General features: G+C 34.2%; 33 protein-coding genes, 3 long non-coding RNA genes, 1 other non-coding gene and 5 pseudogenes across 51 annotated transcripts; 21 read left to right on the top strand and 21 right to left on the bottom strand.

Annotated features, from left to right (window-relative positions):
• Positions 1-396: 396 nt before the first annotated feature.
• Positions 397-1,939, top strand: LOC108872347. Its single transcript, XM_018659822.2, has 3 exons — positions 397-940; positions 1,152-1,198; positions 1,299-1,939. Exons 1-3 carry the CDS (start codon positions 511-513, stop codon positions 1,566-1,568), a joined length of 747 nt encoding a protein of 248 aa, XP_018515338.2. The 5' UTR covers positions 397-510; the 3' UTR covers positions 1,569-1,939.
• Positions 1,133-3,017, bottom strand: LOC103872889. Of its 8 annotated transcripts, none has more exons than XR_004448207.1 (4): positions 2,991-3,009; positions 2,567-2,913; positions 2,231-2,484; positions 1,133-2,128 (listed from the first exon to the last, which is right to left on the bottom strand). It is a non-coding gene; the product is annotated as an uncharacterized LOC103872889 (long non-coding RNA). The 8 variants fall into 8 exon arrangements; XR_004448209.1 differs by having other exon boundaries at positions 2,983-3,009; XR_004448208.1 differs by having other exon boundaries at positions 1,137-1,425; positions 1,495-2,128; positions 2,567-3,017.
• A 6,106-nt stretch (positions 3,018-9,123) lies between these two features.
• Positions 9,124-14,846, top strand: LOC103872890 (dentin sialophosphoprotein). 2 transcript variants are annotated; one of them, XM_009151329.3, is made up of 9 exons: positions 9,124-9,395; positions 9,568-11,954; positions 12,054-12,277; positions 12,364-12,522; positions 12,627-12,806; positions 13,010-13,204; positions 13,307-13,405; positions 13,489-14,121; positions 14,237-14,846. In XM_009151329.3, the coding sequence occupies exons 2-9, from the start codon at positions 9,596-9,598 to the stop codon at positions 14,594-14,596; spliced, it is 4,209 nt and encodes a 1,402-aa protein (XP_009149577.2). In that variant the 5' UTR covers positions 9,124-9,395; positions 9,568-9,595; the 3' UTR covers positions 14,597-14,846. The 2 variants fall into 2 exon arrangements, with proteins under 2 accessions (XP_009149577.2, XP_009149578.2); XM_009151330.3 differs by having other exon boundaries at positions 9,200-9,395; positions 9,517-11,954.
• Positions 14,847-23,240: 8,394 nt separating this feature from the next.
• Positions 23,241-24,386, bottom strand: LOC108872309 (annotated as a pseudogene).
• A 4,331-nt stretch (positions 24,387-28,717) lies between these two features.
• Positions 28,718-33,097, top strand: LOC103872891 (squamosa promoter-binding-like protein 14). The gene is made up of 10 exons (XM_009151331.3): positions 28,718-29,244; positions 29,317-29,513; positions 29,587-30,380; positions 30,473-30,547; positions 30,630-30,737; positions 30,835-30,952; positions 31,034-31,169; positions 31,247-31,391; positions 31,460-32,038; positions 32,289-33,097. The coding sequence occupies exons 1-10, from the start codon at positions 28,718-28,720 to the stop codon at positions 32,703-32,705; spliced, it is 3,096 nt and encodes a 1,031-aa protein (XP_009149579.1). The 3' UTR covers positions 32,706-33,097.
• Positions 32,902-36,200, bottom strand: LOC103872892. The gene is made up of 2 exons (XM_009151332.3): positions 35,783-36,200; positions 32,902-35,153 (listed from the first exon to the last, which is right to left on the bottom strand). Exons 1-2 carry the CDS (start codon positions 36,198-36,200, stop codon positions 34,606-34,608), a joined length of 966 nt encoding a protein of 321 aa, XP_009149580.1. The 3' UTR covers positions 32,902-34,605.
• On the top strand, positions 36,196-40,404 carry LOC117125777. Its single transcript, XM_033272125.1, has one exon. The coding sequence runs from the start codon at positions 39,364-39,366 to the stop codon at positions 40,351-40,353; it is 990 nt and encodes a 329-aa protein (XP_033128016.1). The 5' UTR covers positions 36,196-39,363; the 3' UTR covers positions 40,354-40,404.
• Positions 40,405-46,021: 5,617 nt separating this feature from the next.
• LOC108872331 lies at positions 46,022-53,196 on the bottom strand. Its single transcript, XR_004448156.1, has 2 exons — positions 50,891-53,196; positions 46,022-50,809 (listed from the first exon to the last, which is right to left on the bottom strand). It is a non-coding gene; the product is annotated as an uncharacterized LOC108872331 (long non-coding RNA).
• A 252-nt stretch (positions 53,197-53,448) lies between these two features.
• LOC103872895 lies at positions 53,449-55,220 on the top strand. The gene is made up of 4 exons (XM_009151333.3): positions 53,449-53,695; positions 53,776-53,982; positions 54,056-54,271; positions 54,521-55,220. The coding sequence occupies exons 1-4, from the start codon at positions 53,693-53,695 to the stop codon at positions 54,836-54,838; spliced, it is 744 nt and encodes a 247-aa protein (XP_009149581.1). The 5' UTR covers positions 53,449-53,692; the 3' UTR covers positions 54,839-55,220.
• A 10,388-nt stretch (positions 55,221-65,608) lies between these two features.
• On the top strand, positions 65,609-66,781 carry LOC103872896. The gene has a single exon (XM_009151334.3). It carries the CDS (start codon positions 65,826-65,828, stop codon positions 66,552-66,554), a length of 729 nt encoding a protein of 242 aa, XP_009149582.1. The 5' UTR covers positions 65,609-65,825; the 3' UTR covers positions 66,555-66,781.
• An 853-nt stretch (positions 66,782-67,634) lies between these two features.
• Positions 67,635-71,905, bottom strand: LOC103872960 (B3 domain-containing protein REM7). Its single transcript, XM_033273311.1, has 3 exons — positions 68,313-71,905; positions 67,948-68,242; positions 67,635-67,868 (listed from the first exon to the last, which is right to left on the bottom strand). Exons 1-3 carry the CDS (start codon positions 68,817-68,819, stop codon positions 67,837-67,839), a joined length of 834 nt encoding a protein of 277 aa, XP_033129202.1. The 5' UTR covers positions 68,820-71,905; the 3' UTR covers positions 67,635-67,836.
• Positions 71,906-74,190: 2,285 nt separating this feature from the next.
• LOC103833144 (protein MIZU-KUSSEI 1-like) lies at positions 74,191-85,184 on the top strand. The gene has a single exon (XM_009109245.3). The coding sequence runs from the start codon at positions 84,255-84,257 to the stop codon at positions 85,005-85,007; it is 753 nt and encodes a 250-aa protein (XP_009107493.1). The 5' UTR covers positions 74,191-84,254; the 3' UTR covers positions 85,008-85,184.
• A 6,675-nt stretch (positions 85,185-91,859) lies between these two features.
• On the top strand, positions 91,860-94,564 carry LOC103872898. 2 transcript variants are annotated; one of them, XM_009151336.3, is made up of 10 exons: positions 91,978-92,366; positions 92,453-92,516; positions 92,632-92,694; positions 92,772-93,056; positions 93,126-93,445; positions 93,532-93,631; positions 93,692-93,745; positions 93,824-93,910; positions 93,988-94,116; positions 94,188-94,564. In XM_009151336.3, the coding sequence occupies exons 1-10, from the start codon at positions 92,236-92,238 to the stop codon at positions 94,479-94,481; spliced, it is 1,527 nt and encodes a 508-aa protein (XP_009149584.1). In that variant the 5' UTR covers positions 91,978-92,235; the 3' UTR covers positions 94,482-94,564. The 2 variants fall into 2 exon arrangements, with proteins under 2 accessions (XP_033128012.1, XP_009149584.1); XM_033272121.1 differs by having other exon boundaries at positions 91,860-92,366; positions 93,532-93,745.
• A 33-nt stretch (positions 94,565-94,597) lies between these two features.
• Positions 94,598-96,059, top strand: LOC103872899 (UPF0047 protein YjbQ). The gene is made up of 7 exons (XM_009151337.3): positions 94,598-94,864; positions 94,940-95,000; positions 95,085-95,179; positions 95,265-95,298; positions 95,439-95,493; positions 95,594-95,636; positions 95,846-96,059. The coding sequence occupies exons 1-7, from the start codon at positions 94,613-94,615 to the stop codon at positions 95,915-95,917; spliced, it is 612 nt and encodes a 203-aa protein (XP_009149585.1). The 5' UTR covers positions 94,598-94,612; the 3' UTR covers positions 95,918-96,059.
• A 213-nt stretch (positions 96,060-96,272) lies between these two features.
• LOC103872900 (UDP-rhamnose/UDP-galactose transporter 2) lies at positions 96,273-99,274 on the bottom strand. Its single transcript, XM_009151338.3, has 5 exons — positions 97,659-99,274; positions 97,400-97,584; positions 97,128-97,328; positions 96,881-97,042; positions 96,273-96,806 (listed from the first exon to the last, which is right to left on the bottom strand). Exons 1-5 carry the CDS (start codon positions 97,795-97,797, stop codon positions 96,447-96,449), a joined length of 1,047 nt encoding a protein of 348 aa, XP_009149586.2. The 5' UTR covers positions 97,798-99,274; the 3' UTR covers positions 96,273-96,446.
• A 77-nt stretch (positions 99,275-99,351) lies between these two features.
• Positions 99,352-103,491, bottom strand: LOC103872901 (chaperone protein dnaJ 10). The gene is made up of 10 exons (XM_009151340.3): positions 102,406-103,491; positions 102,154-102,213; positions 101,602-101,684; positions 101,316-101,472; positions 101,058-101,184; positions 100,806-100,964; positions 100,450-100,628; positions 100,283-100,363; positions 100,038-100,163; positions 99,352-99,694 (listed from the first exon to the last, which is right to left on the bottom strand). The coding sequence occupies exons 1-10, from the start codon at positions 102,490-102,492 to the stop codon at positions 99,590-99,592; spliced, it is 1,164 nt and encodes a 387-aa protein (XP_009149588.1). The 5' UTR covers positions 102,493-103,491; the 3' UTR covers positions 99,352-99,589.
• Positions 103,492-106,830: 3,339 nt separating this feature from the next.
• Positions 106,831-108,929, top strand: LOC103872902 (early nodulin-like protein 1). Its single transcript, XM_009151341.3, has 4 exons — positions 106,831-107,301; positions 107,394-107,509; positions 108,169-108,561; positions 108,652-108,929. The coding sequence occupies exons 1-4, from the start codon at positions 107,142-107,144 to the stop codon at positions 108,712-108,714; spliced, it is 732 nt and encodes a 243-aa protein (XP_009149589.1). The 5' UTR covers positions 106,831-107,141; the 3' UTR covers positions 108,715-108,929.
• Positions 108,930-110,128: 1,199 nt separating this feature from the next.
• LOC103872904 (indole glucosinolate O-methyltransferase 4-like) lies at positions 110,129-111,574 on the bottom strand. Its single transcript, XM_009151342.3, has 3 exons — positions 111,126-111,574; positions 110,665-111,037; positions 110,129-110,568 (listed from the first exon to the last, which is right to left on the bottom strand). The coding sequence occupies exons 1-3, from the start codon at positions 111,560-111,562 to the stop codon at positions 110,260-110,262; spliced, it is 1,119 nt and encodes a 372-aa protein (XP_009149590.1). The 5' UTR covers positions 111,563-111,574; the 3' UTR covers positions 110,129-110,259.
• Positions 111,575-113,223: 1,649 nt separating this feature from the next.
• Positions 113,224-115,198, bottom strand: LOC103872905 (indole glucosinolate O-methyltransferase 4). The gene is made up of 3 exons (XM_009151343.3): positions 114,267-115,198; positions 113,794-114,166; positions 113,224-113,698 (listed from the first exon to the last, which is right to left on the bottom strand). The coding sequence occupies exons 1-3, from the start codon at positions 114,713-114,715 to the stop codon at positions 113,399-113,401; spliced, it is 1,122 nt and encodes a 373-aa protein (XP_009149591.2). The 5' UTR covers positions 114,716-115,198; the 3' UTR covers positions 113,224-113,398.
• A 954-nt stretch (positions 115,199-116,152) lies between these two features.
• Positions 116,153-117,483, bottom strand: LOC103872962 (indole glucosinolate O-methyltransferase 1; the record flags this gene model as incomplete). Its single annotated transcript, XM_033272122.1, has 2 exons — positions 116,153-117,171; positions 117,268-117,483. Coding segments are annotated over 2 exons (495 nt in total), but the record flags the coding sequence as incomplete, so codon positions are not given.
• Positions 117,484-119,950: 2,467 nt separating this feature from the next.
• On the bottom strand, positions 119,951-121,317 carry LOC103872906. Its single transcript, XM_009151344.3, has 2 exons — positions 120,802-121,317; positions 119,951-120,727 (listed from the first exon to the last, which is right to left on the bottom strand). Exon 1 carries the CDS (start codon positions 121,077-121,079, stop codon positions 120,951-120,953), a length of 129 nt encoding a protein of 42 aa, XP_009149592.1. The 5' UTR covers positions 121,080-121,317; the 3' UTR covers positions 119,951-120,727; positions 120,802-120,950.
• Positions 121,318-121,465: 148 nt separating this feature from the next.
• Positions 121,466-123,966, top strand: LOC117125775 (annotated as a pseudogene).
• Positions 123,967-137,713: 13,747 nt separating this feature from the next.
• LOC103872909 (putative nuclease HARBI1) lies at positions 137,714-145,684 on the bottom strand. Its single transcript, XM_033273215.1, has 2 exons — positions 145,149-145,684; positions 137,714-144,757 (listed from the first exon to the last, which is right to left on the bottom strand). The coding sequence occupies exon 2, from the start codon at positions 142,056-142,058 to the stop codon at positions 140,793-140,795; it is 1,266 nt and encodes a 421-aa protein (XP_033129106.1). The 5' UTR covers positions 142,059-144,757; positions 145,149-145,684; the 3' UTR covers positions 137,714-140,792.
• Positions 145,685-147,067: 1,383 nt separating this feature from the next.
• On the top strand, positions 147,068-151,452 carry LOC103872910 (vacuolar iron transporter homolog 1). The gene has a single exon (XM_033273217.1). The coding sequence runs from the start codon at positions 147,669-147,671 to the stop codon at positions 148,272-148,274; it is 606 nt and encodes a 201-aa protein (XP_033129108.1). The 5' UTR covers positions 147,068-147,668; the 3' UTR covers positions 148,275-151,452.
• On the bottom strand, positions 148,487-152,221 carry LOC103872965 (annotated as a pseudogene).
• A 701-nt stretch (positions 152,222-152,922) lies between these two features.
• LOC103872911 (sm-like protein LSM3A) lies at positions 152,923-153,935 on the bottom strand. Its single transcript, XM_009151348.3, has 3 exons — positions 153,693-153,935; positions 153,509-153,604; positions 152,923-153,194 (listed from the first exon to the last, which is right to left on the bottom strand). The coding sequence occupies exons 1-3, from the start codon at positions 153,807-153,809 to the stop codon at positions 153,114-153,116; spliced, it is 294 nt and encodes a 97-aa protein (XP_009149596.1). The 5' UTR covers positions 153,810-153,935; the 3' UTR covers positions 152,923-153,113.
• A 7,130-nt stretch (positions 153,936-161,065) lies between these two features.
• Positions 161,066-162,935, top strand: LOC103872912. Its single transcript, XM_009151349.3, has 2 exons — positions 161,066-161,286; positions 161,446-162,935. Exon 2 carries the CDS (start codon positions 161,459-161,461, stop codon positions 162,662-162,664), a length of 1,206 nt encoding a protein of 401 aa, XP_009149597.1. The 5' UTR covers positions 161,066-161,286; positions 161,446-161,458; the 3' UTR covers positions 162,665-162,935.
• A 1,620-nt stretch (positions 162,936-164,555) lies between these two features.
• Positions 164,556-173,186, top strand: LOC103872913 (wall-associated receptor kinase 5). 3 transcript variants are annotated; one of them, XM_033272670.1, is made up of 4 exons: positions 164,556-167,260; positions 167,725-167,910; positions 167,990-169,095; positions 172,959-173,186. In XM_033272670.1, the coding sequence occupies exons 1-4, from the start codon at positions 166,426-166,428 to the stop codon at positions 173,043-173,045; spliced, it is 2,214 nt and encodes a 737-aa protein (XP_033128561.1). In that variant the 5' UTR covers positions 164,556-166,425; the 3' UTR covers positions 173,046-173,186. The 3 variants fall into 3 exon arrangements, with proteins under 3 accessions (XP_033128561.1, XP_009149598.1, XP_018514961.1); XM_009151350.3 differs by lacking the exon at positions 172,959-173,186 and having other exon boundaries at positions 167,990-169,415; XM_018659445.2 differs by lacking the exon at positions 172,959-173,186 and having other exon boundaries at positions 167,026-167,260; positions 167,819-167,910; positions 167,990-169,415.
• LOC103872914 (wall-associated receptor kinase 2) lies at positions 170,604-172,936 on the top strand. Its single transcript, XM_009151351.3, has 3 exons — positions 170,604-171,499; positions 171,585-171,770; positions 171,857-172,936. Exons 1-3 carry the CDS (start codon positions 170,662-170,664, stop codon positions 172,918-172,920), a joined length of 2,088 nt encoding a protein of 695 aa, XP_009149599.2. The 5' UTR covers positions 170,604-170,661; the 3' UTR covers positions 172,921-172,936.
• A 287-nt stretch (positions 173,187-173,473) lies between the features above and the next one.
• LOC103872915 (wall-associated receptor kinase 1) lies at positions 173,474-178,161 on the top strand. Its single transcript, XM_009151352.2, has 3 exons — positions 173,474-174,618; positions 174,868-175,062; positions 175,171-178,161. Exons 1-3 carry the CDS (start codon positions 173,760-173,762, stop codon positions 176,361-176,363), a joined length of 2,247 nt encoding a protein of 748 aa, XP_009149600.1. The 5' UTR covers positions 173,474-173,759; the 3' UTR covers positions 176,364-178,161.
• On the bottom strand, positions 176,588-177,241 carry LOC103872916. The gene has a single exon (XM_009151353.3). The coding sequence runs from the start codon at positions 177,239-177,241 to the stop codon at positions 176,588-176,590; it is 654 nt and encodes a 217-aa protein (XP_009149601.1).
• LOC117126063 lies at positions 177,415-178,091 on the top strand (annotated as a pseudogene).
• A 24-nt stretch (positions 178,162-178,185) lies between the features above and the next one.
• Positions 178,186-178,896, bottom strand: LOC103872917. The gene has a single exon (XM_009151354.3). It carries the CDS (start codon positions 178,894-178,896, stop codon positions 178,186-178,188), a length of 711 nt encoding a protein of 236 aa, XP_009149602.1.
• Positions 178,897-179,840: 944 nt separating this feature from the next.
• LOC103872918 lies at positions 179,841-183,464 on the top strand (annotated as a pseudogene).
• A 9,637-nt stretch (positions 183,465-193,101) lies between these two features.
• LOC103872919 lies at positions 193,102-200,312 on the bottom strand. Of its 2 annotated transcripts, XR_004448561.1 has the most exons (6): positions 200,299-200,312; positions 194,252-194,539; positions 194,006-194,151; positions 193,566-193,897; positions 193,426-193,477; positions 193,102-193,339 (listed from the first exon to the last, which is right to left on the bottom strand). It is a non-coding gene; the product is annotated as an uncharacterized LOC103872919 (long non-coding RNA). The 2 variants fall into 2 exon arrangements; XR_633794.3 differs by lacking the exon at positions 200,299-200,312 and having other exon boundaries at positions 194,252-195,130.
• Positions 200,313-202,982: 2,670 nt separating this feature from the next.
• On the top strand, positions 202,983-210,244 carry LOC103872920 (serine/threonine-protein kinase STY17). The gene is made up of 15 exons (XM_033273906.1): positions 202,983-203,339; positions 203,426-203,584; positions 203,657-203,718; positions 203,804-203,908; positions 204,020-204,093; positions 204,181-204,356; positions 204,444-204,593; positions 204,675-204,755; positions 206,545-206,604; positions 206,687-206,973; positions 207,065-208,346; positions 208,482-208,560; positions 208,687-208,851; positions 208,960-209,054; positions 209,133-210,244. Exons 1-10 carry the CDS (start codon positions 203,172-203,174, stop codon positions 206,927-206,929), a joined length of 1,278 nt encoding a protein of 425 aa, XP_033129797.1. The 5' UTR covers positions 202,983-203,171; the 3' UTR covers positions 206,930-206,973; positions 207,065-208,346; positions 208,482-208,560; positions 208,687-208,851; positions 208,960-209,054; positions 209,133-210,244.
• Positions 210,245-216,789: 6,545 nt separating this feature from the next.
• On the top strand, positions 216,790-216,896 carry LOC117126373. The gene has a single exon (XR_004448941.1). It is a non-coding gene; the product is annotated as a small nucleolar RNA R71 (small nucleolar RNA).
• Positions 216,897-221,491: 4,595 nt separating this feature from the next.
• On the bottom strand, positions 221,492-223,215 carry LOC103872922 (extensin-3). The gene is made up of 2 exons (XM_009151359.2): positions 221,944-223,215; positions 221,492-221,799 (listed from the first exon to the last, which is right to left on the bottom strand). Exon 1 carries the CDS (start codon positions 223,179-223,181, stop codon positions 221,958-221,960), a length of 1,224 nt encoding a protein of 407 aa, XP_009149607.2. The 5' UTR covers positions 223,182-223,215; the 3' UTR covers positions 221,492-221,799; positions 221,944-221,957.
• A 13,366-nt stretch (positions 223,216-236,581) lies between these two features.
• LOC103872923 (nuclear speckle RNA-binding protein B) lies at positions 236,582-238,552 on the bottom strand. The gene is made up of 6 exons (XM_009151360.3): positions 238,345-238,552; positions 237,857-237,957; positions 237,490-237,760; positions 237,345-237,406; positions 237,171-237,252; positions 236,582-236,999 (listed from the first exon to the last, which is right to left on the bottom strand). Exons 1-6 carry the CDS (start codon positions 238,445-238,447, stop codon positions 236,899-236,901), a joined length of 720 nt encoding a protein of 239 aa, XP_009149608.1. The 5' UTR covers positions 238,448-238,552; the 3' UTR covers positions 236,582-236,898.
• A 256-nt stretch (positions 238,553-238,808) lies between these two features.
• On the top strand, positions 238,809-246,834 carry LOC108868845. 3 transcript variants are annotated; one of them, XM_033273072.1, is made up of 3 exons: positions 238,809-245,627; positions 245,852-246,006; positions 246,330-246,834. In XM_033273072.1, exon 1 carries the CDS (start codon positions 239,960-239,962, stop codon positions 241,730-241,732), a length of 1,773 nt encoding a protein of 590 aa, XP_033128963.1. In that variant the 5' UTR covers positions 238,809-239,959; the 3' UTR covers positions 241,733-245,627; positions 245,852-246,006; positions 246,330-246,834. The 3 variants fall into 3 exon arrangements, with proteins under 3 accessions (XP_033128963.1, XP_033128964.1, XP_033128962.1); XM_033273073.1 differs by having other exon boundaries at positions 246,555-246,834; XM_033273071.1 differs by having other exon boundaries at positions 245,852-246,834.
• LOC117126064 (B3 domain-containing protein REM9-like) lies at positions 243,496-244,261 on the bottom strand. Its single transcript, XM_033273436.1, has 3 exons — positions 244,045-244,261; positions 243,877-243,959; positions 243,496-243,795 (listed from the first exon to the last, which is right to left on the bottom strand). The coding sequence occupies exons 1-3, from the start codon at positions 244,259-244,261 to the stop codon at positions 243,496-243,498; spliced, it is 600 nt and encodes a 199-aa protein (XP_033129327.1).
• LOC103872924 (nuclear speckle RNA-binding protein B) lies at positions 246,119-252,776 on the bottom strand. The gene has a single exon (XM_033273074.1). The coding sequence runs from the start codon at positions 249,471-249,473 to the stop codon at positions 248,781-248,783; it is 693 nt and encodes a 230-aa protein (XP_033128965.1). The 5' UTR covers positions 249,474-252,776; the 3' UTR covers positions 246,119-248,780.
• Positions 252,777-258,822: the final 6,046 nt, after the last annotated feature.

Consider the following 258,822-nt stretch of genomic DNA (forward strand, 5'->3'; position numbering starts at 1 on the left):
ATATAAATATAATAATATATTGTATAGTTTGCCTGTATTTTATTCATAGTGAAGTTTATCTTTAAACTTTATAAGTATTTAAAAATATTTAAATGTTATTTTGTCATTTTATACTTAAAATGCATATACATTTATGGTAAATATTTTCTATACACCTTATAGTTGAACAATAGTAACATAAAAAGTTTTATCTATAACAATTAATCAACCATTCATATATCTTAAAATCAAATACCTTTTTTAACAGAAAATATATTATTCTAAAAAGATTTTTTTTTTGTAAATTAATAACTCGAAGAGAAAGATCTAAACATCGAGATCAATATTGTTGTACTGTGATCCAAGTTAATGATCCGCTCTGCTTTTTTTATTCATTTCATCATCGGCAATAAAATAAACGACACAAATAGAGTGTAATGTAAATAGGTGCAGATCACAATATAAGACGTAACAGTCTTTTATGTATTAAAAATTTTAAAACCTAACTTTATAATTACGAAAACACAACACATGCTTGGGAGGAAATATCCTAACTTCACAAGTTATTATTCATTATATATAAAAAAATGCAAGAATAGAGAGTTCAAAAATAGTTTGGATAAAGTTGTGCTAGACTCTCTCGTCATTCTCGTCCTCAAGGTAATGGTCATTCTCGTCCTCAAGGTAATGGGGAACGCGTGTTGTGTTGCTCCTCGTGACAAAATGGTCCTCCTGCCTAACTCATCATCAGCTGCTGAGAGGAGGCATTCTACTACTTGGAGCTTCCGCTGGGATAATCATAACAGAGGCCGTGTAGCTGGTGAAGAAGCCTCTCTTAGTTGGTTGTCTGATGGGATTAGCCAGAACGATGTGTCTGACATCAACTCTGATTTTTTATCATCTCAAGGTTCCCCTTTGGACAGCTTTCGGACACAGACGATGCAGAAGTCTCCGGCCTCAGGTAAAATAAGTTCAGCTTGTTTAGTATTTTTTTTAGCTTGAGGGAACACATGTATGGTGTGTTATTCACTTGAGACTTTTAGATAGTATTTTTCAGAACCTGTTAAATCATGTTTCTCTTGATATGACTTCTCTACTTGCTTCTTGACTTGCCTATGCATCTGTCTACAGATCATAATAATCTTACATGACATTAATGAATATTTTGGCAGATTTATCTTTTCCAAGAAATTCTTCCATGGATACAGTCTTTGAGCAGGTAAAGCTTGTTTCACCTATAGTTGAGTTTTCTCACATCTTTGAAACTTTTACATTTGTTGATACATAACCTCTCTTTTGCGTTTCTATCTCTCACACAGAAAGAAAAGGATTCAATAGAATCTGCAGCACCTTCATACCCATCTCCTGCACAATTGTCTCTTTCACTTGCTTCACAACCATCTTCTTTCCCAACGCCACCACTTCCCTCCCAGATCTACTATCACCCTGCAAGTTCATCGACACTTAATCCAACACAGCAAGTCTCAGATGGTAAGATCTGTGGAATGAACTCACTTAGCAGAAGCTCAGCAACTGAAGAAGAGGAAAAGGGAACTCCTTTTATAGTAATTCATATACTACCACAGTAAATGAAAAATAATGTGATCCAACCAAAGAACGTAATTTTGTTACAGCTCCCACTTGCATCAACATAACTCAAAAGCAGAGTCTTGAAGATTTACCAAACTCCTTCATATCTTCAATGGTGCTTTCTCTGGTAAGCAAAGAAATTCAGCGACTGCAACAACAACATAACTGAGTAACGATCCATTCAAGCGGGGTATACAAAAGCATTCTCTCAATCAAATTAATGATAGGAGAGATTTTCATTCATTATACTTACACCGAGCTTTTAAACAGACGTTTGTATCACTGTTCTTTTCCTCAAAAATTCTGTGGTATCAGTTTTGATGAAGGATGTTTGTAGTTCTCGCCAAATATATATATGAACGTTAGTGTATAATCAACAAAATTCTTGTTAACAATAAGTTGCAGAGATCACTCCACTGTCATCCTTAGTTCGAGCTTAGCCTAGAGATTCCTCCTTTAAATCACAGTTCGCTTCGAAGTCTTCAAACCAATGCAACCTCCTTGTGCTTCCAATGCTGATGCAAAATTTTCATTACACCATCAAAGAATCCTCTTCTACCTAAATAATGAAACAGATACATATTGAAAATTGTGTAAACCAATCTGGTAACCTTTCGAAAAGGAATAAGAAGAAGCGAAGAACAGATTTGGAGGCTCTTACCAAGAACCAAGCTGCTGTTCATATTCAGTCAGATTCTTCTCAAGCATTCTCTCTCTTCATGAGTCAGTATCTCAATGTCATCGTCGTGCTCAGATGGTTTTCATACTGAATTAAATTTAAACAACTCTAGTGTTGGTTTCTCTATAATTGATTTCAGCTGCTATAAAAGAAGAGCAACCCATCGAAGTAATACTCCATCTGCATAGTCCATTCCACAAACACATGTATTTTTGGCCCTGATTTAAGTTTCACACCTTTCCAAAGAGAAGAATTTGCTAAATATTAAACGAACATAAACACAAAACAAAAAATAGAAAAAATCAGACAACAACAAACCTCTTCAAAACCTCTCTCTCTGTTTGTCTCTAGGACAACCTTACTGCGATGATCTCAGCGTGTGCTTCCGTAACTCTAGATCTTTATCTGCATTCCAATAGAGACGAACATTAATTAATTAATTAAGCAAACACAACCAACCAAAAAGAAGCAAAATAATTTGAATCAAATCGCCACGTAATAATGTGCATAATTAAATTGTATTCGACGACAAAACCTAAACCTTAGCAGAGATCACCGCAGAGATCAGCTCTGAGAACACAACTCGTTTCAATCTTTTTGGATGAATGGAACCTGATCTGCTGAACTCAATCGCTAAACTCTGTTCGTGAAGCTCGGAAAGGACTCTGAAAGTGTCATCTTTTGAGATAAGAGGTAAAAGAGGCTGAGATCCACGCTTCAGAAAACATTTAAACCGGCTTACTCGGTTCTGAGCTATGCACCTTGTATCACAGATTCATTTTGAGGTGTAGAATAGGTTAGATTATACAAAAAAATTTATGAAATTCAGGGGTTTAGCATATCAGCTCATACCGTTTGCCGATAAATAAAAGATCAAGTCCTATGAGGATCCCGCTTTGTGCATGATTCAGGGCTGTAGATGGAGCTACACGCTTGAGGGAGCCGTCATAGAGACCAACTCCTTGTTTCTTAGTTGGAGTGGATTTCGCTGGATTATTAGCCATGGATGTGGTGGTCGATATCGCCGGAGTTCGGTTCTAGCCGAAGCTTTGGAGCTGCAAACTGTTTATCATCCATAGCCATAGCTTGATTTTCATGGCCATAGCTTGATATTCTTGTATAGAGGTTCTACGATGTGGTTTGATTTAAATATCGATAAAGGAGTTATATAAGATGGAAAACAAAGGGAGGTGAAGGAAAAGATCTCATGAAGATAAGAGTCAAAGAAGTGAATTGAATGTGTTATCAAAACTCTGAAACGGAGATTCATAGAAATCGGAAACGATGGTGGTGGAGCGGAAAAGTTGCGTTGTTTGCTATGAGCGCGAGATGGGCAGTGTTATAATGGGCCACTTTGATTTGTCATAAGCCCAGTAAATATGATGTGCGAGATAAATTAAATTGACGTGGCAGTATAGCATTTCCTCATTCGTTGATTTTATTTGCTGAGGTGGACTCCCTCTCCATTGAGGATATTCAGCTTTTAGTATTGTATTGATACTATAAAGGTCAAATTTTTAATTTTTCACAACAAGAATCGTTGAAAAATATAGTGTGCGTGTAATAATGAAAGAGGAATGGGAAGACTTTAAATTAATGACAGTGACATGGGGAGCTGATTACTTTGAATGCAATCTTAGATTAGTAGTGAAAGGAAGCACATGCATATGAGACACAAGGTTCATGTGTGATCATGTGAAAACTGGGCGGACAAAATAAATAAATATCCCAAAAATATCTCTAGTTTTTTCAAAGGAGTGATCAATGGATCTCAAAGATGATATTGTTTTAAAACATGAATTTTCCTATAAGGAACAAAAAAATATGTAACACGTATCAAAAATAGATCAACCGACTTAATGTAGAGATTGCTCACAACCCAACAAACAAAAGAACAAACCACATATATAGACTCACTTATCAGTTATCACACGTCTCACGTATGTAAGCGTGTGACATATTGCGAAGAAGTGGAAATCAAAATGTTCCAAGAGGCAAAAAGTTGAAAACCCAAGTAGCCATAGCAATAATCATGTGACGTTGCGTCTGGTTGCATTATCTTTAAAAGCTTGCCGGAGATACTTATTGCGAAATAGATTTTAACCAATTGAGATTTTACATATATATAAAAAAATAGTAAATATTGTTGTAGGTAAATTTTTAATAGTGATTGACCCCAATCCGAAAAGCCACGCATCCAGAAGAATCCATTAGCGTTGGCCATCTGCGATAGAATTTTTTGGAGAAATTTCAATATCACCCCGCTGACAGAGAGTTGAACTTGCGACCTATGGTAGTCATGTGTGAAGATCTCATTTGAAACAACTAGGCCATCAATGATATATCAAAACTGTTATATGTTATGATTTTACATATACTTCCTTCGTTTCGATTTAATTATCATTGTAGGAAAAAATTTCATTTCAAAATAAGTATTGTTTTAGAGTTTTAATGCAAAATTTATTAATAAGATTTTTTATTTTATTTTTTTTTTGTTGAAATATGATTAGGTATTTAAGTAATTATGTGTTTATTTTAAAAAATATACAAAATCATATGTTTTTTTAATCTATGTGCATAAACTTAGAATGACAACTAAAATAAAACGGAGGAAGTATAAGATAGTTAATTGTTATGATGTTTTCTTTTTCTCCCAGCGAGTTCACAGCTGCATGACATATTTACATCTATCAAAGTTAGTGACAAAATTCATTGTTAGATCAGTTTATATAGCGGGATAGATAATATTTTACGTTAGTAAAATTGTTGCATTAAGCTCTGTCGTGATATAGTTTGTATATTTTACTGAGTAGATCTACATTCTTGAGATTATAGTATCCCTTATATATTAAAGGAGAAACATTGTAATAATTGCATTCACATTATACTAGACACGTGGCAGTTTCACAATGATTTGATAATAAATATGCTAACGCGTTCACACTATATTCATCACACTATATACTTTGTATTTTTTAGTATAAAACTCATATGCATGGTTCCAATAAAACTTTAGATTTTTCGGTTCGAATCAAAACAAATAACGAATCAAAAGCTAAACTATATATATAAATTATTTTTATTGTTTACAGATAAAGTTGGGCAAAATATTTATAAATTTTGATTCAATTCGTTATCCGTTTTGATTTGAACAAAAAAAATATGAATATTCGTAACTCTACAAAGCAAATCAATTACTAAAATACAATTAAAAAAAGCAAATCACAAATACCAATATTTTCAGGAACGGATATCAAATTCGATATGTTATATGCATATATATACATATATGTACAGAATTATATATATATATGTTATATATATTATAGTTTATATAAGTTTTACAATATTTTTATGAATTAAATTTATTATATTAGGTATTAAAATTTAAAAAGTTCAATAATATTTTATTTTTGTAATAATACGTTATTATTAATTTTTCAATTATTTTTTAAATTTTGTTTTATTTACGGATCAAATTGAATATTCTTTAAAATTCTAAATCATTTCGGTTATCAGAGTCACCGACTATCCAGGTGGCTAAAGATTGAATCAACATGAATGCCTCCAAATAACGTGATATTCGATCTGTGCTCACCTCTATTTACGGATACAACTAATTTTTTATATGAAAAAATTCACTAATGTCAAGGCCTTTTTAATTTTTAATTTTTAATTAATTTTATCTTTCATGTATTATTTAGAACAAAAATATCATTTAATATTAATTAGCAATATCTTTATATATTTGTCATTTATTTTTATATACTTTTACATACACATACATGTGCACCTTGATGTGAGCACTTTATAAGTATTTACCACCACTGAAGTATTTTTTTTTTTTGAAGTTTAAATATTTTTTTTCTTAATGATTCTTTCACTACCGACCAAATTATAGTGAAATGATTTGTCTTAATAATTTTCTTTTTTTTTCTTAAACTATTATCCGTTTACAAACTATGGTATGAAACCTTTAGTTCGACATGACGATTATCTAAAATTTATAACATAAAATAAACAAATAATAGTAATTTTTGGTTTTTATCGAAAAACTAAAAAATCAAACATTCTAACAGAATAAACCAAAATAAATATTAATTTAAAATAATAGTTATATTTTAGGAGATCAAAAATCAAAAAATAACTTAAAATCGAACTGATATCCAGATTAAACAGATTTAATGTGTTTTTATTAAAAATAATAAAACTAATAATCACATTCCGCACAAAGCGCGGATTATTACCTAGTTATATAGTATTATTCAAATAGAATGAATTTGAACATGAACCATATATATAACTGCAAGCGTTAAACAAATATTTACTAGTCCTCCGTGGAATATAAACATATTCGATGATATACTTATCTAGTTTTATATTGTATGAAAGAGTGTCAAAAGGTAGTATTTTAAAGAACACTTTTGATATGTATACATGACTTCCCATGTGAAGAACCGACTTTCCATGTGAGGAACCGTGTCAACATTACTAGTTCTTGCATAGATAAACATATAGAGAACCATTACAGAGAATTGACAAGGTCAAAAGATGGATCGCGACGTGACATGCCACCAACCTAAAACTCACCGCTTCACGCATTGACCCTATACATTTCACAAAACGTGAAGAGAAATAAGATCGGGGTTCGTCCACTAGTTACTAAATATATACACTATCATTTCGTGCAATTTAGAAGCCTCCAACTAGGTCACTCCACAAAATTCAAAATAATAAAATTTCTACATATAATTTTTATATATCTCGTGTAGTATTTTTTTTTTTTTGAAGATCGTGGGAATTTATAATTTTAATTTACAATCTCTCTTCACACCTAAAATTAATTTTTAAAGGAGATTTTTTATTTGCTAAAAAGTTAAAATCCAAATTAAAAAGATCAACCCCTAATATTAGTACATTCTGAATTATATATATTTGTATAGCTGTCATCAATTAGTAATTCAAGTTGGTATATTGTTATTACTAATAATATATATTAGCGGCTACTTACTTTGTTGCCAAATCTAAAACTACCAAACTAGTTAGAATTTGGTACGCGTATTAACGTTGCTTTCAATTCTTTTCTTTTTTTTAATAAATTAAAGGTTTTTTTTTGCTTGTTAACGGTTAATCCACAAGTACAATTAGCCAAATTCAATAAGCTAAACTTAGCCAAAATCAATAAGCTAATGTCGTGATATGTTCACTATATAATATGCTTTGGAATATTAAATTTTACCACCGAATTCAACGATGGATTATTGTAAAATTTAGTATGCACATCAACTTCAGTCGAGAGGTTGAAAAGGAGAAATTCTCATCAACCTATTCGAAAATGGGATGGACCATGAATTGATTGATAGATTATGACCACAAGCATTAGCTGCATAGGGTATCAATAGATCCATGTCACAGGCTCACAGCGATATGCAGACTAGGTAGATGATTTAATTTTCCTGACAACTTAATTTTCATATTTCTAAAACATTTTCAGTAATAACATATGTTCCGTTTTCGAATGTTTTTTGTTACGTGAACAAAATGTTTTTTTTTTTAACAACTGAATGCCACAGACTAATCCATATCCACAAGCTGTATATAATTATTTTAGTATTTCAATGTAGCATCGAGTTAAGAGATAAGAAATTACATCATCATTTGCTTTTGATGTAGGAAGGAACATCAGCAAGCAATCAAATAATTCATGAGCGAGAGAATCCCTAACTCTAAGAAGAAGAACATTGTTTTACGTGTATAACAGAAAGCGCATATCCGTTTTGGCAACAGCGGGTCCCATCCTCCTCACGCGCTGCTTTCTCCGACCCGACCCGAAACTATCAATATTCTTCCTAGAACCATATCCTTTGTTAGAATGTATTCTTATCATGAATTTTCTAAAATTAGGATGAATGCTTTTTTTTTTTGCTAAATATAGAGAATATAATTTTTGTCTGAAAATAATATGATTAAGTAAAAATATTTTCTACAATAATTTTATAATTAAAATAGAATCTGGTTTATAAATACTCTTAATTTTTAGTATTACTATATGGTCTTTTAAATTATGGTATCAACGTACCAATGTAATATATTTTTAACTTAAAATGAATAAAAATTATTTATAAATGAGTAATAATTTGTATATATATGCTTTATATCAAATTTTGATGATTTAACTACCGGATAAATTTGTTGCTGACAAAAAAAACTATCGGATAAATTTTGATATATGGTTTATATCAACTTTTTCAATAAAAAAACTACTGGAGACATGCAAATATACTCTAATCATTTTTTTCTAACATTTTAAAAGGGTTAATCGATTATTGAGGTGTCTCTCAACATTAAATATGTTAGCTGTAAAAGATACTAGCTAGTAGTTGCAAAAGATAATTGTACTTTTAATCTTAATTTATCCCCTAAGATGTGCCTAAAAATAAATTCATATCCACAAGCAAATAAAAATCCTCTTTGCGTTTCCTAGTTGGATCCTCTTTTTCATCTTTTAATTTAAAACCAAAATTCATTCGCATGCATTATCCGATAGTACAAAATAAGACAAATTATGAAACTTATAAATTACATCTAAACTCTACGTAGTCACAAATATTTATCTTGGAGTATTTTCCCGTAATAAGTATTTGGATAAACTTCATAATCAACTAAGCTATATATTTGATGAGGTAAAATCCACTTTTTAATGGTAATAATTATGAATATAATAACCAAAACATATATTGAAGTTATCAATATTGATAGTATTTGTAATCATACATTAAAACTTTGGTAGTTATAGATTACCAAAAAAAAAAACTTAGGTAGTTATACCATCTCGCTATTTATTTATGAAGATAAATGCATAGGTTAATAGAGAAATACAAATAAAAAAATAATAATCTGTTTAAGGAAGCCTCTGTGCGAAAAAGAGGCTCTACTGGACGTTCCCATTCTCGTCCTTATACAGCTTGCCTGAGCCAGCTGTTTTCTTCTTCATCTCTCTCTCTCTCTCTCTCTCTCTCTCTCTCTCGCGTCGAACTCTTTTCCTCGCTCTCAAATTCCTTTCCTCTATCAAATCGTCGGCATTGTCTACCTTTCCGATCTAGCTCTTTCACCATTCGAAATCTCCGGCGACAAGCCTGATCTCAAGGTTTGTTGAATTATTATTATTATTATTTTATTTTTCCGGAACTTTCTCTGATCTCCGTCAATGTCGGTTTAGTCTCTCGTCAATTTTTTATCATCGCGTGTTTTCTCTTAATTTTCGCTAGATCTGGTTGCAATTTCGTTTGATCTGATCGATTCGTTCGCGTTTTGATTAGCCGTGATTCGTCGGTGCAAGCTGTGAAAATGCCGGTGGAGGTGGAGAGAGACCAAGGAGAGGTGTCGGTGAAGGTTGATATGGAGAATGCGGCTGAGAACAAACAGGAGGTGGTAGCTCCGGCCTCCAAAGAGGACGTTGGGGATGAGATCAGCCGTGGCGGCAACAATGGCAACGGCAACGGCAACGGTGGCGGAAACGAGAAGGAGGATACGGATGGTTCCTACGTTTTCGTTACGGAGAACGATACCGTGGGAGATGATCCCGTCGTGTCTGATTCTGTTGAGGCGGTTGATGATGCCATTGTGGAGAAAGATCTTAAGGAGGGAGAGGTTCTGAGTCCTGAGGAAGGTAAGGTGGAGGCTACAAGTAGTCAAACCGTGGAAAGCTCTGGAGAAGAGAAGGCAGTTCATGGACCAGAGGAAGTCGTTGAGATCCCAAAGTCAGAAACCGAGGATCTTCTTGAGAAAAGTGTGGATCAAGAGAATCCTGGTAATGGGCATCTTGAAATTGGGCTTGATGGTAAAGTGGAATCTATTGAGGAAGTGGATCAAGATTCTGAAGTTGGATCCAGGGATATTCCAGAGAATAATGCGGAGGATCCTGCGGATTTGCAGGGAAAGCCTGAAGATAAAGTCGAATCTGAGATTAAAACAGATGTGGAGGGGCATCAAGGGGATATGACTGGAGCTCAAGAAAAATCTGATCTGGACGTAGATATGGCTGAAGCTCAAGAAAAATCTGATCTGGATGTAGATGTTTCTGAAGATCTTCAACATAACGAGGACGTAGCAAAGGCTTCCCTAGGTGATTCAGATGAGGGAAGTGAGTCTAAGGCTTCTCCAACTGACCACAGTGATGGAGGCATGGGTCTGGAACAACCTACGCTAACAGATCCAGCTGATACCGTTAATGGATCTGAAACTGTGAATGATCGCACTGGATCTGAATCTGTAGCAGTTTTGGAACCTGTTTCTGCTGAGAACGGTCACCCTCAGTTAGAATCAGAAGTTGAGAAAACAGGTGATGCCTCATTCACTTCAGAGGCGGAAAAAGTCAATGCTCCTGATGGTGATGTGTTGCCAGAATCTGGAACCGTGGAGGTTGGTGTATCAGAGGTAAGTACTGACGTCCCGAATGATAGTCAAACTCTCACTGACGTCAGCTTGGAATCCCACACATCTGGCGAAGATGGTGTTGTTGAAAATGGTAATAGCAACCCAGAATCTGAAGCGATTCAGGACAGTGCTTTTGTTGACAACAGCAAGGTGCAATCTGAAGCTGGAGCTGTTGAAGCTTCTGTTTCTGATGAGAGTATCACTACTCATCAAGAATCTCAAGATGCCAGCGAACCTGCTTGTGATGAAGATGGAAAACAACAGATAGCATCTGAAGTTACGGAAGTTCTTGATGCCCCTGCTTCAGAAGAAAGCAGTGATGCTGTCATTGTTTCCAAAGATAGTGTTCTGGTAGCTCCCGTTTCTGATGACTCATCTTGTACTAACCAGCAGGAATCAGAACGTGGTGTGATATCTGGGATTGTTGAAAAACTTCCATCCCATGAGCTACATGAAGATGCAACTTCTGTCAATAATCCAAGTGTAAATCTAAACGATGACACCAGAAGTCAAGGTTTCTCAGAGGATCATGGTGTTGTTACGAACCAGAAGATCCAAGACGATAGCAGTGTTCAGTCAAAAGAAGTTACCGACGTGAATGAAAAACATGCTCCAGTTGAGAAAGTTCAAGAGAACAACTCCGAAAGGGACTTAGATACTGGCGGTGATGTTTGTCTAACCTCTGCTGAGGAAGTGAAAGAGTTACCTGCAGGGGATCTTTCTGGGAATGAGAGTGCTGACACCATCTCTACAAACGTCAATGGATCATCGAACTTGTTGGATTCCAAAAGCGCAGTCTCTGAGTTGGCAGAAAGCTCAGCAGAAGGACCGGTTGGAGAAACAGGCGCTGTTGCGACGAAATCTGAAGCTGCGCAACCAGTTAAAGAAAGCACTGAACCACATGTTGTTACACCCGCTATTCAATTTGGTGAAATAAACAGAGAAGTCCTTTGTGGTTCAGAAGTGAACGTTCCCATCGCTGTTGATGTGTGTGAGGATACACCTTCGGAAGAAGTTCCTGAGATAAATGACGCGGACATAAAAGATAGATCTGTGATGAAACCAGATGAAGAAGTCGATTCGAATACTGAGAGCCTTGACAGCACAAAAGCCCCTCTCGACAACAATGATCTAATAAAGGTAAGTAAAGAGGATGATTCGAGGGAGGAAAAAAATGAGACAGATGGCGCCACTTCCTCAGTTGCATCTGATACCAAACATACAGGAGCTACAGACTGCGTGGAAAGCCAACATGTTGAAATCAAAGGAGGTAATAAGTTGATATAAAATGAAATTAGGCTGTTTACTTGTTTTTTTTTTTTTTGAGGAAACGCTGGAGTTGACTGTATATCTACATTTTGGTGTTCAGGAGATGCTGCTAAAACAGATGATAAAGCAGAAGGTTCAGCGCTTGATGCTTCTGAAGGAAACACTGTAGCGGCAGAGATAGAGAAAAGACCATTCTACTTTCTGCCTAGAGTTCCAAGATATGATGACGAGAAGTTAGCTGAGCAACTCAAGCATGCTGAAGCGCAGGTTGATCAAAAAACACAGAGTCGGGATGCTCTTAGAGAGGACATCCAAAAGATACGCGTAAGAAATGCTTTTGAGATCTGTCATAACGTAAAGCATTTTATAGTAAATTTGGCTCTGACATTTGTTGAAATCATTATCTCTAGGCAACATGCAAGGACTATGATATCAGTTACAAGGCGGCCATGGCAGAAGAGAGATCTGCAAGAAAAGCAATGCATTCAAAACGGCAGGAAATTGAGGCCCTTCAGTCTGTGATTAGCCGGGTTAAGAGTGCTGCCTCTGTTGACGATATTGATTCAAGGGTAAGACTCCCTGCAGATCACATTTCCTGCAAACTGTTGTTACAATATTTTGCTTGACAATCTTGATTATGCTTAATCTATCTTATTTCTCTGCCTCCAATCAGGTGAATAATATGGAACACATGATACAACACGAAACTCTATCTCTGAGTGAAGAAAAAGGATACATTCGGGAAATAAAGCAGCTGAAGCAACTCCGTGGTCAGATATCTTCGAGTATGGGTACCAAGGATGAAGTTAAGCAAGCATTAGATGACAAAGAGAAAACGGAAGAGCGTTTGAAGGTACACTACAATCTAAGCCATCTAGCAGTCATCTTTGTGTCTCATTCTTCTCTCTCTACATTGATTCAAACCTATTTTGTCGGTTGAAGGAGCTTTATTTCCTTCTATTTACATAGCGTCCATCAGGGTGATTTAGCTATCTCGTCCATTCTTTGCGGATATCATTTACACAGTGCATAATGTGACATTTCTCATTATGACAGATGTTGAGAAAGGAACTTGACGCCCTCAGAAACGATCTCTCAAAAGTCGAAGCAGTCACAAAAGCTGCTAAGAAAAAGTGTGATGAGGAATGGGAAGTGCAGAATAAACTGCAACAACAGTTCAGAGCTGCTGATGCCGTTCGCCAGGAAGCATTTGTGCACCTACAAGATTTGAAGAAACAACAACGAGAAAAGGTACCCAAAGAGCATCTGGAACCGGACATAAACTGACAAATGCTTGCATCTATATTTTGATTAAATCCTTCATGTTCTTACAATTTCCTTTTGGTATTGCAGAACAAATATTTCTTCAAGTATAGAGATGATTCAAGGGCAGCCAATGAAATGGCTTTGAAGAAAGACAGGGCAGCCCTGCAAAGCCTTTGCTCTGACCAGGTTTAAGCACAAGCCAAATAAATTTCCAACTACGGTTTTAATCCCTGTATGTCGGTTTGGTACTCATTATAGCCTTTAAACAGGTGGAGAATTTCATGAATATGTGGAACAACAACGAAGAGTTCCGTAGCTATTATGTAAGATGCAACACAAGGAGTACGTTAAGAAGATTAGGAACACTAGATGGACGATCTCTTGGCCCTGATGAGGAACCACCCCGGATCACTTATGCTGCAAGAACGGACAAATTTAGAACTGTGAGTGACAGGGCAGAGAAACATGAGACAGCTCCACCAGTTTTAGCAAAAGAAGAGAAGGTCGTTAAATTTGAAGGTTCAAAAGTTGAAAACAATGGAAAGGATATTCCAAAACCGGCTGAACAGAAGAACCAGACCACGAAACCTAAGAAGGCCGTCAAACCAGACCAGCCTCTACAAATTGTCAAGGAATTGGTGTCTGCAAAAGAGGAGATAGAGAAGTCAGCAACAAAGGAAGAAGAAGAAGAGACACCTAAGTTGACCAAAGAGGAAGAGGAACAGATTAAGAAAGAAGAGGAGAAGAGGAAACAAAAGGAAGCAGCGAAGATGAAGGAGCAGCATCGCTTGGAGGAAATAGCCAAAGCGAAAGAGGCAATGGAGAGGAAGAAGAAGAGAGAAGAAAAAGCAAAAGCAAGAGCTGCTCTTAAGGCTCAGAAGGAGGCTGAAGAAAAGGAAAAGGTAACTTATTATTATTATCTAGTCTCTCTCACCAGTATGTTTAAGTTGGGACAAGAATGATTCATAAACTCTTGTGCTTGTCATTGATCTGATGCACAAACTCTCTCTTATGTAGGAACGAGAAAAGAAACTAAGGAAGAAGGAGAGAAGAAAGGGAGTTATTACATCAGAAGAGACACCAGAAAACCCAACTGAGACATCAGAAGCTGTAATCGAAACTCCAAGGGAGATTGATATTCCAAAGAAACAAACCGCTGAGGAGAGCCAACAAATCAAGAAGTCCCACAAAGCATCATCACAGTTTCTCAAACAAAACAAGTCGAAATCTATTCCACTACCTTTGAGGAACCGAGGAAGCAAGAAAAAACTGAAGCAGTGGATGTGGATTGGACTCATAGTTCTGGTCGCCCTCGCATTGTTCCTTCTCGGTAACGCAAATCTCTCCTTCTCTCCCGAAAATCTATGGTTTATATAAAAAAAGAGAAATGATGAAAGTGGCACTCTCTCACACACTTTCCCTTTTTGTTTGGATCCTCATCTTTAATTAGTTTGGGTTGTGTTTGGTGTTTTCTATTTATTTTGTTCTTAAAAGTGGAAGCTCTGATTCATTGATTTCACACAGACAACAGACATTAGATTGGTTTTGCTTGCTTGGTATTGTCTAAGAAACACGACTTTAAGTTTTGTTTTTATACCATAATATATTATTATAGCAATAATGTCTTCTCTTCCTTTTGATCTGAAACATAGTGTCTCCAAACGTCAATGTCTCATGTAACAGGCATGCTGTAGATTAGTATTACTAACTGCTATTGTAGTTCATAGCATTTAGTACCCATTATTGTCAAAGTAAGGACCAAATCCATTCTCGGTGTTGGTAAACATCTTCACACCTATGCACCACTTGAGTTGGTGAATCCGTTTCATATTCTATATTTTGATCCAAATAAAAACAGCTTCAAAAGAGTCAATAGTTGAAAGGGTTGTTGGTGACCAACTTAGGCGCCGTGATGGACTATGGACAACGATACTCTCTGCACCAATCACAGAGAGATTCCCATGCCTTTATAAGACATGAAACTCGTTGCCTTCAACTATTACTAGGAGAAGGAAAAGAGGCATGGACAATCAGATATTGTGAAATTATACCAGAAAATGTTATATGTTATCTTCCTAAGAATGACGTGAATTCTTTGTGGTCACAGCATCACCTACAACGCAATATGAATTAGTTTACAAACGATTAAACAAGATTATCCGGATGTTTGACTCAAACATCTAAATTTTAATTTCGTTTTCATGACCCATAAACTAATTACTAGGCATAAAATAGTTAGTTCTGTAATATTTAACTTCAGATATGTGGAAATTAAGATTAGGAAAATGGTTGCGTTCAAACTCAGCCGAATCTTTTTAAATTCACAGGACACGTGACATATAGCGCATTACTATTTTTCGTATCATTCTCTCATCTCTCACTGTATTATTTGACATGGAAAATGTAGTATATATTTTGTCAACTAAAAGGGAATGTTTATAAAGAATCATAATTTGCTTCGAAAGAAAAAATATTTGAATGAAAATAATAAGTATTTAAAAATGTAGAGACGTAATGCTACTCACCATTGTTTTCAAATGGTTTGAAGAATTATTTTCTCAAATCTTTAAAATTAATGGTTCAATATCACATATTTAATTTTTTTTTCCTTCTGAAATTTCTTATAATAATTCAAATGTTCGAGAAACAGACACTCCTACAAGCCTTAGACATCAAGGCATCAGAATAACTACAAAACAGGACAGACCCCTGATCACAAATCAGCACCCATATAAACTCATTTCCTTTCCTTCTCTCCGGTAAATGGAGGCAGTGGCAAAGCATTACCATGGAAGACAGATTAGAGGAAACGGCTTTCATTCACGAAGAATTCAAATAACCAAGAAGAAGGTCCCGTCGCAATATCACATATTTAATAGCGTGAAGGTTTTCTAGATAAATGATTTATATGTTTTTTTTTTTGCCTTAGATTGAAGTTGTCAGATCCTGAGTTTCACATCACGAAACAGTGAGTTTATAAGTGGTTAAGATAATGGAAAATAATTGTACTAAAATATTCATGAGTCATGACCACGTCCAATGAACCTTTACCCGCAAAACTTCAAACAAGAAAAGTTAAATCTGTGCGAAAGAGTTGCTCATTTAGATTTGACCAAAAAAATAAAAAGAGTTGCTCATTAGATTTCTCCTTTTTATCGTACCATCGCATACATTATTGGATGTTTAATGTTAAAACGTAAATGTGCTTAGACCTAAATGTACTGTTTGATTTATTTTAATTTTTATTTGCAAGTAAAACAACAAACAAGAACGATGTTTTCATAATGTCATCTACCAGTTTATTTTGAAAAAAAAAGCACAATATAAATTATATCGAAAAGTAAGAGATCATAAACAAAACAAAATATGCCCTTCTTCAAAAAAAAAAAAAATTTTAAAAAAGTTTTGAGATCAGATTATTTTAAGATAACAAAACAGTTTTAGTGATTAGATGTGGCCGGCCTAATGGTATATGTTAATGGTGGTACTTTGTCATTATATTTATACCAATCAAATACTTATATATGTATATATATATTAATTCAATTAAATCTTCGACATATTGATAATTTGTATTCGAGAGGTTATATGGGTAATATCCTATTATACTTTGAAACTTTATAAAACATGAAAAGATTCGAGAGCAGCGCTCATAATCTGCGGGAAAATATTGATGGTATGAATCTTTAGCATAAAATATATCGGAGATGAGACAAATATTCACAGATCCTTTACAAATATACATCGACAGATTTATATATTTTATTGGGGAAAATCGCATAAAAAACCTTGAAAGTGTCACTTACTAACACTTTAAACCTTGAAGTTTTTTTGCTAGCACTTTTAACCTTCAAAGTGACATTTTTATCATAAAAACCCTCCAAACAAGAAAAATGACCGGTTGAACAGGTTAAAAACAGTTTTTTTTTCAAAAAATAATTATTTAATTAATAAAATAAACAAAAAAATTAATAAAAATCGAAAAATTTAACAAAAAGCTCACAAATTAAAAAATGAGAAAAATAAATAAATATTTAAAAATTAAATAAAAAATAACAAAAAATTCAAAAAATAAATAAGATCAAATTAAAATGGAGAAAAATAAAAAAAAAATCAGAAATTTAAAAAAAAAGTGAAATTTTTTGAAACTGTTTTTTAAATTTTTATTTTTAATTTTTTAGTATTTATTTTTTATTTTATAAAATTTTAAACCCTAATTCCAAAACCTCACCCCTTAACTCTAAACCCTAATGTTTGGATTAATTAACCCAAGGGGTATAAGTGTATATTTACCTCTTTAATGAAACTTATTTTTGTGACTTTGAGCCTTGAATACTAGTTTGAGAACAAAAATTTGGTTTGGTGTTATCTTAGTCTTTTTTTTTATGAACACATATCTCCAATGATAATTTCTGACATTATATTTTAAAATGAAAAAAAAACTTTTTGAATTTTCATTTTTTTGAAATTTATTATTATTTTTTCTGTATTTTAATTTGATCTTATTTATTTTTTAATTTTTAGTTATTTTTTATTTAATTTTCTAAATCTTTATTTATTTTCTCACTTTTTTTAATTTATGAGTTTTTTGTTAATTTTTCGATTTTTTTTGTTTATTTATTAATTAAATAATTATTTTTTGAAAAAAAAACTGTTTTTAACCTGTTCAGCAGGTCATTTTTCTTCTTTTGAGGTTTTTTATGATAAAAATGTCACTTTGAAGGTTAAAAGTGTTAGTGAAAAAACTTCAAAGTTTAAAGTACTAGTAAGTGACACTTTCAAAGTTTTTTATGCGATTTGAGCCTATTTTATTGTAGGCAACATTATATTTTTGTTTGTGTAACCAATAAAATAAAAACCCGCCGTTGTTGGTGGTAAGAAGCATGTTGCATGAGGAAGTTAGAGAGATTAGGCTCAATACATTGCACGTTCCATCTGTGAATGGACTTTGGACCACCATGTGACATTTGAGTACTCTTTCATTTTTATTTCCTTTTTCTCCCAACGATTTATAGTTAATATTTTTTTACTGAATTAGTGGTAAAGTCCTTTAATTTTACTTCAGTTCAGGATAGTTTTAATTGGTGGTGAACTCGTTTAGGTAACTAATTTAAAATATACACATTGTTATTTTATTTCAATATTATAAAATGTAATAAAACAAGAATTTCTCGAAATTTTGTTGTTCGTTCATATGCTGAGTTCAAAATCAATTTTGTTAGTTTCAGTTCGTTAGCTTTCAACTAACACTATTCATCATATTATAGATTAATATTATTTGGTTTCAGTTTTGTATGGTATAGATAGATTTAAAAGTTAAATTACATTTTGATGATATTTAATTGTCTGTATATAAGTTAATAGATATTATATATGGCCATATTAATTTTTATATATCAAATGCGGAAACTATAACTTATAACTCCAAGAAGACACTGATCAATAAATTTCTATATAGAAATCAAACCAAATATATATATGTACATTAACATATAGTTACATGTATACATGTATATGTGACCAAAGAAACACTTTTGTTCCAGAAAATGTTGGGAAGAGAATTTGTCGGGCGACACATTTTTGTTCAGATCAATTATTTACATAAAATAATGCCACAATGAAATTATTAATCAGAGTGTTCAAAAGCTTATAGAAGCCTGATATTGTTGAAACCAAGTTAACAACAGCTAGCAAACAAAAGTAGAACATTTTATAATCAGGAGTGCATTATTCGTTTAACAATAAACGTTGAACGTGATCATAGACATTATCAACAAACATTTTGAGCAAATGCAGAATTTATTAATAACGAATTAGCTTCTTTAGGCATTATCACAACCTGTCATGTTCCACTAGTGTTGCATCGATTTCCTATCGACTAAATTTTGTGAAACAGGTCCATCAATTCTTATTTTTTTAAAAAATATTAACCCTAGAAGAGTACTCCCTCTCTCAAATGAATAACGAATTAACCCGAAACACTTTAAAAACATTAACCCTAAAAGTCTCTCTCTCAAATGAATAATGGGTTTAAACATTAAACCTTGGACCCTTTTTAGGGTTAATCAACTAAATAAAATAGTGAGAGGATTTGGCGAAAGAGTTGTAGTACTCGGAGAAGAAGTATCATAGTGGCAACAATGAAGAACATCATACTGATTAGTGCGATTATGGTCCAATCCATTGCACTCGGCTTTCCGTACCCAACTTACAGATATTTTTTTCCTTTCACCATTTCCAATCATATATATATTCTATGATATTTTATATAGCTAATATAGCCATAAAAAATTAACATGTTTTTTTTTTTTGCTAAAATGTAAATTTCATAAAATGAAAGAAAGATTCTACAAGGAAATCTTATGTCTGAGCCATCTTGGCAAAAAGAAAGAAAAAACAAGATGGATCAAATAAACACCCTAACATGATAGAGCTATCTCAACCAAAGAGACATGAGATTACTAAACATTTTACGCTTCCTCTTGGCAGAAATAATGTTTCGCACTTCCCTATCCAGTCCAGCGAAAACTGATGAAGAAGGAATGGATAACTGATTATGGACCAGATTATTTCTTTGTTTCCAAATGTGAAAAACGAAGGCTTGTGTAGCCACTTTACGCAGTAGCTTCAACTCCTTTGATCCTGCCGCTCTAATCCAAGACAAGAGCTCCGACCAAGTTGTAAACATGGTCGACGGAGCCGTGCACCTGATGAACACCTCCCTCCATACTTGTAGGCTATACTCACAAGACAGCAGCAGATGATCCCTCGTTTCATTTCCCCTTGCGCAAAGGGGGCAAGTAGTAGCGATCGGCATTCCCCAAGCAGCAAGTCTCTCTCTCGTTGGCAACCTGTCCCAGGTTGCAGTCCACATCGTAAAGGCATGTTTGGGTACAGACCCCTTGAACCAGACAACATCCACCCAGTCCTTAACTTGATCTCGAGGCCGCAAGACTTCCCATGTAGTGGAGGCGATAAAGCCACAACCCGGAGAGTCACCTGCAACCCATTCATAAGTATCATCAATATCAGTATGTAAAGGAAGAGGGATAGTGGTTAGGTGAGCGTGTAGCTCGACTTCCTGCGCTGAACGTGGGTGTGGGAGCGACCATGTGGAGTTGACTATGGCATCAGCCACCACTGCATTACTTCTTATTCTCAGAGTTCTTGGTCCCAACGGACCAATATGGTTAATCAGCTGACCCAATGGAGACCAATTGTCATACCAGAAACTCGCCAGTTGACCATTTCCCAAACTCATTTTGCAAAATTGGAGAGCTAGTGGTCTAAGCTTGAGGATTCTTTTCCATGCCCATGAGTCGTTTGAAGCAGCCTCGATGTTCCAGAAACTTTTATTTGTGAGATGAATGTGCCAGTGCCAGTCTGCCCAAAGAGAAGGTGATTTTGATAGTAGGATCCAGATAAATTTCAGACAAAGAACCTGATTCCACACCAAGAAGCTCCTGAGACCAAGACCACCTTCATTCTTCGGGAGACACACAGTAGACCATGCAATCTTTGCAATTCCTTTCTTTTCCAGACTCCCAGACCAGAGGAAGCGAGAGCAGAGAGATTCAATACTCTTTATACAACCTTTGGGGAGGATAAAAGCCGATGTCCAGAAATTAACAATGCCAAATATCACCGTTTTGAGTAGTTGAAGGCGACCGGCGAAGGATAAGAGCTTGGCTGACCAGGAGTGAAAGCACGCAGAAATCCTATTCATGAGGGGAGCGTACTCCGAGATCTTTAATTTACGACTCATGAGAGGAAGGCCCAGATACCTTATAGGTAGCGTACCCGAGGGAAAACCGTAGCTTGCAATGGCTAAGGATTCCGGTTGTTGAAGACCTGCTGTAAAGATTTCCGTTTTTGAAGTGTTCATGTGTAGTCCAGACCAAGAGGCGAAGTCATCAAGGCACTCAGAGATCCCATGAAGGCTGTTACTGCTCCCGTCAAAGAACACTATAACATCGTCCGCAAACATAAGATGAGATAGCTTTAATTGCTCAGTTTTCGGATGATACCCTATGTTTCCTGAATCATAGCGAGACTGAAGTAGCCTAGATAGGCATTCCATTGCTAGGACAAAGAGATAGGGAGATAACGGGTCTCCTTGCCGAATCCCTTTAGTGCTTTTGAAAAACCCATCCGAGACACCATTAACCGTTACTGAGAAGGAAGCAGTGGACAAACATTCCGAGATAAGTCTAATAAAGCTCTCAGGAATAGCAATGGCGCGCAGAGATGCGAGAATGAAATCCCAACGAACCGTATCAAAGGCTTTCCTAAGATCAACCTTGAGCATCCCTCGAGGAGTTATTGAGTGAGTGTTGTAGCCATTTACAAGGTCCGTCGCTAGAAGAACGTTTTCAGCCAAGAGACGCCCCGGGAGAAAAGCAGATTGAGACTTAGAGATCATGAGGGGAAGAATCTCTTTCAGGCGGGAGGCAAGCAGCTTCGATATAACTTTGTATACCGTATTGAGACACGATATAGGCCTGAAATCTGTTGTGAGTGAAGCATTTGTTTTCTTTGGAATCAGAACCAGAGAAGCAGAGTTCCATTGCTTGAGTATACACCCCGACCGGAAGAATTCATGGATGGCTTCCGTAACTTCTGAACCTATGACCGTCCAAGCGAAGATAAAAAATTCAGTAGAATAACCATCCGGACCACATGTTTTATTTTTTGGCAGAGAGAAGAAAGCGTTTCTGATATCCTCTGAGGAGAACTCCTTTTCAAAACCTGCAACCTGGTCGGGGGAGCATCTAAAATCAAAAAGTAGGTCCAAATCACTCTGGACAAAAAGAGGCTGAGAGACAGGGCTGCCAAGGAGATCTTTGAAGTAGTCAACACAGAGCTCATGGATGCCGGATTGTGTTTCAACGCGTTCCCCATTGGCGGCTATAAGATAATGAATATGGTTTTGTGCCTGCCTTGCAGCTGCGTATCTGTGAAAGAGACGGGAATTTCCATCGCCAAGGTCTAACCATTGTATCCGAGATCTCTGAAAAAAGAAACTTGCCTCTGCAGCAGACAGCTCCTCCCATTTTCGCATTGCCTGCAGCTCAGTTGAGGCGTTAGTAATATTCGGCTGAGACAGCATGTTGGATTGAGTGAGTAGCAGAGCCTCGTGAGCTTCCTCTGTCCTTTTCTCAATGCCTGAATAATTATTCCTGCTGAATTCACGGATAACACTCTTCAGAAGCTTTAACTTCTTAGACAGCCTGAACATAGCTGAGCCCGTTACATTGAAGGAGTACCAGTTGACGCATATGTCTGCAAGCAGGTCCGGACTGTTGCAGAGAAAATTATAGAACCTAAAAGGCTTCTTGATCTTACTCATAGACTGGTCCAGCGTGATTGACATAACAGCGTGATCCGAGAAGCTCGGGCTGCCAAATACTGCTCACGATGAAGGGAAAAAAGAGTACCATTCATCATTAACCAGACATCTGTCCAGCTTTTTAGCTACTGGGGAAGATTTGCGCTTGTTCCACCAAGTGAAAGAAGACCCTCTGTAGTTTAGATCCTCCAGGCTAGCCTCCGACAAACAATCATTAAAGTCTCTGATCTTCTTATCCATATTTAAAGTGGGAGGGTTGGAGTGCTCATATGGATCCCTTATCTGGTTAAAATCGCCAAGCATAAGCCAAGGTTTGCTAGTCAATCGTTGGGAAGAAGCCATAGTGGAGATTTCAGACCAAAGCTCAGAGCGCTCTGCAGGGTCATTTGAAGCATAGATAATAGAGATGATGACGTTGGACTGACAAGATGGCCAGGAGACCTCAAATGTGATCATCTGAAAAGACTTTGATAAAACTGTGACCAAAAGGGACGGGTGCCAGATCACCCAAATCTTCCCGAGTGGTGAGAAGCTGTAATTTTCCGCTGAGAACCAACCAGGAAACAGGTCAGTTAAAAATTTATTCTTCTTGAGCTGATTAACATGAGTCTCAAGAAGGCCGCCAAAAAGAGGAGAATTTTTCCTAAACCATTTTCGTAATCCGCTGCGGTGGCTGAGTTTATTTAAACCGCGTATATTCCAGCAAAAAATGTCCGTCGACATAAAAACTAGTTGAATTTGGGGCCCCTGCCCCTGTTACCTTTCAGACCAGAAAAACACTTTTTATTTTTTACCAATGTGAAATCCTGCTCAAGCTTGCTGAGCTCGCCTTCCTCTAGCTCAGAGTCAGATGATTCCACGTCAGAAGAGTCCGATTCTACCTCGGAGTGGGAAGAATGAGAGGAGATAGAACGACCTTTACGAGAGGGAGTAACAGACTGCAGAAAGGATGGCGTGTTACTGGATTCTCCCATAACTTTGTCTTTATCAGTACCCAGCTTCGAGTGTTGGATGATTTGAACCTGAGACTGCGACTTAGAAGCTTCAGGGGGTAGTTGGGTCTGAGCTTCCACAGATACAGTGGCAGCAATTTCAACCCACTTTTGCTTTTCCTTCGACTTTCCACGACGGGTTTTCCTCCCCTGGGTATGTTGCTGTTGCTTTTGAGGACATCGAGCAGCCTCATGCTCAGATGATTTACACGTAGCACAGGATTTAGGAGCAGTAGGGCATCGCTTAGTGCAATGACCAATCTCTTTACAAAAGCCACAGACCGGAGGCATCCAGGGGCTGGATACAAGGACTCTGCTTATTTCTCCTGAGTCAAATTGGACGTTGACGGCTTCCGGTAGCGGCTTCCGAGGATCTATAATGGTGAAGACCTTGGCAACCTCCAGGTTCGTTTTGTTTGCGGTCGTGGGATGCAGAAATTTAGGATGTCCGACCAGACCCGCGATACGCTCTAATCCGTCTTCATTGAAGAACTGAAAGGGAACTTTCCGCAGTTCCAACCATATAGGAGCAGAGGTAAGCTCAGGCTTTACCGGAACAACTCCTGGTTCTCACTTGTCGACAAACATAGTTTGTCCTTCAATCTGCCACAAACCTTGACGAATGACTCTGTTTCTCGTTGCCACATTTGGGATACGAAACAGGAAAGCAAAACCCTCCATCTTCGAAACCGCGATGTCCCGGTAGTTTTTGCTCCAAATGCCATTAACAATGTTGTGGAGAGTGCCTTGCGAAGGGGGGTCCGAATAGAATTGTCCCATCACAAAAGGCTCCCAAGATTTTCTATTCTTCTCAATGACAGAATTAGGAATCTTGATGCAAGCCTCACCGGATGGGAGGACAAAGGCATCGCCCTTTTTCTGAAGCGGTTTGCCATAGCCTTTTACGTGCGTACACCAAGTTTCTACAGGTAACGAGTCTTTTTTGGTGGTCTCATTTAGAGTCTTCAGCTTAAAAAAATTAACATGTTGGCTTGCAAAATGATGACATCTCTAGATAAAAGTTGGAAATTACTCAGCTATATTCAACTTATATATTGTCTACACCTAGTTCCAGTATATTAGTGAATACTCAGTGGAATTCCTACATCTCTAAATTTTCGTTTATGAAGATGATTTCTTATGAAAAATGAAGAGACACAATATTAGAATACAATAATAGTGCCACGTATAAATGCTATACTTGATATGTTCTACATAAATTATCACTATATACTAATGTTTTATATACTTTTAACTTTAAGTGGTTCAACATAATTATTAGCTTCTTCTACTCGTACTGGTAAGTTCTACACTATATTATTCTCTACATTCTTTTAATTCATCATTAGTTCGTATAATCTATGTATATTGCCATATTGGTCTCCAACTCTCTTGATATTATATTTCACGCATAGTACTAATAAAACATTCACTAGTTAAAACTCTTGGCAGATACAGGATTAACACTATCTAACTTTCGTAGGGAATGTAAGAATCGTCGTAGAACGAATAAGAAGTTGACACGAGATGATTAAACGAGACGCGATTAACGAAGATAAGATGATATAACAATGCTACAAGTCATTTAATAACGATTTTGATAAACAACGTCGTTTTCTAGAATAAGAGAAAAGGAAGAAGGACAACGAGCCACTTGCACTCGCGTGGGGACGCAACATAAAGCCGTACGTGCGTGACTGTGAGATGTGGCCTCTCTATCTTTCTTGTCTTGTCCAATCTGTTCAATGGCCCAGATGAGGAGATACGTTTGTAAATTTTTATAAAATCGTATGGGTAATGTAGTCTTTTTCTATTTATTGGCATGTTCTTGGTGAGATGTTGTTTTCTCCTTCACATTACATTACGTGATGACGACTACTTCCCCCGTAACACGGTGTCGAGATTCAGGCTCTCAATAGAAGACGGTGTAGGACGAAACGAAATGGGAATATTATCAATTTTTAATAAAATTTGATATGATTTGTCTATTTTAAGTATGAAATCTGGTATGTAAATTGTAGTAATATGGAGAGTTAAGAACAATTTTCTAGTTGTTCAAAAAAAAAAAGAACAATTTTCTAAGGCTTTTTTTTTTATTTTACATTGTTCATAATTTACTTTGTTAGTTTTTTCTCTGGGTGAAATATATTAGAGATACGAAAGAGGAATAATCATTCTTCAATAAAGCCATGTAGTCTGTAGATCTTGATTCTATATCAGATTAGACAAGTTGTTAGGCAACATTTGTTAGGAGCTCCATGTCTCGAAAGAAAAGTCGTCGATAGTCTCGTTATCACTAATCACTTAGGCATGTTACATGTTTATAATAACTATATAGTACTTATTAATTAAATAAATGTAACAGTATAACATGGTACGGGTTATAAAATAGTTTGGTTCGTAGGACCCACGTTGTCTTGGGTAATTTACAAACATAACCCGGGATTTCGACTGTCAATTACTTTCTAGATTTTGTCTGTAATCCCCCTATATATTATTTGAGAAGCATTACAACATTTTTTTGTAGCCACATGTCATCACTAGAATGATTCTTAGAATCCTTAGAGAAATATGTTGGTCCATCTAAATATATAATAATCTTTTTATTAAACCACAATAAATACATTATTAATGTGCTTCATTATTTCTTTAAATAAGATTACAGAATTGCCTAATGTGGCTAAAGTAAGTGTGTATTATAATTATATTTGTTTAATTTTAAACTATTAAAATAAATTAAACAATCATAGTAACCATATAATAAAAATTAAAAAAAAATTATCTATATATTATATTTTGAATTTTTAAACACGAGTATAAATTACTAAAATTGTTAAAAAATTCACATTCAAATTTTGTGATCTATGATTTAAAACTTTTGTTATGACATGATACAAATAATTAAAAAAAATATAAGTTGAAAGTATCATTTAATAAGTATCAAAAATAAAAGATATATAAATATATGTATCATTTTAAATTAAACTATATGCCATATAAAAATATATAAATATCTTAATTTTGAAATTTACTTTGAACATTTTTTTGATAAAAAATTTGAAAAAATATTGACAACTTAATTTTTTAAATATTATAAATTACTTAAACCATTAATCGCACAGTGAAAATTTGCTATCACTAATACAAATTTAGACTTTTTGCTATAACAGATACAAATACAAATGATAAAAATATGAGCAAAAAGCATCATCTAATAAATATTGATATTAAAATATACCATATATATGTTACTATCATTTAAATTTAATTATATATCATATCAAATAGAAAAAATATTTTTTCGATTTATAAAATTTATTTATATGTTCGCATCAATTTAAATATATAAGTAGTAGATAATGACTTTTTAATTATTCAATATATATTTATTATTTCATAATATGTTATAAACATATAATATATAATATAATTTATATATATAATGTTCATTCCGCGCAAGGCGCAGATCTTAACCTAGTTCTATTTTATTGTAGTTTTTTTCATAACATACTTAATTAAGAATATGTAGTTGTTATAGTTTTAAAAAATAAACTATAAGAAATTAGTACCGTCCAACTAATAGTTCTCAACTGATAATCTCACATTTTAAAACATAAATTTCAAATTTTAAATGAACTAACTAGCTGTTGTAAAGTTTATTACTCTTTTTATCCTTATATATTATAATCTTTATTACAAAATAAATATTATTTATGATTTCAATACAATTAATTCATTGGTTTATCTCTTTTACAATTAAGCTAATAAATATAATAACTATTATATAATTATAGTCGCAATTTTTTTTTGTCATCTAATCAATGGTTAAAAAAATCGGTAAACCGTTTTCGAGCGAGTGAATGTTAAATTACCGATGACCACATGTTAGAAATATATGAGTTTCGAACTCAGCTCGTTTAGCGACGCTGGAACGACGCTGGAACGCCATGCTACCATCCGACCATTAGCATGTAGTTTAATCAAAAGTTAAAATGAAACATTTAACAAATTCTTAATTTATGTACAAACTTTAAAAATGATATACAATTTGAAATAGAAGGAATGTTTTCTTAAGTTTTGATTATTACTACATATTTTTATCAAACAACTAATACATATTTCGAGTAATCTAACTAGTTTTTGTAGTTTATTTTATACACATGGTGTTGTCAACTTCACTAATGTAAACATAGAGCCAATGGTTTTGGTTTGTTTCAAACTTTTCTTCTTCTTTTTGTGTTAACGCGTTTGAATTTTGTCTTTCTTTAGATAATTTTACACTATTTCAACTTTACATAAACTAATGATTGCTTTTAAAAATACGTAAGAAATTGTGCGTAATTTTCTGTAGCTACTTTTATTTCAAAGTCATAATTAATAACACAATGATCATATTTTCATATGCCACATAACAATAATAATTAGTTTTAATCTAATTAACAAGTATGTTGACTAAAATAAAGTAAGAATTTAACAGTTTATAGTACAAAAATGGAGTATTATATTTGTTTTGGTACAAATGGTAAAAATGCTAAAAAAAAATGGAAGTGTCTTGGATCCTTCAACTATCATCTCTCTCTCTCTCATATGGGCGGCTCGAATAATGTAACACAAGTGCCCTCCTCACTGTTGGTATTTACAGTACGTGCCACCACAATTAAAAAAAAAAAGAAAATAAGTTAAATCGTACTTGAAAGACATGAGCAGAAAAAGAAAGAAAGAAAGAAGAACCAAGGACGAGCAGAGGAAAGCAAAGGAGAGGAAGACGGAGACGAACAAGGATAAATCTGAGATTTTGCTTCAGTCTAATAGAGAGGGAGAGGAGCTCGTGAGTAGAGAAAAAATCTAATCTTTTCTCTTCGTTTCCTTGGATCGGATCGGATCGGGAAAGCTACAACCTTGAAGATTCCTTTTTGAAGAAAGAACAAATCTTCGAATCTGAAGAAGAAGCTCTGTGATGTTGTTCCTCTCTAACCGAATCCGTCACGAGCTGAGGTTTGATGCTTCTTGAAGCTGCGATTAGATTCCCTTTGTTTACTGAATCGGAGCTAAGCGTTAGATATGTTTAGATACGTTGCTGCTTCGTGCTCTCCATAGATTCGATTCTCTTGTGGAAAAGTCTGAATCTTTATTTGGAAAAGAGAGAGATAGAGAGAGATGGAAGAAGTAGGCGCTCAGGTGGCTGCTCCTTTATTCATACACCAATCGCTTTCTCCTATGGGGAGAAAACGCAACCTCTATCACCACCAGATGCCGAACCGTCTCGTTCCACCTCAGCCTGAGCAGCGTAGAGACGAGTGGAACTCCAACATGTGGGATTGGGATAGCCGGAGATTCGAAGCTAAGCCTGTTGACGCTGAGGCTCTTCGCCTTGGGAGCCAGACACAGTTTGATCTGACTTCAAGGAAGGTGGGAGAAGAGAGGGGGCTTGATTTGAATCTTGGAAGCTGTCTAAACGCCGCGGAGGAAGAGACGGCGCAGGCAGCTAGACCGAGTAAGAAGGGTCGGTCTGGATCTCCCGGAAGCGGAGGGAACTATCCGGTTTGTCAGGTGGATAACTGTAGTCAAGATTTGTCTCATGGTAAGGATTATCACAGAAGGCATAAAGTCTGTGAAGTTCACAGCAAAGCTACTAAGGCTCTCGTTGGGAAACAGATGCAGAGGTTCTGCCAACAGTGCAGCAGGTAGAAATGAATCAACTGCTTGACTTTTACACCGAATCTGGTTTTTAAGATGAGTTTCTTTTTTTTTTGCAGGTTTCATCTTCTTTCTGAGTTTGATGAGGGGAAAAGAAGTTGTAGGCGTAGGTTGGCTGGCCACAACCGACGTAGGAGGAAAACAACGCAGCCTGAGGAGGTTGCTTCTGGTGTTGTAGCTCCGGGGAACCGTGATAGTACCTCTAACGCTAATATGGATCTTATGGCTTTGTTAACCGCCTTAGCTTGTGCACAAGGTACTAAGTTGAGCTTTTCTCTGGTTCTTAGAGTTCTTGTTTTATTAATAGCTTTGTGGTCTGTGGTTTGCAGGTAAGAATGAGGTAAGGCCAATTGGGTCTCCAGCTGTGCCTCAAAGAGAGCAGCTTCTTCAGATACTCAACAAGATAAACGCTTTGCCTTTGCCTATGGATCTCGTCTCTAAGCTCAACAGTATTGGGAGTTTAGCCAGGAAAAATACTGATCACCCGGTGGCGAACCCTCAAAACGATGTGAATGGGGCTTCTCCTTCCACCATGGATCTGCTTGCTGTTCTCTCCGAAACGTTAGGCTCATCTTCACCTGATACGCTAGCCATATTGTCTCAAGGTGGGTTTGGTACCAAAGAAAATGACAAGGCTAAGTTATCTTCTTACGACCACGTTGCTACAGCCAACTTGGAGAAGAGAACCGTTGGTGGGGAGAGAAGCAGTAGCAGTAACCAGTCTCCTTCTCAGGATTCAGATTCACATGCTCAAGACACTAGGTCTAGCTTGTCTCTACAACTGTTCACCTCCTCACCGGAGGATGAGAGTCGACGACCAGCCGTGGCGTCCTCGAGAAAGTATTATTCGTCAGCAAGCAGTAACCCTGTGGAGGATAGATCTCCATCTTCATCTCCTGTGATGCAAGAGCTATTCCCATTGCAGAGGTCCCCTGAAACCATGAGGTCTAAGAATCACAATAACACAAGCCCCGTGAGGACCGGGGGTTGCTTGCCTCTTGACCTCTTTGGTGCATCGAATAGAGGAGATGCAAATCCTAACTTTAAAGGATTTGGGCAACAGTGTGGTTATGCGTCTTCTGGTTCTGACTACTCTCCTCCTAGCTTAAACTCTGATGCTCAGGTTTGCAGCTTCTAAACTCCTCTTTAGCATCTATGTGTATATGTAGAGGAAACAATCCGCTTATGGTTTTATTTCTGATGTCTTTCAAACAGGACCGCACTGGAAAGATAGTTTTTAAACTACTTGATAAAGATCCAAGTCAGCTCCCTGGAACATTACGAACTGAGGTGATAATTTTAGGGCATTATCACCTTTTATTGTTTGCTTCCTTTGAATACTCATAGTGATTTTATCTTCCTCTTATTACAGATCTATAACTGGCTGTCGAGCATTCCATCAGAAATGGAGAGTTATATCAGGCCTGGCTGTGTTGTTCTATCTGTCTATGTAGCTATGTCACCCGCGGCATGGGAACAAGTGAGTGGAAATATTTGAAGTGTTTTTGTTAATTGAACTATACTACGCTATGTGTAGCAGCAGCTAAGGAACGGCTTGTGATTTTTTTTTTTTTCAGCTCGAGCAAAACTTGCAGCAACGGGTTGCTGTTATGTTACAAGATTCTCATTCAGGGTTTTGGAGAGACTCGAGGTTTATAGTTAACACAGGCAGACAGCTCGCTTCACACAAAAATGGTGAGTGCTCGCTCATGAGCTTGTACTTGTAATGTTTTGATTTTATGTCAATAATGATCATAACATGTCATTTGGTTACAGGTCGGATTCGTTGTAGCAAATCATGGAGAACTTGGAATTCACCAGAGCTCATCTCAGTGTCACCTGTAGCTGTGGTAGCTGGTGAAGAAACAAGTTTAGTAATAAGAGGTAGAAGCTTGACTAATGATGGGATCAGGTAAACTTAAAACACCTGAACAGTTTCATCATTTCTTTCCTTTTCAGTTCTAACCTTTATTGTGATTGTGCTTCTAGTATACGTTGCACAGATATGGGTAGCTACATGTCAATGGAGGCAACAGGAGCAGCGTGTAAACGAGCCATGTTTGACGAGTTGAACGTAAAATGTTTCAGAGTCAACAACGCACAACCTGGTTTTCTTGGACGCTGTTTCATTGAGGTATATAACTGAACTTAACAGCTTTCTTTGTCAATCTATAGATGTTTAACGCCTTAGTTTGTGTACAGGTGGAGAATGGGTTTAGGGGTGACAGTTTCCCGTTGATAATTGCCAATGCATCCATCTGCAAAGAGTTAAATCGTCTCGAAGAAGAGTTTCACCCCAAAAGTCAAGAACAAGCGCAGACCTCAGATCATCGTCCCACATCAAGAGAAGAGATCTTATGCTTCTTGAACGAGCTTGGTTGGCTTTTCCAGAAGAACCAAACCACCGAGCCTCTGGAACAATCCGAGTTTTCCCTTTCCCGCTTCAAGTTCTTGCTCGTCTGTTCAGTTGAAAGAGACTACTGCGCTGTCATCAGAACACTCCTCGACATGCTGGTAGAGAGAAATGTGGTGAATGATGAACCGAACAGAGAGGCATTGGATATGCTCGCAGAGATTCAGTTGTTGAATCGTGCTGTTAAGAAGAAAAGCACAAAGATGGTGGAACTACTCATTCATTACTCTGTTAATCTCGGTTCCTCTAAAAAGTTGGTCTTCTTACCCAATATAACCGGACCTGGAGGTATCACACCTTTACATTTAGCTGCTTGTACATCTGATTCAGACGATATGGTTGATCTTCTCACCAATGATCCACAAGAGGTATCTTTCTTTCTCTCCCTCTCTCTCATGATTCAAACATCAAAACCAATGTTCAAGAAATTGCTAGACAGCAATTAGGCGCTTGGTTTGTAAATGATTATTGCTTAGGCGGGTGACTAGACCGATTCTTTTATAAAATAATTTTAGAAAAATCGTTTCTATCCGATTTGCTGTCCGTCTAGACCGATTTTTAGAACACTACCGAAACCATCCTTTATAACTGACAAAATCCGTTTTAAAACTGTTACAGATCGGATTATCTAGCTGGAACTCTCTCTGCGATGCAACCGGCCAAACTCCATACAGCTACGCTGCAATGAGGAACAACCATACATATAACTCCCTGGTGGCTCGTAAACTTGCAGACAAAAGAAACAAGCAAGTCTCGCTAAACATTGAGAGCGAGATTGTTGTTGACCAGTTGGGTGTGAGCAGGAGATCAAGTACAGAGCTGAACAAGTCTTCATGTGTCTCGTGTGCTACTGTGGCTCTGAAGTATAGGAGGAGAGCCTCAGGCTCGCACCGTTTGTTCCCAACTCCTATCATTCACTCAATGCTTGCGGTTGCGACTGTCTGCGTTTGCGTCTGCGTTTTCATGCATGCTTTCCCAATCGTCCGACAAGGGTCTCACTTCAGTTGGGGAGGTTTGGATTATGGCTCCATCTAGGGAAAGAACAAGAAGTAAATTATATACTTGTTATTATTCTTTTGGCTTCACAACAAAAAAAAAAACCAGAAAAAGACAGAGACTTTACTACGGTTAATGGAAAGCTCATGAGGCTTGACTGTGCTCGGATCATAACAGAGGGGAGCTTCACCGTCGGCTTTCGAGAGTTCTTTGTTTTTGTTTTCAGTTATATACTTTGGTTTGCTAATTTTATTGTGTATTTCTGTGTATTCCTACTTATTATCATTATTATTATGACTTCTATAGTATCCTACTGCTTCATATACGAAGCAGTTACTGTACTATTTTGCATTTTTTGGTACTTTGTCTTTGTAAATTTGTACTTTGTACAAGTAGTCTTATGTTACTGTAACTTCAACCTTTTCTTTTCAGTTATGGCATCGTTTCAAAAGGATGTATTTATTTTCACTCACTATTTCTTCTCTTTTTCTTTCGAAAATGTTTATTAGTATTTAATTAATCCTTGTTATTTTTCTACGTCTGGTGATGAGAAGATTGTACTGGAAAGCATTATATATTCACTCTGATAATAATAAGAGGTTATGGATATACAGTTTATGTAAAGAATAATCATACGATTACTTAATCTAATTTGCTAAACCATGCACTATGTAAACCTATGTATATGGAAGAAGATCGGTGGAAACCAAGAGCATAGGAATCTTGTCACATAGTTACCAAAAGGCCGTCAGAGGTTAAGGATTCCCACGTGGATTGTCGAGCTTCTGAAACATCACACAAGTCACTAATTAAATCTTTAGTTCGAGTGTAGTATTGGGTCACAAATAAAAGGATTCTTGGGTTAGTATGATTCCGATTTTTCAGTAGGATACTGGTTGGTTGATTTTATATGTATTGTTCGAAATAAAAAATGATTCTTCAGTTATTACTTTATCCATTTCTACTTAGTGTTCTTAATCTAATCAAAAATATATACGACAGTCCAATAAAAGCTACAATTACCCATCATGTATGTAAAACACAAGGCGTGGTTTTTGTAAGGTTAATTTCCTGACTTTTATTTGCATAAAGAAAAGTGGGAAAACATTTTACAGTAAACATTTAACACACACAACAAAGAATAAAATTTTTTACACAATGCCACTTTTTCAAAGAATTTTTCTTGAAAGCGGGAAGGAAAGTGGAAAAACGACACCGACAAAAAAAAACAATTTATAACGTTTACGTTTCAAAAGTTTATTCCAATATGGCGATGATTAAGGCAACTAACTCTTGATTTAAGTTTGTTTACACAAATTATAATAGGGCTTCCAAATTAATGAAAAATTGATGAGACAATTATAAAAACTTCAAATAAGATGTAAGTGGTGGGTCATGTATCTCTTTCAATGGGAGTTGCATTTTAGGTGCCACACTCTTTTCAAAGATGCTACTAATATTAGGTAATTAGCTTTTTGGCTTTCTTTCTGTTTCTCCTTATGTAACTTTATAAGCCAAATAATTACAAATAGAATATATTGAAAGCCAAATAAATTATAAACATTATGTTCATATTTCCAAACACACCGAAAATGTTATATGCGGTAAGTTAATAACCTTTGCTACTACAGTGTGATGTTCAAAACAAAGTTACAATGTTAAACATATGATATTCTACTTAAATCCCAACTACATTAGAGACCAAAGAGCAGAAAACATTATACATTAACAATACTTATATTTCCAAACTTTAACAATACACATTATTCTTATGGTTATTCTTGTATCCCCAAATTTAGTTAAAATAATGTATCCTCCCACCCAACCTAATAAACATCAACACTCCAATCTATATGTACTTTCAATCAGCCAAACAGCAATACAATCATTTCCTTATACGTATAAACACTCATAATTAGCTATCCCCAAAAGTCCATAGTTACCCTCCTCTGACACGTGGAATTGCCCTAGTAACACCTCCATTTCCTCCTCCGCGGCCGCCACCACCGCCGCCTCTAGTCACACCGTCCAAAATAGCTTCACCAACACCTTCACCGAGACCTTCCATTATACCACCGAGAAAATCAATCACAACCTGCGACGCCACCCTTGCCGCCGTTCCCAAAACCGCCGGAGACCTATCCCTTCCTTTGTGTCCGTTTGCTCTGAGGCCGTTCACGGCGGCGTCCTTGGCGCAGACCGCATGCAAGTGGTAATCGCAAACGGTGCAACGGTAAACCCTGCCGACTCGCTTACCTCTCTTGCACTCTCCGCAGAGGAATCCCCCGGAGTGGTCTCCTCCGGTGTTGTTGGCGGCGGAGGAGAGGAGTTGGAGAGGGTGGTGGTGGAGAGAGGAGGAGGAGAGGGAAGGAGATAACATAGCGCAGCCAGGATGCATCTGGAAACTGCAAGCTTTGCATCTGAAGGTGTAACCTTTTGGTGATCTTCCACACACGTCGCATTTCGATTTCATTATTCCTCCTTTCGCTGGTATTCAAACATCAACATATAAGAAAATTATTAGCAAAAAAAAACAGAAAAGGAAACTAATCAACAATATCTCATTCTCGAAAGTATAACGTTATATCCGCATGTTGTCGGAAAAAACAATTTTACCTAAGTTTAACCATTATATTTTTCAGGTATATTCTAACGACCAAACCAAATATACATATGTTCCACTACTTTGTATTAAGTATTTTTCTTTAGTGACTCCATTCTAATTCATCAGATATTGTTTTTAAGTTAAATTTTGAAGTTTATAATTTTGTAGAAAGCTAATTTATTCTCTGTTGTTCAACGTGGCCAATACTCAATTCTTTATTTTGATACCCACTAAACCAAATAATTATTTTTATTATTCAATGTAAAGCAATCAATTTGTTTTTTTAATAAGGCAATAAAAAAAAATTAGTCGACAATAGTCAGGGTTTCGTTATAGTGTTTTGACTCTAGTCCTTGGTCTGAAAAAACAAACACTGGAACGGATATAACGTTAGCATTAACACGAAAAAGAAAAAGGTAAAACAAACAAAATGTATCGTACAAAAATACCACAAAATTAATTATATTCAAAAATGTTCCGACAAAAAAGGAGATAAGTAAAAGAAGCCTACCGGGCTTCGTAAAGAAGAGAAGCTGATGCTGGTAATGAAAAGGATGTGACTTGAGTACAGGAGGAGCCGAAGCACAAAATTCATGGAGCTGATAATCACACTCTTGGCACACATACCTAATCCCAGCTCCTTCTTCTTTACACCCTGCACACGTGTAGATATCCGGCAAATCAACTTTGACCAGCACGTGTCGCGGATGTCCGAAATGGACCATCTCTTCCCCTCTCATCAGTTGAGGAGATACCGGAAACTCTACGAACCGTGATCGTGGCGGTTTTCTGTTAAGATCATTAGTATGTACCACGGCTGTTGCGGCGGTAGCGTTTGAGGCAGAACGTCTGATAGCTACGGCTGCGGCGGCAACAGCAGAGTTGTTTGTGGTATTGGAATTAATGACTATCGATTTGCTTCTGATCATTCTTCTTTTGCAAAATGAAAACCTTGAGTTGGTGGTAGAAGCTATGATTGGTTAGGGTTGTTTGTGTGGTACGGTGATGAAATTTGGAGTGGTTATTTTCCCAATTGGAGTGGTAAAATTAAGTGGAGATGAGAGTTTATTTATGGTGGAAAATATTGTAACTGTTTTCATAACATAGACATGTTTTTCTAAAGAGAGAAAGCGTGTAGTTTTCTTTAGGGTTTCTAGAAAGAAAAGAAGATGCTTCGTAGACTTATTTGTCACTTGTCAGTAATTGCATGTAATTTTTACGTTAAAAGTTCAAAATAAATAATGAATTAAATCATTGATCTTCTTTTAAGTAGATATGGCTTAGCATGTGTGAGGATGTGAGTTAGGGTTTGTCGCTACAATTTCATCAATTTTGAAGCGACGAAATTGTGGAACTATGAAGCACCAAAAAGTCACAGATATGTATATATATATTTGGATAGAAATGGTGCCTTTGGCTCAATCTAAAAAGAGTAGCTGAATCCACCATATATATTAAAACCATTCTACAATGTTGTTAACTTCTCATTTAAAAATAAATACTACACGTACTAGTTCCCATAATAAAGCTACATATGGTATAAACTGTTTACTCATACTCCTCTATTTTTAAGAGATAAATGCTTTTAATTTTTTTTTAAAGTTATATGTTATATGTTTTCTAGATATTTTTATTAGTCAAATTAAAAATTTCAAAAATTAATTATACTTATTGAGATACTATTGGTATAAAATTACTGAAAACTGATAAACACAGAAAATAATTTATTTATAATAAAAAATTTGATAGATTTTTAATATGTATAGAAACATATAAATATGCATATGTTTTTCTATCTTTTAGAAACAAATAGAGTATACCAAACAACTATTTACTACATTTGGAGAAAGAGAGGAAGGCAAGCTGACATCAACAAAACATGGACAACAACAGATCAAATGCAAAGAAGGATTGCCAACGCTGTGAGAAATAGAGTTACTTCGCTTAAGTATAAGTCTGACCACAAATAGGCAGGTTTACTTCGTTATAGTGATTCCAACACACAATTAACTGACATGTTTACAGTTCATAATCTCCTTTTTTTTACATTATAAATATTATTCTTTTTATAGATGAATAAATTTGAAATTTCATCAAAAATAAATAAATGGAGTTTCTATTTGTTTTGGCCGAATCTAAGTAAATAGCTAAATCCACCATTAAAACCATTTTACAATGTTGGTAGATTTTTTTTTATATAAGAAAAGAAAACCACACGTACTAGCTAGTTCCCATAAACGCTACATGGCATAAACTGTCACTCATAGTTATTTAGGCCTGGAGTATGTTATTTAAACCTAATCTCTCTTTAGGTTAGTTAAACCTTTTTGATCAAAGATTACTTCATTCATAAATAAATTAAGGTTTTACGTTCCAACAGAGGAAGCTGATACAATAGCGCTAGCAAGAGGCAGTTTAGCAACTGAATCGGCATCGGAGTTTTGCAAACGAGGAATAAACTCAAAAGAAATTACATCAAAGTAAGTATTAAAGTGATAGATGTTTTGGCAAAAAAAAAAATTGAAAATATCAGGTTAAAGAGAAATGTCCGACAAATTCTGAACGTAGTGTCTTTTGTCCTGGCATTGATCATACCTTCGACCTTTCTTTTGGATTGGACCTTAGCACCGTTTAACAAGAATCCTTACCAAATCACATTACATGTTGAAATTTTCGTTTGCTTCACCCCATATACATTCTATCTTGCGCCTGTCCACATATGCCAAAAAAAGGTTCAAAATATATTACTCTACCTGTGGAAATTACATAACGAGAAATGCTCAGTTCCCTACCAAATCCGACAGTGGAAAATATCACAGAAATGTATTGGGCCCCGATTTAATTCCGATTCTTCACGAGATCATACAAACAAGTATATAGTGATAGCTTCCAAGCAAACCACAAAGATAAACAAAGGAACTAATTTCTTGTCGTAACCAATTCAAAAAGTAATATTCGTTCATTGACTTTCGTTCAATGTTTTCTTTAGTGGTGGATTTACCAGAGTTTTTTTTATGATAATCAACTACAATAATGATTGGCTGTTATGAACTTTAAAATAATAAATATAATAAAAAGATTTTGTTTTTTACAGATCCTGATATTGAAATATATCTAGGTTTCGGTCTGAGCATTTTATCCAAATGAAATTATATATAATGATCAAAATTACGAATAAAATTCTATAAATTAAAATTTTATAAAGTTTGCATACGGGTCCAACCATGGTAACAATTAATGGAATAAGAATAAGAAGAATGGAACTGATTTAGAAAATAGAATATAATCATTCAATTTATTCCAAATCAAAAATGTTGAGAAATGTTTATGAATATTTTCTTTGTAAATTTTTTGAAATGATTGTGGAATTGATTAATGAGTATTTCATTTCATTCAAGTTAAATGGTAAAAAAAAATTAAAGAATCAATAAAATTAATGATTATAAATCATTATATTCCAAAATTTGCAATCTAGTTGTAGCTGTAATTCACCATTCCTTTACTACACTTTTGGTATTAAAAATTTCCAGCAATTTAGAGAAGGAAGAAAATATTATAAGAAACAAATAGCTTTTCTGCTTTGTATGCGCTGTAAGGGAAGGAGAGAGCATCAAAGAACAACAGAGGACTAATTAACACCATAATTAAGATTCTCACTCAATTAAAAGTTTAAAACATATCAAAACTTGACTACAAGTCTTGATTTTAGCCAATTGTTTCACTTTGTTCAATTGCACAAGTTATTCCACTCTGTCATTTCATCTCCGGATTAATCATTCTTGGGGTAGTTATTCTTTCCAATTCGACGAAAATGTACATTGTTAAGATAGAGAAGCGAATAAGAGAATATTTAGCCATTCAACTAACAGTAGTTTTCTCTTTATTCTCATACATTGTTCTGGATAATGAATTATCCTCATGAACATAGATATTCTCTAGATTGTGATTAGGGACAATTCAATTTTCTTTTGTTGTGAAAGGAGATTAGGGTTTTGAAGGAATAACGTGGAAGGAGGACACGTCAGCATAGGGCGACTTGCGAGGAGATTAGGGTTTTGAAGATTCCGCCGCAAGCAACCAGTCCCCACGCCGATGTCGGCGCCGGAGACGCAAGATCCCGTGGAGTTCGGCTCGGAAACGAGCAAGGTAGCCCCTGTGAAGCAGTTAAACCCTTCCTGGGTTAAAGTTGCAGAGAATGGACCATCGCTCTCTGAGCATGTTCTAGAAATAGGAGTAAGTGAAGGACAGGAAGTCGTTGAAGTACCAGATGACGTGATATCACAATCTGTGCCTCTTTGGGATGATCTTCTTGAAGGTCGATTCCTGGACAAGGCACCACATGTGGCAAAAATCCATTTCATAGTTAATAAGATCTGGCCTTTGGGAGATAAATCTATCAGAATTGACGTCTATGTCGTTAATGATCGCACTGTGAAATTCAGAATCAAGGACGAGGCTACGAGGAAAAGGGTTCTTAAAAGAGGAATGTGGAACATTGCAAACATCCCGTTAGTTCTATCAAAGTGGGCTCCTGAGGAGGAGGAAGAGGAGGTTGAAGAGATAAAAACTATTCCAATGTGGATCACCATGAAGAATGTTCCTCGCAGGATGTTCTCTTGGAAGGGCCTTGGTTTCATAGCTAGTGCTGTAGGAAAACCAAAGCGCTTACACCCAGATACGCTCCAATGTAATAGCTTTGAGGAAGCGAAAGTTTTTGTCGAAGCTAATATGACAAAAGAACTACCTACCAGCCATCGTTTCAAGTCTAAACTTGGGGTCAATGCGGAGGTGGAATTTGTTTACCCATGGTTACCGGACAGATGCACCATCTGCTCTAAATGGGGACACCTTCATACAGCTTGCCGTGCTAAGGTAAAAATTCTGACTAAGGCCAAATCACCCACAAAGATGCCGGCTAAGGAGATTGAGACTTCTGTGGTAGATGCATCGGAAAAGGATCAACAAAACCCTGCGGTAGCTAGCGTTGAAGTAGTCGATGCCGCTGAGATGGAATCTCCCACTGAAACTTTGGCACCAGTAGAGATCGTGAAGGATACAGTGACTCTGAACTTAACAACATAGTACCATGATGCAGAGAAGGGTGGTGAAATAGAGACTTTGGGTTGGAAGAATGTCTCTCCTTCGAAGAGGGGCAGATCAGGAGGCAAGGACCACGTTCCTGCTCAGAAGATTAGTTCACCATCCCGTTTTGCAATTTTAGATGTAGAGGAGGGTCAAGTTGACATGGGAGAAGGTAATGATAGCAATGCTATCGAGAAGGATACGGAGGAGGGAGAATTTCGACCAGAGGTTGAAAATGAACCTACAGAGGAAGATGAAGTAAATTCACAGGAGATAAGGGGTAATGATAAAGCTGAAACGAGGGAAAGACTTCTTCGCTCAGCTGTTCAAAAACCATCTCGTGGAGTTAACAGAAACCCTTCTGGAAAGAGCACTCTTAGCACAAAGGACGCAGTCCCAAGTGTTGGAGGGAAACGGAAAAATAAAAAAAAACATTAATTATGTCGGGTTTCTTTTGGAACGTCCGAGGTTTTAATAAAAAGGAAAAACATTCAGTTGTAAGAAAGTGGATCAGAGAGCAAGGTTTTCAGTTTGGTGCTCTGTTGGAAACAAGGGTTAAAGAGGGAAGGAGTCAGAGGATAACGACTTCCGTCTTTGGTGACTGGTCTGTGTTAACAAACTATGAGTACAATCACTTGGGTCGAATATGGTTGGTGTGGCGATCTGATGTGAAAGTAACTCCAGTTTTTAAAAGTGATCAACTGATCACGGTATCTATGGCTCTTAGTGGTGCAGATGAATTTTTTCTCTCCGTTATTTACGCAAAAAATACAGAAGCTGAAAGGTGTGTACTCTGGGAGGACCTGAAGAATCACCAAAACTCGCCAATCTTTCGAAATAAGGCGTGGCTAGTGGTGGGAGATTTCAATGAAACCCTGGATGTTGAGGAACATTCAGACCATGAAACAAACCCGTTTATAACGCAAGGAATGTGTGATTTTCAAAGTGTTACTCAACACTGTTCTTTACTTGATCTTCCTTCTCATGGTCCGCTTTACACTTGGAGTAACAAGCAAAGTGAAGGGATTATATCAAAGAAGCTGGATCGAGTATTGTTTAATGACTCCTGGCTCAGTGCTTTCCCACAATCGTATAATGTGTTCGAGGGAGGAGGATGCTCTGACCATTTACGTTGTCGGATTAATCTGAGTTCTGAACTTCATCGGCCTAAGAGACCATTTAAATTTGTCAATGCAGTGGCTGATTTAGAAAACTTCCTCCCGATGATGTCGCAGTTTTGGAACAACTCTGTTCCCATCTTCTCTTCGACCTCATCTCTTTACAGATTTTCAAAAAAGCTGAAGGCACTGAAACCAGAGATCAGGTCATTAGCAAAGGATAGTATGGGGAATTTGACATCAAAAACAAAGGAAGCTTACGCAGAGCTTTGTCAAAAACAGGAACTCAGTATGCGTGACCCATCACAAGTCAACTTGGAGAACGAGAATGTTGCTTATGAAAGATGGGATAAAGTCTCAGATCTTGAGGAGAAGTTTTTGAAACAGAAGTCAAAACTTCACTGGCTCAATGTTGGTGATAGGAGTAACAAAGTATTCCACAGAGCAGCTACTGCAAGAGATATTCAGAATTCGATTTATGAGGTGCTATGTCGTGATGGGAGAGTAGTTCATAAACCAGAGGAGATAAAAGGGGAAGCTGAGAGTTATTTCCGAGAATTTCTACAGCACAAGCCACAAGACTTTGAGAGCATTGAAATTGATAAGCTTCGCGAGTTGCTACCTTATCGTTGTTCTGATACAGTAAATGAGATGCTACTAAAGGAAATCACAGCAGAGGAGGTAACTAAAGTGTTATTTGCGATGCCAAATGATAAATCACCTGGACCAGACGGATACACAGTGGAATTTTTCAAGTCAGCTTGGCCAGTTATTGGAAAGGAGTTCATCATTTCGATCTAATCTTTCTTTGAAAAAGGTTTTTTGCCAAAAGGAATCAATACCACGATTTTGGCTTTGATACCAAAGAAGACAGGAGCCAGAGAGATGAAAGACTACCGTCCGATCTCATGCTGCAACGTTATCTACAAAGTCATTTCGAAACTTATAGCAAACCGATTGAAGAATACGCTGCCGGACTTTATTGAGTTGAACCAATCCGCTTTTGTAAAAGGCAGACTCCTCATTGAGAACCTTCTTCTTGCTACTGAGCTGGTAAAGGACTACCACAAAGACTCGATATCACGGCGATGTGCTCTGAAAATAGACATCTCAAAGGCTTTCGACTCAGTTCAGTGGAGCTTTTTGCTCAAGACGCTTGAGGCCATGAACTTCCCTCCTAAGTTCATTCATTGGATATCTCTTTGCATTACCACGGCTTCTTTCTCTGTACAAGTAAATGGTGAGTTGGCTGGCTATTTCCAGAGTGAAAGAGGTCTACGACAAGGTTGTGCTCTTTCTCCATATCTCTTTGTCATATGCATGAACGTGCTGTCCAAACTGCTGGATAAGTCTGCACATGCGAACCAGTTTGGATACCATCCAAAATGCAAGAACCTGGGACTTACTCACCTTAGCTTCGCTGATGATTTAATGGTATTTACGGATGGACGAGTACGCTCAGTTGAGAGTATTGTGAACGTCTTTAACTATTTTGCAAAAGTCTCAGGGTTGAAGATAAGTATGGAGAAATCCACAATCTATTCTGCTGGTATGACTGATGAAAATCGTCAAGAACTGCTTAATACTTTTCAGTTTGCTTCTGGTACATTGCCGGTGCGTTATCTAGGTCTGCCTCTTCTTACGCGTCAGATGCGAAAAGATGATTATCAGGTGCTTATTGAGAAGATAAAGATGCGTATTAGCTTATGGACCAACCGTTTCTTGTCTATGGCTGGTCGGCTACAGTTGATAAAGTCAGTATTGCTAAGCATAGTAAACTTTTGGATGACCGGTTTCAAGCTCCCGGGGCAATGTATCAATGAAATCAACAGCCTCTGCTCTGCTTTTCTTTGGTCTGGTCCTTCTCTTAATGTGAAGAAAGCAAAAGTTTCCTGGGATGTGGTCTGTCTCCCTAAGAAAGAAGGAGGTTTGGGTCTCAGATCACTTAAAGAGATGAACAAAATCCTTACTCTGAAACTGTTATGGAGGCTCCTGTCTTCTCAACCTTCGCTTTGGGCTAAATGGATCCAGACTTATTTGGTTAAGAACGACACAATATGGTCTATCAAGGATACAACAACTAAAGGATCATGGATGTGGAAGAAGCTTCTGAAGTATAGAGACATTGCAAAACAGTTTCATAAAATGAAGGTGGGAAATGGAAACCGAACCTCTTTCTGGTTTGATTCTTGGTCTCCACTTGGAAGTTTGTATGATATCACTGGAGTTCGTGGGTGTATTGATTTGGGGATAAGAGCGACGGCAACGGTTTCTTCAGCGGTTTTTTTGAGAAGAAGACGTAGAAGCCATCGACAAGATATTCTGAACATTATCGAAGATGCTATGGAAGAACAAAAAACCAAGCTATCAAATGTGGAGGATTGTGCTGTCTGGAAGAGTTCTCCTGATGTGTATAAACCTGTATTCAGCACAAAAAACACTTGGAGTTTACTTCACCAGCAAGCTCAAACTGTCGACTGGCACAAGAGCTTATGGTTCAAACATCATACTCCAAAATTTGCTTTCTTTACTTGGTTAGCTATTCAGAACCGTCTAACAACTGGTGACCGAATGCTCCAATGGTCCTCTAGTATAAACCCAGCGTGTGTGTTCTGCAACCAGTTGGAAACTAGAGATCACTTGTTTTTCTCATGTCCATTCGCTGCAGAGGTGTGGTCTCGGCTAACCAAAAACCTTCTTCGTGGGAGATTTACCACAGACTGGACAGAGATAATAGAGATTACCAAGGATAATAGTCAGGACTTTCTCTCCAAGTTCCTAACCCGCTATGTTTTCCAGCTTTCGATACATTCTTTATGGCGAGAAAGAAATGACAGAAGGCATGGAGCTACTCCAACGACAGTCTCGGTCATGGTCGGCATGCTTGATAGGCATGTCCGAAACAAATGTCTCTCCTTCCGTCAGGTTCGAAATTTCACCTTTGCTGCAGCCTTGGGGGTGTGGTTTTCAACTAGATAGCATAGAGTCTCAAAATCTTGAGTATTCTTTCCTATAAAATGTAGCACAAGTTGCAAAACAGTGTATTTTCTTTTGAGTAAATTTAACATATATTCAAAAAAAAAAAAATTTATTTTGTTCGTTTCGGTTTAGTTACATTCGTCTTATTAAATCTATACCCAAACTCTTATTGAAGTTGTCCCGGCTATAATTCGGTTCAGTTGTGTTTTGTTTTATATATTACCAAATGTATGAAATTTGATATGCTCGTTTGTCTCTTCACCCGGCTGTGTTAACTCAAGTTAAATGAATGGTTAGGGGTGATAGATATAAGTCTTGACTGTAATGTATTTTTCTGATAGTAAAAGAAATATATTAAACCAAGTGGTTTTGGTCTAGCGGTTAATAGGTTCCGGTTGGAGTTTTCGCTATGGGTTTTATTTTTTTTGGCCACCCATAAACGTTTTAAGTGCAAGAAAATCCGAATTTTCATGGATCTCGTAGTAATTAGTCTTTGAAACTAAAAAAACTTTTGGGATCCACTATATATATATATATATATATGTATATGTATATGTATATATATATTAAAATAGAACTGAAAGTTGAAACTTTTGAAAATTCATTGCCCAATTACTCAGCAACGTGCTAAACCTATTAAATATGACTTATATATACATACTAGCTGACAGATCGATGCAATTGGATGTATTAAAATTTTATATCTGTCAATAACATGTATTATACAGATTTGAATTCAGATGGTGACACAGTGATGAAGTTAGCTTCAGTAAGATGTTTAGAGGGAGATATGATGAGATTTTATAGGGTTTTTTAGTCAGTTCGGTTTGGTTATGGTAGGTGACTTAATTCGGTTCAAGTAAAAGTCTAATTGATGCCAGTTCTCTGATACCCGATGTTTGTTATAAAATAATGATTGTTACATTACGATCTTACACGTAAATTTTTTTGCCCGGTTACACCTTCAAGTATTAAAGTTGCATGTATAGATTGATCAGATCAATCAAACTCGCATTATTGCCTTCAGAAAATGGAAGACGATACATACTAGTTTACAATTAATCAGGCTTGTAAAAAGCCCATAATACGAGATTAATACTACTAGGCTTCCTTTCGGCCCATATAAGCGAATGGTTAACTCGTGAACGAAGAAAAGATGGTCGGAGGTGGCACTTTCTTAAATATGAAATCAGTCTACGTTCGTTGTTGTAAAAGGGGAGATGAACCTGCTAAGCGACATGTGGGATAGTGACTCTGGTCGGCTAAATAACCCCACGTGGGTGTATGCTTTATTTCAACTTTTTATCCTTGTCCGTATAGTTACTTGGATTCACTGAAAAGATACTTCCCTAAATCGAGGACCAAACTCCGATAAATGCCGTCTCTGTCTCCATGTCTTATAGTTTATTTATGTCTCTGACAGTATACTATTCATTTCATCTTCTTGTTCTTATCCAAGTATGAAGAGACCATCTGATCGTTTATGAAATGAATTTTGCATTTATAAGTTAACTGCAATGTAACTCCTCGCCATTTTGGAGGGTTACTCGACCATATCACTACTCTAATGGCTGCGGTTGCGTTATTCACTATAGACATACGGATGTTTTGTGGGCGTTCGACATTTTTTGTTTCCTTGTTAACTCAAATCTGAAGTTTGCTACATTTCTGTTATTTCTAGTAACAAAAATTTAGAAGTCTTGAAATTTTGTATAACTTTCCTTTCCATCTCTTTTATTGTTGTGCTCGAACTAATTAGTAATATATACAGAGCTCCCTTTCGAAAGTTAATGAGCTAACTTTTTTTATGAAATGTGCAGGGCCGTCTCAAATTAATTTTAGACTATGTTAAAAAAAAAATCGTACATCTTATCTGGTAATTTTAAAATTTAATAATTTTGTCTGATTTTTTTAATTATAAGCTATAAATTTAGCATTATATCTAAAATTTTAAAGTTTCTTAACATAATTTATCAATATATTTTATAAATTCTTAAACTTTATATTTTTATATTTCGAGACCATGTTCGACCGTTCGACTTGCACGTACTGTTAGACAGAACTGAAATGTGTAATACAGAAGTACTGTGTTTTTTGTTTTGTTCTGTTTTTTGTCAAGTCACTTATTACTCATCTCATGGAAGTTGGACCCAGTACATGAAAATGAGGTGACTTGAAGGATTTTATCACTCGGTCAAATCAACTTTGTCATAGGAGCATCCTCTTTAATAAGGGATGGTTTCTTATATTACCCATTTATTTTCACACTATAGAATGACTTCCTCCAATATTCGTTATACGGTATTGCCAAAAAAAAATTAAATCTGATATATAGGTTAAAGATTAAAAAAAAAAAAGATAAACAATTATTAAAGTAATGATCACACTAAGAATATACTTTGTATATCATGAGTGAAACAAATCTAATCTAAGTAATCTTTGCAACTTTCCTTTTCAAAGAATAGTCTGTCTTAGTCGAAATTATAATAAATATCAGCATCTATAGAAATTAAAATGTAAAAACTTAATAAGTTCTTACTGAATATGTTAAATGGCTTTTTTTTATAAACCATAGCAAAATAAAGGTGCATTGCCTACCTTATCTAGTCTAGTATCATCATGGTGTTCAGCTCTAAGCTAAATCGAACCACAAAGTAATGACTAGTGAGTATTTTGTTTATTAAAAAAGGTAATGTGTATTTTATTTATTAAAAAAGGTAATGAGTATTGTTATTTATAAGGTTGATGATATGCTTGTGGAAGAGTTTTAGTTAATGAAGGGACAAACATGTTTCCCATTGGCTCTTCTTCACCACCAGAAGCAAGTTGCAGAAGAGAGTGAAGCACCAAACATATATCTTTGAGAAAAAGGGTTTAAATCCTTTTTAATCGTGCTGCAAGTTGCACTTTTTGTGTTGGTCGTCCAAATTGAACACTAATCTTCATTAAACAACTATATACGATTTGGGTAAAGACATAAAGTAGACAATTGTAGGGCCACAACACGTAATACGGGCTATGCCTCATCACTTAACCAGTGACAAAATAATCACCGGATGTACGATCCGGTAATGTTCGGTTGCATTTGGCTGCATTATATTAACAAACTTCAGAAGGAGCATACATACCATAGTAGTGGCTAGTGTTACGTTTAATAGTATGGATCCGGTCCGGTTTTGATAGGAGTTCTGTAGAAACATAAACAGTGGTTTGCGAGTCCATGCATGATTTACTTCTTAAAAGTACTTTCATGTTTTTTTGCTCGTATTAAGGTGCGTTTTCTCTAACGACTCACGTGGTCAAACGATGCACAAAGGTCACGTGAATCAAGTGCTACTAGTCCTGTTTCAAGCCACCTATCTATGGTTTATTTTCTGCCAATTTGAAGAGATAAGAATACAGAAAGATGTCTCCTCCACTTTCCTCATCACCGTTCTCTCTTACTTTATTTGGTCAGATTTTCCAATTACATTTGTAACTATTACTGGAATACTGGTCACCTATAATTGTCATATCCAATTTTTAATATGACGTGGATCACACTTCTCTTTTTACATGCTTATCTCCTTAATTAAGATATTAAATTTCATCCGGCATCAGAAGCTAATACTTAGATTTACACTAAATAGTTATAGTTTTTTTTTGATAAAGCACTAAATAGTTATAGTTGGTTGGTATTCATATTATGTAGGGAAATTATCACCATATCTTTTTTTTGAAAGCTGGCATTCAAATAAAAAAATTGTCACCACATTGCTATATGTTTTATTGGTTCTACATGCTAGTTCGTAGCAAGTGATATAATTGTAAAACTAGATCTTGACCCGCGCACCCGCGCGGGTTTTGATTTTGATTTTTTATTTTTCTATAAATTATTTTACTCATATTTTAAAATACATAGTTTATTTATTGTCACTATTATATATATCATGTTTTATGTTTTACATGTCACTATTATTTTTTTGTTTTTATATTTTTCATATCACTATTATATATCATATATGTGTCATCATATAATTAATAGTATTTTATAGATATTATCATATAGTTAAATACATACATCTATATTTTGAAAAAGTTAATGTGAAATATAAAATCTATATTTAATTTTTTTTAAAAAAAATTGGCCTTTGTACTTTATTTTTTCTTATATATTTATATTTTTTTAAGTGGACATTTGAAAATATTTTCGTAAAAATCAATTTTTGTATATATGTTTATTTTTGAATAAAAAATTGATATAAATAAATTTAATTTTTTTATTGGTAATATGAATAAAAATTTTAAGTTTTTTATTTATTTTAGTTTTAGAATAAATTCTTAGGTGTTGACAAAAACAAAATATATTTTAGGTCATTTTTTTTTTGAAACACAATTTTAGGCCATTAAATTGGGTTTTGTTTATATTAATGCTGGCACATATCATTAGCTGTATATTGGATTTCTAATTAGCTTAATAATGTTAGCCCAATTTAATAACAGAAAGGTAGGCAAACGACTTTCCTCCTTCTATCGACTTCTCATTCTCCCATATTTTTTTCCTCTTTGCTGAACCCTATTGCATGTTGTTTGATCCATGAAACTGGAAAATATATCTATGGAAGAAGATATAAGAAATCAGTTTGATCTTTAGTTCTGCAGTCTCTTCTATGATCAAGGTTAGTTTTTTTTATCCGAGTTTAATTTAGTTTATACGATTAAGTTATTTTAATCGATTGAAGTTGTTTTTCTTATTTGCATATGAACGATCGATGTTCATCTGACCAAAGAATGAGATCAGACAGTAGGAATCCGGCTTAGTTAACAGATATATAGGTTCGATTGCATGTAATGAATCAATCGAAGTTCGATTTGATATACTGTTCGGTAATCAATCACAATAAACTCCCCTTTTCGTTAATTGTCCTCACTGATGATAAATATCCTAACAATTTGTATATATGTGTTTCTGATATTGATTTAGCAGAAAGAAGAATCAGAAAAACAAATTTAAGGCAGGAGTAGACAGGTATGAGACAGAGCATTGTACCTATTTATATATACTTGCATCTATGGATTTTTTTTTTTTTTGAAACACTATGGATAACCAAACTTTATTGATGCTAAGATTTACAAAATACCTGTTTCGGTTTCTGAAGTAATAGAGCACTCTCTCTATTTCTTACTTAATGAGTGCAGGCACTTATCAATATTTTTTAAGTTTTGAGATACACTACATATAGTAAATATTTGTATGGACAGTAATGGTGTTCTAGTTTTAGAATTGTAAATTTTATGCAGAGCTGGTCTTAGTCATCTTTTCAAGTGCATGTCACGACGAAGTACCACTGCTGCTAGCATTGTGAGTTGTATTTGTTTTTTAGAAATACCTCTCTTGTTCCCTTTTTTTTTTTGAAAAAAATACCTCTCTTATTCATGAATAGATTTCTCTTATCTAATGGAAATAATGACACTGTTTTCTTTGGTCTGCATGATTAATTGACGTTTTGGAGAACCAAAAGACATCAGCTAAACCAAACTTAGACAATGCACTTGACATCAAACAGGAGCAAAACACGGTTAGTAATTTGTTTAGAAGATTTTAACTCTATGTGAATGAATTATCGTATGATTTGCTGATGATATGAAAGAAAAGTAGAAACATGTAGGATTAGTAATCGGTTATGCAATAAAAGAGACTTTTGAGATACATAGCGTGCAAAAGATTTAGAGGATCTTAATTTTCGTTTTTAGCATAAATAAAGTTGATAGTTAATAATTTATATTTAAATTATGGTAAAAAAAAATATATTTTATGAGAATCTATATTACAAAACGATTTTTAGTTATTATTATTTTTTTTTTGCAATTCCCTTTTATGAGAATCTATTTTTGCAGATATATTTTTTTACAAAATATTTATAGGTTTGTGTTGGAACGTTAAGAGCTGAAGGGATGGCAATCACATTGATAATATTGGCTTACTAACTGCGTAAATAGGTATTTTCGAAATGATTATGAGTTAATTATACCTATTGTAGTACTATACAAAAAATTATAGTGAGAGTGTTACATGCTAAGTTGCTGGTAAGGTAATTATGGAATCGACTTGTACATTACTATGGTCTTAGTTTAACTGGTTGACATGATTATTAGTAAAAGCCAAGTTTATTGATTAAAAATAGAATTTAAATGAAAAGTATTGAAAAAAACGAAATCCAAACAAAATCCAGAAATTCCAAAAACAACATGAAACAAAAAAGCCAAACAACAAACTTAAATGTAGCTGATCCGTTGGTCACATTATCAGCGGTGATGGAAAGCCCAAAACAAAACGATTTTCCTACCATGTTTTGGATAGGAATATCTTGGTCTTCAATCTGTAAGTTAAAAAGGCTAGTTCATAGAAATTTTGAAACAATAATTGATCACTATTTATCTTAGAACATAACAATAATTACCTCATCATATGACCTGTCCCAAAGTTCAACAACTTTATCACCAATAATACTTGTAGCCACAGTATCAAGCAACATTAACTCGGATGATCAAGTGTCATCTTTCACTAACACATGAAGCTTATAACTGCAGGTTTCAAAAATACAAAACCAATGTAGATATATTAATACTTTTAAATTAAGTCACGTTTTAATTAAAATTACAGAAAAGTAAAATACGAGATAAACAAAGTCTGTAATTACTTGGGTTAGATATTATAGGTGTTTGAATGACACAAATCACAATAGAATTGTAAAAATATAAAAGAACCTGGATCTAATTCAACATAGATTTTTTTTTATTAGATCAAAGTAAGAAACTCAAGCTCTTACAGTCTTGTGTGCTAGTATGAAATCAAGAGTCTCTCCTCCAAAAATGGGTTTCGGTTTCCAAGAATGAAGAGCTTTGACACGAACTCGCCATTCGTCTTTGTAGGGCTTGAGATCGTCGATAAAAACCATATTTCTTGGGGTATCATGCCATTATGAGTTGTAAATGGATGTTAGCTTCTTCTTAATCGTCGGTATATATAGAGAGGTGAATAATCTAGGTTTTTCAAAGTTATTGCGTGTTAAGATATTGTGTGGATATTCTCCCGGATCAAATATTTCTGGGGTATCACATATTTCGAAAATATTGTAGATTGTAATTTTTTTTGGTTATATTTGTGTGCGCTGATTTAGGTAACTATTTATGGAGACTTGGAGATATATTTCTTGCAGAAGTAAATAAAAGACGTGGGAAGGAAGTTGAGCACAGAAAATTAAGGTAATAATATCTTGTATAGATTGCAACCGAGATTATAGTCATTCAAACACTTTATATTGTTATGATATTTTAAGGAATCAAGCGAGTTCGGTTAATTTAATTTTTGGGTTAGTTGTACAATTTAATTAGCGCGCAAACGGGATACGTTAACCATAACTATTTTAGATTATTGATTTTAACTTTGGTTAAATAACAATAATTATTCTTGTGTCCAAACACTTTTCAGTAAGTATAGTAAACATGTTTCCAAACAATCTCATTTTGTACTTGAGTTTTAATAAGATAGATAGTTCCATTTTTCTTCACTGAAATTTCATTGATAGAAATATACCCTTTACAATAACAGAGTCTAAACAAACCCACTAAAAATAAACATCCAAAGACAACACCCACCTTCTCCTATACTCAAAAAACAGAGGCCAAATCATCCACAATCAAACCATTTAGAGGGCGCTCCTTTCATCGACAAAGAGGCATGTAACCATCTCGGGTGACCGGAGGATCCACAATTTAACTTTAACAATTCATTGTGCAAAATTTTCACATTGTTGTTTACACCATAGTAACAAGATGGATCGCACACTTGACTTTGTTCGAGAGTGACTTCATCTCCAATGTTGGTACATAACTCTTCCATTACTAAAATTAAAATGAAAGGTATCATTGCCCATAAAAGAAGTCTAGGTACAAAGGATCTCAACGCCTACTTGGTTTGACTTTTTACATTATAATATAACAGGTTAAAACGATTCAACACACAAATTACAATCGCTGACTTGAAAACTGTTACCTCTACTTTAATTAGCTTCAACTATAAACGAACCCTTATTGCTACTATTTCTTGGATCAAGTGTCGTAACGTGGCAGCTGAACGCTGACTAGCGGATCCCACTCTACTGTTAATTCGACGGCTCTGGCTTCGCCACGATTGTTTAGAGTGTGAACCGGAGGAGCAAAAGCGACCGCCACGTCCCACAAAAAATGGATTATACGAGAAGGCTCTTCTCAACCAACGGCTCAGATCTAACCAGACCAGTCTTTTCTGTCTCTTTTCATACCCGTAGATCTTTCTGCCTTTTTCATCTATCGCCACCTCAGTTTCTTCCTCTCTTTTTTTCTGAATTAAATTGTCTATAAAACAAAGAATTAGGATAATATGGCTATTTAATTCTGACCATTACTTAATTTCCATTATTTGACTTTTTCAAATTCAAGTGTGATCGTTCCTTTATTCTTGGTGTATCACTCTCATCAAAGCTTAACTAGACTTGACATCCACATATGTGCTTGTCTGCTATAATACGTCAAAAAATATATAAAAAAATGTACTAATATATATCATTATGTAACACAATTTCATAAGTAGTAATATTAGCATGATATTAATGTAGTTAATAGACGAGGTTGTACTGTATTATAGATGAAGGAATATCAAGGAACGCAATTATTTATGACCCTTTTGTGAAAATATTATCGCATTTCTACATTTTTATTTTACCTTATTATACATCTTTTTTTTCCTTTGGGTCCTCTTTAGAAGCACACTGAACAGACACGCATATACAAAGATACGTGCGTCTTTGAAGGACTTAAAATAAAGTGAGATAATGATTTCCCAAAATTAAATAAAGGACAAAACAAATCGATTTTTCCCAAATAAAGGAGTTAGAAAAATATAATTAAGGAACAAACAAAAAAGATACCTTTAACAATTAACAAAAATATAAAATAACTCAAAAATACATTTAAAAAATGGTATTCATATGAATATAAACCGCATAAACTTATCGTGAGACCGCCTTAAGAACAATAAATAGAAATAAAACTCTTTATTTTCTCTCATCAGCCGCCGCTTTCACTTGACCTCTTCATCTTTTCTTCTTCTTCTACCTTCTTCTCGTACGTTTTTGTACACTGTGCAGCTCGCAAATCTGGATATCATAAACCATAACCACAAGCTTAACTTCGGGGCCTTCAAGGCCAACCACAAGAAAGTCATGGTGATTCTTCTTTTACCCTTTTGTTTTGTTTGCCTTTATCATTCGTCTTCAGTTTTTGATTTGTAGGTTCAAACTTTCAGGGACCGATGATAAGAACAGAGGAACAAGAAGACGACTACATGAGTCCACCGTGGCTAATGCCAATGCTACGAGGCAGCTACTTCGTCCCCTGTTCGATCCACGCCGATTCCAACAAAAACGAATGCAACTTGTTCTGTCTCGACTGTGCTGGAAATGCCTTTTGCTCTTACTGTTTGGTCAAACATAAAGACCATCGTGTTGTTCAGGTCCAATATCTCTTTTCTTTCTTTCTTGGTTTGTTTATTTTATAATGTTAACGAAAATGAAATTAAATTGCAGATAAGGAGATCTTCTTACCACAACGTGGTGAGAGTGAATGAGATACAGAAGTACATAGACATCTCTTGCGTTCAGACATATATCATCAACAGCGCAAAGATCGTGTTCCTCAATGAAAGACCTCAGCCTAGAATCGGAAAAGGTGTTACGAACACTTGTGAGATATGTTGCAGAAGCCTTCTTGATTCCTTCCGCTTCTGCTCTCTCGGTTGCAAGGTAACAATAAAATTCTCTTACTCTGTTTTTATCCTCTGTTTCCACCATTTTTGTCTTAAAAATTGCCAACTTCCAATGTTTTAAACAAAAACTCGTCAAACACATCACACATTTCACTTTATAGTGGATTATATATCAAAATTTTAATTTTAATAGTAATAATTCAGTTTTGTTCATGATTTATGTGGATATGCTCTTTTTTCCAAATGTTATACGTGGAATAACATTATTGTGTGTTTATTGTTTCAGCTTGGGGGAATGAAGAGAGGAGATCAAAGTCTGACCTTCTCTCTCAGAGGGAAGCATGGGAGAGAGTACCAAGGTGGGTCGGAATCAGATGAGGCTACCACACCGACTAAGCTGCGTAAGACCAATGCTTTCAACCGTCTAATGAGTGGTCTCTCTATCTCCACCGTTAGGCTCGATGACTATGGTCCAGGTGGTGATCAACGCTCTTTGAGCTCCGGTGATGAAGGTGGTTTCAGCTTCTCTCCGGGAACACCGCCGATATACAATCACCGGAACTCGAGCAGACGAAAAGGAATCCCTCACCGCGCTCCATTCTGAATAAAATAAAAAAAGTTACTGAATTTCAACCTCTATATTAACTATTAATTAAATACTATAGGTAATAATACGCATCAATATTATAAAATGTATAACTCTGGAGGTGAAATTTAGGATGTTGTCATAATGTTGTAAATGGGTCAGTGTCTTTCATTTTTCTCTTCTTTTTATATTTTCTTCGTAAAAGATAAATGCAGCATAATTAGACACATACATAATACATTTTTATATAAATATAGAAGAATCTAGGGCTGAATAGGGAAGTGTTGTTAGCTTGTTGGAAAGGGCGTGGCTCTTGTGTTGTGTTGTTATGTAATGTAATGTGTACATTAAATTTTGTTCATACAACAATAATATAAAGTCAAATTATGTATTAACACCAGATGCTTTGTCCACGAATGTCTTCATCATTTGTAAATACTTTGGTATAGAAACATATAACTTAAAAAAAATTGTTATATAAAAAAGAAAGAAACATATAACTTAAAATATTATTAAAAGAAATTATTTAACATCACTCAGAGCATTTTACAATGTAAAACTTTACTTTTTATTAGAGATATATATCTTTAATATTCTTCCTCAAGATGATGGTTTTTACCGGATAGAAATCTCGAAACTTTAGGATATTTAGTGGAGTGGTCTATCTATTTTATTAGGGATATATATTCCATATCGTAAAATCTAAGAGACTTTAAGTAATATATAAAGAGTTAAAGTGAATCCACTAATCACCAATTGATTTTAGGTTGGAAACTCATCTAGTTTAATATGGTATCAGAGCCCGATCCATGCAGTCCAATCCGATCTATTGTCGATCCAGTCCAAAACCGGTCCATCGATCCTTATCCGAACATTCCGAGATTGATACTAAAAGAATCATCATTTCGAAAGGGCGTATTAGAAATAAAATGTCTCATATCGGATATTATAAAAGATCTTTAGTAATATATAAGATGGATATGTCACTCCATTTATCAATAATAATTTTAGGTTAGAAGCTTATCGGACTTAACATTTTTTACTTCAAAACATAGTAATTTCATAATACAATTGAGTTTACTATAATTTTATAATGGAAAATGAGATAAAATAAAATAAAAAATAAAAAATAAAAATAAAAATAAAATGAGTATTCTATTTATGAAATATATCTATGTTTACTTCATTATAACATAAAAATTGAAATGAGATCGGAGCATTTGTTATTCTAAACTCTATTTTGAAATAAATTTTGGAACGATTGAAAATGTTCTTATACAGAGTACAATATACTGCACTCGTCCTTATCTGATTAGAAACCAATTTATAATAATATTAACATGTTATTAGAGTGGTGACGTCGTACTTATGTATGTTAAAGTCGTACGAGTGTCACTGAAATTTATTTACAATAATGTGTTGAATCGTTATAGTTTGACGTTATCGAGAAGAATATTATAATAGTAGGCTGAAGCCTGAAGGGATTTTATCATTTGTTTACGATAGGCCATATACAAAAGAAAAAGTGAGCAAGTTGATATATACTCCCTCCGTTTCTAAAAAATGTATGTTTTGGAAAAAAAATTTGTTTTAAAAAGATACATTTTTTACTTTTTCAATGTATGATTTTATGAAAAATTGTAAGTTTCAAAAAAATTAGTGGTGTTTATTGAATTTCTATTGACTTAAAGTTATGGAAAATTGTTATTCACAAAAAACAATGCATATTTAATGAGTTTTCTTAATATATGTGAAAAATCTAGAATATGCATCTTTTAAAAACAGAGGGAGTAGAAAATTAGAAGTAGAGCCGTGTGGAATCTGAAAGGCTGCGATTCTCTACCACCGTTAAGAGACGGGTGTTCATTACTTTTTTTATGGTATCTTATTCAACCTCATATTAGACCTAATAATCACCGGTATCAAATAATTTACAAATTCTTACCTATAAAAGTTTCATGAATTACGTTTTAATGTTGATGAAATTCTTTATTAGATTAATTTACATGCAAAACCATCGTTATTGTAGCTCTTAGTTATCTCAAAATTAACGATATTTTTTGTCAAAGGAATAGTATAGAGTTTTGCGGCCGGCTGAGGCAACGACCGGTGAGGGTACTTCGGACTTTCCAAAGGTCGGACTCATAACTAGTTGCACATCCTAGTCATTATGAAAACGACACGTGTCAATTGAAACCACTGAACCCATGACACGTTTGTAGGAGGGGACCACGTGAGACCTTGTGTGGGAGTTATCTTGTTCAGTCTCCCAAGACGTTAAGCAATATTAATGGGATCGCTAAGGACACGACAAGTGGTCAAGATAAGGGTTTGCGATAGTATTTTATTAATATTTTTACTGTTTCTATACTTCACCATGTCGTGCGATTTGTGATATTTTGCAACTTTTGGAATGGAATATGATAGTAGGACATAAACAGTTATGAAAACAGTGTTGGCAAAAGTTAAAGTTAAGATAGACAAGGGATGCACGATATAGCTGATCAAATATCTGAAACTAAATAGATAAATTGCCACAAATATCACATTCACATTATTTTTTCATGTTTATACTAATTACTTTTACTTCATTTTAATAAAATATAAAAGTATTTATATTCTAAAATTAACTAATTTAGACTTAAAGTTTAGAGTTAAAAAGTATGGTAGAATTTTTGAAATGTGAAATTTAAGATTCTAATAAATATATAAATAAATACTTAAAAAACTAGGTGTTTTGTCCGCACATGCAGGCATTATCTTCTTGTGAATAATTTTTGGTTTATGTCTTACTAATTCAAAAACTAATATAATAAATAATTATTAATGATTTAACAAAAAGTTAAATCAAACATCAATATATATATATATATATTTATATGATAAATATTTCTATCAAAATATATATGTTTATTATTGTGATAATTTTTAAAGCACTTATATATTAGCAATATTTTTGATATATTAATATTTAATTATAAATGGTTCTATATCTTAATAATTATCTTATTTATTTTTAAAAATATATGTTTTTATTTGATATTTTTTCATATTAGTTTATAATCAATTAGCTAATATAACTTATAATCTATTATTATTAATATACAATTTTTTTAAATTATATATCAAGCAAAAATATCTAAAATCATGGAGAATACGACACACAAACAAAATCAGTTTTTGATTGATTAATATTTAATTAGAAATTGTTCTATGTCTTAATCTCTTATAAGAATAAAAAAAGATTCAGATAACAACAAAAAAAAATATAAAATTATCTTATTTAATTTTTTTTTAATTTTGATAATTTATCATATTAATTTATAATCAATTTATTAATATAAAATATAATCCATTATTATTAAAATAATAATTCATTTTAATTATATAATTAACTTTTAAAAGCACTTATATATTTGAAGTATTTTATAAAAATATTTTGATTGATTAATATGTAATTATAATTTCTTTATATCTTAATGTTTATAATAAAATATTATTTCAGATAACAACAAAATAATATGTATAAGATTTATAGTATAGAAAATATTTTTTTTTTTATTTTGATCATTTATCATATTAATTTATAATCAATTAGGTAATATGAAATACAATATAATATTATTAATATAAAATTTGTTTTAATTATATAATAAGTCAAATACCAAAAATTATGGAGAACATGACACATAAGCAATTTTCAAACAGAATTTTTGATTTTCAAAGAAAAAAACAATTGAAAAAAAAAATTCCAAAAAAAATTCAAAAAAAAAGAATTATAAAAAGTTCGAATTTGAAAATGTATAATTCGAAAACATAAAAAATATTTTTTTATTTATTTAAATAATGATTTATTATATATATAGATAACATGAGTATAAGAATCTTTCGCCACTTAATAAAGAATATATTTTTGAAAATATCCTTTTAGTGGTGGTAAAGATGAAAAGTGGTAACATGAAAGTTGTAAACATAGAATTTTCCCAACTAAATACCTTCATTATGATGATAGCTGAAATATCCACAGTGCATATAAATATGCTACTCACCTCTACCAAAATAGTTGTATGGTTCAAATTTGATAGAATATAAAACACCTAAAAGAGACGAGAGGGAAAATAAACAGCGCAAAACCTTGTAAACAATTAGAAAGGATAAGTTACGATTTCCCTAAGGCTCTTATTCAGTTATTCGTGGAACTCACTAATTAAGTACTACTCTTAGACGGTGTTGGCAATATTGTCTTGTAGTATCAGTTCCATTAACCCATCATATTTTTAAAAATTATTTTCAGGATTATGTTTAGTTAGCCACTTCCTTCATACATGGGCACACTACAAAAGGTAGACACGGATAGCTTGCAGCATAGAGACAGACGCACACACATATAAATACAACCTTGTGATATGTATTGATGCTTATATCTTAATCTTCTTCTGTGCTAAGATCATTTATGGTCCGTGGGTTTCTATCTTCTAAGAGATTCACAAAATATATCAGCTAATTCTATAGGCCACGCCGAATTCGTTTCATGCGCCACAGGAAATATATGTGTACCTTTATATTGACAGTATAATGTGTGATACATCCGTATCATGAAAAACTAGTTTCAACAGTGAATACAAACATCGAGTCTGTAAAGTGACGTTTGTGGCCCGAGAATTTGCTTCTGTCGACTAAAAGTTTTTTTGTTCCTTGGATGAAACGAAGACAATCGATCAATTTCATAAGAATCATCTTCTACCGTTAACGCTTGCATAAATTTATATAAAATGTTCGTCTATAAACCACATCGAGTCAATATATTGACTTATAAACACTATTTTATTATTTTTTGTATTTTGTATTTATAAAACACTTTTTGATTTATAAACACTATTTTATTATTTTTTGTATTTATAAAAACTATTTTGTATTTATAAAAAGATGATTTCATATCTATAAAAATATTTATATTTATTAAAACTAATTTTGTATTTATAAAACATTTTTTTAATTTATAAACACTATTTTATTATTTTTTGTATTTATAAAAACTATTTTGTATTTATAAAAAGATGATTTCATATTTATAAAAATATTTATATTTATTAAAACTAATTTTGTATTTATAAAACATTTTTTTTATTTATAAAAACTATTTTATTATTTTTTGTATTTTAAATATGTTTTCTATTTCAATTTTAATTTTATATTTTCGAATTTTAATTTAAAAAAATAAATTTATAATTTTTTTTTTAATTTTGGAAATATTCCGAAGAAATGTATCCCTCGGGATATTCCGACGACATCTTCCTCGGAATATTCTGAGGACTTTCCGACGAACTTGTGGTCCTCGGAATTTTCTTGGAAATTCATTTCCTCGGAATTCCGTCGGAAATTTCCGAGGGATTTCCGAAGAAAAATGAATTTTCGAGGATTTTTTTCGTCGGTATGTCGTCGGAATAGCGTTATTCCAACGACATACCGACGATTTTTTCCCTCAGTATGCCACTGTTTTTTTGTAGTGATAAATGAAACGAGTTCCAAATAAATTTTAGGGAAATTAGGGGACATGTGCATAGCATGGAAAATATTAAGTCTATGCACATAACAAGTTGATGGCTATGATATTGTCTATATATTATGTATTAATGACAAAACTATCATGTGCGTGTGTTTCATTAACCACATGATTTTTTTTTTGATAGTTTGTTTGTTATGGTAAGAATTTACAAATAAACCAAACTCATATATGACTCACCTAAAGAATGAAATAATGAAGAAGAGTCGTTGAGTATAAACAGTAACGACGACGGCTCCAACAATAGTGGTAAACGGAGATCGGTGGTGGTTTCGTTCATATCAATTGAATGCAGCAATGATCAATACGTGAGGTTAATGAACGAACTGTTAATTCACTTTGATTGCTACATACATGATAAATTTTGGAGAAGATAAACAGTTACTATCGCGATACACTATTATATTTTAATAGGAAACATAAAATAGAACATAAATATGTTTCATTTTTTTTAAGTGTTTTTATTAAGTTCTATTTTATTAGAGAAACATTCAAGTGATTAATGATTTATGATTATATCATATGTATTCTTACACTTTCTGGATCTTATTAATAACTCTCCCTCCCTCCCTCTTTAATACACTGTGAAATAATTTCATATGTACAAAAGTTTGTGGTTGTGTCGAGTATTTCATGCTATGTCATAATCATGTATAATATAGTCACATAGTAGATGAAATCCATTCTTGTAACTAATTAATTCATTTTTGTGACTGGCTATACTATATGGTATGTAGTATAATCTTAATTTTGGAGTGTCAACAACATCACGTGCAAGCCCGTCTCAATGTTAATTTAGGTTTTGAGCTGAAAAAATATTAGGGTCTTTTTTTTAAAAGAAAAACAGAGAAATTGGGCTCTTTTATGTAAAAAAATAATAAATTTGATAAATTTTGGGTCTTAATCTAAACTTAAAAATTAGAAAAATTGTAATGGATCCTGTGCAAATGCACTTCCAGCACAGGGCCAGAGCCGGGTCTGATCACATGCACGCGTTTAAAGGGAGATTTCAGTTATATTTGTGTGCAAATTGTCTCATCCGTCGAATATAACTATAAAATCGTTATATTTTTTGTCATCAAAAACAGACTCATATTTCCTCTGTTATAAATATTGAGCAAATTCACCATAAATTTTATCTGCGGGAATAAATTTTTAAAGAAGTTAACATAAAAAGGCATATGATGATATGATTGGCTGGAAACACAAACACACAAGACTTCTACAACGGATGAAAGGACAACGGACGTGTTTGAGATGTTAAGGTGAAAATTAGAAGATAATAAACAAATCAAGAACCAAAGGACGAGACACGATCGAGGACCGAGACATGCATGAAGTTAATCAGTTATCGTTTATTAGTAGTTCATACGTAAGGCCATTGCTGGCCTATTTGGGCCAGATAATTAATGGGCCCTTATGAGCCCAATTTATGGCTCCTCCAAAATGATGAACATGTTTAGAAAAGACGTGAGTGAGGTATCATCACGAATTTATATAGGCAGAATTAGGAATACTTTTGGTAAAGGAACAAGACGTGTGAACAAGTCCTGTACACGCGATAGTTTAATTTGTTTCGATGATGTATGGTTGTTAATAACTTCGAATTGGTCGGGTAAACATGTGAACATCGACACTTAATTATACGACATATCGCGTTTCACATTGATTTTATGTCCCCTAATTATGAATTTTAATACTGCATATTCGTCATATCGATTTGATTCGTGAAGACGATCTTCTCTCGTGTGGATTTCTTGTGAATAGTTTTATGCACACGAAGTTGCTGGAACAACGTGAGAACATGATCGTTTAGTCATCGGACAGGTGTGACCGTATTGGCTCACACACTGACACACAAGTAAAATCAGTTATTATCATACACACATGTTCATACCAGTGTTACACATTTAAGCAATCTATCTTTCCAAATAAACAAATATTGAACAAAATAAAATAGATTTATGGATCTTACAATCAATCTTCTTTATTTAAATTCATATCTTAAATTCTATCTGTCATATGAGAAACTTAAAACTTTATTTTGTGTACCAGAGATTTCATGTCCGGTTTATAGTAATTAATAGTTGCAGCTAAATTATTATATTTAGATCTTTATTGATATCTTATATATATGTTGAGGATATTTTCATATGCTTATTCGCTAATTGTAGAAATGTACTAAACACCGACAAAAATAAAATTAAACACCGTTTGAAGACAAATGAGTACGATAAGTACGTTTTACTTAACATCAATCAATATTTCTCTGAACATTACTGAAAGTCTAATTATTGGCCAATGTCCAATATATAGGGCTATAGACTAACGAAAGTCCCACATGATCGATTCATATCGCGGAGAATAAATGACATTATTTAAGAGAACATTATTATCTGTTTAATTTATTTTTATTTTCTACAAGTCCTATTAGGGATGTTGAACATTATAATTCATAACTGAACTGAAAACTGGATCAAACTAAATAAATGATCAGAGTCTTGGTATAGCTAGATTTAATAGACTTCACTAAAAATGAACAGACTGACAACATCAAATTTTCGGTTTTGTTGCAGTTTGTGTGTTTATGTCTAGTTTAGATATTGAAAGATGAAATACAATTGTTATTTTGTACACCAGAAACTATGATAAAGATATATTTTCAAAGTTTTTGTTATGACGGTTAAGTTTTTGTTTGTTCATTTTTTTAGTGTTCACGGAAATATAACGTGTTCTTGCTATAATTTATGAATGCTTAGTCAAAAAAAAAGTTTTTGTTGCCATATAGAAAGGCAACCTATAATTAGGATTTTAAAGTAAATTAAAATTACGATGAAAAGAGCGAGCTGAATTCTAACTAAATTGACCCAAAACCCCACCCCCTTAAAGTAATAATAATATACATACATGTCAAAGCCATTACTATTGGCGCGTTGTATACCAAAAAGAAAATGAGAATATGGTACCGTAGGTCGTAGGATGTGCGGTATTGTTTGTTTGACCGTATGTGTAAGTTCAACTCCAAACTTCGAAGTTTGGCAAGTTACTCGGTCGTCGCATTCAGAAAATGTATCAAATATTAAATGTTGAAGTTGAAGTACTGCAAAATTGTTTTAGAAAATGTTCAATTTAAATCACGAGTTCTCTGTGTATATGTAGCAACGTCTACTGAATAAGTCAACGTGTGAACACGTGATGCCTGATTCATTTTAGCATATGGCTTTCGACCCGTTCGAGTTTCCCTCGTTGAGTGGAGATATTAAATACATTAGGCAGGTCCATGTTGAACAAAAATGTAACGCTCCGATTGTCCGGGACTAATTCCATGTGCCATCCATGCATGCTTATTCGGTTCCTGGGTCTTATCCCTTCCAATGGCTAGTGCTTAATTAATTTTCTTTATTAACCATGTAATCACGACATGATCTTTTCTTATGTTTTGGATTCACTCGCACGATATCGCGAATCACTTTCCGATAGGTCTTCTATTCTTTTATTACTTCAGCACAAACACGCTTAACCCTGGAATTCTAAATGGATGTGCGACAGAAACAATAAGTACAATTTGGTGACATAGATAACCAAATAAATTTTCTTAAATCTTTTCATATACCACAAATCGGGAGATTACAGAAAAAGTACGATAAATAGCTTACTAAGGATTATCACTGCAAGCTTTCTGTTTTCTTTTGGTTTAACTGTTTAAGGTTAGCCTAGAAGTGATATACCAAATAACTCACACATATGTCGGGCAAATATTTCCTACTCCCTCTGTTTTTAAAAGATGCATATTCTAGACTTTTTATATATATTAAGAAAACTAATTAAATATGCATTGTTTTTTTGTGAATAACAATTTTTCATAACTTTTAGTCAATAGAAATTCAATAAACACCATTAATTTTTTTGAAACTTACAATTTTTCATAAAATACATTGAAAAAGTAAAAAATGTATCTTTTTAAAACAATTTTTTTTTCCAGAACATACATCTTTTAGGAATGAAGCGGAGTATTTTTTTTACGTAAAAATCGAATCAGATGATTTAAAAACATATTATTTTTGAGACTCCAGGAATTCGACGGTATCCCAAAATTCAGTGGTTGTCCACACTGCCGGTTGTTTAATCAATATATATATGTTTAATGAAATGAGAGATTTTTTTTTTTTGAATAAATGAAATGAGAGATTAATGCAGCACAGCTAATAAATTGATGAGTGTATTAGAAATTTTGTATTAGGTGGTCTTATTAAGTTAATAAATTACGTACTGTCATAAGTTTTGTAACGATGGGGCTTATTCTATGCCTTACCACTGCAAGTTTCCTTTTTTTTAAGGTTTAAAACCAATAAGTCATACACCAAAAATAGCAAAACTCATATTTTAGTGGGGGAAGGAAACATTTGTTTAATTGTTTAAGTAAGATCAAAGGTTGTAATGATGTGTTGATGACTTCGTACGTGCATGAAACTAGTAATTTAAATAAATTACGATATCTGTTTCAATAAAATAAAGATCTGCATGGGTAAAATAAATTGCCGTATAGTTAGCTCGTACGTTACAGTTTACATATTCAAATGCAAGTTGCGATATACAGTAATACAGACTTTCTCAGGTCACTTCTTATGACTAGCGAGTACGCGACCAGGAGTCGCGTGACGCGTACCACGTCATTGCTGACTTAGTTTTTCTATTTTGTATGTTTTTTCTTGAAATTAAAATGGTCCGATATAGATTTTTAAAAAATGTAACAACAGTCATCAAATTCAAAAGAAGAGGCTGATAAGAAGGTATTGCTATGCATAAGCACATGACCACAAGTATAGTATAATTACTTATACGATCTGTATATGTGGGTAAATTTTTGAATGCGTGTTGTATGAAATAAATATTGAGTATTTATAGAAACTAAATAACTCATCAAGAGAGAGAAATAATTGGGAGTAATTAGGGCATGCAAAAAGCAAAGTTAATTAGCTTATGACTTGGGAGGCACACTGTAATTAAAGTTTTATAAAATATACTCCCTCTGTTTTTAAAAGATGCATATTCTAGATTTTTCACATATATTAAGAAAACTCATTAAATATGCATTGTTTTTTGTGAATAACAATTTTCCATAACTTTAAGCCAATAGAAATTCAATAAACACCACTAATTTTTTTGAAACTTACAATTTTTCATAAAATCATACATTGAAAAAGTAAAAAATGTATCTTTTTAAAACAAATTTTTTTTCCAAAACATACATTTTTTAGAAACGGAGGGAGTACTATTAAGTGTCCTTTTACTATAGACAGACCACTGACAAAGCTAGGGGACCTAACCGTACGTGTCATCTAACGGTTCAAACCGTAACCAGATTAATAATTCCAAATTGATAAAACCGGTTTAGATAACTCACCTTGTCTTCGTCTTCCTTCTTCTATTTATAAGCAGACTATGACCAACTCTGTTATACGCGTCGTATCTACATTCGTGAATCTTTCTTTGTCTCAAACTTCTTCTTCAAGTTTTCTCACATCAATCGCAATGGGAATCTGCGTGTCGTTTCACCGGAGAGACTCCGATTCTCCCCCGACGGTGAAGATCGTGTCGGTTAACGGCGATCTCCGGGAGTACCATGTTCCGGTGCTAGCGTCTCAGGTCCTGGAGGCAGAATCAGCGGCTGCTTCGTCTTCGTCGTCTTCCTCTAGGCCTTCCTCTTACTTCATCTGCGATTCGGATTCTCTCCTCTACGACGACTTCATACCGGCGATCAAGCTCGAAGAGCCGCTTCAGGCTGAGCAGATCTACTTCGTTCTTCCAGTCTCCAAGCGGCAGAACCGTCTAACGGCGTCGGACATGGCGGCTCTCGCCGTTAAAGCAAGCGTCGCGATACAAAACTCCGTCGGGAAAGAGTCTCGCAGGCGTAAGAAAGTTAGAATCTCTCCGATCATGATGCTGACTCAGCCTAACGATAACGCTGGTAACGGAAAAGCAAGCGAGTCGACGACGGTTCGGAAGGGAAGACCGTTACTGAATAAAACGGCTCCGTTTAAGGCTTCGAGCGGTTATAACCGGTCCGGTTCGGTACGTAACTTGAAAAAATATACTTCTAAACGAGCAAAGCTGGCGGTTCGATCCTTTAGGCTCAAACTTTCAACTATCTACGAAGGCACGGTGGTGTAGGTTTTAATTTTTGCGAGGAACAAACAAATCAGAAAATAATTGAAATCAGTATTAGAAGCATAATAGTTCTTGCAGGGTTTTTTTTGTTGTTGTGGTTACAAACTGATGATATAATCTTTTTTCCTTTTTGCTACTTTGATTGTTTGTTTGTTTGCTTGAATATTGTATATTTTGGGTCACGTATATGTTACCAAACAAATTGAATATGATTGGCGATGTTTCTATAATCAGACCGGAAGTGGTTGGGTTGCCTTGCATGATGGGATGTAGAAAAAATTACGTGAAACGTATAATCAAACGCCTTAACTTATTTAAGCTGAACATGTTTGGTGGGGTATAAGCTACAATCAATGAGAGATTACTAATTAAATATTTCCCAAGTTTCTTATGTAGTTATTCAAACTTTGAAATTATGTGCTATTCAATTATAGGATTCAAAGAATCTCATAATATTTTATATTACTGATTATAATATTTTAAAGGATAAGTTATGGTATGACTTTATATCGTCGATCAGCTAGCAAATCAAAATCATTCATTAATGATTACATTTAAATGATTTAATAGTATATTTTATAATCGAAGTAAATATGCTAGGTTAGGTATCGCATACCCAATTTCCTAAGATATCTCGTTAAATTCAATGTTTAATTTATCAATTCAATCATCTAACTAAATTACAATGTCAGAGCATCTCCAATGGTGAGCCTCACCAAAGAATCCTTAGGAATATTTAACAATTTTTTTTTTAAATAGTTAAGGATCATTATCCAAAATGTTAGTCCAATGATGAGTCTCAGTTATGGAATCCTTAGTAATTAAAAATTAATTTTTTTTAAAACTGAAATAAAATAATTTTATTTAGAACATAATTGAATAGAAAGATACAATATTTATTAATAGCTTTTTTAAATAGTTTTCAAGTTTCTATTGCATTTGTAATCTTTTAATCAATTTTAAAAGTGGTATTTACAAGTTATAATTTGTTTTTTCAATTTTTTTCAAGTTTCTATTACATTTCTAATCTGTTTTTAAGTTTCTATATCAAATTATACAAGTTTTGAACAAGAGGAAACAAGTTTATGAATGAAAAAAACCGAGGACTAAAAAGAACTTCTTGGAGTTTAACAAAAACAAGTTTTGAAAAGTACATAAACAAGTTTTAAGGTAAAAGGAAACAACTTCTCCGAGATACATAGCCAAATTCAAGTTTACAATAAGCAGTAGTACCAAAAGGAAAGAAAAGGAAACAAGTTCTGATAGAGACGAAAAGGAAACACTCCTAAATCACCCGTGAGCTAGAAGCAATGTCACCTGCAGAACAAGACATAACTAGTTAAAGCAGAAGCAATGTAGTAAAAGAAATAAAACAAGCAAGTTAATGAAGACTAACCATTCATTCTGCTCAAGTGTTTGATGAGTAGTTCAGCGCACTCTTTCCTTTCCGGACATACACACATCAACGGAGTTGTGTTCCTATCTCTAACCACATTGAAGACAAACAAGTCTCCTATGTTGCAATTGTTTTCTTCACAGAACTTTTTCCACCCTTTTCTTATGTAATACATGTCGTCTGCTTCGCTATATCGCAAACTCCCAGTCCATGAATTGCCCTCTTTGTTGACAAGTATAATCTCTTTGCATTGTTTGTTCAAAGCAGTACAAGTGGTTGCTTCGACAGGCAGGTACTGCGAACACATAACGTATGAGTAACTATGACTAACTAAATATGGTCTATACGTATGAGTATTGACTTACCAGTTTGTCTTCATGTATATTTGAAGCAGTGACTTCAGCCAAAAAACAGTAGTCGAATGAGAAAGAATGAGTATCATCCACGTCGGCTTCTTCCTTGATGCTGTGAGGATGTGTAAACTGAATCTCACAACAGCTCGGACCAAACGGAGTGACATGAAACACCATGTCTCCTTCGTGTTTGAAGATGAGAATGTCACCGATTCGAAGGTCATGTGCTGTCGTGAAATCTTTCCAACCTTCGGTGAGTCGCCTGCCTTCTTGTATCACTTTCCAAGTTTGATCAGAAGCGTCTGATCTTAGTTTCCATTTTTTCCCGTTCGTCTTCCCTTGTATGTGCTGTGAGAAGAAGCTTAGTGGTATTGTCTGCAAGTCAATACTGGCAAAGTTAAGCAAACACACAAAATGGGAACATATACGTAGGAGAAATAGAGAGAGTATGTTTACGACGCCGTTGTGGAAACCAGGAAGCAGAGGCTTCAAGAAATGAGGTTCTTGCGGATTCCCCATCTGGAATAAGAAGCAATCATCTAAGCAGTCAGACACGATAATTCAACCAAACATATTAACTAAGGCGCATGAAGACAGTCAAACAGCTAGATATAGCAAAACATATAATCTCTTTGTCTGTCCTCTTAACAATTCATGTGACAGGAACCTTCCAAAGTATCCGTAAGACAAGCAAAGTTAAGGCATTTCAGATTCAGATCAAAAGGAAGACTAGCTTATATAATCACCTCTGTGATTTGGAATTTAAAATATTACGAACCCAATGAAAGCGAACACATATCAAACCTAAAAGGTTGAGAAGTGATAATCATGCGGTTATCCAAATTATTTACTCCCAAATCGCTTAGAAATCCTAATAGATTCACTCTTTCAAAAAAAGAGAAGAAGATATACAGAAATCGATCAACAAGAACCCAAAAATCCTCAATTCCAGTGAAAACCAAACCCTAATTAGAAACGGAAAATTTCCCAAATCGTTTCAAATCTCACAGCCGATTCCTACACAAGAACATAAAGAAGAAGAACCCTAATAAAAATCACAAATCGTTGTAGAAAGACATTGATTTACCTTGATGGCTCGAGGAGATCGAATCGCATAAACCGTCGCCTTTTCCTTTTTTTTTTTCTTTTCTACGCGAATAATTTCATTTTTTTTTCTTCGTGCACGTTTACTCTTCGACCGGTCCAATACGAAGCTGCCACGTCCTTACGGATTCGATCCGTTAAGCCCTTCTCTACGGACTGCTCTTTCCCAGTATCACACTCTTTTATTAATTTTTTATTCTAATGCTGCAGTTATGGATTTATATGAACCCGGCGCTGTGGATGCTCTCACCTAGGCTTTTGATGAAGAAGTCCTTTAGTTTGCTTACTTCTCTACTTATATATGCTATAATTAAGTTTTCAACAACCAAATAACCAACTTACTGCAAAAAAGGCAAGGAACACATAATATGTTTTCGAAAAGTTGAAACTAAATTATAATCCATGTGTTTCATAACTAAATTATAATCCATGTAGTTATTAGTATATAAGTTGCAAAAGACCTTTTTGTTTGCTTACTTCTCTACTGTTCTACTTAAAGTTCAAATAAATTGTAAGCGAATTTTAAGTGATACATTTCTTTAAATATATAGATTTTAGATAAATTCAAAAGCGTTATATGAAACAGTTACTAATTGACGTTTTTAGGGTTTGATATAGATATGTGGTATTAATTAATGAGATCGTTTTCCATTAAACATTTTAAAGTTGATCAGATTAAATTTTTTTTGCCCCGAAGCTATACTCAATTATTTTATAAATTTGACCCACAAGTTGTATTTTAATATGATGTATGTCCAAGCTTAACTTTCATAGCATGCATATTTATAATACGTTAACTGTAAAATCCAGAAGTCAGTGTAAGTTTTTAGAAGTTTCAATATACTGTCGAGTTGTTCTGGCGTGTGCAACCCGTACACTAAATAAATAATCAGTATGATAAAAACTAAAATCAAACGTCAAATAAAGAGTGCGGTATAAAGAAAAATATCTGTACAAAATATATTCACTGACTGATTCCAAAAGAAGACGTGAAGTGAATAGCATATAGATTCCACTGTAGGACCATGACTTTTGTAAAAGGAAATTAACGGTAATACCATGCATATGGTTTGATATCGCTTTTTCAACATCGTGGGTGCTGAATTGGAGATTGGTGTGAACGTTAAGAGTAAAATATTACTTTTCTGCTCTGAAAAATAGTAATCCTCCCATGCCCGGCAATTTTTCGACAGTGACATGCTATATATATAAGGAGGCTAAGATGTGATTAAATATATCCATAATTATTTTGCAACAATTAAATATTACTACACTATATAACAGTGTTATATATAGATCATTTTCAGTAATACTTCCAAAGTTCCAATAGGCCCGTCTTAATGAAAAGAAAGTTAAATTGTACGATTATCATTATTTTTGGTTAAAAACTTAATATCAATGATATTCCTTTTTTTTTTACAGACATACATCATCCATCAATCGGAGGACAGTATGAAAACAAAGATACATTGTTGAAAAGTTGGTACGCAATACTAAAAGAGAGAAACAGACATAAAACAATCATTAAACAATGAAATATTAAAGGAATGTGAAGTGGAAGTCACCAACCTACAAAGTGAGATAACTGGGGATGTGCCATAATCAAATTTTCAGGGAGCTGTGCTAACTGGGGATGGCCGGTCGAGATATATCAGTTTATTGTAGAGAGTTTACTGAATGTTTCGAACAATTTACTCTAAAACTCAGCTAGACTATTGCATAGAGAAGAAGTTTGCACGCAAGTTTCCAAATGAGAATGAATTGTGTTTCCAACATATATGATATGTATTTCAAATTTCGTTTTATTATATCATCGAAATAAATTATATCACGGGTAATTGCAATAACCCTAAAATGATCATCGTGATCATATTAGTAGCTATAACAATATGCCTATAATGTTATAAAATTCAGCAATGAAACAAATAATATAAAAATATAAGTAGGTCCTTAATTTTTGTTAGTGTGTCCCTAACAGAGAGAGACGGGTCTATGTTGCAACGTATGATTAGTTGGTATGCACCAAACAAATTGGTATGTAAAGAAAGTCATTAGACGAAAGACCAAATGGACCGCATGTTTTTTTTTTCTTCTTCAGCTCGTTAGATAGAAAGTCAACTCTCCTACGTTTTTAAAATTTTTTTCCTCCCTTTATTCAATTAGATTTTGTCTTGCTGAGACCCTACACGAGATTCGAGTGATTCAATGAATACGTTAACTTTCAGTTATATACTTTTTTTTCAATTATATATTTGTATTTCCCCAAACTAATTTCGAATAGTTCCCTCCATTGACCAAAGTACTACTCCTTCTGTTTTTTTATATAAGTCGTTTTATATCTATGCACGTAGATTAAAAAAACCATTAATTTCTTATATTTTCTAAACAAAAACATCATTAATTATTTACCTAACCACAATTGAACCAATAGAAAAATAAAAGATATATTACCATTGGTCATACAACATTAATTACTAATAAATTTTACATAAAAAACCGAAAACGACATATAATTTGGAACAAAAAAGTTTCTCTACAACGACTTATATTAAAAAACGGAGGGAGTATATAATAAAATACTAGATTTTGACCCGCGCTTGGAAAGCGCGGAGTTGTTGGATTATATTATAATACAAAATTTTATTATACTGAAAAACATAATTTTTAGCAGCTATATAATCTATAAATTAGTTTATTTGAGATTTTATATGTACACTTTTACGTAAGTTTCTTTTCGACATGAGAATTATATCCGGATCAAAAAAATAAGCTAAACCGACCCAAAATTATAGGTTAGTTCAGGTCCAGAGAAGATAACCTATTGTGTTTTATTAACCCGCATGTCTTTGTTTGAGTCCGGATCCTACCCTAGACCCGATCATAAATATGTGTTTATTAGGTATATTTGGATATTTCGAATATGTTTCCGGTATTATGGATATTTTTTTTAAGTTTTTGGTTTACGATTAGAGTTTTGATTTCAGGTAAATTTTTCAAATTAAAAAAAAATGGGTATTTGGATAAAATTTTGGGTATTTTCCAGTTCATCGTGTTAGATTTTGAATAAGATTTTAAATTTTTAGGTATTTAAATTTTTTTGGTATTTGTTTGGAGTTTCAAATACTTTTCGTATTTTAGATATTTTTCAGATTTTTTATATATTTCGAATTCTTTTAGGATCTTAAATACCCGAACAGATGTGGACACATTACGTCCATATCAGGTCAAACAACTTTTTGATATAGATTTTTAACGTTATTGTACAAAAACATGGTTGATGAAATATTTTTCTGAGTAAAGGTATCATAAGAAATAATATTAAGATCTGTTAAAAATATTTAAAATATTGTATGTTCAGAATGATTAATGTATTATCAGAAAAATAATAAATAGTTATACATAACTCCAACAACTTTTTTATATTAGATTTTTTAAAACTCTTTCCCTTTTAATCGTATTGATTCGTTTTAAGTGAAAAGTATATAAAAGTATAATATCTAAACAAATAATTTTCAAAATCTTGAATAATCAATACTGATATCGTGAAGTCGGGTTAGCTTTAATAGAACCAATGAATTTTTTCATTTTTGTGAAGGTAATATGAATATTCAGAAAAATCATTTTTAAATATGAAAATATTATCAAACTATAGACGGTTGAAAGTTTAGTATATGATATGAGATTTTAGTGGAAAAGTTTATATATAATATAATTAATTTATTATAAACGAAAGAGGAAGTTAGAATGTAAACATATATGTCTTGTAATATATCTTGCTTTAAATCATATATTATATGACCAAAGTGAAAATATAAAACATTAGTTTCAATGTTTTTACGATTAAAAATCAAAATGATAAATATAGGGTCCGATTGGTAATGGCTGTAGATTTAAATATTTTGCTGTAGAAAAAAATCTGTAGATTTTTTGTTGTGGCTTTAGATTTTATTGCTGTAGAATTTTATTGAAGCACTAAAAAAATGCTTTGGATATTTGGCTCTGAAGAGCACTTGTATAGCTGTAGGTTATTTTAAGAGCTGTGGTTTCAAAAAAAAATATAAAGCTTGATTGCTCTAAATTTGATGCTGTAGAAATAAATAGGGCTGTGGACAGCACCTACAGCAACTACCAATCACCTCCATAGTAATAGAAATGATTAGAATTTATGAGTGAGATTTAAATAAATAAAAGAATTGACTAAATTATTGTTAGAGAAATATATGGTAACATTGTTAGAATAAATTTAAAGTAAGACCAAAAAGTAATGAGTTAAATAAAAAGGTCCAAACAACTTTTATAGGTAGATTTTTTTAGACTTCTTCCCTTTTAATAGTATTGATGAATACCCTGTATATAAATTAGCCGTATATGATCCCGGTTGGATAAGCTTCAAAAAAAAACTCTAAGCACAAAACTTCAAACTTATAGTTAAAGGATTGGATCACATGCGACTTTAAAAACAAATCTTGCAGTTTCTGAATGTGTTCAAACATGGGGCCGGGGGGGGGGGGGTAAACCCTAAATCCTTGGGTAAACCCTAAACCTTTGGAAAAAACACTAAACATTTAGATAAATTCTAAATTTTAAACACTAAACTCTAAATCTTAAAAATAAATATTTATTTTTAAATAATCTTTTTTTAGAACTATTGTTATTTTTATTTATTTAATTTTTTATTTTTTATTTTAAAAGCATAATATAATTTGGCAAGTTATTTTGTTTCCTTAATTAAAAGACACTAGATCTAAAATGACAATTTTCTATTGGTTTTAGGTTCACCCTAGCGGGTGAACCAAAGAAAAAGTAAGGGGGGGGGGGAATCCAAAGATTATTTTCAGTGGGTGCACAAATGCTGGTATAGGTGCAAACTTACTTATAGTTATAGGTGTAGACATCAAATTTGTTAAGAAATATACTAAAATTTAAAATTATTATGGGGACAAGTGCATCCATGCATAATCCTATCCTCTTCCTAGGTTTGCCAATGGTTGATGTTGAAAATGCGTAATATATAGGGATTGGTATCTTCCGCACGTAGCAAGTTTGGGATATTTATGATAGATTTTTCACTATCATACATGTAGATGTAGGTGAATTGTTTAATTTATACCAGTAATTCTTGGTTGAGATAACTAATGTGTAAAAAGCTAATTCCTACACAAGACTAGAGGGTTATAGACTTAGTGTATATTATATATGTCGTAATGTACAAGCTGCTTGGAAAATATGGCTAGGGGAGAAAATCTTATATACTACATATATTTAACACATGCCTACATTAATATATGTGTTTATACAAAGGCATTTCACTTTCAATATCGCTGCTTAAATGAGCAATTTCTGTGTATCATATTCATATAGCTATCATTAGCTTTCGTCAAGATTTGGATAGATTTCTCATGGACCTTTGATTTGTAGATAAGACCTTAGTTTGTAATATATTAGTTATATACTCACGTGGATATTGTGTGGATTCAAATGAATTGCATATTAATTGTTGGCTACAAAAGCAACATGTGTCGGCTTGTTAATAAAATATCTAAGATCCTTTTCACAATTAAAGTTCAATATTGACAGTTTAAAATCAAGTTTTCGATCTCGCAAGAGAATTGCGGAGAAGAAGTTTCGTTGCTATTAAGAGTTTGTATCAAATTTACGTACGCATGGTCCTATCATCTTTGTCTTTTAGTTTAAATTTCAGCTGTCTTGGGTGGACGTAAATTTAATAAGTGGTGATTTGTCATATATTTGTTCGTTACGTAATCGCTGCGGGCGACAGCGGTAAGAAAAAAGTAACTTTAAGGAGAGCAAAGTAGCATGGTGGAAACATAAACAATAGCTGGAAGTGATCGCCGGTGTTATTCATGACGTCTTTCATGGACGCTAATATTTTAGCGTCATCACTTGTTAGCAAAATGTATGCCGCTTCTTTACCCAGCGACAATAAATAGCTCACTCACTGTCGTTTTGCTCTATTATTTGATTCAGTCACCGTTGTGTTTTTCTATCGTGACCGCTGACGCTGCGATTGATAAAAGAACATGGCTGATATACGTCGAACTGTATATAACTGACATTCGTATGAAATTGTGAATGTATATTTTTGTTAAGTAATTTTAAGTAGTGACAAAAAACATATAAAGATTTTTTAGATAAAAGTTTACGCGTAAATCAGACCCTATAAGTCCATTATGTTACCCAACAAAATTTTGTCGTTGGGCCTCACATAGGCCCTCCAAAATAATGTATTTTGCTCCTCTCCTGATCGATCATACATCATTGACAAGGTGTGGGGAGAAGAACATAACCGGGACTCCACGCAAAGTGAACGAAATAATTAGTTCCAAGTGAAAACTTAAAATCATATCTACAATATTCTACACATAGATTAACGGAATTATCGGCAGTACTGATTACGTTGTTAGACCATGTGGATGTGGCAGGGGACGCGTTTATAATTGTTATTCATAACTTTTGTTAATCAGTGCTTTCACTACTATAATGTATCTTTATATATATGTATATATCATGGCAGCAGATGTATATGAATTACCAGTCAATTAGGCTTTTGGCTGGTCAAAAATGTATAATCTAAGAATATTTGACTAATAAGTATTTTGATTCCACTAGCTCAGTGCACATATAAACGCTTAATAATTCATTGTCATCATGAAGCCATTATATTCTCACAACGTTAACCTTAAACTATTGCCCAGTACTCTAATCATATGTTTCTAAACACTATATATGAGTTGTAATCATCTCTATATGTCTACATGGTTCCACTGGTGATGAGTGCTGATAATATTTAATGAAACAATATATAAAGTAGAAATAGCAGCTATAAAGTGATTCGATTTCAATATTTAAAAGCACGTCCCCTCTCTCTAATGTGTGCTGCTAATTTGACTAAACCACTTAAGTCATACCTCTCAACTAATAAGCAGTCATCTTATTAGACCACGACAAATATATAACAGTCATACTATATACCTACAACTATAAAAAGGCATACGTGATGCAGTTAAAAAAGAGTGGAGTTGGAAATTTTCTTTCCTGGGGTCGGTTTAGAAAAAAAGTATGGCAGATTATAGAGAAATCTGGTTGCGTAATCCTTATTTCTTGCAAAGTAAACTGAGAGTATGGTCTTTCTTCAACTGAAAACCGGTAGGCAATACATATTTGATGGGCTATGTCTACCTTAATTTGAAACTAGTTAGACAACTTGAATCGATTGAGCCAGGTTAATCCTAGATTTTCAGTCTAATGCCAACCTTGGATTACCAATATTGCAAAGAACTATCGTAAGGCAAATTAAATAATTTGATATCAATACTAATAAAAGAAACGAATTCATATTTTATTTTAGGTAGTGGACATTGGGCGGTGCAATGGGTCCCACTAATTCAGTTACGTGTTTGTCATATAATCTGAGTAAGGAAACCCATGTGAACCAGGACTAAACCAGAATTTCTCTTAAGAGGAGCGGATGTTGATGTCGATGGCTAAAACTGAGACTGAAGATCGACACCGATACCATGAAACATGTTCCAAGCATTTTATTTAATTTGTTTTGGTTTAGCCTTTTAGGCTACAAGTTTTTTTTTTGGACAAAACGCTACAACATATATTATACGAATAATGATGTGATACCAAATAAGTAGATAGTATGTATTGATTTCTTGATGAATCTTGAAAAAGGTAATCATGTGATTATCTTTGACTTTCACGGTACTCCAACAGAATTTTCAATGACATACTATAATTTTCTTTAAAATAGAGTAATTTTATTATAGAATAAATTCTGCTTCAATAGTATTTTATAATAAAATAATTATATTATAAAGTAATATCATTAAAAAAAAGTTATTCAGTTTTAGGAAAAATATAAAGTAAAATATAATGTGTCATTAGAGAGATGTTTAAAGTTAATAAAAATTAGTAACAAAACCTCTATGTAGATGTGGAAAGATTGGATATACTACACTTAGAAATCCATATAGTATTTATAAATCCAAGTAAAATATGTAAATCTGGAGGTTTTTTTTCGGATTTGAGTCTTTGTATTTTTAACTAAAAAATCCAAACAAATCTATTCAAATCTATTATAAAATCAAATATATTAGTAAATCCGTACGATTGAATAACACTTGATTTGATATAGAATTTATGAATCACTAAACCAATAACACATGATTTTAATATAGATTTAAAAATCACATAATTAATAACACTAGATTTAGTCTAGATTTTCAAATCTATTAAAATACAACAATTAATAACCCCTACTTAAAAACGTAAGCCGACAATCTCAATGAAAGGATAAAAAGTGATAATGCGAACGAAGCATTCACATAAATATCGGCTTTTCATGTTTCTCCCTTTTTCAAAAGATCCAAAACCAAAATAAAGTTTTGTGTCATGCATGTTTTGTTAATGAGTACGTATGTTTGTTAAAACAATAGCTTTCAAACCTTAATTTAAATGTTTATATAAATTTAAATGTGTTTATATAAAACTTAAAGAAACTAACTAAAGAAAAAGTTGGCTGTAACGTAACTTATAGATGTCATAAAATTCAACTCTCAATATATGTTGCCACTTGCCAATCACCCCATTGTAGTTAATAAGTCAAGAATTATTCTTGGATTCATCTCCTACGGTGAATTTACGGATTCACTAACCAATATGAATTAGTTATTTTATATACAGTATATTTTAAAAAAGAAACAAAATATTACTCACTCCGTTTCAAAATAGATGATGTTTTGGAGAGTTTAACATGTTTCAAAATACTTGATGTTTTGATATTTTTATATTAGTTTTAGTTTTACAGAAAACTGTGTCACCAATGATGTTTTATAGTGGGTTTTGTGATTGGGTGAATTAGTTTTATTTTATATTTTTAATGTTACTTTTTAGGCAAAATAGTATGTCTTAATTCTTATGCATTCATCTAAAATATCAAGTATTTTGAAACAGAGGGAGTATCAATTTATATTATGATTTTAAAAAAAATAAATAAAAAATACTACTAGTTGCAAACAAAATAATTTTAAAAAAATATTTTTAACGACGCAAGAAAAACACTAAATCCTAAACCCTAAATCTTAAACCCTTAGATAAATTCTAAACCTTTGGATAAACTCTAAACTTTTGGGTAAACCATAAATTTTGGATAAATCCTAAACCCTAAATCAAAAACAATAAACACTAAACCCTTAATCATAACCCTTAAACCTTTGGATTTAATATTTTAAGATTTAGTGTTTATTATATTTGATTTAGAGTTTATAATTTATCCAAGAATTTATACTTTATCCAAGGATTTTTGATTTATCGAAGGATTTAGGGTTAACGATTTATGGTTTAGGGTTTAGTGTTCGGCTAACGACACTAAAAACATTTTTTTAAACATTTTTTTTTGTAACTAGTACTATTTATTTATTCATTTTTACTTTGTTGTTTTAAAATTATGATATAAATTGATAATATTTTTTAAAAAAGATACTAAATATAAAATAATTATTTTTTATTAGACGATTAACATAGGTTCACATCAGGAGGTGAACTCAATAATAAGTCGTAAGTCAATTATTACTAACCTAATCAATGAACCCAATGATTTAAAATAAGACGGGAGAATCTACCTTGTTGGATTATGGGTTTGAGAGATTAGACTGCATGGACAGCAAAACTCATGTCATATATGCTCTTATCTACTTTTGTGTATGTAGCTACGGTTTTTATATTCAACATTTTTTTTTTTGTAAACTTTATATTCAACATTTTCGTTCGTGGTTAACAAATAAATTCGCATTGTTCCGTGAAAAAATTATCAAACGCGATGCAATTTAATCTAAACATGAAAAAGTTTTATTCATATCTACATGTATCTTTAAATAAAACTGAGATACTGATAATTTGTGAAATAGTACGTACAATCGCAGAATAACACACAATATTTTTTTTAAATATATAATTCTATAGTCGATCTATTTTCTATGTTTTTGAAACTCACTTCCATCATTCTATTTTTTTAATAAAAAAATTCCATTAATCTAGTTACAGAAGGCTATTTTCAAGCAAACAAAAAATGCCTTCAGCGAAAATATAATAAAGAAGTAGGCATTGCTTTTTGTATAATATTTAAGACTATTTTCAATGACACTCTAAGACCATCTCCAATCCATACCTATTTTTTCCTCTATAATTCTTACAAAAATAGAGTAACTCTGTTATATGGTAAGTTTTGTTCTAATAGTTTACTCTATAATATAATAACTCTATTATAGAAGAAAAAATAGAGGGATTCCACTTTTTCACTATATATTTAGAGTGAAAAAGTGAAATCCCTCTATTTTCTCCTATATAATAGAGTAACTCTATTATAGAGTAAACCATTGGAGCAAAACTTACTCTATAATAGAGTTACTCTATTTTTATGGGAATTATAGAGGAAAAAATAGATATGGATTGGAGATGCCCTAATTTTTATGCTATAATTTATTCTAAAATAAAATAATTCTCGTATGGAGTAATTTTTGCTCCAATAATGTTATTTTATAATAGAGTTATCATATTATATAATGGAATATAAGTAATATAGAAAAAAATAGAATGCCATTAAAGATGCTATATAATGGTGTTGAATCTGATTTTTGGAATTTTCTTTCTCAAGTTCTATGAGTATTTTTTAAATACAAATTAGGTTAGAAATCATGTAGAAAATTTACTTTAGAATTTAGTCTCTAAAATTTGTTGATTTAGTTTTAAAGGATGTAGCTTTAAAATTTCTTACAACTAAAAAAATGAGGCTTTAGAAAATAAGATTTTTACAACCATTTTTTGTATGTTTTTGCTATAGCTTTAGTTTTTTGGTTGTAACTTTAAAAACTAAGATAAAACATAATTGATAATATTTAAAGTTGTAAATAAAAATTAAAGCTAAAGTCACTTCTTACAATCCAACCAATCACCCTCAATATCATAATTACATTTATTAAGATAATATCATGAAGCGATACGTATAGTTTAGAAGTGATGATTTTATAAAGCATCTTACAAAATGCTATAAAAAATATCAGAGCATGATTGGGTTTTAATCATTGCTCTATGCATGCTTGTTCTAAGGCCTCACGCCCTACATCATTATTTTCTTGGTAAAAATACACATCTATAAAAATTCAAGTTTTCTTGTAACATAAAAATTCTAGTTATGACAAAGAAAGCATAATCTTAAAGCATATATATGCTTAATCTTAGATTCAAGTTTTTTTTGTACTATTTTGGTTAACTGTATGATCTTTATAACTTACTATGTATTTTTAATATTATAACTTTTAAATGAATGTAAATTTTTATTTACCAATCATTCAAAGAAAATGATTGAATGAATTTATTATGAAAAAAATAAAAAAGTAAAAATATCAAAATTACAAAAGTGGAAAATGGTTGGAAGTGTCAAGTGAGGGTGGGGCTACACTTGGATTGACGCACGCGCACCATTCGCTTCCTTCCAAACGTACCGATTGGATATTACATTAGCTGTGTTCGGCGAGCAAATTCTAAAACTAGTGTCAGCGATCAAAATTAAAGCGTGGAACTGAAGAAAGATTAGCTGGATTTAGTTGCAGCGTTAGTTTAAACTTTCAGATATAACAGACTTGGGGATGCCGGAAATCAATAGCATCACCGTTTCATAAAAATCCGGAATCAACTTTTAAACGCCAGCGATTCTTTTCTTTTTTTATTTGTATTCCGTTTTACCGTCGTCTGTGTTTATTTATGGTCTCCGGTCCCTAAGAGCAACTCCAAAGAGAGTTTGTAAAGGGTATCCAAATTTAAAAAAAAAATGAAAAATAAAAAGAAAATAGAAAAGAGAATCACAAAGTATCTTCTTTTGTCAATTTTAAAAATCTTCTATTCACCTCTAATGTCATGTGTCTTTCCATCAAATAAGCGTATGATTAACATTGGTCTCTTAGTCGGGGTTCTTAATTCATGATTTGCACTTTTTTATTTATTTTTTAATATATTTTTCAACTAAAAGACGACTCTTATATCTCTTATTTAAGATACGGTTCTTACCTTTTCTTAGTTAAAATCTAAAAAAAATTAAGAATTTTATTTTATCTGAAGCTAAGAACTCCAGTTAAGAGACTAGAGTTAATCATGGTCTAAGGATATGTTTCACCCCGGTTTTTTAACCGGAGTTCTTAATTCATGATTTGACATATTTTTTTACACTTTTCGGTTAAAAGACAGTTCTTATATCTTTTATATCTCTTATTTAAAAGATGGTTTTTAATTTTTTTTAGTAAACTAAGAAAAAATAAAAATCGTCTTTTATCCGAAACTAAGAGCATCATTAATGGTATAGATTCTTCAAATAGTACCTCAACTATTTGACAATAATAAAATTTTAGTATAAAATTAAAATTTTAAAAGTAAAAGACTAAAACAATTAATACAATGACACCTATGGTTTGGATATCTCGACCATTTGATGGAGTACCTTTAAGAAGGTACGTCTCTTTCTTTTTCATAACCTTTTTTTTTTATAATATTTACCATTATTTTTAGTAAAAAAAACCAGAGAGACTAGCAATGCGGCTGCTCTAAAACCTTACTTAAGAGATTGAAGTTAATCATAGTCTAATGGATCGAGCTGCTCTAATGCTGCGTCTTCTATAATACGACACGTAGACCCCACTTCTGCTCCTTCCTTCCTCTGTTGCCTTCTATTTTTTTCTCCTCCTTTCATTTTTGGGAAATTGGGCTATATAACCTTCAAACAAATTATAATTCATTACATAACTAAAACTCCTAACTTTCATCTACAGTACATGTATTTTATGTAATAATGCTATATTACCCTTCAATTCAACCTGTGTGACCTGCTGAAAGTTATTTATCAAAAAAAGTATTAAATAAATAATTTAATAAATTGTGGTTATCATTGTTCTACATCTCTTTCTCTTCTTCTTCCTCTTCTCCTCCAATCTCTGTTTCTTTTATACATACGAACACAAACCACTAGACTAAGAAATAATATGGATTTTGGGCTTGTGGAATTGAGTTTGGAGGAGAATATGACACCGTAGACAACAACGAGCTGACATCACAATTGCATTTTTTTTTTAGTTTTTTTCAATGTTGTTCATCTTGATTTTTTTCATTGTTATTTAAATTGTTATAGTATGCTGTATTGATATGATATGATGAAGAATAATTACTCTGGACTAGTGAATGTGTGTATCACCATGTCTGTAAAAAGAGAAAGATGTGAAGAAGATGAACTCGTCGACTATACTATATGTAGTGAAAGAAAATTATAGTATAGTACGATTCTTATATTTTTGTACAATTCGCAAGTACCAAACTAAATAGTATGCTACGGTTGTTGTATTATTGTACCATCGATTGTTTGATAAATTCATTATTTATCAGTTTCTTGTTTACAACTATATGTACTATACTATTTATTTTGTTTTATACTATTTGAGTTTAGAGTTTATACTTGGGTTTAGGTTTAATGATTAAAATTTAGGGTTTAGTATTTGGAAGGTGGGGGTTGATGTTTGGGTTTAGTGACCGTATTATGTATGTTCCATTTGACGATTAAAAAATAGTGTTTTTTTTTGCTTACCAATTTATACTATACTATGTATTTTGTTCCATTCTATTTGAGTTTATAGTCTATACTTGGGTTTAGGGTTTAGTGATTAGGATTTAGGGTTTAGTATTTGGAAGGTGGGAGTTTAGGTTTGGGTTCAGTGATAGCATTTTTGGGTTTAGTATTCAAAAGTTAGGTCTGAGTTTAGCATTGAGGAGTTTTGTTTGGATTTAGTTTAATATTATATAATATTATATATTATTTTCAGATTTTGATAATTGGGTTTAAGGTTTATATTAGAGTTTAGGGTTCAGTAATTGGGGTTTAGGGTTTAGTATTTAGATGGAAGGGTGATGTTTAAAGTTTAGGGTTTATTATTTTGGAGTTGAGGTTTGGATTATAGTTTAGTATTTACTAGGTGTGAGTGGATTTTGAATCCTATTATTTTTAGTAATATGATATAGAAAAATTAGATGTATATTTATGTGTTAAAAAAAGTTTGGTGTTGATTGAATTACGTGTGATAATTAATTATGGGGTGTCAAATTGTTGATGTCATCAGTTTCTCTCTCTATTACTGACAACTTGAATTAAAAAAGGGTATTACCGGATAGAAGTTGACATAATTGTTATGGGTTTTATTATGTCAAAATCAATGCTATGCACTTAATTTCTTTTTCAAATTTGGTCATTTGGCTAATTCACCCTTCATTTTTTTCCTCCCATTACTAATACGAGAAAAAAAAATCTATTTTACTAAAAATTGATAACTAATATATATAACTTATATGAAAAATAACAATAGAATTTCGAATTTACTGTTTCAACGTAATTTTAGGTTTATAAGTTAGATCAGCATGCGCTTGATGAACAAACAAATGAATACTTCTTTTTTTTTTTTAAGTTAAAATCAGTTTTAAAAAAGTAGAAGTTTTCATCATCTCCAATTATTTTAAACCGTGATGATCTTGTGGTTGGATTTAAATGCACGAATAGCCACGAGACTAAATCACTAATGATTAAACAAACAAAAGCATATACTATAGTAGTAATATATGTAATAATATATTATATACTAAGAAAAGTCGCCACTCTCCTTGAGCATACCACCCCACCTACCTATACATATATGCCATCAAACTTCCACTTCTCCTTCACACCAAAAACAATATTCCCTTCTTTAGATTCCCTCTTAACTAAGTAAACTCATAAAAAAAGAGAGAAACATAAACATGAGAACGATGGTTGATCTAGGAAAGCAAAGAGATCGTCTTCACCACCGCATGCAAATAATAAACACTCCGACCACCGTCGATTGCGCTCGTGAAATTCGTCTCCGACGAACTCTACGTTCATTCATCGAATGCATGCTCCCATACTGTTGCACTTACCAACAACAACCTGCTCATTCGTACCAAAACGACACCGTTTCGGTCTCTTCCTCTACTTCCTCAGACCACTCCTCCTCAGACCACTCCTCCTCTTCCTCCAGCATCGTAAGTGGAACTTTCTTCGGGCACCGTCGTGGCAGAGTCAGTTTCTGCCTTCAAGACGCCACCGTGGGATCTCCGCCGCTTCTCCTCCTTGAGCTAGCTGTACCCACGGCCGCTTTAGCCAAGGAGATGGATCAAGAAGGTGTTCTACGCATAGCCCTGGAGTGTGACCGTCGTCGAAGTAGCAGCAGCAACAACAGTCGTTCTTCCTCGATCTTCGATGTTCCTGTGTGGTCCATGTACTGCAACGGAAGGAAGATGGGGTTTGCTGTGAGGAGAAAGGTGACGGAGAACGATGCCGTTTTGTTGAGGATGATGCAGTCTGTTTCAGTGGGAGCTGGTGTTGTGCCGTTGGATGAGGAGGAGCAGACGCTTTACTTGAGAGCGAGGTTCGAGCGAGTCACTGGGTCGAGCGACTCGGAATCGTTTCATATGATGAATCCTCGTGGTAGTTATGGACAGGAGCTTAGTATATTTCTTTTGAGATCGTGAGATATTGAGTAGTTTGGTTATCCTATATTAAGATTCTTGTCAGCTTTCTTGTTTCTTTTTCTAGTTCATGTACATTGTATAGTAAATTTACCAAAAGACTAATATATGTATATGCAATATATCATACTAGGTGATAACCCGCGCCTTACGCCGAATAAAATTATTAATTTTAATATTTATAAGATAAGAAGATATTAGATTTGTTTAGTGTGGGCATCGATTTGGTTTTAGGTTGGATTTTTTTAGATTTAACTCTTTTAAAATATAACAACCATTCATAAGCTGTATTTATTTTGGTTTATTCGATTAAACTGATTTTCGTTTTTCTTTCTTTCGGTGATAGATATGCAGTTGGAATATATATCGATTATTGCAAACTTTATGTAAAAAACTTGATATATTACCTGATACAATCAGTTATATTTAATGCGATCATCTTCATTTTTTAAATAAATATCTTAAGCAATCATTAATAAAAAGATACATCATTCTTCTATAGAATTCGGTGTAGATAATCCTCCATCGAAAATTCATAGGCTTCAGTATATGAGTGTTTCAAACTTATTATATTATCAATAGCTAATAAATAAGGGCCACATACTATAAGTTATAAAAAATAGAAAATTCAAAGTTTTTATTAAGTGATCAGAAAAATTCACCAGCATCATCGTAAATATTGTCAAAATTTTAAAATAATTTTGATTATTATTTAAGTCAACCTCGGAGTGGTATTGCCGGCTTTTGTATCTTTTAATGTGACCATGTTGACATTAACAACCATAATAAACGTTACCATGTTCTTACTTCTTAAAGCTTATCCAAAAACCTTTTTCTCGTTATGTTAAAAGGATTTACCGGATCGATGGGTCACTGGATCGACCACGGGTGTATCTTGGGTTAATAAATGAATTAATTTTATTATATAATAATATATTAGCTATGAAAATAAAAATATAAAACTATAGTTTAATATTTTCTAAATGTTTTTTAAAACATAAAATAATAGTTTGGATATGTATATATTTTATGTTTAAAAAAGGTATTTAGAAAATACTTAACTTTAGTTTTTATATTTTTATTTTCATTTTACATACAAAATATCAAAAAAATAATTTAGACTATTTAAAATTTTCTGTAACAAAGTAAAAGTTATGACATCTAAAAAAATTTAAGATATAAAATTCATAAATATTTATATTTCTAATTTGAATAATAAAGTAAACTTCAAATTCAAAATAAACTCAAAGTGAATGATCATTGTAATAAATTGTCAATAACGGAAATAAACTAACACCAAATCACATCAACTAATTTTGGTTCTCTCTACCATCGTTCACTTCATTTTTTTCAGGTAACATAATGAAATCTTCATCAAAATCTAAAACTCACAAATATAAAACTGAAAAGGGAAAACCTAACTTTTTTTTTGTCAGCACATAACTTCTTAATTGGAAACTTAAAATATATTTCGGCCAGCACACTACGATAACAGAAAGTTACATTTCGGCCATCACACTACGATATAAGTATATTGCCATAAACTGATTATATTAGTTGGTTATCATATATTTTTTGCCTTGGCCAGCAACCAACGAATTGGTTATATTCGCAGATTTCAATTGATTTTCCAACTCGGAACCAACCGGTTAGGTTCATTAATTCAATTAAAATTGCCATAGTTACAATATCTACGTTCTGTTAAAATCTCTCTTATACAGAGTTCTCACGTAACAAACTAATGGGACGTTGAATATAGTACCACCAATCCCTTATAAGAGAAAAGGAAAAGACGTCATCATCTTCTCCGTTCTGTCCTCTTGAGTAACAAATAAATGGATTTCTCTTCTTGGAACGTCGTCATCTTATCTTTCGATCACTCCTCTTGGGATTCTCTATACTCCTCTATAGTCTTTATATCGCAAGCATGCGCATAGATTGACACATTGAAGAACAAAGTTATGTGAGAAGAAGAAGTCACGTTCAAGAACAATATTAGACAGAGTGATGATACTCTTTATAGTTCATTTAATCTCATAGTATGCATATTCTTCTCACGAGTGTAAGTATCACTATGACCAAGGTTTATGACCTTATATCATGATGCGTCATGTAATTGGTAGACAGAGTAATCGCCGCCGAGCATATTATAGCATCAATAACCCCGCGGATATCATGATGTGTCATGTCTTCAATGTGTTATGCAGTGGGGAGCTTCGCAATGTGTCATGCAGTGGGGAGCTTCAATGTATTATGCAGTGGGGAGCCGTCGAACACATTATATCATGGTGCGTCATGTCTTCGCGCAGCCTTCCGAAGAACGACACACTATAACCGTCCAGCGATTTCACAAAACGTCTCAAATCGGACATTGGAGAAGTTATCCACCTAAACCCCAGCGATGTGCACGGACGCGCCACGACCGACGATGGTCTTTAAAGTGTTACTCAAGAGGACAGAACGGAGTTCATGATGTCGTGTGTCGTTGGAACATGATACAGATTTTTCTCGTCTTCAAAGTGTTCCTGATGTGTTCTTCTTTCAGATGAATGGTCATGTCCGTCTGAAGATGAGACAGAACGGTTCATCTTCAACCACGGCGTGTCTAAACGTTCCGAGCTTCGGGGTCACTTGGTCGTCGTTTCCTGAGTCGGTCTCCACGTAGAACTCCGAAGGTTTCTTTAAAAACATTACGTTTGAAGTAATATGTGCTTAAGAATGAAGAAGAGAAAACTCCCCGCCTTGCGATTCCCGTGAGAAGTCTAAAATATTACTTGGTTACTTTTTTTGTAGATTAAGGAAACTCTTTAAGAATTCGTTTATAGAGGAAGCAAATAAGGAAACTTATTTGTGAGAGTGTCTCTCCAATAGACACGTGTCTAACTTGGTGTGAAAGCATTAACTCCAATGCTCCTCTTTTAATATATATAAGGGATGTTTTCGTCTTTAAATTAATTAATGGAGTTTTTAAGATTTAGTTGGGTCATATACGTCACATGATCTGATCTATTAGTTAATCACTCGCTAATTTTAATTGTTTTAATAACTTCAAATCAACTAAGAGCATCTCTAATAGAACTATTATTTCCTCTATATTTTACACTAAAATAAAGTAACTCTATTATAAAGTTAAATTTGTTTCAATGGTTTACTCTATAATAAAGTAATCTATTATAAAGTGAAATATAGAGGAATGTTGTTTTTCTACTCCAAATATAAAGTAAAAAAACAATATTTTTTTATATTTCATTCTATTATAGTGTAATTCTATTATAGAGTGAACCATTTGAGCAAATCTAACTACATAATAGAGTTACTCTATTTTAATGTAAAATATAGATGAAATAATAATGTTTCATCGGAGATGGTCTTAAGGCAGCTATTATTTTTACGATATATCTTGTAGATTCATTGATTTGGCTAAGGTTTAAATATATTCTTTCCAACTAGAAGATTAAAACCTAACGGTATAAACTTGGCTACCCAACAACTGAAATTACTTTGATGTTGGCGATTTTGTACGATCTTAGAATAAACCTAAGCCGCAAACAAGATAATGAAGATAGTTATAATACTCATAGCAACATGTTTGAACTACAGTTTCAAAAAAAAAAAAACATGGTTGAACTAATTGCGTTTGGTTAAATTTAATCTCTGTGAATCTGCAATTCAATGAAAACCTCAAAGAACCACATCACAGGCATGCCAATCACACGTACGGCGTGAACTTCCATGCTAAAAGCAATGTGCGATTGAGACCAGACAGACAACCACAGTATATTGAGGGTTTTGGTTTTAGCTTCGGTGCCTGGTTCGGTTCCAAATCAGTGCCACTGTCGGACCTCATTGCACTTTAGCTTTTGTTTTTTCTTTAATTCCTTGTCTGTTTGATTCATTTCACAGTCACTCAACATTCCCTTTTGTTTATTATGTTTTTTTTTTGCTGAAAACAGAACTCTTTCCCTTTTTGTTATTAGTACAATAATTTAAGGTTTGGCTCGAATAACCAAGAAATCCTTATTATAATATGGACGCACGCTCTAGTCTGATTTATTTATAATACTGCGTTGTGTTGTTCAGAGAATGTAGACAATGACTTTCAGTTAGTCATGTGTATTACAATCAAAGAAAATTAGTATTCAATCGTGGATTATTCTCCCCCGGAAACCAATTAAATAAAAAACCATTACACTTTACACATAATACTTTAGAAAAAGAAATCAATTATCCTGTTGAACGATACCTACATTCAACGTACCAAAATATTGACTAGAAATCGATATAATTACATTATCAATCAAGAAAACTTATAAATGACCCACGTCCCAGAAAATGACAGAGGCATGCAATATCGTGATATCCAGCGAGGTATGTGAGATTCTTATCATATTATTGATATGTTCTTTTGTCCCCTCTTCGTGCGATATAGTACTGTTTGTCTGATTTTCTTGTTCTCCATAATTGATTCTCAAAACCCTAAGATTCGTCAAGAAAAAGCTTTTAATTTTGTGATATATATGATTAAATAATGAGAAAAAAGAGAGTAAATAAAAACAAGGATCGATGCGAAGGTATACAGAAATAGGAGATGCACACGAGGGTACAATATAAACCCTAACATATAAACATAGAGCTCCACAACCCATCTCCTTTAGTCTAGTTTCACGTGTACTCTCGTCCCCATTGTTTCATTTTCTCAATTGGATATATATATATATATATATATATATATATATATATATGTATAAGGACATGTATGGTTTGTATAAATTAGTATCACCCAACTCATGCACCACCACCCAGGTTTTAACGCGATAGAGTGCATACTGTACTTAGCAAAAAAAATCGTATGAGATGCGTATTATTATAAGAAATTTTTATCATAATTAAATCACAATGGTAAGATATATAGTCATATTTACATATATCATATTTGTGATAAATTGGTCCAGTATATGGCTAACCAGGTTAATTCATGCATGTGCCGCATGGATTATATCCCGATGGAATGCATGTTGCCAACAAAATACATATGATATTGATTTTTATGAAATCGGATCTCCAATGATAGACGGTTTTAATGCAAATCTCTATAAAATTATTTGAGAAGTCAGTTCTTATGTACCACTCTCATATTAACTCTCACGATGGTTGATTACACTGATACCCTTAATGAATTAAAAATATTAAATACTATTATTTATTTATTTTATTTAGTTTTCTTTTAAAAAATTTCCAAAAACATATACATATAATAAAAGAGGAAATTTATTATAAAGTTATTATTTGATTCGAACCATATGATATCAATATATGTTCTGCATTTTTTGGTAAAAAAAAGATAAAAACATTTGTTATTATTTTATCAAAATTTTTATATGAAGACTAATAGAAATGAGAATAATAATAAACCAAATTCTTAAATATGGTGACGAAGAAATGCAGTGTTAAATTGGTCCAGTATATGGCTAACCATTTTGCTTTTCGTTTGTCAGATTTTCCGGCTCAAAATCTTTGAAATATATCCATCTTACACTACATTAACAATACTTATAAAATCACCCATTTGCATCTTATAGTCAAAGTCCCAAAAGAAAGGGAATAAAGTAAGAGAATCTGATTATTTCAAGAAAATGTAATGAGGCATATTCCGATTCATTGTTTGGACTTTGGACTGTATCCAATCTTTGGTAAGAGTGTATTATTACGCCCAAAGTAACAAACCGTTATAAAAGTAGAAAACTTTGAACAGTGGCGCATGGCGCGAGAGGAAGCCCATATTCACTATGGACCAAGTTTCAGAGATGAGTCAGTTCGGCCCGGTTCACTTGACTACGATTGTAGGTGGTGTCTGAACCATAATAAAAAATTATTTCCAATTGGTAATTTTTGGCTAGTTAATAATGAACCCCTTTTCTTAGGTTTTCTTGAGATGATGAGTTGCTTCATTTTTATTGGTAAAGAGATAATTATAATGTGCTGTAAGCATCTTTCATTCATTTATCGTTTTATTGGTGAAGGGATATATCATGATGGCTTTCCTACCATCTTTCGTGTTTATATAGACCCCATTGTATAATGATTAGCAAAGTAGGGTTACATTTTCCTTAACTATATTTGTCCTTGTATAATCAGTTTCTAGTGCATGGAAAGGTGCAACTATCTTAAATTCAGTGGAACTTCCACAATTTTTTGTGCACATCGATATTAAATGTCTAAGAGTGGTGCCAAAAGTAGAGGGCATTTAGTGGCCTGACCCAACGGACCACGTCGAAAATGAAACTCTATTTGGAAGGTTGTGTAATTTTGTTGTAATAACATTTGCCTCATCCTCACCAATCTCTTTCTAAGCATTTATTTGTTCTTATCCAACTTATACTGTCTTTATGCAAACTACCCAAAAATGAAACATTGGAGACTAGTTCCACTTTCACCATCTTAATATAGAATATTTGTTAATTCTTGATACTTCTTGTTAGATTCTGTACGATTTTACAAAGTTACTTGTTTTTTGTTGTTGTAACAAACGGACAGTTTACTCGAATGTACATGCCTTTTACCTGTCAAAGGTTGTTTTGTTTTACCAAGTCAAGGTTTGCATCTCTCTTATACTATCCTGGATGGTCGATGTCCATACGTTTGTCATCTGCGACCAAGAAACTATTGTGGAGTAATATTTTATGTCACATTGTCAACTCTTTTGTGGTTCTTGTTAAAATTGTCCCCACTTACCTAGTTGGTTTGAGATCGACGGCATTAATTGCTCGCTTTATGATTCTTAACCTATTTCAAGGAGTAATATCAGTGTGATAGATGTGAAAATGAATCATATACTACAATTATACTTATATTATATCAGTATTTATTGTTTCACTCCTTATGATTTATTTAATTATCTCAGACTAGTTGAGTTTCAAGCACTGGACCAAGTGAGTGTACTAAAAAAACATAAGATAAGACTAGGAAATTATTAAATAAATGGAATTGTTAATAAATCTTGATTATTTAATAATAATAATAATACTTTGGGATACTATCGTCTGAACTCCCGGGAAAAATGTCGGTTGCTCGCTTATTTTTTTTTCCCGGAAAGATATGATATATATATACATTTTTTAAATTATGTTTTTTTGAAGTCACATAAGCAGCAATAGTACTACTAAACGACAAGGTAAAAAAGGATGGAGCTTTTCGAGAAATGCTCTAAAACGTCTCAAAGGAAGATATACTGATGGGATGGGATGGGATGTCTAATTTAAATTATTATTGCTTGAGTGATGAATTTCTTCTACAGAAAGACAAAAGAAAGAAAATGATGGGTCTGAGTTGCGCTTCTCCTGATTGCTCTTCATCTTCTCCAAGGTACAACCTTTATTTGTTTTTTCTACCTTTCTTCTCCCCAAAGGTTTCATCTTTTTAGTTTTAATGAGAATGGGTTTTGGTTACAGGAACTCGGAGAAGCAGAGTGTGATTGTTGCCTCACCTTCAAGATTCTCTTGCTATAGTGAACCGGTAAATTTCATTCCCCTTTTCAAAAAGCAAAGCTTTTGGAGATTGTCTTAATCTGCTTTAGGACACTCCTTTTGGTTCCAAAAAGTCACATTTGTCTGTACATTTTCAATGGCAGTTTGTATCTATTGAGAAGAGATTACTAACTCATAAGGATTCTCATTGCAACGTAATGCCAAAGGTTTGATCTTTTTGTAATGAAACTTGATAAGATTCTTTGTTACCAAGCTCTTATATGTTCTGTACTTTTGTGTACAGTCTTCAGAAGATTTGAGGAAGGAGATTGCTTCACTTGAGTTTGAGATTCTGCGTACGGAGCAGTACCTGCTCTCTCTTTACAGGACAGCTTTCGATGAACAAGTTACTTCTTCTTACTCTCCTCACACTGAAACAAGCTTAGTCTCCAATCAGTTTTGTCCCATATCCGAGCATTCAGACCTCGCCGGTGTCCTCAGCTACCATTACCAAGCTTCTCCGGTCTCTGAACGTTCCACTTCGTGTCCTAAGAGTTTCCAAGCCAGCTTAAAAGCCTTTTCCGCAAGAGTAAGTAACCCACATTGCAACAAACCTTGTGATGAATCCGACAAGACTGACTTAATTTGATGTTTGCAGGAGAAGACAAGATATGTTTCTGGCAATCACACTACTCTGGGAGACCTTCTAGGCTCGTCTAATATTGTAGATGATGACATGGTGAACCCGAGTAGGCTCTCTGAAGAAATCTTGAGATGCATATCTTCAGTGTACGTTACACTCTCCACCAAAGCAAGAACCAGTTCTTCTCCTTCACCTTCTTCATATGTCTCTTGGAACCCATGCCTTGGGGAAATCAAAGAAGCAGACGTTCCACGTGGCGTTGTAATAGAGTCTCTGAAACTTCACCTGGATGATAGTAGTTTCAACCACGCAGCTCTTATGCTCCAAAACTTCAGGTACATTATATACATATTTTTGCCTGTGGGAACATTTTACAAATGAATCTAATATGTTTTACTTCAAATGGTGTGTATGTATATAGATCACTAGTTCAAAAGCTTGAGAAGGTTGATCCAAGTAGATTGAAACGAGAAGAGAAGCTTGCGTTTTGGATAAACATTCACAATGCCCTCACAATGCATGTAAGCAAACATCTAATGGATAAAGCTTCAATCTTTTTATTAATTCTCTCTTTCTTGCAGGCTTATTTAGCCTATGGAACTAACAACCGCGCAAGAAACAACTCTGTTTTAAAGGTTTGGTCTTTCAATCTCCTAAAGACCAATTGATTTTAACCTCTTTGCTGTTTACTTAAGCCACTACACATGTCTCAGGCAGCTTATGATGTTGGAGGCTACCGCGTAAACCCTCACATTATCCAAAGTTCAATCTTAGGCCTTCGCCCGCATTTCACACCACCTGTATGCAAACACACATACTCTCTCTCTTTTGCTTGAAATTTCATAATACTTGTGCTTGACGTTACTTTAAAAAACAGTTGCTGCAGACACTCTTTTCGCCATCAAGAAAGTCGAAAACTTGCACTGTCAAACACATTTACGCCTTGGACTATCCAGAGGCGTTGGCTCATTTCGCTCTCTCTTCAGGAGCTTCCACAGATCCTCATGTATGTTTTCTTTTAACCAAACACTTTGTTGGATTCACAATCTTTTAACGTTTATGATGATGTTTTCTCAGGTTCGGGTTTACAAGGCGGATTGCGTGTTCAGAGACTTAAGAAGAGCGAAAGAAGAGTTTATAAGAGACAACGTTCGTATACAGAACGAGACAAAGATAGTGTTGCCTAAGATAGTTCATTACTATGCTAAAGATATGTCACTAGACGCATCTGCGCTCATGGAGACAACGGTGAGGTGTTTGCCTGACTCCATGAAGAGAGTTGCTCAGAAACTGTTGAAGAAGAAGAGCAAATGCATCGAATTCTCACCTGAAAATTTAAGTTTCCGTTATGTAATCATATCAAGACATTGATCATCATGTAATGTAAAGCAAAGCGAAATGTACATTAAACGTCACGTAGTTTACAAATTGAGAGTTGAACTACACGCCGTTTTTTACAATTCTATTTTAAGGCCCATAAGTTAAAAGAAAAATGAAAGGCGATGATGGTGAAAGTGAAAGGCTTTTGGTTTGGGATTGGAGTAGGAATCTTGTCGGCCATTGTTGTTTTCGTTATTGGGCTTAGAGGAGGAGCTATGCAGAGCTCGACGATCTTCTTGTCTAGTGTCAGATCGGTTCTCACTCCAGCCACCGAACGAGGTTCCATGGCGACATCCTCTAACGGTCCTAAGTGGGCTCAGAAAACCATCACGCTTCCACCGCAACGCCGTGGATGTCATCTTATCACTCCCAAGGTTTCTTCTTTTGAGTGTTTTTTTTCAGCTATGGGTTTTGTGGATTGAGTTAATAAAGTTTTGATTTTGAAACAGATTTTGAAGGAAATTGGACAAGACTTGTCGGGTTTTAACTGTGGTCTTGCTCATGTCTTCTGTGAGTGTTCTTGTCTTTGTAATATTTCTCAAGCTTCTATTTGAACCCTTGATTGAAAGTTTGGATTTTTTTTTTTTTTGGCAGTACAACACACAAGTGCTTCTCTTACAATCAATGAGAATTATGATCCTGATGTTCAGGCTGATACCGAGACTTTCCTGAACAGGATTGTTCCTGAGGTATATTCTATTTAGCTGCCTTCTTCAATATCCTCATCTTGGTGCGTAAGTTGTTGATCACTTTATTTTTGTTCTTGTAATTCAGGGGAGTTCAGCTCCTTGGAGGCATACCATGGAAGGTTTGTTTACATGAAACATAGTCTCATTTAAAACGCGTTGATATAATCAAAAGCTGTTCCTTTTATCCTCTGATTTTGTTTGGCAAGTCATATGAAATCTCTCATGTGTTTTGAGAATTGAATTGTGTACATTATTGCAGGTCCAGATGACATGCCAGCTCATATCAAATCATCAATGTTTGGATGTCAACTCACGTGAGCCTCCTACTATCTTATGTTTTTTTAGCACTATTTATTGTGTTAGATTGTGGGGGTATTTTCACATGATAACTGTTTTGATTGTCTCTGCATGCAGAATCCCAATAACAAAAGGAAAACTTAACATGGGAACTTGGCAGGTATTCAATTTCTCCATCTGACACTATGCATTACTACATTCACATGCTTTTCCATGTTTCCTCTCATTTATGGTGGTTGGATTGATTGTAAATGAATCTTTATTTCTTTCAATAGTACCATTGTTTTCAGTGTATATCCTTCACTGCTCTCGTCTGGAACTAGTTATCTCATGTTAAAAGTTTTTTGTGCTGCAAATATTGGGTTTCAGGGAATATGGCTATGTGAACACCGTGATGATCCGACAGCACGCAGAGTTGTGGTCACACTCAATGGAATCTAGAGAATATCTCTTCATGTTTTGTAACCCTCGTGTGGTATTTACGGTGGAATGTTTCATTTTTCACTGTGAGACAATGCTGCGTGTAATGTGCACATTGTGGTATTTATTGCATCAGAAAAACCTATAAATTACAGAAAACTAATCAAGAAGCTAAGGGAAAAATAAATTGCAGAAACAATGATATGGATAAAACAAACACATGATATCTCTTTATACAAAAAGTAAGTAAAACATCAGTTTCATTTGATTGTTCAACATTCATAAAAAAAAAAGAAAAAAATGAAACTGATCTAAATTGCTTCATCATACAGTGACAGTGCTATAAAGAACAGAGAATTGAACTAGACATGTTAAGTTTATGCCAAGAAACAGAAGAATCATATTTCTATTAGGAAAAAGTATGTGCTCTGCAGAGGAGAGAGCATCATATAAAGGTTCTTTGAGATAAAGCATAACAAGGGTACATGATGGGAGAATGAGTAAGAAAAAAAGAATCAACACAACCTTTTGTCTTTTAAGAGATTTTTATTTATGATTTGTTACCTCCAAGCTCCATATCTTCTAAATTCATATGTTCTATTCCTTCCTTGAGAAGCCTAAGTTCATCCTCTGTCATACTGTTCTTACCGTGCGGTGTGGCTTTCGGCTTCCTCTGTTTCTCCAACTCAACCGCCCAGCTGTAAATCACCATTCCCACCACGGCTATGATCATCCCCGCTACGTTTTTGACCGTCATCTCCGAGTCAAAGAGCAGCCATCCTAACGTTAGGACGCAGACTGTTTTCATGTGACCAAGAACTTGGAAAGAGGTAGCAGAGAATCTCCCAATGCAGAGATATTGACTTATGTTGCAGAAAACCGCCAAAGCGCAAGAGAGAAGAATGCACAACTGGGGACATAGTTATAAATTGTTATACAAGAGTTGGAACAAAGTAAGGTGTTTTGGAGACTTTAGATACTTACAATGGCACCATAAGACATCTTGTAAGTAGAGATGAATCTGCCGGTCAAGAAATAATCAACAAATGGACCAAAGATGAGGAGAGAAAGGGCTTGGATTGGAGCAGTCTTGCTCAGCAACTCAAAAGAACCGATTGAGTATTTCTTCTGCAGTGAACCTATTGACTGTTTCCAAGAAACAAAACTTGACCATCATAACGATCAAGGAAGAATCAGATTGCACATAGTGAGTGATGGTGAAAGCACTTACGATCTGCTGGAGAGAAGTGGAGAAAACGGCAGTGGAAGCACAGATGAAGCCTTTAGTATTAACCTTAACATCAGTAACAGTACAGATACCAACACCAACAACAACAACCAAGACAGAGGCCTTGACTTCTCTGGAGTAATGCTTGTTATGAAGAACCCATTCCATCACGCAAACAACAGGAATCATGCTCAGTTTCGATATCTAAATACACACACACAAAATGGTTATAAACTAAAATCAGCAGAAAAAATATAAAATAAAACAGGTTAAACCTGGTAGAAGCCAACAGAGTTCAACATGAGGCTGAAGTTCATAGCGGCGATGGAGATGTTAGCAACGAGGGAGAACCAGAGAAGCTCCCAGAGAGGAACGTGTTTGGATGCTGATAAGCCGGTGGCCTTGGAGACGAGGCCGACGAGAGCAGTGAGCGCAAAGTGGAATCCAGTGAGAGTTGTCGCTGATGAAAAACAATAGAATACAATGAGATAAAAGAGAGATGAACGAAAATGTAAATGAGAGAAGAGATGGAACCGAAGGTGAAGGCGAAGCCAGAGGAGGACATGAGCTGTTTATTGGCCATGATGATCCCTACGGAGCTCGTCACGTTCATTGCCCATGCACCTACGTTTGATACTCCCGATGCCTTCTTCTCGCTCTCTCCCTTCTCCATCTCCTCCTCCTTTATTTTGGTTCCACCAGTATCAGATCCGGGAGGAAGATGATGATGATGAGATCTAGAGAAGAAAATCGATTCAGAAACACACAAAAGACGTCTCTCTTCTTCTTGTTCTTCTTCGTCCAGTGGGCTCCACTCTCGTGGTGATGGTCTTGGCTATAACAAGTAAGCATCATCCGCCATTCTGATCCCTTTCCTCGGCGCTTTTCGCATTATTATTATTTATGAATTAATTAAGGGAATTACTTCTCTGAATTTTGCATGTTATAAAAATTGACGCCTGTCGTTACTTTACGTTAGGTTTGGTCTCTCATGCTTCCGTTTTTGGAACATTTGTTGTTAATTTCATCTTCTTCTTCTAACGTCATGCCTTAATTTCTCATAACGTCCAAAAATAAAACTTGCATTGGCGATTACCAAGTGCTAGTCACTATTATACAGTTTTGTAATTCTCAAATTAAATGAATAAAATTTCGATTAGAAACATTCCTCAAATAGTCTGTTGACTTGCACTTCTATTTCATAAACCAAACAAGTAACAAATTTTACTACTATTAGTTATAATATTTTTTTTTATTTTTCAAAAGCCAAAATAGTAACTTGTAAGAGTTTCTCCAAAAAAGGAAGAAGCAAAATTGACAAGGTAAGTTAAAGCTATTGCCATATCTGCTTTATATGTCTTCTGGCTTTTCTTCATATATATGGTCTTGTTCCTGCGACCAATGGCAGCGGCATAAATAAAGCTATAACGGAAGTGAATTTGTTGATATAGAAACTAAAAAAGTAGCTAAGAGTATCTCTAACCCCACTCTATTTTTCACTCTAAAATAGAATTTTTTGAGTAAAAAATGTTCCAATGATACTCTATTTCTCATTCTATAATAGAGTGAAAAATAAGTTAATATAAAGTAATTTGTTTTTTTTTTGTTCATCACTCTATTTTCTACTCTAAAATAGAATATAAAGTAATTTGTTTTTTTATTGTTCATCACTCTATTTACTACTCTAAAATAGAGTACCATTAGAGCAAACTCAAACTCTATTATAGAGTTAGGGTGCAACTGGTTATTCCTAATTGGAATGTTAGGAATAAAAGGAATGATTTTTTATGGAATAGAAAAAATTTCCATAAAAAATTGGAATGATGTTAAAAATGGAATAAAAACTGAAATTATAAATGGAATAAAGATTCCACACATTCCATTCATTCACAGAGGTTTAGAATCATGAATAAAAGGAATGACTTTTACAAAGGATTTATTTTTTTGTTCCATTCCAAAAATTGAATAAGTGGAATTGATTTTGGAAAACATTCATAATAACTGGTAACTAATTCATGGAATCCCATGGAATGATCCATTCCAAATGATTTTATTCCAAAAAATGTCATTCCAGTTGCAGCCTTACTCTATTTTAGAGTAAAAAATAGAGTAAGCTATTGTCGGGGGACGGAAAAACGGATTTGCCTTGCCGTGTCTCTAATAATATCTAGTTTTTTTTTTTTTTTTTTGTCGTCACTCTAATAATATCTAGTAAAAATATAAAATATGATCTCCAAACATCATCTTAGATATAGATAAAATAAAAAAAATAAAACATTGTACATTGTCAAAGACGAGAGTTTATGTGCTTTTCAAAGATCAAATAATTTCTTATCCTAATAAATATTACACAAGGTTTACCACCGCCAGTAAATACACATCTATATATGCATAAAGGCTTGAAAATTTGTAATATTAGATGACCTTTCACGATCTCTTATCTTGAATCAATCCTTTGCCAGTTTTCAAGAGCGTCTCTGCGCTCCCGGAGGTGGCGCAGGCCTTGGGAAGTAATAATTGAATTGCTCTTCTCCAAGTTTAGGAGCTTCCACATATGGGCTTTGCGGTTCCTACATAAAATATTGCATTTCATCAGTTACAGTGGTATCAACACTATCTGTAAAAGAGACTATGACTCCAACAGTGTGTAACGTCTAACTAACAATACAACCAACATAGTCAGTATTATCTCTTGATCTCTCATAAATCATAAACCTAAGCAACGCTCTTGACCAACACATCATTTTGACAGCTACCGTTAATCATAAACCTAAGCAACTATCTTGACCAACACATCATTCTGACAGCTACCGTTTAATCATTTTTGAATCTCTATCACATACAAACATGGAGGTATGTGCACATAGTTTGGGTTGTAGATGGAGTGGATAAAGAGGAAGGAGATGGATGTACCTGAGGCCCAAATGTAGAATGTGATGCTTCATCAGATTTTGGTGCATCACGGTCTTGACCATTTCCGTTTATTTTGTGAAGTTCAGCTCTTACTAAAGGATCACTCTCACTGGCTATCTTGTTCTTCTACATGACGGGAAAGTTAAAAGGCCTTTTACATCAGTCTTTTCATCTTATTTCTCGAATGAATATATTTGAACAAATATGCGTTATATTCTCAAAAAGAAAAGGAAAAACAAATTTACCTGGAAGATCTTCCCCAAAGTTTTTAACCCCTTTGCCCTTGCACGAAGCTCCTCTCTCTTGGCAATGGGATCTTGAAGAACCTGAGACAGAAAACAGAAACTCATAACGTCAATTGCAACAAAGAAACTCTACCAAGATGACGCAGCAGCCAAATAGCTAGACATACCAGTTCACAAACACGGGAGATGGTGCTTTCGATATCAGCAACATTGAGTTTCCACAGAGAATCAATCATCACTTTCTTATGTGACTTCATGTACTCTTCAAGTTCTTTCTCAGTATAATTGCCTTCAGCACTTAGCTGCCTTTTCATTTCCTCTTGCAGCTGGAACAAAGCGTATGCGCCTAGGGCGATAGAAAATAGCCAGATAAGAAAAGTCATCAAACGGTTCTCCCTAAGAGATGAGTCAAAGTTCTAGAAAGCTAGGAAAGTATTACTGAGGTTTGTTTTCAGGGTTGACTTAGATGTTCCTTATGTAACCGATTCTACAAGTTATAGTCTTTCTTACTAAAATCACTAACCTGTTGCAGCTGTTACTTGGGATTTGATCAAGTGGCCTTTCGTCCTAAACCATTCAGCAACAAATGGTACACCGAGATATATAGCTTTCTTCCCAAGCTCTTTTGCCGCTTGTCTTACGTATATATACCCGATTGTGTTCAACATTTCCACACCGTATGCTGTTGAAGATTAGATGCATAAGGAGGTGCGTCTGATTGCAATAGAAAGCATAAACTATGAAAGGGATTACAAGACGCTACAGAACATGTTACCTGCATTTGAGAGTTTTGTTACTTCAGCTTCAGCATTGCTAATAAATTCGTCTTTGTTGGTCACATATAGGTAGAGGCGGTCCTTGAGAATCTGAGCAAGCTTGTCTTCTCTTTCTTTCTGAACAGCCTGAAACCAAAACCAAATTCGACCACAGTTTTTAACCCTTCTCATAATCTAAACTAACTTTCTTAGTAATACATGTTTAATTGTTTCGATAGGAGTGAGAGGAGTTGAGAAAATTTAGATGAAAAGTTTACCCTCATTTTATCTATAATCTTTTTAGTATCAATCTGATCTCCTTCGGAGAGAATATCAAGTGAAGCCATTGATGCCATAGCAAGCTGCCCTATGTATTCTTCAAAAAGTTCACTCCCAAAAAGCATAGCAAATATTGCCGCGGGATCAATGATCTCACTGCAAGAATCGACACGACAAGTAAGAATTGAGAAACGACCAAATTTTTTGGCAACATGATGAAGATCCATGTCACCAAACTCCACATGATGGGAACTATCAAAAGAGAGAAGAGGAAAAGACACTAACGTGGAAACCCCAGACTTCCCATATGTGTCATATGCCTGACGTTGACCTGGATCACTTAACACTTGGTAGGCCTCTCCCAGCACCTGTATAAGAACTCACATTTTAAAAGAACTCATCCAAAAAGGACTCGCCAAAGCAGACCACGAAAGACAAAGAATACTGAGAGCATTGTGGATAGTACTATGCTGATCTCTTGGATAATCTCATATTCCTCAAAACTTTTATATCGTTGTTAGTTCTGCTGATAGCCTTTTTTGAGTATGTTAACAACTATACCACGCATAAAAAAAAAAAAAAAAAAATCTCAAATCCACTCTTAAGTTGCCAAATAACTAATTTCTCCTAAGGATGAAAAAATTCAAAAGCTTCCGATGCCCTCAACAAACAATGAGATGAAACTACAACCCTGGTGCTGATGCACAAGTGAGCATGGTCAAAGCATATGATACAACATGCATACAGCCACTACATTATTTCCCAAACAACATATGCCTAAGAGTAAGAGATAGTAGATACTAACTCAAACAAACTTAAAAAAAAAACAGAACTTGCCTGGAAATTATGAGCAGCCTGAGGATCATTGGGGTTTTTATCTGGATGTACTTGGCGTGCCTGTACAAGCATTAGATAAACATTTAATCATTACAAACTCCATAGACACTGACCTCTCAAATTCAAAGACCAACAAGAAGCTTATAGTCATCAAACTAGAAAACTACTCTAAAGCCGTAAAAAAAAAAATCATCACTTTGTAAACTAATGATCGCATCTCATGAGAACTCAAACCACCCCAAAAAAAATGACCTTGATGTAGTAAGCTTTCTTAATCTGGGCCTCCGTAGCTGTGGGGCTAACGCCGAGCACGTCGTAGTACTCCGTCTCCTTCACCATTATTGTTTATGATTCTCCGATCACGATCTGTACCGTCTGAATCTCAAAACAGTTCGATCAAAACGAAGCTCTCAATGTTTCTTCTCTGGTGAGTCGCGAAAACACACCACGTGCCCGCCTATTTCAACTCAAACCGCTTCTTTTAATTGACCGTTTTTTTTTTGAATTGGTCTCTTTCTTGGACGTTTCTATTCGCCACGCGTTTTCCCCGTCAGCGTCTGTCTACTTTTTTATTTTCACTTGTCTTAATCTTTTATCTTGCAGATTAAGGAGAGCTATTTTAAATAGGGGAAAGAAAGATTACAAGGTTTCTGTAATTTATCTCATTAATTTGTTTTAGGTTAGTGTCGACTTTCTGATTTTGCCTTTGTGACATGTCGTTTGAATAAAAGTGACAGGACTGAAATGAATACAAATGACCTTTACGTTTTTCTTTCTTTATTTTTTCTAACGAGGGATATCCCGGATCTATGGAAAAGTCCAGACTAATTTCCAATAGAAGATGCAGTCTACGAATATGTCATCTAACTAGATATGCAAATGGATTCTAAAGCATAGGTCCATATCCGTGTGATGTCCAGAGACATTATGAAGTAGTTTCCTCCAGCAGAATTCGAATTCGCAACATGGATGCAGAAAGAAACCCGTCTTTACCATTGAGCCATGATGTTCCGGACAATGACCTTTGGGTTTTTATGAAAGTCTTATAAGGTTCTAGTTAATTCCAAGAACTTTCTACATGGTTAGTCACTTCCAGCTTCAGTATTTACGAGTTTTGCATGCCTCCATTAATGTTGTTGCTTTTGTTAAGAAAATGCATGCTTCCATCAATATTTTGATCAACATTTTGATCAAACATTCCAGAATTTTTCTATTGATTATGGTGATCAAGAAGAAGAAAGGAAAAGAAGAAGAAAAATGAGTTTATATCGAAAGAAATCATAAAGAAGGCAATGTACGTTTATGGAATGATTATTTCAGTGAAACTCCAACATATCCTGAAAATCTATTCTGACGACGATTTAGAATGAACATTGTTGATCGACTCTTCAATGAAATTGAATTCTTTCGACAAAAGAAAGATGCTCTCGGAAGGCTTAGTCTCTCTCCACTTCAGAAGTGTACAACAGCCATTTGTGTCTTGGCATATGGTACTACGGCTGATGCTATTGACGAATACCTCAGACTCGGTTTAACTACTACTCAGTCATGTGTGAAACATTTTGTGGAAGGAATAATATATTTATTCGACGATGAGTACCTAAGAAGACCAACACCGGCTGATCTTCAACGTCTACTTGATATTGGTGAGCACCGTAGATTTCTCGGGATGATAGGAAACATCAATTGTATGCATTGAGAGTGGAAGAATTGTCTCACCGCTTGGAAAGATCAATATTCACGTGGTTCGGCAAAACCCACAATTGTTTTATAGGCGGTTGCTTCGTATGATCTATGGATATGACATGCGTTTTTTGGACTTCCAGGTACCTTAAATGATATCAATGTTCTTGATCGCTCACATGTTTTTGATGACATAATAAAAGGTCAAGATCCGCAAGTCACCTTTCTCGGTCAATAGAAGAGAGTATCATTTGGCTTACTATCTCACCGACGGTATTTATCCGAAATGAGCAACGTTTATCCAATCTATTCCAATACCACAAAGGCCGAAAGCAGTTTTATTTGCTCAACATCAAGAAGCTGTCCGAAAAGATGTCAAGCTTGCTTTTGGAGTCTTGCAAGTTTGCTTTGCCATTGTTAAAAATCCAGCACTTTTTGGGATAAAGTTAAAATCGGAAAGATTATGAGAGCATATATCATACTCCATAATATGATAGTAGAAGACGAACGAGATGGATATATTCAATTTGATGTTTCAGAGTTCCAAGAAAGAGAAGACAACGAAAGTTCACATGTGGTTCTCACGTATTCTACAGATATTCCTACAAATATCGCCAATATGATGAGTGTTCGAACTAGAATTAGTAATAATCAAATGCATCAACAACTGAAAGCTGATTTGGTTGAACATATATGACGTAAATTTGGACGTGATGAAGACAACAACTGAGCTCAGATGTTTTTTTTCAAATTATTCTCATTTATTTTATTAATCCTTGTTTTTATATTTTATTTTAAAATCTATGTTTAAAATGTTATCTTTTAAAATGTTTTATTTAATAAATAAATTTTATCTTTAAAAAAAAGATTTTTTTTTAAGAAACTCCTAATTAGAAACTCCCACTGAAGCAAGAAAATTAGAGGACTCTTAACTAAAGTACTTAACTAAAATTAAATACTAAAATAGTCATTAAGAAACCTAATGGGTTTCTAGGGTTAATCATTGCTCAGTATCTATCAATTTCGTAGCCAAGTAATATCTTGATTTTGTTAAAAGGCTGTTGTACGGTATTATTTGAAAAAAAAAAAATCATAATAGAACCACATTAAGAAAGAGTGATAGACCCTCCTATTTCTCTTTGCATCAAATCATAGAATCATAATACTGATTCTGATAATTAATCATATATTAAATGATTCTTGCAATTCCTGTAAACACCACAAGGAACATAAAAATCTAGCATGTGCATTTTGGGCTTGTTAACTCATTCAAACATCTCTCAGCATTCAGTGTGGAATGAGCGTACATAAGCTAAATGATGTCTTTAATAAGCCACTTTCGTGCACCGTATACTTTTTAAATTATGTTTGTATGGTCGCATGGGTTAGACATCACAAAATGCTTGTTAATTAGTATATTTCTGTATAAGCTACTAACTAAATGCGATACGCGCGACCACGCCTCTGCAACGACTGATCAACAAAACATTATTTGAAGAATCCATGTTCACTTTATTTTGAAGTCATGTTATTAAGAGTTTGCGAACTAGTACTCTTTGTATTTTGCGCTTTAGAGTTAACCACGTTGATTATTTAAAATTTTGAACGTGACGTCCATGAAAAGAAACGGCAAGAGATTTTTGGGGGTTTGGCCGAAGCTCGCGTTTTGTCATGTAGTACTTGTCGTTTTAGCATAAAAAGCTAAACACAAATACGACGAGACGTGTGAACGAAAGGCTGTGCGGTTCGTATGGTTTTAATACAAAAAGGAAAAGCTGGACGATGCTTGTGCCATTTGTTTATTCCAGTTACAAGCTTCATTTTCTCGAAACACTTCAAAACTAAATAGAAGTGAATACAAGTATCAAACACAACATACCAACAAATTCATGCAAAGACAAATATCTCGATCTTAATTTTGTAATTTTGTTTGTTCTTAAGCAGAATGTTGGATTTTGTTAACAGTTATGTTTGGAAGCTAATGGTTTTAATCAATATGATTTAACTTATCCACCGTCCATTTAACTATTATAAAACCAGCTAGGTTTAACCAAAATACATTAGGATCAATTTATTTGTGTATTTAAAAATAATCAGTTGGTTGTTGTGGTGCAATATATTTGCTCTACCGATATATGCATAAATTCTGTTACTCTATAATTTATACTATAATTTTTCAAAAATTACTGATGATTTATATTATAATTTATACTATAATCTTTCTCTACATTTCTTAAAGATTACAGCAAAAGAATTTCAAGAAATGGAGAGAAAGAAAGACATTCACTATCCTCATTTCTTATGAGAAGATAAGATTGTAATTGATGCCTATGGCCTATAAGATATGCGTATAATTTGCATCCAGCCCATAAAGTTGTGTCGAGAGTTCAAAAGTAATTGGTTATATTTCTATTTTCGTTTGATTAAAGCGAGAAACAAAAAGATGGAAGATAATTGTACAATCAAATGAAAAAAGTAGGGAGCATTTGGGGTTAAATCACAGGCGTAATGATTTAAGAATAATAATCACCATCATTATCTCGTTATATAATTCTCACTTTACTACTTTTTCTCTTTGTTTTTTTTAATGTATCTGCTTGTAAATTTTTGGTTAGTTCACTTTTACTGTTAAGTTTTTTTACCAGTAGAGCATCATTTCCCGTGATAAAAATGATGCACCTTTTCTATAACCCTTTATTGATATTGCTTCTAACTCTCCTGTAAATGACCTGTCTAACTGTCTTCCAATCTTATTCTTGAACTAATAAACCATGAGCTCTGTGTAAGTTTGGTCAAAACAAAAGATTAGTCAATCCGATATTTTTATATAAATGTCTAGTAATACAAATTCAAGAAAAATAGTTATAGACTTACAGTAGTCAAAATGTCTTTTAAATATAAACTTGTACCTTGTGGTATTCATAATTCAAACTCAAATAATTTTGATTATATTTCATTTTTAATTTAGTATAGTTATGGAAAAGATTAATAAATTAAAAACACTTCTCAAAACTTTTCAAATCTTCTCCATTTCTTCAACACAGACGACACACATAAAAGTAGAACAGACAGAGCCACTCACTGCACACTTCTCAAAATACTCCTCTTTCTAGTATCTCTCTCTGTCTCTTTTATTTTTCTTCTCCCTAAGCTCCATAGGCACACTAAACCTCTCTTTTGACCTACTGTGAGTGAGTGAGAGAGAGGCCTGCAAAGATAAAAAGGGCAGACATCACTGAAGCTCTTTACTTCTTTTTTTTATTCACAATCTCTTAACCTAAGCTTCTCCTCATTTCAAGCAAAAAATGGTTTCATCTCAGCAACGTCTCTCTTTCTCCTCCTCAAAACTGGTCTTCTTCTTCTGCATCCTCTCTCTCTTCTCTCGTCCTTCTCTCTCCGCCTCATTTCTCGTCGACGGTGTCTCTGTCTGGAAGACTCCCGTTGTTCATGTCGGCGACTCCGTTAGTAAGTGTTTTTACAAAATCAGTCCTTTTATTTCCCTATTTTTGGCTACATTTTCTCTTAAATTAACGCTTTTTTTGCTGTTTTGCCTCCAGTTTTCAGACATAAGTACGGAAACGATCTATACATCTTCAGGACAAAAGATGCATTCAATGTCTGCGACTTTACTCAAGCTACTCTTCTTACAAAATCTAACTCCACCTCCTTCACGGTAATACATATCTCTTTCTCACATTCACATTTCACTTAGTTCGTTACAAAATGTGAAAATTTTCTAGTAAAGGATGTGAATTTATTCTGGGGTTCTCTGAATTTTCATAAAGTTTTGATCTTTACAACTCTCCTGTTTTCACTCTGTGTTCTTGAGATTGATAAAGAAACCTCTTCCCCTGTTTTTCTCTGTTTTATGTCTGAAACCCCCTTTTCCTAATTAATTTACTAAGTTTCAGTGAATTATTAAGTAGAAACTGAAATTCGATGCTTTGTTCTGACAACAGAATTTAAAATTGATTAAATTAATGGTTTGACACACAAAAAGTCATATGTTCAAGGCTCAATGATAATCAAAGTTTAAGAAGCATCTCAACTACTAATCCTCCTTAAAAGTTTCAAAATTTAACATTAACATTAATTTTATCCGTTTTATTTACTTAATTTCATGAAGGTTTTTTTCTCATTAACATTGACAATCACACTTGAATGACTTCCTCTGTTTGATGGTCTTTTCTGACAAAAATAATTGAAAAGCTAGTTAAACTATACACAAAAGTCATGTGCTCATGGCTCAATGACAATCACACTAGTCGATAAGAAGCATTAAAACCGTATAAGTTTTCAAACTGACATTTTGTAACTTTCACTCTAACGCAGTGGTACCCATCAAGACCAGGCTCCTACTACTTTTCCTTCACAAACAACACATCTCTTCCCAAAACCTGCCAACTCAGCCAGAAGCTCACAGTCCAAGTCCTCCTCGCAGCCGCATCTTGGCCCTCGCAGCCACCAACACCAGCTATTGCTCCTGGTCCAGTCTCGGAAGGAGGAGATGTCTCATCTTCTCCTTCTTACCCATGGCCACTAGGTCCAAGAGAAGGTTCAGCTTTATCTCCAGGACCATCTCCTTCAGAGATCACATCAGTGACGGTTCCTGGAAAAGATGGTGTTCCGTTTATCAACAGTAATCCGGCTGTTCCACTACCCACCGGAGAAGTCGACTCTACTTCCATTAACCCTCTACCCACTTCAACAAACTCAGCACATCAGGTACGCACTCATTGCAACAACAACAACAACAGACTAAAAAGATTATTGCTTTATTGAAATGTTTGATGGTGCGTGTGTGTGTGCGTGCAGGTAATGATGACAGTAACGGTGAAGCTAGTTCTGTGTTGTGTAGCCATGTTTCTTCTCCTGTAGAGAGAGTATTTAGTAGCTTTTTCAATGGATGGAATGATTACGTTTTCTCATCTTATATGCTAATTACAACTTAACTTTGATCTCGTAATCATTCATTTATTCATTCTCCCTTTTGCTTTTCTCTTATGGTTAGGATGTCTTATTGTTAGAATGTTAGGTCGCTTATATTTTGTAATGTGCATCTTTTATAAAGTAATGTGGCTTCTTTCTAATGTTTCAGTGGTCTCCACTATGTCTCAGATTTCTTTTCAGAGTTTTTGGTCCCCACTAGAAAATTATATATGTACTGTGTCCTTTTTTTCTTTTTTTTTTTGCTTTCTTGATTGAGAAATTAGGTAGCATATACATAACAAACTATAAATTAACTATATAACCATAGCAATTTTTAGGCTATGATATTTATGTATTATTTTCTATATTGCCCTTTTTCACTTTCACCTCTTCTTTTTATATAACTTTATAAGTTTAAAAAGTACTTATTTGGATTTTTTAAATACCTATAAAAAACATAGATTTTTTTTTGTATATGAAATGTTTTGGATTTTGTAAAACTAACATATATTTATAAATTGAATATGTACAGTTATAATAAGATTTTTTCTATTCTATTTACGAAACATAGAATAGAATTGCACTTATACAATCTCTTTGTGCAATCTCTCCCTCTATCTATCTTCTCTATCATCATCTTTGTCTCTCTCCATTTTTTCATCTATGTATGTATCTCTTTTTCTGTTTCTCTTTCTTTCATTTTCTCTTTTATTTCTTTCTCCAATATGTAATGTTCAAATAATGTAGTGTTATATTCTATAATATTTACAAAATATAGAATAGAATACCCTCCCTCCCTCTCTCCCTCCCTCCCTCTCTCTCTCCCTCTCCCTCCCTCTCTCTCTCTCTCTCCCTCCCTCCCTATCTACTATAGATGTACGTTTGTTTGAAATGATCTATTCTATATCGACATTTGAAATAGAATGGTACATGGCTGTTCAGTATGGTATACAAACGCTCATGTGATACGAAGGACTTCAATGTCCATTAATGTGGCAAAAAGATACATTTTTCAAGCCATGGCTATATTCTTAATTTTTTTCCTATTATGGTTATACAACAAATTCTCCCTTCTTGATTTCAGAACAAGAAACATAGTGGAACATTAGGTTTAAAATCATGTGAAAGTTTCTGTGAACAAGATTCTCTCAAGCTTTTTGCAATAACAGAATTAAATGAATAGTTGTATTAGAGAGAAGCCGTTATTTCCCGTGAATGTAAGAAGACAATCAAGTAACAGAGAGAAAGAGGAAGGAAACAAATGAAATTAGCCGACCGTTGAGTAATGAATATGTACTTGTCACTTATAAAGGAATTGCAATTCATGTGACTAATGCAATTAAAGCTGACTCTTAAAAGACGATAGTAATATAAAATTTTACTTCTTATTTCATATTGCTCCAAGACAAAGCGAGAGTTGTGGATCTTTAACTCATTACAAACAAACAATTGAACCAAAGATTAACTTCATGTGAGGATTTATTTTTTGTATTTCTATACATTTTCTTTACAGAACTCAATGATCCAGCAGTGATAAGCGGGACAAACGAACTTGCACTTGGTAAAGCCAGAAGCCGTAGCTAGAGCTTCAAACTCAGCTCGTGACCTCTCTTTCCCACCAGAACATTGGGTGAACATTAACATGTCCATGTCAAAGGCAATGTTTGCATTGATGTCTCCATTCTCAGCGTCATCAGGCGTGACTAGTTCTATGACAACAACTTTACCGTTCTCTGGTAGTGACTTCCAACAGTTCTTGAGAATCTTCACACAATCTTCGTCGGTCCAATCATGAAGTATACGCTGTAAAACAAATTAAATCTCACATGTAAGTACTAAATTATACAAGTATACATACACTTCAAGAAAAATGGATGATAATATAGTTGATGAACTTACTTTCAAGATCATGGCATCTCCTTTTGGAACATCCACGAACATATCTCCAGGGACATGTTCCACCCCAGGGTAAGAAGGTGCTTGTGCCAAGGCACAAGTCAGATCAAAGTTGATACCCTTAATATTTGGATACTTAGAAATAACAACACCGAGTGTGTTACCAACCCCACCTCCAACATCAACCAACACATTCACATCTTTAAAGCCTTGGTAAACTTCAAGAGCCTTCTTCACGACGGCAATAGTGAATCCGGTCTGGTTGAAGAGCTTGCTGAATCTTTCATCTGTTCCCATATAGTCGAAGAGTTTCATGCCGCCATGTGCACGACCAAACGCATCTCCTCCTTCAAGCACCACATCTTTCAATTGTCCCCTGAGAATATATAGTATATCAACAACGTAAGATTCATTGTGTTTTTTTTTCTTTTTGGAAAATTTATAATTGTTAAATAGAAAATTACCATGTACTGAGGAAGACACTGTCGAAGTTGACAATGACTTGAGAAGCAAGGGATCCAATATCTTGAATGTTATCTTTCAAGAAGAACCTGCAAATTGGCTCGGCTCTGTAGACCCTCTCTCCCTTTCCGGCTTGGACCGTACCACACTTGACCATGGAGTAACTAGCGAGTAGACGAAGCATCCGGTCTAGCAGAATCGGTGCTCCTGGGTTACGAGGTGTGGTTGGAAGTAGATTTGATATCTCGGTAGGTGAGAGGAACACCGAAGCGGCGTAGAGAGTGTCAAAGACACCGAGCTCGAGGGCAGCTTTGAGAACCATCGGAAAGGCGGCAGCGTTGGCTATTCTCACGGCCATCAAGCCCAACTCGTTATCATCATCAATAACAATTTGGGTTTTGGTGTTAGCGCTTAATGTTTCTTCATTAAGGATTCCCATTTTTTATTTTTCTCTGCTTTGTCACGGTACCGTAAGTGATCGCACTGATCAGAAGCGAGGGTGGATGGAGAATCTGGTGTGTATGTGTGTTTTTTCTCTTCTGGATGATGATTGGATGGATCTTAGTTTCTTCTTTTATAGCAAAGGCTTAGCCTACTCTTTGTTATTTAATTTGAATTAACAATATTGTAATATTGTTGGCGTGCCGGTCCATTTGGCTGGCTAATTAGTATCCAAGAGCCACTTGTGGCGGCTGAAACAGTCAAATCTTGTTTCAAGTCAGTTGGTTTTTAAGTCAATGTTCAAAGGAGACTTTAATTAATCACTATAGTCGACCAAGAGTACATCTTCATATCTTATATTTTATATTTCTGAAAGAGTAATATATCTATTTTCTTTTACTTTTTTGTTCTTCAATTTGATCGACATAATATTATAATACTTAGACCATCTCCAAACTAGTTTTCTATTTCTTCCTCTAAAATAGAAAAACTCTATAATATAGATGGATTTGTCTCTAATGTATTTTTTTATTTTTTTTTCTCTAAAAGGAATATTCTTCATATATTCTTTTCTAATTTTATAAATAGTATTTTTTATTTGTGAAAGTTGAAAACCAATCCAATTTAGTTTAACATTTCAAAAAATAATGATATTTTTACACTGAATATTATTATAGAAACTATTATGTAAATAAAAAGTATGATTATATTTATATAAACAGTACATTTCACTAAAAAATATTTATTTTGGTTATAATTGTTAAAATAAAAAGTTAAAAGATTGTTTTGTGAATAAAAAATAAGCCTCTATTGTACAGGAATGCTATTTCTTCCTCTAAATATAGAGGTGAAAATAACAATCTCTATTTTAGAGGAGGAAATGAAATAGGATTGAAGTAATTTTGCTTCTAAATGCTATTATAGAGGCAAATATAGAGTTAGGTTGGAGATGCTCGTCACACTTAGCTGCTACGTGATTAGAATTTAGAAAGATTGCGACATAGGAGAGGCAAAGAGTGATGCATAATTTGGACCTAAGTGAGTGTAAATCGACCTTAATGGCCTCCATCATGATTCATGAATTGTCCTTCCAGGAAGGTCACAAGTTTTTGGATTGTTACTTCATTAATCTTGGACTTTTAAATAGCCGTATAATGGACCAGTTTAAGTAAATTACAAAGGTGTTACGTCTCTGACCGAAATTATCATTGTTTTTGCATGGTTATATACGGGCGTAGGCGAGGCAAAAAGGCAATGAGTGGTTATGGATAGGAACGTTGCTTATTTCTTGTGCAAAAAGATAATTACTCAAATAAATGACATAACAACAAAATAAACTTTATTTTTCATTTTCTTCCAAAACCATGCACGAACATTGTATTTAATGGTTTTGGTTCTTTTTCATATAAACACATCGCTAATTAATTCATTATGTATACAAATTACATGCTATGAACATAGAAATCAATATAATATGAGATACGATGACCTTCATCCCCTTTTTCAACTGCATCTTCGAATTTCTTTATTGAATTTTAAAGGTAGTTATGATTCTCTTATCGTTGTTTCTTTTGAAAGATTTATTTCTATTCCATCTCTACTTCGATAAGAGGCTATGGATCTCTGTAATATTTTCTTATGTAGTAAATGCCTCCATGATAATTAAAACACAACTTTCTTCAAAATATAAGACTCTTGTAGCAAAGTGCTGAAACAAAGATGTTTTTTTATTTCATTGCTTTGGAGTCAATGGCAAAGTCACACTCAAACAAGGAACTGAAACAAAGATGAAATCGACAAACTGTTGAAGATTTAGTATTATATACAACACATTTTATTTGCAAAACTCAATAATCCAGCAGTGGTAAGCTTGACAAACGAACTTGCAATGAGTAAAGCCTGCTTCCATGGCTAAAGCTTCAAACTCAGCTCGTGATCTCTCTTTTCCCCCGGAACATTGTGTGAACATCAACATGTCCATATCAAAGGCAATGTTCGCATTGATATCTCCATTCTCAGCGTCATCAGGAGTGACTAGTTCTATGACAACAACTTTACCGTTCTCCGGTAGTGATTTCCAGCAATTCTTAAGAATCTTAATGCAATCTTCGTCGGTCCAATCATGAAGTATACGCTGAAAAACAATTTAAATCAACAAAGTAAATACAGAATACTAATTAAATACACACAATTAAAAAAAAGAAGTTATAAGATAGTTGATGAACTTACTTTCAAGATCATGGCATCTCCTTTTGGAACATCCACGAACATATCTCCAGGGACATGTTCCACCCCAGGGTAAGAAGGTGCTTGTGCCAAGGCACAAGTCAGATCAAAGTTGATACCCTTAATATTTGGATACTTAGAAGTAACAACACCAAGGGTGTTACCAACCCCACCTCCAACATCAACCAACACATTCACATCTTTGAAGCCTTGGTAAACTTCAAGAGCCTTCTTCACAACCGCAATTGTAAATCCGGTTTGGTTAAAGAGCTTGCTAAATCTCTCATCTGTTCCCATATAGTCGAAGAGTTTCATGCCACCATGTGCACGGCCAAATGCATCTCCTCCTTCTAGCACCACATCTTTTAATTGTGCCCTGCAATTAATGTACCAATAAAGTAAGATTTCATAGCGTTTAAAATTTAGACATTAAAAACCGAGCATATTTGTTACTAAAGATGAATTTTGAAAATTACCAAGTGTTGAGGAAGACACTGTCGAAATTCACAATGACTTGAGAAGCAAGGGATCCAATATCTTGAATGTTATCTTTCAAGAAGAACCTGCAAATTGGCTCGGCTCTGTAGACCCTCTCTTCCTTCCCGGATGAGACCTTACCGCATTTGACCATGGAGTAGCTAGCAAGTAGACGAAGCATCCGGTCCAACAAAACAGGGGCCTCAGGGTTACGTGGTGTAGTTGGTAGCCTACTCGCTATCTCAGATGGTGAGAGGAACGAGTTGGTGCGAGCTGCTTCGGCGTAAAGAGTGTCAAAGACACCGAGCTCAAGAGCAGCTTTGAGAACCATTGGAAAGGCTGCGGCATTGGCTAGTCTCACGGCCATCAAACCCAACTCATTATCATCATCAATAACAGTTTGGGATTTGGAGTTGGCGCTTAAGGTTTCTTCAATAAGGATTCCCATTCTTTTTTGTCCTTGAATGTAACTTGGTGATCACACTGATCAGAGGCGAGGAAATCAAAGAAGTCTGTGTGTATGTGTGTTTTCTTGTAATGTTGAAGATCGTAATGATTTTGATGGATCTTGGTTTATCCTTCTTTTATAGCTCAGGCTTAGCCTCCTTATTATTTATTTTATTTTAAAATAATTGATTTAATTATATTGTCGGCTGCAGGTCCACTTGGCTGGCTGAATTGTCTGAGTCTCTATGTGGAAAAGTAAGAGCCAATAGTGCCGGCTGAAACAAGTTAGATATTGCTTCAAGTTTGTTTTATTGTATTTAGTAAAAGTCAAGCCAGTCTAGTTTCAACACTAAGACCAACCAAGTGATCTATTATATAAGAAAACCCTTATTTGATCAAAAGAAAAAAAAACCCTTATCAGGTTCAACTATTTCAAGAATGAAGAATCTCTCATCTACATAATACTAATATTATTTAATATTTTATGATTACATTTTAAGCTATAAAGATGTTGAATCAGTCAAAAATATTTAATTTATTATCAAAATTAAAAATATAAAAAATGTTGAATCTGTCAAAAGATAAGAAGATATAGTTTTCAAAAATTTTATATAAAAAGAATTCGTTAGTTTATTTCAGAAAGACTGTTTGAGGTCAGCAATAAAGATAATATAATTATCTTATATATATGTTGGTAGATCAATATCACTTGCAGAAACACTTAACGAATTTTTGTATTTTGTTCTTCAGTTTGACCAGCATAGTATTGTTAATATAGTATTCGTTTGTTAGAAAAAAAATCAAGTATAAACTGTGACCTGTTAAGCTAGATGGACTTCTAACCTAAAACCAATTGGTGCTAAGTGGAGTGATCCATCTATCTTATATATTGCTTAGGATCCATTCCAACATTCGATGTGGGACACTTTGTGTCTAATACGCCCCCTCAAGATGATGGTTCTTTGAGTGTCGATCTCGGAATGCTCAGGTAAGGATCGATGGGCGAACTTTGGGCCAGATCGATGTGGATCGGGTTGAACTACGTGGATCGGGCTCTGATACCATGTTAAGTTAGATGAGCTTCTAACCTAAAACCCATCTAGCTTAACATGACCAAGCAAGGAGACATGCACAACTCCAACTTGATTGAGATGACTGTGACCAAGAAAGGAGGTTATCGTTTGGAGCGAAGTGAGCGTAACAAAGGAAGGAGGCTATGATTTGGACGAAGAGAGTGCAACATCACGAGTGTCCTCCATCTTGAATCAATATTGTCTGTCATTCCAAGAAGGTCACAAAATTGTATTGTCAAACTTCACTAACTACCATATTGCCACATTGAAGCAAATACGTTGCCTTTGTTTTCGCGCGGTTAGTGTCTACACTCTATAGGGTGTTAAATGATGCGTTAAGTTGTTATAGATAGGAAGGTTGCCTATTCTTGTGCAAAAATAAAAAATTCAAAATTTATGAAAACCATGAAAACAAATAAGGTATGTAATGGTTTCGTTTCATGTTTTTAATGCGAACGAAATTAAAGCAAAAACAAAACATTTCTCAAGAAATTAGAGAAGTAGCCCTTTTGTGGACTAGATCTCAACGTCACTACTTTAGTGATTACTTCTCAGCTGTCTAGACTTGGTCATGAAAGCATTTTCGACGCATTCAAACTTTGTTGATATTGTAGTTTATTTTGTTTATCAAAGAGGATGCAAAATTTTATCTTCTCCTTGTAGTCACCAAAGTTGAGTTGTAATGAAAAGGTTGTATTGAAAAAAGAAAGAAAAAAAAAACTTTTGTGGATCTTCTGAAATCTGAACTCTTTAAAAAAAATCATGTGTCTAATTAGATAAGGCTTATTCCTTACGAGCGGTGGCGGATGTAAAATTTTCAAAATTTGTTTAATATCCCTAAATTTTAGTTACTTTTTTTTAGTAAATATCATTTTCTAGCTATGCTTTTTAAGTTTATGTAAGATTTGCCTCCACAAAAAAATAACCCTACATCCGCCACTACTTAAGAGTACAGTGAGAAAATAAACAAAAAAATTATCTTCTTATTTGATATTGCTTGAACACACAGTCAAAGCATGATCATCACATAATGAAACGAAGGTGAATTAACAATTTCAGCGTTTTAGTTTATATCTTATACATTTTATTTACAAAACTCAATAATTCAGCAATGATAAGTCTGACAAACAACTTTGCAATGGGTGAAGCCAGAAGCTGCAGCCAAAGCTTCAAACTCGGCTCGTGATCTTTCTTTTCCACCGGAACATTGGGTGAGCATCAACATATCCATATCAAAGGCAATATTTGCATTAATGTCCCCATTCTCAGCTTCCTCTGGAGTGACTCGTTCTATGACAACAACTTTACCGTTGTCCGGTAGTGACTTCCAACAGTTCTTAAGAATTTTCACACATTCTTCGTCCGTCCAACCATGAAGTATACACTGTAAAACAAATATGATCCCATATGTAAGTACAAAATACAAATATACTCATGCATTTTTATGAAATATGAATGATAAGATAGTTGATGAACTTACTTTCAAGATCATGGCATCTCCTTTTGGAACATCCACGAACATATCTCCCGCGACATGTTCCACCCCAGGGTAAGAAGGTGCTTGTGCTAAGGCACAAGTCAGATCAAAGTTGATACCCTTAATATTTGGATACTTAGAAGTAACAACACCGAGTGTGTTTCCAACTCCTCCTCCAACATCAACCAACACATTCACATCTCTAAGCCTTGGTAAACTTCAAGAGCCCTCTTCACAACAGCAATTTAGTGTATTCCTGATGCATCTCCGTTTCTCCTTTTATAGCTAAAGCTTAGATAGTTTCATATAAATATATTATTGTTGGCATGCCGGTCTATCTTGGGCGCTGAATAGTCTATATATGAAGTACTCCAGAACTATAAGAGCATCTTTATCTCTAAAATCCTATTTGGGGTTCTTATTTTTTTCATAAAAAAAAATTTTAAAAACTAACCAATCGCGGGCTGATATATGTCAGTGAGGTCCGCGAACAGTACAAGAACTCCAGCAAACTCGCCTCTTGCAGAAGAAGAGGAAGAGGTGGGTTTTAACAAAATTATGGGACCCACCTCTTAAGAACTCACTTAAAAGGTGGGGAGGATAAAGATGCTCTAAGGAACCACTTAGAGCATCTCCAAGAGCAACTTTATATTTGAGGTTTGCTGAACTTTATATTTGAGGTTTGGGGGTGACCTTCTCCAATGGTAAACCTTAAAAAAAACCTCAATTTTTTTATATTTTTACATTATAGTCCTTACTTTAGACAAGAATCAAATAAAAGCATAAAACTTTTATAACAGCTAAAATCATACATCAAAAATACTATAAACAATAGCTATTAATAAACTATTACATTCTAATAGCATATATTACATATAAATAAAAGACTTAAAAATACATTATTCATTATTATTATTCCCATAATGCTCCCATATAAGATCAATTAGTGCATTTTGAAGCGATAAATGAGCTTTTTTATTTTTTTTTATTTGTAGATTACGAGCCAAAAATTATTGAAACCGAGTATTTTCGTTAGTTGCTGTTTCAACTTGTAGCACTGGCACCGCTCTTGCATCTCTAATCGGTGCGTTGATGTCCCGCTCGTCTTCAATTATCATGTTATGCATTATAATGCATGTTGTCATTATATCATGAGTTATTATGTCGAGTGTATCTAGAAATATCACAAGATTGGTAGTAATAATCAATCTCTAGGAAAGCTGTGGGAAAAATCAAAAAGAGTTACAATGAAAAAAAGATGAGTGTTGGGAAATTAGAAGCAACCGATCATTACAAGGTAGAATGAATACTATTCTTTATGCTGTTAGAAATTTGAAGAGCTGCATAAGTCAAGTGGAGAATTTGAATCCAAGTGGTGCATCCGAATTTGACATTGTATGTATATTTATTTTTAGCTTCATTTATATATGATATTTATTTATTTTTAATGATTTTATCTTGCATGCAGATGGAAAAATGCAAGAAATTATTGGTACAAGATCCAAAACTGAAGGATATCCCAAAGTTTACCGACAACGTCAATTTTTGGTATTCCAAACACTCTTCAGAGCAACGTCGTCGGTTCTCCAACATCACAATATCCGGGATTGTTTTCATTTTCAATCAACTTAAGTAGTGATGATGGTGGGTCAAATTCATCACAACGACCAATTAGATCAAAGAAAGCAAAACTCAAAAGGAAAATCTCGGAAGGTAAAAATTCTTCAGTTGACACTTTGGTTTCATCAAATGAACAAGTCCTTGATTTCTTAAAAGAAAGTGCATCAGCTAGGGATAAGAATTATGAAATTGTTCATTTACGTATGTAACACCAAACAAAAAAACTAGCCCTTAAGGAAATGCATGAAGAGAATAAAATGTTGTTAACAAACCTAGAATCTATCAGTGATCATACTATTCGTGAGTTTATCCGATCTGAGCAAGAAAGAATTATAAAGAAAAGAACTCAAGAACAACAACAACCTTCGAATGCACCAACCTTCTATGGCCAATATTTTAGTGATATTGGAGGTTCGGGATCAAGTTTACCGGATTATTAGTATAATTGTAATATTTATTTTGCTTATGTAATTTTATTTTATGCATGTTTACCTTGTTGTATTTTGTATTAACTTGTTGATGTAATATTGTCTTGTGTAATAGTTGTTTAATATTACTAAAAGATTATGCTTGTTTATTATTTAAAAATTTATATATTTATTTAAATTTATATGTAAAAGTTAAATTTATAAAAACATATATAAATATATAAAAGATATAAAACTGTATGAACTAAAATGATAAACAAGAAAGTTATCAAGACTTTTTAAAAGGCATATAAGTACATGGACTATATGAAACCCAAATCTAAGGTTTTGTACAGTGAAACCTCAAATATAAGATTTCACTGTACAAAACCTTATAATTTGAGGTTTTGAAGTTGCTCTTAGAGCATCTCGAAAAGCCCCCTTAAAACTTTAAGTGTAAGGTTTTGTACACTCCAAAAACAACCTTAAAACTTTAAATTTTAAGGTTTTGTATAGTGAAACCTCAAATATAAAGTTTCACAGTACAAAACCTTATATTTAAGGTTCCTTATTTTTTCAGTCCTTGTATTTGTGTACTTTTTAAATAAAGCTAATAACTTTCTTGTCTGATCAGTTTAGTCCTTTTTAATATCAAAATATTTAATTAACACTAATAAATATTATACAAAGATAATAAACAGCAAACAAATACAAAATACAAGAAACTGAAAATAGAATATTACACAAAATAAAATATTACATAAATTAAAATATTACATAAGTAAACATCACAACAACATTAATATTCAGGTAAATTTGATCCTCGACTTCCAATATCACCAAAATATTTTCCATAAATCTCTGGTGCAACTGGAGGTTGTTGTTGCTCTTGAGTTCTTTTCTTGATGATTCTTTCTTGTTCAGATCGAATGAACTCACGAGTAGTAGAATTAGCAATAGAATCTAGACTTGTTAACAATATCTTATTTTCTTCTTGCATTTCTTTAAGTGCTAATTTTTTTGCTTGGTTTTGCACACGTAATTGAGCCATTTCAAAACCTTTATCCCTACTTGATGTACTTTCTTTTAAGAAATAAAGTATTTTTTCATTTGATGAAACCAAATTGTCAACAGATGAACTATTACCTTCAGCAAGCTTCCTCTTGAGTTTTGTTTTTTTTTGATCCAATCGGACATTGTGATGAATTCGATCTTCCATCATCACTACTTAAATTGATTGAAAATGAAGACACTCCTGGAGATTGTGATGTAGGAGAGCCGCCGATATTGATCTCAGTATTAGGAGTGTCTTGAATACCAATATTGACATTATTGGTAAATTTTGGAATATCTTTCATCAAAAGCCAAACATGATCAAACTTGAAACTTTTTTTTGGTTTTGGATCTTGTATTAACAATTTCTTAGCTTTTTCCATCTGCATGAAATATGAAATCTTAAGAAATACATATACACAATCATATATGTATAATAGAAAATAAATATACTTACAATGTCAAATTCAGATGCCCCACTTGGATGCAAATTCTCTACTTGGATAATGCAGCTCTTCAAATTTCGAATGGCATAAAGAACATCCTACCTTGTAAAGATCTGCTGCTTCTTATTTCCCAACACTTTTTTTTCATTATAACTATTTTCTATTTTTCCCATAATTTTCCTTGAGATTGGTTATTGCTGCCAATAGGATCTTGAGATATTTCTAGATAGACACGACATAACAACTCATCTTCATGTTGGTTGAATGATGAGCCTCTACTTCTTTCCATATTTTTATGAAAGGTTATTGGATGTGATTTTTCATTGTGTAGAACATATTATTTATACAAGAAAATAGATGAATAAAATTCAAATGAATGGACATGGTTTAATTTTACAGATTTCCTTATCTACATGTGAATGATGGATAGGATAAGATTTTGATCCAAGGGATGTTGAGCTATAAAATACATTGAATGGTGTTGGTTAAAATTTTAAGATTTTCTTATCTTCTCTTATCTAATATATTAGATAAGTCTGACATCTTGAATATAATTTTAAATAGTAAAGATTCTTATCTTGTTACGTTGGATAAGTGAAATAGGCATATAGAATCCAATGAATGGTGTAGCTTAAATATTTAAGATTTTCTTATCTTTTAGAATAGTAAGATTTATATCTATAAAAATACACATATACATGTTAGACAAACATCAAAACATTAACACTTAAAAATGAATTTTGATATTGGGGGTTCATCTTCTTTTATAATTTCATCTTCTTCCTCTTCTTCAGACTCATCTGAGTTGGATGACTGGTTAGAAGATCAAAATGCAGCAATAGAAAGAGAGCAACAAATTGCAGTCAATTTTTGTGTGAACAACAATCGTGTTATTCACCAACTCACTCAAGAAAACGATCATGTCAGTCACCGGGGCTCTATTTATGGTCATGCCGTCATACACCGTGATAGAGAAAATGCACACCGTTATCTGTTCAGTGATTACTTTTCGGAGAATCCTCTATATGGCGAGAGAGATTTCAACCGCCGGTTTCGATTGTCAAAAAGGTTGTTTCTTCACATTGTTGAGGCTGTTAAACAACATGACAACTACTTCACTCAGCGACGCATTGCATCTGGTAGAATGGGTTTATCAACCTTGCAAAAAGTGACAGCCGGTTTTCGGATCTTGGCGTATGGTATGCCTGCTGATGCGACATATGAGTACATCAAAATAGGAGAGTCTACAACAATTTGAATGCATGAAGAGATTTTGTCGCGCAATTATAAAAGTATTTTCGGAGCTGTATCTCAGATCACCAACACCATAAGATGTTTCCAGGCTTCTCAACATCGGCCAACAATGTGGATTTCCCGGAATGCTAGGAAGTCTAGATTGTATGCATTGGAAGTGGCAAAATTGCCCAACCGCATGGGCTGGACAATTTGCTGGTCGTAGCGGATCACCCACGATCATTTTTGAAGCTGTCGCTGATTATGATTTGTGGATATGACATGCCTACTTTGGTATGCCGGGTAGCAACAACGACATTAACGTCTTGAAGTCATCTAATTTGTTTTCAAAGCTTGCTCAAGTTACCGGTCCTCCAGCTAATTATATTATTCAAGGAAGAGAGTATAATATGGGTTACTATTTAGCTGATGGAATTTATCCAAAGTGGTCAATTATTGTTCAAACCATTAGTGATCCCCAAGGTCCAAAGAAAAAATTGTTTGCAGCAAGACAAGAAGCATGCCGAAAAGATGTTGAACATGCATTTGGAGTTCTACAATCTAAGTTTGCTATTATAAAAGGGCCGTGTCGTTACTGGAAAAAAGAGGTATTGCATGATATAATGACAGCATGCATTATCATGCATAACATGATTATTGAAGATGAACGTGATATCAACGCACCAATTAGAGATGCAAGGTCGGCGCCAGTGGCACAAGTTGAAATGGCAATAAACGAGAATGCTCGTTTTCAAAACTTTTTAGCTCGTAATCTTCAAATAAAAAATAAAAAAGCTCATTTATCACTTCGAAATGCTTTAATTGATCATATATGGGATCATTATGGAGGTGATTATAATAAATAAATATGTAATATATTTATTTGTATGCAATGTTTAATTATAATATAATATTTTAAAATTAATTTGTCTTTATAATAATTTTGTTGGATATTTTATAGCTATTGTAAAATATGTATGCTTCTAGTTAAGTTTTTTTTAAATATAAGGACTATTATGTTAAATAGAAAAGTTTTAAGGGTTATTATAAAGTTTTGCTTTTGGAGAGAAACACCTTCAAACCTTATTTTTGAGGTTTTTCCAAACCTTAAAATAAGAGAGCTTTTAGAGATGCTCTTAAAGTACATAAAACCTTATATTTGAGATTTTAAAGTTGCTCTTGGAGATGCTTTTATGGCTTCTGAAATCTTGTCCAAGTGAGTGGATTTAGTCACAGTTCAAAACATAGACTTAATCTAATTTCATTACTATATCCTTGTGTTCCGAGTCCACAAACCATTTATACAAAAAGAAACAACGATAATCATTTTTATTTATAACTACGATAATCATATTCTTGTTTTATGTATTTATTCAGTTTGATCGATATGGATACATTATCAACAAATTATAATACTACAACGGTGCATAGCAACCACTTGTCTACAACAGTATTATATCTTCAGATTTTCTATCAGCTACCGTTTTAAAAATTATTTCTAACCTTTCAGATATATCAATTAATTAATTAATCCAAAAAAAATTCATCGGAAGATCAAAAGATAAAACTTCTCATTTTCGTGCCTCTCATAAGCTTTTGAGTTTTGAGTGAAATAAATATTTGATATAGAGAACCGGGATGTATTTTTTTGCAAATGTTTTGTTACCCTCATTATTTTCATATAAAGGTTTTGTTAGGGGGATGTTTCTTCCTGGATGTCCATTATTCATGGCATAGCCGAAATTTACCCAAAGAAAGAGTACTTAAATAAATGTGATAAGGTTCTCAAATTACATTGAAGAATTATCAACTTAAATAGTTTATGTATTTATTTTAGGATATAATATCGTTTAATGAATTTACACTGAACTTATTTTCCAGAGTAAATTCATTAAAGCAATAAATCTGCACAAATTCAAAAACAAAATCAGTTGAAAGTCATAAGAATATTTGTTACACCGTAAGTATGAGTAGAACTTTCTACTCGGCTTGTAGATAATACGTTTAACGAAAGAAATGATTGTTTCATCTCCAAAACAAATCCCAAAAACTGTCCAGCAGTGTGCTGAGTTAATGAATATTATCGAGAACTATGGGATAGTGTCCGGTCAACAACTTAATACCTCCAAATCCTCTATTTTGTTTGGAAGTAAGGTCCCAGCCGAAGTTAAACAAGAGATCAAAGCAGCAGTGGGGATTCATAAGGAAGGTGGGATGGGAACTTATCTTGGGCTTCCCGAAAAGATATGTGGATCAAAACGACAGGTGTTTGCTTTCATTAGAGACCGGCTTAATAATCGTATCAATTCCTGGACAGCAAAATTTTTGTCAAAAGGAGGGAAGGAGATTCTTATTAAATCGGTGGCACAAGCACTTCCTACATATGTAATGTCCTGCTTCTTATTACCTCAAGAGATCTTACAAAAGTTAAAAAGTGCGATTGCCAAGTTCTGGTGGAGTACTAAACAGAACAACAGGGGTTTACACTGGATGGCTTGGGATAAGGTTTGTAAACCGGTCGAGAAAGGAGGTTTAGGTTTCAGGGACCTTAAAAATTTTAATCTCGCATTACTTGCGAAGCAACTTTGGCGCTTACTACACCATCCGACTTCCCTCCTAGCACGTGTACTCAAAGGGAGATACTATCGGTTTACAAACCCCATGGAGATAGCAAGCTCGAACTCTCCATCGTATGGATGGAAGAGCATGCTAGCGGCTAGGGATCTTTTGAAGAAAGGCCTGCGACGTACGATTGGATCAGGTTTTAATACCCGGGTGTGGTTTGATTGCTGGCTCCCGACTTCAATACCTAGACTTACTAGAGATAATGGTGCGTGGAGGGACCCGGAACTATATGTCAATCATCTTATCGACCATAGTACTGGAGAATGGAAGATAGATATGATTCAGAATATCTGTGAACCTGAAGATATGCGCCTTATTCAAAGCATAAAGCCAAGTCGACAGTTTAAAGCAGATGGGTTCTGCTGGGTTCACTCAAAATCTGGGCTATATACTGTTAAGACGGGATACGACCTTGCGTCGCAATTATGTGAGGAAAGTGAAGAGCAGCAGGTACTAGAGCCCAGCATTAATCCCTTATTAACTAAGGTGTGGAATTTGAGAGCGCCTAGGAAGATGAAACACTTCCTTTGGCAATGTCTTACCGGGTGTGTTGTGGTATGCAGCAGGCTCTCCGACCGACACTGTGGCACTGATCGTTCATGTCCGAGGTGTGGAGATGAGGAAGAGTCAATAAATCACCTCCTTTTTGAATGTCCTCCAGCTCTACAGACATGGGCTTTATCAGATCTACCGACGGGTCCGGGACACTTCCCGCGCACATCACTCTATGATAATTTTGATTTCCTTCTGTCGAGAGCCCCGACAAGAGGTATATCAGCTCAGAGACTAGCTAAAGTCCCATGGATTATGTGGTACTTGTGGAAAGCAAGAAATGACAAGTTATTCAATGGAATTGAGGTATCACCAATGGATGTACTTCAAAAAGCTACACAAGAATGTGCGGAATGGCTGGTGGCTCAACAAATAATGTCGACAGGAAAGGCGAAGGAGAGACCACAGTCAGAAGACCAAGAGGAGATGAATAGGTTGCATAAACTGAGATGTCAAGTGGATGCATCTTGGGCAACTAATCAATCTACTTTTGGTGGTGGTTTTGTAATGGAGCTAGAAGATGGGTCTACGATCTCTGGTTCTCTTGGGGGAAAACAAGTCCTTACTCCCCTGCATGCGGAGATGAATGCGCTGCTTTGGGCTATGCGAAATTCTCTCCATATGAGGCACGTTTCTATGCATTTCGAGTCGGACTGCCTGCAAATGGTAAAGCTGCTCGAAGAAGAAGACTATTGGCCATCTTTGGCTTCAGAATGGGAAGAATTCTTTCATCTCCGTTCTTTCTTTACGTCCTTCTCTCTATCTTTTATCTCTCGAGTTTGTAATGTTAAAGCGGATCTCCTTGCGAAAGGGGCTCGCGCAAAAGTTTCTGAATTCTCCCATGTAAACATTATGGTTTCTACAGGGTTAGCTCTTCAGCCTAACCCATCAGAACCAGCTTAATAAAACATGGTGTTCGCAGTCAAAAAAAAAAACAAATCCCAAAAACTTATCATTCCAATCAAAAAGGCAAAATGCTATGGAATAGTTTTAGAAGAGCTTGTGATAGAAAAGACACATAACCGCATTTCAGAAGAGTTTCAGCTGAACAGACTTCTTAGTTTTTAACTCCACTTTGCTATTCTATGAATAGTGTATCTGCAACAAAGATAATGACAAAGATAGGATTAAACACTATCCCAGACGATTCAAAAGATTGGAGGAGTTTTTCTCAATCACGATTCGATCTGATCGTGAAATTTCAAGAACAGGAAGATCAGTGTTCTAACTTAAAAACCTAATCAGTGATTAAATTCGACCCAGATCAAGCCTAGATACTCGAATAGAGAAGAAACAGTAAACCACTGACAAAAATCGACTAACCCACTTCAGTGACTTCATATATATATATATATATACGAATAGGAAAATTGTTTGTGATTCGTCTGGGTTTATGGTTTTGATGTGGAGAAAAATCAATTTTGATGAATACTAGAGAAGAAAAAGACAAGTTAAAATAGGGTAAGCACGAGGCGGCGTATTCGGCTCTTAGAGCATCTCCAATGTACATCTCTATATTTTCCTCTAAAATAGAGATTTTTATTATAGAGGTTAAAATGTTCCAATGTATGCCTCTATAATAGAAGAGTTCCTCTATTTTAGAGGAAAATTACTTTTTGCTTCTACATTTAGAGGTGAAAATAGCATATTTCTATATTTTCCCCTATAAATAGAGGAACTCTATTATGGAGACATACATTAGAGCATTTTCACCTTTATAATAAAGTTTCTCTATTTTAGAGAAAAATATAGAGATAGAAATAGGGTTGGATTGAAGATGGTCTCAAACTCACAAAGTTGGAGTTGTCGGAGATTAAAATGGAGAATCCCAGACATGGCTGAAAGTCGTCGGAAAACATGGAGATACAAAAAGTCAGCTTCCTTGTAATCAACCCTTCGCTTCCCTTCTCCATTAATTTGATTTATATTAAATGAGTCAACTCGGTAACCGGAGGCTGCTACAGAGGCTTCACCTTGTTTCTGGGTTTGAGGAATATGATTTGAGGCTACGAGAAAAAGAAAGAAAAGAAAAAGTGAGTGAGAGAGAGATCTAAACTGAAAAATAAAAAACAGTTGTTGTGAGTAAATCGTATAACTTTGGTTACTCTAATAGTTACTCTAGTTAATTTAGTTGGACTTTTTCATGGAGTTTGGTTGGAGAAAATGTCTCAGTAGACATAAGTGACCTATCAATACCATTAAAACAAGATCATTCAATTAACAAAAATTACAGTTTTCTCAAAAATAACCTTAATTTTATAAAGGATTAATAAAATTCATTAATGGTATTTAAGTCTTTTGGTTTTGGGCCTACAAATACACCTAAATATATCTATTAATAATGAGCCTATCAATACTATTAAAACATAAGGCCTTTTTTGAGGTGCCCTTCTGTTTTGAAAATATTTACAGCTCTGTGCCACTGCTTTATTTAAAACATATGCTTTTTAATTATATGGATATATTATCGATAAATCTTTTAATCCAGCTACAATTTAATTTAAAATTTCCATTCCCATCGGACCAAGCTAAGTTTTAGAAAAACCCATAATCGTTCTTCATTCCTTATAAAGTACATTTTTTCTTAGCTCTTGAAACTAAAATTTTGTTGCCTTTATCAACGCTCACTTTTCAACATTGAAACATATCGATGTCACATATTGGATCCTGCATTTTCAACATTTAAACTATACATTATTATACACATCAGTGTTTCAACCATTCATATCTTGCAAACAATGTTGTAGGTACAATCAGTTGTATAAGATTCAACATTTCAATTATACATGTTGCCCTATTCTAAAATATGAATTTCTAACATATATGAACATAATCGTGTAAATATTTTCTTGGAAGATTGCATTTTTAGATGTACAGATTATGAAATAGAGACAAGCCCTTAAACCCCAAATACTTAAAAATATATATTAAAGCCGATAAATCATTAAAAAATTAATTATCTTAATACTCAAATTTTTGAATTTAACGAGATTACTAAGTTGCAATATACTCGGGTATTATTTTTAGTTGCAAATATACATTCAAATTAAGAACCCACAAAATAGAAACAAAATATCCGGAAACAAGAATATTGAAATATAAACAAAAATCGCAGAGTTGTAAAACAAAATATCGAATATACGAAGCATAAATATCTGGCCAATCATTATAGTTGCAAATCTTCTATTCATGATTCAAAATAAATCAATAAATCTAATTTTCCATAACTTAAATAAACTTGATGGTCAAGATATGGATTATGACGGTATATTCTCTAACTGTATTGAATCGGAATATGCTAAAGTCACATATTTATATATATTTCATTTGAAACCTCTAAAGCAAACACGTTATTTTCTAAAAGTTTTTGATATCATGTCTTACAAACAAAAGATTTCATACCTTGATCAGATTAGGCCATGGCAAAAGACGTGGTTGATCCAAGCCAAAGTGGTACACACCTGAAACCATCCAATATCGGGTTTGGTGAGAGTTTGGAAATCATATTAGCAGACAAACATGTAATCAAAATTAATCACCTAACATAGATTAGCATATAGATGTTTTGTGTTTCGTCTGTGTTTGTTTTTGTGAGATCGTGGTTAAACACCTATGTTATTTAATTTATTTTCTTGCAAGGCTGCAAAATTCAAGCTACATTTAACAAGAACTATTTGAATTCTTTGGAGAATGAATGCAAGAAGTATACCTTCGGAGTATTGGGGTCCATTTTAATTTGTCTGGCATAAACTTTCAAGAAGTATGCATTCGATTCTTCGAAGTCATCACAACACTCATCGCAATAACAATATAAGTCATCGGATACAACATGCAAAACAGATCGAAAAAATTAGTTAGATCAAATTATTGTTTGTTCTTCATAAAACGTTTAAACAGAACGAGCTAGCTATGGATCAAGAAGAAAGACAAAGATGTAACCCTACGGATTTGATTAGGTGCTTTTGTCGGGGGAGATCTTCATCTTCATCTCTTAAGCAAAGACGAACCGACTGTTGAGAGTTAAATGTTTATTTTTCTTCTGTCAAATAGTAATCTGAAAAAGGAAAACAAATTATATTTTTGGGTTCACTTAATGAACTTTGAGCCCATATGTTTTAATTAAAAAAGCATAAGGCCCGAACCTAAAACCCATCTCTAACATATAAATAAATACATTATATTTTATGAAAATGAGTTACTGATTTTAAATAATTACATAATTGTATTTCAAAGTATTTTAAAACAAAATCGAGATTTATTAAAAGTAAAACATAAAATATTTACTTATTTTTTAATTCATTTCAGCAAAAAAAAATAAAATTGAGGTAATGAAACACGTTATACGAGCGAGCATATCAAGTGACAAACCTTTGGAGTTTTTGTGAGATTAATGCCAAATCGAAGGAGTTCACCATGATCTTTCTTTGACTGCCTCAGATCTGCTTTGATTTCATCAGGAGTACACATTAAACCCGATTTGAAACGACATGCAAAAGATTGCAAAAACCAAAAAAAAAGTTTGCAAGTAATATTTTGTGTTCACGATATGCAAAAGATAGCAAACAACCTGCTATATTCAAAATCATTATTCTAACAAGGATGAAGAAAATAAAGAAATGATTTACCCTGGAGATCGTCCATGACTCGATAACTCTCTATAATCACCATTAGAGATAATCTGTTTTTTTTTTGTGTTTGCAAACCGATGTCTGAAAGAAGATATTTGTTTTGGTTAATGTTTTGGTTTACATCAAAAGATAACGACTGGTCTTGGGTCGATTTTTACGTATGTGGTTTGATGTGGGCTTTGCTTAATTTTCCTTTTTCAATTAATATGCGGGCCCATTTTAGTTTTGTTTAGGTTTAATGTTCGAAAAACAATTATATAGCAAATATAAATAATCTTAATTACAAAATAAGAATATTATAAACTATTTGTCAAAGAAACATTACAATTATCTTTGAAACAAAACTACAAAAATTTCCCGGTTCATAGTCATTAAAATATTTAATAAGATTCATAGAAAAATATCATACAAAATTTAGATCACGAGTTTGCAACTAATTTTATATAGTAATATATAATAACAGTCTTGATATATAAACTTTGTTAATAAAAATAAGTTTAAATCAATTATTTATCAAATACTAGACAAATTGTACAAACCGAAGTCAATTGGCGTATAAATTGAAAACCGAAAACTGAACAGAAACAACATAAAAAAAACAAAACTGAATCATATTCACAAATATTTTAACGGTTCCTATATCGCTGAAACAGAAAGACCGAAACCGATTTGAACCAAACCGAAAACCGAATGGGTACTCGAATATCTTAAATACAATTTATATACCTTAAAATATTAATTATATTTAGTTTAAAATTACCAAATTCGGGTGGGCGTTCGGGTACCCATTTAGGTTCGGTTCAAGTCTATTCGGGTGTCGGGTTTTCAGGTTCAAAAATTTCAGCCCCATTTGGGTATTTCTAAATTTCAGTTCGGGTTTGGATCTTTGCCGGTTCAGTTCGGGTTCGGATAACCTATTTAAATTATTTTATAAAATTTTAAATTCATTATATACTTTAAATTTCTCAAAATCTATAAACAAAAAAATATATTGCATATAAATTTGAATAGCATATCTCAAAGTACCTAAAATTAACATATAAATTGGTTTGGTTTGAATATTTGGATTGAGAATCAATAGATATTTTAAGTATTGTTGGTGTTTTGAGTATACTTTAGCTATTTTAGATATGTACTTTTGACTATTTGTATATATATATAAATACTTTTGTATAACTTAAAAGTATCTTATATATTTTGATGGTCTTAATATATAGTAAATCTAATAATATTTAATATATATAGGTATATAAATCAATTTCGGATATAATCGGGTACCCGAAATACTTCGGTTCGGATCAGGTTCGGTTTCGGTTCTCTAACTACCATAATTTTGAACTCATTTGGATATTTAAACAATTTCGGTTCGGGTTCGATACTATTTTTTTGGGGGTACGGTTTGGTTTTTCGGATCCGAGTTTTTTTGCCCAGTCCTAATACTGTTTATAATCGAACAAACCAAGCAATGGATTACACTATTAATTTTTATCCAAGATATTTTTTTTTTGTTATTTCCCAATAGAACTGAATCACCCAAAACAATTATTCGAAATATTTGAATTTATTCAAGTTATCCGATACTGTATCCAACAAAATCCAACATGTGATTTTACCCGAATTATTCAAAATTATCCAACAAATGAGAACCGAAAACCGAACTGAACTCAAATTTTATCAGATTCCTAACGTTGTTATCTTAACCAAACCAAAAATTAATATAACCAAACCGAAACAAAACCCAAATTCATAAATAATCAAACAGTTCTTTTATCTCTTGGACCGAATAACGAAGATCACAACTGAATTGGCACAAACTGAAAGTAAAAAAAAATTGAAACTGAACACAAAACCGAACACCCGTGGCTAAAAATATTAGTGAACTAGCGGGTTAGTAAATTTTTCAATAAAAGATAATCCCGCGCTTTCAAAGCGCGGGTCAAAATCTAGTATATATTTAAAAGATAACTTTAAATTTAATATAAGTATAAATATATTATGAACTATATATAAATTAACAAACATGAAAATATCATTTTCTTAAATATATGTATCAATATTCAAAATAGATCATTTGAATATTATACAGATTTTCAATACACACCAAATCATATATCCTACACCATATATCATATACATAGTTGAATATCATTTTCCATGTATAATGTCATTTTATACATAATATTAATATGACAATTACGAGTGTTCAAGAATATTTTAAAAATTATATTAAAAAAAAAATTTAAATCTAAAATAAAAACATAAACTTATAATAGATTATTAATAACGAAAATAAACTAAAATTGTCATATCAATAAGTTTTTTATTATAATTTTTTATATGGATAATATAATAAATTTTTATCAAATTCTGAGGAATCTCTAACTTATGTAATATTAAAAAATATATGAGTAATTTAATCAATTTATTTAAAAAATACTATCATATATTTCGTGTTTTATCGCATCAATTGTATCAGATTGAAGGTTAATAGTGAGTTTTTTGGGTTTTTATCGGATTATTTTTAATTAACGAATTTATCTTTAAATCTGAACCGGATTATATACAATGTATCGGGTCTATAAGTTCAACTATGAATCTAGGTCGGATATGAAAACAAATCTTAAAACTCAAACATTATTATAGAACAACTACCATATTTCGAAAAATTTTCATATTTTGAAAAGAAAAACAAAACAAATGATAAAAACCTAAAAACTCAAGTTCGAAACAAAAATAATGGTAGTTTGTAAATCAGTTTTTGATTAATAAATGAAAGAAAAAAAACAAATTTGCGCTTAAAAAGCGCGGATCAAAATCTAGTTATGTTATTAAAAGTCAATATGTGTCTTACGCTGTAATATTTTCCTTAAAGAATATGCTATGAAATAAGGGGACAATTATATTCTCATTCCGTCGGCAAAGTTTTTTCTCATCCCAAATGGGTCAACCCTTTGGGAATGGCTATTAGTCAAATTCTTTATTAATGTTCCTATATCATCGATACCACATAAGTTCGGCCCATATATATTAATCTCTTTTGTATTTGGCCAAGTTAAGTTTATGGTGTTTCTATATAAAGTGATGGTAGACAAGGATTGTGCTAAATTTATTCTAGATTTAAAAAGAATTAGATTTTGACCCGCACGCTCGTGCGGGTATATTTTTTTAAAAAAATATGATGCTATTTGTTTTTTATGTCACTATTTAGGGTTGGGCAAAAAACTCGAATTCGAAGAATCGAACCGATCCCAATCCAAATAAGTAGTACTAAATCCGAACCAGAACTGATTAAATATCCGAATTATTCAAAATTTTGGTATTTGAAGAATTGAAACCTAATCCGATCCGAACCGAATTATTTTTAATATATATATAAAAACATCCAGAATATATATGATACTTTTAAGTTCGCATAAATGCTTGAAAATATATACAAATAATTAAACGTAAATATCTTAAGTAGTTAAAAAATACTCAAAACTCCAAAAATACTTAAATAATTATTAATTCTCTATCCAAATATTTAAACCAAACCCATTTAAATTGGTTATTCAAATCAGAACCAAATCCTCAAAGATCTGAACTGAACACGAAATCCTAAAAAGACCCGAAAACGAACCCGAACGCCCACTCATAATCACTATTATATATATATCCATATATGTGTTATCATAGGTTACAAAATATGTGTTATCATATAATTAATCGTATTTTATATGTACCATCAAATAAGTTTTCTTATAATTAATAATATTTTATACGTAGAATCATATAAATAATCACATATATTATATTTTAAAATTTAATGTGAAATATGAAAACCATAATTTAAGTTGGTATTTGAAATTGGACTTTGTATTGTATTTTTGTTATATATATTGAAAACATTTTTATAATAGTTATTAGTAAAAATCAAATTTTGAATATATGTATATTTTTGAATGAATTTTTGATATAAATTAATTTTAAATTATTATTTTGATTTGAATATATATATCAAGTAACATAGACCTATTACTTTTTAATATAATGTAATGGACTTTCAATTTTTTTAGTAACATAAGCCCATTATTTTTTTTTCTAACTTACTATTATCCATGTTTTCAAACAGTACTATTTTTTAACTACTATCCATATTGCCAAACAATCCCATTTTGTACTTGAGTTTTAATAAGATAGATACAGTATTTGTTATATCACTCGAAACTGAATTGCACAAAACCTTTTATTTCCAGCCCACAAGAAAATACATCTATCCAAATTCTCATAAATGCCTACGCACAGATTAACTAAAATGTCGTACTCATTAGTATATATATGCTGAGTTAGTAGGACTAGGACTCCGACCACACTAGTAAAGTTGAAATCCATATATCTATCATTATCTATATAAAAGGCATGCACAACTACATTATTTTTTCACGACATAAGGATCAGTATTCACATTATGCTTATTTTGGATCAGAAGTTCCGAGACTAGATTACAAATGCCATTAAACCAAGGCCGTTTACAAATTTAATATTCGCGAAAGTTAAAACGTGCTGGCATATATGTACGTAGGCAACTACGTATGCATACATATGAATTGTCATATAATACGTAGATTTGTATGTATTTGTTAAACAAGTGAGAATGATGGTGAAGTATGGTGCTCTTCGTGTGGCAACCACACTCGTCCCTCTTTCTTTATATTAAATCCAACTCTTTCCATTATTGTATCTCCCTATAAAACTTATTTCTTAATTAGTGCTATCCAATTCAGCAATCCAACTATTTTTATTTATATATGTCAAGAAAAAAAACAACTTTCATATTAGTATCTAATATTAATTTGCTCTTTATGATTTTTCATTTGCAGACGGCTCTAATTGACGGGTCGAAGAATCTATAGTGTGAAAAGCATCTGATTCAAATTTGATCCCCTTCATATATAAGCTAGTTGGATTGTACTGTTTAATAGTTTAATTATTTATTATGTGTCCGTCTATAAGTAGTGGTGCAGTATATATTAAGGGCAAATCCCGCTTATTATTACACTACAAGAAAACAGCGGCATACCGAGGGAAAAAATCGTCGGTATGTCGTCGGAATAACGTTATTCCGACGACATACCGATGAAACATGTCCTCGGAAATAACTCCTCGGAAATTCATTTTTTCTCAGAAATCCCTCGAAAATTTTCGACGGAATTCCGAGGAAATGAATTTCTGAGAAAACTCCGAGGACCACCAGTTCGTCGGACAGGTCCTCGGAATATACCGAGGGAGCACTTCCTCGGAAAATTCCGAGGAAGTTGTCGTCGGAATATCCCGATGGATACACTTCCTCGGAATATTTCTAAAATTAAAAAAAAATTATAAATTTATTTTTTTAAATTGAAATTCGAAAATATAAAATTATAATTGAAATAGAAAACATATTTAAAAATGGTTTTAATAAATATTAATTGAAAAACATATTTAAAAATAGTTTTTATAAATACAAAAATCGAATTTATATACAAAAAACGTTTTATATATTTAAAAATAGTTTTTATAAATACAAAAATAATAAAATAGTGTTTATAAATCAAAAATGTTTTATAAATACAAAATTAGTTTTATAAATATAAATATTTTTATAAATATGAAATCATCTTTCTATAAATACAAAATAGTTTTTATAAATACAAAAAATAATAAAATAGTGTTTATAAATCAAAAAAATGTTTTATAAATACAAAATTAGTTTTATAAATATAAATATTTTTATAAATATGAAATCATCTTTTTATAAATACAAAATAGTTTTTATAAATATAAAAAATAATAAAATAATGTTTATAAATCAAAAAAGTGTTTTATAAATACAAAATTAGTTTTATAAATATAAATATTTTTATAGATATGAAATCATCTTTTTATAAATACAAAATAGTTTTTATAAATACAAAAAATAATAAAATAGTGTTTATAAATCAAAAAAGTGTTTTATAAATACAAAATTAGTTTTATAAATATAAATATTTTTATAAATATGAAATCATCTTTTATAAATCCAAAAATCGAATTTATATACAAAAAACGTTTTGTATATTTAAAAATAGTTTTTATAAATACAAAAAATAATAAAATAGTGTTTATAAATCAAAAAAATGTTTTAATAAATATAAATATTTTTATAAATATGAAATCATCTTTTATAAATCCAAAAATCGAATTTATATACAAAAAACATTTTGTAAAATTCAAAATCGATTTTGTAAATACAAAAATAATAAAATTTTTATGAAAAGTTCTAAATCAATTCAACACAACAAATTATCCAACCAAATCAGAATTCTAAACCTATTACACAACCAAATCACAATCCTAACCAATCACCCTAACAAAAATCTAACAAAAAACTTCTAAAATCATCAAATCTACTTAAAAACCTAACAAATAGAACCTAAGAGAGTGGGATAGGGTCCTTACATGATTTGTGTAGGAATAGAGAGGATTCGCCGGAGAGATCGTCGCGAGAGAAGGGGGAAATCGCCGGAAGAAGAGAGAGATCACCGGAGGAGGAAGAGAGAAATGGGGAAGAAGAAGCGTCTCATGTCTATAAAACCTAGGGTCCGACGGAAACTATCCGTCGGAATTTCCTCGGTATTTTCAATTTCAATTTTCGCGAAATATTTGGCGGCTTGTTTGCCCGGTTAAATATTCCGAGGAAATTCCGACGGCCACTTAAATATCCATCGGAATTTCCTCGGAATATTCCGAGGAAATTCCGAGGAACACATGTTTGGGGTTTCAAAACATCAAAATTTTTTGTCCTATATCATTTCTTATACAAATGCAATGCATACCATTGAGGAATCTTTGTATAGATGATCATAAACCATGAAATAACAAAATTTCAAAACGAATTGTATGTATTCCCTTTACCGTTCATTAAAGTGTATAGGTGTTTCTCTTATGTTGTGGGGATTTCGTTCATACAATCGGAAAAGTGTTTATTATAGGGTAAGAAACAAATTTTTGACTTCATAATCAGTCTAAGACACTTAATAAGGGTTATATAAGTGTTATTCAAACCGCAAAACGTTGTTTTCGGTTTAAAAACCCTACTTCTTCGGAAAAGCCTCAGAATATTCCGAGGAAATTCCGAGGAACACATGTTTTGGATTTCAAAACATCAATTTTTTTGCCCTATATAATTTCTTATACAAATGCAATGCATACCATTGAGGAATCTTTGTATAGATGATCATAAACCATGAAATAACAAAATTTCAAAACGAATTTTAAGTATTCTCTTTACCTTTTATTAAAGTGTATAAGTGTTTCTCTTATGTTGTGGGGATTTCGTTCATACAATCGGAAAAGTGTTTATTATAGGGTAAGAAACAAATTTTTGACTTCATAATCAGTCTAAGACACTTAATAAGGGTTATATAAGTGTTATTCAAACCGCAAAACGTTGTTTTCGGTTTAAAAACCCTACTTCCTCGGAAAAGCCTCAGAATATTCCGAGAAAATTCCGAGGAAAAACAAGTGTTCCTCGGAATTTCCTCGGAATATTCTGAGGAAATTCTGAGGAACACATGTTTGAGGTTTCAAAACATCAAATTTTTTTGCCCTATATCATTTCTTATACAAATGCAATGCATACCATTGAGGAATCTTTGTATAAATGATCATAAACCATGAAATAACAAAATTTCAAAACGAATTGTAAGTATTCCCTTTACCGTTCATTAAAGTGTATAAGTGTTTCTCTTATGTTGTGGGGATTTCGTTCATACAATCGGAAAAGTGTTTATTATTGGGTAAGAAACAAATTTTTGACTTCATAATCAGTCTAAGACACTTAATAAAGGTTATATAAGTGTTATTCAAACCGCAAAACGTTGTTTTCGGTTTATAAACCCTACTTCCTCGGAAATGTCTCAGACTATTCCGAGGAAATTCCGAGGAAATACCTAAATCCTATTATCCCTCGGAATTTCCTCGGAATTTTTAAAATCCCCCAAGGGCTCTGTAGCGGCTATAATATATCCTCGGATATTCGTCGGTGTTTTCCGAGGAATATTATTTCCTCGGTATTTCATCGGTATATTTCGAAGAAATGCCGAGGAAACCCAAATTTTGGTTTTCCTCGGAATTTCCTCGGAAATTCGTCGGAATATTCCGAGAATCTCATTTTCCGTCAGAATGTCCATCAGAATTATGCTGTTTTCTTGTAGTGTTAATCCATTTGACCAATTCCTAATGGATCCCTCTTTTATTAAATGTATATAGAACAGAAGATATAGATATGATGATGATTATCAAACAGTCGTATCAAAATATATGTATGTATTATTCATTATCACATTTGGTCAAACACTGAAAAAATCCAGTGAGTAACAAAAACTGTATGTGCGATTGAATAGGTTCATTCCTTGTCGAGAACAAAAGTACGTTCAGTTAACAGAAAGTAAAGAATGAGAGAGTTGTTTTTTATTTTCACTTTATAGGAAAAACGCTTTCACAGTTTCGTGTAGTCAAAAAAGGGAGAAAAACGAAAATGAATCAGCCGACAACTAATCCATATTTTAAATAAAAATTTTCTTAGTGGGGCTTATTGAACCGAGAATTTGAAAGAATTTTATTTTTTCTTGAAATCCCCCCTTATTGAATCAAGGACTTATAGAAAGTCTACTAAATCCCCTCTTATTGGATTAGTTATTCATACAAATCCCGTAAAATTCCCCCTTATTGAAAAATGAGAATTTCATCAATGGATTTTATCAAAAGTTATTTGGGATGGTTTGAGAAGTAATTCATAGTGAAAATCCAGTTGTGACAAATACCACCTTATGAGATGGTTTTTGATAAAACAGAACAGTTCTTCCATTTTTTCGTTTAGACTTTTAATGGCGATAAAAAATTGGAGAAAGTAATGGAACCAGTTGGAATTGCTGGTATGGCGATTAAAAAGCTGCTGGAATTTTGAGTCGGCTCCTCCTAGTGTTATCTGCTTTGTGCCGATCGGAAATAGAAGCTTTCACCTGGAAGAAGTAGAATGTGATCGGAGAAGAATCCGACGAGTTCAAAGGGTTGGATTGATAAGACCATAAAGATGAAGTCAAAATAGGAGAATTGGGTTCGTCACTTCGGAAACTGTATTAATATTTTAATTATAGACCTCTTCATTAATAGTTTCCGGTGAATACTTTGATCTCGGATTCTCGATGAATCAAGTGGTTCATGTCTGTTAAAAGTCTAATTGGATTTTGTATTCATAAAAGTTACAACCAGAAAAGAAAAATGAGGGCACATCTCACTCTGATGCGTTGTGTACGCATCCATGTAACACCCAAGTCTAAACTTTGTTTAGAAGTTTCATTGAACAGTGTCGATAATATGCAATGTCTTCATGTTGAGTTTTTTTGGTAGTCATCAATTGTAGGCTCCGCACAGCTGTTAATCCACTGTTTGCAAACATATATGTAAATTAACGAACCATATGTAGATATACAGTTGGAGTATTATCTCACTTTTTCCTTCACATTTCACTTCATTGCCTCACTAACCTTCTGTTTTGCTTTAAGGTTAGATTCTTTATTGGTTACTGGTCATATTATATAATTCAGGGTTGTGCTATTTCTCTTGCTCATGGTTGATTGACTACAAATTACATAAGAGAGCTTCAGTTATTGAGGAAGACAATAGAGACTTCAAAGAAACATAACAGAGGTTTTGAGAACGGGAAAAACAAGAGGGGGGAAGAAACTAAAGCTCCTGGGGAAGACATCGCTTCTTTAAAGGCGAAGATCAAGAAACTAGAATTTCAAAGTGAAAGGAAATGCTAAGAACTGAAAAGTGCACACGCTGAAACAAAGGCTCTGAGAAACAAGCTGGCTGGTTTCTTATGGAGATTGATAGGCTGCTTGAGGATAATCAAAATCTCAGGAATCAGTCGGAGTCTATTGATCATAGCACAGAGGAAACGAAGAGTATGTAAATAAAGTAGAGAGTGACTCTCGAGTCTATTGATCATATCACAGTTGGAGTCTATTGGGCATGTTTATGTTATTGAGCACGGAGGACCATTGTGAAACCATAAAAAAAAACTATAGAAGTAGAGAGTGACGCTCGATTTCACTGGGTTCTCCCTGTGTACTGTTACAATAAATCAGTATCAACACAAGACGACAGTTTGGAAAGTTTATGTTGTTTTGTTATTTTATTTTTAAATTCTACCGAAATCACCTATTTAAATTCCCACCAAAATCTCCAAAACCCCACCAAAATCTTTAAATCCCATCTAAATTCTAGCAGATCTAAAATCCCAAAAAACTTTTGAAAACCTCAATCCAATAAGCCCCCCTTAGAGAAAATTTAGGAATATAAAAACAAGGGTAAAAAACAATGAATAAAATAATTTCATGTACAAGGAAAAATGAATCAGCCGACAACTAATCCATACAGTTTCATGTAGTCAAAAAAGCCTTACACGGGAAAATTTAGGAATATAAGAACAATGAATAAAATAATTTTAGCATTAATTTAAAGCATCTTTAACGCTAGGTTTTTGACATACGTTTTAAAAATAAAATAAAGTAAATAATAAAAAGGTACGAAAGAGAAAGGAGAACGGTTCTAAAACAACCACCGTAAGAGCATCCACAATGGTGGCACTCATTGCGGAGTCCATAGGATTATTAAAGTAATAAATTTTTTTTTTTTTTGAATAGTTAAGGACTCTTGTTAAAAATGTGTGTACAATGGTGATCCTTAAGTTAGAATCCTTAGGAAAAAAAATATTTATTTTAATGAAATATAAATAAACAAAAAATACATTAATTTAACATAAAATACATTAATTAATACATTAATTAATCCATAACTTAACATAAAAATACAATAAATTTACATTAAAACAATAATTAAACATAAAATACATTAATTAAACATAAAAACAAAAATTTTACATAAATATAGAATAATTGTTAATCTTCATCACCAAATTTATTCCAAATATTTTGGATTAAATCATTCTTCAATCTTTCATGCGTTTGCCTATCACGAAGATCATTCAGAGTGGGAAAGATATTGTTCAGATTTGTTGGCATCTCGGTTTCCACCTCTGAACATCTGGAGGCGTCTCCTTCTTCAAATTCAGATATATCAATACGAGAGTATCCATCCCGTTCATCTTCGACTATCATATTGTGGAGTATGATACATGCTCTCATAATCTTCCCTATCTTTTCTTTGTTCAATGTTTTAACCGGATTTCTATCAATTGCAAATCGAGATTGCAAAACTCCAAAAGCCCGCTCCACATCTTTTTGGGTTGCTTCTTGAACTTTAGCAAATAACTCATGTTGAGGAGTTTGTGGGAGTGTGATAGATTGGATAAATGTCGACCATTTTGGATATATACCGTCTGTGAGGTAGTACGCCAACTTATACGTGTGTCTGTTGACCATGTACTTTACCCTCGGAGCTCGACCTTGTAAAATGTCATCAAAAACAGGAGATCGATCGAGAACATTAATATCGTTTAAGGTACCTGGAGGACCAAAAAAGGCGTGCCATATCCAAAGATCTTGAGAAGCTACCGCCTCTAAGACAATTGTCGGTTTTCCCGATCCACGTGCATATTGTCCTTTCCAAGCGGTTGGGCAGTTTTTCCACTCCCAATGCATACAATCAATGCTCCCGACCATCCCAGGAAACCCTCGTTTCTCTCCAATATCTAATAGCCGTTGGAGATCCTCCGGTGTGGGTCGTCGTAGATACTCATTTCCGAATAATTGTATAATTCCGTCTGTGAAATTATGTAAACACGAAAGTGCAGTGGTCTCAGCAAGTCGGAGATATTCATCAACGGTGTCAGCCGCATTACCATAAGCAAGCAGTCGAATAGCAGCAGTACATTTTTGTAGTGCCGTAAGACTCCATCTCCCGGTTGCATCTCTTCTTTGCTGGAAGAATGGAAAGTACTCTTCTAGGCCATGAACAAGACGCAAGAATAAATTCTTATTCATGCGAAAACGGCGTCTGAATATTGCAGTCGAGAATGTCGGATCTTCGCTGAAATAGTCATTCCATAACTGGTCTTGTCCTCCTTCGCGGTGTCGTTCAACATACTGACGTGTCCTTTGTGGTATGGTTTGGGTCTCCACTATGTCGTTGTATATTTCTTCCACGTATTCATCACAAATTTCGTCCAATCTTGCATCGACTTCATCGGATGAAGATGATGACATTTCTAGAAAATAATTATCTTAAACAAATAAGATTGGATAGACATTTTTATTATAGTTTTAACCAAAATATTATTTTAAACAAAAGGGCAATGTTACATAATCAAATTCCATTAAATTTCAACATTGGTTTCATTGGTTTACTCCACATTAAAGTTCATTATTGGTTTGGTTTGACTCGTAATCAAATTTGTGCTACAGGCTAATAATAATTTCAAGTAAGACTACAACCCAAGACTCATAATCGTGATCGTAATCAACTGAATTTCTAACTATTATATGTTCACATCCATTTAAAACGTGTAGACTCATTATCGTGATACCATTTAAAACGTATCAATCATAGTCATTTGAAACTCTATATGGTTCAAATGTGCACTAGAAGGAATTTCTAAATATTATTAGATGGTATTAGTCCGAACAAGCAAATACTAGAAGGGATCAGACATTCATTCAAATATAGAGGATACACGTTTTTTTCCAAGTTTGAAAACAAATAGAGTAGATTACCTAAACTTCAGTGCAGTGGTAGATAAGAACAGCTCCGAGGAAAACAAAGAGAGTTGATTAATACAAACTCTCAGAGACAACTACAACACTACTACTTATACTAAAGGAAACAGAGTCATCCGTGACTCCTACAACACCCGTGGCTCCTGCAACACCCGTGACTCCTTCCCACAAGAGCTACAGACCAAATGCACCCGTGACTCCTTCCCACATGCGTCAACCTGTCAAAACAGAGTGATAAGAGTTAGTAAGCATTTTTAAAAATATCAATTTCGACCAAATAACAGAGTGATCAAGTACACAAAATAGTTATAATACCTAAAAAGCAAGATTAATAAAATATCATAACATTTCTGACATTAGTTTGATCTTAAGACTGATTTCCATTTCAGAGAGAGGTTCTGTTTTTGCGAGTAAACGATCAAGAAGCTTCTGTTTTGACAGTTTTTGTTTAATTTCTAAAACCCCCTGTAGCTGCGACAACTCCTCCTCCCTGCCACTCTTCTTCTTCTTACCAGCTTTCGCAGCCTTTACCCCTGGTGGTCTAACCTCTGGATCGACAAACTGCTCTTCTTCTGTATCCACCTCCACAGCTTGTTTGCGCTTCTCCTTTGCCGGATATAAGGAGCACCATTTCTGGTCGTGCCTCAGCTCCCTCCAGCTGTGATCCATGGCGAACTTGTAGCCGAACGTTTTGAAGAAAATGTCTAACGCCGTTTTCATCACATCATCATCGTTTTGCCTACTTCTCTGCTCCCTCAGAGCCGCATCATAGGAGCCAGCAAACTTGGCAACGTCGCCGTTTATCCTTGCCCACCTCTGCTTACAAGACATTAGTTCTCTCCGTATTGTCCCAGCGAGGAGGGGACTGGCGTTGTAGTACTCAACTATACGGAACCAGAAAGCACCGGTTTTCTGCTCGTTGCTCACCACAGGGTCCTTACTGGTGTTTAGCCAAGCACCAATAAGGATTTTATCCTCTGCTAGAGTCCATTTCCTCCTCTCAGGGTTAGAATTCACACCAGACTTAGCACCAACGTCGGTACCAGACAGCACAGGAGACGCAACAGGAACCTCGCTACCAGACGCATCAGGACCTTGACTACCGAACCAAAAAGGTTCTGGTGAATCAAGGTCAACTGTATTTTGACTAAGGAGAAAGCTAGTAAAACTTTGTGAGTTATTAGGCATGGTTTCAATTGCTTCTCTGTGACACTCTACTAGTGACACAGAGGGCTTATTAATAAGCCTTCTATCACTTAACTAATTAAAAGCAATCACACCACAGCAGTTGAGTTTCATTAACTATTCTACTAAGTAAAGTACAATGGTAGCTACTAGCAACTTAAGTTTTTTGACTATTCTACACCAATAAAAGCACATCAAATCAAACCAGCTCATAGGGTGGAAAGCAATTGAGTTTCATTAACTCTTTGACTAAGTAAACCCGCAACCGTAGCTAGCAACTTAAGTTTTGTAGCTATTTTTCCTTCCGGTTTCTAAAACACCACTAATAGTTTTCAATAGTTAAAACACCAGAAAGTTAAAAAATTACCTCGTTAAAGAAACATAGCTGGTACACCCCACTCCTTTGAATCCTTCTCAATTTTTCCTGAAAAAGAAGAACAAACAATCAACTTTCTCAAACTATAAAATTTGATAACTAAAAGAGATGAAACAATTAAAGAAACTAACCTAGCACATTTATAAGTAACACCAACCCTACTAAAACTATGGTAAAGACCATTAGCTTAGCTCCTGATTTCTTCTTTGTAAGCTCGCCTATTCTCTTCTCAAGGATGAGCAGCTTCTGCTCACGCTCATTGGCTTCACCCTTAAGCTCACTAAGCTCCGTCTGAATGTCCCTCATCTCCTCCTCGACGGCCACGTCCCACCATTTCCAGACGTGGCAGTCTCCATCATCAGCATTGGGGCACGTAATGTACCGTCGGTATGGATCTTTAGGAGTTTGGGAATAACCGTGAACAGGCTCCGACCCACAGTAGCATGTCCTGGGGATTCCATCATCACCCTCTTGTGATGGTTCGTTGTGAATGGCCTCTGCATTCCACTGACTTATCTCAGCTTCAGCCGCGTACATCTCTGCTTCGGCTTGAAGGAGGGAGTTTAAGTCTTGAGAGTTTGATGATGAAGATGGCTGGCTGTAACTGTATTGTCCCATTATCGTAAACCTGAAAAGAAATTGAAAACAGACAGAGTTAAAGCAAATTGACGAGAAGGAAGCAAACTGGCTAGAAGGAACGAAAACAACATCAACAAAGTGAATTCGAACACATATAAGATAACAATATCACTAAAAAGGTTTCAATTGAAAACAGTTAAGAAACGGCAAATCGCTTGAAACTACAACCTGTTTCAATACGTATAGACACAAAGAGGATATCCGAGACCGATACAATCCATAAACAAGAAATAACGATTTATCCCCAAAATTTTTCCAAATCCTAATTTCTCAATTTAACTAAATTCGGTCGAAACCACACCACCAAACCCTTAATAGAGAACAGAGAACATGAAGAGTGATCTTAATCAAGAAATCTAGGAGTTAAAGCTTCGATTTACCTTAGCTGGAGCCGAGGGAGCGAGATCGAGAGAGATCGCCTGTAAATCGCCTTTCTCTCCTTAACTTTTTTTTTTTTCGGTTTCGATGGAAAATGATTTTTTTTTTTGACCCCACCCAAACGCATAGCCCACGCACCCACTCAGAAGAAGCCACGTGTCTAAGGATTCGATCCGTCTAAACCCTCGCGACGGCGCAGTCCTTCCTCCATTAAGCATAAATATTATTTTTTTAATACCCTAATCCTACGGATTTTGTCTAAGGATTGATCAAAATCCACGGTTGTGGGTGCTCTTAGAGATAGTTTCGAAACATACATACATATACATATGTGTCAGTTGGTTATTGGTTTTACTTTTTACAAGAAAATAAAAAGTAAATAAAATATTATAATATTAATTTTTTTTTTCTTTTGGTAACTCTTATTGGTTCCTAACGTTAAAGATGCTCTTAGTTTTTATTTACTAAGAGATAAGAAAATCTGAAAATTTTATAAATTTCTTCATTTTATATTACTTGCAAATGAATTAACTATCAATCAAATTAATTTTCAGTTGATTTTAGAAAATAAATTAAATTAATCATTTTCTAAATTTGAATATAGTGTTTTGAGTCAATATGTGATAAATACAGTTGCCAAAAGATACCTTATGCGGTTCTGTGCTAAACTGGTAGTATAAAGAAGTCAAGAAAAAACTATATAATTAAAAGTTTAAGAAACTTAATTGTAGGCAACAGGCTTTGTAGACCACTAGGTCATTCAGTGCCGGACCAACCTTTTATATTGCCCCAATCAAAATTTAAAACTATGCCCTCGTACATGTTTTATCAAGATCACAAAACAGTATAAAAAATAACTTAAATTTTCATTAAAAAATCAAATTTCATAATATGTTTATAAAAAACATTGATATAAAAACAATTATTGCTGATATATAGATTTTCTTTTATTTTTTCCTGCAAAATCATCCATTAAACTCTTATAGTCAAGTTTTTCGACCATAGCAGTCTCAATTGATAACATAGCCAACTCACTCAACCTAAAATATAAATTTACTAATATATTTAAAAAGTTTGACAAATCTTATAATAACTAAATATGCCCAATAGATAATATTTTAACAGAATAATCTACAGATTTTTTTTATGTATATACTACATACTAATAAAATTTTTTTTAAAAACATACCCCACTAATTTGGATGCCCTAATCCTTGGTTTGGGTGGCTTCCCCTCAAGGCCGGCCCTGGTCATTGTTTGAGAAATTGAGAAATTTCAGTTTTACTTTATTTTGTATCTTTTTCTTCTGAAGAAGGCATATATATGCATGGCTTTATATCATGAAGACGACAGAACAGCTTCATATTGTAGGTATGTAACTGCCCCTTTCGGTCTTACTCAGATTGTTTATTTACTTTGGCCGTAACCCACCCAAAAAACAAATGTGTGTGGTTTCACATTTATTTCCTTCTTTCCCGTTTTATTTCAATTATTTATAAGTGTTATGTTTTTTGGTAGAAAAGTATAATGTTCCTTTTAAAAAATAAGTTTCAAATGAAATCGATTTTTCGGGTATATTGATACCAAGTATCGATCGGTATGCTTTAACTTTACCGATCGCGCGTACGCGGAAATCCACTTTAATTCTCTTTCTAAACTTGATTTGTTCGTTTCAAACATGTAATCATAGTGTAAAGACGATTAAAACTTTGCTATTTTCAATATTCTAAGCTTTTCGAAAAAGATAGAATGCTAAGGTGTTTACTTGTTCCGCTACAATTCATCATTTTACGCTAGTTTTAACGATCAAAGTCTATGCATATAAAGTTATAAACGGTGAGAATAAACATAAAAGTAGTAAAAGTTAAAGTTAAAGTATCGTTATAAATTTATTTAAACACACACATTTTTGAAAACCCCATTTTCTATTTGAATTCTTACACAATTTTCGTCGGTGTAAAAGTTGGTCTAGCCGTGACAAATGAACTTAGTTTGGTAGTTAGATAAAACTTTGTTTCTTTTGTTAAATGACAAGTAAAATCAAGTTTAGAAAATTGTTGATTAAGGAAAACAAATTCACGAGTAAAGTAAACAGGCAGGTGTTAATTAGTCACATTGTATCCAGTCGTAAATTTACTTCCTTACTGGTGATATTGCTCCTCCACATAAATGTAGTAGTCAAACTTTATGTTTTGGTAAATAAAACTCATTAAAAAAATTATTAGTAATTAATGACAGCAAATTCGTTAATAAGATGAAACAGTTGGCGTTTGATATTCAGTCCACGTTTGATCGAATCTAGTTAAATGTATTTCCATTAGTGGTGATGATGGTCCACTTAATCGTCGACTCTACTCCAGCACATAACTTCTTTAAAAAATAAAAAAAATTAAAGTTTTACACAAAACCTCTCCATAAATATAACTCATCTAGGCGTGTGTCCTCCACACTTCATCAAACATTCTCTATCTTCTCATTTCAACCTACAAAAGAAAATAAAAACCAAATCAAAAGATTTAACTATGGAGTCCCATAACGTGAACAACAGCTTGAACATAGACATGGAGAAAGATCAAGAAAAGGCTTTCGATTACTCCAAACGAGCTCAATGGCTACGAGCTGCCGTGCTTGGTGCCAACGACGGTCTTGTCACGACGGCTTCGCTTATGATGGGTGTCGGTGCGATTAAGCCAGACGTCAAAACCATGGTTCTAACCGGTTTCGCGGGTTTAGTTGCCGGAGCTTGTAGCATGGCGATCGGAGAGTTTGTCTCGGTTTACTCTCAGTACGACATAGAGGTGGCTCAGATGAAGAGAGATAACGGAGGAGTGATAGACAAAGAGAAGCTTCCGAGCCCTATAAAAGCGGCTACTGCGTCTGCGTTAGCGTTTTCTATAGGAGCGATTGTGCCTTTATTGGCGGCTGCGTTTGTGAAAACGTATAAAGTGAGGATTGGAGTGATTGTGGCGGCGGTGACGTTGGCTTTGGTTATGTTTGGGTGGTTAGGAGCGGTTTTGGGGAAAGCACCGGTGGTTAAGTCGTCGGCTAGGGTTCTGATTGGAGGATGGTTAGCTATGGCGGTTACGTATGGCTTGACCAAACTGGTTGGATCACATGGTATGTCATAGTTTGTGTGTGTTTTACATACGTGACCCAACACTTCTTCGTGTTTCATGCAACACAATTTAAGCGGTTACGTTTTTTTTTTTTTGCTTTGTCGTATAAGAAACTTTGGAATATATATCTCATATGAGAAGAAACTTTGGAATGTATGGATTCGTGACTTGGTTTTTAGATTTATGTAAACAAATGTGTGATATAAACCTGTCAAATGGCGTGTGATAAATCAATACTATTAAATTAGGAACATGTCCTATTGATAATAGTTGAGTCCAACTTAAAATATAACTGCATTTAAAATTAATATTACATGTTTAAATATTAAAACTACCTTAATCTACATATTACGAAATGGTTATTAAACTAACTTCCCCTTTAATTCATATATTCTCTTGACCATCACTCTTATCAATACTAACTAATTAAAATCCATGGTTACATTCCAGGTTTGTATATTTGATGAACATACCAAAGTATCACTCGGTTGAATCTGTAATCATTTCTAGGTTCTGTAACTAATTAAAAAAATAGTTAATTGTCTCAAAATCACTCTCCAATTAACCTATATAGAATATTCAAAATTTTAAAAGTCACGTCTAACGTATTCTAAAACAAGATTTAGAATTCACGGTTACATAATATATTTGAGCGGGTGGAAGAATATGACCATAAGATTAATATATGTGTGTGTGTTCAGAATTCAGATGCTCACTTGATTCGGTGTAATGTTGAGGCCTGAAAAACTGGACAACAAAACCATAATTGTAATATTTATAACACTTTTGAAAAATACGATATTTTTCAAATGAAATACTTCTACATAAAAAAAAAAGTTTATTGCCAAAGTGTACTATTTTGTACTTGATAAATTTCTCTATATATTACTATTTCAAGTGTTCATTAATATCTTAAAATTATCAAAAAATAACTTTTAAATCTAAAATAAAAAATATAATCTTATAATAGGTTATTAATATTTCATATCAATTAATTAATTTTTATATATTACCATTTTCTCTTTTTTGAATGACATCATAACAATTTCATCAAAATCTACGGAATCACAAATTTATTCAATTTTATGTAATTTACCGAAGGCCATATTAACCCATATATATATACCCATATATATATATATATTTAACAGAATCACTCGAGTATATGGGTCAGATCTAAAGAGTATGAGACTTTGATTTTTGGGTTGATTCCGAATTGGATTTTTTGAGTACGAATATTTTTGACGAATTATGTTAGGTAACTACTAAGAAAATATAATATGTTGCAAACTTTAAGAATAAAGTTTAAAAATAATTTCTGAAATGCATATGGCACAAGTGTACTGTTATCCAATTATTGACATATTTAATATAATTACTAAAAATTATATTAATATGTAAAACAAAATATACCCGCCCTTTTAAGGACAGGTCAGAATCTAGTTTTACGTTGAGACTTAAACACTTGCAGCTCTAGTTATCAACACACGAAAAAATTTCCGTAATACTTTCTTCCATCCCGTTTGGTTTTATTCAAAAAATTTGGTTAAGCGTAAGTTTATGGATCAAAGCAGAAATAATATTAATTTATATACACTAAGATGCAAGCGGAATCATACACGAGTAAAATTTTGAATCTATCCCTATACATTATCTAAGAAGTGATTTGTTTATGTTTCATCATGATATTCATTTTCACAAAATAAAGATAACATGATTTCGAAAAAGATGACATGACATTATACTAATTGTGACATGAACAATTTTATTTATATAAATTCATGTTTTTGGTAAGTTTTCTAAAATATGGTAATAATTTATATAGCATTATTAACATTAATAAAATTAAAATAATATTATATTATAAATATAATAGTATATGCACACCTAAAAATATAAAAAATTCATAAATATTTTAGAAGGAAATTTTGTTATATGTCGTCATCCCATTTATTCTCACAAAAAATGACATAACTTCTAAAAAAATATGACATGGCTTAATGTGATAGACAATTTCATCGATGTAAATTTATATATTTTTTAAGTTTTCTAAAATATGATTATAATGAATATATCATTATTAGCCAAGTCAAAAATATTAATAATGAGATATGTTTACAATTTTAACCAATATCAATTAAATGGAGTAAAAATAATTTAATTTTCTATCAATTTATTCACGTTTAGTCGTGATAAAATATGTAAGTTGAAAGATTGACTGTTGATTTACTAGATTCATTACTAGATGGTTTCTATCAGTTTAATGTATCGTAAAACAAATAAAAATCATATTTACTACATTGAGATATCAAAATAAATACAGCCATTGAATTTAATATAATTGTTATGTTTTTTAGAAAATACAAATTAAACTTTTATTGAATTCAACTAAATATCAATAAATTTATACTGAAATAGTTAAAATTACAAATAATTATTTATAGCTTTAATTTTTAAACCAGTAAAATTAAAGTCTAAAAATTAATTATATTTAATATTTATTAAACAAAATTATCATTTTGAAAATTGTTATAAATGTGCAATGCTCAGGAATCCTCCTAGTTAGACTTACATATAAAAATGTGTAACGAAGTTTATCAAAACTACCTAACTAATCCTCCTAATAACCGTTAAATGGTTGTTAAAACTCGTTAGGAATTAATCATTTATAATATCAACTTGAGTCTAATGAAATGTATCCATATTACGTTCTTGCTTATGAAAATAAGTGGTTTGTGTATTTATTTTTTCAATTTCAAACTCTTAATCAATACTAGAAACACAAATGAATTCCGTTACAAGGAGCAACACCACATGTTCGTAACGTAAGAGTTTGATCGTCTTCGACCACAAAAAAAAGCTTGCATGACAAATCAATGATCTCCGACACTTTTCCTAAAAGAGAACACTACTTTTTGGAATTGCTGTCGTGTTTTGTATTATTCCAATTTGTAAAGCTAATTTTCATGCTCTGTTTTGGCACGAGATTGCGTGTAAACCCACACATCCTCGTTAAAAAGAACATGTGGCATTATTTTCTGAAAAGTAATGGATACATAGAGAACATAATAGGTAAGCAAATCTTTTAAATTTTATATGTTCATAGAGAACATAAGTTATGTTATGTTCTCACTGTCTTATATGATGTTCAAAATACTAGGTAATCAAATCTTTTAAAGTTTACGTTTCATTGTGCACATTAAATGTCATAACATTAATCAAACCATGACAAGAAACCATTCAGCCACAAGTACACAACCAATATCAGTTATTAAGTTATGTTTCATTCTCACTTCTCCAATCAAACAAACTCGCAAGGTCATTTTGATTCAACGATTCCTTGTTAGGTTGTGTACAAGTTCCGGCATCTACTTCTGATGCTTCACCACAAACTTATCCATGAACTCGGAGCTTTTTTATCTTCAGCATAGTGAAATAGTTCACATCTTCGTTCTCCACAAGTCCTTCAGATGCACGTAAAGAAATCACATGGCTCCTCGGTTAGATTCTCTTCTCCATACTCAGACCCAACAACACTGGTCTCGCAACAATGTCTTTAGCCTTCAAACCAATGATGTTGACAAGATAATCCATCGTGTACATAATCTTCTCATCAGAAACCGTCGTGCAGTTTGGAAATTCCATAACTTCTGCAACAAAATCTTCTTTAGACCAACCAAAACGTTGGAACAGATTCAACTACCATTCCATGGTTGACTCACTCGTCCAATAAAAAACCACCATAGCATGAACAAAACCAGCATTCTTCAGGTCAAAACCGTAGCTACAGACCCAGTTCAAGACCTCGTTGAATTTTTTTTATCGGGAGAGAAGAAAGTGTGGAGAGAAGATTGAAGCAGCCACTTGATGCTCTTGTCTGGAACTCCAAAGTCCCTACAAACATATAGTTTGTGAGATAATGTCCGCGCAATCTCCAAAGAGAAACATCTGCATCCGTGTTAAGTAATTTATGATGCTTATCTGTTTTCACCAGTTGATAACGCAGCTCGAGTATTTCGAGACTATATATTTGACGATCGATGCCACTGAGTCTCTCAAGTCTGTAAAAGGAGCTGTGTTGGAGAAAGTTTTAGAGAGCATTATAGAGACAGTGAAGAACTACCGGGAGGGCATCAATGGAAACCAACACGTGGGAGCGAAGATGCAATTTTAAATGACAAACAATCATATGTATCTCCAGATGATCTCCTCGTTAGCCTATCTTGATATTTTACAATCTTCAAAGCTACCAATTCAGCTAAATTGGTTCTCTTATTTATTATTTTACAGGTGCTTTAGGCTCTTACGCAGCAATATTCAAATGAAATGCTTCAATTTGAGTTAGAGAAACCCGTTTGAATAGTGCGTGTTTCGTTGAGACCAGCCCGTTAGATTCAATATCCCCAGTAGCCAAATTTGCCTACTCGTCTTCCAGAGCATCTATGGATTCTCCGATTAGAACTAGACCCAGGGGAAAATAAGACTATCTACATCCTCTCTGCATTGCTACACTGTTATTATGATACCAATAATCCTCTTAGTTCCAACATTTGCAAATTACATGATCTTTCTTCTTGACATCAATCTTGTTTGCGTCGTGAACCGTGAATCAGTTCAGTGGTTCTGGTTAATGAAAATGTCTGCTGGAGTACATAATCAAAATAGGCAACACCACTTCTATTATGATGAGGCAAGTTAACAAGGGTTTTAAATAAAATATCTCAGCTACATTCAGTTAAAATGTTTGAAAAAACAAAACACACAAATACAAATCAGAAGCTAAGGAATCATTAAAAGAGGCAGCTCCATATTTGTGATCTCAGCCAATACACAAGAACACTGTATCTGAAGTCAAGTAGTCCTCAAAGGCGGCGACACCAAGATCACTCCATCTCCTCTCACAAATAGAAACGGAACCTTCCTTTTCGATGTCTGACAACAACAACAAAAAACAAAGCAGGTGCCATCAACAGGAAGGCTAACAAATCTAGTCTTATTAGAAGCTAACACATCAAATTTTAAATTTCACAGTATATATCACTGCCTAGCTAATCAAACACACTATGTAACCAGCACTATGACTTGTGATGAATCTCAGCTTAAACTTATAACTAAGACTAAGGCAATGCATACTGTGAAAAGATTTAATCTTATGAACCAAAACATATTACTAACAGCTACACTAAGATTATCAAATCCAAAAGCAGAATAACAGATTGATAATAACTCTTTGGGAAATGACATACACGAACGATCTCTTCGTATGTCTCGTCGTCGATTTCTACAGTCGTGATAACCTCTTCAACATCACCCAGAATCATATTCAAATGCTGATCAAAAGCCTGCCGAAATAAATAACTTTTAGTGGTGAGCAAGCTTTGGAATCTTGAAAATTTTAACAAGATTCGCTAAAGTCAACAAAAAACTAACGTGTAGCTTGCCGCGGAGTTCACGGTCGGATCGGAGCTTGACGTAGATTCTCTCTTCGATACTTAATCGAATCAGATCGAGTGGCTCCCTAACGGTGGCGTCTTCCTCGACGGACATCCTGATCTCAAACGTTCTCGGAGGGTTTTGAAATTGCGAAGAAGAGAAGAATAGTCACCCCCGATGTCTCTGTGAGCTCACACAATCACCACCGTTGATTCTTATTTACTTAAAGATGTTTCGGGCTCCCGTAAGAAATTTTATTTTGGGCTTTCAACTATTGAGCCTGGCCCAATATGTTTTTTTCTTTTTTAAGAGCACCATTACCCACCCCTAAAGCCAGGTTTTTTTTTTTATCTGACTTAAAAAAAATTAAAAAGAGAATCAATTGCGAATCACTACGTGTCAGTGGAGTCCGCAAACAGTACAAAAAATGAAGAAAAAGAATGTCTTATTTTGCATACAGAAAAGACAGTGATTTATATTTTGGTAGGGTCCATGCACTACTTTTTAGGTAGAAACCCCATTACATACAGTGATAAAGATGTTCTAACCATCCAAAGCTTTAGAGGATTGAACACTGCAAGTCTGTTTTATGTTTGAAGATTAAATAATATATTTTATACAAAAATATTTGAGATTACAGTTAACATAACATTTATATACACTAGGTCCGTGTCCGTGCTACGCACGGATTGTTGTGTCTATGTTAAATGTTTACTTTAATTTTGTATTTAGTTTTCTTAACATAATCTGTAAATATTTTTGTACTAACTTAATTTGTATATTTCTAACAACTTTATTTTTTTATTTGACGTATATTTGAAATATGAAATTCTATCTTTTTTAGCGCATATTCTACACTAAAAAGAGTAATGTAGTTTGGTTTTGTGTATTATGTATATATTCTTATTTGGTATTATGTAGTTGACAACATGGTCTTTCAATGCTGTTTTTATAGATAATCAATTAAAATTAGTCTGAAAACGTGAAACTAAATTTAAAATTTATCTCAATTTTGTAAAAAAAAAAAAGTTCAAATATATCAAAATTATTCAATGATTAGGGTTATATCATAAAGCTATCTTAACATGAACGCATGTGTTAGCAAAGTTGTTCAGTGCTTCTATTAGACAATGGCCTTAGTATTCAAAAAATATGATTGTTACCTATGATTATTTTATATGAAACATTAACCGGTAGTTGTTGCTATAGATAAGAGAAACGTGCTAGAGAATTGCCAACTGTGGCGAGGTTATAAAGGCAATGAGATAGCTTGTTTGCTCTTTGCAGGCCCGTCTCATGGAGATTGAGGGTCCAGTGCTAGTCCAAATTTTTTTACAAATGTTATTTAATAAAGTAAAATCATTAAAATTATTAGGTCATGTTTTGTAATGGTTTAAAAAATTTAGGGCCCTAAATTCTAAAGAAAATTAGTAAAAGTTGGGCCCTGTGCATTTACTCCATGGGCACACTCTCAAATTCGGGTCTGACTCTTTGTAGAGAAGGCAAAGTTACCTAGCTTTACATCCCTGTGAACAATGCCTTTTTCAATGGAGAACGGAAACAATTTAATTGGTTAGTTAAGTGACTGAAGTATGAATGCTGAAAAAGTAGTTTTAAATTTCGTAACCTCTACACACAGATTGAGTATTCATATTGTTTGTAATATGTATTTTTTAAACATTTATTTGTAATATTATGTTGCATTAGTATTAGTTATATTATTACATTTCTTCACTCTTTTGCTGTTTAGAAAAAAAGTAATGAAAACATTTGTGATTTAATAAATATTAATATAGGTAACAATGTAACATGTAGATTAAATATATGTGAAAAGGGGACGGGTGTAGATAATTAGAATTGCTTGTGTTTTCTGAATCAATTCGGGTGAACATGACTGTATAACCCAAAGAGTGAATCTAATGAGTTTGTTTTTTTTTTTGACATCATCTAATGAGTTTGTTAAGTTGATAATTCACATGAGTTAGACATGATGATAATATTAAGAGCACGTCATCACCTTCTTCTTTTAGGATTAGAGGTTAATCAGTTATAAATTTTTGATATCACCTGATGAGCATTGAGAGACACCAAGCTATATGCACCTCACCCATGTAATATCCAAAAAATAATTATGAACAAATCAAGCAACGAAGTTCTATTCAAGTTAGGAAAGTATTGGCAGGCTTTTCCGATATGGAATTATTTTGAAGAGTCTCTATTAATTACGGAGACATACAGCAGCTCACGGACATGGTGATCAGAGAAAGGAGTCCTCAGTACTGCATTCTTTTTCTTCCTCATTCTTTGTATTCCCGCGAACCTTTTCACCAAAGTAGCCTAGGAATTGCCGTGATCCCTTTTATACTTGTAAGAAGTAATGGATGCAGCGTTCTGCCATTGCAGGGTTCGTTAGGATTGTACTGGCTTTGTTAGATCATTTTTTTTTAACATTCTGTGAAAGTCAATGTCATTCTCGAAGCTCTGTAATCATTCATAATGGAAAATATGTTTGCTGTCAATTCCATATTTGCTCAAATGGTAGGTAATCCCTTAAAAAATGTTTTCGCAGAAGCAGTCAAATGAAGTTGTACTAAAGAAACATAGAGACCCTCATATATTGGGATCAGTGGCTTGCTTTTCTTTCTAACCTATGCAATTAACTCATGAACCCCAGACTCTGACTAAATATCAACAGTAATTGTTGCTTCATCCCTAAACCACACGGCCCACACCATAGGATCTTTAAAAATTGCTATGGCTACCACTCTCTACTATTTTCTGCCTGATAACTGAAGTCCTCTTTCACCCACCATTGTATCATAGGCCTGCAACAGGGAATACGTTTTTCAATTTAGTTTAAATCCGGAAATTAGGGCTGCATAGTTGATCAAGTGCAGTTAAAAATACCTGTTGCAGTCCACTAATGAAGCCATGAGCGTTAGGTAGCTCAGTTACATAGATGATACTGGTTTCACTGGCTTCTCCTCCTTTTCCGTTAGCAATGTTTGCTCTGTTTATTTACACTGTACAAAACTTATTTTTGGCTTACCAGCCTGCTTTGCTGCCTTACCCTTTTCAACTGATGGCTTTAATATCAACTCTGCGAAGAGTGTCTGTCCTGATTGGGATCGTTAAACCTCTGCCACAGTTACTGATGATTTACAGCTTCCACTCTCTCAAAACAGAGCTATTGTTTGAAACATAGAGAAGAAAACAAAAAAGAATAATTTGAGCCAATATCATACAAACTGGCTACATAAGAAATGAAGAGGACGAAGACAGAATCTGTGAAACTGATACCAGTAACTATACCATGTTGTATCCATGTTTTCGTAGGACTTTCAGCTTTCTTCTTATATACATTCGCTGCCTACAATTTATTTACATATTTTCATCAAACAAAGAAAACAGAGAGAACTTTGTAATGAAACTAACTCTATAAATGGAGATAAATCAGGTATTTTATTTTGTAACCTTTGCATTTGCACTGAAGCCGACCATGAACTTCATGTAAATATAACTATTTAGCCTCATCGAACCAACAACCCATGTCGGATCTAAATGTAGACGCTGTAAACTATCAGAAATGTTTTTGGGGTCTACATTTAGAGGCTGGCTTATATCAAAACACAGAACTAATATAAATTCAAATACTTTCAAAATCAAAAGACCCAATGTGTAACCAAAGTGGCATGATCATGTTAGAACCTGTCAAAGAAGTGATCCAGACTGTGGTACTGAGGATCCTTGCTGTGATTCCCAGAGCGCACCACCTGTCCTTTAAAAAAGTTTCATGACTCATAACTTTGGTTATCTGCAAGCTACAAACAGAGAACAATATATAGTGTATACATAATAACATGATTTAGTCTCTTATTTATGATTAAATATCTAATTGAACAAATAATGGATTGTAAATATTTTTTCAAGCAGTGGTTAAGCTTTGTCTTGATTATCAAGATTATTGAAATTGACTTAAACATCATGAAAGTAGGCGGTTTGGAGTATCTAAAACAGCCAAACCATAAAATAAGTTTGAAACCATTATAAGTTTGACACTTTAGCATTACTCTTGATATATCAGCGCCACATGTTTTAGAGCCAGAGTTATAACTACTTTATGTTAAAAAGACTTACATGGCACATTTTTCGTAAATACCATCCGGGGCGTTTGGGGCAAATGGATCACTTTTCCAGAAATATTCATCAAGCAACATCAAATTTCCTGATAAGAAAATATGTCATTTTTAGCATAAATAAAGCATCCATGTCCAAAGGTTGTATAATATAACACAAAAGTTGTTACATAGATCTATATCGAAAACTTTAGTCCAGATCTTTGTATTTTCACAGCAACTTTCTCTCCATTGTGAGACACATATGTGTACGTGCTCAAGGTGGCTAAGTATCACATACCTGGCCGACTTTATTCTGAAACCAATTTATAAGCAGAGTAAGAGACCAATAGAGAATCTAAGCATTTTTAGATTCAAAACCATGAGAAACGAAATAACAACAGTTTTAAACGAAGATATAAGCAAAGAGCCACATTTAAACGAAGAAGCCTGCTAAAAGGATGGATTACCTGAAACCGAAGCTGTGACTCATCTGGTCTTGGTGAGATGTCGTTGAAATAGACGGCGACGGGAGATATGCCGGTGGTAAGCTGAGACTTCGTTGTGGATTTCATTGCAATTTAGTTTCTGCAGAGTAGGGTTTTTGATTCTGGATGGATTTAGGTTAGAGGTAGAGCTTTATATAGGAGAAGTATCAAAGGTAGGTGGAACAAAACGTTGGAGAATAGCTTTAACATCCTCATTGATTGAGAAGGTAATGGAAAAAAAAACCCAGACATTGGAGAAGATGAAGTGGAAGAGTCGGGGGAGAGACTCTTGACGCTTGAAGACGACGACGAAACAGATTTTTGGGCATGTGCTCAAATGGGTCGACCGATAATATAATAAAGCCCATACGAAACTCCACTCTATTTTAGCCAAGGTGATGTGTCAAAATAGAGTCTTATGATTGGTTAATTTTCTTAGGTGACGTGGATAGGCTGAGCTTTGAGCTTATTCTCCTTTTAGTATAGGTTAGATGAGTATCATTAATGTTCAAAACGACTTTTCCTAATGCGAAATCATGTACCTAGTGAAATAAGAGTTGGGTTCCACACAAAATTTATATACAAAAATAATACAAAATTTCCAAGTTGTTTCATTTTTTTTTTTTGTCGACAAGTTGTTTCATTTATATATATGAGAAGAGTAAATAATTATGGTTTACTCTGTTCTTTATGCAACATTTGAATTGTTTTATTAAAAATATGCTCTCACTTTTAAAATCCTCGTATCACACTTGAGAACTTCTGGCAGCGTCAGAAATATCACACGCTTCGTCCGGTCCACGTCAGATTCCTAAAAAAATGAGAAAACCATTGGTCTTTTTCTTATTCAAAAGGTTATTAATCTTTTGCTATTATTATTTCTTTGTCACGAGAATGGTTCACTTCATAGTTCAGGGTAGGCCTAGAACAGATCGGATATCCGAAAAATTTTAAGTATGCGAATCCGGATCTTTATCTAGTGAATCCATAATTTTATTATTTTTATCCAGATCCAGAATTCGCGGATATTCGGGTGTCGGATATCCTTTTAAAAATAATAATATCCAGTGGATATCCGGATCCAGATTTGGATCCTTAAAATAAATAAAAAATAATATTAATATATATAAAAATTAACAATAATTTAAAAATAAAAATATATAATTTTTTTATTATTTCTATGTATAGTATTACAAAATTTACATAAATTTATATATACTATTATAAAAATAAAAATATATTAAATAAAATTAGTTTTTATATATAGATATTACTATTTTTGAAATAGTTATTAATAAAATTTACGGATCCGGATATCCGGACTAAAAAATCAAGATATCCGGATCCAGATTTGGTTTTGACGTATCCAACATTTTACTGTCCGGATCCGGATTCGGCCTCTCCGGATATCCGGATTTTTGGATCGGATCCGGATCGGATTTCAGATCGAATCTGCATCTCGGATAAAAGTCTCAGGCCTAGTTCAAGGTTCAGACATCCTTTTTCTGGTTCACTTCTCACAATGATCTTCCATTTTTAATACTCGGTAAAAGAATCTAACCAATGAGATAATAAACGAACAATATTGTTCATTTTAGTATCTATACTATTAAAGTAGGATCTTATTGTCCTTTTTACCTTAACATGTCATTTTCTTTACTAACATTGCATATTTCATTAAAGCGCAATCAAATAATATTAATAACACATCTATATTGGGTCATTTTTTCGGATCCAGCCCACATCAGATCTCTCTGGGCCATTTGCACCGATTAAGAAATCAGATCCAATTCTCACTTTTTTTTTTCCTTTGGGCCATTGAGTCTAAATTCAAATAATTTTTTTTTCAACTATTCTTAATTTTTTTTCTTTTCTTAATATAATTTAAGCATTCATAAAAAAAATTGAATTTTTTCATTGAAAAGTATAAATGTTTATTAAAAGTATATAATTTTTTTCTATTAAAATATTAACCACATAATAAAATTAATTTATCAGAGTTATGCTAACTTAATTCACTAAAGAAATAAAGTTTAATTTTTAAACATAAATACCATTTAAAATGAAATACGATAAATAAAGATAAGAAGTTTAAATCTTTTATAAAATAAAACACAAATATATGAAAATATGACATTTACTAAATATTTGTCAATTAAAAAAAAATAAGTCTGCGCTTTGAAAGCACGGATCAAAATCTAGTTAGATATTAAAAACAACAACATACACCAAATACATCAAAGATTTGCCGAAGAGCACTAACTACTATTCATAAAAGTGTCATTTTAATATAGATTTTCTCCAATTAAAATTTATTTATAATCTTAATAATTATATTTGTATGATTAATAATTTCTGAGATAAATAAATTATTTGCAAGATTAAAAGATTTTATAATTAATATAAATCAAAATAAATATAAATTTTATTAGATTTCTAAGCTAACATTTTTGTATAACATGAAAAGGTTAAAATCTTACTATTTGTAAAACATAGAAAAGTATATTATAATTTTGTAAAATCTCCAAAACGGTTTCCATTAGTATATTTGCAATTTGATCGATTTACTTGATTAGTGTATTCACTGATTAGCTTAAAAAGGAATTGTGAATGTCCAACTGATATCATAGAATAATATTCCTGTCCAACAATCGACTATGATCAGTTGTATCAAAGACAATTTGTGTGTGTTTAAACTTTTCTATATCGAAATAGAATTCACTCAATCAAATAATTGAGAAGCTGATGAGCTGATAGTGGAATTCAACTATACATCAAATACCAAGTCCAATCACAAGGCATCATCACTTTGTCATTTCAATAAAAGTATAGTTATAATAATAATAATAATAAGGGAGCTAAAATAATAATTTTTCTAGAAGTTTGGACTTGAAAAGAAAAGTTATACGCAAAAGAAGAGCTTTCTGGCATCCAGAGAGAGAAGAAGCTGACCGGAGAAGAAGACGAAGCAAGTTCCAACTTTTGTTCGTAAGTTAAACTTCCTTTCTCTTTACTCATCTCTCATCCTGATTCGCCGCTCTCTGCTTGATTCCTCCCCCAAAGTCTCGACCTTTAGTCTCCAACTAGATCCACTCCTTGACAAAGGTCTAACCTTTTTGCGTGATCTGTTTCATCTCTTCGATTTAGGGGAAAACAGAGAATGGATGGGAACTTTCCTCAAGGAGGCGTGGTCCGCGGCGGACCTTCTTCCTTCGGAGGATTCGATCTGCAAACCTCCATGAACCAGCATCGACACAGTCTTCACGAAGGTCTTCCCTTTACTATGGCCACAGCTCAAACCTGCGATCATCACCACAACGTGCCCATGACTGAGCAACATAAAGGGGATAGCGATGATGATGAGCCGAGCTTCAACGAGGAAGGCGGTGAAAAGTCAACTAAAGGGTCTCCATGGCAGAGAGTGAAGTGGACTGATAAGATGGTGAAGCTGTTGATAACCGCTGTGTCTTATATAGGCGATGATTCGAGTATGGACGGTGGGAGCAGGAGAAAGTTTGCGGCTTTGCAGAAAAAGGGAAAGTGGAAGTCTGTTTCCAAGGTCATGTCCGAGAGAGGGTACCATGTTTCGCCTCAGCAGTGTGAGGATAAGTTTAATGATTTGAATAAACGGTATAAGAAGCTTAACGATATGCTTGGGAGGGGGACTTCTTGTCAGGTAGTTGAGAATCCTGCGCTTTTGGATTCGATTGGTTACTTGAATGATAAGGAGAAGGATGATGTTAGGAAGATCATGAGTTCTAAGCATTTGTTCTATGAGGAGATGTGTTCTTACCACAATGGGAATAGGTTGCATTTGCCTCATGACTTGGCTTTGCAGCGTTCGCTTAAGCTGGCGCTTAGGAACAGAGATGATCATGAGAGTCATCATCAGGTTGAGGATGTTGAGGATGATGATGGGGAAGGTGAGGAGCATGATGAGTATGATGATTTTACACATGGGGGTTGTAGGGGTGTTCACCTTGGAGGTGGTGGTGCTTTGAAGAAGGCTAGACAGAGTCATAGTCATGAAGATGTTGACCATCCGGGTCAGCAAGTGAGTTCTCTGGAGTGTAATAAGCTCTCTTTGGCTCAAATGCCGTTTCCTCAAGGTGGGGAAGAGAGTGAGAGATCAGCTTTGATGCAGAAGCAGTGGATTGAGTCTAGGACTCTTCAGTTGGAAGAGCAGAAGCTTCAGATCCAAGTTGAATTGCTGGAATTGGAGAAACAGAGATTCAGGTGGGAGAGGTTTAGTAAGAAAAGAGATCAGGAACTGGAGAGAATGAGGATGGAGAATGAGAGGATGAAGCTTGAGAATGATAGGATGGGACTGGAGTTGAAACAAAGGGAACTGGGTGTTGAGTTGTAGCAGGATTGTCTTCACTTCCCTTGATTGGTATATAAATGAAGAGTCATTTATGAATTATGATGTTGTAAGCTTTGATTTGAAATGATCTCGAGACTTTGATGTGAGAGATCATTGTGGTTGTTTCTGTGTTGAAGGTTTGAGGGAATGAGTGGTCAATACTAGTAGTTCTCCAAGGTTTTGCCTTAACCTCTCAACCTGTTTTTTCATCATTCTGCTGTATTATTTTTGATATCTTAGTCCAAAATTCCGAATGTAACAAATGTCTGTCTCATTTTAATTTTGAAACAAACTCAAAACTTTTGTTCTGCAACTTCGGTATAAAACGTCTTTGGCTCGCTGCTTCATACAACTGCAAAATAAGAACCTTGAAATGTAAATTTGTAGGAGAGTTTGTGATGCAAGAATAGTTGTGGAAATTGCTGGAACTCTTGCCTACCTTCACTCCAATAACCCACCGTGATGTCAAGACTGCTAATATTCTCCTGGATGAACACTTAACTCCAAAAGTAGCAGACTTTGGTGCTTCAAAGCTGATACCAATGGATAAAGAGCAGCTCACGCAGTGGAGCTGATACTATATGCGTGTTATGTAAGGCTGCTGCAGAAACCCGTAATCACTTGTTCTTTGAGTGCGCGTTTTCATCGCAGTTATGGAGTCATCTCAGCAGTGGAATTCTAATGAATTCTTACTCCAATGTCTGGTCTTCTCTTGTGCCGATGATTTCAAGTAGTAGGGGTGATAAGAAGACGTTATTTTGTATTAGATATGCATTTCAAGCTGCAGTCTATGCAATTTGGAGAGAAAGAAATAGGATCAGACATGGGGAAAAACCAATGCCGCTTTCTATTATCAAGAAGCTCACGGATAAGGGTGTTAGAAACAGGCTCAGCCTGATGAGAAGGAATGGAGGAAGGGGTATGGTGGGAGCTCTTCAATTTTGGTTCCAAACAAGAGTATAGGGATTATATGAGTAGTTAAGGTTGCTGGAAGTCTTTATTATTCTGGTCCACACTTAGTTGTAACAAGGCTTTTTGATTGAATAAAAATTTAACATTCTTTCAAAAAAAAAAAAAAAGAGCAGCTCACAACAATACTCGAAACATCTGGTGAGTTACTTTTCTTGTGCCACCAAAGAGAATAGGTTGCACGAGGTTATTGATGGGAAAATGATGAATGAGAATTATTATAGAGAGATCCAGGAAGCGGCAAGAGTTACTGTTAAGTGTACAAGAGCGACAAGAGAGGAAAGGCCAAAGATGAAGGAAGTAGATGCACAGCTTGAGGGTTTAAGAGTCACAAAAACCAAACATCAGCGGTCGGATCTAGCACTGGCTATGACAGCATCAATAATATAACAAGAATACACGTTTAATCTTGCCGCTGATTAGACTTGTAGGCACATTCTACTGGATATTTTCTCTTCCTTGATTGGTATTGTACACTTCTCTATCAGATTTAGTAATCGAAAAGTTTAGTGTTGGTGTTCAAATTTCCAAACTCATGAATCCTGTATCTATAAATAGACCAAGAGCAAGGGCATAGCTAAGGTTAAGATCGTCATTACCTATCTGAACCTCTTAATTCCAATGCCTTGACACACAAGAAAAGAGTCTCTTTGGTTTTGCCATTTTGGAGAAATACACCCTCCGTTGATAATATTATCAAGAGCCTTATGCCTACACCGTGAGTTATAATGTCATTTGGGCTGGTAATATCAAGGAAAAAAGAAAGGACATGACAGATAATCGACGGTTGACCATGTTGTGACCAGTGCCGTGCGAAGGTCTACGGGGGCTTGAGGCAAATCTAAAAATGAGGTCTTTTAATAAATTTTTTTTGATAAAAATATAATGTATAGTTAAAAAAAAATTAGCAGTACCATGATTTAAATTAGTAAAGATTAAGAAAAATTAATCACTTAATAGAACTCGTGAGTCTATGATTTATAAGTAGCTCTATAATAAACAAATAACTTTACCATAGTATAAATTAGTGTGAGATGTTAACTTAATAAAGACAAAAAACTAATAGCACTAGAAAAGATAAATTAATGACGAGGTCTATACTGAAAGAAATATATACCTTAATACAAGAAGAGATGGTGATGATTAAATAAAAAGAGACAAAATACATATAGATCAGATCATGTGGGATAATCCGTAAGAAATAAGATGTACAACTTTAAAAAATATATATAGATCATGTATAAAGTAGTTGAAATTTATTTTTCTTTTCTGTTTAGGGATTTTGATATCACAAAAGAGATCTTTCTTTCTAATTTTTGAAAATTGACAATAAAACAAAATATTTTTTTCTGATAAAAGAAAAGAAGAGTAACTGTGAGGATTCAAACTTCAGTTGATAAGATAATGTGTTTACTAAGACCATTATGCTACACAAGAATTTTGAAATTTTGGAGCTCTAAAATATCTATATATTTTGGGGGCCTGAGGCAAAAGCTTTTTTGATAACACATGAAGCACGCCTCTGGTTGTGACCGACCTGATCTCCTCACAGCCAATCATTCCACTAGTCAGATCAAATGTCTTTTGCCGGGAGCCAGATGCTCAGCTAGAGCTAGATGTCTATCACCATATTCAATCCTTCACTTAGATCTAACCCTCACGGGTTTGTTTTTGGATCTGTTACTTCACAAAACACTTCATATTATGTGAAACTGAAACATATATAAATATTAGACTCGATTTAGTATCTGATGTAGGATTTGTATTGCTTATTTATACTAGCCACCAAAAAGATGGACTTCAACTAGTTCACCAAAGTAGTCCACTGCTCTCTTTTAATATTCTATTCAATTAACCATATAATTAAACATAAATATTAGGTTTGGGTTAAAATCCGTAACATAAAAAAATCCGATCTATTCCCAGTTCAAAATGTAAAAAAATACTCAAATAAATTTTGTAGGGTGTTACAAAGTGTTATTGATCGAACCCGAACGAGTAACAAAAAAAAACCAAAAATTGAAAAAACCCAAAAATTATCTAAAAACCGATCGGAATGTCCAAATTGATAGACAATATAAATATATGAACCATAATTATGTATTTAAAATATTTAATTTAATATTTATTTTGATATAATATCTAAAAATAAATATTTAAAACTAAGTACCTTAAATACCTAATTCTAGATAAATAAATATATTTATATATTTCTTGTGTTTTGCTTTAAAATTTTAGCTTTTACTCCAGGTATACTTTATGTGTGTTTAGGATGTGATACAAATTAACAATAAAACTGATGAGTTATAAATAAACCCGACTTGTACTTACAAATTTACTAGAATGAGACTTAGGGTGTGATACAAATTTACTAAAACCGAAACCAATATGTTATATCCGAACTCGATCTGTACTTACAATTAAACTAGAATAGAACCTCGGGTGTGATACAAATTAAAATCAAAATCCGAAATCCCAATGGATACCCTGCTAAGCCTAATATAAATATCATGAATTTCTTTACCATTTCTTCACGTTTTGAAGATTCCTTGGACCTACCAACCCTTGTTATCTTTGTATACAACCAAAAAAATTATGGAGTCACTACCAAACGTGGCCGTCGGGTTAAGGTACTTAAACGTCTTCCTTGCGTTACACCGAAATGGTCATGACTGTGAAAACGAGTAAAGACAGAAACATCTCAAGACATGAGGTTAATCTCCTATAAAAAATCAAATACCTCAAGGAGATGAGAAAACACTCAAAAGTAAGAAATAAAGAAAGAAAGAGAGAAGATGAACAAGGTGCATGGTCTGTTCTTGGTGGTCATTTTCTCTCTTGCCTATGCACAGCTTGTTAAGTGTCAATCTAAGCCAAGTTGCCAAACTAAATGTGGCAACGTCTCAATCGAGTACCCTTTTGGCATTTCTCCAGATTGTTACTATGCGGGACATAGTACTTTCCTACTCACCTGTAATGAAACAACAAACAAGCTATTCACTGGCAACCTGCAAGTGATCAACATTTCTCACACCGGCGAGCTACGCATCCTCGAGTCTATAGCCTACTCTTGCTACAACAGCACAGATCTGACTGATAGAATTATCTACAACACTACTCTGGTTGACTTCACTCTTTCCAACAAGAACAGTTTCACTGCCGTGGGTTGTAACACTTACGCGGTAATGACCACGACTATTGGAGATCGAAGCTACTCAACTGGATGCTTGTCGTTATGCGATTCCACCACAAAGGAAGACGGGCTGTGTTCCGGTGAAGGCTGCTGCCACACCTCCGTTTCTAAGGGGAGCCAACGTTTCGTAATCAGATCAAGCCGCTTTGACAGCAGTGCGTATGTTAATAACTCTAATAATTGCTCCTACGCCTTTCTTGTCGAAGAAGGTATGTTTAGCTTCTTTCCTTCTCAAGATCTTAAGAATCTTCGAAATGTTACGGAGTTCCCTGTAGTACTGGATTGGTCTATCGGAAACCAGACATGCGAGCAAGCCGGAAACACAAGCATATGCGGTCAGAACAGCGTATGTACCAACTCTACTACTCGAGCCGGGTATAACTGCAAATGTAAAGATGGTTACGATGGGAATCCATACCTAGCCGAAGGCTGTCAAGGTACTATGTTTTTACTTTTTTTTATTTGATAAATACCTTAATAAATAAATTTGTATCATAAAATAATACATAATGAAAAAAAATGATCAAATTAGCATATGTATATCTATAGGATTTATTGGTTAAAAATTAGAGTTTAGATTTTAGAGATGAGATTTAGGGGTTTTGGTTCAGGTCTACAATTTAAAGTTTATTTACTACTTTACTGTATAAAGTTTAAAATAATAATAAAATTTTAAATACATATTTAAAATTTAAAATTATATTAAATATGTTATTCACCAAGAGCAATTTAGTTTTCTAACTCTTTAAATGATATTTCAGACATTTTCTTCCTTATGGACCAGTTTTGTGGTAGAAATTTTATTTTTGCTTTTTAGGAGATTGTTCTTTCTTTTTTATTTTTATTGTTACTTTTGTTCCTCACACATTTTTTGTGCTCTTTTTTTTTTCCCTTGGAACAGACATAGATGAGTGTACTACTAATAGCACTATCCATAGACATAACTGTTCGGGTTCCAGCACCTGTGAAAATATGATGGGGTACTTCCTTTGTAGGTGCCCATCTGGTTTTGACTTGAATGCCACCACCAATGGCTGTATGCGTAAACACAAGCCTGAATACTACGGATGGAGTCAAATTTTTCTTGGTAAGTTCCCTTCACTTGTTTTGGATTCTTTCATTTGGGAAAAAATCTCTCTCTAATCATCTCTGGGTTATGTGATCAGGAACAACCGTCAGCTTCTTGGCCATCCTACTTGTCGTTAGCTGTGTACAACAGAAAAGAAAGCACAGGAAAAACACCGAGCTCCGAAAACACTTCTTTGAGCAAAACGGTGGTGGCATGTTGCGGCAGAGACTCTCAGGAGCAGGGACATCAAATGTTGATGTCAAAATCTTTACTGAGGAAGGCATGAAAAAAGCAACTAATGGTTATGAAGAAAGCAGAATCTTGGGTCAGGGAGGCCAAGGAACAGTCTACAAAGGGATATTACCGGATAGCTCAGTAGTTGCTATAAAGAAAGCTCGGCTTGGAGACTGCAGCCAAGTAGAACAGTTCATCAACGAAGTGCTTGTGCTTTCACAGATCAACCATAGGAACGTTGTCAAGCTCTTGGGCTGCTGTCTAGAGACTGAAGTTCCCTTGCTGGTCTATGAGTTCATCAACAGTGGAACCCTTTACGACCACTTGCATGGTTCCATGTCTAATCCTTCTCTAACATGGGAGCACCGTCTGAGGATAGCCCTGGAAATTGCTGGAACTCTTGCCTACCTTCACTCCTCTGCTTCAATTCCAATCATCCACAGAGATGTCAAGACTGCTAATATACTCCTGGATGAAAACTTAACTGCAAAGGTAGCTGACTTTGGTGCTTCAAGGCTGATACCTATGGATAAAGAGCAGCTCACAACTATGGTGCAAGGCACTCTAGGTTACCTAGACCCAGAATACTACAACACAGGGTTGCTAAATGAAAAGAGTGATGTTTATAGCTTTGGAGTAGTCCTCATGGAACTGCTCTCAGGCCAGAAGGCATTGTGCTTTGAAAGGCCACAGCACTCAAAACATCTGGTGAGCTACTTTGCTTCTGCCACAAAAGAGAATAGGTTGCACGAGGTTATTGATGGGCAAATTATGAATGAGAATAATTATAGAGAGATCCAGGAAGCGGCTAGAGTTGCTGTAAAGTGTACAAGAGTGACGGGAGAGGAAAGGCCAAAGATGAAGGAAGTAGCTGCACAGCTTGAGGGTTTGAGAGTCACAAAAACCAAACATCAGCGGTCGGATGATTATCCTGAGCCAATGGAGATGGAGCATTTGCTCGGTCTTGAAATCTTGTCGGCACAAGGTGAAACCAGCAGCACTGGCTATGACAGCATCAAGAATATAACAAGAACACACGTTGAATCTGGCCGCTGATTAGAGTGTAGGTCACATTCCATTGGATCCTGATCATGTTTCTTTTCTCTTCCTTTATATCCTAGACATTTAAACCATATAGTAAAAGAAATGACATTCAAAAAACCCTCTGTGCTTGAGAGATTCTTGATTCTTCAGATCATTAATCATTGTATTTATAACCCTCGCAAAGGCATCTCCAACCTCACTCTATTTTCCCTTCTAAAATAGAGTTTAGAGTAAAAATGCTTCAATTGTACTATATTTTCTATTCTATAATAGTGTAAACCTATTTATTACTCTGTATATAGAGTAATTTTTTATTTTTTGTCCATCACTCTATTTTCACGCTAAAATAGAGTATCATTGGAGCAACATCCAACTCTATTATAGAGTTACTCTATTTTAAAGAAAAAATAGAGTGAACCATTGGAGATGGTCTAAGTGTCACAATCACTTTTTGGCTCCGAATATTATGATCCGCCTGCCCTACACCGCAGTTAACAATAACTAAAATTTTTACATACACTATATATCTATATGTTTTTATTACTGTATATCACTTGTCCTGTACCGCTCAATCCGATGTTACCATTCGGAGCATATATATAAAGTTATAAACCAAGAGCATAGCTGACTTTTCCTCATAAGTAAGGTCAAAATCATCATTTTTTTCTGAACCTATAATTCCGTTGTCTTGATAGATGATATGAAAGAAAAAAACCACTAAAAGCTTTTGGAGATATACACTCACCGTTGGTCAACTTTTTTGTATGGAGTTGTATGTTTTTTTGTTATAAGAACAGAGCATGATATGATCAGGAGCCTTAGGCCATCATCAGTGGTACAAACTGTTGCAAGGTTTCTCAGCATATGTTATAGCATTTAAAAATAAAAAACCAATAAGAAAACTAACATATCATTCAAGAGTTTCTCAAAAATAACATGTTTAGGTACAAGCTCTTTAAAAAAAAAAAAATTCATATTCTTATATATATTTTATTTACAAGAAACTTTTGTAGATATCCTCTCTGGACCACTGCAGCTGCCAGTCCTACATCTTCACTTATAATGATACTTTGCTTGGTAATATCAAGGAAAGAAGAGAAGACTGATGATAACTGAGGGTTGACGAAGAAGACTTGTACTAGTTGACCAATGTCTAATGGTTTTTCTCTTCAATAATCATATAATTAATCAAATATGACCTGAATTTATTTACCGTTTCTTCAGAGTTTGAAGATTCCTTGGACCTACCAACCGTTGTAATCTTTGTATACAACCAAAAAGAAAAAAATGGAGGCACTGTCAAACGTAGCCGTTGGGTTGGGTTACTTGAACGTCTTCCTTGCGTTACCACTGAAATGGTCCTGTCTGTATAGCTGGATTAGAAAGCGGCTGCGAGTAAAGAGAGAAACATCTCCTATAAGAAATCAAACACCTCAAGGAGATGACAAAAACACTCAAAAGTAAGAAAAAAAAAAGAAAGAAAGAGAGAAGATGAATAAGGTGCATGGTCTGTTCTTGGTGGCCATTTTCTCTATTGTTTATACACAGCTGGTTAATGGCCATTCTTTGCGAGGTTGCCAAAATAAATGTGGCAACCTCTCAATCGAGTACCCTTTTGGCACTTCTCCAGGTTGTTACTACGTGGAAGATCCTAGTTTCCTACTCACCTGTAATGAAACAACAAACGAGCTATTCTATGGCGTCAACATGCAAGTGATCAACATTTCTCACAGCGGCGAGCTACGCTTCCTCAAGTCTCCATCCTTCTCTTGCTACAACAGCACAGATCTGACTGATAGAATTACCTACAACACTACTCTGGGTAACTTCACTCTTTCCAACAAGAACAAGTTCACTGCCGTGGGTTGTAACACTTACGCCTTCATGACCACAACTTATGAAGATCGGAACTACTCGACTGGATGCTTGTCCATATGCGATTCCATCCCAAAGGAAAACGGGGTGTGTTCTGGTGAAGGCTGCTGTCATACCTCCCTCCCTAAGGGGAGCAAACGTTTCATAATCAGATCAAGCCGCTTTGACAGAGATGCGTCTGTTTATGACTTTAATCCTTGCTCCTACGCCTTTCTTGTCGAAGAAGGTATGTTCAGCTTCTCTCCTTCCCAAGATCTTCAGAATCTACGGAATGTCACGAAGTTCCCTGTAGTACTGGATTGGTCTATTGGAGGACAGACATGCCAGCAAGTTGCAAACAAAAGCATATGCGGCACGAACAGCCTGTGTTTGGATTCTACTACCGGAACAGGTTATAATTGCAAATGTAAAGCCGGTTACGATGGGAATCCATACCTTCCAGAAGGCTGCCAAGGTAACTATGTTTTGACTTCTTTCCTCTTTTAAGTGTTAATTGTTTTCCTCACACATTTCTTGTTGCATCTTTTTCCTTGGGACAGACATAGATGAGTGTACTACTAGTAGTACTATCCATAAACATAACTGTTCAGATTCCAGCACCTGTGTAAACACGATGGGCCACTTCCTTTGTAGTTGCCCATCTGGTTTTGACTTGAATGCCACCACCAATGGCTGCATGCGTAAACACAAGCCTGAAAACCATCCATGGATTATTATTGTTCTTGGTACGCCTCCCTCACTTGTTCTTGATTTTATCTTTTTGTAAATTAATTAAAACGACTCTCTAATCATTTATGGGTGATGTGATCAGGAACAACCGTCGGCTTATTCGCCATCCTGCTTGTTACTATCTGTGTACAACAGAAAATGAGGCACATGAAAAACATTGAGCTCCGGAAACAATTCTTTGAGCAAAACGGGGGCGGCATGTTAAGGCAGAGACTCTCAGGAGCAGGGCCATCAAATGTTGATGTCAAAATCTTTACTGAGGAAGGCATGAAAAAAGCAACTAATGGTTATGACGAAACTAGAATCTTGGGTCAGGGAGGCCAGGGAACAGTCTACAAAGGGATATTACCGGATAACTCCGTAGTTGCTATAAAGAAATCTCGGCTTGGAGACAGCAGCCAAGTAGAGCAGTTCATCAACGAAGTGCTTGTGCTTTCACAGATCAACCATAGGAACGTGGTCAAGCTCTTGGGATGCTGTCTAGAGACTGAAGTACCCTTGCTGGTCTACGAGTTCATCAACAGTGGCACCCTTTATGATCGCTTGCACGGTTCCATGTCTGATTCTTCTCTTACTTGGGAACACCGCCTGAGGATAGCAGTGGAAATTGCTGGAACTCTAGCATATCTTCACTCCTCTGCTTCTATTCCAATCATCCACCGTGATGTCAAGACTGCTAATATTCTCCTGGATGAAAACGTAACTGCAAAGGTAGCTGACTTTGGTGCTTCAAGACTGATACCTATGGATAAAGAGCAGCTCACAACTATGGTGCAAGGCACTCTAGGTTACTTGGACCCAGAATACTACAACACAGGGTTGCTAAACGAGAAGAGCGATGTCTATAGCTTTGGGGTAGTCCTGATGGAACTGCTCTCAGGCCAAAAGGCATTGTGCTTCGAAAAACCTCAACAGTCAAAACATCTTGTGAATTATTTTGCTTCAGCCATGAAAGAAAATAGGTTGCACGAGGTTATTGAAGGCCAAGTGATGAAAGAGAATAACCAGAGGGAGATACATGAAGCTTCAAGAATTGCTGTTGAGTGTACAAGACTGATGGGAGAGGAGAGGCCAAGGATGAAAGAAGTAGCTGCACAGCTTGAGGCCTTGAGAGTGTACAAGACTGATGAGAGAGGCCAAGGATGAAAGAGCCAGTAGCTGCAATGAGGCCTTGAGAGTCGGAAATGTTATCAGCACAAGGGGATACTAGTACCACTGGCTATGACAGCATGAAGAATGTGACAAGATTACACATTGAAGCTGGGCGCTGATATATATTTGTCCGTCCAGCTCTCACAAAATCACTTGTATCTCTTTTGTTTGTGAAAAAAATAAAGTCATTTATTTTTATGCTTCCTCTTATGTCCTCCAAAACATTTTTCTAAAAATAGAGTATCAAACATCAAGTTCAAGAACATGTATGCTTCGAGAGATTCTTGTAGATAATAAATAACCTTTTTTTTTGTATGGTCTGCAGCGTCTGCCAAAGTCATCAGATTAACAGTCTATTGTCAAGTTCTGTTACCGATTAGACTGCAATTTTCATATTTGAAAGATAATATGGTCACGTTAGAAAATTCCTAGTAACTATATCAACCAGCTTAACCTTTGAATAGTAGGAAAATAAAGTCACTGTTAACAAAACCAAATTGGTTTCCTCATAGTGAGGAAACTAACAAGATATCAAAGAAAAGATGAAAGGATTGGTACCTGAAGTTGTCACTATTAGACCTAATAAAAGGGACACGTAGGGATCTTTATATGGGGGAGATGACTCAGATGAAGCACATTATAATGTTCTCCTTTACGTGTTACATTTACATTGGCATGGTCTTGTTGAAATTTATGCTTGCAATTTCTGGGAAAATGAGTGAAGATATCATTTCATGTACATGGGTTTCTTATAAGAACAGGCCTCAAGTAGATGAGAGAAATTAAACTCAAAAGAGAAACACAGATAGAGAGAGAGAGAATAGAGGTAGAAGATGAAGGTGCATGGTGTGTTCTTGGTGGCTGTTTTCTTCTACCTTACGTATACACAGCTGGTCAAGGGGCAACTTCAACCTCACGAAGGTTGCCAAACTAGATGTGGTGAGGTTGAAATCAAGTATCCTTTTGGCATTTCTTCAGGTTGTTACTATCCTGGAGATGATAGTTTTAATATCACCTGTAAGGAAGATAGGTCATACGTGTTAGGCCACATTGAAGTGACAAAGTTTACTCACAGCAGCCATCTACAAGTTCTGCTTAACCGATCCTCTTATTGCGACGACGAGCAAGGAAAGAAAAACATATCCGTTGACAGCAATTATGATCTGGGTAATTTTTCCATTTCCACCAAAAACAAGCTTACTTTAGTAGGATGCAATGCTTTGGCACTGGTGGCCACTTCTGGAGATAAACCTTACGCAACTGTATGCATATCAGCATGCGAATCTCTACCAGCGGCAGATGAAAAATGTGACGGTGAAGGTTGCTGCACAACAGATATCTTTGACGAATGGGATAACTATTTTGTCGAAATTGGATCAACTCGCTTGCGGTTGCCGAACCAGGCTTCAGTGCATCATTTTCATCCTTGCGTCTACGCCTTTCTTGTCGAAGGTGGTAAGTTTAACTTCTCTCCTTCCCATGATCTTATGAATCTGCGGAATAAGACGACGTTCCCTGTGTTACTGGATTGGTCTGTTGGAAACCAGAGCTGCCAGAAAGTTGGAAACACAAACATATGCGGCGAGAACAGCGTATGTGCCAACTCTACTAATAGAAGAACCGGGTATATATGCAAATGTAAAGATGGTTACGAAGGGAACCCATACCTTTCGAATGAACACGGTTGCCAAGGTACTAATTAAGTAGTACTCTTTTCTTTTCGATTCAAACTATAAGATGTTTTTAGATTGTATTTGATGATTCAAATTAAAGAGTATTAAATTCATATTATTAAAAGCAACTTATTGAGTCAGAACATAAGGAGTACTAATATCTTTGAAACATAAGGAGTATTCATTTCCTTTTTCTTTCTTTTGATTGTTAATTGTTTTCCTCATACATTTCTTGTTGCGTTGTTGGCATCTTTTTCTTTGGGGGCAGACTTCAACGAGTGTGCTACTGGTAGACATAACTGTTCAGATCACAGCACATGTAAAGACAAGGTTGGAGGTTTCGAATGTGAGTGCCATTTTGGTTACCACTTCGATACCACCACTATGAGTTGCAAGTTAGATACCACCACTATGAATGGCAAGCGCAAGGGTATAGACTTTAGATGGCCTATGATTCTTATTGGTAAGCTTCCCTCACTTTGTTTCTTAAGTATTTACGCTTGCAGCTCATAATTAATCATCCTGCTTAGATGGGCTATGATCAACTCACTCCTGTGATGTTTGTGATCAGGAAACGCCATTGGCTTGTTGTTCATCCTGCTTGGCGTTACCTGTATGCAACAGAAAACAAAGCACCGGAAATACAAACTCCGACAAAAATTCTTCGAGCAAAACGGCGGCGGCTTATTGGTACAGAGACTCTCGGGAGCAGGGGCATCAAATGTTGATTTCAAAATCTTTACTGAAGAAGGCATGAAGGAAGCAACTAATAGTTATGAAGAAAGTAGAATCTTGGGCCAGGGAGGCCAAGGAACAGTTTACAAAGGGATATTGCCAGACAACTCAGTAGTTGCTATAAAGAAAGCTAGGCTTGGTGGAGACCGTAGCCAAGTAGAGCAGTTCATCTACGAGATGCTGGTGCTTTTACAAATCAACCATAGGAACGTTGTCAAGCTCTTGGGCTGCTGTCTAGAGACTGAAGTTCCCTTGCTCGTCTATGAGTTCGTATCTAATGGCACCCTTTACGACCACTTGCATGGTTCCATGTTTGATTATTCTCTTACATGGGAACACCGTCTGAGGATAGCAATAGAAGTCGCTGGAACTCTTGCATATCTTCACTCCTCTGCTTCTATCCCAATCATCCACCGTGATATCAAGACTGCTAATATTCTCCTGGATGAAAACTTAACTGCAAAGGTAGCTGACTTTGGTGCTTCAAAGCTGGTACCGATGGATAAAGATCAGCTCACGACTATGGTACAAGGCACTCTGGGTTACCTAGACCCGGAATACTTCACCACAGGGTTGCTGAACGAAAAGAGCGACGTTTACAGCTTTGGGGTAGTCCTCATGGAACTGCTCTCAGGTCAAAAGGCATTGTGCTTTGAAAGGCCAGAATACTCAAGACACCTGGTGACTTACTTTTCTTGTGCCACAAAAGAGAATAGGTTGCATGAGATTATTGACAGCCAAGCAATGAACGAGTATAATCAGAGGGGGATCCATGAAGCTTCACTAATTGCTGTTGAGTGCACAAGACTGATGGGAGAAGAAAGACCAAGGATGAAAGAAGTAGCTGCAAAGCTTGAGGGCTTGAGAGTCACGGAAACCAAACATCAGTGGTCGGATCGGTATAATGAGCCAGAGGTGAATGAGCACTTGATCTGCGTTGAAACCATATCAGGGCAAGGGGATACAAGTAGCACTGGTTATGATAGCATCAATAATGTAGCAAGGTTGCACATTGAAGGTGGCCGTTGATATTTTATTAGTCTTTTTTTTTTAATGAACATTGTCATTTATTTTATTATTTCTCTGCTCTATTGTCTATTTACATTGATGAACATTTATGCTTTTGACTGATTCTTGTATGTCCTCAAATCTGAGATATCACTATGGTTACAAAAAGAAATTAAAGAAACCACACAAAAAGACACATAATGTGATGATCAACACCGACCTCCTTCTTAGTTTCTTCATCTTTATCATCTTGTGGAGTTCATCAAAGATTCTGCTTGGATAGTAAGAGCGTACGCTTGGTCAAGAGACGGAGGAGGACTCATGGCCATGATTTGCCTTCTCAAAAAGCTTAGATCTTTGTTCAAACCCATCAGAAACGCGTAAAGCTGCTCCTTCTCTCTCACCTCTTTGTCTCGTTCCGACATCTCGCACGCAGTATCATATTCCGACAGCTCCATCCAAACACTATTCAGTTTCCCGAAGTATCTCGCAACCGAGTCGCCATCTTGCCTCATCAGATCAATTCTCTGACGAAGCTGTCGGATCCTCAACTCGACGCTTGGAACGAACATCATACGGAGATCATCCCAAGCTTTATGCGCCGTGTCTGCGTAACGCACGTAGTCTTGTAAGTTTTCGCTCAAGGAACTCATCATCCATAACTTGACCCTCGCGTTGCACACTTTCCATGGTTGATATAACGGCGAGGAAGGCTCAGGTAACACGACGGTACCGTCAACGAACCCTGTTTTGTTCTTGCTTCGAAGGAAACCGAGAAAATGTTTCTTCCAGGTGAAGAAGTTGTCTTCGTCTTGGTTGAGTATAACCATAGGGAGATTTTCGTCGGGTTGATAATCTGGATCCACATAGTAGGGAGATTCTGGATCGAGTTCGGCCATTGTCACTGTTCTCTGAGCTCTGTATAGTGTTTGTTTATCTTTTCTAGAGATTTGCTTTTTATCTCGCTACTGTTGGTAAAAGATAATGATTTATATATTCCAAAGTAACTACTTGGGTTTAACTGGGCCTTGGACTTCTCTTTCTAAACACAAAAGATTGTATTTTCATTCACATGAAAGTAGAAACCATCTCAAGTGACCATATGATTTCTTGTGTGTATTTCTTGGTGATATTAACACACTAAGTTTGAGTTTCATTCTTGGATTACGTTTTCATTACCAGTGGCATCTTATCTCCACTTGCACGGATACATGTTTGATCTTTCTATTACATGGGAAGACCACCTGAGGATAGCAGTGGCAATTGCTGGAACTCTTCTCTGCTTCTATTCCAATTATCCACCGTAATATCAAGACTGCTAATATTACCCTAGAGCTATAAACTGACTTTGGTGTTTCAAGGCTGATACCGAAGTATAAAGAGCAGTTCGAAAAGAGTGATGTTTATAGCTTTGGGGTAGTCCTCATTAAACTGCTTTGTGGCCAAAAGTTCATGTGCTTTGAAAGGCCACAGCAGTAAAAACATCTGGTGAGTTAATTTTCTTGTGCCACAAAAGAGAATAGGTTGCATGAGGTTGTTGACGGCCAAGTAATGAATGAATATAATCAGAGGGAGATCCAGGAAGCTGCATGAATTGATGTCGAGTATACAAGACTCATGGGAATGGAAAGGCCAAATATGAAAGAAGTAGCTGCAGAGATAAAGGATTTGAGAGGCACACAAACCATACATCAGTGGTAAGAACAGAATCCATCACTGCAAGGTGGTATTATTCAAGAAAAAACATAACAAGAAACACAGAGCATAAAACATAACACATGAAAACACAGATTTATAAAAAAAACATAACAAAAACAAAGAGTTGTTCGAGAGAAAACATTCTTCAGCATCTTGACGAGCTCATCCTCAATTCTGCTTTGTAAACCAAAGAGTAGGCTTCCTTCAACGAAGGAGGAGGATCCATGATCATGATTTGAGTTCTCACAAAGCTAAGCTCTTGATTCAAACCCATCAGAAACGCGTAACGCTCCTCCTTCTCTCTCGCCTCCTCGGCACGTTTCTTGATCTCGCACCGGCAACCGCCACACGCACACTCCGGCAAGCGATCATACTCCCAAAGCTCCATCCAAGCGATCCTCATCTTCCCGAAATATCTCGGCAACGAGTCACCATCTTGTCTCAGCGTCGGGATCCTCTGACGAAGCTGGTAGATCTTGAAGTCCACGCCCGGTACGAATATCATACGAAGATCATCCCAAGCTTTATGAGCCGTGTCGGCGTAACGCACGTAGTCTTGTAGGTTTTCGCTCACGCAGTTCATCATCCAACACTTGACCCTCGCGTCGCACACTCTCCATGCTTCGTATAGCGGAGAGGAAGGTTCTGGTGGTGTCGCGAAGGTGCCGTTAACGAAGTCGGTTTTGCTTTTGCTTAGAAGGGGTTGGAGAAAATGTCTTTTCCAGATGAAGTAGTTGTCTTCTGCTTGGCTGAGTATAACCATAGGGAGATTTTCGTTAGGTTGATAATCAGGATCGATGTAGTATGGAGATCTGGGATCGAGTTCGGGAGATAGGCTCGTCATACTTTCCGCCATTCTCTCTGCTTTTTGAGCTTTGAGTACCGAACCAACTACCTGACATACAACCACTACGGAACAGCAAAGACGCAGGGTATAAATAGAGAAGAGCAGAGAGAGAAAAGACTAGAGAGATAAAGTAGAGAGAAATCCGAGTTCGTCTTTACAACTATGAATTCTTCTTTTGTATTTTTCGCTTCGGCATTTTGTAAACACTTCATTAAACGAAACTTCTGACCCCATTAATCATTCTTATTTCTTGTTTAGTCTATAAATCCCTTGTTACTGGATTTAGGATTCAACACCGCTGATATTTAGTAGTCAGGGCTCTGTCAAATCACAGTGTGGCTGGCCGAAGATTTCATACTGACATTGAGATACCATTTTGGTTACAAAACAACACAAGATAAAAAGAAATTAAACTCTCAGATTTATAGAAAAGCATTAGACAATAAAAGAGAGAGAGAGTTGTGATGATTGTTCAAGCGAACACATTCTTCAGCTTCTTCTCTTTATTAACCAGCGCGTAGGCTTCATCTTTATATTTATTTTATTTAAGAAACACTTGTAGATATCCTCCTCTGGACCACTGCAGCTGTAAGCTGCCCTTAGTCCTAAATCTTCACTTATAATGACACTTTGCTTGGTAATATGATATCAAGGAAAGAAGAGAAGACTGATAACTGGGGGTTGACGAAGAAGACTGACTTGTACTAGCTGACCAATGTCTAATGGTTTTTCTATTCAATAATCATGTAATTAATCAAATATAGCCTGGATTTATCTACCATTTCTTCACATTTTGACGATTCGTTGCACCTACCAACCGTTGTAATCTTAGTATACAACCAAAAAAAAATGTAGTCACTTGCTAACGTAGCCGTTGGGTTGGGGTACTCGAACATCTTCCTTGCGTTACAACTGAAATTGTCCTGTCTGTATAGCTGGATTAGAAATGCTGCGAGTAAAGACAGATACATCTCCTATAAGAAATCAAACACCTCAAGGAGATGAGAAAACACTCAAAAGTAAGAAAAAAAGAAAGAAAGAAAGACAGAGAGAAGATGATTAAGGTGCATGGTCTGTTCTTGGTAGCCATTTTCTCTATTGTTTATTCACAGCTGGTTAATGGTCAATCTCGGCGAGGTTGTCAAACAAGATGTGGCAACGTCTCAATCGAGTACCCTTTTGGCATTTCTACTGATTGTTACTATGCCGGACAAGATAGCTTCAACCTCACCTGTAATGAAACAACAAACGAGCTATTCGCTGCCAACCTGCAAGTGATCAACATTTCTCACAGCGGTGAGATGCGCATCCTCAATCCTAGATCCTACACTTGCTACAACACAACAAATGTGACTGAGGGAACTTCCTACAACACAACTCTAAGGAGCTTCAGCCTTTCCAACAAGAACAGGTTCACTGCCGTGGGTTGTAACACTTACGCCTTCATGACCACAACTTATGACAACAAGAACTACTCGATTAGATGCCTGTCCATATGCGATTCCATCCCAAAGGAAAACGGGCTGTGTACTGGTGAAGGCTGCTGCCATACCTCCGTCCCTAAGGGGAGCAATCATTTCATAATCAGCTCAAGTCGCGTTGACAGGGAAGAAGGTATGTTTAGCTTCAATCCTTGCTCCTACGCCTTTCTTGTCGAAGAAGATATGTTTAGCTTCTCTCCTTACCGAGATCTTCAGAATCTTCGGAATGTTACGGAGTTCCCTGTAGTACTGGATTGGTCTATTGGAAACCAGACATGCAAGCAAGTCGGAAGCACAAGCATATGCGGTCAGAACAGCGTATGTTTGGACTCTACTACAAGAACCGGGTATAACTGCAAATGTAAAGCTGGTTACGATGGGAATCCATACCTTCAAGAAGGTTGCCGAGGTAACTATGTTTTAACTTCTTTTTTCTTTCTTTCATTCTTCTTTTGAGCGTTTATTGTTTTCCTCACACATTTTGTGTTGCATCTTTTTCCTTGGGACAGACATAAATGAGTGTACTAATAGTAGTCCTATCCATAGACATAACTGTTCAGGTTCCAGCACCTGTGTAAATACTATGGGCCACTTCCTTTGTAGTTGCCCATCTGGTTTTGATTTGAATGCCACAGCCAATGGCTGTATGCGTCAACACAAGCCTGAAAACCATAGATCGATTATAATTGTTCTTGGTAAGCCTCCCTCACTTGTTCTTAATTTTATCTTGTGTGAATTAAAACGAGTCTCTAATCATTTATGGGTGATATGATCAGGAACAACCGTCGGATTCATGGCCATCCTGCTTGTTGTTGTCTGTATACAACAGAGAATGAGACACATGAAAAACATTGAGCTACGGAAACAATTCTTTGAGCAAAACGGTGGTGGCGTGTTGAGGCAGCGACTCTCAGGAGAAGGGCCATCAAATGTTGATGTCAAAATCTTTACTGAAGAAGGAATGAAGGAAGCAACTAATGGCTATGACGAAAGTAGGATCCTGGGGCAGGGAGGCCAGGGAACAGTCTACAAAGGGATATTACCGGACAACTCCGTAGTTGCTATAAAGAAAGCTAGGCTTGGAGATTGTAGCCAAGTCGAACAGTTCATCAACGAAGTGCTAGTTCTTTCACAGATCAACCATAGGAACGTGGTCAAGCTCTTGGGCTGCTGTCTAGAGACTGAAGTTCCCTTGCTGGTCTATGAGTTTGTAACTAATGGCACCCTTTTTGATCACTTGGACGGTTCCTTGTTTAATTCTTCTCTTACATGGGAACACCGCCTGAGGATAGCAATAGAAGTCGCTGGAACTCTTGCCTACCTTCACTCTTCTGCTTCTATTCCAATCATCCACCGTGACATCAAGACTGCTAATATTCTCCTGGATGAGAACTTAACTGCCAAAGTAGCAGACTTTGGTGCTTCAAAGCTGATACCGATGAACAAAGAGCAGCTCACGACTATGGTACAAGGCACTCTGGGTTACCTAGACCCAGAATACTTCACCACAGGGTTGCTGAATGAAAAGAGTGACGTTTACAGCTTTGGGGTAGTCCTGATGGAACTTCTCTCAGGTCAAAAGGCATTGTGCTTTGAAAGGCCAGAGTACTCAAGACACTTGGTGAGTTACTTTTCTTGTGCCACAAAAGAGAAAAGATTGAATGAGATTATAGACAGCCAAGTAATGAACGAGTATAATCGGAGGGAGATTCAGGAAGCTGCACTAATTTCTGTTGAGTGCACAAGACTGATGGGAGAAGAAAGACCGAAGATGAAAGAAGTAGCTGCAAAGCTTGAGGGCTTGAAAGTCTCGGAAACCAAACATCAGTGGTCGGATCGGTATACTGAGCCAAGGGTGAATGAGCAACTGAGCTATGTTGAAACCATATCAGCGCAAGGGGATATGAGTAGCTCTGGTTATGCATCAAGAATGTAGCAAGGTTGCACATTGAAGGTGGCCGCTGACATTTTATTAGTCAAAGCTCAGTCAAAATCACATCTAAGTCTTTTTTTTTTAATGAACATTGTCATTTCTTTTTTATTGTTTCTCTGCTCTGTTGTCCATTTACATTCATGAACATTTATGCTTTTGACTGACTCTTGTATGTCCTCAATAGTCATGTTCATGGTTCCCTCTGAATATTATTTCAATACAAATCAGAAATACCACTATGGATACAAAAGAAACCAAAAGAAAGAAACACCAGAATTTAAAAGAAAGCACAAAAAGACAGATAATTTGATGATGATCACGGACCTGCTTCTTAGTTTCTTCAGCATCTGGTCTTCATCTCTCTCAGCTTTGTATACTGTTTGTTTATATTTTCTAAGGGTTGTTTTTCTATTCAGCTACTGTTCGTAATGATAATATGATTTTCTATATTCAAAAGTAACTACTTGGGTTATACTTGGCCTTGGACTTCTCTTTCTAAGCCTAATACCTGATAGTAGAAAGATAGAAACCATCTCACCCATATGATATCTTGTGTGTATTGCTTGGTGACATTAACACACAGAGTTAGGTGAATATGAGTTTCATTCTTGAATTTCATTTTCATTACCAGTGGCATCTTATCGATCATATGCATGGTTCCATGTTTGATCTTTCTCTTACATGGGAACACCATCTGAGTAAATTGCTGGAACTCTTGCCTATCCTCACTCCTCTGCTTCTATTCCAAGTTTTTCTGGTGAATTTTCATAGAGATAAGCAAATGAATGAAAGATGTGATTTGAATATGAGCGCAAACAAAAAGAATGAAATGAGAGAGTGTTCAGGAGGAGGTCCAGTTAACCAAAAAGAGAATAGGGTTGGTTAAAAAAAGGACAAGGTTTCATTAGCATGATATGATTCGTGTCGTGCCATCCCTTTGTCAAGTTCTCTGTCCAACCCCATCAGATACGAGTAGCACTAGCTACAATAGGATCAAGACCGTAGCAACGTTAAACATTTAAAGCTAGCCGATGATACTTAATAGTCACGGCTCTGTCAAAACTCACATTGAAGCCGGCCGCTGTTTTTATATTGACATTGAGATACCATTATGGTTACAAAACAACACAAGATAGAAAGAAACACTCAGATTTTAAAGAAAAGCATTAAACAATAAAACAGAGAGAGAGAGAGTTGTGATGATTGTTCTTCAACCAAACATATTCTTCAGATTCTCCTCGTTATTAACCAGCGCGTAGGCTTCGTCCAGCGAAGGAAGAGGATCCATCATCATGATCTGAGTCCTCACATATCCTAAATCTTCATCCAAACCCATCACAAACGCGTAACACTCCTCCTTCTCCCTCCCCTCCTCCGCTCTTTTCTTCACCTCGCAACGGCAGCCACCACAGGAACACTCCGGCAAGCGATCGTACTCCCTCAGCTCCATCCAGGCGCTCCTCATCCTCCCGAAATACCTCGCCACCTCGTCGCCATCTTGCCTCATCGCCAAGATCCTCCGACGAAGCTGGTTGATCTTAAAATCCACGCTCGGGACGAATATCTTCCGGAGATCCTCCCAAGCTTTACGCGCCGTGTCCGCGAAAGCCGCGTGGGCTAGTAAGTCTTCGCTCACCGAACTCATCATCCAAGACATAACCCTCGCGTTGCACACTTCCCAGGGTTGATACAACGGGGAGGAAGGTTCGGGGATCTCTACGGTACCGTCGACGAACCCGGTTTTGTTCTTTCTTCGAAGGAATTGGAGGAAAAGATTCTTCCAGGTGAAGTAGTTGTCGTCGGCTTGGCTTAGTATAACCTTAGGGAAATTCTCGTTGGGTTCGAAATCTGGATCGACGTAGTAAGGAGATCTGGGATCGAATTCGGGAGATAGGATCGTGGTACTTTCCGCCATTGACACTGCTCTCTGAGCTTTGTACACTGTTTTGTTTATACCGTCTAGGGATAGCTTTTTATCCCGCTACTAATTTGAAAAGACGATGACAACTAGCCGTTATATGATTTTTATCCGCTACTGTTTGAAAAGGTACTGATAATCAATGTTGAAATGAAAAACAATTAATTTGTAGGAAAGCACTAACAAATTTTGTTTATATGATGTATAAATTTTCCTTTGATCAAATATATAAACCATACAAAAATTTAAATTTATTTTATACTAGGTGATTTTCCCGTGCTCATGCACGGGTATAAATATTTTTGAAGTAAATATACTATAATAATTGATTGCTATTTACTTTTAATTTTTAATTAATTTATATTTTGTATGCATCATTTTAATTTATAATATTATATTACTTTAATAATACATATGATTTTATATATGTTATGTTTAATCGGTTTTGTTGTTTTTACAGTCAATTTAGTTATCATTTCCGTAATTTGGATTGCATCTCTGAATTCAACTATAATATTTTTTATTTTAAATATATTAAAATTTTGATTAATTTCTTATTTGCATTTAGGTGGTTTTTGTCTTAAATATATAGATATATTTTATGAAGATTATGTATAACTTTAAATATTTTGTGCTTAGACTAAAAAAAATAAAATAAACTAAAGTGTCTGATTTCAGTTTACATAAATTAATATAACGATAATATTTTGAAGTCTCATGCATATATCTACATATAAATTTTAGAAAATAACTAAATTGTAACAGTTGTTTAATATTTTATTTTCATTTTAATATGTTTTGAGTTGTTCTATGATTTATATTTATAAAATAAATTACTATTCTTATAAAATTATATATTCTTATTGTAGTTAAATCTATGATTTTAGATATAAGTTAGATTAGTCGAATCACTCATGTTGTGAGTATATTGAGTTACTGTTATTCTTTCAAATTCAAATGATATATTTTTATTTTTTATTATAATCAAGTCAAATCAAATCAATTTTATTTATCGTTTAAACGTGCATGTATTTTCATAATATTTATCAAATTATATATTGATGTTTTTAAAAATATATTATAAAATGAAGTGATGCTCAATAGGAAGTTACATACATAAGTAGGTGATACATTTTTGGAAGCTCATGAACACATATTAATATTTACAATAATTAAAATATTCTATAAATTCTAAATAACTTTATGCCTTTGATTTATTGAATGAAAACTAAAATTTATTTAAAATAATATTAAAAATGAGAATTCAGATTTACTTTGGTATTTTGATTATGGTTATATTAAGTTCCACAAACATAAAATTTAAAAGAAAAAGTAATATTAAGAAAACAAATAACTTTAATAATGATAAAATATAATATATCTATTTTGCAACTATTTGATTTTTTTTGTTTTCATTATCTCTTAAAAATAAGCAGTACACAAAATTGTGATTTGATTTGAAAATAATATTATATAAGTAAAATATAATTTATCGATATTGTTTTTGATGTAATTGAAAGCTATTATAATCAACAAAATATATGAAAAATAAATAAATCACTTCAATAATACTAATTATAAACTATTTTTAGTCAATTAAACATATATTAATGGTTGATGTCACCAGAACGATACCACGTTAGATTTAAACCAAATGACATTAATTTGTCTATAATTTAACATATACCAAAATAATTTATGTTTCATCAGGAATTAATACCCAAAATTTTGGGAAACACCCCACCCACATCTTTGAAAAAGGATAAAACTATTCAAGCAAGATTATGTTATCTGTTTCAAAATAATTACACTTTCAACCAATTTTTTAAACTCAAACATTTCACTCTATTTCTAATTTTCACGTTTCCTTAGACTGTTTTCTGATTTATACATTTAATTTTCCTAGACCAAACCAAAAGCTGTTCTTGCCTTCTTGGCTTGAAGCAATATCAAGAGGAAAAGCAGATGGTAACAATATCTGACTCAGCTTCCCTAAGCGTGTAAGTAGGACGCTGCGAGAGTGAAAAATAACAGAAACAAAACTCACATCACCAATCAGGTTTTGTAGACAAGGGGTGAAGTTGTGACTCCTCAGCCATATATACTTCTTGTTGAGAAGAAATTTACTGATCGAGAACGACACACATATTCCATTAGGACATACAGAAGAGAGGAGTCATGTGCACTGGCATTGAGACAGTTCATGTTATAAGAAAATCATGGTGGCCCTCCTGAATAGGTATCAAGATATCTTCTATTATGACAATTTTTTTTGTGAGAGAATACCCAAAATTTTGGAAAACCATCACATCTTTGAAAAAAAAAATGAAACTATTCAAGTAGATTATTTTATTTGCTAGATGTGGTTTGATTGAGCCTTGGTTCTCCTCAGCCCAAAATATTAATTAAGGACTGACCAAACCAAAAGCTGCTTCTGGTTTCAAGCAATACAAGAAGAAAACAGCTTTTAGGGAGAAGAGTTAAGCATTTGGGTGTGTACAAATGATACTTTATTATGATGGTACGCGGTAACAGTATCTGACTCACTCAGCTTCCCTAAGCGTGTAAGTAGGAGACTGCGAGTGAAAATAACAGAAACAAAACTCACATCACCAATCAGGTTTTGTAGAGAAGCGGTGAAGTTGTGACTTGCCAGCCATATATACTTCTAGTGGAGAGGCAATTTACTGACTAAAAACGACACGCACATATTCCATTAGGACATACAGAAGAGAGGAGTCATGTGCACTGGCATTGAGACAGTTCATATTATAAGAAATTCATGGTGGCCCTCTGTGTTTTCAGTGAATGAAAACTAAAAACAACAAACACATGGTTACTTGTATATCAGGCTAGTGAAAGACATCAACATGTTGATCTAGTTATGCTAGTGACAGTAACTTTAATACAAATAGTAAGTAATTTGGGAGAAAAGGACGCACTTGCTGATGCAATCCAAAACACGATTTTGGTTTGGTGAATTTTCATAGAATAAAAGATGTGAGTTGAATATGAGCGGACAAAGAGAATGAAATGGGGAGAATGTTCAAGAGGTGGTCCAGTCAACCAAAAGAGAATAAGCTTCGTTAAAAGAAGGACGAGGTTTCATAAGCATGATTCGTGCCATCCCTTTGCCAAGTTTTCTATCCAAACCCATCAGAAACCCGAAAAGCTTCTCCTTCTCTCTCGCCTCTGAGGCCCTTTTCGCCACGTCGCACACACAACCGCCGCAGGCACACTCCGGCAACGGATGATACTCCAACAGCTCCTGCCAAGCAAGATCCAGTTCCTGGAAATAGACGGCCAGCGAGCGACCACCTTGCATGGGCATCGCGGTCGTCTCGCGAAGCTGATGGATCTTCCAATCGACGTTAAGAGCATAGACAAGAGAATGCGTGATGTCCACGTCATTGTTCGAACCAATCAGAAACCCGAAAGCCTTCTCCTTGTCTCTCGTCTCTTTAGCCCGTTTCGAGATCTCGCACGTGCAACCTTCGCATAAACACTCCGGCACGGGATCATACTCAGACAGCTCCTGCGAAGCAAGATCCAGCTTCGCGAAAAAACTGGCGACTGAACCACCGCCTTGAGTCATCGTTGCGATCTTACGTCGAAGATCGTAGATCTTAAACTCGGAGCTAGGGGCAAATATACGACGGATATCATCCCAGGCTTTATGCGCCGTCTCGGCGAAAAACACATAGTACTGCAGCGCTGGGCTCACCGAGTTTAGCAGCCAACACGTGACCATCTCGTTACACTGTTTCCATGCGTCGTAAAACGGTGAGGAAGGGTCGGGTCTAACGAGGGTGCCGTCGACGAAACCTGTTTTCTTCCTGATTCCAAGGGATTCAACAATATCTCTTTTCCTTGCGAAGTAGTTGTCTTCGGCTTCGCGGAGTATAACCGTAGAGAGCTTGTTTTCCGGTCGAAAATCTGGATCAAGATAATAGGGAGATTCAGGATCGTGCGTGGGAGATAGGCTCATCCTAGTTTCCAGACTTATCACTGAGCTTTGGTGACCTTTTTTGTTTTGTTTCTCTATGGTTTGCTTTTTATACATGAAGTCTCTCTTTACTCATTCCCAGTCCCAGCTGGTAAGTATCTAGAGTATTTGACTCGTACTTATCTATATAGGTTTATTTTTGGGTATAATGATTTACTAGGTGACCGGTCCGCACCCTGTGCGGGCATAAGAACATGATCGGTTCGCACCCTGTGTTCTCTCTCGGCCCGTACCTCACGAGAGGGAACACAGTAACGTCAGTATGAAGAAGCAGATATTGTGTGTTGTATAATTGCAACGTCACAAAATATTTTGTGTGTTTACGAAGATACTTTCATTCAAAAAATGAAATAAATAATGTATAGTTTTAGAAGTAACAGATTTTATATTATCATTAATTAGAATTGTATTGTATATGTTTCGTAATTCTTTATTTTAGGTGAATAATATTATTTTTTCATAAATAATAAACAAACATTTATGTAGACATATTAAAAGAAAATATAATAAAAATCAAAATATTATCCATAAATAATATAAATTATGAAGTACATTTCTCGATAAAGAAAGCAAATTCAATTAGAAACGTGCAAAAAATTTAATAAATTTTGTAAGCAATTTGACGGGTTAACATTATTTGATAAATTTATAAATTTCTAAATTTTATTGAACATGAAATAATATTAAATTGACATACCGTCATCGGTCTCCTAACTCATCACAACCCATCTGGTAAATATAAAAAATAAATAATTGTAACAGTTTATATATTTTAAAATTTGTATTTGAAAAAAAGTAGATTAAAATTACGTACCGTGACTACGGAATATTCTGACAAATTTGTTTGTAGACAACATTCAATGTTTTTGTCTTCGGCTTCCCTTTTTTACCAGTTATTATGATTTTTAATCCAGATCTCGACTTAACTCTTGAAAGTACAACTTTGCCTTGCATTTTGTAAGCATTTTATAAAATATTTTAAAATTATGATAAATTTATTCTTTAAACAACGATAAATAATTTAAAAATAATAAGCATAAACATTTTTGAAATTTGTAATATTTAAAATAGTTATTATATAATTATATTCGAACACATTTCATCAAGTAGAGGATAAAACTATTATAATTATCTTATATAAAATTTCGTTCATTTATTTTATAGGTTATAAATATTAAAAGTAATAAATAAAACATTATTAGTCTTTCAATAATTTAGAGAATAGTTTCCATAAATTATTATTTGTAATATTCGTTAGATTATATGGCAAGTGATGTTAAACGTCAATAAGTTAAACAATTCTTCCATATTTGGAAAACATATATATATATATATATATATAACAATGACAAATTAAATGGTAGAGTATGTAAACACCTGTTTTCTACCAGCGTGAGTTAGAACACCGCTGTATTTAAGAATCATAAGGGCCTCTACAGGTCTTTATTCTTCGTCTTCATCATCCCACTTCAGCGGCTTCAGTTGAACCTTCCTGTATATCCCTGAGAAATTTCCTCCCTGCGCCATTTCAAAAGGTTCTCTGTTGTGAGAAAATGACCTCATGAATTAAATAAAAAATGCATAATGCTAGCTTACTTATAAGATAGTATATTCAACAAAATAAAATGATATAAGATAGTATTACTAAATGATACTATGTAATATTTTCCCGGACAATATTCAACAAATAGAGAGAAAGTAATAAAGAACCTCTTCAAGAACTGCTTTAACTTGGCGAAGCTTCTCAGCATGTTCAATCAAGGTTTTCTGGATCACTATCACTCTCACGACCTGGTCTACATATAAAAAAAGGAAGACCATATTGTCGTTACCAGTATTCAACACATGGAAAAGATAGACCATACATGCTTTTTGGAGACAAAACACAAAGAGTTAAGTTCAGGGTTCTAAAGATGAGGAGCCTTTGCGTCTAAACACATTTTTCTTAGCACACAAGCAGCATTGTCGTAATACCTTAATAGTATGAGAGGAGAGATTTGTGAATAATACTTTAAAGAATGAAAAGAGAATGTTTGTATTTTAAGACATTGGGTGTCTCCTATATATATACAGTTGATTTATTCTCATATTAATGATTTTAATATTTTGCACAATAAATAATAAAATCGTTTAAGGAAAGATATTAAATGTGTATTGTCAAAAAATGATTTGCATATGATATGATTTTAACTTGCGCAAGTAATCCATATTAGAAAGGTAAGTTATTAAAAACAAACAACCTAATTAGAAACATTAAAATATTTTGTAAGCAATATAATAAATATGATATCAACATGCGCAAGTTTACCGTTTGAATAATACGGAAAGTTTTTAATATTTGTCTTAATTCTAAATCTTGCCCAAGAGTAAATTAAATCGATAAAAATTTAATGATTTCAACTTGCGCAAGTAATCCATATTGTGAATAAGTGATTTGCATATTTAATGATTTCAACTTGCGCAAGTAATCTATATTAGAAAGGTAAGTTATTAAAAACAAATTTTGTCAATAAGTTATTTGCATATTTAATGATTTCAACTTAAACGATATTAAATGTGTATTGTCAAAAAATGATTTGCATATGATATTATTTTAACTTGCGCAAGTAATTCATATTAGAAAGGTACGTTATTAAAAACAAACAATCTAATTAGAAACATTAAAATATTTTGTAAGCAATATAATAAATATGATATCAACATGCGCAAGTTTACTGTTTGAATAATAAGGAAAAGTTTTTAATATTTGTCTTAATTCTAAATCTTGTCCAATGGTAAACTAAATCGATAAAATTTAATGATTTCAACTTGTGCAAGTAATCCATATTGTGAATAAGTGATTTGCATATTTAATGATTTCAACTTGTGCAAGTAATCTATATTAGAAAGGTAAATTATTAAAAACAAATTTTGTCAATAAGTTATTTGCATATTTAATGATTTCAACTTAATCGATATTAAATGTGTATTGTCAAAAAACGATTTGCATATGATATGATTTTAACTTGCGCAAGTAATCCATATTAGAAAGGTAAGTTATTAAAAACAAACAACCTAATTAGAAACATTAAAATATTTTGTAAGCAATATAATAAATATGATATCAACATGCGCAAGTTTACCGTTTGAATAATAAGGAAAGTTTTTAATATTTGTCTTAATTCTAAATCTTGCCCAATGGTAATCTAAATCGATAAAATTTAATGATTTCAACTTGTGCAAGTAATCCATATTGTGAATAAGTGATTTGCATATTTAATGATTTCAACTTGCGCAAGTAATCTATATTAGAAAGGTAAGTTATTAAAAACAAATTTTGTCAATAAGATATTTGCATATTTAATGATTTCAACTTGCGCGAGTAATCCATATTAGAAAGGTAAGTTATTAAAAACAAACAACCTAATTAGTAGGGGTGGACACTTTACCCGATATCCGAAGTGGCATCTGAACCCGATCCGAAAAACCCGAACCGAAATCCGAACCGAAGTAGCAAAATACCCGAACGGGTATTGAATAAGGAGAGATTGGATACCCGAACCCGAACGGATAATACCCGAACCCGAATGGATATCCGAAGATAACTGAACATATGTATAATTAACCTTATATTTTTAGTTTACATCTCTCATTTTATATAAAATATTTATATTGATACTACACATACTTTAAGTTCATATGATATATATACAATTACGAAAAAAATGATTTGCTACTCACTTAAAATGCATGTCAAGTTTTTTATTTAAAAAATTAACAAAAAGTTACATCTGAAATTTAAAAAAAAATAACTAAATTAATGCCTTTTTAGTTTTAAAATGTTATGTCCAAATCTATTAACTATTCAATCTATTAAAAATAAAAAATTAGTTAACTGAAAGTTATATTTTTAAATATAAGAAACTTGAGAAATGAAAATTTTAATTTTTTTAAATCTAAATATCCGAACCAGATCCAAAATAACCGAATCCGAACTAAAAATATCCGAACCCGTCCCGAAGTACAGAAATACCCGAACGGGTTCTACACCTCTATACCGAAATACCCTAAAATCTGAAATACCCGATCCGAACCCGAACGGGTACCCAAGGCTAAACTAAATCGATAATAATTATCCCCTAGCTATATATGGGCTTAACGAAATTGACAATAGTTTTGGGCTTGTCTACATAAGTGATTGATTAAAATAAATGAAAAAGAAAAATTCAAAAAAACCAGCCAATAGAATTATAACGTTTTTCCTGAAAAGCTCTATATGAATGTCACCTCAGCAGAAATCACTAAAGTGACTTTTCTTTTAATGTATAGGAGGATATTTTAATCTTTTTGTAGTATGATTTTCTTAATTAAGAAAAAGATCCGTAAAGAATTGGGTTTAATTAAGCCTTTCGTTCTCCTTCCCAGCCCAAAATATTAGAGCATGATTATCCTATGATCTTTAAGTGGGTTTTTAATGATTATTTAATATTTTAAATATATTTAAGTGGGGTTAAGAACTCTACTTAAGAAATTTCCGTTTTGAGCGGTTCAATAGGAGTTTTTTAATTAGGGGTTCTTAAAAAAAATTTAATAAAAATTTTATTTATTAAATAAAACATATTAAACATTTAAAACATAGATTAAAAAAACAAAGATTAGTACAATAATCGAGAATAATTCGAAAAAAAAAATCCAAGCTCGAATGGAAAAATTCTAAAAGGTTTAATCAAAATTTTCATCAAGTGATCCTTCAAAAGTGTTTTGAGAAAAAGAAACCATGAGATGAAATTTTTTTATAAAACTTGTTTACAAGTCAAAGGAAACTTGTTTATAAACTTGTTTATGAAACTTGTTTTCAAAAAAGAACTTGAGAAGGAACTTGAGAGAAAATGCATGATGAATGAAGAAAGTGTTGTGTTGTGAATAAAAGTTTGGTATACAAAGTTTATACAGACAAGACTATAAGAGTTTACAAGTTTATATAGACATAAAGCTTTACAAGTCCGTGACTGATGATTACAAGAGTTTGCAAGAATACAAGACTACAAGAGTTAGTACGTAAGCATTGCACAAGTGATTACTACACAAGTCCGTGACTGATGACTGATGACTGATGACTTTACACTCTTCTTGACCTGAAAAAAATGAGAACTTGACACCCTCTTCTCTCTCTCAAAGTGACAAGCCATGTGACCACAAAGAGCTTTAGAAGAAGTGACACCTTTACCACATTCTCTGCGAACTTCCTCTCTTTGAACTGCTCCATCTTCTACCTTAAAGACAAAAGATCAAACCACTATATAAGCACAGATCAGAAGAAGAAGAATGGGAAACTAGTGAGAACCCATTTATTTAAATTACCTCAAATCTTGGAAGAACACAATGAACTAGAGAATCATCAAGCTCAAAGCTTGATACTTTCTGACAGAGATCAGGTTTTAGCTCAAAGCTTGATACGTAAACGTTATACAAAAGAGAAATAACTCGTTTCCAAGTAATTTAGACACTCATCACTAAGAAAAATACAAACAAACACAGGATTTTACCCAAAGCGTTTGAGGAATGATCTATAAGCAGGCAATAATACTTCAGTAACAGCAATTCTTAGTGACTCTCTTAGCTCTGTGACTGGAACTGTCCATTGTGATTGTCTCTGATGCAACTCATCAAATTGCATATTGAACATCTTGAACCTGTTCCATTTTTTCAATATTCTTTAATCATTCATATATAAACATTTTTAGGTAATTAATATATAAACATTTTACAATAACTGTGTTTTTGGTTGGATGAAGGCTTACCTCTCTTTTGGGGAAAGCAGATTCAGGAATGTGTACACAGGTTTTAGAAGCAATCATAACAAAGTTTCGTGAGGCACCTTCATCCTTTGCCATATCAAGGAAGGCCTGGAGCTCCAAAGCCTTTCGGTAATACATCATGCCTCGCACTGGTTTATCAAAATCAGTCACAACATGTATATGGCAAGCACAATATCACAGAGCTAAAACTGAAGCTGAGTTTGTCTAATGAAAAAAACTACCACATACCAGTTTTGGTCAGTGTTTGGCCTCTGTAAGATGCCCACAGACGAAGCTCCTCTTCCAAGTCTTCTCACGGTGACAGTTTTCCTATTCTTGGTGAGCTTCTCCTTCTTAGCCTTAACCCTCTGTGCCTCAGCCAAAAAAGACATCCGCTTCGCCGTCTTTGCATACGGGTTCAACTTCAACATCACATTCAAATTCTTCAAAGGATTCTTCTTCATCACAGCTCTCTTCGCATCCTTCTTAATCGGCTTCACCACACTCTGCATATAAAGCCTATCATTAAGCTTCCTCCTTCTTTGCAGGCATCTAGAACAGAGTAGGCTGTGCACCAGAGGATGCTAAAATCTCTAAAGGCTTCAGAACTTTCGCAAGACTGGTGAAGCCTTGTGACTCCGAAGGAGTGAATCCACCTCCTCCTCCGTATAACGTCGTTAAGTTGTTGTTTACCGGAGAAGATAAGAAGTCAGGGACAGAGCTCAGATCCCTGTTCCTCAACTGTGTCAACGAACCAAAACCTTGGCCGAGGAAACAACAATCAGAACCGAAGCCAAAGGCATTGTCGAAAGGGTATCGGAATTAGGAACGTTGAGGAGACAAGAATTGTTGTTCGCTGTCAAGAACGAAGGCTGAGATGTGTCGATGCTAAAAGACGAGACGGAGAAGACGAGAAGACTAGACGGAGAAGACGAGAGAAAAGAAAAGAAAGAGAGAAAAAAAAAAGAAAAAAATAATAGAATCAATTGTTTGCTGACACGTGTTTCTAAAACCTACATAAAAATCGGTCACCAAAATCCTAACTTAAGAATCGATAATATGCATTATATTTAGTTTCCATTTAATTAAATGAGTTATTTTCTTTAAAAACTCAGTTAAGAAACAGGGATAATCCTGATCTTAGGGAGTCACCATCACCTGTTATCTGAGAAGGGAAACAGTTGATCCCTTTTAGAAGCAGCACAAGTTTTCAAAATCTAGTAAAACTAGGTATGTTGATAAAAAAAAGAAGTAAAACTAGGTGTTATTGTGCTGAGAAATAAAAGCTTTAAAACTTAAATTATATTTATAAAAAATAGTATATTGAGTATCTCAAAATCATTCTCAAATGATATATTTTTTTAAGGGGTTTTTGCCAAAACTAACACACAACTTGATTTTAACCCCAAATTTATACCCAAACTTGAATCAAATGCAAAACTAACCTAAAAATCTTGTGAAATTACAGTCCAGTCCCTTGTGATCAAACAAAAAAATAGAAGCTATTTTTACGAATATAGTCCTAGTAAGTCGTCTGAGTCGTCTGAGATGTTGGAAGTCGTCTGAACAACTTTAAAGTAAGTCTTCTGGTGTAGCTGATCTTAAAAGTAATTTATAAATTTTTTAAAAAATATTTTGATCACCGAAAAATTAAAATCATGTAATCTAAGTATTCCAGACGACTAAAATATAAGTCGTATGGTCAACGCAGAGGTTATTTTTACAATTGACTTTGAAATCTGTTATTTGAGACGACTGAAAAATAAGTCGTCTACTTTTGTTTGGTTAAAAAAAACTCCAAAAAAGCTACACGACTTACATTTCAGTCGTCATAGGTTAGTTTTGCTTTTGACTAGATTATTTCAGAATTTTGACTTTCCTGGACGACTTATATTATTTTAAAACTAGACGACTTACAATTAAGTCGTCATAGGTTAGTTTTGCAATTGAAAAAAAAAATCAATATTTAATTATATATAGACGACTTACAAGTCGTTCCGTCAGACGGCTCACTTGTAAGTCGTCCAGGATTTACGAGGTTTGACCAGAATCTCGGAATAAAATCTTGGAAGACTTACATGTAAGTTGTCGGGCGGATGACTGAATTGTAAATTGTCAGGGTATAATTAAATATTGAAGTTTTTTTTTCAATTGCAAAACTAACCTATAACGGCTTAATTGTAAGTCGCTTAGTGTTAATAAAATATTGATATTTCAATTTTCACCAGACGACTGAAATGTAAGTCGTTCGGGAAAGTCAAACTTGTGAAATAATCCAGTCAAATGCAAAACTAACCTATGATTACTGAAATGTAAGTCGTCTAGGTTCTTTGGCGTCTTTTTGTAATCAAACAAAATCAGACGACTTAACTTTCAGTCGTCTCAGGAAACAGATTTCAAAGTCAATTGCAAAAATAACCTCTGCGTTGACCAGACGACTTCCAGGTAAGTCGTCTACTGCCAGACGACTTCCCATGTAAGTTGTCTGATGAACAGATCTGGAAAAAAATTTGATTTCATACCTTAAATTGGTGAGATAACTTTCTTAGCACACATAAGGCTTCTCCAAACACACAGAATCTCAAACGAAAGTGACCCACTCAGAATCGCTAGCTTCTATGACTTTATGAACCATAAAAAATGTAAAATCAAAATCTTGGTTTTTTTACCTCAATGTGGAGAGAAAGTGAGAGATATGTTGTGTTTAGTTCATAAGAATGGAAAAAAAAAGAACGGTAACTCGATTTTGGGAGCATTAAGAGCTTCAAATTGGTTGTTCATGGTGGTTAGGGTATTGATGACAATGACAATCTTGTAATTACTTAAAGATGATGAGGGTGAGAGAGTAAAAATGTCATTTTCGAGAAAAAAAACAAAAAAAAAAAATTGATGGCATTTTCGTGAATTATATGAACTTGTGGGGTGAATAGGACAAAACCAATTTCCAAAAAAAAAAAAGTTAGTTTTGTGTTTGACTTTAAGTTGTAGATCAATTCTGCAAAAAACTTTTTTTTTAATGTGAAAATTTCATGGTTTTAAGATATCCACAATTAAATACTAATATTTTCACAAATGTACATATATATGTTTGCTGAAAATACCCATTTTAACACCTGTGAACTAATGCGATCAAAGTATGGACCACATAAAATTTGAATATATTTTATAAATAAAAAACCTAATTGATATCACCAAAATCGCAAACAATGTGAATTTACATTATAAAAAAAAACTAGATCTTGACCCGCCCGACCGGGCGGATATTTATTTTATGTTTTTGGTTTTTTTTGCGTATATTAAATGATTTATTTGTAACATTTAAACATAAATTTATATTGAAAATTAATCTTTGCAGTTATAATAAAAATTTAAATTAAAAGTTTAATAAAACATTTTGATATAAATGTTATCCTAATTAAAATAATATAGAGGTGTGTCATATATTTTTTCCAATTTCAAAATCTTAGCATCCCTTAAAAAAAATTATAAATACATAAATATATAAACATATTTGGAACTATAATTTCTATTAAAATAAATTTGTTAAAGAAAAATAAGTTTGTGCTAGTGTTGTTTATTTCTAGAGCTTGATCCGTGACTGTATAAATATTTGCTTTCACTTAAATTGTTTTCTTTGTACTAATGGTATAATATATATATATATATATTTTTTTTTAAATAAATTTTATTACATAATTGTTAATATAAAATTTTAAAACATAACAATTTTATTTATTACTTTTAATAATTATATTTTGTGATTTTAATTGTCTATTATATCACAATGTATCATATAAAAATCCAATATTATATGAATAAACTATTTCATATTTTATTTATATGTTATATAAATTGATTATGACGTGTGATTTTTTATTTTATTATTTATTACTAACAAATATTAAAAATATTTAATATGTTAATATGAAATATATTAGGAAATATTTTGGTTAAGATTTGATTAAGTAAATCTATTATTTAAATAAGGAAAATACATTTGGAAAAGACAAGCATACTTAAATATAGGTTCAATAAATATCTCAAAGGCATTTTAATGTAAATAAATGATAAAATTAAGGGGTATTTCTATTTTGTACTTCTGTTTTAATAAAGTAGATATATATATTTTTTTTTTTAAATAAATTTTATTACATAATTGTTAATATAAAATTTTAAAACATAACAATTTTATTTATTACTTTTAATAATTATATTTTGTGATTTTAATTGTCTATTATATCACAATGTATCATATAAAAATCCAATATTATATGAATAAACTATTTCATATTTTATTTATATGTTATATAAATTGATTATGACGTGTGATTTTTTATTTTATTATTTATTACTAACAAATATTAAAAATATTTAATATGTTAATATGAAATATATTAGAAAATATTTTGGTTAAGATTTGATTAAGTAAATCTATTATTTAAATAAGGAAAATACATTAGGAAAAGACAAGCATACTTAAATATAGGTTCAATAAATATCTCAATGGCATTTTAATGTAAATAAATGATAAATTTAAGGGGTATTTCTATTTTGTACTTCTGTTTTAATAAAGTAGATAGGTTTGATATTACCAGCGTTGAGTTCAGTTACTAAGGGTCTGACTGGTTTAAACGCAGCAGTTGCGGTTGCGGCTGCGGGCGTTTGCAGATGCGGATGGCTGCAGTTTCTAGCGGTTTTAAGAGATTTGTACGACTGGTTCTGCGGTTAAAAATTGGTGCGTTTGCGGGATACTTATGACTGGTTAACTACCAAATACAACAGCGGTTAAATAATAAATTAACAATATATAATTATAAAAATATCAAAAATCATAATATTATAATAAATATGTAAATTATATTTTCAAAGTTATAGTGTTAAATTTTTAAAATTATAGAAAATATTTTTATTTTAAAATTTTAAAATATTAATTACAATATAATAGATATATTTTAGTATTTTTATAATTTCATTTTAAAAAATTTATTTTTATTTTTATTTTTGTATTTATATGGTTTTTTAAAAAAAGAAAAAAAAATTATCCTCCCGCAACCGCCCGCAACCACAAACGCTAACTGGAACCAGCTTTTGAATTTAAGAGGTTCGGAGCGATGTGAAACGATTTGTAGCAGTCTGTATGATTGTTTCGAAACGCTGTCAACCGCTACCAATCGCAAAAGCTGCGTTTGCGGGTGGTAGCGGGGAAACCAGTCAAGCTCTAAACATGTGACGATCAAACCAAAACGATTCTTTTTACTTTTATATGTAGTTTAAAATTATAATTGATATACAATGTATTTTATCCATTTTTTAGCATGGTATATAAGTATTTTAAGATATAATTATTCAATTTTGGAGTTTTTTTTAGCATATTTTCAAATTCATGAGTGTTTTGAAGGAAAATAATGATTTTTGGAGTATTTTAGAAATAAAATGAGAAGAAGCTTTTAGCTAACCATCGAACCAGTCCGAAGGTCTACACTCAGAGACAAACGTCGATCGACATCGAAACGCGCAAGACAGCCGACTTAAATTCCAAGTCACACACATTTACAGACATACCTCTGGTCGATTTTAACCTAATATTTATTTATTCTACCATTATTCTAGGCAAGGCATGCTTTTCATACTTTCATAATTTTCGCAGCAAACAATACTTATGATTTTTAGTAGTTTAGAGAGAAGATCCAAGACTCTTTCAGATATTTGTATTAGAACTCTAGTATTTCTAACTCTATTCTGCAGTGTATGTTTATGATTATAAATTATTTTGCTACGTCTCAGTAATTCATCTGTTAGATTTAGGGTTCAAATAAATTATGAGGAATTGGCCAAAATATAGAATTGCTAAGGTGATAAATATCATTCAAGGAATTGTGGTTAATGCATGTGTTCTACAGTAGCTAACTAGAACCTTGAACATAGGATTGTGAACAACTACGACGGTAGGTTCTGTACCATAATTAATTCTCTTGAGGTAGGTTCTGTACAAGCGAAAGCTGATTTAGACAATACAGTTGAACCTATCGATCAACTCGCTTACGCTTTCCTAACAGAACATCGATCGACGTTCTTATCATAACATATAACATCGATCGGCGTTTGATCCGTATCAACAAGCGAGAGCTGGAATATTGGACTTAGTCAATAGGATTGATTCAACAGCGAAAGCTGGAATACTTTCTCATAAGAAGTCGAGTTCTAGGATTGACAACCTAAGTATTTTATACCTCTATAATTCTGATTATCTGAATAGAAACCTTAGATCTAGCGTTTTCTAATAATTGTGTACAAACCTCAAACCAACCAACTGAACAACTGTCTTGTTCCCTTCGCTTGCTTATTTATTGTTTTAATAATTTATCTAGCTTAACCACTGCTGATTATGATCTACTGTGTGTCATATTTCTTCGTGGATTCAATCCTTAAGTATTACAAGTGAACCTCTTATTTGAGAGAGTAAAAGTCACTTTCTTAGGATACTTTGAATGGTATCAATAATATAACCAAAAATGTTTTTATTTTGTTCTAATCTTTGTAGGTTTATATTTTGGAGAATTTTAGTTCTTTTCCTTGGCCTTATGTAGGGACAAAAAAAATCGAGTAACAAAAGAGAAAAGGCGGAACATTATAAATTTCTCACAAATACTGATGTGGCTGGCATCTATATTATTAAAACTGAAATACTTTTTGGTACTATTTCAAAACATGAATAACAATATAAATAAAAATTATTTGAAAACATGGATAGGTGTAAAAAAAATATAGTGTCCTTTTAGTAATTTTATTAGTATAATTACATTAGTTGTCTTTTCATATTTCATTCAGTTTAACAATTTCATTAATTATATTACCTTAACAATTCATCACAATATTAATTATATTACCATAATAATAACAGTGCAAATTTTTATTTATTAGTTAATCAAATTAACTTTGTGCCAATTATAAAATCTAAAATCTAAAATAACTGGATTTTGCATATAGTTAAACGTTTGGCTTAGTTTGTTTTACGAAAACTTTCTTTTTATTTTATTTTAAATCAGTGGAAAATTACATAGGTACAAACATAATTAAAAACATATTTTGTGAATAAAATAATAACTTAAATAAAAATAATAAAAATGTATTACATTTATTATCACTTAATTTTTCGTTCCATATAATTATTTTACTAAATAATTTTTTTTATTTCACTTAATTTAGCCAAACACATAGTAATAGTCTTTTTATTAGTTTATATAAAATCAGTTAGACCTAAACATTGGCTATCTTTTTAGGTACATGTTGTTCTTTTCAAATATCATTTTTTTTTAAATTAAGACATGTTTGAATATTATAAATTTATGTTTGGGTTCTGATTAGGGTCTTTATAGGTCTGGATGAGTTCAGTTTTGATGTATAGAAACCTAAAAATCTCTAAATAACAAATGTATCTGAAACGAGTTCAGATTTTTGTACCAAAAATAACCATATTATTCTACTCGGTTAGATATTTTGAATACAATTAGTTATATTACGACATATCAAAAATATATAACACTAATTATAAAAAATAAATATCAGTGTATAAAAATGTAAAAAAGTGCGGGCGTTTAGGTCAATCTCTAGTGTGCATTATTAAACCAGGAGAAAAAAAATAAATGAATGAAAATGAAATCTATACTATTATTTGAGAAGTGAATTTGCTTATTTGTCATTTTCTCTATAATTTTAGGTTGAGTCATATTTTTAATTTAGACTAAATAATTTTTGATATCTTTAATGAATAATTATATAATTTATTTTTTAATTGATTATAAATTAAATATTATACAAATTATCTTAAAAGAAATAAAATGGAAAACGTTTTTGGCAAAAAAGAGGATAATTCCATGTATTTATTTGTGTTTACCTACACCTTTCTTTCTTATTTTTTAATTATTATAATTAATAATATATATGCACATATACTGATTAGATTTATCATTATACTAAAATATTTAAAATAGTTTTATAAAAGAAAAAATGGTTTGTATTTTTTTTGTAAACGCAATATATCATGGCATAGTTTTTAAAATTATTAAATTTATTTTAGTATAAAAATACGGGAAAATTACATGTTTATTACTTTCATGGTACCACTTTTCATTTATACCACCACTAATGAGATATTTTCAAAAATACCTTATTCATTAAGTGGCAAAAGACTCTTATGCCCTTGTTATTTATATATAATAATTTATTATTTAAATAAATAAAAAAATGAAAAAAAATAAAAGAAAAATAAAATAAAAAAGAAAAAAAATGTATTTTTTTCAATGTTTTCGAAATATACTTTTTCAAATTTGAACTTTTTTACAAAAAAAAAAAAAATTATTTTTTTTTCAAATTTCTTTTTGAAAAACGAAAATTATGTTTGAAACTATTTTTTTAAATTTTTTATATATTTTTTAAGTATTTATATATTTATTGGAATCATAAATTTCACATTCCAAAAACTCTACCCCACCCTCTCAACTCTAAACCTTAAGTCTATATTAGTTAACCTTAAGGGTATAATTATATTTTACCCTTCATTAAAAGTGAAGGTAAAAGTGGTTAGTGTAAACATGAAAAGTGGTACTATGAATGTGGTATTTGTGGCAATTTCCCTTAAAATACTAAAACGAGGTATATAAGAAATAAAAATAATTTTGATTTATATTTGTCTCTTAATGTGTTTTTAGTGGTATTTTATTTTTAATTTATATTATTCGGTTGCAAGAACATTTATTTGTTATTTAAGTTTAAATTTTTAATATTTATTTGTTTTTATTTATCTAAATATTTTTTTATTGGGAATGTAATTATTTTAAAATAAATATCATCAAAATTGTTTGGAAACCAGCTTATTATAATATAATATATTGTTTATATTGTTGATAATTATTTGTTAAACAAAACTATATTTGTTTATTTGATTAGATAGTTGCTTATAAATCAATGTAATAAAAATTGATTAAAAATAAAAACACATTTAAAATAGAAAAATAACAATGTTGTTATCCTAAAATAATGTTTTTAAATCAATGAAATTTAAAAATTAAGAAACTGAAATATTCATAAAATATTATAAATTTAAAATTTTGTTGACATTTTTTATTTTTAAACTAATAACAAATTATTATTAAATATCAATAAAAAAATTATGTCCCCAGTGACTAATCCTCAAGATGTACTCATACACCTCCGACTTCTGAAACGAGTAGAAGAATCGCGTATGCTTGCGCATGAGATATGGCCAGGAGAAAAACAGGAAGTTCCAACTTTCAAAATCGCCGTTGCTAGCGTCTACGAGTCAGACCTTCACGATGAGGTAGATAGACATACATGCTTTCTCAAATGCTTCGTGACTTGCACTCTTTTTTTCCTTTCTCCCACACTCACTCTCCTTGTTCACAGCTTAAATCCACCATCTCTGACAAAGGAATGGAGATTCTGTTTGGGGATACGTTTAGAACGAGGGATGGGTACTACGCCTTGGACTTGTTTCGGGTTATTGCTTCTCATGACCTTGAAGAATTCTCAAATGTGCTTAAAGCTGCAATCACTGATATTGAGGTATTGAATCTCTCTGTCTTTGGTGTTTAAAATTTCTTTTTAAAAACTAAAGATGAATATCTTATGGTATAGAGAGCAAATAGGGATATTGACTTGGGGGGTCTAGTTATTGGAGAAAACATCTCTTCTCATGTGTGAGTGTTTTGAGTGATCCATCATGATTTATCTATCTCTTTTAAGTGTATATGTAGACATGTATTCTCAGCTTCTGGTTTACAGGTATCAAGGTACACTCCATTCTAAAGAAGTTTGTGTAAGAGAGTTGCAAACCGATCGAAGCCTTTGGCAACCATCACGGTTTTGGAAAAAAATGAAACTGTTCAGGTAAAACACTATTTATTTATATAGTTTTTACGTATGGTTGGTGTGGTGTGTGAAGTGTGATTTCCCCACGTTTAACTTTATATTTGATAACTTTTAAAAAATTTACTGCAGTGGACTTGGTCATCCCAACGTGGTACGATGTCTTGGTGCCAACACACAAGGCACCGACTTGAAAATAATCACAGGTTCAAATAATTTCCAACTAACATATAAATATTTCATTTCACTGTATTTTATTTCTGGTTTTTAGATTTATTAAACCTTGATTTCAGAGTACATGCATGGTGGAACCCTCTTTCACTACTTGCAACGAAATCATTGTGTTTTGACTCTCTCTCAACGGTTGAAGATGGCCATTGATGTGTGTAAAGGAATCGAGTTCCTGCATGCGAACATGATCATACACAGAAATCTGAACTCTATGAATCTTCTCTTGGATGAGAATAATGTGACTATGTGAGGGAAGTGAATAATTGAGTTTTCAACACTTTTTCATAATCTAAAGCATGCTCCTATGTCTTCCATTTTATCTAAGGTTGTCAAGGTTGATGTTGCTGCTGCTCTGTACCTCTTGTGGGCTGGGAAGAATACCACCCCTGAATTGGAAGCTATGTTGTTGAGAATTCCTACTCCTGAGCAAAATAACACCAAAATCAGAACATGGTACAGATGGACAGCACCGGAAGTAAGTTTTAATGCAATTCAGGGGCATTTCTCCAACATTTTATTTTAGACTAATACACACTTTGTTTTTATAACTATAAAGGCAATGAACGAAGAGAAATATGGTGATAGAGCAGATGTGTATAGCTTTGGACTGTTGTTGTGGCATCTGATAACAGCTAAGGTATCTCCTTTCAACCTAATGTTTGTATTTACTTACATGATTCATTTCACTTGTTATGGTGTATATATTTAGTTACGTGATTCATTTTATCTATATTATTAAAACTGAAGTACACTTTAGTAATGTTTGGAAACATGAATAGTACTATAACTGAAAATTGTTTGGAAACGAAGATAGCAGTACTACATTAATTGTATTTCCATATTTCACTCATATTAATTATATTGTCTTAACAATATTTCACATCATTAATTATATTACCATAATAATAATAGTGTAGATTTTATTTAGTAGTTAATCAATATTAGTTTTGTGTCAATTATAAAATCAAAAAAGCAAAATAACTGAGTTTTGCATAAGGTTAAGCGTTTGTTTTAATTTGTTTTACTATAACATTTTTTTTTCAATCAGTGGAAAATTACGTAGCCAAAAACATAATTCAAAAACATGTTTAGTGAATAAAATCATAACTTAAATCAAAATAATAAAAATGAATTACATTCATTGTCACTTAATTTTTCACTCAATATAATTGCTTACTAAATAAAAAAAACTCTTTCAGTTTCACTTAATTTAGCAAAACACATAAAAAATATCATTTATATTAGTTTATAAAATCAGTTAGGCATGAACACTAAATATCCACTTAGGTACGAGTCGTTCCTTTCGGGTATCGTTTTATTTTGTTTTAAAATTACTCACTCCTTGAATATTATAAATTTATGTGTAGGTTTTGAGTTGAATTCTTTTGAGTCTGGATGAGTTTGGTTCTGATGTATATGATCCTAAAATATCTAAATAACCAATGTATTTGAAACGGGTTTGGATATTTGTACCAAAAATAACCATATTATCTGATTCGATCCGGATCTTTTGAATACAATTAGTTATATTACGACATATATAAAATATAAAACACTAATTATGAAAAACAAATATTAATGTATAAAAATATAAGTATAGTTTTATTTTAGTAATTTCATTAATTATATTACTTTAACAATATATCACATCATTAATTATATTTACCGTAAAAGTAATAATGTAGATTTTTATTTATTAGTTAATCAATATTAACTTTGTGCAATTATAAAAAAAATAAAAATGTAAGATAACCGAGTTTTGCATATGGTTAATAGTTTGGTTTAATATGTTTTACTAAAACTTTCTTTTGTCTTAGTTCCAATTGGTGAAAAATTACATAGCAAAACACATAATTCAAAGGCATAGTTTATATGAACAAGATAATAATTTAAATCAAAATAATTAAAAAGTATTACATTTATTATCACTTAATGTTTCACTTCATATAACTATTTTATTAAATAAAAAATTCTTTCTATTTTTCTTATTTTTGCCAAATATATAGAAAGAGTTTCTTTTTTAATCTATTTGCAAAATCAGTTAAGTATGGACATTCGGATACTCATTGAGGTACAAGTTGTTTCTTTCGGGATTAATTTTTTTGGATTTTTAAATTAGGCGCCACTTGGATATTATAAATTTATGTATGATGCTTGAGTTGGATCCTCTCGGGTCTGAATGATTTTGATTTTGATGTGTAGAAATAGAAAAATATTTAATTAACCAATGTATCTGAAAAGAGTGTATATTTGTACCAAAAATAATCTTATTACCCGATTCAATCCAAATATTTTGAATACAATTAGTTATACGACGACACATCTTAAATATATAACACTAATGATAAAATAACAAATAATTTATAAAACCGTAAAAATTAACACCCGCACGGGCGTGCGGGTCAATCTCTAGTTTGTTATTACAGCTACCGTATGATCATTTAGATAACATATCCCCTTGCCTAGCTGCACAACGTGTTATAGGGGTGAGAAGTTTATTCATTTCTTAAATATTTATATGTGCGACTGTGGAAACACTAACCTTTTTGTTGTGCATGTGTTTGTCAGGGAGAAAGGCCAGCAATACCAGAAAATATGAATCTAAAGCTCAAAATCATTGTAGAAAACTGCTGGAATGAAGACCCATTTTTCAGGCCTAGTATATCTCAAGTGAGTACAACATTGCACACACTGCTCTCAACAGTTAATGAGCCAAAGCATGAGCCAGAGCCAGAAGCAGAGTTTGTATCAGCTAATCCTATTCCTACAGAATCAGTCTACAACATCTCACCCTACTTTGCCGCTAGCTAATCTATACAGCTGTTTAGCTGAAGCTGACACCGAATAAAGTTCAGGTAATGTGATTTACCAAGAAAAACATTACGTATCCCAAAAAAATTTGAATGTTAATTGTACTAATAAGTGTTTGAATGTTCTTATGCACAGGGACAAGATGCTAGCTAGGAACGTGTCCATCCTGATAAAATCTATATGACACATGTACATTTGCATGCCCAAAACTTTTTTTTTTTTTTTTTGCATATGCCCTTTGTGATCAATTGTGAATTTCGAGATTCCAGGTGTGAATTTTAGAAAGTGCAGAACCAAATAGGAGAGTCACAACTTACAGTTCTCTTAATCGTGTATATTGCGATCTCTTGATTCTTGTAATGAACCTTTTGCAAATATGCAAACAAATCTCTTGAATCTTGTAATGACGCAACAAAAACCTGACATTTGCCATAGTGAATAAAATCTAATCATACTGTCTACCATCTCTAGATCATACTAATGATCTCTTATTCACTTTCCAATTTAGTTTAACATCGGTACGCTTTTGATTACTGGCGAGAACAGAGACGTGAAACAAACGGAAGTAGTTTAAAGAGACGACAACAACACATGTTTATTATACCTACGTGAATTTCGTGTCCACAATATTTCTCAGCTTTCTTCTTCTTAGCCTCTTTAGGTTTTGTAAAGGTATTGGAGAGGTAAGAGGAACATGATTTGATCAGTCATATTGAATTTTATTAAAAAGTAGTGCAATGGCCTACAGTTATAAGACCATGATTAACCAGGGTTTTTAGTGTGGGGATTCTTAACCTAAGTTAAGAACCATTTCTTAGCTTTTAACTAAGAAAAACTAAAAACCATTCTTAAATAAGAGATATAAAAACACCATTAACCCAGGTGCTTAATAGGTTGCTTACTGATTTTTGGATTAAAAAAAAGGAAAAAAAATAATTAGAAAAGAAACGGTACTTAATTAAGCCTCAGAAGAAGCAGCGGTGCTTAGTGGACACGTGTTGCCGATCATTAACTCCGCGTCCCTTTCTCTCTCTCTCTCTCTCAAGAAACGTAAGTGTACTCGTCATCTTTGCTCGGAGAGGGATTTCTCTCGCGGAAATCGACGCTGAGATTGAGATCGCGGACGGCGACGGCGAGGATATTGGAGCAAGAGACGGTGTTGGGACAGGCGAGCTCGAGAGCGGTTTTGGGCGGATCACAACGTCGAATCCGTCTCCGGGGAATGAGAGGTTGATGGGGTCATCGCGTTCGGCAGCGTTTAAAGCGGTGGAGGAGACGAGGACGGAGGCGTCGCAGATTGGGGAAACATTCGCTAGCGAGTTTCATTTCTTCCTCTCCTGCGATCTCAATTCTCCCGTCACTTTCTGTACCGAGAAGCTCGATGGAATCCTCCTTGTCGATAAATCTACTGAGTCGGGTACTCAAAACATTCAATTTCTAAGTTTATTACTGGTGGAAGTAGATTTGAATCAAATCTCTTCAAACGCAATTGGAGTTAATGTGATTATTAGTCCTTAATTTTGGATTTTGCTGGTTTGATTTATGTTCATAGAGGACAAAAGACCAGAGCTTTACGTCGAGTGTGCATTGTAAATAGATGGAGTTCTTTTTGGTCTTCCCATGAGAACAAGGTTTCTTCTCTTTTCTATATATACTTATCATGATTTTGCCTTCCTTCATTGTGTCTTTGTTGTGATGTTGTGATGACCTTTGTAGAAGCGTTTTAATGTTTCATATAGCTCTCTTCTTAATTCCAGATTGAACACTACAGGGCCAGCATACTGCTGGAACAAACTCATCACTCTCTGAGATACAGAACTTGGAAAGTTTAATCCTTCAGAGCACAAACAACTAAAGCTTGCAAGGAGCTTGGATCGTGGCATTATTGACAGGGATCTCAAACCGAGTAATAACGAGCGGAAGTAAATATGGAATGGAGTTTTTTTTCTCTTGGTTTAATTGAAGTTGTGTGGTAGTTTCTTGTCATTTCATTATATTATAATGGAAGTTGTAATTTTCTTCTTTCAAAGATCAATACAAAAGTTCTAAAATATCCGCCAACAAGGACTTTGAGTGAAGATGAAAGACAAAGTTTCTTCGCTGTGTGGAGTGGAGTGATGTTCAGGTAAGCTGACATTTTTTGCTTCATCTGTTTTCGTGGTTCTTATGTTTTCATGTTACATGATCTTTTCCATATTGGCAGGAAGCAAAACATCACATCCCTTCAGCACATTGTAAGTTTTCTGTAGAATGTATATGCCAAATTTTGTGGATGAAAGGTATGTGTAGCTTGGTTTACTCTTGAACGTCTTCTTCTTGGTTTACTCTTATAGGATGTTTCAAACAAAGTTGGCTTACTTTCTGATGATGGCAAGAGATTTTACAAACAAAAGTGTTTCTTAATTTTTTTTTTTTAAATATGTTTTATATAATAAATAAATTTTATCTTAAATAAAACAATGTTTAACCATGATAATCTTATCATTGGGGCGTTAGATGACATGAAGCTTGTGGATCACCCAGTTAATGGCATGCTGGAAGAGGAAGTTGATGGCGAGGATCTTTTAGAGCTTGACCTTATGGAAATGGAAGGTAATCAGTCTCAGCCTAGGCCGATTGAGGATAAGGGACAGAGCTCAAACAAGAACTCCAAAGGGATTAAGAAGCTTGGCGTTAAGTGTAATGCTCCTTTGGATATCAATAATAGGAAGTTTGAGGTCCTTCGTAGGGGATCTCCAAGCAAATGTTCTGCGTCTACATGAGCACATGCAGCAGGGGGTGGTGAAAAACTAAGACGTCGCCACGGGTCTAACAAAGGCAAGGACAATGCGCCAAAGCATGATGGTTTGATGAGTTTCAAATACTCATCACGACACTATCCATGAAGACAATCAGTTGGAACTGTCAAGGGATTGGGAATGACCTCACAGTTCGACGCCTTACAAAGATGTGTCAGAAGCATCGCCCATGACTTGTGTTCCTTTCTGAGACAGAGAACAGGAGGCTCCTGTTGCAAAACATTCAGGCCGACTTAGGATTTGATTATTTATTTACTGTTGAACCACTTGGCCTCATCGGAGGTTTAACTTTATTTTTTATGGATGAATTTCAAGTTAATGTTTTATTTTCGAATAACCGTATGATTGATATTGAGGCAGTCATTGATGGAATAAAAGTCTATATGACGTTTGTTTATGGGGATCCTTTACTAGAGAGACGTGATCAAGTTTGGGAACGTCTTACGCGTTTCTCAACAACAAGATCTGGACCTTGGTTTATGATAGGAGATTTTAATGAAATTACGGGTCACAATGAAAAAGAGGGGGGACGAAAACGTCCTGATAGCTCATTTTTGCCTTTTAAGCAGATGCTTAATGATTGTGGGATGTTGGAATTTTCGGGGGACATGCTTTCATGGGTAGGAAAGAGAGCAGGCAGAACAACTGTTAGATGTCGCCTGGACAGAGCAGTAGAAAATCCGGATTGGCATGAAAAGTTTCCCCACTCGTCTGTCAAGTATATGAGGTTATGGGGATCGGATCATCGTCTGATTCTTGCAGATATACTCTTAAAGCCAATAAGGAAATCAAAGAAATTCAAGTTTGATAAAGATGGCTAGATAATGAGGAGCTAAGGAAGGTCATTCTTGAGGGATGAAAATCTCCTTATCTTCCTCCCAATGCGAATATTATGAAACATATTTCTAGTTGCCGAAAAGCTTTAAGCGAATGGAGAAGACAACATAACGTTAATTCGGCAAGATTGGTGGAGGAGTGTAAAGAAAAAGTGGAGGGTCTGTATGCAGATGACAATGCTACAACTGAGAAAATTGCAGCAGCGTTGAAAGAACTTTCGGATGCTCTTAAGTCAGAAGAAATGTTCTGGAAACAGAAGAGTCGAGTGTTTTGACTGAGAGAAGGGGACATAAATATAAAATACTTCCATGCCTTAACTAAGCAAAGAAGAGCAAGGAATAAAATTACGCAGCTCTTAGATGAAAATGGAAATATAGTTGAGGATGAAGAAGGATTTGTAGCCATTGCTACTAGTTACTTTAGACAGATCTTTGAATCGTCTAACCTAGAGGACATTGAAGAGGCACTAGCTCAAGTTCCTACGAAGATCACTGGAGCAATGAATGAGAGGTTAAATTAGCTTTTTTCGCTATGCATCCAGACAAGGCCCCTGGACCAGATGGGATGACGGCGCTTTTCTACCAAAAATTTTGGGATATTGTAAAGGAAGAGTTAACTCGTATGGTTAATAAATTCCTTTTTGATAGAACGGTGGAGAATGGACTCAATGATACAAATATATGTCTCATCGTAGAGGTTTACGCCAAGGAGATCTTTTGTCTTCATTCATTTTTATTCTATGCACGGAAGCGCTCGCTATCCTTCTTAATCATGCAGAGAATCAAGGGAAGATAATGGGGATGCGTATCACACGCGCGTGTCTTTCGGTATCCCACCTTCTCTTTGCTGATGATAGCCTTTTCTTCTGTAAGGCGGAGCCCCGTGAATGTGAAGAAGTAATGAAAGTAGTCAGGATATATGGTAAAGCATTTGGCCAATGTATTAATTTTGATAAATCTTCATTACTCTTTGGTAAAAGGATTAATACATCTACTAGGCAAGTGATTAAAGATACACTTGGAATACATAATGATGGTGGGATGGGGAACTACTTAGGAATCCAAGACGATATTAGTGGTTCCAAATGCAAACTCTTTGCATTCCTAAAAGATAACCTGATGCATAGAGTAAATGGATGAACGGGTAGATGGCTTTCGAAAGGAGGGAATGAAGTAATGATCAAATCCATTCTACTTGCACTTTCGACATACGTTATGTCGACGTTTTTGCTCCCATTGGAGATTTGTGAAATCCTAGCTAGTGCCATTGCATAATTTTGGTGGAGCTCTAATCCGCCGAAAAGAGGAATACATTGGGCAAAATGGGAAAAGGTTTGTCTACCAAAAGAAGAGGTCGGGATTGTGATGTTAGGAGTTTTCAAGGCTCCTAAGACAAATGTTGTAGTATAAAAGATTGTCGAACCAGTTCTGAGGGATATCAAAGCACTGAGAATGCAAGTACTCACTTAATCTAAGTGCAACCAATGATTTAGATGAGTTTTAAAACTATGACTAATTAAAAGGAATAACTAAATGATACTTTCTTGACTAAGGGAAAAGAGAACTCATGGGCATAGGGATTAGACCTTGGGTGATCAAGTATCGAACTAAGGATGGCAAATGATCAATCAAACTATCAACCTTAAGCCTAGACACAATTCTAAGCAAGCTCTATGTCTAGATGAATGCTCATTTGCTAACACATCTCAAACATCAAATGTCTTTGGTTGAATAATATGAAAGCAATCATTACTAACAAGTCTATTAGCTATCTTAGCACCTTTAACAATAAATGTCTTTGGCAAAGTATACTAAAAGCCTAGGAGAGTTGTCTCGGGCATTTCAACGAACACCTTTCGGGTGAGAAATGCCTAAGGATCAACAACTGAGTGGCCAACTCAGAAGATGCATTATGATTACTCTACTAGCAAGAAAATATGAATGATCTACACTAAAACATCCTAGCTCTAACCTAATCACCCTTAATCTCCCTAACCCATGAATTCAAAAGGTGATTACTCACTAATCTCCATGATTCCTCTTAAACCCATATTGGATTTCAGATTAACCATGTAGAGAAATAGATAAGAAACCAACAAGAACACAAGATGAAAGCAATGAAATCTGAATCAAAAGAGGGTTTTTTACTAGTTCTTCTCTAGAAAAGAGATTATCTTGCCTCCCATGGCTTACAAAGTACTTAACTTAGGTTTAGAAAGTGTAAAACGTGCATAATGAAATGACCAAAAGGCCCTTAAGTAAAATAGAAATCGAGCAGATAATAGGCGCGGAGCGACCTCGGCTCGTCGCTCCGACAAGTCGCTCCAGGCTTCGGGAGCGACCTCGCTGGGTCGCTGCGAGAGGTCGCTCCGAGAGCGATTTCTTGTCTCCGGGAACCAAGATGGCGAGCGACTTCTCTCTGTCGCTCTGGACAGGTCGCTCCAAGCTTCGGGAGCGACCTCGCTGGGTCGCTGCGAGAGGTCGCTCCGAGAGCGAGTTGTGTGTCTCCGGACGTGAAAACGCGAGCGACTTTGTGCAGTCGCTCCAACGGGTCGCTCTGGATCGGGAGCGACCTTGGTAGATCGCTCTGAGAGGTCGCTCCAGGGTCATCTAAGACTGTTCGGAGTAATGAGAACGCGAGCGACTTCATGGCGTCGCTTTAGGAAAGTCGCTCTGAGAAGCGGGACACAGCGACTTCGTGATGTCGCTCCGGGAGGTCGCTCCCATGCTCGGTTCGTCCAATGGTCACCTTTTCACCTCTTTTGAGCTCCAAATAACCTCATGTGGTACTCCAGTACCTAATAGAGACTCATGTATGCAAAATGCAACCTAAACATGTCTGAATCCTAATCAATATGATGAAAATGCTCATGGATGAATGGATAAAACAATGCAAATATGCAAGATATCAACTCCCCCAAACTTGTTCTTTTACTTGTCCACAAGTGAACTTTCTAGAACTCATAGGAAGAGAGGTTGAAGGTGGGAGCACATAGCCAAAAAAAACACAACTAGCACACTCTCTTATTACACTCTAACTTCTCTAGGCCTATCTTAACTCTTTTTGTTCTTACACTCATCATCAAGCATCCACACATTCAAATCAACCAACTCTCACATTCATTAAGCACAAAACATCAGGTGAATTCTTGCAAATGGTCAGTTGGTCCAAGTCATTTGGTTGGGTAAGGGAAGACTTTTATTCAAGTGATTCAAGAGGTTCAAAACATATGATCTTTAAGGTGGTTTACTCTCAAAACAAGTAGCCTTGACATTGCACATAATATATCTAAGAAAGGGACCAACTCATGCATACAATGCTCAATCTCCATTGTTCTACCCTTTTCCCAAACATACAAATCACACAATCATTTCCCAATGTCAAACCCTACTCACATCTCTCACCAAAAGATCCTAAGAACTTTAACTCCTTCTCTTTGAAATCTACAAGGGATTTTTCACAACCTCAAAACATTTCTTAGCTCCTAACAACTTTGCTAGCCCCCCTTTTTCTTTTCTTTTTCTTTTCTTTTTCTTTCTCTTTTTTTTTTCGTTTTTCTTTTTCCTTTTTTTTTTTTAGGCTGGGGGCCAAGACTTTTCAAAACTTGAGCTAGAGGCTTCTATACTGGTCCCAATAAAACAATTCACTTAAGCACAAAGAGTCTATTCTTTTCCTTTTTCATTTCTCCCAAATCATAATCACAACACTCACCCCCACCTATAGCTAGACAATAGAGTGTCCAATCTAGCAAGAATGAAGATCAAGCATTGTCGTTCCCGATACTCTCAACATTATGCACATGTAAGACTTTCCGAAAAAGGCCTCACTCATCAAACAATGAAAGCTTAAAAGGAGGAAAAGGTTTTGGGAGTGGTCTACCACTAGAGTTTGTCAAAAAAAGATTGGTATAAAAGATGTGACAACTCAAGTGTGTATAGCCATGACTCAGTACACAAGGGACCATGAGCAAGAAGCATTAAGTTCGTTCAGTTCAAATAAGGTTGTAGTTGGCTTCAAAGACTGAGTTTCAGCAATCAACAAGTTTCAGGAAGAGTTTTCAAGGCTCGAAACATACAAGTCTTTTTGAGAGGTGCAAAAGCTAGTCAAGTGCAACGTAGTGTTCTTTACAAGGCATTCAAATCATTGCTCCCAATGCAAGTGAATGCAACCTATATGCTCTAGACTCTCCTAAAAATGCAAATGATGCAAACTAAATGATTGATTTTTTTTTTTTTATATGCAAATAGGTATGCAATGCATGACTCAATGAAACAACATCAAAGCAAACATGATCAAATACTTGGTACCTCCCCCAAACTTGAGTTACACAGTCTCTGTGTCGTCAAGTAGAGAGAGATACCGAAAAGAAAACTAATATGCAAAAATGAAATGGTATATACAAGGGAGTGTGGTGGGTTACCTTCTATAGGGAATGAGTAGAGGGAGATGCTCCCTCCTCGTCGTCCTCAGGTGGTAACTCTTCAAGGTGCTCATCAGCAGGAGTGTCAATCTCTTCAATGTAGAAGGCTTGCCCGAACACAGTTGGTTTCCTCATTTTCCTCTTGATGTCAAAGTGGAGGATGTTCTCTTTACCCAAATGGAGATCAATCGTGCCCTCCTTCACATTAACAATAGCTCCTGCTGTAGCTAAGAATGGCCTTCCTAGAATCAATGGATCTTGAGCCTCCTCACCCATCTCAAGCACCACAAAATCTGTAGGTATCTCATACCTTCCAATCTTCACAGGGAGGTCCTCTAAGATGCCCACAGGGTACTTCACTGAACGATCAGCTAACACCAGAGAGAGTCTACACTTCTTGTACTGAGTGAATCCAAGCTTCTTTGCAACAGACAAAGGCATCAAGCTGACACTAGCTCCCAAATCGCAGAGACTTTTCTCAAATACCATAGGTCCAAGAGCACAAGGTAGTGTGAAGCTTCCTGGATCCTCTAATTTCTCTGGAACATCAAGCCTCTGGATGATGGCATTGCACTCATGGGTAAGAATCATCATGCTTCCATCTCCTTCTTCTTTGCAGCTACAACATCTTTCAGGAAATTGTTGTATTGAGGAATCAACATGAAAGCATCGATGATGGGCATTGCAACCTGAGCTTCACTCATTTGCTTCTCAAACAGAGCTTTGTATTTCTCTAGCAGCTGCTTCTTGAATCTACCAGGGAATGGAAGTTTGGGTTCATAGGGAGGAGGAACAAAAGAACTTTCACTTGCTGGAGTAACAACTTCACCATCCTTTACTGTCTTCTTCTCCTCTCCAACCTTTCCTTTACCTTTGGCTTCCACTATCTTCTCCAAGATCTCGTCATTGATCTTCTCATCAACAATCACCACTTCATCATCTATGTTGATGGCAACCCCCTCACCTAATTTCTCAGCATCCTTGGTGAGGGTTCTAGGAGGTAACTGCTTACCACTCCTAAGGGTGATAGCTTTGGCCTCCTTGGGATTTTGGTCAGACTTTCCAGGTAGAGATCCTTGCTGGCGATTCTGGTGAGTGTTCATGGAAGCAAATTGATTCTCTAAATTCCTGACTGTAGAAGCAAGGTGTGAGAATTTGTTGTTGAGCTCATTGTAGCTCCCATCAATCTTGGAATGAAGGTTCTTCAACTCATAACCAACTTGCTTCTCACTTCTAGTCTGAGACTCCAAGATTTGCTTCAGTAAGGTATCAGTGCTGCTCTCTTGAGGAGCAGAGGAACCAGACGAGGGGTTTTGCTGAGGCTGATAGCTGCCTTGCTGGTTGTTTCTTGGCGGATAGCCACTCTGCTGGTTGTTGGAATAGGACTTCTGTTGGTAGTTGTTGTACTGAAAGTTGGGTTCTTTCTTGTACCAGCTACCATTGTTGTTGATGAAACACAGCTCTTCCTGACCTTCCAAACCCTCAACTTCATGGACAATAGCTGGTGTCTCTTGGCTTGGGTTGCCGACAAAGTGCAGCTGCTCTTGGGTAGCTTTATCAGCAAGGAGGATGTCTATCTTTCCTGTAGAGCTTTCAACTCCTTCCTCGTTTGCTTATCCTCAGTTCTACTGCTTCTGTCGTGGTCTCCACTGTAGACTGCATCACTCTTTACCATGTTGTCAACCAGTTCTTCTGCATCCTCCTCAGTTCTCCCCAAGAAGAACCCATTGCTAGCTGTATCCAGTCTGGCTCTGTACTTAGGAAGAGCACCACGGTAGAATGTGCTCAGCAAGCTCTCCTTAGAAAAGCCATGGTGTGGGCATTGAGCTTGGTAGCCCTTGAATCTCTCCCAGGCTTCACTGAAGCCTTCCAAGTTCTTCTGTTGAAAGCTGGAAATCTCGTTTCTCAGCTTAGCAGTTCTTGAAGTAGAGAAGAACTTCTCCAAGAATGCTTTCTTGCAGTCATCCCAAGTAGTGATGGAGTCACTGGGTAGAGACTTCTCCCACTGACGTGCCTTATCCCCCAAAGAGAAAGGGAATAGCTTGAGCTTTAAGGCATCTTCGGACACACCATTGGTTTTTGACAACCCACAGTAGCTGTCGAACCTGTCCAAGTGATCAAATGGATCCTCTAGAGCCAAGCCATGATACTTGTTGTTCTCGATCACGTTGAGGAGTCCTGATTTGATCTCAAAGTTGTTGGCTGCCACAGCGGGTGCTCGGATTCCCAATCTATGACCATGAATGTTGGGGCGGTCGTAAGTGCCAATGGGTCGAGCTGCTCGCTGTTGGTTTTGAGGTATGTCTCCCATATCAGTACTCAATCTCTGCAAGTGAGCCTGTTGCTCTTCTTCTCTTCTATTTCTAGCACACTCTCTCTCTAAAGCTCTGATGTCTGCAGCTATTGGAACTAGGTTTGATGGACCCCTGCTCCTCAAGTTCATACACCTGTAGATTAAAGGGAGGTGAAGAAAGAGAATCAGTAACAAAAGAAAATAAAAATGACTTAGTCTCAAGCAAGTGACTAAATCTCAATGTTCAAATCTACTCAGAATTTGGCAACGGCGCCAATTTGATGTTAGGAGTTTTCAAGGCTCCTAAGACAAATGTTGTAGTATAAAAGATTGTCGAACCAGTTCTGAGGGATATCAAAGCACTGAGAATGCAAGTACTCACTTAATCTAAGTGCAACCAATGATTTAGATGGGTTTTAAACTATGACTAATTAAAAGCAATAACAAATGATACTTTCTTGACTAAGGGAAAAGAGAACTCATGGGCATAGGGATTAGACCTTGGGTGATCAAGTATCGAACTAAGGATGGCAAATGATCAATCAAACTATCAACCTTAAGCCTAGACACAATTCTAAGCAAGCTCTATGTCTAGATGAATGCTCATTTGCTAACATATCTCAAACATCAAATGTCTTTGGTTGAATAATATGAAAGCAATCATTACTAACAAGTCTATTAGCTATCTTAGCACCTTTAACAACAAATGTCTTTGGCAAAGTATACTAAAAGCCTAGGAGAGTTGTCTCGGGCATTTCATCGAACACCTTTCGGGTGAGAAATGCCTAAGGATCAACAACTGAGTGGCCAACTCAGAAGATGCATTATGATTACTCTACTAGCAAGAAAATATGAATGATCTACACTAAAACATCCTAGCTCTAACCTAATCACCCTTAATCTCCCTAACCCATGAATTCAAAAGGTGATTACTCACTAATCTCCATGATTCCTCTTAAACCCATATTGGATTTCAGATTAACCATGTAGAGAAATAGATAAGAAATCAACAAGAACACAAGATGAAAGCAATGAAATCTGAATCAAAAGAGGGTTTTTTACTAGTTCTTCTCTAGAAAAGAGATTATCTGCCTCCCATGGCTTACAAAGTACTTAACATAGGTTTAGAAAGTGTAAAACGTGCATAATGAAATGACCAAAAGGCCCTTAAGTAAAATAGAAATCGAGCAGATAATAGGCGCGGAGCGACCTCGGCTCGTCGCTCCGACAAGTCGCTCCAGGCTTCGGGAGCGACCTCGCTGGGTCGCTGCGAGAGGTCGCTCCGAGAGCGATTTCTTGTCTCCGGGAACCAAGATGGCGAGCGACTTCTCTCTGTCGCTCTGGACAGGTCGCTCCAAGCTTCGGGAGCGACCTCGCTGGGTCGCTGCGAGAGGTCGCTCCGAGAGCGAGTTGTGTGTCTCCGGACGTGAAAACGCGAGCGACTTTGTGCAGTCGCTCCAACGGGTCGCTCTGGATCGGGAGCGACCTTGGTAGGTCGCTCTGAGAGGTCGCTCCAGGGTCATCTAAGACTGTTCGGAGTAATGAGAACGCGAGCGACTTCATGGCGTCGCTTTAGGAAAGTCGCTCTGAGAAGCGGGACACAGCGACTTCGTGATGTCGCTCCGGGAGGTCGCTCCCATGCTCGGTTCGTCCAATGGTCACCTTTTCACCTCTTTTGAGCTCCAAATAACCTCATGTGGTACTCCAGTACCTAATAGAGACTCATGTATGCAAAATGCAACCTAAACATGTCTGAATCCTAATCTATATGATGAAAATGCTCATGGATGAATGGATAAAACAATGCAAATATGCAAGATATCAGATTGGCTTCCGCTTAATTGATGAGTTTAATCTAGCTCTATTGGCAAAGCAATTATGGAGATTGGTTCAGTAACCTGATTCACTGGATGCTCGAGTCTTGAGGGACATATATTACAGACTGTCTTCGCCATTAAGAGTAACATCTACAAGTAGTCCATCATATGTGTGGACAAGCATTTCTGCTGCAAGGAAGCTTTCGCTTTTAGGGATCAGACAGAAGATTCACTTTGGTTATGAAGTTAAGGTATGGGAAGATCCATGGATCCCGACGACGCCTACTAGACCAGCTACACCTGTAGCGCCTGTGTTGCATCCGAATATGAGAATTAGTGACCTCATTAATCAGGAATTGAAGGAATGGGAAGTGAGGCTACTAGTGGATTATGTCCACCCCGATGACATACCACTCATCTGTAGTATGGCCATAAGCTCTACTCATCGTCGTGATACTTTATGTTGGAGCTACACGAGGAATGGGCAATACACAGTTAAATCTGGATACTGGGTTACTCAAAATATGTTGAAATCAGATGAGAAAAAGGAAATTCTGGAACCGAGTATCACTAAGCTTCAAGCCTTTGATTGGAAGTTAAAAGCGCCAAGGAAGATGTGCCATCTTATATGACAATTGATAACGGGTCAGGTGGCAGTAACGAGAAATCTAGTAAGACGGAATATGAGGTGAGACAATTATTGTCCAAGGTGTGGAGAAATAGAAGAATTTGTAACTCACGCAATATTTGAATTCCCTCTAGCTCTCCAAGTATGGTCTTTATCAGTAAGTCCTTGATGCCCAACTACATTTCCAGTGTCAAGTGTCTACACAAACATGGACTATCTTTTTTTGCTGGAGGAAGAATGATATCTTAGAACCAGACCAAGACAGGGATCCTTATCCCTGGATAATATGGTACATTTGGAAGGCTCGTAATGATAAACTCTTCAGGGGAATAGACAGAGACCCTTTGGAACTAGTTCGATACGCAAAAAGTGAGTGTCAAACATGGTTTAACGCAAATGAGATGACACCACATGTGGTACAAGTCAGCTATAACGAGGAATACCAAGTCTTAAGCTTGGGTAATATTTGCCTGCTAAATGGATCTTGGACAGCTTACGATCGATTTAGTGGATGTGGATGAGCCTGGATGGACAGTGGGGAGAAAATACAACTCATGGGAACTCGGAATTACACTCGATGTGAATCAGCATTGCATTCGGAGGTAGAAGCGCTGCGATGGGCGATGGAGAATATGCTTTAACACTCGCCATGTCAAAACTTTGGAACAGACTGCAAGGAGCTGATTGCAATGATAAAGAAACCCCACGAGTGGCCACGCTTTGCGATAGAATTGGAGAAGATAGAGACGCTCCTGACTTGCTTCCCGGACTTCAAAAATATCCATATACCACGAGTGTGCAACCAGTTTTCTGTTTTTTTTAGCTAAGACTGCTAGAACCTTCCGTAGGGAGTTATTTTTCATTGGTTGTTTTATTCTGATCTGGTAACCAGACCACCTCAAGCTTGAGTAATAGAATAACCGTTCGACGTCAAAAAAAAACCATAAATAAGATACTTGCATTGGAAGACAAAATTTAGAAGTTGTTTTAAAAAAGTGCTGAACACCCTTTTATTACTAAAAAAGTGATTAAAAGCTTCAATAGGGATGCTAGGGTTAATAGTACTCTAAAAACCGATTCTTAGTCGAAAAGTGTGAAAAAAAATCTCAAATCATAAGTTAATAATCCCAAACTAATAATCCGGGTTAATCTCGCTCTAAGCCAACAAAGTATAATTAAATCAGTTATAAACATTGGGACGTTAGAAAAACACACAATCTACAGATTATCCAGCCAATATTGGGCTTCTCTTATCCAATTGAACACCCCAAAACTCAACTCTGTTTTTTTTTTACTGAAACCAAAACTACCTCTGTTGCAATGATCAAATACTGAAAGTCAACTTTTGTGGCTGTTTTAGGTTAGGATATCGTTTTAGCTTGTATTCAGTTATAATTATTCTTTTTCCGATCTCAAAGTTTCAGATTATTAACTAAATTTTATATTAAGTTTGCGGGTCTGTTTGTTTGATGTGCAAGAAAGTAAAAAGACAGGAGTTCTCAAGATCAATGTGATTTTGATATGTCTTGGTGAGCTAAATACCTAGCTCACTAGAGCATATTGATCAGAAGCAACTTTACAAGAAATCAATCACACCCAACTCTCCTCTCACACAAACAGAAATTTCTCAGAAAATGAAGTTGTCACACTAATAGTTGTTACATTGAAGATCTTGGAGAATATCATTCTAATAGAGAGAGAAAATTTGAACTTTCTATACAGTGAGACTAGCCAACTTATTTTAGGAGTATGCTTGCATGCATGAGAAATTGAAGAAAAACAAACTTATATTAATTGGACAAAGCAAACTTGCACATGAAAAATAATCAGAAAGGAACAAGGCGTAAACTTACAAACGTTTCTATGACTACTGATTACGTGCATATTGATATGACCATTAGTTGATCAACACACACATATTTCAAATTTATTGCAATAAAACTTTTAAAATACGTTGGAAAAGATGAGAAAGCTTTCAATGCTTCGATTCTCTAGTTCAGTCTAGGTTTCTCTTATTACAATCACCAATAACGGTTTCCATCTTGTCTTTGTCTTCTTGTGTACATCGTGTTCTCACCTGCAAAGAATATATAATACACAATATAATTGCTGTGATGCATGCTTCCACATAGGATTTTACTTGTTAACTAAATTAACAAATAGATGTCGTAAGTATTGAGAAAGTATTTTACCAAAAAAAAAGTATTGAGAAAGTAATTACCGTGACAGAGAATTCTAATAGTGGTATGGAGGAGGAGGAGATTTGTAGAGGTAAGGATGGTGTGGGGGAGAGTAGTGGTGGACTGGAGGAGGAGGTGACTTATATACGTACTTTTTCTTGGGTGGTGGTGGGGAATGATAAACCGGAGGAGGAGAGTAGTGCTTAACCGGAGGAGGAGGGGATTTGTAGACGTAGTGCTTCTTTGGTGGTGGTGGAGAATGGTAAACCGGTGGTGGAGAATAGTGTTTAACTGGAGGAGGAGGGGATTTGTACACGTAATGTTTCTTTGGTGGTGGTGGGGAATGGTAAACCGGAGGGGGAGAGTAGTGTTTCACTGGAGGAGGAGGAGATTTGTAGACGTAGTGTTTCTTTGGTGGGGGTGGGGAATGGTAAACTGGAGGAGGGGAGTAATGCTTAACCGGGGGAGGAGGGGATTTGTACACGTAGTGTTTCTTTGGTGGTGGTGGAGAGTGGTAAACTGGAGGTGGAGAATAGTGCTTAACTGGAGGAGGAGGTGATTTGTACACGTAGTGTTTCTTTGGTGGTGGTGGAGAGTGGTAAACCGGGGGAGGAGAGTAGTGTTTAACCGGTGGTGGAGGAGATTTGTAGACATAATGCTTTTTAGGTGGGGGTGGGGAATGGTAAACTGGAGGTGGTGAGTAGTGTTTAACCGGAGGAGGAGGAGATTTGTATACGTAATGTTTTTTGGGTGGTGGTGGTGAATGGTAGACTGGTGGGGGAGAGTAGTGCTTAACAGGTGGGGGTGGAGATTTGTACACATAGTGCTTCTTGGGTGGTGGTGGAGAATGGTAAACAGGAGGAGGAGAATAGTGTTTAACCGGAGGAGGAGGGGATTTGTACACATAGTGCTTCTTTGGTGGTGGTGGAGAATGGTAAACCGGTGGTGGAGAGTAGTGCTTAACCGGAGGAAGAGGGGATTTGTACACGTAGTCCTTTTTTGGTGGTGGTGGAGAGTGATAAACCGGTGGTGGAGAATAGTGCTTGACCGGAGGAGGAGGGGATTTGTATTCGTAGTGTTTTTTAGGTGGTGGTGGAGAATGGTAAACTGGAGAGGGAGAGTAATGCTTAACAGGAGGAGGTGGAGATTTGTATTGGTAGTGTTTAACCGGAGGTGGAGGAGAAGAGTAGAAATAGTTAGCGGTTGATTGAGATACGAAGGTGAGAGAGATTGTCAAGACAAGCAAAGTTGCTACTAAAGAGGCCACTGGAGACCCCATTGATTGTTTTGTTGCTTTGGTTTATGCTCTTAGAGTCTTCGCTCACACCCTTTATATAGCTGTTTTCAGTTTCACTTTTTGACATTGATATACCTCACTGTAAAATTGAAAATTAAGTAACGTAAAAATTACAAGCAGTTCTGTACAACGAACATATATTAAATATTATAGAGAACGAAGTGATATTGGTTTCTCCGATTTTCGTTATTGTTATTACTATCATTATATATATTACTCTTTTTTTAACATTAAAGTTTTAATTATCATTATATATTAAGCCGTCGATGATTGACATATTCTCCATGTTCGAACAACGTACTCGTGATTTTCTTATAACGTTGGATCTAGAGTCTCTTTCATCTGAAACCTTATGATTTTTACAAGCTCCTTTTGATACTTCTTTATAAAGACATTTTACTTGAGAACAATTATATAACAATGCCATAAACGCATATAAGTAATACTTGTAGAACGTCGTGATAGAAAATAGATGTTCACTTTAAGTTAAAAAGGTAAACAAAATTACACCAAAAAAAAAAGGTGAACAAAAGAGAATGGTCTCTGACTACGTTACATGTACAAACAACACTCTAGCAACACATGAAAAAATATTTTATTTAGCATGTTATACTTTTAGGACATGTAGAATTGTGTTCATATTTAAGATGTTACACATTTGTAGTTGTTCCACCATGTGAACGTCGAGCTAAAGCCAACGAATATAATTTCATGATATGATCCAAAATTTAATAAAAATGGCCCAACCCCTATATTTAGGATTTATCATGTATGTTACTCAACAAAGTTATTAAATTCTCTCCCCTTTCTACTTTTCCTTTTTCGGTTACATGCATCTGTTTTGTTTTTTTTTTTTTGTTAAAGTACATATGCATCTTCTTTTTCTGATATTTTCTTCTTGGCTCCTTCAATAAGTCCTTAATTATGAAAGATGGGAAGGAATATCTTTACATTCAATGCTTTAGATAAAGTATTTGCAAATTCATTTTGAGTACTCGAAGTCGAGGTTACTTAGTTTAACCATTTCCAATCTTGTTGAAGTTTGAGCTAGTATGATCTTCCTAATGCATAAACTGTTTTCGGCAATAAACCAGCCACATCTTTTCACAGATAGAAAAAAAAAAAAAAAAATCTTTTCACAGATAGAGTTGAATATATACGTCAATAATCGCATAGCGCTAGATTTAGCTAAAAGTGTTATTCGAACTCACCTACTTGCTAGTTGCTACTAGTCAAAGATGGTTACCACATCTATTCTTCATTTTTACTTTTGTTACGAAATGTAATCAATCCAATATATATTCTGTAAAAATAATGTAAACTCAATGTAATTATTCGTCTTTAATCAGACTGCGGTGTATACCAACAGTATTGCAGTTCACGCAATATTGGCCAAAGCCTAGAAATCAGTTTCTATTGGATATATATCCTTAATTAGGTATACCAAATTTACAATCGAGGTGAAAACTTCACAATTGAGTTTGTGTTTATAATAAGATACAATTATGGATATTATTGTGGACCTATATCGACACTAATATGAAACATGTAAACCTACATTAAATAACGTACGTAACATGTTCATCTAAAGCTTGAACTTACATCATTTTCTGCAGTCGTTTATATCTTTCTTTTCATCAACTACAATTAATCATGCAAGTGCTAGTTTTCTAATCACTATATTTTGTTCAAATAAATAACAGAAGGTATCTTTTAATAAGTATACGAATAAAATCAAATAACGCGTTGACTCAAGGCGGCTTGTTTGAAATGTAATAAGAGAGAACGTGGTCTGTCATACACACGAATATTGCTCCTGCCGGTGTCAGTGATTCTGTAATTTTCGATTTGGAGTTTTGCCTCACATTTTCTTTGATTAAGTTTAGAACACGTTTCCCCTCTACTACTTTTAGTTATATACTGTGAAATACGCAAGAGAAGAAAAAAGTTATTATGTAAGATTAACTAACATGAGAAAAGAAGAAGAAAAGAAGAATAGAATGGTCATGGAATAAAATGCCAACGTTCATCTACCGTCAAAATAAAATATAATTATTTAACAAAATGGGTCAAGAATCAAGATATGACAATAACAAAAAAGTCTAGATGACAAAAGTTGAATTATTTTGTTCGAATTGGATAAGTAACCAGCTAGATTAGGACATAGACAAATTAACAACTTCTTATTTCTTTAACATATGCTTGAAAGTTAACTCTCTTTTTTTTCTCTTTTTGCTTAAAGAAAGCTGACTATCTTGGTGAGACGTTAACGAATTACAAAAAGTAAACTAACACGACAATATTTACCTTTGATGTTAATATTTTACATATATAGTTAATACATTTAGATTCCTTTGTTGAAATGTAGCCAATATTTGATCCACTACGAAAGAAGACAGCTTTGGAGTAATATGGTTACATATTGACTAGATTTGCATCCAGAAGAGCATTTAAAGACCTCACGATAATATAACGTGGACCATTCTTTAACGTGTTAGGTACTTCTTAGGTTAAATTCGTTTTTTTTACTTTTCTTAATTATGCTTTTTATATTAATCTTATAATAACAATATTCTGCATGTATATATATATTTGTTAAAAATCGTTTAATGTGGTAAAAAAAAGTGTTGCCTCCAACGCTTGAATAGTATTTCTTATTAAACACAAAACCTAACTTCTCTTAAACGAATTCCAAAACAACTTTCCTCAAATTCTATATATAAACTAATTCTGGAGAAGTGAAAACTTTTAAGATTCATTTATAGTTTTATAATGAAATTAATGATTTTTGACATGGACTAGCTTAACATAAATTGTTGGAAAAGGAGAAAAAAAAAGAGCATTGATATATACAGTCCATAGACTTGATTATGATAGATATGAAGTCCATAATTCATTTATAGTTTTTAAAAATGCATTCGACCCCTAAGCTACTAACTACGTGTAATTTTGTTAATATCACTTAAAAAGAAAAGCACATAATTTATTTTTTTAATCAAAGTTCTTCTTCTTTATTCCTTTCCACAAGGGACTGTTTTGAATACAAGAAATTGAACTTGATGCACATAATTTCAGAGGATATGAAAAAGAAAGAATACACGTCGATAGATCAACCAATGTCAATACTAATAAGGGTGAATTTGTGAAATAAGTTTGGAATGAAAATTAAGTGCAAAGCATTGATTTTAACAGAATTAAGTATCTAACAATTAAATTTGATCTGAGCTGGTTTACCCTTTGAACTTACAAGTAACCGGTAAAAGAGAGATGGTGAAATGATATTGACAAGATGTATGGCTTAAACCCTAAATCCTGAAAGTTATACAGTCCAATTCCCCTACTAATAAACATACAGTATGTGATATGTAAGTATTTCTTGGAAACACGTACATAATCGTTATTCCGTAGACAGTTTTGTCGGGCCTCCGAATGTGTCCCAATATGCAATATATAATCACTGTCTTTTCAAAATAGTACGTATGTTATTACAGGTGATTAGTTCGACTGTAAATTATACAAATGTTTAATTTTTAATCAGTTGTATACTTATAATACTTATGGTTTTGAAAAAGACATTTGAGGTTTCTTTGAATTAATTGTAATCAATATGATAATTCAAAATATGACTTCTCTAAAAACTTTGAAGTTGGAGTTTGCACCATTAAGAGTAGAAAGAAAAAGTGTTGTACAAAGTACAAACTCATGTATGTATCTTTCAAACATTACTGGGACATGGATAAACATAAGTTGTAGACTTTTCATTTCTTAAAGGCTTAACTAAAGCCATATATAACAATACCAATCATACCTGTTAGATATACCCTCCAGTTAACTGAAACTGTTTAAATTAGGGAATATATCTATCATAATCATATATCACCAAAAGTATTTAGATTCGGACTTCCATTTGAGAACTAAATTTACACACATATATATAATGTTGAGACTACCAAACTTTTTAAAATGTTTTGTTAAAATGAAGGAGACCATCAAACTTGATGGAACAAAACAATAACTAATATCGAACCGCGGTTGGTGGTATTAGTTATAGAAGATAATTAATATGATCCTGATAAAATAATTATCAAACATAAGTGTCATTTTGACTGCTATGATGAAACTACTACTAACACAAATGTAAAACAACTCTTTTTTTTTTTATCGTTTTTGGATATATAAGTAACTAGGTGACCGGCCCGCACCCTGTGCGGGCATAAGAACATGATCGGTCTGCACCCTGTGTTCTTTCTCGGTCCGTACTTCACGAGAGGGAACACAGTAACGTCAGTATGAAGAGGTAGATATTGTGTGTATGTATAATTGCAACGTCACAAAATATTTTGTGTGTTTACGAAGATACTTTCATTCAAAAAATGGAATAAATAGTGTATAGTTTTAGAAGTAACAGATTTTATATTATCATTAATTAGAATTGTATTGTATATGTTTCGTAATTCTTTATTTTAGGTGAATAATATTATTTTTCCATAAATAATAAACAAACATTTATGTAGACATATTAAAAGAAAATATAATAAAAATCAAAATATTATCCATAAATAATATAAATTATGAAGTACATTTCTCGATAAAGAAAGCAAATTCAGTTAGAAACTTGCAAAAAATTAAATAAATTTTGTAAGCAATTTGACGGCTTAATATTATTTGATAGATTTTTAAATTTTTAAATTTTATTGAACATGAAATAATATTAAATTGACATACCGTCATCGGTCTCCTAACTCATCACAACCCATCTAGCAAAAACAAAAAATAAATAATTGCAACAGTTTATTCATTTTAAAATTTGTATTTGAAAAAAAAGTAGATTAAAATTACGTACCGTGACTACGAAATATTCTGAAAAACTTGTTTGTAGACAACATTCAATATTTTTGTCTGTGATTTTCCTTCTTTACCAGTTATTAGGATTTTTAATCCAGATCTCGACTTAATGATTTGAAAGTGAAACTTTGCCTTGCATTTTGTAAGTATTTTATAAACTATTTTAAAATTATGACAAATTTATTCTTTAAACAACGATAAATAATTTAAAAATAATATTAATAAACATTTTTGGATTTTGTAATATTTAAAATAGTTATTATATAATTATATTCGAACACAATTCATCAAGTAGAGTATAAAACTATTATAATTATCTTATATAAAATTTCGTTCATTGTATTTTATAGTTTATAAATATTAAAAGTAATAAATAAAATATTATTAATCTTTCTATAATACTTCCAAGGTAAAGTGGATGGCAGAGTCGATGAAAATGCATGTTAAGTTTTTTATTTAAAAAATTAACAAAAAATTACATCCATTTTTTAAAAAAAATAATTAAATTAATGCCTTTTTAGTTTTAAATTTTTATGTCTAAATCTATTAACCATTCAATCTATTAAAATAAAAATTAGTTAACTGAAAGTTATATTTTTAAATATAAGAAACTTGAGAAATGAAATTTTTTTTTTTTTTCAAAATCTAAATATCCGAACCCGATTTGAAATAACTGAATCCAAACTAAAAATACCCGAACCCGACCCGAAGTACAGAAATACCCGAACGGGTTCTACACCTCTATACCGAAAAACTCGAAAATCCAAAATACCCGATCCGAACCCGAACGGGTACCCGAATGCCCACCCCTACTAATTAGAAACATTATAATATTTTCTAAGCAATGTAATTAATATGATATCAACATGCACAAGTTTACTGTTTGAATAATAAGGAAAGTTTTTAATATTTGTCTTAGTTCTAAATCTTGCCCAATGCTAAACTAAATCGATAATTTTTATCCTCTAGCTATATATGGGCTTAACGAAATCGACAATAGTTTTGGGCTTGTCTACATAAGCGATTGATTAAAATAAATGAAAAATAAAATTCAAAAAAATCGACCAATAGAATTATAACAATTTTTCTGAGTAGCTCTATATTAATGTCATGTCAAGAGAAATCACTAAAGTGACTTCTCTTTTAATATATACGAGGATTGTATATGTGTCGTAATTCTTTATATAGGTGAATAATATTATTTTTCCATAAATAATAAACAAACATTTATGTAGACATATTAAAAGAAAATATAAAAAAATCAAAATATTATCCATAAATAATATAAATTATGAAGTACATTTCTCGATAAAGAAAGCAAATTCAATTAGAAACGTGCAAAAAATTAAATAAATTTTGTAAGCAATTTGACGGGTTAACATTATTTGATAGATTTATAAATTTCTAAATTTTATTGAACATGAAATAATATTAAATTGACATACCGTCATCGGTCTCCTAACTCATCACAACCCATCTGGCAAATACAAAAAATAAATAATTGTAACAATTTATATATTTTAAATTTTGTATTTGAAAAAAGGTAGATTAAAATTACGTACCGTGACTACGGAATATTCTGAAAAATTTGTTTGTAGACAACATTCATTGTTTTTGTCTTCGGCATCTTTTCTTTACCAGTTATTAGGATTTTTAATCCAGATCTCGACTTAACTTTTGAAAGTGCAACTTTGCCTTGCATTTTGTAAGCATTTTATAAATTATTTTAAAATTATGATAAATTTATTCTTTAAACAACGATAAATAATTTAAAATAATATTAATAAACATTTTTGGATTTTGTAATATTTAAAATAGTTATTATATAATTATATTCGAACACAGTTCATCAAGTAGAGGATAAAACTATTATAATTATCTTTTATAAAATTTCGTTCATTTTATTTTATAGGTTATAAATATTAAAAGTAATAAATAAAACAGTATTAGTCTTTCAATAATTTCGAGAATAGTTTCCATAAATTGTTATTTGTAATATTCGTTAGATTATATGGCAAGTGATGTTAAACGTCAATAAGTTAAACAATTCTTCCATATTTGGAAAACATATATATATATATATATGACAGTTACAAATTCAATGGTAGAGTATGTAAACTCATGTTTTCTACCAGCGTGAGTTAGAACACCGCTGTATTTAAGAATCATAAGGGCATTTACACGTCTTTATTCTTCGCTTTCACCATCCCACTTCAGCGGCTTTAGTTGAACCTTCCTATATATCCCTGAGAAATTTCCTTCCTGCGCCATTCCAAAAGGTTCTCTGCTGTGAGAAAATGACCTCATGAATTAAATAAAAACTGCATAATGCTAGCTTACTTACAAGATAGTATATTCAACAAAAAAATGATATAAGATAGTATTACTAAATGATACTATGTAATACTTTCCCGGACAATATTCAACAAAGAGAGAGAAAGTACTAAAGAACCTCTTCAAGAACTACTTTAACTTGACGAAGCTTCTCAGCATGTTCAATCAAGGTTTTCTGGATCACTATCACTCTCACGACCTGGTCTACATATAAAAAAAGGAAGACCATATTGTCGTTACCAGTATTCAACACATGGAAAAGATAGACCAAACATGCTTTTTGGAGACAAGACACAAAGAGTTGAGTTCAGGGTTCTAAAGATGAGGAGCCTTTGCGTCTAAACACATTTTTCTTAGCATACAAGCAGCATTGTCGTAATACCTTAATAGTATGAGAGGAGAGATTTGTGAATAATACTTTAAAGAATGAAAAGAGAATGTTTGTATTTTAAGACATTGGGTGTCTCCTATATATATACAGTTGATTTATTCTCATATTAATGATTTTAATATTTTGCACAATAAATAATAAAATCGTTTAAAGAAAGATATTAAATGTGTATTGTCAAAAAATGATTTGCAATGATATGATTTTAACTTGCGCAAGTAATCCATATTAGAAAGGTAAGTTATTAAAAACAAACAACCTAATTAGAAACATTAAAATATTTTGTAAGCAATATAATAAATATGATATCAACATGAGCAAGTTTACCGTTTGAATAATAAGGAAAGTTTTTAATATTTGTTTTAATTCTAAATCTTGTCCAAGGGTAAACTAAATCGATAAAATTTAATGATTTCAACTTGCGCAAGTAATCCATATTGTGAATAAGTGATTTGCATATTTAATGATTTCAACTTGCGCAAGTAATTTATATTAGAAATGTAAGTTATTAAAGACAAATTTTGTCAATAAATTATTTGCATATTTAATGATTTCAACTTGCGCAAATAATCCATATTAGAAAGGTAAGTTATTAAAAACAAACAACCTAAGGGGTGGGCACTTTACCCGATATCCGAAGTGACATCCGAACCCGATCCGAAAAACCCGAACTGAAATCCGAACCGAAGTAGCAAAATACCCGAACGGATATTGAATAAGGAGAGATTGGATACCCGAACCCGAACGGATAATACCCGAACCCGAATGGATATCCGAAGATAACCGAACATATGTATAATTAACTTTATATTTTTAGTTTACATCTCTCATTTTATATAAAATATTTATATTGATACTACACATACTTTAAGTTCATATGATATACATACAATTACGAAAAAATGATTTGCTACTCACTTAAAATGCATGTCAAGTTTTTTATTTAAAAAATTAACAAAAAGTTACATCCGAAATTCAAAAAAAAATAACTAAATTAATGTCTTTTTAGTTTTAAAATGTTATGTCCAAATCTATTAACTATTCAATCTATTAAAAATAAAAAATTAGTTAACTGAAAGTTATATTTTTAAATATAAGAAACTTGAGAAATGAAAATTTTAATTTTTTTTTTCAAAATCTAAATATCCGAACCAGATCCGAAATAACCGAATCCGAACTAAAAATACCCGAACCCGACCCGAAGTACAGAAATACCCGAACGGGTTCTACACCACTATACCGAAATATCCGAAATACCCGATCCGAACCCGAACGGGTACCCAAGGCTAAACTAAATCGATAATTATTATCTCCTAACTATATATAGGCTTAACGAAATCGATAATAGTTTTGGGCTTGTCTACACAAGCGATTGATTAAAATAAATGAAAAAAAATTCAAAAAATCCAGCCAATAGAATTATAACGTTTTTCCTGAGAAGCTCTATATGAATGCCACCTCAGCAGAAATCACTAAAATGACTTCTCTTTTAATGTAAAGGGGGATTTCTTTATTGATACCAATCCAGTGACTTGTACTCAAAATCCCATGTTGACAAGTTTATTCAGAAAATGAACAATTTTGCTAAAACTAATAAAAATATATATACTTCTATTACTAGTATTTATGTGCGGATTTGTTTTTTAATAATTCATTCAATTCATTATAACCACAAAAATGTATCATCGTAGAAGTTGGGAATTTAGTCATCGTCTATTAATATTAATTAATAAGCTTTCAAAATTATTAGTACTATTCAAATTTAACATGTACTAGTTTAAATTAAAAACTTTTCTTAATTTTAAAATTTGGAGTACTGCTTTTCCGTTTTAATGAAAAGCGTTGAGAGTTAATTATGGGACCAGGCGGCTTGGCTGATAATACTTCTTTTTATGATATTTTTTTCTATGGTTCATCGTATTGGTAATTAGCTTCTTTATTTGTAACATGGAAGAACTAATTAATGACTTAATGTATGTCCACTTTGAAAAGTCATTGTTTCAAGAATTAGAACAAACAAAAAATAATATTTTGGGAATTTAGGGCTCGATCTCACCTTCCTCCTCTTACCGGGTCGATCCGTTGTCTCTTATTAACAAAATCAACCATTGGTTAATTTGTTATCTAGATTCTAAGAGAAAAAAAATGTGTTTTCACCTCTTTGCCGAGAACCCAAACAACATACGATTCTAAGAATATAAAGTTTCTTTTTACATATTTTGCCGACAGTTGTAAGCACTTCTACTATTGCGAGAAAACATATATATGTTCAAATATCTCTTATGTGAAATCCGAAGTGTATGTACTACTTACAAGATCTGATGTAACATAAAATATATACGAAACAACATACTGCGTGAACTCATATGTTCGTTGTTCAAAAAATAAATCAATGAGAACAACTTCTAAAACATATCCAATGATAAATTTCTCCTAAGATCGGACTTAATCAACACTACACCTCCAACCTAAACCCTAAGATAATGAGACACATCTTCACACCAACACAAATGTACTTCCCCAACTCCAAAAGCTACGTGGCACCATCGTCTACTTTTCAAGAATCTACAGTGGTAGGCGATAGTGAAATGTAATTCCATCCACGATTATAACCATTTGACCACACATTTTCCCTCACAAAATTCATATTTCAAATAAATAAAAATATTACTAATTACTAAAGAAGAAGACAACGATATATAACAAATATTTACTTTTTTCCTTTTTCTTTTTGTTTTTTTTATCAGCTAGATTTTCTTTTGTCAGTAAAGTTAGTAAAGTAGTCAGGTCGGTAACTGTGGCCTGTGTGGAACGTCAGAAAATGCTGGGGACAACTATTATTACGTTGGTCATCATAGAAGCATTTTTTTCTTTTTGCTAAGACTGTAAATTTCATCAATGGTATGAGGTTGTTCTACAATAGTACTATAGTAGTAAACTTTTACAAGAGTTACCCTGGCAAAACGAAAGTAAATAAACAGGGCAACAATCAACAAAAACATAACTTCATTCCAAGAACAAACTCGAGGAGGAACTAATAGAGCAGAGAATGGATCATATTTTCATATCCATGGTCATAATTCATAAACAGCTGATCATAGTAAATTAGTAATAACATCATCTCAGAAACGGGACCTCTTCAACTTCTTTTAATACAGTACTCCCGTACAAAGAAATATTTATATAGTTCTCAAAAAAAAAATTATATATATATTTATATAATTTAGTTAAAAAAAGAAATATATGTATACCATATTCCATACATTCCGATGTTTTTGTATGTTTGATTTGAAAGAAAGTAATAGTTCGGTTTGAATGAAACAAATCAATGTAATTAAAAATTTGTCATTGTTTATTCATAAGATTTGGTTCCTAGACGTCACGATTTGGTTCTCTCTAATCCTTTTTCTGTTAATTATTTTATAACCTTTATTTTTTTTTGTGTGTAAAATGGCCATTGCTTTTATTATTATCATAGCATTATCTATTCAATTAATTTAGAGTCTTATTTCTATATATTGTACAAAAGTCTATGTTAGACTAATTATAGATTATTAATATGTCTTATTTGATATATTACTTTAATCAATCAAAAATCTAATCTATTAAATCAAACATGATATTCTGAAAAATTCTCCTAAATCTCTTTATTAAATTGTCTATAAATATGGTTACATTTTATTATTATATAGATATCCAAAAAAAAATTAAAGGGAATTAATATAGTTAAAATATGTTAATTAATTCTGCATAATAAATTGTTTAGTGAGCGTGACAATAAAACAAAGTATTTTATCAAACTCAAATTAGTAACATATATAATATATATTTATAAAAAATAAATGTAGATTCGAATCCCATATTATCAACATACAAACCCTAACATTTGCAATAATCTTCTGTCGATTTTGAAAATTAAAAAAAAAATTAAAAATTAAAAAAAACATATCCAGCGTTTTAACGCGGGTGATTTCCTAGTACTAAATTATTTCATGGAATAATGGCAATGAATTAAGTAGCTAGAGTTCATCAAATAAAAAAATTCACATTTTGACAAATGTAGATGTCACTTTTTTCAGGAGAGTTCTAAAAATACTAGAAAGCGAAATTTTTTTAAAGAAATTTAAGAGGGTATTTTCCAGTGTAACATCTCTTGAAAGTATTTGTATTGTTCATATATATTGTATAACATACACTCTCATTTTTTGTTTAGTCTGAAACAAATTAGCAGTTGGGTTTGAATGAAACAAAATGGATGTAATTCAAAGCTCTAGTCATTGTTCATTCACAAGATATGATCTCTAGACATCATGATTTGGTTCTCCCTAATCTCATTTATTTTGTTAATTATTTTATAACTTTTGTTTTGTGTAGAATGGTCATTACTTTTGTTATATTCATAGTGTTGTATCAAATTAATTCACAGTACGTAATGGCAAATGAACAAACTAGCTAGAGTTCATGAAATAAAAAATTTCACATTATGAGAAATGTAGATGTCATTGTTTCCAGGAGAGTCCTAAAAATACAAGAATGCCAAAACAAAAATATTGAAGAAAGTTGTTAAGAGGGTCTTTTCCAGTGTAAGATCTTTTGGAACCACTCTAATTGGTATTGATTAATATCTACTATCATAAGTGAACAATATAATAATGTAGATTAGGTAGTAGTGTAGAACAGAGACTTTTCGATCCACTTGAACCAATATTCTATAAAATGTACTAATATAATTTATGTTTAACAACTTGTCTCTCTTCCTTCAATCATATAAATTCGTTAGGTCTCCTAACATTAGTCTTTGTTCGATCAAGAATATCTTCAATATAATGTTATATTACATGTCATTAAACTATTATCATGGCAGTGAATCAATTATTCAGAGCTACGTCTATTAATTATTATATTCTTCCAAACCAGTGGCTAAAAGCAACTACATTTTGGGAGTGAAAAACTTTTAGAATTTTGTTTTTAAAAACAATAAACTAGATGTAAATATCGTTCATCTGTAATTTATTTACTTATTTAATTTTTTTCAGTAGGTGATGTGAATACAATTCTTATCGAGTACGTTCAGCCATTTATGAGAAAGGTATAATTGATATGGGACAAAATCTGACTTCTAATGTTCACCACATATTATCCTCATCGTCCTCTTCATCTTAAACCTCTTGAATCTTTTACTCCGACTTTATAAATAATTACATATATATACATATATAAATATCTGTAAAAATTAACATATAGAACGTGCTTTTTTGCTGCTTTATAACATTCATAATTTCTTTACCCTACTATATACTATTTTGAAGGCTTTTCACTCTTATATTAGTTTATCCACTACACCAATCATATCAAAACGAGTAAGGGCATGTGCAATATACAGACTCAGCTTAATTACAAAATCAAATCTTGTCTCAAAAGTCGCAATCTACTGCATGTAAAAGATCGGAAATACAAAAGAGAAAAGATTGATATGTACGATTGTTACATTATTAACGTGGACATGAGCATGAAACTTCTTGATGATTTATGATGATGAACAATAGAAAAGCCAAAATAAATATGTTGGACACTGAAAAAAAGCATCTGGTCTTGGGATATGGAATATACTCTCACCCCTACTCTCTCTATCCATCGCCGATGCCATCTCTATTGACTGTTTTGGTCGACCAAAGTATATAGTAGCAGTGTCCCTGATACCTTTTATCTGGTTATGAGATTCCTTAATCATTTGCTACTTTATTTATTAGATAGAACCTTTAACATCTGAGTTTTAACACCCAAGTATTTTTAGCAAAAGAAAAAAAAACATCCGAGATACAAACACATTCGTATTTCGTATAATTCCCACATACAAAGGAAAAGTTTGTAACAAATATATTTTGGGCTTTCAGAAATATCATTAATAAGATCATACACTTTAAATCTGTCATTAATATGGAAAATACGGAAATATATAGAGATTGCTAGATTACATCTCTGTTGTGTATAATCCATACATCTTTGTTGCTTTGGGTGAGACCGTGAGAGTAGTACTCCCAAGGATCTGAATAAGTGATCAAGTGTGTTTGTATTCTAGAGAAACAATAAGCTACCATTTGAGTGATGCCGCCTCCAAATGTCTCCCACTCATCACCTCCTTCCTCCGCGTTGTCCTGCTCTTCGACCTGGGTTTCTTGAAAACTGGATCTGCAAATTTTTGGAGTCCTGTTCATTTTCATCCATTCTATAGCCTGTCAAATGCATAGTAGCATAACATCAGTTAAAGTTCGAGTGTCTTTCTTCAGAAAAAAAAAAGAAAAAGAGGAATATGTTGATGAAAGATAAGTATATAACAAGAAATAAAGCAAAACATGTTGGACCTAATATTACCAATTTGGGACACAGGGAGAATCTCATTTTACCTTGCAGGGCGGTACGAGCAGTTGCTGCACATGCAGGATTTTCAAAATCAACAAAACATAGAACAACAGGATCTCCATTCCTCTGCATTAAAACCCTTTAGTTAGTCAAAAAAAGTAACGAAATTTGTTTAAAAAACTTCAACAATGTTTCAAGTTGGAGCCAGTGAATCTTACTTGCTTTGTATCTTTGGTCACAAGTCTCACTTCTTTATATCCCAGAAAAGGCCGAAATATATCTAAGACCATATACTTAAGGAGACTAACCAGCACAAGACATTCTTAAGAAGTTTGAAAACGAACCATAAAAAAAATAGGATACGAGATACTTCCCTCCTAGAGCAATTAGAAGGAAGTCCTTCGACAAAGAGAGTGTTGGATGCATCTGGAGGTAGACGAAGCAGTTCTCTTCCAGGCCTAGCAACAACTAAATCTTGTTGACCAAAACCCAAATCTCGACCATTAGGCCCAAAATCTGGAGGCATAACTCCACCACGCCCAGGCATAAGCTCACCCATGTCACCTCCTCCTCGTCTTCCCATGCCAGCACCATGAAAGCGACCAGCTTCTTCAGATGGCATAGAAGACGTTTGCTACAGAACAGTGAAGACTTTTTCAATTCACTGACGAAATAAACGAAGAAGAGACAATACATAAAAGTACATAAGTGAATAATAAAGGATCTGTACCGCACTCTGGAGGTAGCGATCATAAGCCGACCCAATAGTCCTCGTATCTCTTACAGAATGAGGGATACCTCTATCCTCATCTCGTGACACGTAATCATGTTCTGAATAAGACAAGGCGTAATATTTACATGTAAAATGTACTGTAGACATGAATCAGCAACTACCAAGCAGTGGTTTTGATGAACATCTCTAACTTAAGCATCAATGTAACAGGACACATACACAGAACCATTCCATCACAATATAACGAACGGATCAAAACGCCTAAACTCAATTATAGCTCAGCCTATTGAGTAAACAAATAAGTTTTTAGGGCAAAGGAGCAATCTTTAAGACATATATAACCTGTTCAATTGTCTTTATGACAAGCCGCACAACAATGCCCAATACAATGAAACATTTGAATCTCCCAAGTATAGAAACAAGCTTCTCTAGGTCTAAATCGTACGATCACAACAAAAAAAGGATGGAGAATTTAGCTTTTTTACCGAAGTCAGAACGGTGACGTTTCAGAGGACCACCGTGAGGGATCGACGACATCGGAGGAGGCTGATGGTGTCGCTGCTGCTGGTTCCAGTACCCATCTGCCATTGACGGCGACTGAAAGGAACAATAATTTCTAATTTTCGCTCGATTTCAGTTTCAGTTTCTGCTTTTAGATAACCGAATGATCCGAATTTCTGTTACCCGACCCGGTTTATTCTGACACTTATTTAACGGGCCTATAGACTCATATACCTATCGGCCCATTTGATGAAAAGCTACTTGAAAGTGTTTTGGTCTGCCCTTTAGATTTTTTGTTAGACCATCTCCAATGGCTTACTCTATTTTTTACTTTTAAATAGAGTAACTTTATAATAGAGTTTGAGTTTGCTCCAATGGTACTCTAAAATAGAGTAGAAAATAGAGTGATTAACAAAATAAAAACAAATTACTTTATATTTGGAGTAAACCTATTTTTCACTCTATTATAGAGTGAGAAATAGAGTACCATTGGAACATTTTTTACTCTAAACTCTATTTTAAAATAAAAAATAGAGTAGGGTTGGAGATACTCTTAGAGCATCATTATTCCAGTCTCTAAAAGGGTATTTTAGCCTAATTGGAATTAAAAATAAAATGAAAAATACATTAATAAGAAAGATACGTCTCTTAATCAAGGAAAGGAAGGGAGGTCTCTTGTGGACAGGTGTCCAAAAATGAGTGGGGAAGGGTATTTCGGCTCCTCTCTCTCCCGACTTCTCTCCTCTTTTGGCTTCTCTGGGACATCACCTCTTTTGCCCATCCTCCTCATCACTCAATCTCCTATACCCACTAAAATCATCTATACCCATAACTCTTTAATGAATTGTGGAAAGACTAAACTGACCTTGATTTGGGGGGATGGGTTGAATGAAAATCGAAAATTGTAATGTGATTGGGTTGGGTTTGTGATTGAAAATCGTTGGTTTGGGAAGTTTGGTTAATGGTTTTATTAAAAAAAAATTAATTGAGAAAAGCTAAATCCCATCTTCTTCCTCCCCGCAGCTCCCCGAGCAGCTCCCTCCCCCATCCCCGCTCCCCCATCCGGCTCTGTCGCCGCAGCTTCTCTCCTCCTCCTCCATTTTCAAAGTGTTTCCGGAGGTCTAGCATTCCATCGGCGCAAATATAGTTGGGTATTGCAGGTAAACTCAGGTCCCCCAACTTCTCTTGAGAAATGCATGTATTTGGAATCGAGCTAGGAGCAATGCACAACAGCATTGTTTAGTTGATGGGTCAATTAGTATAGCGATTTGGTATAAAATGTATTAATGTGGTTGAATTAAACGTTGATAGATGCGATTCGAAACCTAGTGTTTTGGATTATTGTTGGAAAACTGGGAAAAGTAGAATAACTAGGAAAACTCGAACAACTGGTATAACTTTGTTGATCTTGTGCGATATTTTTGGCAGGATAGAATGACTAATAACGTATTCGTACATTTTACATATGAAGACTGCATGTATGGTATATCTGTGAAGGCATCAGTGGAGGATGTGACGCTGTCAATGTTATAAGAAAAGATATATAAGAAGCTTGGGTTGGATGAACGTAAGGAAAAACTGAAATTGAGCTACATTCCGATGGTGATACGTTGCAAGAAAGCTGTAACTATTGCTGATGATGACGATCTTTATGTTTACCTCGGATGTGTCGATAAAGAGAACCAAAGATGTCTTTTGGTTGTGGAGAGTAGTGAAAGGTCGGGAGCGAGACCACAAGATAAACTTTCGATAGCGGGTAAAAGTTCTGTTGGTATGAACTACAACGATTTGCAGCTATTGGAACATGAAGTTGGACCTAATGCCATTACATTGTACGTTGGTGAGAACCAGGGGAATAACGAGGTGAGTGCTAAAGAGACTGGTACTGGTATGGAGACTGATACTGGTATGGAGACTGATACGCCTGCGGAGACTGATACGGCTGCGGAGACTGATACAGGTATGGAGAATGATACGGCTGCGGAGACTGATACTGGTATGGAGAATGATACTGCTGCGGAGAATGAAACGGCTGCGGAGACTGATACGGCTGCGGAGAATGAAACGGCTGCGGAGACTGATACCGTACATCCAACCGCCGATAAGTATGTTGAAGAGCCACCTGCAATAGTACGGAGTAGTTGTATAGAGGAATGGGGCGATGGTTTGAGTCTCAATAAACATGACGAATTTCCAAGTAAGAAGGCAATTCAGGAGATGGTGGATAGAGCTGCATATTGTGAATGTTATCGTTATGTCACTAAAAAGTCTGATCGAAATCGATTGGTGATAACATGTTCGCAAGCTGACTGCAAATGGGTAATACGAGCTTCAAGGATTGCTGGGACAGAAATTTTCTCAATAAAAAGCTACACGAAGATGCATACATGCTCGCGGACACAACAAAGTGACAGCAACGACAAGAGAAGAGCGTCAGCAGAAGTAGTGGCAAGTTTTTTGAATGAGGAATTCCCAGGAGATATGCAAACTCCAACTCCAAAAGATATTAAGGCTCTGGTTAAGTCCAAACTTGGTGTCATGATATCCTACTCCACAGCATTGCGTGGAAAGAATTTGGCTTCTTGTGATACACGTGGTAGTCCGGAAGATAGCTACAGGATGATGTATAGCTATTTGTACATGTTAGAGAAAATGAACACGAGAACAAAAACTAGTGTGAAATTGGATGACTCAGGTAAATTCAAGTACCTCTTCATAGCGTTAGGAGCTTGCATTGAAGGGTTTGCAGTTATGAGAAAAGTGATTGTTGTCGATGCAACATGGCTAAAGAACGGATATGGGGGTGTTCTAATTTTTGCCAAAGCTCAAGATCCTAACCGTCATTGCTATCCACTTGCGTTTGCTGTACTTGATGGAGAGAATCATGCTAGTTGGACCTGGTTTTTTGAGATGCTTAGAAGCGTTATACCAGACTCTTCTGAACTGGTTTTCATGAGTGATAGAAATCCAAGTCTGATATTTGCAATAGCAAACGTGTACCCTCAGGCTCACCATGGTCATTTTTTATGGCATTTGAAGGAAAATGTTAAAGGGCATGCTTCTAACGTCACCAAAGATGTAGTCGGGCATAGATTCATGGAGTTGGGAAAGATGTACACAATGGCGTATTGCAGGACAATTTATGCTGTGCCAGACATGTCTGTATGGGAAGTCCCGGATCACATCAGGGAGCTGAAGATCATACCTCCGGATCCTATCAAGCGGAAGGGAAGGAAAAGAGTTAATAGACTTCCATCTGGTGGAGAACGCCGTAGGAGGACACAGAACAAAAAGCGGCCTAGGCAAAATTTTGGTTTCAATTGGCTGTTATTTGGAAATGGTTCAAGCCCTTCAGAGCAGAACACGGCCTAACCACAACTTGTTACTCTGTGTAATTTGTATTTTTTTCGGAAAACTCTGGAAAACTATTTTTTCTTCTTTGTAAAACTGCATTGTGTTTCGAGTGTGACATTATTATTATGTAGATGCAAACTTGATTCGTTATGACATTTACTATTATGATTACTCTAGTCTGACTAATAATTCAATTAAACATGTTTTTTTCAAAACTTTCTCAAAAATTATGAAAACTCTTACTATCTCCATAATAAACCTTATAGTTTCACTCACACTTTGTGAATGAAGAACATGTCACAAAAGAGATTATCAGGTAATGTTTGTTTCCCAAATATTTGTGCAGTGAACAAGATAAATATCATGTTCAAGTACTAAAATCGAAAGTAAAACAAGAAAACCAAACTGAAAGCACTGGTAACACTGAATAAATTATAAACCACAGAAAGTACAACTATGAGCAAATCTCGTAAAACTAGTATCTTATGTAAAACTAAGAACAAATTTCGGGGAGGGAAATGAAATTACATTGGCGCCAAAACATATGAGGGAAAATAATTATTTTAATTATTTTAACTATTTTCATTTTTTTTCTCTATTTTCTTCCATTTCCCCTCTATGTCACGTCCCATCTCTCTCTCTCTCCACTCCATCCCTCTACTTCTCCTCCCCCTTCTTTACCGAGCCATCTCTCTCTCTCTCTCCACTCCATCCCTCATTCCTCTCTCTCGATCTCTTTCGGTTTCTCCCATTTCTCTCTGACAGTAAGAACTGAAGCATGACTCATCCCGACGAGGAGTACAGTCACATGAAGGCCTTGAAGAGACACAACGACATGCTTGGTTTCGTGGCTGATGCACAGTACGGCGTCCCGACCAAGTGCCCGTGTGGTGGAGGTATCATTCCCGAGGTATCTCCGTGTAACAAGTTTCCCAATGATTTTGATACGCAACCTGGAAGGAGGTACTTCACCTGCAAAAACTTTGAGGTAATTTTCATGTCGTGCAAAACTGGTAAAACTTGTATAACTAGAACCTGCTAAGCAGGTAAAACTTGCATAACTAGGAAAACTAGGAAAACTAGGAAAACTAGAAAACTAGGAAAACTAGGAAAACTAGGAAACTGGTAAAACTGGAAAACTTGAAAAACTTGTATAACTTGTGATAAAACTTGTGCAGAATAATGGTCTCCACTTTCGTACGCCGTGGGTGTTCGCGATTCAGGACGAGGTTACTAAGTTAGTAGACCGTGTCAAAGAGATGGCTGAGGAGATTGATCGCCTCAAGGCTCAGCTTTACCAACTCCACCGTCCATGATCCCATCTTGTTGCTCTAAGTTGTTGTTGTTCTAAGTTGTTGTTGTTGTTGTTCTATGTCGTATGATGGTACTTTGATCCATGTTGCTACTTTCCTTCTCTATGTGTGTGTCTTATGACTCTATGTGTGTGTCTTATGACTTAAACTATCTATCTAATGTTTATGTGTTTTGTGGTTTACTTCTCTATGCGTGTGTCTTGTGACATTATACTAAAATAACAAGTTTGCAACATCAAACCAAAATCAAGAAAATGATTAACTAAAAGTCGAAAAATGATTAACTAAAGTCACAGACCAAATCTATATCATCATTCAGGACGTGAAAATGATTAACCAAAAGTTCAAAGTACCAAAAAGCAAACATATAAAAGACACACAAAATAAGTTCAAAGCACAAGACATTGTGCTCTTAAGATCAAGTCACAACCAACATAGACGCGTCCCCAACTAGAACACATGATCTTCCTAGTTCACCCGGGAGGAAGAAGCAATGTCACCTGCAGATTTAAGACACTCCTTACTTGGAGCACAGACACACATCAATGGCCAAGTGTTCCCATCTCCAACCACATTGAAGACAAAGCTGTCTCCAATGTGGCATTTGTTTTCAGCACAGAACTTTCTCCACCCTTTGATGTAGTAGAAGCCGCCTGATTCGTTAAATCGCATTGACACATTCCACGCCTTTCCCTCTATGTTCACTAGTTTCGCCTTTTTGCATTCTTTGTTCAGAGCATTACAACCAGTAGCCCCCACAGGGAGATCCTGCAACAAAAGAACATAAACATATGTGTCAGAACAACATAAAGATGTGTAAGTACACAAAAGAACACTCGTTTCACTCACAAGTTTGTCTTCACGGACATTAGAATCCGTGACCTCAGCCTTAAAACAGTAGTCCCACGAGTAAGAAAACCTTGCCCCTATTCCTGCTGAAACACAAGAAACAAACAACAACTTCAAAAAACCTCATAAGTAACCTATGCTAGTACGGTGACTTTGAATCACACTAACTATTGTTCTGGTGGTCATGGGCTTCTTCCATTGAGTTGGGATATGTGTACTGGATGTCACAGCAGCTCGGACCAAAAGGAGTGACGTGAAAGACCATGGAACCTTTGAGTTTGAAGATGACAATGTCTCCTATTCGAAGGTCATGTGCCTCAGCGAACTCCTTCCAACCTCGGGTGAGTCGCCTCTCTTCTTGTATCACTTGCCATGTTTGATCCATAGAGTCGGATGTTAGTGTCCATGTGTTCCCATTCGTCTTCCCTTGGATGTGCTTGGAGAAAAATACAATGGGTATTGTCTGCAATCAAGATTTGAGGTAAGTTACACAAACAAGGAAGAAATCAGGTTCTTGCAATCAAGAAAAGGCAATACAGAGAGTGTGTTTAACAAGTAAGTCTGGAATCCAGGAAGCAAAGGTTGGAAGAAATGAGGTTCTTGCGGTTGCACCATCTGCAAACAAGAAACAAAAATTAGACAAATCAACTAAGTTAGACAAATCACGGACCAAATCAAGAAACAAAAGCTAGACAAAGTTAGACGCATGTCAAGGAACTTGCTAAAATCACAGACCAAATCTATATCATTCTATATCATTTTCAGTTTTATTTAACCATTTGCTATAACCGAAAACTAGCAAATGAACTCAATCAAGCATCATGAACTCCATCGACTGAGCTAGCATAAAATTCTCAATCAAGCATCATGCACTCGATATAACCAAAACTAGCGTCATGAACTCGATCAACAGATCTAATTCATGAACTCAATCAATCAAATACGCTAAGCAAAGCCGTCACTCGATCGATGGACCGAATCTAAAAACCCTAAGCAACTTAATTAACCATTTGGTGGTGTCGCCATCTAAAAAACCCTAAGCAACACTAAACAAAGCCGACGTTTTCTCCAACCCTAAAGAAATGAACCGACGTTTTGTAGTTTCTTCATAAAAATGGTAAACTCGATCGATGGAGAAACAGAACCGACGAGGAAGACATACCTTCGGTTGTGTCGCTATCGGTGGGATTGGCCGTCGCTGGTCTCCTCTTCGGTGGGATTGGCCGTCGCTGGTGGTCTCCCTCGGTTGTGTCGCCGAAGTGTCAAGAGAGGGAAGGGCTTCCCGAAAATGGGAGGGAATCGGGTTTGGTTTGGAGATTTAAGAAAGTGAATTGGTACCATTCAGTTTTTGGACGGTTAGGTTTTAATTTCGGGTCGAAATTAGGGATTGGTTCGTGGTTCAACTCAATTCGGTTATTACTTCGGTTAAGGTAGGTACAACCGGTAAATACTTCAAATGTTCTAGGGTTAAATGTAATTTCCGGTTTTTTATTTAACTTACCATTTTTGTTTTGTTTTCATATCTTATGGAGATTAGAGATATAGCTGGGTGGGTATAGGAGATGATGTCCCGGCTTCTCTTCGCAAGTCATCTTGACTCTCCCTTACAGATTCCGAATCAGCATCCATGGATGGAAGAGATAACAGACGGAGTGAACAAGATGAACTTGGCCATTGATTCCCAGAAGAAGAACCGGATTCAAGTTTCCAACACCAAGAAACCATTGTTCTTCTACGTCAACCTCGCCAAGGTACACACTTTCCTATTTATTTCTGGAATCAACGATCGAGGAGATCATTGTCTGAATCCATCAAAAGGTTCAATCTTTCTGGAAATTTCTATACTTTAGCTGTCTTGTGAGAATCACAAAGGTGTAAGCTTTGATTGGTGTGTTGATTACTTATGTTATAGGATCTGTAAACGGCTATTTTCAGTGATTGTGTAACTGGGTTTTGTTTTTGACTTTTGTACAAGTCGGTGGAACCAGATGGTGAATCATATCGGATTACCTGGAAGCAAAACGTTTGCAGAACAAGTTGAGATTTTGTCTCAAAGGTATTGCCCTGACATAGCTGAAGACAGAAGATTTTGACAGCAGACCTTTTGTTCCTGAAGATTAATCAATTCTAGTAAGAGAGTTTCTTGTTCCTTTTTTGTGTTCTACGTTAAGGTCAACTTATGTTTTGTGAGCTTGAAAAACTATGTTAAGGTTTTTGATCGTGTTCATCTTTTTTTTTTTTCTTTGTGCATTAATGTTTATCAATCATAAGAATATCTAGTGGATATATCCATAAATTATTTGTGTTCTAGATATGTCACAAGAGTCCAGCATTGATGTTGCAGTAAAATGATATATGAGTTTCGTTACTTGTACTTTGCTTGGCTTGGAATACAGCTAATCGTCTTCTATTACAAGGCATCTTCTAGTTCAAATTCTATCTATTGGTTACAGGTCCTGAGGTTTGAGTAACCTTTGAATCTTGCTGATCGTTGAAAAAGAGAAGTGGGATAAAGATCTTTAAAAACAGATTGGGTTTCTGCTTTCGTCCATAAACAAACAATAAACCAAGCAAAGAAATTGTATTATTGATAAGATAAGTGAATAGTATAAATCACTAAACAGATGAACTTTTCGTGAGATATCAAAATTTGATTCTTTGTTTTTTTGGTCTTGCAGATTGAAATTACGCTTGGGAAGTCAGAGAAGTTTGATGAGCTAATGGCTGCAGCCAATGAAGAAAAGGAAGAGCAGCAGAAGCTCAGGTCCAGAGCTGAACATAGCTTACTCCTTATCTCTGATGCCTTTGTGTTTATTCATACTCAAACTCAAGTACTGTCTCCTCCCCTTTTCTCATCTCACTCACACACTCTCTCTCGTTGCAGAACCTTCTCCTTCCATCTCTCTTGTTAGTTGATTTCATTACTTGGTTCTTTATAATAAGTCCTTTTAAGTGACAGTTCTCAAATTTCTCACTCTTGCTTCTTCATTGCCATAGATTCAATCATGCATCTGTTTACTCCTCTTCACTTGTTTTGGATAAGCTCTAGATTTTCATCTTATAGAAACTTCTACCTCTATGATCATTTTAATAATATTTTTTTTTTCTAAAAACCCTTAAATAAGAGACTTGCAATGGAAGATATAAAAATTGAAAGTTCTTAATTAAGTCTTTTAACCAAATTTACTATTTAAATAATATTAAAAATTAATTAAGAGATCTTTAAAGGATCTCTAGGATAATGATGCTCTTAATCTCGTCCTCTCCACAAGTAATTTGTCACTCGTAAATTTTCCATTAATGGGTTTGACTAGGTTCTCTAATAATTAGATGGTGATTATTTGAAACTCTATTTTGTATAATATTTTATGTGATCTTTTCTAGAAGATTAATTAGCAGACTATTTAGTGGGATTTGTTGAGTAATGAAAGATAAGTTTCTGAATTTTAATATTGAGAATTTTCGTGGGTTGTGATCTAAAAGAGATTCACGCAACTCTTTTCTAGTAGACGATAGTAGCAAGACTAATCAAGTCTTGCGAGCTGAGTTACGCACACTTACTCTGAAATGGACCCACAATCAAACTTTTCCCATTACTATACTCACCAACATGGCGTAGATATCACTTGTGTGGATATGTAATAATAAACACATCATGGATTTGGTTTTACAATATAATTGGGGTTTAGGCTGAGTCGGAGATGCTAACTCCAAGAAAGCTCGGGAAAATGTAGAACTAGCTGCAGGGCGATCTTCTAAATCAAATGCCTGCAAAGGAGGTCATATGATATCTAAGTCGAACCTCTTAAGTCAAATTGCTAAAGCAAATTAGCTCTTGTGAAGACTAGTCAAAACTAACTTTTGCACCATTTTATTAATAGCAGATAAAGTCTATTTCTTGTATTAATGACCAAAATGGTTCTCATTTTCCACAAGAAAATGGACTGGAAGCATTGAATCTTGTGAAGCTCATGGTTTTTTTTGTGAACCTCTCATGTTGCTTCTATAGAATCCCCAGAGTGGGCTAAGCAGTATTAGTGGGGCCTGTATTTAACCCTTATGGCCTTCCATGATGGAACTTTAAGATCATAGACGAGTTTTCTTCAGTCAAAACAAACATCTCCTTTTCATGTTGAAATGCATTTTGACCTTATACAACTTTCTTTCACTGTACCCGTCTATGTATTAGTAGTTTTAAAAAGTTGATGTCGAATAAGATTTGAGGAGCATGAAGCAGATGCATGGTGGTTGGACAATCCGAATATAAGGTGTAAGAGAAATTAAACGTGCGGCAATTTTCATAAGAAATCATGCCGGTACGTCACCTACTGTAAACCAGATAGGTAGCGGATCCAAACACAGACATTTCATTTTAACCCGCATGTTGTAGCTGGTCGATATTTCACCCTGTCACTACTTTGCACGCAATAGCTTCATTTTTCTATTATATAATGTTATTCTTCTTCTTCTTCTTTTTTGCAACAAGTCAATTACACAAGTGAAAGTACTTGCTTTTACTCCACTGATTGTTTTTGAAATAAAAAATAAGCAATCTAGATTTGGTATACAAACAAACCCAAAATTCATAACGTTTAATGTACAAACAGTAACAATAATAAATGCCTCCAATTAGATTATAGTCGATGAGCACAAGTAGCTAAGGAGGAACAAGAGTCACTAAAGATAGTATTTAAAACTATGAAAATGCCCACCGAACACGCATACATATATCATCAAATTGCCAATTTGTTTCTAACAGATGACGTCAACATGACGACATGCAGAAGTATAACCCCTCTAATTCTATGAGAGTGTTTCCTAAAAATGATGAAAAACGTATAACACATCATGTGTCCCTCTATAATACTTGTAAAACTAAGTTCAACTTGAAATAAAATCCCAATCTAACAATCAAAAAAATTTGTGAAAAGGTCCATGGAAGAAGGAGACGGGATCGTTGGAGTGGCTTGTAGGATTGAGCTAAAGTCATTGAAGAACGACGAAAAACCTTGAGGATCAGATCCTCCAACCGTAGAAAAGAAATCTGGCGATATCTGCGGTAGAGAAGCGGGCCCTGGAGACAAGATTCCAGCACGTTCGGTAGCTCGGTTTTGATGATGGTCATGTTGGTAATATTGATTCGTGCTCTCTATGCCACCCACAAACCCTAGTTCATTTGAAACATTAGCTTTCTCCATCGCAGCATACCTAGCCGCCGGAGATATCGAACCACGGGATGCATCGAACACTGCTGACGTGTCTCTTGATGCAGATGTGTAGTCTAGTGCTAAGGGGTATGGAGAAGAGGAGGATGGAATTGTGGGGGTAGAGGTTTTGCCTGTGAGACGTTGAACCAATGTCATGAAGTTATTAGGATGTGTATGTATAATCTTGGGAGATACAGTGTATATTATCACTGGACCGCGTGGAGGCAATAGTTGTGATGGTTCTTGCTCGTGTAGCTGCGGTGGTTGTGATTGTAGTGGTTGTGGCGCTAGTGGTGGCTTCTTGATGATCTTGTGAGAGTCTTTACGGATTTTCAATGGAGTTGGTCTTGGTCCCAAGATTTCTTTTGATCTTGGAGATTTATTATCCATAGAGTCTACTTTATGAGAAGAGTATATATAAAAAAAATATAGAGAGGTATATGCGTATATATGTGAGTGTGGTGATGTTTTTAGTAAAGAAGAACAATGAGTATGTGATGATTAAGGGAAAAGGGAAGGTACATGAATGCTTGTATATATATGATGTCATATGTGTATGAAAGAGGGAGAAGAGAAAAGTCAAATGAGGAAAAGCAAAAGTTTCCTACTTAAAATGTGGTAAAATTTGGCTACTTGGTTGTTTTGTATTGATTAGTATATTTTAATGTTCTTTCATGTCTATTTCTTACCAAGATGTGGGTTTGGTTTACCCATAGATAAAAAAAGTTTTCCAGTCGTTAGAAAAGACTTGATTTTTATTTTACGACCTCCAGAACTAGTTGTTACTCTTAATACACGTTTATAATTAGCTAAACTGAAAATAAACCTGCTAGCTAGCTGATGCTAACGTTGTTATTTTTGTTTTATTTTTATATTATGATTTAAACTAAGTAAATACAAGAGCTGACGGATTTAGATGGTTGGCAATCGGAAACCATGTGCGGATTACGGGCCTTTGGGCAAACGGAAACCACGTGCGGATTACGGGTCACCTTTGAACCTCCTGTTAAAAAAAAAAAAAAAAAATACAAGAGCTGACTTGTGTGTTTCTTTTGTTTGCAACCTAATGAACAAAAATAAGGGTTTGAATACGTCTAATCTTAACTCATGAGAAAGTCAAGCAAAGAAGAGGTCATGAGTACCACAGTCAGACAGTTTGTTGCTGACTTGGCATGATTTTGCAGCTCCTCACACGGTTCTGCTCATCCAGACATGAACAAGTTTCGGTGGACCATATAACCAACACAATTTTTTCCCTTTGTCAAACTCTATTTATACAATAAAAGTATTAAATGTGGTCACTAAGAACTTTAGTAATATGCGTTAAAAACTAAACAGTTGTCTACAAGCTTTTTGAAAATTAAAAATGAACTTTGAGATATTGTGGTTTAATGATTAGGTATGTCCACTTTCATAACTTTCGTCTGTTCAAGTTATAGTCTGTCTCTTTAATTTATACAAACAAGTGTAACCTACCAAATTATGATTTGAGTGAGTAATAACTTATGACAAATTAATTACCAGCAAACTTGCTTCATAAGAAACTCATTGAAGATCCACAAACTAAAGGGGTACTTTCTCGTATTTCGTCCACAAGCCTCCATGCGTGTCAATATAAATAATGAAAACGAGATGTGTATTGGTTTTGACTCATAACCACATGCATGATTAGTAATTATTGATTACTCTTAGTCTTACGACTGAAAACAAGTTAAATGTTTCGGATTTATTTGAGAGATTGATCATTTGATTGTTCTTTAAGGTTTACGTAGATTTTTAGGGGTTTAGGTAGTCTTATCCTTCTTCTAGAATCATTATTCATAAGTATATAACACGTGAACCTTTTCTTGCTCCGTGTTTAGATGACAAATGCATATAATCAACTCACGTGTTTAATCCTAAAACGCACTAAATTAAACAATTAAATTAAGACTAGATCTTTTAACTGCGCTTAGTAAGATATTATATGTATTTCTCAATTCTAAAAAAAATAATGTATAATATTGTATTACATTATTTAAAGAATATAAAATAAGACTACAAAACATAAATATATTTGATCTCTCCTCTAAACGAAACTCTCTCAAAAAAAAAAAAAAAAAGAAGGTCAAGCTTTTATCTCCGACAGTTTGCTCCGGCGGCTCCACCGTCGGAAGCGTCCGTTTGTTGTTTTATGTATTGCTTCTCCGCCGGTTCACATATCTAGCCGATATGTTTGTGGCTCTGTTCGATGAAGTCTAGCCGCTCCGTCGATCTGTGTAGATCCGACGAGTCTTGACAGAGGATGGTGTTACGACGAGGTTGGATTGACTGGATTTGGTGAGAAGTCGGAGTTTAGGGTTGTGTAGAGGGTTAGGTCACAGTTTTCCCCTTCGCCAGATCTACTCCTCTACAGCAGTGAGGGCGCGTGGCTGAGCGGGGCCGGTCCTCTCTTCAGATCCGGTGGTTTGGTGTCTTACTCCGGGTTCATGGAGGTCCAGTCCGACGGCGTGTTGGCTCACTTGCTTGGTGTCGAGTTCGTTGAGCCAGCCGTTTTCTCCGGACAAATTTGGGTCTAGAGTCCTCTCCGGTGCGCGACCGTGGCGGTGAAGGCTTTCGTGTGGATGCCGTAGCTGCTGTGTTGCTCGCGTGCAACAATCGTACTCTGTTTCATGGTGGGTCGTCTATGACATTGCCGTGGACTTTGTTGCTTGTTGCTCCATCTCTCTCCTCTCAGTTTGTCGCCGCTCTTGATGTCGTCTGCGTCGTTGTGTGGCGTGGTGTTTCTATCTCTCCGGCTCATCAGGTAATGGTTCGGATCTCCCTCCGTGTTGTTGTGTTGATGAGGCATTGCGGAGCTGCCTCTGGTTCTCAGTTGTGGCACGAGGCGGTTAGTTCAGACCTCCTTTGGGTCATTGGAGTGATGTCTCTCCGTGGGAGACTCGTGTGAGGATTGGTTTTCCCAGCACCTCTGTGATTCGCTTGGATCGCTTTGGTGGGCCGATCTTCGGTCCGTTTGTAGGAAGGATGAACGTCATCAGGATGTGGTCCTCACCGCGCCCGGTTTTCTGCTATGGCTCGCAATTATTTCCGAAGACGAGTCTAATAAGTGTAGATTTTAATTGTTCATTGGCATCCCAGAAGGCGCTCTAAAGGTTTTTTGGGGCGGTTCGATGACTGAAGCTCTAGGGGCTTGGGTCCTCCTCTACCGGTGGTTGTGTGAGGCTTGAGTTGCAGCGACTAGGATGGCAAAGCTGCGTGTGGATGGAAGTCAATCATTTGGAGTAGCGCTGCGGGCAAGCCGATTTCTACCAAAGCGTGGTCTTATGGATTATCAAAGGCTTCCTTCTCATGTGGCAATGCTTCCTGTGTCAAGTTTTGGCTCCTTCCAAGCCATAAAACCTTTTGTTAATATGGTTATGTCTGTTGTTCAGTTGGGTTTGCTTTTTCTTTCTCTCTTGTGTTGCTTTAGATTTATATTTTCTTTCCGCTACTTGTGTTCTGTGTAACTTCTGTCACAAAGAAAATTTGGTATAAAATTTAACATTTACACAAAAAAAAAAAACATAAATATATTTTTAAAAAATTTCTTTGTGGAAATCATTATGTTGTTTGATTGTTGTATTTGATTAACATATTTACATAGATATTTGTGATAGAAGAATAACAATATTTTTATTATCAGTAAATAATATATATTTATTATATAATATAAAAAAATAAAATTATTTACTTTTTAAACAAACTTGTCTCATGTTGGGGACTCGATTATAGACATATTTTATTCGAAGGAGACATTTTTACGGTTATCAATCTTCTTAACAATCAAGAAACAAATCAGAATATCAAAACAATACATCATACGATCTCTTTGTGGAATAACTACTCTGAAGAAATTGAATTTATGCATAAAAAATGACTGGAAATGGATGTGCAAATTTGTTATCTAAGTCAGCTTTACAAAGTACTATTCATAGTTCATATATTATTTATGTCAATCCTATTTTTTTGTCCATCCTTTCTTAAACATCTTGAAATAATTGATGCTAATTAATAATAAACTTTTGGATGGTAAAAAAAATCAAATTTGTCTAATTATCATTTAATTTGTCTAACTGATATATATATATATATATATATCTCAATTCTAACAAAATAATGTATAATATTGTATTACATTATTTACAGAATATAAAATAAGACTACATAACATAAATATATTTTTTAAAAATTTTCTTTGTGGAAATCATTATGTTGTTTGATTGTTGTACTTGATTCATATATTTGCATAGATATTTGTGATAGATGAATAACTATATTTTTATTATCAGTAAATAATATATATTTATTATATAATATAGAAAAATAAAATTATTTACTTTTTAAACAAACTTGTCTCATATTGGAGACTCGGTTATAAACATATCATATTCGAAGGAGACATTTTTACAGTTATCAATCTTCTTAACAGTCAAGAAACAAATCTGAATATCAAAACAACATCTCATACGATCTCTTTGTGGAAAAACTGCTCTGAAGAAATTGAATTTAGGCATAAAAAAAGGACTCGAAATGGATGTACATATGTGTTATCTAAATCAGCTTTACAAAATCCTATTCATAGTTCATATCATTTATGTCCATCCTATTTTTTTGTCCATCATTTTTTAAACATCTTGAAATAACTGATGCTAATTAATAATAAACTTTTGGCTGGCGAAAAAAATCAAATTTATCTAATTATCGCTTAAATATTTTATTAATATTGTCTAAAAAGCTTTCAAATGATATCATAGTTTAATTTTTATTAGTTTTTTTTGTTAATTTTTAGAGTTTTTTGTATTTAAGATTTTTTTCTATATTAAGCTTCTATATCTTTCACAGAATTGATATATATATATATATGTAATAAAAATTACCATCAAATCAGTTTTACATATTTTTTTAAAAATGAAAATACACTTTTTAAATAATTTAATTTAAAATAAAATTATATATTAATTTGCTGTGTTCTAACAATTTGATTAATTTAATTAATTTGCTTTGGTGGATAACTTAAAAAGTTTTTATATGAATCGGGGAAAGCAAGCTTATGTTGTTATATTATATTTATTTGTGTATATAGAATCTATATAAAATGCTAGTGTACTAAAGAAAGAACATTATTTTTTGTAACTTCAAAAAGATACATTATTACAATTTGAAATTAATCAAAATTGAAAAAAATGGTAATTAAATATTTGTAAATCTAATTGTTTTTTATCTTGTTTAGTTGGATTCTCATGAAAAGAAATCGATAGGTTAAACAAATGTTTCAAAATTTTTGTGTTATTGTTTTGTCTATAAATTATAAACTTTATTGAATTGATATATTTAATTATTGCACTCTTAAATAATATTTTATTAAGACGTTAGAGAACTATGTTTTGAGTTGTTTTGTCAAAATTGTACAAAATTCTATGCTTTTTCATATTTGTCACGGAAATTTATATGTTAAACTTACTTTTACAAAATTCTAAACTTTGTCACGAAAACAAAAATCTATGCTTTTTCATATTTGTCAATTTTCTCACACTTTCAAAGAATATATTAGCTTAATCACTTACTTATTTTGTTTTTACAAAACAAACTATCGGAGTCTTGTAAGTTGAATTCATATTACTGTAATTGTACATAAGAGTTTGTGATTACATACTTAGTGATTTTTGTATACAAAAAAATAAATGAAATGACGTGGCAACTTCGGACTCTCTGATTGGTTGATTTTCCTATCCTAAGTGGACACCCTCTCCATGGCTTATATTTGCCTTTCTTGTATATTTGTCGATTGGTTAAACAAATGATACAAAATTTGTTGTGTTATTGTTTTGTCTATAAATTACAAAATTTATTAAATTGATATATTTAATTATTGCACCCTTAAATAATATTTTATTAAGACATTAGAGAACTATGTTTTGAGTTGTTTTGTCAAATTGTACAAAAATCTATGCTTTTCATATTTGTCACGAAAATTTATATGTTAAACTTACTTTTACAAAATTATAAACTTTGTCACGAAAACAAAAATCTATGCTTTTTCATATTTGTCAATTTTCTCACACTTTCAAAGAATATATTAGCTTAATCACTTACTTATTTTTTTTTCAAAATAAAGTATCAGAGTCTTGAAAGTTGAATTCATATTATTGTAACTCTACATAAGAGTTTGTGATTACATATTTAGTGATTCTTGTATACAAAAAAATAAATGAGATGACGTGGCAACTTCGGGCTCTCTGATTGGTTGATTTTCCTATCCTAAGTGGACACCCTCTCCATGGCTTATATTTGTCTTTCTTGTATATTTATCCAAGAAAGTTTCAATGGCTTAGTGGTAACTATCCTATATTTATGTCGTACTAACCCGGGTTCGATCCTTTCTTTTGCATTATTTTTTCATTTTTTACGAAAAAATAAACGAGATGACATGGCAACTTCGGGCTCTCTGATTGGTTGATATTCCTATCCTAAGTGGACAACCTCTCCATGGCTTATATTTTCCTTTTGTATATTTGTCCAAGAAAATTTCAATAGCTTAGTGGTAGCTATCCAATATTTATGTCATACTAACCCGGGTTCGATCTTTTCCTTTGCATTGTTTTTTCATTTTTTACAAAAAAATAAATGAGATGATGTGGCAACTCCGGGCTCTCTGATTGGTTGATTTTCCTATCCTAAGTGGACACCCTCTCCATGACTTATATTTGCCTTTTAGTATTGTAATATTTGTCCAAGAAAGTTTCAATGGCTTAGTGGTAGCTATCCTATATTTATGTCATGCTAACCCGGGTTCGATCTTTTCCTTTGCATAGTTTTTTCATTTTTTACGAAAAAATAAATGAGATGATGTGACAACTTCGGGGTCTCTGATTAGTTGATTTTCCTATCTTAAGTGGACATTTCATGGCTTATATTTGCCTTTTAGTATTGTATATATATATTGATAACAATGGACTTTGGTTTTCGGCTTTTCGCTTAATACGGTTTAGACTATATATGGTTGACAGATATGAAGTTGATTTCATACGGATAAACTTCTGGTTCAGCTAAGACAATTTGGTCTCGGGCCTCTCGGCTCATACTGAAATTCCACTATTATGTTTTCGAAAAAAAAGGGAGAAAGTAGCTTTAATTGATTTTTTTGCATGATTTTTTTTTGGGTTTTAATCAGATTACACTTAATAATTTGAAAAAGGCCAAAGTGGTAATATATTTTTATTGGCAAACTCCAAGATGATAGTACACTAGTACAAGATAACCAGGAAAAGAATAGCAATGTTGTTACTATACGCGGAAACATAAGAAACAGAGGAGAAAAGGTCCTTCGTGGTTGGTTTTGAGTCTATTTTAGGTCAAACTCAACTCTCCAAATGACAAGGTCCATCTATATTTAGATATTGCTGGAAAGTGATTGGACTTGGAAGTCTTCATTGATTCTTCAAAAGTTCATGTTATATGTTTAAATTATTATTAGAAACTAGTATATACTTTTTCTTTTTGAAACACGTATATATACTTTCTATCCTTCATGAATTCAACGGTTATTAACATGTTTGTTATAACAACTAGCTTTAGATACGAGTGAACGCGTATAACTTTAAAGCTCTTACGCGGATCATCTAAATATTATATGGTATAAACAATTAAGAACAATATTATACACTCATGCTATACAATAAGATATCAGATAGTTGGAATAGTCTTGGTTCTAGATAGTATGAACCAGTATTAGCGTTATCAATATTTCAATCTTCTATAAACTAAAAATAACTCATTAGATCAAAGCTACTTCATGTGAAATGTGATTATTAGTTTCTTCAGTGTTCAAGTTGAAAATATATACAAATCCCAGCTGAAACGGAAAATAGAAAAAAAAATATTATTTAAAACTAAAAAATCCGAACCATATCAAAAATATTGTCGAACTAATTAATCCTTAAAATTTTCTTGAAAATCTAAACAGATATTTAGCCAAGAGCCCAAGATGTGGCTAAGTGAAAAATAAAAACAAAAAGTGAAATAAGAGGAATTGCGTGTAAGAATCACGGTATATTAAGTGGAGAATTCATCTTACAATAGAGGATAACATCTTTAATCTTCTCATCCCTTTCTTCGTCTACCATCGGACCACTAACGAAAACATTGGAAGGAGATGATTTTATGGAGTGAACCAAGCTGCTCCTCCGTGACAGTGTCTTTGATCTTTCCCGTTGATCGCCTTCAGCTGTCGCGTTGAAGCACATAACCAGCCGCATAAACGTTTTAATGAATCCAAAGCTTCTTCCATTTTTTTTTGGTTGTGACGACATTGTTAAGAGATTGAAAATACGCGTACAGAAAGGGGTGTGATGGAGATGTAAAATAAAGAAGATTTACGTTTTCTTTTTCTCTGGTTAGTTTCCTATAGATTTGGAATAAAAATGACTATATATAAGCATAAAATAAATTATAATTTTGTTGTTTGATTTTTGGCTTTTTTTTTGTTTCTAACCTAAAAGAGTTAAATATCTGCTGCAAAATCACAGCGTTTTCCCTTATTTGAAATTAGCTCATTAATATATTTTCTTTTTTTGGTCAAGTTTTTTTAATTAATGTTACGACTAAATCTGAGTATTCAAATATTGTTACCACTTTTTTGGGATATAGAATCTCCGGTAATTTCGTTTTAAGATTAAAACAGAAGAATGAGATGTTGGCTAAATCGATGCTATATTTAGATTTCAGTAATCTTGTAGCTTATAGTAATGTTTTTTGCTGGTTTTGGTAAGTATAAGACCGATTGCATTTTCCATATATTTGTTTGAAATATATAGGCAACAATTAAATATATCGTTTGCTGCAATAAGAATATGTCTCGCTCAGAGATGTGATGTAGTCAGACAATGAGTAAATAAGGTACGGCCAATAAAGAGGGACTCCAAAGCCCAAACTTAACCTGTTCTTTTTTTTTTGAATTAACGAGAGGTTCGGGCCAAAGCCCTAACCACCGCATATAATATTAGTTTTGGGACTTTGTCCCGGTAGTTATTCAAATTGGGACATCTGATACAACGGCCTCCAATTTTAGTAGAACTAATCCTTATCTCTTGGTCAAAGCAGCAACATAAGGGTCGATTGGTTATTGCTGTAACTTTATATATTTTGATGTAGATTCTAAGCTGCGGATTTTAATGATGTAACTATAGATTTTTGTGTTGTATAATTTAAGCCGTCGATTTTTATGATGTAATTTTAGATTTTTTAATGTATAATTTAAGTTATATATTTCTATAATACTATCATAATAATTTGATTATGAATTTTTAAAAGCAGTTGTTGTACATAGTTGACTAAATTCAAAATCAAAACAAAATTTCTAAAATTAATAAACATAAATAAAACTTATAATTGTACATAGATATAATTCATATCCCCTATATATTATTTGAGAAGCATTACAACTTCTTTTTGTAGCCACGTATCATCACTATGATGATTTTTAGAATCATTAGAGAAATATGTTGGTTCATCTAATTATATAATAAACTTTTTATTAAACTAACCATAAATTCATTATTAATGTTCTTTATAATTTCCTTAAATAAAAATTACAGAATTGCCTAATACGACTAAAATATATATGATAATTAATAATTTTGAATAATAAAGATTTGATAAAAATTAGTGTATCTTCTATCATATTTGTTTAATTTTAAACTATTAAAATCAACTAGATTTC

Source organism: Brassica rapa, chromosome A06, assembly GCF_000309985.2.
Source record: "Brassica rapa cultivar Chiifu-401-42 chromosome A06, CAAS_Brap_v3.01, whole genome shotgun sequence".
NCBI classification, from domain to species: domain Eukaryota; kingdom Viridiplantae; phylum Streptophyta; class Magnoliopsida; order Brassicales; family Brassicaceae; genus Brassica; species Brassica rapa.

Bases quoted from the DNA above. Each gene is read 5' to 3' on its own strand.
- LOC108868845 (XM_033273071.1), top strand. From the start codon at position 239,960: ATGGTGATACGTTGCAAGAAAGCTGTAACTATTGCTGATGATGACGAT.
- LOC103872960 (XM_033273311.1), bottom strand. From the start codon at position 68,819: ATGGGGAATCCGCAAGAACCTCATTTCTTGAAGCCTCTGCTTCCTGGT. The intron at 68,243-68,312 runs GTAAGTCAATAC...ATGTGTTCGCAG, and splicing joins ATATACATGAAGACAAACTG to TACCTGCCTGTCGAAGCAAC. The intron at 67,869-67,947 runs GTTAGTCTTCAT...CTTGTTCTGCAG, and splicing joins ACACTTGAGCAGAATGAATG to GTGACATTGCTTCTAGCTCA.
- LOC108872347 (XM_018659822.2), top strand. From the start codon at position 511: ATGCTTGGGAGGAAATATCCTAACTTCACAAGTTATTATTCATTATAT. The intron at 941-1,151 runs GTAAAATAAGTT...ATATTTTGGCAG, and splicing joins GCAGAAGTCTCCGGCCTCAG to ATTTATCTTTTCCAAGAAAT. The intron at 1,199-1,298 runs GTAAAGCTTGTT...TCTCTCACACAG, and splicing joins TGGATACAGTCTTTGAGCAG to AAAGAAAAGGATTCAATAGA.
- LOC103872892 (XM_009151332.3), bottom strand. From the start codon at position 36,200: ATGATCAGAAGCAAATCGATAGTCATTAATTCCAATACCACAAACAAC. The intron at 35,154-35,782 runs GTAGGCTTCTTT...TTTGAATACCAG, and splicing joins TCTCTTCTTTACGAAGCCCG to CGAAAGGAGGAATAATGAAA.
- LOC103872902 (XM_009151341.3), top strand. From the start codon at position 107,142: ATGGTTTCATCTCAGCAACGTCTCTCTTTCTCCTCCTCAAAACTGGTC. The intron at 107,510-108,168 runs GTAATACATATC...ACTCTAACGCAG, and splicing joins CTAACTCCACCTCCTTCACG to TGGTACCCATCAAGACCAGG. The intron at 108,562-108,651 runs GTACGCACTCAT...GTGTGCGTGCAG, and splicing joins CAACAAACTCAGCACATCAG to GTAATGATGACAGTAACGGT.
- LOC103872916 (XM_009151353.3), bottom strand. From the start codon at position 177,241: ATGGCCGAACTCGATCCAGAATCTCCCTACTATGTGGATCCAGATTAT.
- LOC103872911 (XM_009151348.3), bottom strand. From the start codon at position 153,809: ATGTCCGTCGAGGAAGACGCCACCGTTAGGGAGCCACTCGATCTGATT. The intron at 153,605-153,692 runs GTTAGTTTTTTG...TTATTTCGGCAG, and splicing joins AACTCCGCGGCAAGCTACAC to GCTTTTGATCAGCATTTGAA. The intron at 153,195-153,508 runs GTATGTCATTTC...TGTTGTTGTCAG, and splicing joins CATACGAAGAGATCGTTCGT to ACATCGAAAAGGAAGGTTCC.
- LOC103872899 (XM_009151337.3), top strand. From the start codon at position 94,613: ATGATGGTGAAAGTGAAAGGCTTTTGGTTTGGGATTGGAGTAGGAATC. The intron at 94,865-94,939 runs GTTTCTTCTTTT...ATTTTGAAACAG, and splicing joins GTCATCTTATCACTCCCAAG to ATTTTGAAGGAAATTGGACA. The intron at 95,001-95,084 runs GTGAGTGTTCTT...TTTTTTTGGCAG, and splicing joins TGGTCTTGCTCATGTCTTCT to TACAACACACAAGTGCTTCT.
- LOC103872912 (XM_009151349.3), top strand. From the start codon at position 161,459: ATGGATGGGAACTTTCCTCAAGGAGGCGTGGTCCGCGGCGGACCTTCT.
- LOC103872895 (XM_009151333.3), top strand. The intron at 53,983-54,055 runs GTCCAATATCTC...ATTAAATTGCAG, and splicing joins AAGACCATCGTGTTGTTCAG to ATAAGGAGATCTTCTTACCA. The intron at 54,272-54,520 runs GTAACAATAAAA...TTATTGTTTCAG, and splicing joins TCTGCTCTCTCGGTTGCAAG to CTTGGGGGAATGAAGAGAGG.
- LOC103872900 (XM_009151338.3), bottom strand. From the start codon at position 97,797: ATGGAGAAGGGAGAGAGCGAGAAGAAGGCATCGGGAGTATCAAACGTA. The intron at 97,585-97,658 runs GTTCCATCTCTT...GTTTTTCATCAG, and splicing joins TGGCTTCGCCTTCACCTTCG to CGACAACTCTCACTGGATTC. The intron at 97,043-97,127 runs GTAAGTGCTTTC...TCTTGGAAACAG, and splicing joins CCACTTCTCTCCAGCAGATC to TCAATAGGTTCACTGCAGAA.
- LOC103872914 (XM_009151351.3), top strand. From the start codon at position 170,662: ATGAATAAGGTGCATGGTCTGTTCTTGGTGGCCATTTTCTCTATTGTT. The intron at 171,500-171,584 runs GTAACTATGTTT...TCCTTGGGACAG, and splicing joins CCTTCCAGAAGGCTGCCAAG to ACATAGATGAGTGTACTACT. The intron at 171,771-171,856 runs GTACGCCTCCCT...TGATGTGATCAG, and splicing joins ATGGATTATTATTGTTCTTG to GAACAACCGTCGGCTTATTC.
- LOC103872898 (XM_033272121.1), top strand. From the start codon at position 92,236: ATGGGATGGGATGGGATGTCTAATTTAAATTATTATTGCTTGAGTGAT. The intron at 93,446-93,531 runs GTACATTATATA...GTATGTATATAG, and splicing joins CTTATGCTCCAAAACTTCAG to ATCACTAGTTCAAAAGCTTG. The intron at 93,911-93,987 runs GTATGCAAACAC...TTTAAAAAACAG, and splicing joins GCCCGCATTTCACACCACCT to TTGCTGCAGACACTCTTTTC.
- LOC103872891 (XM_009151331.3), top strand. From the start codon at position 28,718: ATGGAAGAAGTAGGCGCTCAGGTGGCTGCTCCTTTATTCATACACCAA. The intron at 29,245-29,316 runs GTAGAAATGAAT...TTTTTTTTGCAG, and splicing joins TTCTGCCAACAGTGCAGCAG to GTTTCATCTTCTTTCTGAGT. The intron at 29,514-29,586 runs GTACTAAGTTGA...TGTGGTTTGCAG, and splicing joins CGCCTTAGCTTGTGCACAAG to GTAAGAATGAGGTAAGGCCA.
- LOC103872905 (XM_009151343.3), bottom strand. From the start codon at position 114,715: ATGGGAATCCTTATTGAAGAAACCTTAAGCGCCAACTCCAAATCCCAA. The intron at 114,167-114,266 runs GTAATTTTCAAA...CATTAATTGCAG, and splicing joins AGTGTCTTCCTCAACACTTG to GGCACAATTAAAAGATGTGG. The intron at 113,699-113,793 runs GTAAGTTCATCA...ATTGTTTTTCAG, and splicing joins GAGATGCCATGATCTTGAAA to CGTATACTTCATGATTGGAC.
- LOC103833144 (XM_009109245.3), top strand. From the start codon at position 84,255: ATGAGAACGATGGTTGATCTAGGAAAGCAAAGAGATCGTCTTCACCAC.
- LOC103872906 (XM_009151344.3), bottom strand. From the start codon at position 121,079: ATGGAAAGAAGTAGAGGCTCATCATTCAACCAACATGAAGATGAGTTG.
- LOC103872909 (XM_033273215.1), bottom strand. From the start codon at position 142,058: ATGTCATCATCTTCATCCGATGAAGTCGATGCAAGATTGGACGAAATT.
- LOC103872904 (XM_009151342.3), bottom strand. From the start codon at position 111,562: ATGGGAATCCTTAATGAAGAAACATTAAGCGCTAACACCAAAACCCAA. The intron at 111,038-111,125 runs GTAATTTTCTAT...ATATATTCTCAG, and splicing joins AGTGTCTTCCTCAGTACATG to GGGACAATTGAAAGATGTGG. The intron at 110,569-110,664 runs GTAAGTTCATCA...TTTGTTTTACAG, and splicing joins GAGATGCCATGATCTTGAAA to CGTATACTTCATGATTGGAC.
- LOC103872896 (XM_009151334.3), top strand. From the start codon at position 65,826: ATGACCAACTCTGTTATACGCGTCGTATCTACATTCGTGAATCTTTCT.
- LOC103872917 (XM_009151354.3), bottom strand. From the start codon at position 178,896: ATGGCGGAAAGTATGACGAGCCTATCTCCCGAACTCGATCCCAGATCT.
- LOC103872890 (XM_009151329.3), top strand. From the start codon at position 9,596: ATGCCGGTGGAGGTGGAGAGAGACCAAGGAGAGGTGTCGGTGAAGGTT. The intron at 12,523-12,626 runs GTAAGACTCCCT...GCCTCCAATCAG, and splicing joins TTGACGATATTGATTCAAGG to GTGAATAATATGGAACACAT. The intron at 12,807-13,009 runs GTACACTACAAT...TCATTATGACAG, and splicing joins AAACGGAAGAGCGTTTGAAG to ATGTTGAGAAAGGAACTTGA.
- LOC103872910 (XM_033273217.1), top strand. From the start codon at position 147,669: ATGGAGTCCCATAACGTGAACAACAGCTTGAACATAGACATGGAGAAA.
- LOC103872915 (XM_009151352.2), top strand. From the start codon at position 173,760: ATGAAGGTGCATGGTGTGTTCTTGGTGGCTGTTTTCTTCTACCTTACG. The intron at 174,619-174,867 runs GTACTAATTAAG...CTTTGGGGGCAG, and splicing joins GAATGAACACGGTTGCCAAG to ACTTCAACGAGTGTGCTACT. The intron at 175,063-175,170 runs GTAAGCTTCCCT...GTTTGTGATCAG, and splicing joins ATGGCCTATGATTCTTATTG to GAAACGCCATTGGCTTGTTG.
- LOC103872922 (XM_009151359.2), bottom strand. From the start codon at position 223,181: ATGGGGTCTCCAGTGGCCTCTTTAGTAGCAACTTTGCTTGTCTTGACA.
- LOC103872913 (XM_033272670.1), top strand. From the start codon at position 166,426: ATGAACAAGGTGCATGGTCTGTTCTTGGTGGTCATTTTCTCTCTTGCC. The intron at 167,261-167,724 runs GTACTATGTTTT...CCCTTGGAACAG, and splicing joins CCTAGCCGAAGGCTGTCAAG to ACATAGATGAGTGTACTACT. The intron at 167,911-167,989 runs GTAAGTTCCCTT...TTATGTGATCAG, and splicing joins ATGGAGTCAAATTTTTCTTG to GAACAACCGTCAGCTTCTTG.
- LOC103872901 (XM_009151340.3), bottom strand. From the start codon at position 102,492: ATGGTGAAGGAGACGGAGTACTACGACGTGCTCGGCGTTAGCCCCACA. The intron at 101,685-102,153 runs GCAAGTTCTGTT...GTTCTTATACAG, and splicing joins AGGCTGCTCATAATTTCCAG to GTGCTGGGAGAGGCCTACCA. The intron at 101,185-101,315 runs GTAAACTTTTCA...TTTTGGTTTCAG, and splicing joins AGATTATAGATAAAATGAGG to GCTGTTCAGAAAGAAAGAGA.
- LOC117126064 (XM_033273436.1), bottom strand. From the start codon at position 244,261: ATGGATCAAACATGGCAAGTGATACAAGAAGAGAGGCGACTCACCCGA. The intron at 243,960-244,044 runs GTTAGTGTGATT...GTGTTTCAGCAG, and splicing joins CCATGACCACCAGAACAATA to GAATAGGGGCAAGGTTTTCT. The intron at 243,796-243,876 runs GTGAGTGAAACG...CTTTTGTTGCAG, and splicing joins ATGTCCGTGAAGACAAACTT to GATCTCCCTGTGGGGGCTAC.
- LOC103872923 (XM_009151360.3), bottom strand. From the start codon at position 238,447: ATGGCAGATGGGTACTGGAACCAGCAGCAGCGACACCATCAGCCTCCT. The intron at 237,761-237,856 runs GTACAGATCCTT...ACTGTTCTGTAG, and splicing joins ATCGCTACCTCCAGAGTGCG to CAAACGTCTTCTATGCCATC. The intron at 237,000-237,170 runs GTAAAATGAGAT...TGCATTTGACAG, and splicing joins TGCTCGTACCGCCCTGCAAG to GCTATAGAATGGATGAAAAT.
- LOC103872920 (XM_033273906.1), top strand. From the start codon at position 203,172: ATGTCCCCAGTGACTAATCCTCAAGATGTACTCATACACCTCCGACTT. The intron at 203,719-203,803 runs GTGAGTGTTTTG...TCTGGTTTACAG, and splicing joins GAAAACATCTCTTCTCATGT to GTATCAAGGTACACTCCATT. The intron at 204,357-204,443 runs GTGACTATGTGA...ATTTTATCTAAG, and splicing joins TTCTCTTGGATGAGAATAAT to GTTGTCAAGGTTGATGTTGC.
- LOC103872924 (XM_033273074.1), bottom strand. From the start codon at position 249,473: ATGGATAATAAATCTCCAAGATCAAAAGAAATCTTGGGACCAAGACCA.
- LOC117125777 (XM_033272125.1), top strand. From the start codon at position 39,364: ATGTCGGCGCCGGAGACGCAAGATCCCGTGGAGTTCGGCTCGGAAACG.